The sequence below is a fragment of the Sylvia atricapilla genome, chromosome 1, assembly GCF_009819655.1.
Source record: "Sylvia atricapilla isolate bSylAtr1 chromosome 1, bSylAtr1.pri, whole genome shotgun sequence".
NCBI lineage: Eukaryota > Metazoa > Chordata > Aves > Passeriformes > Sylviidae > Sylvia > Sylvia atricapilla.
Genome location: NC_089140.1, coordinates 109,642,956 through 109,872,247, shown reverse-complemented (window position 1 = coordinate 109,872,247; position 229,292 = coordinate 109,642,956). Strand labels below are relative to the sequence as shown.

General features: G+C 37.2%; 2 protein-coding genes and 1 non-coding gene across 4 annotated transcripts; 2 read left to right on the top strand and 1 right to left on the bottom strand.

Moving 5' to 3' along the window:
• Positions 1-30,902: 30,902 nt before the first annotated feature.
• Positions 30,903-152,196, bottom strand: ASXL3 (ASXL transcriptional regulator 3). Of its 2 annotated transcripts, XM_066330518.1 has the most exons (13): positions 152,112-152,196; positions 126,757-126,839; positions 126,434-126,436; positions 95,792-95,900; positions 94,332-94,443; positions 84,649-84,770; positions 72,109-72,226; positions 71,067-71,186; positions 66,424-66,587; positions 45,325-45,421; positions 44,756-44,861; positions 37,100-39,041; positions 30,903-34,693 (listed from the first exon to the last, which is right to left on the bottom strand). In XM_066330518.1, the coding sequence occupies exons 1-13, from the start codon at positions 152,163-152,165 to the stop codon at positions 31,025-31,027; spliced, it is 6,699 nt and encodes a 2,232-aa protein (XP_066186615.1). In that variant the 5' UTR covers positions 152,166-152,196; the 3' UTR covers positions 30,903-31,024. The 2 variants fall into 2 exon arrangements, with proteins under 2 accessions (XP_066186615.1, XP_066186606.1); XM_066330509.1 differs by lacking the exons at positions 66,424-66,587; positions 72,109-72,226; positions 84,649-84,770; ... (3 more) ...; positions 126,757-126,839; positions 152,112-152,196 and having other exon boundaries at positions 71,067-71,128.
• Positions 152,197-191,037: 38,841 nt separating this feature from the next.
• On the top strand, positions 191,038-207,511 carry CCDC178 (coiled-coil domain containing 178). Its single transcript, XM_066314600.1, is given in 8 exon segments — positions 191,038-191,236; positions 194,086-194,175; positions 194,178-194,271; positions 195,771-195,774; positions 196,182-196,282; positions 196,284-196,343; positions 204,002-204,159; positions 207,405-207,511. Coding segments are annotated over 8 exon segments (813 nt in total).
• Positions 207,512-210,704: 3,193 nt separating this feature from the next.
• Positions 210,705-210,775, top strand: TRNAG-CCC (transfer RNA glycine (anticodon CCC)). Its single transcript has one exon. It is a non-coding gene; the product is annotated as a tRNA-Gly (tRNA).
• The last annotated feature ends 18,517 nt before the right edge of the window (positions 210,776-229,292 follow it).

The window sequence follows — 229,292 nt, the reverse complement described above, 5'->3', positions numbered from 1 at the left end:
ACTCTGGAGAGGAGCTCTGAGAGACTATTCCTGACCTCTGGCTGCATCACCTCGAAGATGCAATCTGTAGCCATTTTTGGCCCCTTTTCCTGAGTTATGGTCTCAGAGGACAACTGCAGCAGAATACCTGGGTGTCTCATACATTGAAGTAACAGAAGCACAATGCATCACATGCATTCTCAGAAGTTTATTAATCATTGTAAGATATATTTTTTAATATTTCAAAGACATGATTCTTTTTTTTTTTTTTTTTTTTTTTTTTCAGTATCAGCATCTCTTTTTTCAGGGCGAAATTTGTGCTTACTGACACTGATTGCACCACTCTCAAATGGAGCAGAGATCACGTCCGTGCTTGACAGTCACCTAAGAGGCTAACCTGCCATGTTTGTGGAGGTGAGAAAGCCCATCCAAATCCAGGTTCCATGAGGAAAAACGACCCCATACTGAAACATCAGGCTGTGGCCGACAGGTCTGATCCCTGCCAGGGCTCCAGAGCATGCATCACACCTTCCTCCTGCCATCACCAGCAGAGCACTGATTCACCCCAAGCAAGGACTGGGCCACATGTATTGAAGAGGGTAAAGTCTGAAGTGATTGTTGGTGTTTCTCAAACATCCTGGCCTGGCTTCTGTTGGAGGCAAGGAAACACAGGCATATCTTATCTCTCCAAGCCCTTGCTGATGTGCACGTGTTGCTGTCAGCTAAACCCACAAACTGCCTAATGGCAGGTACATAATAGCCCATTACTTCAGGTCTGCCTGGGATGCTGGCAGGTGTTTACATGAAATTTTGCCCTGCTTGTCATAGCATATAGGACAGCCAGCACCTGGCAACCTCAGTACCCAACAACACAGCCTTTAATTGCTCCGAAGCAGTGGCAGCTGCTGACGCCAACCTTGTTAAATAAACAACAGGTTCTGCACCTGCCTGAGCAAAACCCTGACCCCTCTCCCAGCCAGCCAGTGGGCACACAGGGAGCCCTGCCTCCCTCCTGCACAGCAGCCTCAGGGATTAGTCAGAGTCCATCAGTATTGATTTGTCCTTCAGCAACAGAGGTTTGCCCTCCTCTTGTCTCGGGAGTATTTTACTGAGCCATGAGACATGAAAATCTCCCTAACTAGATTTCTAGTTTATGGATAGTTCTCATCTCACACACACTCACACACACACACACAGCCTCGCAGACATACAGGCTCAATGATAATGAAAAAAGGTACTACGGCACAATAGCCAAGTGCCTGTACCTTGTAGAGTGTTTTGATACCATACAGAACAACTCTGAGTTATTTCTGAGGATCTGGAGGCTTGGCAAAAAGTAGGACTTTTTATTCTCCAAGCAGTGAAGCTGTGCAAAAAGCCAAATTTTTGTTAGGTATAGCCATCCAAGATAAGAGAATTGTGTATCCTGACTTATAACAGGTGTGCTGGTACTCTCAAAGCCATACATGATTATTTTATCATTCTCTTGCCTTATCAATTAATATTGGCATCTTATTAGGATCTACAGTAAATATACTTGCCTGGATCCACAAACTTACCAAATCAAGAGGAATTAGTGAGGAGAAGGAATTACTTAGCTGCTGCAAGGATATTTCCACTTAAGTATTTTTTTTTCTCCTCCCCTTCATATTGTTGAAGAAGTGCACTGAGGGACACCACGGCATTTCTTCCAGCCTCCAGCCAGGGGCAGGTACCTGAGGAGGCTGCACTTGAGACACATGCATATAAAAAGGAGTAAATGCAGAGAAAGGGCCCTGTTATTCACACATAAGACAAAAGTCATTGAAAGAGACCAAGTTATTACAGCAAAGAGAGTGGAACTACAGGTTAATGCCAAAAAAAAAAGGCAAGAAAATACATCACCAGAACCCCCCCAAAAGGTGACAAAGATCAGGATGGTCCCTTTAGGAGCTTTAAGGGGCTTGGTTTGGGGCAGCACTCCAAGACCAGAGTGCTGTGCTAATTGGGCTCTCTTCTTTTGATCCCCAGAGCAAGATGTCCCCCATTTACATGATTTCTTTAAAATTAAAAGGCAGAAAATACTTAGTGGCATTTCTTACACTGCAGTTTAAACACACAGACATATAAAGGACCATCTGTTGGGTCTCTCAGCTAGAAAAGAGAAGAGAAGGAAAAGGTGGAGCAGGAGCACCACTGCTACTTTGGGGCTTTATACTCACCCAGACACAGGGGTATATTAGCCATGCTTTGGGAGCATTAAATTTCTGACAGGGACAAGTCACTTGCTACTGACAGCTCACAAAAGCAAGTTATCACAGCAAATCCCCTTCACACGGTCCTACAGGGCTCCAGGTGTCAATAGTCTCATTAAGAGACTGTTATTGGCATGTAACTGATTTTTTTCCAATAAATTGTCATCAGCCTTCATTGCAAACACAGCTGATTATAAATACAGTAAATGCTGTTAAAGGACAAGACTGAGCACCTACATGCCACCAGTGCCCCTTCTCTTGCTGTGCCTCTCAAATGCTGCAGTGCTGCAACCACTGCCCAAGAAAAGTCCTGTGTTTTTAATAGATCCCCTACTCATGACACACACAAGTGGCAAAAAGTGATTTTATTGAGCAGCAGGTTTTGGTTTAAGCAGCTCTGAGGGAATCCTGTCTTTGGCTGTTTGTGGGATCATGTTGCCTTCTAGTGGCTGGCCCCAGCTCCCTATTGCAGAAAGGTTTTGGGATGCTCTTGCACTAATATATCAGGAGTGCAGAATATTTTCTAAATTCCTTCTAGGAGAGAAACAGCTGTCAGACATGAGTCATCCTCTGTATTTCTTCAGGGGCAAGAAAAAAGTTTATTAAGAAAACTTTTCTTTTTGACACACATTATTGAGTGTCTTCTAGGATAAATTTTGGATGTGTACAGGTTAAGCTCTCCACAACTTGTAGCAAGACAAAACAATGGAAATTTATCACTTCATGGTGCTGGATAGGCTTGTCTTTCCTGCATGGGGCCAGAGAAAGAAACAAAATGAAAAAAAAAAAAAAAAAAAAAAAAAAAAAAAAAAAAAAAAAGGCGAAACCATTTCATCCAAAATAACAATTGCACAACAATCACAAAAACTGGAGCTGAAGGAGAACTCAGGGACAGGTTCTGTTGATTGGACTCTGAGAAGCACGATGGTCTCCATCCTAGCAAGTGGGGGAAAAAGAAGTACTGTTGAAAAGCATACATTTGTTGGGGAAATACTTAACTCAGCAGATTCAGGAAAACAGAAAGCAGGAGAGAAAGAGAAATTACAAAGTCAGATGGGGCAATCTCCATCCCAGACTTGGTAGAGGAAGAATTCACCAGTGACGCAGTTAACCAAAGGTCTTTTTATCTCTTCCACAATCTTCCTGAAAAACAAATTTCATCTGAAGCAGTTGCACTTGAAAGGTGATGGCTACTTCAACCAAATACTCCCAATGGGCTTGATATTGTTGGCCCATGGTACTTGCAGGATCATCAAGAGGGCTGGATCTTAAAATACTTATCTAGAAATGCAAGAAAAGTAATTAAAAGAAAAAGAATTAGAAATGATGGCAGGAAAACAGTGACTAAGCTGCATCACTGAAAGAGAGAGACAAATGAAAATGGCCAAAGCTGTGAATTATTTAAAGAAACACAAATATAGAAGACAATTTTTTCCTCCTCTGATACACAACACCAAGGCTTGGTGGGGAGTGAAAGAACAGAGAGGAAACAGAATTATAGCTGAAAATTAGAAGCAGAAGCCAAATCATTGGAGGAACAAAGACTGGATTGCCAGCTCACAGGATGAAAGAAAATGTGACAGCAAGTAAAATGCAAGGGGTCTGCTACAAGAGAGCTGAAAAAAATTAAAGCAAAATGTCAAGAAACTTGAAGGAAAGCCTTCCAGTTGCACAGAGCACACGGAGTACAAGGACAAATGTATGGGCCTGGAGAGGAATCCAGTCATTGGTGGTGTGCACATTTGTTATGATTCAACATCCCAACACCTTCCTCCTGCTTCAACACCTAAGAGTTTTATTATCTCAGGAGAAATGAGGTTCCTGGTATTGAGAACTACTGAATAACATAGTTAATGAAATAAATGCTTCAGTTGAAATGGAATGTTTCCTCTCAAAAAATTTTACACATGTACAGAAGAACATGATGTAAGAAGTCAGATTAGACAGTTGCAGCCCTCCCTCTTGGCTCTGTAATCTATGAATATACTTGCAACACATGGCTGTCATCCCCACCTGCTCTCCAAAACTCTTCCCATGCACACATTGCATGAGGGGAAAAAAGGAATGCATATGTGAGCAGCAACTGTCTTCACCCCAATCTGCATGAGGTAAACATGACAGAGATGAGCTAAACATATGAGTGTACCAAGAAAAATCCAAGTCTGTTTCTTCTATTCAGAGTTCCAACTGCTGACTCTTGCAGAACTGCTGGATCGAAGGAGGCAGTTCATATTCCTTGAATATCCAAGCAGTGGGACTGGTGGAAATAAAGGTTTTAGACAACTGTAACTCTGAATCTCCTGCAACGTATAGGAGCATTAACTGGTATACAGCAGCATACCTCTTCTCTTTTTTAAGCCAAATGGTCAAAAATAAAATGTGCCTTGTGACTGTGGCTTCATGCATAGTAAGATTGAATGGCTCACTATGATTCTTTTCCCAAATAGGCTGCCACCCAAGTAAGTGCTGTGTAAGATATTTCTTTTTGTTGGGCCAATGACAGAATTGATGCATACCAGTCTGAATTTAACCTACCAACTGACATTTTCTTTTTAACCAAAGGCCATCAGCCACCTTTTTCCTGCCTTGTTAGATTCTTGGGTGACACCACTCTGCACAACAAATGCTGAATGATTTGAAACACACAAATAAAGTCTTCCAAATTTTCACCTGCAAACTCAGGTCACAAAAAGAAAGAAATGGAGAAGAACAAGGAGATGGTGTAGGAGAAGGTGAAGGAGAAGGAAGAGAAGGTGGAATGTTAGAAAAATTTTACTAGCAAAATCCTTATTGGTTTGGTGCTTTGAGAATGTCATGGCTTAAAACTTAGCAGTGTTTTCTAATGAAATGTCATCTAAAATATTTATAGGAACACTTCTTGGAACTAGAAAATACCTCAGACTGCTGTAATAATCGTGGGCTACCTAATGAGATGATCCTGGGTGCATATGGACCAACTACATAAAGCCCATAGGAAGTTATTTTGTCACAACAGTCAACACCTTTCATATGGGATCACTCTAGAGGATTTGTTTTTACATAAGAGTTTGGTTGTGGTAAACAAAGAAATGTATTTGGTATAGGGTAACTAATCATTGTAATGGTCTTCCATTAGTTGGAATACTACCTCACTCTTAATCAAACATATTTACCTCTAAACTACCCAGCTTGAAAATCAGCAATTCCTTTTCCCTCAGGAAGGATCAAAAACTCAACATTCAATAATTTTTATAATCCTGGTAAGACAAAGGTTTATTTAATAATTCTACATTAGGATCTTTCCAGAAAGTCACAGCATACGTAAAATGAATGGCATTGATGAGACAGATTGAAAGTAGAAAAGAAAGTGGAGTTCAGATTTTAAATTAAAAATCATTTGGATTCAGTTAGATGAAGTAGTGCCAAAAGAGAATTCAAAATTTTTTCAATATTCTTCAGGTTCTTCATAGTACATTGATTAAGACCCACAATGCCTGTTCCTTAATCTTCCAGAAAGGATTAATAAGCAACATAAGCAATGCGGAACAATATTAGTTCTCATGTCTATGAATTTAGATATTCATACCACCATTCTGCATTTCTGACTTCCTTTTTTTATGAGAGACAAAAGTAAAGGCTGGTAGCCCTTACATCAGCATCCCCAGCTAAGCTTCACAGAGGCAAGGTTCTATCCCCTTGTGGATGGAAACAAAAGCTTTTTATTCCCAAGGAAGAAGTTCTTATTTTCCAGTGTAAACTGTGCTAGAGCCACTTGTAGCTTAGTGTGTGTATATAATACTTCATTATTATTCTTCCCATATTGCCACTTAGACATAAAAATTTGTCTCCTGGTACCCTGTGCCTGGAACCATATTAGCCTCTCTATTTGCAAGCAATGGGAAGTTCATCTCATGACCATAAAATGCCATCCCACATTCCGAAGAAGTGACAGCATATGGATGGCTGATCTCATATGAAGGACCCTAAAATATAAACCATAGAGCTTTTCTAGGAGGAATCCCATTCTAAACAGGGAGACCTCATTCATCCGTTTGCTTCCTTTTAATTTTATAACCCCCTCTCAAACTGAAGTGTTAAAAAAATATCATGTCTCTAAAAACCATCAGGAACTGAGTTATGCCTGCGTGGCATTTTGTGTTCTGTTATTATCATATTCTGCCCACACTTGGAGTTAGCTAGAAACAAGAGAGCTTTCTGAATGAAAGCTAGACAGCCATGCCTGCATAAAGCTGGGCCCAAGCTAATAAGCCTTGCTGAGAACCAATTTTTGTTGTTGTTGTTGCTGTACGTTGCTGATTCATTAGCATGGTTATGTACCTTCAAGTAAGGCTGTGGCTGTCATCAGTGAAATAAGCTCACATCTGCTCAGGGCATGTATAGACATATTTACAGACTATTAGGAAAATTAGAGAAGAGAAACAGAGGGGTTTTTAAATTACAAACAATAGACTTGGTGCCTGAGCTGCAGTCATCCGCAGCACACCAGTCAGCACTGTCAATCTGCTATTCGTCAGGAAGCACCAACTAATCCTTCTATGTCATGTCTCAGGGAGCACTTCACAGCTCCCAGAGCCACAGCTCTGTCCCTGTTCTGCTCCCGAGACAGCCCAGATGGACCCCATGATTGCTGCAGGAGCCATGTTACAAAGCCAACAATTGGCTTATGTTTAATCTTAATTTTCCCTTACTAGTCATTGGTTTGGTCTCTTCTTCTACAAATATTGTCATTACAGTGATGCAAATGCTTAGTAATCCTGATTTACAATAATGGCATATTATCCATTCCTAATTGCTATTCAATCCTAATTGTCTCCTTGAAACATGTACCTGATTAGATCAAGACTTAAAGACAAGAATGAGAGCAAGTGCTTAGGATCTCAGACCACCGAGGACAGGCAGGAGAAGGTCTGTCTATCAAATTTGGAGAAGGTAGCAGAGCAAAATGGTAGAGCACAGCTAGAAAAGAGGCTCCACTGTGCTTCCGTGTGGAAGCTCCATAGCTGTAACACCAGCTCTGCATCCGGTGTTAAAAAAAAGTCTCTCTGGAGTGTGAGACACCACATGTCAGAAGTGTACTGTGAAACATATGTTCATGTTTTCCCTTTAAGATAGAGTATTTCACATTTCTTCTTTTATGTATACTTTAGATTACAGATGAATCTATTGTACCAAAATACGAGCAACTGCTTTCCAACACGGGAGACTGCCTTCCATGTTCAGCCTCCATGATTTTGACTGTAAAGCATCTCAGCAGACTCTTGTATATTGATATTCATTACCTGTATGGTTTGCATAACAGACACATAAACAGGCCAGTCAATAATATCAGCTCATATTGACCAGCTATCCTTACCCTGAAATAGAAATGCCAAGCTTCAGCTGATTCACATCCATGCATTGTGTAAGTATCATTTAAAATTAGTGTGTACAAGAAAGAGCACACACTGTTATTAGCACGTGGAGTAACCTGGGGATGCACTGCAGCACAAAGCTGGTGTTTGAGACAGAACTAGTCAATAAAATGCAAGGTATAATTTGCCACTGAATATCCCATGAACTCCAAATGTTGCTGGCTGCTACAAAGCTGTAGTTCAGTCTTGTGCTGGTAACCTGCAGCCCCCTGCAAGCCGTAGGTGAGGCAGAGAGGGTACAAAACAGTTCTGACCAAGCTTTTGGATATGAAAACCTCTCTCTTTCCTCTACAGCACACTAAGGAAACAGAACCCCACCTTGCACAACTGATTAAAGCTCAAACCTTAGCTCACATGACATGATCCAAATATTTCACAGACTCATAGAGTAGCTCTAATTGAAAGAGAGCCATAAGGAGCATTAACTCCCTTCTCCAAGCAGGACCAACTAGAACTAAATCCCATGGCTAAGGGCATCACTGGCATCACTTGAACTCTGACAGGCTAGGTGTCATGACCTCTTCCTTTTCCAGTCACTGATTACCCCCTCAGCGAAGAAACTTTATCCAAAGTCCAACCTGAACTTCTCCACATGCATTTTCCATTTCCTTGTGTCCTACTGCTGGTCACCAGAAAGCAAATCAGCATCTCTGCCTCTGCTGTCCTCCTTGGAGAAGTTGGGGACTCTGAGGAGGCAACCCTTCAGCCTTCTCTTCTCTAAGTGGAACAAAACAAGTAGCCCCAGCCACTGGTATTACAGCTTTAGGAAGAAGTTCTTCACAGAAAGAAATGTTTGGGCATTGGAATGGGCTGCCCAGAGATGTGGTGGGGTCACAATCCCTGGAGGTGGTCAGGAAAAGACTGGATGTGGCACTTTGTGCCATGGTCTAGTTAACCAGGTGGTGTTTTTTCATAGGTTGAACTCAGAGATCTCAGAAATCTTTTCTAACCCAGCTGATTCTGGGGTTCTGTCTTAGCCTCAAGACATTTTGCCATCTTGGTCACCCTTCTCTGGATATGCTCTAACAACTTTATGTCTGTTTTATATTGTGGCTCCTTAAAATGCCCCCAAGCACTGGAGGTGAGGCCACCCCAGCCCAGAGCAGAGTGGGACAATCCCCTCCCTTGCCCGGCTGGTGATGCTGTGTCTGATGCCCCCAGGACAGGGTTGGCTCTCCTGGCTGCCAGGGCACTGCTGGCTCATGTTCAGCTTCCCACAGACCAGAAACCCCATGTTCCTTTCCATGGAGGTGCTCGTCAACTTCTTGCCTCCCAGTCTGTGGGTGTCACCAAGGTTACTTTGTCCCAGCTGGACAATCCAGCACTTGTTCTTGTTAAATTCCATGCAGTTAGTGACTGCCCAGTTCTTGAGTCTATCCAGATCTCTTTGCAGGCCTCTGTACCACAGCTCCTCCTAATTTAGTAGTGTCAGCAAACTTACTTAACGTACATTGAATTCTTGCACCCAGATCATTTATAAAAACACTAAAGAGCACTGGTCCTGAGCAGGAGCCTGGGGGAAAGCCACTATTGAGTGGTCACCAGTCTGATGTGACCCCATATACTCTGATCCCTTGTGCCTGACCTGTGAGCCAGTTGCTCACCAATTCCAGCATGTGTTTATCCAGCTGTGCGCCAGACAGATTATCCAGAAAGAAACTCTGAGAGCCAGCATCAAAAGCTTTGCTAAACCACAAGCCCTCACATCTCCTCTTGGTCAACTAGATGGGTGACCCTGTCATAAAGGGGAATTAAGTTTGGTAAGCAGGATTTTACTCTTGTGAACTTGTGGTGGCCATGACTAAGGACTGTGTTGTCTCTGAAGTGTTTTTCAGTAACTAGCATAACATTTTCCATGATTTTACTAATCACTGAAGTGAGATGGACAGGCCTGTAATCAGCAAGACTTTTCTCCTCACTCTTCTTGAAAACTGGGCCACCATTTTCCAGCTCCTAAATAAATGAGACTTCTCCAGACTCCCAAGACTGCTGAAAAATAATGGAGAGAGGTTCTGTGATGACATGACATCAGCCAGTTCTTTCAGTACTGTGGGATGAAGACACTCACCCTCGCTTTCAGGAGCACTTGACAAGATTTTCAGTTATTTTCCAGTCTGGGTTTGCTTGCTTTTTAACAAAATAAAACTGATTAAAAACCCCCCAAACTCCAAAGAAAACTGCTCAGCATGAACATTACCATTACAACCACAACACAAATGAAAATCATAAAAAAAAAAAAAAAAGAAGAAGAAGAAGAAAAGAAACTTCCTTAGGCAGAAGAGAAAAATGCACTTCAGCTGTCTTCTTGCCAAGTCAGGACTAGATCCTGGTCCTGCAGCTCTCCAGCTCCACAAAACAAGTTTCACTGACACTCTCTGTTGGTGATGAGAGGGACCATATTTTATCCACCACCACCCTGATGCTGTAAGATCTCTCTCTGCCCTACATTCTTATCTATTGAGGGCTCATCATCTAGTGTTTTCCAGGAAAAAAAAAAAGCAGCTCACTGATGAGAAGAAAAAGATAGCACAGAGCAGCTGCAGCTGTAATTGGCTGAAGGGCTAACAAATGACCTAATATTCTTCTAGCTAGGATTTATCCAGCTGCTCACTGTTCTGATTAAATAAGACTAATCCATCAGGCGAATATTGCTTTGCCAGTTCAAGAAATAAACTTACCTGTTTCTTAATTTTTCTTTAATTTTATTATTAGAAGACAGAGTGCCACTTCTCTAATCTAATGTTTGTTCTAAATTATTCATGGATAATTTCATAAATTAACATATAAACCTAGTCCCACAGGGCTCTCTTATGAAGCTACTATTCCTGATCTTTATTTAAAATTGTGAATTAAAACAAAGCATAGGATGAACTACTAAAACTCACAGACTTTTCTATCAGTGAATGTATTTCATAAGTTACAGGGCTTTCCCCAGTATTTGGCCTCTGAAATAGGAAGCTAACACAGTTAAAACAAGCATTTGATTGATTGTTATATATACTTATAATTGTCCCATTTCTGAAAAATGCTCCTCATTCCAAGATAAATATGCCCAATTAAATTGTAATCAATATGATCTTTTGAAGTCACTCGGTCCTCATCATGAGAAATAACATAAAAAGAATGTTAAAAATGATCGAACTTTTGACAGTCCTCACCTCATTTCAGTTTCTCTCTCCTGATTCAGGGTCTCAGCATCCTGCCCTTCAACCCTTTCCCCTGACCACCTCTCAGTGAACCCACCAGCCACACACACAAAGGTAGTGACCTTTGGATATTCTGCTACTGCTGTAATAGAGCACTTTCCATCTCATCACCATCTTTGTCTTAGCCTTCCTCACACTGAGGAGCATAATGATGCAAAGGTCCAAGTGCGGTGCTATGAAAGGAACTAAAACCTTTAGTACCTGATAATGTACTACAGGATATTATACATTTGTTTCAGCTAACAATATTGCTCTAGTGCTAGTAAACCTCACTTGATCTGCCAGGATAACACATATTAAAAATATTAATTAAAAAAAAAAAGGGGGGGGGAAGAAAAAGGGAACAGGAAAACAGAACAGTATGGGAGCTTCCACTTAGAGCAGAATTTTTTTTATGCATACTCTTAATGAGCAGAATGTTCCTTTTCCAGTGACATTTGTGAAAGCCAATTTCCAACACTGTGTGTCTTTTTGCTCTGAAATACACCACAAATCACCCCTATTGAGCCATTCAAGAGCTTAGCATGGATAAAAACAAACAAAAATATTCACTGTGTCAGCACTTTCTTTCCTCCATTGCGCAGGTGACCCCCATCAATATCATGTTTCACTTCTGTTCCATATGGCTGAGCTCGTGTTTCAGGATCTGACTCCCTGTCAGGGCAGAGATAGGTATGGCTTCAGTTCTGGGATTTTCACTATGGAAACCAGAAAGAAAGAAATTGGAAATGCTGGAATGGATCCTGCAAGAAATAAAAGACTAGATAGTTTATGGATGGAAGATCCAATTTCCATGTCTCTCTCTTCCTTTGAAATACACTATGTAGTTTATCTACCAGAGAAATGGAACAGCAATCAAAGCTGCAAGGTGACTAATATTTCACCAGATGGCAATATCAGGTGAAATATCAGGACTGTACCAGATGCAGGTGGCCAGATAAAAGATTAGATTTTGGTGGGGCACTGGATCTGGCTGACAAGGTGCATGTTTTGGCATTAGCAATGTTCACCCTTTTGCTCGATTTTGTTCCAATCGAAAATCACAAATGTATTTCAAGCTCATTGGAACTATAGAGACAGAGTCCATGATCCTGGTGGGTCCCTGCCAAGTCACCATGGTTTTTGTAAAAAATCAAAAGAATCAAAGGAAAGAGTATAAAAAAGATTACTCTCAAATGCAATTCATATTATTTTTAATGAATCATAAGTGTGCATGATGGGAAAAAACCCTGTGACCTTGCTTGCTCTGATTTCCCATCTGCTCAAAAACAAAGGCAAAATAAACTAAAGGTGCCATACATGTTAAGTGCAAGTGACTATCATTACTGAAAGAGCTGTGTGTAGATATTGCTCTTCAGCAAGAAACTTAGGCAACCTACTGTTTCGCCTGAGGGACCCAATCACCAGCCACAGGTTCATTTCAACATTTCTGACATTTGGTCCTTAACTCTCTCTGACATCTGGGAGGCCCTTGGGACTTAGCCCTCCTGGCAGAACAGGAGGCAGCAGTCCCAGGGAATGGGTTTCTCCTGAGTAGAGCAATCATTTTCTTGTGCTGAAATTGTTGATTTTAGCTCCCTGCTAAGATCACTCCCCACTTTCCATCTTCATCTAGAAGCTTATGTGAAACCTGTGCTCTGTACAAGGCTCTGAGAAGCTGATCTAAAAAGAAATGTCAAGGCTTTTACTATTATAAGAAACAGAGCCTTATAAAATTGTGATCATTAAGCCTCCTCAGTCAAGTAAAGCAAGAAAGAAAATTATTTCTAAAGGTTTTAGTAAACAGATCTGAATTTGCCATTCTGGGTAACTGAGTACTGCAATAAAATGCCAAGTAGAGACTAATATATACTTACATCCTCCTAATTTTCCTGGTTTCACTAAATCCAATCTAATGAAATTGACAGTTGCTATTTTATCTACTCAAGTGATTCATGAAGGGCCTGGAACTGCGGTGCTGCAACAAGATATGACATTTGTGCTAGGGTTTGGGTTTTTTAAATAAAAAGAAATGACTGGCCAAGGACTGGTGATAGCTTGTGATCTGCCTAGCACAAGACGACAAGCTTGTCACCTGTACCTACAGAGGAAAGAGAACTACTGAACTTGGCTACTATTTACCTATGCATTGCCTACCCAGACTATTATTTTGAAATTGCTGAAGAGAAAGTAAAATAAATTAAGGAAATAATTGAAATTTATAGCTAAATTAGATATTTTTCATGTCACCTCTTAAAATTATGTTAATTGGTATGCATTTTTAATGACAACATTAGCAGCAAGTAATAAAAAGTCAGCAGGATCTACACACGGATAAATAACAACACACTAATGATAATTACATAAACCTTCTGTATAGTGACATGTGGGTCAGGAATTGAATTTGCACTCTCAAATTGAATCATCTATCAGGGCTACACATCATCAGTAACAAATGTCACTGGTAGGTTTCATTTTCCTGTGTTCAGACTGCCCTTATGGTTTTGTTTGCTAAAATCCAATAACAGATTATGTTTCAAGGCGAAATCTTGACACCTAATGGTACTCAATGGGAGTGTTGATTGCAAAAGAGTAGCAAAAAGATCGCAAAAGCAGCATTTGAGTTTCAGAAAAGAACCTATTTCAGACACTTAGAGAATGGAATTTCTACTTTGTTTTTTAGGCATTTAAAAGGGCTTTTCTGATAATAAAAGGACTGACTTAAGTGCATGTGTTTACAGTTATATACTGACATAACTGCCTTGTTGGAATGGGACCTTTTTTAAGTGTGTGACTTTATCAGTGAAGTTTTATAGACTGAGTAAAAAGTTCCTGAATTACTGAAATCAGGCCAAATAGGAAATGATGGAAGGCGAATGGAAATGTTGCCTTTAGTTTCAGAGAAAATACACATTTTTACATCCCTCTTCCTTTTTTTTGACATAATGGAATACGCTCTCTCTTGTCATTACAGAACAAGATGACAAAGTAGCTGAAAATAATTCTCATAAGATCAGAAGAACATGGTACTTCCAAACATGACTTTATTCTGTGCTAACAGGAAATATTAGGCAGAATAAATCACATAAAATGAATTGTTTTGGAACCCTGAACATGGCATCTGCTCTGCCTCGCTTTAGGCACAGGCTGGACAATGTTTTGATTATAAAGCCTGAGGTACACTGACATATAAAAAAGAAAAGCTCAGCTGCTGTGTCAAGCACAACAGGCAGCATTTGGGTCACTGAGGGCTGCATGGGAGAAGGTCGAGAGCTGCCCTGGGCAGGAAACAGGTAGGTCCAGGCAGCTCTGAAATTGGTGTGAGCAACTTACAGCCTGCAAATATTCAAAGCTGAAGGAGCACGTGGTGCTTCTGCTCCAGTGCACTTTGGAAAAGGCAGCAGCCACAAAGGTCAGGGGGCACACGGGGAGAGGATCTTGGGCAGGATCACATCAGATGCGTGAAGGAGGCACAGGGAAGGAGATGTTTTGGGCACAGAGGTGAGGCACTCTGCATGACACAGTGGGGACAGCTCAAGGGACTGCAGCCTAAGAGCACCCCTGAGGGACTGCGGCCATGGAGTAGGGGGAAAGTGAGCAAGGAACAGCAGAAAGAAACCATCAGGTGCAGGACCTGCACCTATGGAATGAGTAAGGAGGGGTTGAGGGTAATCCACAGCAAACCAGAGGAAGGGTGATGCTAGTAAGAGAAGTAGAGATGTTTGCCTTAAGCCTGGGAAACAGGGAAGAAAGAGTTACTTTCTCATTTATGACCCTACCCCCCCCCCCCCCAAAAAAAATCAAAACAAAAAACAAACAAACAAACAAAAAACCAACCAAAAAAACCCCAAACAAAAACAAAAACAAAAAACAAAAAAAAACAAAAAAACACCCAAACACACACACACACACACAAAAAACCCAAAACCAAAAAAAACCAAAACAAAACAAAACAAAAAACCCCAAAAATAACCCACCAAAAAACCCCACAAAAACCCAAAACAACCCTGAATCAGAAGATGGTGCTAATTGACATGAAATCAAGTAAAAATTCCCCCATTTGAGACTGTTGACTGGTTTCACCCATGACACCTTTTTCAGCTGTAATGGTTGAAATAGATAAGATCTAGTGAAGTGTTTGACTTACGAATAACACAATGGATGATGGAGAATTTGCCACATTTGATGCTTCAGGACATCTATACAGAGGTTTAACAATTTCCTGTCATTGTTAAAAACATAACTTTAAATTGCTCAGTTTAGCTTCTAGCCTATATATTTTTTACACCTTTAAAAATAGTTACCTATTAAAAATCCATGTTCAAGTCACTTTAACTACCTTCATTATCTAGATACTATGAACCTTCAAAGGCTTTTATCCCTAGCCTTTTGCAAATAATTTTACAGCTATTTGGCAAATTCTTACCAAGTTCTCCTATTCATTAATTTTGGACACCTGAATTGGTGGGGTTTAGGGGCAGAAGCACAAAAGCCAAAGAAAGAGTTAATACCATCTCTACATTCCAACTTAAATCAAACTGGGATTGTCTATTGCCAATAAATGATGCACTAATTTGTTAACTCAATCTATTAAATTTGATGATTATCCATGCATGAGTAAGAAATTTTTAACTCAGCCTGTGTTTTTGTAAATTTTCACTTGGACTGATATTTGCTGGGCTAATTCAATAAGCTGTTGCTCAGTTTTCATGGGTTTTCATGTGAAAAATATGAATTTCTTTTCATATTGCAGGTACAAATACAGTGGTGAAATCATAGTTTCCTGAAAGTCAAATTGCATTTTTGAAAGTACAGTACGGTTTATAGGAAGGCTAAAATAAAGATAAGGTTAATTGCATATTGAAGTGCAATTTCCATTTAAAGTTAAATAATGGGGAAGTACATTTAGTCAAATGTTTCAAACAAAAGGCAAAGAATTAGCATTTTCTTCCCGGAATAATCTGTCTACTTTTATTTTTAATTAAACTAGCTATATTAGGTATGTATAGATCATTAGAACAATGAAAAAGAATGCATCTAATCTAGAAAGAATCTAATAGTCTAATAGAATATTTCCCCTTTTGGATATTTCTTAATGAGGTCAGAACTCCAACTTGTGATTTTGAGAAGTTTTTTATCCTAAAATCCTAAATCCAAATGCTTTAATACACTTGAGCAGCCTGAATTACACCCCTTAGCACAGACTATATAAACACAGGTGATTAGCCCAACAAAAGGTTACTTTACACATGTTCCACTCCACTTAAATAACTTCTTTGAGTCTAGTCACCTCTGAAGAAATTATTGCAGACACTTGAAATCCTGTACAAATACTTTTTTTTTACAGGTATTATTCAGGCTTACTTCTCTTGAGTATAGTACACAATGAGTTCAAAAGGATGATTTTTACTGGAAATGTCATCTGGGCTCTACCCAGAGTTCCCCCTTCAGTATACCAAGCACACCTTGGAATTCTGTGCACCAAATGTTTTCATCAGGCATTTTGGAAACCAGTAATTTAGTTGTAAATCCTGGTCATCAAGATTGATAGATCAGTTAATACCCATGACAGGAACTCCATTGCCTTATATAACCTGAATAACAGAGCCCTGAGGAAAGCCAGAGATGGTATGAACAAGATGGTCACCAATAGAACATTCCTTTTTCTTTCTTCACTGAATATTCCTTCAGCAGAAATTGGTTGGGATCATCCTTTCACACAGCTCACATAAGACAAGATTTAAAAGAATTATGCTGGGACTTGGGATACTGCATAAACTGGTTTTGTGGATTTTTTTTCAATAGTTTGTATTGAGAAGCAAAGAGAAGAAGGATATTCAAAAGCTAAATAGTGAAAAAAGCCCCAAACCTAGTAATATTTCTATTTATAAATAATTACTAATAATTATGAAAATAATACTATTTTCTTTCTTATAATAAAGTTTTAATTATTGAAGGAATTTCTACACATTTTCTACATGTTTTTCTACGCATTTTTCCACGTGATGGCTCTGAGACACAAAATTGCAGCAACAGCTGGTATGTGGTTTTTACACACTGCCACATCCTGAGGAGTTACATTCACAGAGCAAAACAGGGTAAAAAGTCCAAAATAAAAATATGAGAAAACGAGAGTCCTTGTGTTAGAAAAATGAAATTAGAAAGGAAAGATAGCATCCTTATTCCCAAAGAGAGGAGCTCCTCATTCATTCATGCAGGCCTCCTGTTGCTGGCTTTGCTTGGTTACGTTTTTGAAGGGATGGGCTATTCTTGAGTTCCAATAAATCATCCTTGAAAATCAGCCAGTTCTCCTGGACCCTTTTTTTCTCCAAAGCTATATCCCATGGGGTTCTCCCAAGCAGATCTTTGGACTTGTGGATGTATAAAAGAATCACCTTCCATTTTAAACACATCCAACTGTGTCTCCACTATCCTTTGTAGAGAAGCATCACTGGGCAATGAGGGCTTGTCTCAAAGGCTTGTCTCAATGTTGGTAGCCAACAAGTGTTAAACAAATAAAACTCCAAGGAACTAAAAAAATTAGAGTAAAGGCAGCAGATACAGGAGACATCTGCATCACTAGACAAGTTAGACCAGCAAAACAAGAATGAAAGTAGGTATGGAAAAGATACAATCAGGGGGTTAGAAGTGGAGCTGGAGAAAGGTTACATTTCCGAGGCAGAGGAGAGATCATGAAAAGCTGAGCATTGATACAGTGACTGTTCTTGCCCGAGGAAAAATCCAATACTTAGACTTGGCAAAACACAATGAAAATTCCAAAATGTCTTCTAAATATTGGAGAAAGGAATTCTTCCCTCTATTAGAGATATGAATTTTTCTTTCTTCCTTCTGTGAAGTAAATTCTGGCTTTTAGAAGTACAGTTGACTAACAGAGCATGTTTAGAGAGAGGAAAAGAACCAGATTATACTGAAATAGCGTAGAGGTGATAAATGTGTAATGCTGAGCCCAACAGTGTAAGTGAGCTACATCTGTATTTTCCTCTTGAGAACATAAGCTCGTTAAGCTGCTGAATGAGAAAAACTGAGAAACACAACAATGAGATCATGACTAAAATCTGCAACCATGTTAATCTTACACTTAACAGCTTTTCAGCAAAGCACAGTAGCAAACGATAGAAGGAAGAATAAGATCAAAAGTTAAAACAGTTCTTTGCCCCACTTTTCAGGTTACCATATTACTGCCTGAAATTTTCAGGCTAAAAGTGCGTCTCGTTAGTGCACATGCAGCAATCCTGATATGCCCACATTCCCTGATGGCTGAGGTATGCCTTGTAAAAGTGATACATCTCAGGCCCCTTGTTGCTTGTGTCTTCACACGTGACCTAAGCAACTCACGTGCAGGAAATAAACCCTGCACGTCTTGATAGACATCTTGGCTTCTTCTGTGACTGTAAATTAAGAAGCGTCCAGGACTTTTTTCAGCAATTAAACAGAGTCATGCTGACTAATACACTGTAGGAACAAGTTCTGCTGAGGTGCTGGCCTGCACCAAGAGGCACCATTCCAGGAAAGTCCCAGTGCTGGCTCTGTCAGTTGGCCTTGAAGCTCACAAACATTTCCAGAAACAGGTACAAACATTCCCAGAGTCCAGTAATTTAGTCAGTATGGCCTGCTGTCCACGCTGACTGCAGGGCAAGGTCCTCCTGCCTACCACGACAATAATTTCAGCAGAAAAAGTCTTTGGCAGATATAGTCCGTAACTAAATGTAACTTATATGCATAACGCACACAAATAAAAGCATGTGTAATTAAGAAGCAACCATGATTACCCCACCCACTTACTTTGGAACACTTTATTGTAGCTTGGGACTTATTGGGACACTTTATGTTGCACTGTTGTGCTACATAACTCTGCTTCATTCCCTGTTGCTCCAGAGTGAATATGGTGAATTCATGCAACTCTTAGTAGGAGGATGAGTATAAAGTATATTAATGAGTTTTAGAGTGCAAGTAGACAGACAATTGATGAGTAATAATTTTGAAATATAAGGAAAGGTTATTGTGTAATGCCAAGTACTTTTTAAATAAAACCCCATCATTTCAGCAATAATAAACCTACTTCTCTATGCCATCGATTTTTGATAGGAGAAATTCTGTATGTATGAACCCCAAAATCTTCAATAACATTTTGCATCAAGCAGAAGAAAAAATATTTTTGAGGCACAAAGAAGGAATGTTTACCTTTCTAAATGTCTGATTAGTATTTATTTTTTTTCACACTCCTGCATCTGCCAAAGCTGAGACCTCTCCTGCTTGGTCCAATGATAGAGAATTTATTTATTTTCTGCAACAGCTCCCTCTTGGCGAAGTTACGGGGGGGCATCACTGCAAAGGGCTGATAGTGGCAGCTGCAGTGGGGGTTTTGCTGCACTTTGGTTGGTTGGATGTGCAACTTTGGGGTCCTTCTGCATATTCATTCCAGATCCAAACAAATCTCAGTCTATTGTAAGGAAAAAAAATGATCAAAACATAAATAATGCCCATGGCTTTCTTTATTTTCTGCGTGCATGCTTTGAACCAGTCCTTACTTCATGTACATGTAATGCTTCTGCATGACCAGACCCCAAACCATATGTTAACATTACAGGAAATAGATTCTTTCTTCTTGACAAGTGACAGAGATCTATTCGCAGGTAAAATGACCATTAAGTTGATTTAGAATTCTGTAATAGTGAACTGGTACCCATTTACACTTCCTAATACTGGAGCAAATAACTATGAGCTGTATAGCCACAGAAAACTAGCCCAAAAAATAGCAAATTCTGCAAAAAGTGTAAGAAAGTGAGGAAGTGCAGCTAATTTTAATTTACTGTTTATGACAGGTGAATAAGTACTTTGAAATTATTTTTGTGTGGTATATAAAAGGGATTTAATCCCTTAGGTTCTTCATGTTTCATGCATGAGCAGACATTATGCTACTTCTTTCTCATTTTTCTGTGATCAGTATTACAGTTAATTTTCTGATAATCAGTATGGACCCTTCTTTTTGTTTCAAGACTAGCTTTAACTTGATAAAAACATACGCTGTTTTTCATAGTTCGTCTTTATGATCCAAACATCATAGCTCCTCTCTTGTGTATTGTACATTATTGATCTTAAAGACCTTGAAATTGATTTTACCTTTTAAATTTTAAAAATTTTCAATAATGGTTGGAGGCATTTTAATATTTAGCTTGAAATGACTTGATAGGTTTGGATTGTCACAAAGTGTTATGGTGTTTCTTTTTAGTTCAAACAAGGTTCTGAAGAAGCAAGTCAATTTTCACTGCAGAGAAGTGATAAGTGATAGCCAGAGGACAACTTTTAACAATGTTTCCTCTTCTGGAGCATTTCTTTCCTCGAGGAAAAGTAGTACACAAAAAGTGATAACCTATAATAGAAACCTCTAATGGTGAAATTAGAAGCACCAAATAAAAATTAAGTTTGATCAGCAAAGGACATTAAAAACAACAACAAAAATATACAGTCTTGATGGAGTTCAGAGGAACAGCAAAGTGCCAGCTGGTCAGCTACTTAAAGGAGAGGGAAAACCATACCTAAAAATACTGATTATTATCAGACAATAATGTAATTGGAACCAGAGAGAAAAGGGTACATCTCAGTCTTAAATAAATTAGAGAGAACATCTATGAACTATATGTTTTATACTGATGTGAGCATCAGGACTGTCACTGGGTAGCACTTGAAATGGGGCTGATTGTGCCACAGGGTCACCAGGGCTTACCTTGCAGAACCTGTGAAATCAGGTGATGCAGGGACAACTGGGGAAAGATGAACATAATAACCACCTACATTTCAAAAAAAACAGAAGCAGTGACAGGGAGTTAGTATCATCAGCTTCATTTCTTTTTCTAAAAGAGTGTTAGAATAACTCAATGGTTTATAAGCACCCTCAAACATAAAAAAAATAAGCCAGCTACAGTCAATATGAATTGGTCAAGAAGAAGCTAAGCCAACCCAGTCTTATCTCCCTCTTTGACACAGTAACAGTCTGTGGACTGAAGAGCAGTAGATCTTACATTTCAGTGGAGCTTCAGTAAAGCTTTTAGCATTATTTCTATGACATTTTTATAGGTAAACAAGAAAAATAAGGTCTTGGCAAGACTGTAAACCAATTAGTCAAAAAATGGGGGGAAAACCATTCTTACACAGTCATAGCAGCCACTACAGCAGAGTCAGTTCTGGCTTGGCTCCAGTTCCTTGCAGCATTTTAGTCAATGAGAGTTTAGTGATAGGACACAAAGTTCTGAGCAGAAGACAGGGTTTGATGACTTACTGAAGGCCCTTCAATAGGAGTTATCTTGTGATAGCATGGTCCTCTTTCTCTGAATTTGCAGATGACACCTACATGGGAAATACCCTAAACTTCTTGAGACACAGGACCAGATTTTAAAATTATTTGGACAAGTTCAAGTTATGGCTTAAAAGCTTATGATATCACTAAGTACTGATTAACAGAATATTCTATACTCAGAGATAATTCTCCCAATACAGTATGGGGAAGAAGCAGCTAAAAGTAGCTTTACTGAAAAGTATGCAGGGGGTTACTGGGCCCAAACTGAATCCAAGTCAAAGAGGCCATTGACAAACCAAACACAGGGTACAATTTTAGCCTCTAGGGCATGCAGACCAGTCCCACCTTTCTGCTCAGTCTCAAACTGAGATAAAGCATTCACCCTTGCGATGTGAAAACAGAGAGAATCTGAACTAACTGGAGGGAGTCCAGAGAAGATCAATGAAAATAATAGGGGTTTAGAAAACATGACCTATCAAGAAAGGCTGATTATCAGGATTATTTAGACTAAACAATGGAAAAGCAAGAGAGAAAAATGAACAGCCTAGATATCTAATAGACTGCTGGAATGAGTATAAGAAGAAGTCGATTTCCATGCCTGTGAAGAGTAGATAAGACTGAATGGGCTTAAACAATAGCAAGGAAGATCCGGGTTAAACATTAGGATAAGCCCTCTAATTGTAAGAACAGTGTGCACTGAGATGAACTGTGTGCATGAGTGAAGGCTGTGCAGGATGGGTAAAGCAGATCTTCACCACCACCACCAGCACCATCCTCAGCAGTGTGAGACTACTGAGGAGCACCAGAGACAGGTCAGCCTTCAGATTTCTGGCAATCCTATTTTTTAGGTTCTAAATTATGTGAATAAAATCAGCCCTCTTTTTGCAGTAGAAGAAATTCTGTAATACTTAATCCTGATTTAAATGTACTTCATAGGCCACTTTTCTAATGCTTTGCTCTGCTCCAGTTGTCCTTAATCTTTTTATTTTTGTAACCATGTTACAATCACCAGGTGCCAGAGAGAAGAACTCCTTGTGACTGACACCTCACATGTATTTCTTTCTATTCCTCACAAAAGATATTTCATTTTCTGCCAAAGTTTCCCTAAATCCTTTTTTGATGAAGTATTCAAGTACCACTGGCACCACTGTACATGAAATTGCTCTCTGCTGTCACCTACATACTTCATAAAGGTCTTGACATTATTTTTCAAAAAATTTAGCAGATGCAGAATGAAGAAGGTACCTTCCCCAAATCCAGTAACACTTCAAATTCCCTTGAATCCCATGGCTCTCTTCACTGCCCTTTCACTTGAGGCAAATGAAAAGACAAATGCATATTTCCTCTCCAATTTCGATTAATTTATTCTAGGCAACATAATGTACTTATCTGAAATAGGTGACACAGAATATATTTCTAGATTACTTTTTGAGCTGTCCTACACAATGAAGAACATAATTAAGACTTGTGTGGCAGTGCAAGCAAGTAATTTTATAACCAAGAAACTAATGTTCTGAAATTCCTGTCTTAGGAAATCAAAACAGACCATTAATGTGAAAAATGTTGATCATACATTAACTTAAATCTTATAACCAAAAAATACCTTCAAACATAGTTTTTGAGAAATGAGCCATGAATTTTAGTAAATTTATCCTATCAACTAGTTGTGGACCTGTTTTTCCTGAAATATTTCAATTTATCTCTGAATGTAAAGCTGCAAAATATGTTCTTAATGCTTGCAATTCTGCAGATATTGAAAAATTAAAACAATTGTCAGGAACAGTTATTCTAAAAAATGCAACTAAGATTCTTTTTCTCTAGTCTCAAGCCATCTCCTTATCCATGCTTCTTTCCTGTGACAGACTTGGCTGACACTAAGTTGGACTGGATGATCTTAGAGATCTTTTCCAACCTTACAAATTCTATGATTTTATCTTTGTTGCTTCTGAGGACACTTTGGGCTTGCTGTAAGTGCTTACTTCTAGATGCATCTTGGGATTATGGTCTGTTCTGACTCCCGCAGGTCAGCTCCTGCTCACCCTCATTAAAAAAACCTGAGGCATGGACTTTTCCATTCCAAGATCTAAAGGAACTAGAGGAATGCGTGTTACTGTATTTCCACAGCTAGTTCTATTATTTTCCCTGAAGACGCTACCTTATTCTGCACAAGGCAGAGGTAAATGAGTGAAGATCAAGGCATTGCATACAAGTCTCTCCACGATTGTCCAGATTCGCTCCTTTAATGCCAGAAATGCAAAGATTCTGCATGACAGATGTTGAGCTGAGAATCCTCAATCAAGGGGAATGAAGAAGTGATTTGCTGAATGGATCTGAGCAATTGGGAATCAGAAGCAAATACTTCTACAGCAAGGATCAATATTTTAAAACCCCTCATATCTTCCCCTTCATATTGCTATCAACAGTCATTTATTTTCTCAATATAGCAATGATTTCTTATTAATAGAAGCCAACTATCCAGTATAATCAGTGTATTTCCAAATCCTTTTTTTTTTCATGTGGGATATTAAACTATTCTCTGCTCCGCTGGCAGATGCATAAAGATGACAGAGATTTTTGAAGAAAGCTCTCAGTTTTTGTTGGAAAGACATGGAGATAAAACTGATGGACCAACTAAGCTCTACAAGATCAGGACAAATGACACAGAACAGAAAGGTGACCTGTACTTAGAAACTCACATTTATCCAGTGTCATCAGCTTCCAGTAAAAACAGTCCAGGTATTTCCCCCCCATGATTGTGTGAAACAACTGTTGATGTCATCACTGATGATGAATCAAGAGGCATCTCCCAATCTCCAAGCATGAACCTTCAATACTTAAAAACAAGTGCCTGACAATTAACTGAGATGCAAACTTCTCTTATCAGTGCCTCCTATGTATTTGCAGAGTGCCAATGTCCAGGTTCCTGAATTATCTCAATTAATGTGGCTTTATTTGTATGTCTAGCTCAGTTTTATAAAAACCCAGCCATATAAATAATGTACTCTGCCTCCACAAGCAGTTACCAGCAGGTAACAGGTGACTGTCTACCTTCCTTAGCATGGAAAGCTGTCACCGAGGCAGTGGGGTTCCAAGATGTTTTAACTTAATAGGTTTAGATTTGATTTTGGTAGGTAGAGATTAGGTACTAACAAGAAATTCTCTACTCTGAAAGTGGTGGGATACTGGAACAGATTGCCCAGAAAAGCTGTGGATGCCCTGTTCCTGGAAGTGTTCAAGGTCAGGCTGTTGGGGCTTTGAGCAACTTGGTCGAGTGGAAGGTGCTCCTGCCCATCACAGGGGAGTTGGAACTAGGCAGTCTTTAAGATTCCTTCCAACCTAAACTATTCTATGGCTTGCACATTCCACCTCAAGTCCTGCAATCCAACAAAGGCCAGGCTTGGTAACAGCACAACCTCTGCACACCAACCTGTGGCAACCCCTTCACATTATGCCTGTGGAGCACCTCAATACAAAGTGCTTTGTTCTGCCACTCTTCACGAGTGACAAAGGAAACTGCGGTGTGGGGAAATAAAAAGCTCTGGCTCTGGCCTGGGGAAGAATTTTTTCCAGTGTATCAGCACTTCAATTCCAGACTACACGACTCAGACAGTGCCAAGAGCAGGAAAGGATGATGTGAGCTTCGGGGCAACATTTCTACTGAAAGCCAAATTCCAGGACTGCGGAGGGGGAAGAAAGGGTTGTTTTCACTACAAGTAAAGCTCTGCACGAAAGGAAGAAGAAGCCAGAAACCCTCTGTATTTGTGGCTGGCTTTCTCTGTGCTGTGCACTCTTGCCGGGGAACAGGAATGCTCGGAGATCACTGCAGCCTGTTTTCTCCTGATGCCATCTGCTGGCTGAACAGCCAGGGTAAGGCTGGGCTCTCCCAGGCAGAGACAGCACATTGACATAAAAGAAATCACAAGGCTTCACTTAGCAACACTTAAAAGGTCCTTCGCAACCCCCTCAGAAAAACTCAATACTTATTAAGATGGAATAAAACCGCAAAAATTATTTTACAGGTTTAAAATTAGGGAGGAAAAAAAAAAAAAAAAAAAAAAAAAAAAGAGTTCTAACCAGAACAAACCAAGTTCAATGGTTTGCTAGGTGGGTATTGGATATGAAAAAAAAGTCTCTGAATCATAAATTGTGGAGGTTGATATTGCCTTTTTTTCTGCATTTGGAAAGATTTTGGCAGACAGGGCTGTCATCTGCTGCTAACAAGACCCTCAGATGGTATCACATCTGAAATAATAATGACAGGAGGATGGACAAAAGATGGTGTTTAGTTCTGATATTTCTGAACAAACTTGTGAAAAAGCTGTTTTTGTTGTTCATCCTGCAACATTTTGCACCCTTGCCATCAGTACTCAAAGCTCTCTTTGCAGATTAACAGGATGAAAATGGTGTGGTTTTTTACATTTTAGTTTAATGGATACTGAATTTCCATTTCAGGAAGGCCTTCCAGACCTGAAGAAATAACTGCTTTGAGGAATATAACTTGGACTGGTTGCCTTTAATGCACCATGGATATTTAATTTTTTCTACTTGTAGGAATGGGGAGTCAGGGAAGTGCAAACTGGGATGGTTTGCACTCTGGACTAGGGTGGCAGACAGAAGCAAAGCACTAAAATACACCCAGCATAAACTACCCAAAGTAATATAATCACTTTCATCCACAAACTATTCTACTTAAACACCTAGTTTTATTTTACTAGTATAAGATGATTAATACTTGAATTACATCAGAAGTCATTCAAACTGTGCCTTACATCATCATAACTGAAAAATCCTTTACAAAGGGCTGATTTGCCTCTCACATTTCTAGTTCATCAACCTGTACATACAATGGACGTGCAGAAGGAGGATCTCCCGCCTAAGGCACTGAACATAAAATAAATAAACAAATGACAAATATTATTTTATCTCTTTATTTTTTTCCAGAATATTTTAATATTGAAGCCCAAGTTTTTATTTTCAAGGGACAGGGAAAGGGGAAGGAAAGGGAGAAAAGTTACGAAGACAAATTATTTTGTTTAATTTATGGTTTTATGAATGGTCATTTCTGTAGGCAACAAAAGGTTGTTTTCTTAAAAAGAATAATAAAACAAACAGCACCATTAAAGAAAGCATGATCCCTGAATTCTAAACAAAACACTGTCTTGAAACACAAAGTTGCTAAAATGCTTGTTTCACCCTGTCACATCTGGTGGGGTAACAAAGCAAAGCATAACAGCATTAAACTGTAGCAGTCTTGCTGAAACCAACTACACCCCCTTCTGAAAATTCAGAGAACCACTTTCCAAGCTTGTCCTGTGGGAGTAACATTTTCTTTGGTAGAGGACCGAAGGAGGGTATTTACTTCACTGAATGCGGATAGAAAAAGTATCTATGCACGTTATGGATCTCCCCATTAAATCTGTATTTCTCATGCATGTTAGGTACAAGTGGATTTCACATTGCTGTTATACTGCAGGAGTAATACTGCCCTATAAAGGCATAGAATGGCTAATGTTGAACAGATGTAAACATTCAGAATACTGACAAAAAAACCCCAAAACATACACACAAAAAACCCTGTACTGAAAATGTGAATTGAGTTAAGTTTCCATAAAGCAGAAAAAATATTTTACAGCAGTACAAGAGAATTATGGCAACAAAGTAAAGCACTTTTCTTGTAACATTCATGAACAGTACAAATACAACAAAGTTATTCTACGGACTAAATTATTCTTTAACTATCAAATATAGTACAAAGCGAAATATTATGTGCTATAAAAGAAGCAGCTCCTTAAATTAGACTAAAAAATGCCTTTTTTTTTTTTTTTCTTTTCGTTGGTTTTACAGTGACAAAGCATGATGATCGAAGACAACAGGATTTCAAAGATTCAGAAACATTTAGCTACAACACAGGTCCATGATAAAGCCACTGAGTATTTGGCTGCTTCCCCCTCAGTGTTCCGCAGAGCCACGGAAGATGAGCCACTGCGCTGCTGCCAGGAGACTGCAGAAGTCAGTGTTCAGAGCAGGGCCCTTCAATGTGCGTCAGCTAAAATGATCCCTTTTGGTGACACTCCTCAGCTCATCTCGAGTGTTTATCCTGGTACTTCACCACACCTTGGAGAAACTGCTAAACCAGAGGCTACAATAATGATTCTGAAATTGTGCGTGTGTTCATAAGGGGAAGGGGGTGCAGCATAAGGTAATTTTACTTCAGAAATTGCATTATAAAGCACCATATGCACCAGCTTAAAAACTGTGCAAGGAATTGCAGGGCCCTGAAAAACCTTCTGCACGTTCTGTAGCTTACCCTGACAACATGCACCACCCTCAAGAAGAAAGTCTATAGTACAGAGAACATACCTTTCGCTTTATGGCTCAACCTTTATTTTTTTAAATGCTATTTCATGTACTAGATCTCAGCAGATAAATAAAATGCAAACAGGGAGCATCCAGTTCACCATTTCTTAATTATTTTTTTAACATTATTTCAAAGGGAGTTTCTGCTTGGAAAATTATTTCAGAACAGAAACACACAAACACACTCACTGCAAATGCCCTAACATTATCTGCATATCTCACAGGTATGCAATTAAAACAATAAAGAGGGAGGAAAGAAAAAAGGGTTTCTCCCTCTCACCCAAAAGTGCTGCTCCAGGGGTAGGAGTAGGGGGGACAATTTTGGAGATTTAAAAAAAAAAAAAAAAGGTAAATTATACATGCTGGACACTGGGACACATACGTACGTACACACAAACACAGAGCAGTGTGTTCTTAAGTAATTCTTTCACCACTTTTCAGTGCATAAACTATTAACAACCATGGTGCAAACGGCATGGTCATTAGAAAACACGTGACATTGAGCCTGAAACCTGAACAATCAAATAACAACAAAAATAGGAGTAATTCAAAATTAACATCTAAATGTGACTGGGCTCTTACCAAAGGCCTAGGGTCACTCTCCCCTAAGCATTTGTGTGATACCAAAATCCATGTAAGGTTTCCAGTCATGCCAGGATTCAATCAGGCTCTCACATCACCGCGGTTGCTTCTGAGTATTTTCATACCCTAAACCTAATCCGTAACAACGCTTCACCACTGTTGCTAACTAATTGCTCAAATTTGTTCCTGGTGCAACTCCAACGACTCAAAAATGAAAGGAGTGGAACTGCACTATGGAAGAGTTTGGTCAGTCGTGTAATGTAACATAGCACCATCCAGTCTAACGCCATTTTAAATACATTTTATCATGACCTCACACATGCAAGTTGCAATCCTGATACAAAAATGACAATATGACATGAATGAGTGACCTACCATGTTAGTCACACTCTTACCCTTCAAGCGAAGGAAAACCATGTTGTGGCCGGAATTTTTTTCTGCATTATGTCAGTCAATACAAGAACTATTTCCAGATGCAAGTACAAACAAATAATGACTTATGTGCTGTGGACAGGAAAACCTGAGCTAGAAATAAGAATTCCCAGCAGGCTTATATAAACATAGGTAAATAGAAGTCTAAGACTGGTTGCTCTCTCTCTTTTTTTTTTTTTTTTTTTTTTTTAAATAGAAGATCCTAGCTCTACCAAGTATAAATACAATGCAATACAATTCCAATACAAAGGCTCCTCAACTGTGAATCTGATATACATTAACTGACTATATTCATGCTTACTCATGAGCATTGCCCAGTTGCTGTTTTGCCAGCAGCTGGCATAGCAGTGGGTGCTAATTTTCACTTGGTTACTTTTAGGTTTTTGCTTGGCTGGCTTATTTTCCTACCAGAAGACCTGAAAGTGCTGAGAAGCCGTTCCTTAGTTCACGTGCCATATTAAGGAGCACTTTTGTATAGAAAAAAAAGTATTATTGTATCAGCAACAAATTTGTTAGTTATTACAAATGGCCTTTGTACCACACAGTGTCAAAAATAATATTGATATGTTGCTAATTACAATAAAAGAGAACATCAAGGTGCACCATAGAGCTTCCTATGACAGGAATGTATGCTGTAGATATTCCAGCTCACTTTTAAGACAACAAACGGCATTTATCATGTTTGTGAAAATGGTCCCGCAAGAAAATAAATATGGTTCCTTCATTGAGCAGAACCTCACTAATACGCCCCTGAGTCAGGGAGACCAGTTACAGCTGATGAAAAGTACACAAACAAAGATCAGATAAAAAAGCATGCTCTAAAGTACAGCATACTTTTCATTTCCTAAATGTAGCTTTATCATTCACATTAGTACTCCAGAATGCAATAGTTTCACTGCACAATGAAACCAAGCAGTAGTACATCTCACATATTCTTACTACACTGCTCTCTTAAAACTGTGCAAGGAAAACCTGTTTTCTTGGGCAGGCTGTAAGGTCTTTGGATTAGTGAGGTTCTACTGTGATGGTAAAAAAAACTTTTCTCTTGATACTGACATTTGGCCAACCACATATTGGTAGATGAACAACTTGAACTCCACATGTTGTGTTCTTGAAGTGGGAGTGAAAAAAAAACCCCAAGGTGTTTTCATCTCCCCAGCAACTGCATGTGCTTTATCCCTTTATAATATTTTTCTTTTAGGTGAATAGGACCCCAAAATCACCGTTTTTCTTTTCCGCTGCTACGGTGGCTAGCACATCTGGAATGCAGCTATAGTCCTGAATATAAATACAGTACTGGATAACTATTGAAGGTTACTTTAAAGATGCAGTATCCCTTTTAAAAATACATTTTGCTTCCAAATTTCTAAAAGGGGTCTGACTTTGAGGAAAAAAAAAAGTCAGTGTTGTAAGTACTTCTAAGAATTACTTTAAATGGCAAAACTCTCAGATGTTACTTAAAGAAAATAACTCACAAAAGAGGAAAAAGAAACTATAAGCCAACATTCAACCAATATGCAATTAAAATCTTTCCTTATTCATTCATCAGAAGAATGCATCATTTTTTTTAGGCCACAGAAAGGCTATAACCTTGAGAACCAATAACCTATGTCTGACCTTATTTTTGTATATATTTGGGACTGACAAACCTAGTGGACAGATTAGAGAGACAAATACAAATAAAGACCATTTGAGTGAGAAACAGGAAAAGAGGTTTCTAATCTCCAGCAGAGAAGTTACTTTCTCCAGACTCCACTGAATCCAGTGTGTTTCCAGTGTTGGTCCCGCTAACTCATCACACACACAAATCTTTCTCAAGTAATCAGCAAAGAAGAGATGATGAGTAAGATTTGAGTTCCACAGTCCCTGGCAGGCACATAAGGAAACTTCTCTAACAATCTAAATTCCTCTTTTAAATTTCTTTTGTTAGGTGAAGTGACTTTATTTTAGCCCTAGATAGTGAAAGTCAATTGAAGGAAACAAATCTTGTCAGCAGAAAGACTGCAAACTGACTTAGAAGCTACAATGGTCAGCACCCCACACCTTGCCACTACCCCACTCACACCAGCTGCTATTCAGTGTGTTATTCATTCTGCATAGTTACTCCACTTCTTACAGTGCTATTCTTCCACTGATCTTTAACCTGCAATTCGTATCAACTATAAAACAGTGGAGAAAAAAATGTGCTGCACTTTGTGCAAATAAATACAAGCTACGAATGACATGCATAAATGCATTTTTCTTTTTTTTTCCTAGCACAGCAAGAGAGCTCATAGATGCTTCAGTAACAAGGCTATCTTTTTTTTTTTTTTTTAACTTCTTCTACAGGTTTTCTCTTCTTCCCAGAAAATGGCACTCAGGCAGAATAACTAAGTTCTGAAAGCACCACGTAGAAGAAGAAAAAAAAAAGTTAAAAAAAAATCAATTCACTAATTGCAAACCATTAGTGGCCTAAACTGTTCCAATTTCTCTGTTCCTTTGTCCTGCTCCCCCTTGCTGATAAGGGATACTGCATCTTTGACTCAGTTCCTACCGCACCACCAGACAAGCTACACACAGTTTGGAAGGCCCTATGCAGTCATCATGACAGAAGGCTCCGCAGCCTTTGCACACGATCATGGCTTTCAGCCTGCAGGAGCATTTCAGTTCCAGCTCATCGGCGTTGCTGCTGTCAGCAAATTTCTGAACTGGGATCTGCGCGTTCTGGTTAGACAGGCCTGTGGCAGTGTTTGAACCACTTCCTAAAATCCCAATCGATTTCTCAATTGCAGATGCCGCCCTTTTGAAACTTGTGCTACCGAAGTGTATTGTTGGATAATTTCCACAGAGCTGCTGCTGCTGCTGCTGCTGCGGGTGCTGCGTCTGTATTTTCTGAGCAGCAAGTTGGGTAAAAGGCTTCTGTGGCTCAGAAAGTAAATAAGAAGAGAAATCTGCATTTTTTAATGCAAACGTTTTTAACTGTTCTTTCACTTCGTTCTGATCATAGGAAGCTTGTTTCATGCCCAGTTCGCAGCTGCTGCTTAAACCTTCCTCAAAAGAAATAGGTTCAGATTTTATATTGCTACAGATGCTGGCTGGCTGAGGCCAACTAAGTCTTTTAGTGGTTTCCATAGTAACTGTCGGTTGTTTTTGATCAGGGGGGACTTCTGCATTTGGGTGAGGAGGGGGAGGAGGTGGCAGGGGCGGAGGGGGAGCAGGGGGATGCACTAATGTTTTACTCTGCAGAGTTTGAGAGGCACTGGCAATGTCATCACCTTCCTTGATTTGAATATTAGGGGAAAACACACTTCCTAGCCTCAGCTGGTGAGCTGCTGTAGAAATATTCATGTCTCCCAAACCCTTCTGTTCCAGGTGTCTGCTAAAAGCAAATGCATTGCAGCCAGGTGGGCCTTTTGAAGTAGTTTGCAATAAAGCTGCCGTAGGAATGGGGCCTCTTGCAGCCATGGACATTTGGTAAAAATGCTGTCTATGTGAGGTACTGGCTTCTGCGTGAAAGCTGCCATTTTTATCAATGTGAAATAAGCTCTGCTGGAAACTGCATGAAGGCAACGGTCTCTTCTGCTGCTTGATCTCTGGGCTGTGAGCAATCCGGCTTTGAATGGTGTGTTTGTTAAGCCACTCCTGCTTAAATGGCTGTCCATGCCCTAGCTGATTCATGCTGGAACTAATTACACAAGGAGCCACTTTAACATCTGTGTCCATTGACACCTTCCCAGGCTCACATTTAATTTGAGCATGTTCCCCTATAGTCCTGGCCATCCTCTTTTTCGGATGGTTTTCACGCTTTCTGATTTGTAGTGGGGCTATGCTGCCTGCTGTAAATCCTTTACCATCTGGATTAGAGTTGGAAGCATGTTCAACAATATTTCTCTCGGCCACTACTGTTTTACATACTGAGGTAGTTTGCAAAGGCAAGGGAAGCCTGTTAATTTCTAGTTTGGCTCCTGATCGGGGCTGCGGCAGCACTTTCTCTAAAGGCAGATTGCCTTGCAGTAACTGTGTCACTAAGGGATTGTTGGCCTCCACTGACGACAAGCGACAGCTCGAGCCCCCGGCACTGGTGACTCTCTTTAGGGTTTCTGTTGCAAGGGACAGGGAGTCTTCCATGGAGTCCGCGATGGATGTCTTGGAGGCCTGTGGTGGCTGCACACTCGTGGCTATTTCTGCAGTCTGGGCAGGCATTTCAGTAAAATCCTCGGTGTCCATCCTGAAGCACTTGTCAGACTCATTAGTTTCCGATTTAACAGGAACAGCAATGCTTGTCAAAAGACTCCTGGACTGCTGTTCTGACATGTGTGTATAACTGGAAGGTTCACTTTTGACATTTTTCAAGCAGTTTTGCTCTGCATATTCCTTATGCTTACCAGAGGTAAGATGGCTGACTACTGGCTGGTCTGTATTCATTGCCTCCTCATCACGCCAACAGATTCTATTGTTAGTGTTGTATTGATTGGCACAGGCAGCATTGGCTTCATTTTTCAGTGCTGAAGGACCTCTTAGTTGCTCAGCAAAGCCTTGGCTGGTAGTAACCACCTCAATTAATTTATCTTGAGGAGCAAGAGGCACTTCTCGAAGACTTGAACAACCTGCCTGCAAGTTTTTGCTGTCTTGCTTTGCTGTAATGGCAATATAGCTGGAACTGTGCTCAAGGTTTTCACTAGTGACCACTTCGGGCCTGCTTATGACAGACACCTGAGGACAGGCTATAGTTTGTAAGGCAGCTTCTGTCCTTACAGGTCTGCTCTGCAGGTCAAAGCTGTTCTCTGCATTTTCAATAGAGGAAGAAAGTGACAGACTGGAATTCTGGTTCGTAGTGTGGTCAACAATGACTTTACAAGGTATGGACCTATTCACGGCAGTTTGTGTAAAGCTCAGAGGATGAGATTTACCAGAGAGATCCATCCGGTTTCGTGCTCCAGAGCTTTTATCTAAGAGGTCAGCATTCACTTTAGTAGCATTATCATAAGAGCTTAGTGTCACCATGTTACCAGTAAACATTGAAATGGGTGGCCTTGCAACAGAATCTGCTGCTGCAAGGGTCTCACTGCAACTTAAAGCTGACCTGACGGTAGTGTGGATGGAGACAGTGCTCTGCTCGCTACACCCAGTTATGGCTATCTTATCAGAAGGAAACCTGCTGGTAGTCCCCACTGGGGGAATCAGTACAGAACTACCAGAGAGATGATTTGGCAAGTTACTTGCAATAGATGAAGCTGGCACAGTGGCATAATGACCGGAGACTGCATTATTCACATTGCTACTGGGTACTGGCAACCTTTTGTCATCGATGGCATTTGATAAGACTGTGTTGTCTATGGAGACTGGTACATTACTGTTATCAATACATTTTGGTCCAACAGTTATGCAAGGAGTATCAGCCCCTTGGATGGTTTTCAGCATATTTATATTACAGGCTGAAACTGCTGTGTTTGCGCTGTCAACAGACATTAACACAGAGGATTTATCAACGGAACTTGCAAAAGAAAGTTCTTTAATTGCTCCAGACATAGCAGTGCTGCAAACACACACAGAGACTGAACTTTTATTATAAAGCACTGGCACACTGTTACTTTCAGTAGAGGTAGATGAAATAATTTTCTCACACAATTGTGGCACGGGTATATTTTCATCAGAACTGTGCACAGATATCTCAGTAGCAGTTTCTGGTAATGTAACTGTGTTAAGGGACTGCGGCAATAAAGTGGTGGTCTCACGGTGATGAGAAGACTTGTTGCTAGGGGACCTGCAGTTAGGATTAACTATAATGACACCAGTAGAACCTTCAATTTTTGTGTCAGTAGTCGTTGGTATCTCCAGAGATGAGGTACTACTTTCCTTTGAGCTGAACTGTGACTTTGATTCTTTATTAGTCTGGAGTAAATGAGCTCTGGCTTGATGCTTTGCAAATAGCTTGGCCTTTGTTTGCTCCTTGATGTGTGCCAGTGTTCTTGTCTTTCCACCTTCGCATGGGGTCCCCATTGCGCCAGAGACTATGCTGGCAGCTGCTGCCACGGCTGCTGCAGCTGCAGCTTCTCTTTGGGCTCTTGCTTGCTGAGCTCTTGCTTTGATATCTGCCAGAGTTCTAGCCCCAGTGTTTCTCCCACTGCTGACTGATGTACTTGGGGAAACTCGAGGTTCTGGTTTGGAAACGGGTTGGCTCTTGATGATAAAAGGCGGTCCAATTTTTGAAAGCTGAATCTAAAGGAAGAAAAAGAAAAAAAAAAAAACACAGTAAATTTTAATGAAATCACCCACTCACTAGAATAATCAGTTGTCTCCTTATGGGTGAGAGAAAGGTAATGAAAGGAATTACTTATACATTTCACCTGTTCTGTCTGAACAGGTGAATGCAGGTGGACAGAAAACTGCTAAAAGTTAATGATATTTATGCTTCAATATTTTATCATCCTCCAATGTGAATAACTGACACCTGTATTAGCTTCTTACACTGATCCTTCTGACAGGAAGAAAGATTGAACTGGACAACAACATGATGCTTATCATATACAGTTTGTCAGACCTGTTTTATATTCAGTGCATCTACCTGAGATGCTCAGTAAGCCTCATGCAGTGATACTGACAAGAACCTGCAAGCAGCCCCTTCTGGCAAACACGTAAAGTAATGATCATGTAGTACCTTTCCTCTTGGTCACCAGTGATTAAGACATCAGGAACAGCCTGTGTTTTGCTTATAAACCAAACAGTAAATCTTTCCATTAGACAGGATGTAGTGGTATCTCCACTGAGCCTGCTTTCCAGCTTCCATGATGGAGGATTTAAGAGGTGTAAGAGAAGAGAGTCACTAAAGGATATGCTTTTCCTTTCCTCACTTGCATTTTTAAGAAACTCACTTTAGTACATCCCTGGATAACTCTTACATTACTGCACTTCAAAAATTAAATCCTCAAGACTATAAATAAAAACCCCACAAATATTAAAAATTTAAATACCTAGCACTTTAAGAAAAATAATAATCTGTAAAATCACTGAAATTATTAGGATGTTTCCAATTAGACATGTCATTTTTCAGGATAAAGAACCTTGGAACCACTTTGTAACTCATACACTCTCTCAGGATACCCCAAGGCTGGCTAAATTTTTTTCTATTTCTTAAAATGGACATATGTCTACTGGCTGTCCCTAGCAAGAAGACTTAGTGGTTAAAGCTATGACTTATCTTCTGAAAGGAACTGAGAGGAAAACTAGGTAGGATTTGTAGAAGAAGTACTCATAAGATATGATGGGAAAGTGACAGCCATATAGCAGAATGACTTAGGAGAACTGAGGTTCTTTTCTCCTCCTTTAATTACAAAGGATGAGGGTTTCTTGGTGAGATGATACAAGAGCCAAACATTTGTTACACAAAAAGCATACTAGAATTGAGTGTCCACAAGTCTTCAAAACATTCTGCTTTCAATTTCAGCAGCAACTCTTTTCAGTTTCCACTTTGCATTACCAGAACTCTTAGAGCTCTAAGTGCTTGGTTATTTTTTTATTATTATTATTACAGTAATGACCTTTTTTATTCTCTAGTGATCTATTTTCCTTTATGCTTAGAGAGTTTTTAGAATTTATTAGGCTAGATATACACCTTCCAAATATGAAAGAATATCACTAAACTCAGAACAGGGCTAACTTCCAATTGCATCACTGCTCTTAAAAATAAATTAGCTGAAATATGCTTCTGCACTAGTGATTAAAGCGGTTAGTCTATTAGCCCTCCTGGCCATATTAACAATGTTCAGTGACTGCAGCAGTTAAAAATAAATGCAGAAAAGGGCATTTCTGAATAATCAGGAAATAGTATGGCAAAGCCAATAGCTTAAATGCAGTAAATTGGATCTTAAACTTGGCTGATGTCATCAAATATGAAATTAAAAGGGTCAAAACACTGAGCCTATATATAACTGAATCTACAGAACTCTGTTACCAAAAAACCCTTTCAACTGAAATATACTTTCTTACGTAGCAGAATAATACACATAAAAGTGTTTGCTTAGGTGGTGCACTTTTTTCCTTTTGCTTTGCCATTAACAAAGGTAGCTATACATATATAAATCAGATACCTCCCCCTGATAGGTCTCTGTTTCCAGTTAATTCTACAGGGAAATCTTATATTTCAGCCCATCCCAAGTCTTGGGCTTGCAAAAGGATCTTCAACTATTCTGACTCTTGGTTCTCTTGCTGGATTAAGGTGCTGGTTGTTTTTCTAAGTGCTGGTTACGGTAACATTTATTAGTCCTGCTTGCTGGAGAAGACATCCACAGAAGAACAAGCACAAAATACAGATGGGCAATTAGAAAAACAAGTGCTGCATGTGACTGATGGGGAAGATCTTGAATTAGATTAAGCCATGGATCCTGGAGAACTCTCCCACATACAAAACCAATTTCTAGCAGAGACCCCTACCAAACAACTGCAGATATATCTGTATCAGAAGTAATTTGGCATGGTGAAAATGTAATAGTAAAGCAAAACCGTCAGTACGAGCAGCCCTTATACATCCACCAAAAATACACCATGCACGGTGCCTGTACACAGTTCATAGAGGGACATAATAAACTTTTTTTTTTTCCAAGCCACCCTGTTCATTCATTACTTTACCTTAAGGGGTGGAACTCGGGGCTCCTCTCTGGGTGGCTGTTCTTTATCAGATGGACTTGTTGATGAAGCATTCCGGTTAGGCAGGTCATCATCTATTCTAGCTCTCTTCTCTTTGCAGATTCCAAAACCGTGCTGTTCTGCCGTTTTCCTCTTTGGGATCTCTGGGTCTCTACTTTCATTTCTTGCTTCCGGTGATTTTGTGGGTTCTAAAGACTTGGAAGAATGTGAACTCTCCAGACGACTTTGGGTGCTGCCTGTTAGCTTGTGAGATTTACTTCTGCACACTTCAGAGAATGTAGCTTTCTCTAGAGATGAGGTATATAGTTTATCATGTGCCTTTGATGGAAGCAATTCGATATTTTTGCCAAGTGATCCTTCTGATAAGACAGATACCTCTGAGGGCAAGAGTGTACCTTTCTTGTCAGCTCTTTGCTGAACACTGTGATTTTTATTTTTGATCACCTCTGGGGGAGTGTTTTCTGGGATGGATGCAATGTAGGACTTCTCAATTTCAGAATGTGACTTACATGGCTGATGACTGAGGTTTTTACTTTGAGACTCTTCCAGTACTGAAGTATCAGGTATAATTGTTAGTGGACCAACTTTCATATTTTCAGGGGCACTCTGAAGTTGTTTTGGTTGAACAAGATTCTCTTCTTGAACCACCTTAGGAATGACAGAGCTTTCTTCTTTCAGAGTGGGAAGGGAGTCTTCCAATAAACATGGTGATTTCCTTTGTTGCAGAGTAAGTCTTTCACTGCTTGGGGAATTAGAAACTGGAGATATCTCTGATGGAAGAGGCAAACTATTTGTCACAAATGTTTCAGAAGTTAGAAGAACAGAAGATACTGAAGATGTTTCTGATGTTAAAGGCAAATCAGACATTGGAGATGTTTCTGATGTTAAAGGTAAATTAGAAGCTGGTGATGCCTCTGATGTTAAAGGTAAATTTGACATCAAAGATGCTTCTGAGGTTACAGGTGAGGTGGACATTGGAGAGATTTCCGACATTAAAGGTGTGTGCAAGTTTTCATCACTGGCCTTTTGCTGAATATCACCTTCAATGTTTTCAGAACTGGACACTTCAGATGAGCAAGCTGTTTCAAGAGATGCTGGAGTACAGGGTTCCTCTGAAGTTGACTGAGTGTCTCCTCCAGGAGAGGCAATACAAACTTCTGGACTTCCAGAGGAAAAGGAAGTTTCAGAAATACAAGCATTCTCAGACAACTGTTCCTCAGGGTCGCTGTGAAGCTCCATATCCACTGCAATGCCTCCACCAGTGAACAAGGAGCCTTCCAGAGCAGCACTTTGCATTTCTGGCACAATTAGCTCTTTTGCAGACTCAGAATCCTTCTCAGCTGTACCGCTGACAGAGTTTGTGGATGAAGCTGATTGTGCTGGTGATATGCAATCCTCCAGCTGATCTATCACAACTGACATCTCCTCCTGAGGGCATTCTGATTTCAACTCTACTTTAATTTCAATGCGAGATACAGTATCAGCTACATCATTCATCATGACACAGGACTCAGTGCTGTCTGGAAGCTGTACTGCCTCTGCTTCCTCATTGGTGCCAGCTGGACTTACAGACTCCTCAGAAAACTCATGTTCTGGCTTATGGTTCTCCTCTTGGCATTCACAAATACTTGTCTCAACCTCTTCAGCAATCTCCTCCTGAATGACTGATTCTTCAGGTATCAGTATATCCTCAGAATCAGCTGTTAGATCCTTGACAGGAACCTGTTCCATACTACAATGAGATGGACTAAAATCTCTTTCTGGTAAAGGTGGAACTTTAGCACCTTTCTCCTCTTGATCCTCAAAGGTTGCTTGCTTAGAAGGACCAGGTGTGCCAGAAGATCCGCACAAAGAATTGCTTTCATCTTCATCATTGCTCTGTGCTGCAGTGAGCTTCGTTGATTCTCCCCTTGACATTCCCAACCTAAAGAAAAACAGAAATAAAAATAGTTATTTCCATCACATTAACGATAAGGGAATAGGCTAATCTTTCCCACCCACATTTTTTATTTGCAAAAAATACATATTTTCTAGCTTAAAAGAGTGGCTTACTTGGTGGCTAATTAATTTATATACAGTTTTATGTATTTTGGAAACCTAACTACTGAGATTTTCTTACAAGTGTTAAAAACCAGGAATATTTTTCATATAAGTAATCTCTCTGTTTACATTCCCCCCTTTTTTATTTTTTGAATACTAGCACAATATTGCAACACTGGTACAGCATCCATTGCAGAAGAAATGCACAAGTGCATCTTCTTCTAGCAGTAACAGTTGTAAAGGAAATCCCTTTTTTCCCACTTTCACTTCTTTTAGGGTCAACACAGCCAATAATATGACAGAAGTTTAACATTCTCAAGGAGCTCAAAGGTACATATTTACAATCTATGCATTCACTCTCGGGGTGAAGTGCAGAGGAACCACGTATACTACGCATCTTCTTACCTTTGATCCTGAAAATACTAGTTTAAACAAAGTTTTATTACTTCAGCAGAATTAAAAAATCCACAAAAAACCCCAAAACAAAACTAAGGTGAAGAGATGAAAAAAAAAGGTTGTTTTAAAAAATGTATGTGCTCTGACATCCTCATTTCATTCTAAGGCCAGTGGGAATACAGACAGCATCTTTAGTAAGATTTTCCAAGCAGACTTTATGCCTCAGCAATTCCATAATAGAAGAAAATACAGAAAAGCTTGGTGGGAGGCCTTAAAAGAAATTTCATGGTCTTAAGGATCTTCTAATCTACTAAACAGATCTCTGTTATCATTTTAATCAGAAAATAAAGAATACAATGGAAACAAGCAAGCATAAAAGATATTCAGAAGCTATGGAAGCAAAATTGCTTGTCAGTGTATAGCCAGAGGATACAGAGATACAAAGGCCTATTCAGATGAAAGTACAGAACATGTAAAAAAACAAAATCTGTGGTTGTGCATTTTAAAAATACTGAACAGATGTGTTACAGTGAGAGCTGTAAACAGCCCCCCCCCTGCCCCCGACCAACCCAGCCTAGAACTGGCATCCCAAAAAGCACACTTAATTATTAGTATTGCCTACTACTAGACAGTAATCATGAACAAAGTCTTCCTATGACATCAATTCGCTGAGGAATGATCCTACAGAGAGCAGTTCAGAGCAGCAAATTCACAATTCCCACACTGAATGCATTTCAGAAGATGTTCCTTCCTTCTGTATAGACTGTAAGTTCCCTATATGGTCTAAGTTTAGGTTATAAGTTTAATTTACCAAGGTTTTGGTGAGTAACTTCCTCTAAAATTCCCTGCTTAAGGAGACAAAGTTATCTCAGAAAAAGAAGGGAAAAAGAAATCCACTCCATTACTGAAAACTGAATCAATGGTCTATTTTCTCCAGCTGGGTTACATCATGAAAAGATACTGCTTGATTGTTATCTTTATGGACTTAAAATCAGCAAAGGAATGAAGGACAGGATAAAGGTGAATGAAACTGTCACACGGACACTACACAAATACACACATTCTAGTAACATATTGAAGATAAAGAACTGTAAGGGAAATAAGATAAAGCAGATTAAGGCCAGCAGAACATGTACTGAATCTTAATAATTTTTTCCAATACTGGAAATACTATTATGTTGCAGAAGAAACTGAAGAGAAGAAAAAGGCTTTCTAAAGAAGAAGGTTCAAGATCAGCATGTTTAAGACAATCTCAGATCACAAAATAAACTTATCTGTCTTCTCCTTTAGAGAAAATGACACCCAAAGTTTGCAAAACAGCACAAAAACATGAGGGCAGCAGCAAGCAGATTTCAATGAAAGTGCTAAGGACAGGGTTTAACTGGAAAAGTAAAGGCACTCAGTCATGCAGTTAAAAAAAACCCCAAAAGTTACTCAAGGATATATGACTGCTGATATTCTAGTGCTGTGATAAGTAGTACTGGGGGACAAAAAACAAAGTAAGAAAAATATTAAATCAGCAATAAAATTTGGAGGCGGTCTACCCAAAATTAAAGCTTTGATCTAGCTGCTAGTACTATCCTGACATGTAACTCTCAAAAGTGAGAAAATAAATAATATATTGACATAATAAAGTATAATCCTTGCAATCTTGGGGCGACAAGACAGAAGAATGTGGATTTCTAGCAACATGCATCAGCTGATCCTAGATAAATGACTGCAGAATAAGATTTTGGATTTTAGAAAAATGGACAAACATGAGGAAGTGGAAAAAGAACAAAAATGTATGGAAGTAAACTGCAACTGACAGTGCCACAATAAACAGCCTAGGTACAGATAATAGCAAACACAAGATTCAATGCTTAGAGCTAACTTGGAAAAAGCACTCTATAGTCTTTGATTGCCATCAACTGGAGTGTATAAAAATGTTTACAGAGATTCTGCATCTATTAATTGTACTTCTATAAGAAGGTGGTGAAACTTGACTTTACTTATAGAATATTAGAAGATCAAATTTGCTTAAGTCAGAGCAAAAATACTACTCTGATTGTAAAGTTAGCAAAATAGCCTGCAAGATATTAATTTTGCAGACAGCATATGTGAGAAATAGCTCAGGGAAGCTTACAAATTCTGCTAGTTCAGTCAAATCAACATAGCTGAAAAGAGACAAAGCCCAATCATTCTGAAAGCCTGTTTAAAAACCAAAGTGAAAAAAGGTAAGAGAAACATGGAGTCACAGGATATCCTGAGCTGAAAAAAATATCTGAGTCCAACTCCTGCCCCTGCCCAGGAAGCTACAGCAAAAGCTACTATTCAGTCAGTAAACAATAAGGAAAAGTACTTAAGTCAGCAAAGTACATCTGCCTAAGCAGAAGAATGCAAGTGAGACAATGCAAGCAGGGGAAAGGGCAGGGGGGACCAGATTCAATACTTCAGTCAAAATGGAAATTATGTGGAATATGACATTTTGCATAACAATGTTGATGTCAGAACCCTGTGAAACCAAATGACATGTATCATCACAGACTGAGCAATTATCTGCCAAGCACTGTGGTATCCAGCATTCAGCCAGCACAGCAGGACTGCTGGCTCTGCAGAATTATGAGCATCATTCTCCGTGCATATGACAGTCATTTTTGACTGAGGAACTCCTGCATTGCTGGTAATAAACTCCTACCTCTTGTGGAAGGCCTTATACCAGTATCTTCCATAGCCCTTTCCTCCATGAAAGGTTAGTCACCAACTCTTCTCTTGATACACATAATGAAAAGCCATTATGTTCTTTTTCTGAAAGCCTAACTAGTATCTTTTTTGATACTAAAAGGATCAACACCTGGACTAAACTGAAGTCTCAAAGCTGTTTATTAAGAAATTAAGCACTTTACAGTAAGACAGGCTGACATATTAAGAGTCTAGAATTTCCATTATATATAAAGATAAGGTGGTGTAGAAAAATACACTGTGGAAAAGCATCTAGCAAGGATGCACAAAATAAAATACTAAAATGGATCTGTCCATTTCTTGCCTCATTTTCACTACATTTCCCAGTGGTCCAAGATTGTGAGAAGAAGCACTGTTAGTGCAGAAACATTTTAGGTAATCTTTAAGACAATCAGTAATATGAAGGGTTCCCTGTGCCCTGGATTTCTTAAGTGAAGAACATCTGACAGCAAAACTTAGCCAATTTATGCAATGATGGTTCTCACTGAACGATTTTTCTGCTAAGCATTATGCATACATTTGATTGAGTAGACAGTGAGGTAGATTGAGAACTGACTGAATGGCAGATCTCAGAGGGTTGTAATCAGTGGCACAGGGTGTATTAGGAGGCCCGTCACTTGTGTTGTCCCCCAAGGTTCAACACTAGGCCAAACATTATTTACTTACTCATCCATGACTTGCATGAATGGATAGATGCCTCCTCAGCAAGTTCACTGACAACACAAAGCTGGGATGAATGGACGATACATGAGAGCCTGTGCAGCCCTTCAGAGGGGCCTTGATAGGTGGGAGAGACGGGCAGAGAACTGTCTGAAATTCAGCAAAGGCACGTGCAGGGTCCTGCACCCGGGGAGGCATAACTCCAGGCACCAGCCCAGGCTGCGGGCTGACCTGCTGGGAAGCAGCTCTGCAGAGAAGGACACAGGGGTCCTGGTGGACAACGAGCTGTCCATGAGCCAGCAATGCCCTGGTGGCCAAGATGGCCAATGGTGTCCTGGAGGCATCAGGAACAGCATTCCAGCAGGTTGAGGGAGATGCTCCTGCCTCCTGCCTCTCTGCTGTGCCCTGGTGAGCCCACAGGTGGAGTGTCCAATTCTGCCTCCTTGGAACAAGAGAGACATGGAGCTTCTAGGGATGGTCCTGTGGAGGGCAATGAGGATGATTAAGGGGCTGGAGCATCTCTCTTAGGAGGACAGGCTGGGGAAGCTGGTCCTGCTCAGTCTTGAGAAGAGGCAACTGAAAGGAGACCTCATCAGTTTCTGTAAGTACCTAAAGGGAGCATGTCAGGAGGATGGAGCCAGGCTCTTCTCAGTGGTGCCAGGCAACAGGACAAGGGGCAACAGGCAGAAACTGAGGCACAGGAAATTCCACCTGAATGTGAGGAAGGACTTCACTATGCAGTGACTAACACTGGAATAGATTGCCCAGAGATGGTGTGGTGTTTCCCTGACTTCCTGGAAAACTGCCTGAATGCAATTCCATGCCCTGTGCTCAAGGATGACCCTGTTTGAGCAGGGAGCTCAGACCACATGAGCAACTGTGGTCCTTTCCAACCTTATCCATTGTGAGGTTCTGTGATATAATTAAAAAATACTTTAAAATAAAAAGAAAGATCAGTAATTTTTGAATAGCTAGTTTATACTTTATAATACATTCTTAGTATTTTTAAAAACAGAGGTATAATTCTAAGTATTAATGAATTAGCTTTCAAAAATAATTTCTAAAAGGGAAATTCTTGGATTTAAGAAGATGTGAATCTCCTTAAATTTAGTTTCTTAAAAAAAATGGAGATAAGCACTGCATCCTCAACTGCTGAAGAATGCCATCTCTGTATCATCATGATCATCAATGAAATTGTGCTGACTCATCCCAGTTGTGCACTTGGAGTGATACTATATTTAATTTTAGTCAGTTAAAGGTATTTATTTATTCTTTCCATCTCACTTCTAAAATTAGCTTAGTCATTGTCACTTTTGTCTCTAGTTAATATTTCTTCTATGTCATACATTCTTCTCAGGCCAATGGGCCATCTCAGTCAAAAAATATAAAACTATTTGATTTTAGTTACTTTGCAACTAGCTTAGAAAAAATAAATCAAATGAAAATATATTACAGAAATATTGCTCCTGGTCTTCTCATCTGTAGAAGCTGTATTTATAGTTTGCAGGAGGGAGGAATTGCTCTAATGCTATCTTTTAAAAGATAATTAAAAAATATTCACATGCTTGTGTCTTAAGCTCTCTTTGGAATGAATTTTTATGGATGAGTTATGACTCTTTAAAAATGCAATTGTAATGCAAGTGCAGGCACACGACTATAATTCTACCCACAACTTCTTATATTGGGGAATGACTGCTCTTGATAACTGCTTTATTAAGTTTTACAGCACATGGCTGTGCTATGTGAAGCATAGAATTATATTTTCATTTCCTCCTAAAAGAAAATATAAAAAAAAATCCTTTTATTTGCTTCAGTACTTACTTTTCACCATAAAATCTTTCAAAGAATTTTTCTTTCCAAGGTTCTGTTTTCTTTTCCTTTTCAATCTCTTGTCTGATGCGCATCTGCATTTCCGGTGTAAATTCTCCTAAAACACAAATACACATTGAATAAAAGTTGTCAAGGATTAATTTAATACAGGTAATTATAAATTACAGATACAATGATGATGTACAGCAATTTCTGATACAGTCATCCAGCAATGCCAAATGAAAATGAAAACCAAAAGGGAGAGTGACATAGAAAGATTTAATTTACCATATACCATCAGTATTTCAAAAGTATATTGGCAGGGTTTAGTTGCATGAATTCATGTTTCTAAGGCTGACAGTGATGAAAATACTTCGTTTTTTTTTTAACTGTCAAAACAAGCTGCCACAGCAAGCTGCAAAAATGTACTCTAAATTCCAAATGGAATCAGCAATTTCTCTTTTGCTGAATTACTGGTCTATTACAGTTCCTATTCTAAAAGTATTTCTCAAATGTAGAAAAAGAGACATTCTTCATAAAAACAATTAACCTTGGGCAAACCTGAGAGCAAGCAGAGTTACCTTCTGCCAGCCGCTGTTTCCACCCTTGCGCTGCATATGCGAAGAACTCGTTATTTAGAGCGGAGCTACTGAGGCGCAAAACTCCATCGCTCCCCATCTAGAAAATAAGCCGATGGTAGCAGAAGATAGTGTCAGAAACAGCGTCAGCTAAGATCACATCAAAACTGAGTTTCAATTAGGGGAAATGGGGGAAGTGTAGGCAGTGGGAACAACACAAAATGACTACTACTAGAACAGCATTTTCATGATAGTCGTTACTGTAAATGGAAGTGAACTAATCCAGCATCAATGTGCTCTCTTCAGTCATAAGTGTTACTGATGATAACTCAGTTTACGACTGATTGATGTGCTTTAATCACAGCCCTGTCTTGAGACTATGTCTAGAGGCTCTGTACGCAATCAAAAATCAAGATCATTATTGTACTCGTGCATCTGCCTATAATACAGTACAAAACAAATTAATTAAATGCAATGAAGACAGTAACTTTGCTGTTTCTAAATAAACCTAATACTCATGTTAGCTAATAAGCTGCATTGGCCAAAGAGTGGATGACAGGCATCCTTAACAACAGACCTGATGTAAACTCAGCACTGAAACTAAAACAGCTCTACTCATACTTTTATAGGCATCAAAAGTGAAATCTGTGGAGGAACATAAGAATTATTTGTATTTTCTACATCTGTCAAACATTCACTGATGAGACAACATTAAAATCACAGTATTTTCTACAATAATTTTAAAAAGCAATCCAACTATTGAACTGTCTTTTACCACAAAACTTAATGTATATTTTCAGGTTTGTGAGGATATTTCTGTTTCCGAAAGAATTCTAGTAATTAAAAAAAGTAATTATATGAAACAAATTAGCAGTGGGTATCACCTCTAGCATAATAAATAGACAGTAAAAAAAAAATAGCAAATTAAAAAGAGAGGAAACAGCAGTAGAGGTAATGTTGCTAGAACAAACACTCACTATTTTACATCCTTCCAGGTAAGTAAAAGATAAATGTTTGACAACACTATTTCTAATCTAGCAGTAAAATCCAGCACATTTTCCAGCATAATAACAGATGTTTTAGCTAAGTAATATCCCCTAGTGTTCAGTGCCTGTTTCAAACAAGAGCCAGAAAGACACAGGCATGCCAGAAACATTGAATGATATTTCGATGTAGCTACCTCATGGAGCTCTGTATTAAACTGATAATACAAGCCCTATTTCAAGAAGTCTTTGCTAATTTACTCGTTGCCTAGTTGACATCCTGTCCCACAGTTATCTCAGAGGAGTAAACCAGAAAGATGTGAAATAGTAACCAGAGAAATAGCAATTAGCATGGACTCTGAAAAACAGGCATTGCTAAAGGCATTGGATTACACTAAGAAAAGAATATGTGTGTGGTACAGAGCTCCTCAGCAGAATATGAACCTACAGAACTGCTGCCTGTGCTTTCCTGCTATATGGCATTGTTTTGCCAACATGTCAGGGAAGTTGAATTCAAGTGGGTTGGATATGTAACGTTGCTATACATCTCATGATGTGAGTTATAGAACACATGCATATTAATTACAGGTAGGTTATGACTAATGCTGAAACTAGAGGAAAACTGGAAATACACAGTGAAACATGCAGCAGAAGCAGCAAGGTAATAAAACAAATGAGGTGAGAAAGGTGATAAAGAACATGTACTTGTTGTATAAATCAAACTACTATGACATATTATCTTTTTCCTGCACAAACGAATTTTGCCACAAATACTTAAATTCCACAGTTTATATATTAAAGAGAGATTTTTAAATATAAGCCCCTCTTGCATCTGAAGAAACAAACCAGTATATGGTCAAAATCAGCACTTACACAACTTTCTAGAAAGGTCAGATGCAAAGTCACAAAGAAAAGAATCACTACTTACTAAACAAACAACTCTTTGTTCCTCTAAGGAAGGTGCTGAAGATACCTTAAGTTTCAACATAAAAAGAGATGAAATAGAAACACTCACTTGCCAACATATGTTCTACTCCAATCTTCATTAAATTCAACATTTTTTCTTTAAGCCTGGCAGTGTTTTGCAAAAAAGTCATACAGACATTAAATTCTAACAATATTTAACCACATTTAACTGCAGGCTGTGCCTGAAAGGTACGGACCTCCTGAAACTCCAAATGGCTCAGCTGATGACAAACAGTATAGGCAAACCACCAGCCAGATCAAAAGATCTCATAGGAAAGTAATGATTTGTGGACAGTAATTTTCTGTTAAATGAGCAAAATTACTCAACTTATTCTAAGGTCACACCTCTATTAGATTTCATGCAAAGCTGGAATGTACCACAATAGGTGGATAGAGATTGCCACTTGTCAGCAGCAATCCACTATCAGATTGCATTAAACATAATTTGAAACTGCAGCCAAGTATGATTGAGCTATTTCACCAGACTGCATAAATGAAGAGCATTATAAAGACTGCCAAGTTATATTAACATGTGAATACAAGAAGAACAGTATTAGCTCCATTGTAACCCTGTTGTTGTAAGGACAGGAGAAAAGCAAGCTTTGCAGGAAGAGTTACCCCATCTTTTATTTTTGTTGGCTAATATACTTCAGCAAAAAGTGCCAAGTTTCTGGGTGCAAATTTCTTAACAAAGTTTCAAAAAGAAACTGTGAACCCCAAGCTAAATGCTAGGAAAATGTCCAAACAAATTCAAATGTGATCTAGTTCACCTGAGAAAAAAGCACAGTCTGGATCTTCAAAACAGAAAGCAAATGTTTTAGCAAGGTCATGGGTAAAGGTCATCAGGTCTTGTAGACCAGAAAAAAAGTAGTAAATATCTGTAAAAGGAAAAAAAGGAAGGAAAAACAAACTCACAAAAGAATAGCAAAAAGGAAGAATTATATTGGTTACCAAAGAAGAAAAAGATATTATAGGTCAACTAACAGTGGAATAACAGTCTCTTTGTGATCTGTATAAAAAAATGCATGCATATTTCATAGACCACTTTAGGTGTGAAGTGCAGCAGCTTACAAATACCAGGGAACTATGTCCACAAGACTGAAAAAATGATATTAAAGGTGCTTAGGTTAAGAACTGTAAGAAGAAAAAGCTAAACATGAAGTCACTGACTGATTGCATGATAGTCATTGCCACAGATGAACTGTCTGAGAAGGGCCTTTCCAGAGACCTGTGTTCATGGGTTCACATAATTCATGGAAGATTTATGTAACTAGAACAACCAAAATCTAAACAGCATCTAATGACACAGAAGGTGGACACACACTAATTAATTAGAGGAGAAGCTTAAAATGATCTATTTTAACACAACATGAAACAACAATTTCAGGCTTAAACATTATAGTGGGATGTATGAAAATAGACATCATTATCTAGACTTGGTACACATATGGATACTAATGTTAAAAATGGAAGAAATAAAGAGTTGTGCAGCTCCAGTGACTTCACCCAACTTGCTTAGGAATTTGAGATCAAAGAAAACATTTGCTGGGAATGAACAGGAAGGATTTATTCAACCAGAAAAAGCTCAGAGAAAAGAATGAGGACAAAAACGCTAAAGAAACTCATAACAGCCAAAGAGGTAAAGCAAATGAAACAGAAATTCTGAAAATGTTAGAGAAAGAATAAAGCACTATGCAGAAAGTGGATACCACTACCCAAAATAAATTAACAAAAAGTTCAATTGTTTAGCCATTTTCAGTTAATTTAAAGATTTCTACACAGTGAAAAGCAGTTTGAACATGTTGTAACAGACAAAACCCAAGTAATTTTACATCTAATTGTTTTGAAAGAGTCCATCAGAAACAACAAAACTAAAAAGTATGTTTTATGCTTTTTCTCAATACCCTAGTCATGCAAAATCAGGCTAACATCTTTTACGCTCTGTTAAACTTCAAAGGACTAAGAGGTCATCCTTCTACAGTGTTAGCTAACAGCCTCTACTGAAATATTTTCTTACTTCTCCTGGAGAATGCATTTTCATCTGAATCAACAAGTTAAAGTGGAAAATTTGAAGCCATGGAGTGTATTCACTTCTCTAAGCTCTGATGATAGAGACAGCACAATTAACCACTAGCTTTAAATTAGAATTTGGAGAAACATGCCAATAAAGCAGTTCTTAAATACACTGTTAATTTTTATGGTATTTAAAAAATGCTGTCCAACAGAGACAGTGTGTTAATGAGCTGGAACAACAAACATTTCTTGGAAAGTTTATGCTTTATTCTGTTGGGCTTTAAATTTCTGTGTTTTTCTGATTAAGCACAATGCTAGAATTATGTTTTCTAATTAATACTTTCATGCAGAATTCACAATGGCTTTTGAAAGTTCCTCTTTTTATTGAAAGCAAACAAAAAAAAAAACACCCAACCCCAAAACATATCTGTTAAAACCCAGCATCTATTTGCATTACAAAGCAAATGTCAAACTCTCTTATCAGAACGAACTGAGTAACCTTTCTAGAACAACTACTTCAATTATTTTCCTCCAAGTTTCACTGAAAATTCTCTCCTGAAAATAAGGCAGGGATTATTTTTTTAGCTAAACATTAAGATGCACATTGGTGTTTAGTAAGTATACAGCAATTACTGCATAGGTGTATACTGGCAGGTTATCTGACTTTGGCTAGAATCTTGAAAGACAAAGAATTAGTTGATCTATTATTTCTGTTTCTTCCAAATGATTCAAAATTCTCCTCATGTATTTATAAAATTTCTAATGACCCACTGTAAACAGTTCTCACATTGTATACCATATTTCTTACGTGAAAGCTTATGTGTGAATATTATGCCATTTGACTAGAATCATAGAACAGCTTGAGTTGGAAGGGACCTTTTAAAGGTCATCTAGTCCAATCCCTCTGCAATGAGCAGAGACACACTGAACTATCAGAGGGACACATTCACCATCAGGTGTCAGTGACTCATCCAAACTGACCCTGAAAATTTCCAGCATGAGGCACCTACCACCTCCATGGGCAACCTGTTCCAGTGTTTTACCACCCTCTTCATAGAAACCTTTCTGCCTCATATCTAATCTGAATCAACCTTCCTTCAGTTTAAAACCGTAACCCCCAGTCCCACAGCAACAGGCCCTGCAAAGAAGTTTTTCCCCATCTTTTTTACAGGCCCAGCCATCCCAATTCTCTCAGCCTTACAATAAAAATACCAAACAAACCCAAAACCAACCAATCAAAAACACAAATACAAATGCAATCAAAAAATCAGCAAAGGAAGTGAAGATTCATCCAAATGAAGGGTCCAGTACCACTCATTTTTTTACACTCTTTCTAAAAATTGCTGCTAACTATATATTTTATCTCAGGGGAAGACCAATCCTACAATTCACATTCCCAAAGGTATGTAAAAGAAATTATCTACAAAAAATGAACATATGAGAAAATACATTTTGATGCTTTTGCATTAAAACTTCCAAAATATTACAAATGAAAAATTTAGGAGCATTTATCTCACACAGAGGAAACATTATATTTTATTTATGTAACACCACTAATGTTTTGTAACATGAGTTTGTAACAAATTGGATTCTGCAGCGCTGGGCACCAGCATTCCACTGACCTGTAGTTATTGTACAGTGCAGATGGAGCATCGGAAGATGTAGCAGCTTCAGTGACTGACATTCTGAAGACAGACACTTGAGAGAGCTTTATGCTCAAGTATTGACTTGATCTACATCGTCTGAAATGTGGGAACGAGGACAACATAGTGTGTGTGATGAACCTCAGGAAGGTGTTGGTAGGTATGATTCCTGCAAAACCTACCATTTTCCTTGTTCATGATGTCGTCCCTCCACCTTCACCCTAAGAATATTGCCAGACATGAGATTGAGTGGATCAGAAGTGACAAGGAGACTGTAGGAACCATCATGGAACCTAGGCATCTGTTGATATTTTTATCAGCAGTGATAGACATATGCTGGTAATGAAGTGGTGGTTTAATAGATGCTATAGGTAGAACGGCTTTGTCATCTTCAACATGTGGTGATGCCCCAAGAAGGTTTAGAGATATGGCGATAGGTAAGCAGTGATTAAAAACAGCCCTTGTGGAGGAAAGGAACATGGTCTACAGACAGACTTGCATATTTCTTCAAAATTTCAATGCTATTTTTATATAAACATCCCAATAGTATGGGCAAATCAAATTCAAATAAATCCTGTTCTGTGATCCATTGCCAAAGTAAGTTTATTTATAAAAGGAAGGGTTAAAGAAGAGGATAATATGATGGAAGTGGTACATTTATTTCAGCCTTTGAGGGCTGAACACTAATGCAAGAACTGCAAATGGTACGTAGGAGGACTTGGAAGATTTAGTTGACAATTGACATTTTTTACTTAACTAGCAAAATGACGATCTGATAATTCATGACTGATAGTAATATAAAAGACTAGGCTTGATTGTGAAAAAAGAAGAAAAGAAAGAAATGACAAAAGAATTTTAAAAATGCGATTTAAGTAGGCATACTTCCACAAATGCAGATTTAGTTGGAAGAATCCTGAAGAAAACGGTGCTAGTGAAAAAGGAGTTAAAAAAACTGTCACAGTTCTTTAAATAAACAATGCTGACCACATGGAGTGCAAAGCCTCCTGCAAAGGAGTAATGGGGACTGTACAATAAGACCACATTGTCTTAGTTACGATCTCACTGTTGATCTCACAGCATGTAGGGAATGGAAACGAGGTCAACTTACTAAGCAAGAATACCACAGCAGAACATGGCATAATGGGCCAAAATTAGACACATTTGGAAAGGGACACATGAAACTCCAGAATAAAGAATTCTGCAAGGACATTAAAAGAAAGAAGATGATGAAAGAAAAAGTCCACTGTGCAACACTGGGGAAAAAGTAGAGGAATACAGAGACAAACCTAATGTTAAAACTTCTGTTCTTTTTTTTTTCCCATGAACCTTCACCACAAATCTACTGGGTTGAGGTGCTTAATACAATTAATACCAGCAACAAAAGGCAAAAGGGTCAGAACTGACCTTGAACAGGCAAGAAACTCAATAAATATTACATAAATGCATTCAAATGATCTAGCCTGTTAAATGCCCAGATACAGATTTATTTCAGAATTGTTAAAAGACTGGATTTTGAAGAAATGATGAGTACAAATGCAAAATTATACATGCTAGTTATACATATATAGCCCATATGCATCACCTGTGTCTAAAGAAAGGAATAGAACAGCTAAGGACTTACAGACTTGGCCAGCTTCAAAACTCTATGGCCTATGCACAGACAACCCATTCTTTTCTGTGTTACTCCAGGATTTCCTAAGATACTGATACGCACACATTTTGAGCAGACATAACCCAGAATCTACATGGGACCTTTAACATTTTGAAGAAGTTAGGTGCTAGCCTCTCAGTTGACCCAAGAAACCTGTGTTTAAATACCTAGCTTCTTCCTCCTGTCTTCATGCTCTGGAAAATATATGCAACAGTTAAAGCACAAGATAGAATCACAGGATTGTTTAGGCTGGAAAAGACCTTTGAGGTCATTGAGTCCAACCATTAACCCAGCACTGCCAAGCCCACCACTAACCCATGTAAGGTATCACACCATACACAGCTGCCTGAAAATTAACCACGAGCTGAGCAACAGCCAACATAGATCTGTCAAGAATAGGTTACATCAGATCAGTCTATTTTCTCTCGGACAGCATAAAAGGTGTTGTGATAGAAGAGAAGCAGCACAACCTGTGTATCTTGATCAAAACAATGCAGCATTTCTTAACATTTTCTTAAGCAAAGCCAGGATATATAAACTGTAATTAGGTCAAAGAACTACTCAGAACTACTCTTTACTTAGGGAACTACTGTTTATTTATTATGAACTGGGAGTCTGTGCATTCAGAGGCATGATAAAAAGATGGAAGTAATTTGAAAATACTATCAGTCAGAGAGCATGCACAGAGACCATCGAAATTCTCTTAATGGTTTTGTGAACTATTTTGGAAACAATGGAGATAAGCTGGGCATTGCAATAGCGGCAAATGCAAAGTTTGAGACTCTTGTATAAGACAGAACTAGAGAAATGCAAAATGAGGAAAGTAAGTGGCTATGCAATAGTTCTGTAGAAAAGTACTTGTATTGATGGACTGTTCACAAACTGAATATAAGTCAACCCTGCAATTGCAAATAAGGTGAGCACAACACCCTAAGTTACAAACAGGCGTACTGTGTAAAAGCAGAGAAATTAGTTTTGCACTCCTTGGTATTACTTGCCAGTTGAGCTGGAGTAAAACGTTCAATTCCGACTGATGCAACTCAGAACATGTACAAAATGCGAAGAAGATAAATGAGGCTTAGAATAGACTTAAGGTTCTAGATCTACAAAGACTGTATTATTATGGTCTGTTTCTCAAGAAAAAGAAACAGGGACACAGCAAGCTCCACACTCTACATGTAGATGATAAAAAGAACAAAGAGTAACAGTCAGAATCGCCTCAAGAGAGATTCAGATCAGACCCTGAGGAAAAAGTTTTCTACCAGTAAAAACAATGAAGCACAAGATTTCTTTGGGAGAGGCTGTGAATTCTCCACCACTGAACAGCAAAAAAGTTTTAGCCAATATAAAGAAAAGCAGACATTGTTGATTTTGCCTTAGTGTAGAGAAGATGAGATAAATTTTCCTTTTTTTGCCATGTCTTCTACGTCAAGATGGTACAACAAATTGCTATCTATTACAACATCATTACAAAGGAAACCAAAAGTGCTCTTGCATATATTTAACTTCTGACCAATTGCCGACCTCCAATTTCAAAGAAGGTGCTTCAGAGTAAGTCCTTGCATTCTGCCTTCCAGGCTTCTAACCTCTTCTAACTTCCAGAGGAGTCACTCTATGCAGTCTAATGTAACTGACTACAGCGCGTGATTCATATCTGAAAGAGCCCCTCATTTGGGCAGAGCAACCTCTGGAAACACCGTGATTTCGTAAGATAATGGCTTAGCTTGCCTGCATGCAATTAAAACCTTAGATTACACTCAGTTTCTGGAACCATCATTCTCAAACAAACCCATTGTATCTGCTACCAGTTATACTTCACGATGTGAAGGATCCTTACTTATTCATTAACAACTTTTTTACTACCAGTTGATAGTTTGAGCCATGTTAAAACTCAAGGTAGATACTTTCTGCCTTGAGACTGAGGGTGGCAACCCTGTGGAAGAGATTTCTCATTAAGCCCAAGAGACAGAAATTCTCATTGGGAAATACTGAATGGCTGCAGAGACCAGTATTATAAGGCCATATACTTTGTCTATACTGATGTTTTAGTACAAGGTACTAAAAAGAGAAACAAAACTTATTACTATGTGTGCTCCTGTTAGTGTCTGGACTGTTCATGTTCTGACTGACATATTCTTTGGAAACTAACAAGATCTGCTTGCACTTATAAAAGCCTAAATTCTCTACAATAATGCAAAACAATCATTATCCTGTTCACTACTTTGGCTAATGACCTGGGAACCAATTATGTCAAGGAATTATCCACAGCTAGAGCTCTCCTTGTTAAATAATAGATGGCAATTATAAAACTTAACTTCTATCTATCTGCAAAACACTTTTAAGTGAACTCACATGTATTTCGAGTATGAAAATAATTGAGTAAGTTTCTCTATTTCCTATAGAATACTGCTGATTGTTCAAGTATGCCATTACCTATCTAAAAGTCATTTTTCCACTTATACAACTACTATTCAAAAGAGATTGTGATAAATGGGACCAAACTAAAAGGATGCTCTAACAGTTGGCAAGCCTATAATACAGAATGAGTATGAATGCAGTTGGGTCAAAAGGAAAAGCAGCTGTAGTTGTCATAAAAAAATCTGTAAGTTCTGTTAAACAATGGCTGCATTTCTGATGTTAGTGTTTCTGCTACACAACTCAATGCTAAGCAAAGACGCTGCATTTTTCAGCATTTAGTCATATCTGAGTGGTACCATATGGTAACAATATGAGATCAAAGCAGAAGTTGAACTAACCCTTGATAATTGCAAGGAACAGATCATGTAGATAAAGTTTGTGAAAGACCACATAATAGCCAATTACTAGGAAAGCTGTCAGATGAAAGTTTTCTATTTCTATTCAGTTTAGCTGGCATAAGACTGAAAAACAGAATTTCAGTGTCCATAAATATTTCAATCTGTTTGATATAACTGTGGCTACTACTCATATACATGCATCCACCATCATCTATATCAGCTGAACTGTGGCAGCAATCAATACTAAATTTAAGTATGCAAAAGACTTCCATGGGTTAGTTGTCTATTGTAGGAAATACAGCAGTTGATTGTATTAAATTTGATGGTCCTCACTTTTAATTTTGTTCTGGTAGATTAAAAAGCTCAAGTCCAGTATTTTTTTCTTTAGACATTTTTATAGCTTGTGCAAACTTTAGTGCCCTCCTCTGGGCTCTTTCCACAGCTTCTGAACTGAACTGGCCACACTTAATATTGAAGATGACTTGCTAGCATTTATTTAATGAAAAGGGTATTTTGTTTAGTGCAGCCTCCCTGGTGTTGCTGTTGCTTAAAGATTGACTGAAGAGATATTTCTGCTGAGCTGTCCGTAATTATGATCATATTTTCTTCTCAATTTTGATTTAGAAACTAGAAATGTAATAACCCACATAATTTCCAGTACAAAACAGTGTATGCTTTCCTACTCTAAATCAAAGAATGGTTTAGGTTGGAAGGGACCTTAAAGATCATCTAGTTCCAACCCCCTGCCACCTTCCACTAGGCCAGGTTGCACAAAACCCCATCCACAGGAAGTACCTGTACATGTGATAGATAACCTATCAAGCCAAGGCACAAGCCTTTCATTCATCTCCCTGACCTGAGAGAACCACACTGAAAGTATTAACATGTTTGTGTTATTGAACTATAATAGCACATTTATGATGGAAATAAAAATAAATTAGTTTCCAATACGACCAAGGATGGAGAACTCACAACCTCTCCAGGCAACCTGTGCCGTAACTAAAAAAAGTTTTACTTCATGTCCATATGAAAGCTCCTGCCTTTTGGTTTGTACCTACTGCCAAATCCTTTTATGCACATAGGTAAAACTGCCCCTGGCCCTTCTCTTATCTAGGTAAAATCCTAGAACTGGACAAGGTACTCTAGGTGTGACCTTATGAGTGCTGAGTTAGGTGAGACAGTCTGTTAAACTCACATCACAATGGTATTCATGCCACTGCCTCTTCTCTGACCCCAACCCCTAAATTCTGAACCAGACTGTAATCCACCCCATAGAAGAGGTCCACACACATGCTGATCTCCTTGAGGGCAACAACCACCCTCCTCTTCTCTCTGCCTGTCTTTTGTTTCAAGAGAGGCAAAAGCTTGTCAACAGTTCTCATATACATTAAAAAAAGAAAAGAGAAATATGCAGAGAAAGGCACAGTGCAATACTGGAGAGAAGCAAAACAAGGAGAGGAGTGAATAGCTAAGGACTCGATAATTACCTAGTACAAAACATTGGTGATTTCAGATCTTGAGGACACAGATGGTAGGAATGTGGAAGAAGAAATGTAGCAGAAAACGCAGAATATTTAAATAATAATAATAATAAAAAAAGACAAGCTTTGCAAAAACCCACAGACACAATAGGATAGGAACTGCTTCTTTGCCTGAAGATAAGGAATACTCAGAGGCTCATCTCAAACAGAAAAATGCACACATTTACACAGTGCATTGACTGATGAAAAATCTATCCTTTCTTAAACTAGTTACCATGTATTTAAAGCCAGCAGTGGAGGAGTTTCTGAGTCATAAGTATATAAACAGGTATATAAGAAAAATACTTCTGACAAGATGCAATTACCAGGGCTGGTTTGATGTTGTGACCACAAAATGTCTACAGTAATACTGAGAAATACATGAATGGTAAGAGATATATCCAACACTATATACATATATAAATACAGCAGACAGAAATACATGGCCTGACTCAAGAGCTGCTGAAAGAACAACAAAATCAGCCACCACAACTTCAGGCCTGGAGAGGTGACACAGATAGGCACCTACGGCTCTCTCAGCAATTTTGATGTACCTCAGTTTGGGTGTTCATGTTCACTCTGTATAAGTTCTCTTCCATGGGTCTCACCTTTTCACAGTAAAGGGACAATCAACCAGAATAGAGCTAATTTTCTTTAGTTTTGATTATGGAGTTATCAAGCCTTATAAGAAAAGCTCTTTGTCATTCCCACCTGATTGGTGACATAACATGAACAGTCTGCCTCCAAATACAAAATAAAAAGACAGATTTTAAAGACAGATGGTGAAAGTGATTCTGAGTATTACTTCAGTCTGATAAAAAATAACCAGATTAAACTTAGAAGTAAAACATCAAAGGATGAAAAAAAAATATCTACTACTATAGGAATAATTGCTTCAGACATGAGGAGAAAAGCAAGAAGCATCTTTTAGACAAAGAAACAAAGACCTTTTCCATCTTCACTAAAGTGGGAAATACGCCGAGTAAGACCGAAGAATTGCAAACATATGCTTTCAAAATGAAATGTGACTTGTTAATTTAGACCTTGTCTAAATCAAGAAGACAAGTGGGATAGCTATATTCATTCCAATACACTGTAGCGTCAAAAAAGACAATAGAATCCAATCTGTTTGAACTCAGATGCAAGAAATTAGATGAAGAATTTTAGGCGAGTAATAAATCTGGCAGAATGAAAAGATAAAGCATGTTTTAAAGTGAAACAAAACCCATGCAAAACAGAAAAAACAACTAGAACATGCAGCAAACAGTACCGTCTAACTGCATTCAAATTCTAGAAGTAACAGTGAAAACTCCTTTTTTCTAATACACAGTTCATGTAATTAGTGAACCCAAGCATGTCAGAACACACAGAAAAAAGCAAGTATTTTTAAAGGTACTAGAAAAGGCATATGAGCCTGGGGGAAAATTAGGGAGAAAACCATATATGGATTGTGATCAAGGCAAGCATGTATGGAACTTGTTTAAGGAAAAATGACTAGAGACTGAGAAAGTTAAACATTATTAAATTATCCAAGAATGTTCATATTTTGTGGAGAGTGCAGGAAAATGGATATAAACAACCATGGTCTATTCGCTTAGCTTTTAATAATAAAATTATAGACATATATATTTGAGCCCAAGAAGCAGAAGGTGAGGGGAAGTTACATGTAAGCATCTAAAACTAGTCAGTCATTTTTGATGACTGTCAAAAATGAAAATCCTGCATCCAATCCCTTTTCTCTAGGCATTAGAAAACACTGTCTTTCTATGCAAAAAAAAAAAAAAAAAAAAACCAACAAAAAACACAAAAAAACCCCCAAAAAACCCACAAAGAAACAAACAAAAAAACAACAACAAAAAAAACAACCAAAAAACAACCACAAAAGGCTGCACATCCTTAACACAAGAGAGAACTAAATGAAATCTGAGATTAAATAATTCAAATAGTAATGTTCAGAAATAATTAGGAAGAAAGTCTCAACTTTTTTCCCCCTTTCGTATTTAAGCCAAACAAATATATTGGAAAAGGGTGAGGGGAGGGAAAGGTGAGGGGAGAAGCAGAGAGAGAGGATGTGAGTAAGGGTGAAGAGGGGGAGAGTGCTGCAGAAGCACGGATGGATCACTTCTGCTTGCTCTTCCTTTTGCCGCACCTGCATCCAACATCCTGCTTCAAGTCTTCATCTGTCTTCAGATTCAGAATGATCAGGAATGTCTGTTCTCCATCTAATTCCAGTGTTTCAGTGCAGCCCTACAGTGGAGGCACTGCAGACCAACTCATATCACTTAATTACTAGCACTTTGCAAGGGAGACAGTTGGAACACTACCCACTGCAGTAATGCACTGCATCCTTAACAGCTACATAACTTGGAGCATATCAGTCTCTTGTGCCCATATACATTACCACTTATGTCCACACATTAGTTATACTCTCGTAACACAGCTCCTAGCAGAGTCTTTTAAAAAGGCACTTATGTGAGGCACTTACTTTCCCACTGGAAGGGAGGTGCTTTACCAGTTCTCTTTTTAAAGTACTAATAATTCTGTCAAATATAAATGGAACTTGCACTGCATACACAGTCCTCTTTTTTTAAGCACTAACAGCTGTGCACTATACTTTAGAAAACTTGCTTGAAGGGAACAGGAGGGGAACAAAAGCTTCACTAGTCTGCATCAGAAGAACAACCTTTAGTGAAGAGTCTCTCACACATCAGAAAGACTTATAGGAAAGGATGCTGCAGAGACAGCTGTGGATCTTGTATTTTTTTAGCTTTCAGGGAGCACAGCAGCACTGCTGTGTCCTACTAGATGCTCCAGCTGAGGTTAGCCTTGCTACAGACCAAAGAAAATGCGATAGTTCAGCTAACACCGCTGAAAAATGTGTTCTTAAAGGTGAGACATGTTTTAAGTGTGACAAGAGCTTGTAACTAGGCTTTAGAAATCAAAAAAGAACTTCCACAACATGGATGCAGGCAGAGTGGAAAACACTGATTCACACTTCTGAAATACAGTGACCAAGCCTGCAGCAATATGAAACCATGACGCTTAATCAAAAATGTAAAGCTTCCTATTCACATATGTAGACGTACTGATACTGAGGAGGACCTCTAGGGATTACTGCAAACAAGCAAGCAAGAATTCCATTACCACATCAATCAGAGCAGCCAGATTGCAAGGCAATTGCAGTGAGCCTTTCTGGACTGCCTAGGGAAGCTGAAAGAGTGGCTTTCTTGTAGCTAAAGACAACTGGGATTTTGAAGTAAAATGCTTCAGCTTTCAACTCACATAAAGTGAAACTGATGTTTGTTGGTAATACATGACTATGAAATACACACATACACCATCCATACAGGTGTGTTAGGTAAAATAAAATTAAGTTTCTGCATAAGGACAGAAGGTCAGCTGGGGGTAGTAACCTGTCTGAAAACCCTTGGACAGCTCAGCTCAGGGATCAGACCCAGAATCTTACTGAAAATGCAGCTTAAATCTTTGGAATTTCTTCATATATCTAGTCTGTAAGATACCTGTATTAAAACTACCCTAATAAAGCTGTACAAATAAAGCAACTTTAAAGCAACATTACAGCAACTCCATGCTGTCCACATCAACCGGTAAAACAGAAGAAAAAATGTCAGCTAAAGGGAGAAATGTGACATAAAATGACCTTCAATTACTGCACACACAGGGGTGCCAATTTAACAGCTTTTTAAATCTGCTTAGGTGCAGATGACATATGTTACATTTAACCTTCAATTGCAAATGTTTTCTCCTCTGAACTAAATGCTTTTGTCATAACCCTAAAACTATTTCAGTGTAAAACTCAAACATTTATAGGAACATATAATAAATATTTTAAAGCTACTGATGATAGAGAATCGAAAAGGACACAGCTAAAAGGTTGTAATATCAGCAAAAAAGGCAGCTAAGAAAGATAAGGTAACCATTTAACTGCCACTACACAATAATTCCATGCATAGAAACATAAAATAAATCTAGAAACAAATAATACACACAACACTAATTTCTGCAGTTGGTCTTTTTATAAAGGCAATTCTGCAAAAATCCAATGGCAAATATAAACCTCAAGCACTGATGAAGTTAATAAAACAAGCAGGGAGATGGTTACATTGCTACAAGAAAAAAACTGGAAATGAAGCTTCACTTACTCTCTTCTAATAAAAACTAATATACAGTAAGATACATACTAAATACTAAGTGCTCAGAATTATCAGATACTAGACTTCTCTTCTTGTCTTTTACAAGTAAAAGAATATTTTTTATTATTCATTACCTGCTCTCCACCACAGAATTCCAACTGATATGCTTGGTTGTAGGAGTAATTTGTGCATATCAAAAACAATGGTTAACTTTTGTTATCACTGCTCACATTGTAGGAACAGATATTAAACTGGTTCATACTGCATGAAAACAAGGAGGTTTGAATTGGAATTCTGTAGATAACCTTCCCCAAAATTACTTATTATTTTAAATAGAACAGAATAAATCACTGACATCACCTCGTGCCTTTTCTCAATGCAAGGTGAGAAAGAATCTTTACAAGGTGACAGATTCAAACTGCACCAACCTAAAATGAACAGGCCAAGACAAAAACATAGAACATACACTGACCTTAAAATAAAAGGATGCTGTGATATGACTGCATAACAGTACTAGCATTGACCCAAGGGATAGTAATTATTTTGGGATTTGCTGATTTAGAAATCAAAAGAAAGAGAATAAGGTGGGTTTTGATGCATTCTAGAATCCTTTGATTTGTACACATTTTACTTTTAATAGACTGACCTGCTACAAACCTAAAATATTCACAGGCACTTCTGCAATACTACATGATCTAAGTAATTCTTTAAGAATACTGAAGTAACAGACTTGACTATCTATAAACTGTAGGTAAAAGATAATCACTAAATTTCTTTCATTAAACAAGTAAAGCTGAGACAAGATATAACTACTGCTGGGATTTCCTCTACTATTTTAAATGTTCTTCCTGAATAGATTTGGTCTGATAAAATGGCAGTGCTACCTAACACACAGGTCTGACGTGGCTTTGAAGTATTTTTGTAGAAAGAAGTTCACATCCTATGTGAAAGGGCAGGGCAGGTACAAATCACAAGAGACTCAAAAGAGCCCAACATTACCAGAAGAGAAAATGCAAGATGGAGTTAAATTCTCAAAGATCAGAAAGGTGTTAAGCAGTCACAGAGCTTGGAAAGACACAATTTTTTTCAGAGCATTCAGGAAAGAACATTTTGTTTAGCTCTCTACGGATCAGTAAAACCACTTCAGCTTTCTGCTACTCTTCAGATAATGTTACACTTCTCTTCTTGGAAGCCAAGCAGGTGGGTGCGTTTCCCTTCCTTTTGTCCATACCCCAGTGTGAAGAGCAGGAATTTGACTTTCCAGAAGCACCAGCAAGGAAAGCTGGTGTAGACACAACACTGCCAACTGCCATTCATTTTCAGCAACCTGTTGTAAAGACCTGTTACTCATCCTTGCACAATATATATTGTTTAATTAATAGTTAAAGACTCACTGATGCCATACAGCAATCTAGATATGGAGAGAAATTCCTGCTTTGAAGGTATTTGCTGAAAGGCGGTCAAGAAGGCTTCTGTTACATGTAATTATCAGATTGATGTATCAATGTAAGAAATTGGTATTTGATGAAAAATCCATTGTTCTTTAGCTGTAGAATGTTCTAATTAGAGCTGTAAAGTGAACTACTTTGCTGGAATTTGTGACAACTGAAATCTCTTGTGCAGAGACTTTTCATTCCATATAGTTTCTATACCTGTATGTTTTCTGCATTTCCAGCTCTGTCATATAGGTCTCCCAGGGAACCACTCAACAGGCTTCTGTATCAGCTGAGCCTCAAGGATTCTGAGTCTTTGAATCCATACAGATTAAGGAAGAGCTGAAAATCTGGATGTTCAAATTTCAGTCATGAGGTTCCTGGTATCCAGTGATGCAAGATTTTGGAGCAGTCTGCTAAACAGACAAGTGGGACATGGCTGCTTCTCAGGCACTTCTCAAATCATCTCTGTGGTGACCAGTGACAGGACCTGAAGGAATGGCCTGAAGTCATGTCAGGGGAGGTTTAGGTTGGATATCAGAAACATGTTCTTCAACCAAAGGGTGGTTGAGCACTGGAACAGCTCCCCAGGGAAGTGGCCACAGCACCATCCTGACAGAGCTCAAGAAGCGTTTGTACAATGCACACTGTGTGATTCTTGGGGCTGTCCTGTGCAGGATGAGAAGCTTGACTGGATGATCCTCATGGGTCTCTTTCAATTCAGGATATTCTACATTTCTATCATTTGAACAACATCTACATACTTATCCCTTCTGAACCCAAACCAAAACAAATAAAATCCTTGATAAAATGCATCTACCATAACTGCCAACTTGCTCCAATTTATTTCATAGGCTTTTTGAATACAGAAAATTACACAAGGCCTCATTGCTACTAAATAAAAATAAGTAAATAAATTTAATAAAATTTAAACTAAAATTCAGGCTGAAATCAATTTGTGATTGTGATTATAAATCATGATCCAGTTTATCTTTTCCCAAGGGGAAAAAAAAAGGCAATGATTCTATTCTTCCACTTTGTCAAAAATCTAGCTGGAGTAGGAAAAATGACAGCATGAACATCAGAAGAGTTGTTCGCAACTTCTTCCATTCTGGGACATCTTTCCTAAGGCTTTCTGTTCCACGGGCTCCAATGGCTTCCTGATAGCAACCACAAAACTTGAAAATGAAAGATCAGAAAACACATCCCAACAAGCTCCTAACTTGTCCCTGAACCTTTCCTGAACACATTTAGAATAACCAAGGTTGAGACATAAGTCATTTATTTATAATAAACACTTGCACACAAAAAACCAGAAAACCTCAACTCCCTTAACTAATGGTTTCTAAAAATGCTTATTCAAACTGACACATGCATGACAAGTTTTGGCTGAGTATGATTTAAGGAGGAGGAGTTATACCACCCAGAAAAATGGTGTTTATGACAGAAATGACAAAGAATCATTCATCAAGGGGTTTTTCTATGCGGAGTAGTAATAAAGCCTAAATGAGACTGCACTTCATTAGTAATTTATTTCACAGATCACTATATATACACAAATAGCATAACTCTATTACATTTTTATGGTGCCATTTATTACAGTACTTCACATACTATATCCACATGGCAACACAGAACACAGCTTTCTCTGGGGAAGACAACAGCAGCCAACTGCAAAGCAGCACACAGACACTTCTGAGCCAGAAGAGCAGAAATAAGAATTTTCAGACAAATCAAGGAAAGGACAATATAAAACAATAAAACAGAACCCCCAGAGATGAACAGCTAACTCAAAGAATAGTGTTGCACCGTTTTTGCTTGCCTGATGCCCCATTTGATTTAGATAAAAGAGGAATACCCTTGCCTTGTTCAGTCAGTGACAAACAGCAGAGACTCCCATCAGAGCTCCCTGGCTAAAATTCTCTCTCCTTTTATTTGATTGTTGAGCACTACACTGGCATTTTCCACTTGCCACAGGAAGGAAAAGAACATCAGTTCAATTGCTTTCATCAGTCTGTACCTGGGATGCCACACTTCAGGCATAGCTTAAGACATATTCTCAGATATCAAGAAAAGTGATGCATTTCTTTCTCTGCTAAAACTTCAGCAAAGTGAGAGGTCAGGGCTATTCCACTCTCCACTGGAAAAAAAAAATTCCAACTTTCACACTTAGAGGCCAAGCACTTCCACTAAACTTCCAGAGATGACTGGTGACTCCTGCCTTGCAAATGCAGGTGAAATCCTGGTACGCTACAGAAACCCACAGAATACTGTGAGAAGATGACAGACAGAATGACAGACCTGCAAATGGCTTATCACAACATTTGCTTGTGAAGTAACAGTGTCCAATTATGTAGTGTTTGGCCTCTGAAAGAACATGTTATATGCATTATGTGAATGCTTTTGGAAATAAAAGTTAAAAAATGCACTGCTTTTAACTAGCAAGGCATGTTTAAATTCAACAAATTTTCTCTTGATTTTCTTGCCAAAAAACTCTGCTGTGAGAACAGTGATAAGAAGGTAAGTGGCTTGTCAGTTATAGATATTCCATTTTAAAAAATAAAATTTAAAAGTAAAAAACTTCTAAATAAAGGCCCCATACTTGAAATGTAATTTATGAACATTGGGTCTTTGATGGTTGGAGAGAAAACATGATTTTACCTAGTATGTTTTTTAAATCTTTTCTGATTAATTAACTAGAAAGAGAAAAAAAATCAAAACTATGAGAAAAATATTTGCTGGGGACAAAGTTAAAATCTGTTTGACAGCAGGGAAAAAAGTTTTCTTAAAACTTGTCAATATTGACTTTGACTGCATTGTGGGAGCTTGAGAATAAACACACTTATATTGTTTCTCCTATGGATCTCGTTCTGATGTTCTTTCTCAAACATCCTGTTATTAAATGCAGAATTAGGGTCCACAACATACAGTATCTAAGTTGATAAATGGCTGAGTAAAGGTACACCAATACAATTTTTCTTCCTCTTTTTGCATCATATTGCACTTCCTCTCCCTGCTTTAGTGGTAGACTAACTACTAACAGTTTAAGAAATTAAACCTGCAATACTGAAATGAAATACTGATTTAAGATGCAGGTTTTAATTACTCATTTAAGTGATCTGCATTCTCTAGTTACTATATTAAAAGAGGGACCATCTGCAAAAATATAGTGCCCTATCTGGGTAAGTTAATGAGTCTGAATTAAGTGCATGAGTATTCCCCATTGAAACTGGTAAGACTGTTTGAATCCCTAAGTGAGGGAAGTGAGTAAATGAAATCACTTTTCTATTTTAACTACTAGACATGCTGGAAAGTCTTTTTCCTTGCTCTAAGAAACCCTGCAATCTGACCAACAAATGCAGGAAGGACCAGACATTGCAGGAAAGACCATGACACTGAAATTTTCTTTCCAGTCTGTTACTCTCCAAATCATCCTTCTCAACAGATCTGAGAACATAGCCATGAGCTCTGGAGAAGATATTCCTTAAAAAAGGTGTGAATTAGTGGATTCACTGTGCTGGAGCTGAGAGAGCTTTTACATGTAGGCTTGTGTAAAAGGTGAAGAGCAGGAAAACAAACAGAACTAATATTGACTTGGACATTGCTGGCAGAGCACCAAGGAAGATCACAAATGAACAAATGAAAAGAGACTCAAAATAAAGAAAGTCTTTAAAATGAGAAGTTTATCTTCAACGCCATAGGTAAAAAAGCTAATTAAGTGATTTGGCAAGTTTGAAAGATTTGCCGCCCAGTTTCCATTCAGATGAATCAAGGAGCTGCAGAATTTTCAGGAAGCAAAGAAGCACGAGCTGGTTTTCATGAATAAACTTTAAAGTCATTCTACATCTAACAGTTTCACCTAAGAAAATATGGAGATTTTCTAATTCTTTCCTGGAACAATTCCTACTCAGTCAAATCAGCCTACACAAACACACCGTAAAAAAGTCCCATTAAAAATAGAAATATTGTATGATGCTACTTACCTGCCTGTCTACTTCTGGAAGCAAAAGCAGGAGGTATTGTTGGAAATGCTGAGGTAAAGAAGCAAAGGTGTGTTTATTTATTAAAGCCCTCAGGTTAGTGTTCACTAGAATAGATCCAGGTGTTTCTATGTCAATATCCTCAGCTTTGGTCCATTTCAAATGTCCTGGAGTAAATAAACAGAAATAACTTTAAACATTAAAAAAGGAAGAGAGTAGGAACAAGTCTTTTTTAAAAAAGTTTTTAGCTTTTATTGTATAATACAATAAGCTCTAGAGAAATGGTACTCTGAGAAGGGTAACAGTCTTTTCTAGGTGTCTTAACAGCTTTTATATTTGTGTATTAATAACACATATTTTGTATTTGTCTCTTGCACATAAAATATTTTTTATTTTATATTCAATAGACAAAATGTATTTTTCTCTTGACCTCTTATGTTCCAGTCAGCATCATAGCTGACATATTCTTACTTCCAGCTCAAGACCAACTCAACTCAACAGCTGCAGAAAATAATCCTGTCATGTCATCAACAATAATTATATAAGCACCTATTTTCAAGCAAAAGGCTGCTTGATGAGGCTGATGTGAATCAATCATTATGGACAGCTTCTCTTTTGCCATCAGCAGTGTCCCATGGCCTACACACACACAACTTCGCCCATTGCACCTGCTAAAACTACCTGTGTGGATAGAGACTGATCACAGAGATGAGACTATTTAATATGTTAATGTTTGAAAACATTAACAACAAAAAAACAAAAACCCTTTTTCAGAATTTTCCTAAGAATTGATGATCAAAAATGATATCAACACGCAGAAGGCAGCAGCAGGAATTGTGACATTAGTAAACAGGGTATGTGAGGAATGATACAAACCTGGGTGTAAGATAAAGATTCAGGAAAGGGAAAGGGAAATAGTCATATGGCTCATGCACAGAACTACAGAATAATGTCTTCTTGCTTTATACAGTGAATGGAAGAGCTATCAGCTTAAACTCTTGCACAGTAAGAAATATATCTGTTAAGATACTGGGAAAAGAAAGCTTTCAACTACTAAGAGCAAGGAGATGCTGGATTAGATCCACAGGGAGGTATTACAGTCCCATCAGTGAAAATCTTCTAAGAACATGTTAGACAAATACCTGCCAGTAAGCACAGATGCATATCTGATTTTGAACTATGACTGATGAAAATTGGATGACCACTGGTGATCCTGTCTGGTCTGATTTTGTTAGCATCTCTAGGAGAACATTTAGAAGATACTTTTTAAAGCTTCTTAAAGAGCTACTGCTTCAAGGTATTTATACACTGCTACAATCCTACTTTTTCCTCTAAGTCTTAACATATCAAAGTCCAGGTGGCTGGAAAAACTTAGAAGTTTCTAACCTTTCCCAAGAAACTTCTTCAGGTTTCAATCTGTTGTACTTTCAAATACTTCAAAAATGGTGTAAGAGGGGCCTGAATTATAGAAAACACAAACTCCATCAGAATCTCTAAAGAAGTGATTAAAATATTATTCCACTGCCATGATGAATTGATGGCGTTTGGCATTTACCTAGGATCTCTCAGCAACAATTAAAACTGACACGTTAAGAAGAATAAATAGGTTTTAAAAATGAGAAAATTTGGGCACACTGATTATTAGGTATGTCTCAAATGCTACAGGCTACTTAGCAGTTAACATTAATAGAAAGAATGCAATTATGCTTTAGATTTCTTAGAGGACCTATGGTGGTCTCTTCCTTGAAAGCCTGTAACTACAAAATATACATATGCAAGAAAATGAAGATTTGTAAATTCTAAAAGCTCAACTTCAGTCACAGCCTCCTGTAAACATTCTTGTGATTTTATTTTATTTTTCAGCAGCCGATAGTAACTGAATGAGACAAGGACTACTTTGCACTCAGCACAGGATAACCTTTTCCAACACATATTTCTAACATACTCTATTTCGGTACAGCAAGAACTCCATTACCAACAAATGAATGCCCTGTTATACAGGACAATTGTATGGAAGAAGTGCCCATTTTCATGAAACTATCACTTAACAATAAACTATCCTCACCATCTGTTCCACCCACTAAATATAAATGTAAAAAGAACACAGTCCCCAAGCATAACACAAGTTGTATGATGTACTGAATTTTAATGCCTGTATGTATATTCTCTTCTTTAATCAATACAAAATACATATCCCCATCTTCTAAGCGACTCCAAATTAGAGTAACATTTTCTGCAGCTAGCACTTCAAATCCTATGGGAAGGCATACACACAGAGATAATCCAAACTGAAATAAGATACATGACTGCAAAATCAGTAACATCTTCCAGTGGCACACACTCTCATAGCATGAAAAGCCCAAGACAAAGAGTCAAACCTACATTTTGCGATTGATTTGACCTGCTATTGCGTAGAGAACACTATGGAGGTTTTATCAGATTCTGGAAGAAATGTATGTATTGCTTCTAGGCCAGTAGCAAACTGTGGATGCCCACCACAGTCCTACTTAAAAAGACCCCCTCAAAATCTGTTCAGAAGTAAAACAAATTCTCTCTCTTGTACCCTCCCTATGGCTAATTTAGGATCTGTATAGCAGGTCCCAAATTTGGGAGCATGGAAGTATGACACTACTGCATCACTAATCATAGTTCTGAGAAGAGTTTATGATAAAACATGTGCCAATGTTTTTTATGTTGTTTACCACAGAGAAAGACATTTTGAATCCTTATATAGTTCAGGGGCATCACTGTCCAGATCAGAAATAGAAGCTGTAAGGCAAGAGAGAAAGTCAGGCTCGCAGACTTGGAAAGTAAGACTTTAGTCTTCAGCATAGAGAATTAACCAGCAGGAGATGGGAGTACCATTGTTCCACATAAAGGAACAAAAATGAAAACAGAAAAAGGACTGAAATCACACAGCTGGCAGAGTCTGTTAACCAAAAGGGAAAAAAAGTAGTCATATTCAATCAGAGCTCAGAAAGTCTACCAAACACAACATGTAGTGAATGTTGGGCAGATCAGCAGAATTTCAGACAACCAAACAATATCTGGACCTGAATTGGGCACTATACAGGATCCTGGACCCATTCTCAAAGCAGCTGTACAACTGCATTTTAGCATCACAAGAAATGTTGTGTCATGAGAGAAACATTTCAGCAGGTACAAGAACAGAAACCCTTAAACTTTCTACAAAATTCCCTGCACTCCATGCATGGTGTCCCAAAAGGCCAGTAGATTTATTTTCCAAAATCCACCAAAAAATCCCTAATGAATTCATTTGATATCATCTGCCAACAGTTGATGTCATATGTGAAGATGAGGAGGAATGTATATTTGAAATTATGTATCTCAGTCTTATATGTAGAGAAAAATCACAGGAAATTATCTAACATTGAATGTAACTTTACATAGCAAAAGCTGTTTTAATACTGAAGGAGTATTGTCTATTTGGAATAATGATGTTGGAACATAGAGAACTAGCTATCCACATGGGACCGATTGATAATCTGCAGAAAGATCATGTATGAAACCAAATTACACTTTTATGGGAGGCTGTGATACAATAAGGCTTGTAGGTTACACTGCCAGGAACTGACAATAGCACATTTAACAACTCTCCTATGGTATTTAGGAAGTAAACTGCCTTGGAGCTATTTTACAGGATCATTATATATAAAAATAGGACTAGGCTGGATGATTAATGAAGAAGAACAATCTTGTCCCCACAAAGATAGACATAAAATAACTTCTAGGATTTAGCCACTACAAAAAGCTTGTTATTGTTTCCAACATGGCCACATTGCAAAATACTTCTCTAAATGATTCAGCATTCTGCTGAATGCAAAAGTACTTAGTAAAGATAAAGAAATAGTTACGTCATTACTTGACTTCATTTAAGCAGAGACAAGAGTCTTAGTGAACACTACATTTTGTGCTCCCTAGGGAACTTCTCCAATTAAATTTCATGGAGAGCAGGAAAATCTGCCTATCACGTGGAGATTGAGAATTTACTCTAAGCATATCTTCAGAGAAAATTCTTAATTACAGAACATGATCCATGAGCCTCACTAAAAATCCCACAGAAAATAAAACCAGAAACTATGTCTACCACCTCAAGAGATATGGCTTAAAAAGAGTTACAGATCCAACTGAAGAACTAAATAAACCAAAGGAGAATCAACCAAAACTTTTATGCCAAATCTCTGTATGATGTGCAATAATGCAAATGAAGAAAAGAGGATCTTAGCTTCTAATCAGGCAAGTATGTAAGCAAATATGCTGCTATCTCTGGGAATAAATTGCACATTAGGCAAGCAAATTCACCATGAAGAAAGAATATCTGTTACACACCGCTCCACCCCCCCCAAAAATCATTATCTAACAATCAGAATCTAATCGCTAAATCACCTCTCTGCCTGCAATTGCTTAGGTCTGTCAAACTTTAAAAAGCAACCACCGAGGACAAAAAAAACCCCAAAAGGATCATGGATTTTCCAGGTAAACAGAAAGATGTCTTCTTGAGAAAGGGTCACCTTCTGAATTTGAAGAAGGGACAGGTAAACAGAAAAATAAAACTTTCCAAGAGAAGATAGAGTTTAGAAATATATCAGTATTACAAATAAGACATTTATTTTACTCCTACTCACCTAAACCAGATTTTTTTAATCTCTTTAAGTGCTGGCTTGTTTGCTTTCCAGTTGGAGACTTTTGCCCATGTTTCATCTCTTTATCAGAACCATCTGCTTCACCATTTTTAGATTCCGATCCTTTGGAAAAAGCAAAATCCCTCAAATATGATGCTTTTGCACTTTTACTAACAATCCCCTCAGCACCCCCCACACCGTAAACAAAAAAAACCCCAGGATTTAAAAAAAAATTGACATCTTCTTGCTGAAAGGAAATACATTTTTCTGGTCACAACACAATTCCTCCTCATCAGAGGAATTGGAAGTAAAAGCTCAATAAATCAATTAAGTGCTGAAAAATAAAGTTTACTGAACACTGCAGTCAATAAAAATGTTCAGTGATCTAATAAAAATAACATAGTTCTCTAATGCCCACGAGATATGTTTAAAAATATTCTAACCTTAAGTTATGGGGCAATAAAGCAACATAAGACTGAAAAAAGATAATTTCTTTTTAAAAAAAATTTAAAGAAAAAATATGTTTGGAAATAAAATTGTCAATTTGTGTTAAACGTAGACACAGAAATCTCTTAAAATGAAACAACTTAACCACCAGAGCTAAAGGTCAAGGTTATGCTGCTGTGATAAGCATGGTGTAAGAAGAAAAGCTAACAAAAGGATTTGAGTATTGCAATGCAGAACTGAGACACAAATTCACATTCACAGAGAAGCTTGCCTTTCTCCCCCCCTCCTCTTTTTATGGCATTGAATACCAGCATGTGGTCCTCCATTAGAGCTCCAGAGCCAAACAAAATGTTACTTTGCATTCCTTTAAAGCTGCTGCTATTACCAATTGTCATTTTACTGTGTGCCTTCAATTCTTTACTAAAGAAAAATCTCCATCCGCGAGACATGAGTCTTGATAAAGAAATAAAGACGTTAAACAAAGCCACACAGTGGAAATATTATTTCAGCAATTCCAAATTCTGGATGCTACGCATCTGATTCAGAGGAAGGCTCTGTGACTAGAGCTGATCTTGCAAATGGTTCTTCAGCTATTTACCTGAAGGTGAATCCGACTGCTCATCGGACACCTTTAATGGTGTCAAAACAACACGAGGAACAGTCTTGTTTACCATCATTGAGACTCCATTTCTTCTTTTCTGCTGTTGTCTCAAAGCCTACAAAAACGATAACAAAACATAAAACTGTAGCAAAAAATAAGCTTGTAAGTGAATTACACATGACATTTCTCTACCATTAAACTGAAGCCCTTAAAATAAGCATAATTTACACAACTACTGACTTGCCAGACTTCACACTTGTCCTCTTTATGTCATTTTCTTTTAAAATACAAAATCAGGCTTTTGTTCCTTTTTTTTAATAGAGAAAGAAGATGCACCTTAGATCATTTTTCCAATCCAGTTTTGACAACAAAGAAGCACGTAACTGTTTGCTCTACCTTAACAGCACAATGTGATAACCCATGAAATGTGAAACTAAGACTTCCAAAAAAAAAAAAAAAAAAAAAAAAAAACCAAAACCAGTAAACCCAAAATGTTTGAAAACCAGAACAAAAATATATATGTCTGCACATCTCTCGCAGGTGCATCCTCTCCAGTATACTGCTCAGTCAATCAAGTTAACACAGAGTGTCATCAGTATGTACAGCATGTAAGGACTACAGTATTGATGCACTCACTCAGCCGTGAGTAGTGCTGCACAAAATCACTGAACATGGCAGGAATCATTTATTTTCGTGAAGGGAATCAGTCCTAATCTTGGAAACCTTGCAGCATTTGGCTTCTGTCTGTTTGACTTTGGGCATTAACCTTCAGAACACGAACATGATGGTGTTCTGGCAAATCTGGGGAAAAATGATACACGAATAAATCTCTACAAATGGTATTGCTTTGTGTTTCAAAAATGTATTGAATACAGGGCTGATAATGTAATATAAAATATCTACAGATTAGAAATAGCAAATATCCATCAGACTATTTTATATGGAAAATGATATCTCATTCAAAAGGTCTTAAAACATACAAATACCTGTCATTTAATATATCTGCAAGCATTAAAATTCTGGAATTAATCAGAATGGGCTGGGCTTAATACAGCTCTTTCCTAGCCTCCTGTCTATTTTTCTCCATTCTTACTGTGCACTCTATTTTTGCAATTGTGATTTGTGTTATGAACTTGGGGGATTTATTACAGTAATACCATATCAACAAAGAATATATTTGATATGAATTATCCCTATAGGTTTATGAGCATGAATGACTCATGCCCTATAAGGTTTAAGTCTGTAACTTTAATGGATTGTAATACCTTTCCAAATTGTTCACATATCTAAATAATAGGAAAAAAACCTCTGAGAAGAAAGAAATCGATATTGGTCTATTCCTCTAAATAACACTCTACACAATGTAAAATACACCAGGCTACATAGAAGCTATTTCATGGATTAACCCATTTTATTCTACTTCTTAAAAGACACATAAGCACTGTGCAATAAAAAGCAAATTAGAACACTTGAAATCAAACAAAGAGAGGAAGCTGGTCAGATCTGCACTGAACCAAAGAAGGAGCAGAAAGCCATAAAGAACAGCCTATACTTCAAACATTTTTGAGACAGAAAATTCATACTGGTATCAAGCAAGCACAGTCAGACTTGTGGACAGAAAATTCTGAAGTGTTAACATTTCTCAGAAATTCCTCAAAATTCCAAAAATTACCATACAAACCTAAGTGTCAAATCAGGTGATCCTTAATTAACAGTAATACTACGGAGCCAGTGGAAAAGAGTTCACTAAAAATTAACTGAAATGACTGGCAATGTCTGCACTACCAATACAACAATGTAACCATAACCAAAACTTCCTATCATGGTACCCCACAGTCCAATTTGCCTCATGTCATCCTCCACCCAAGGGAAATGGTTAGAGCCCAAACAATACTCCATGTTCTTCTCCTGCCTCCTTCTGACTTTCCAAGACAACTTCTACATCTACCAAGGTTCCATAGCCTTGCCGCCAGCATCCATACAGAAATACCGTTTTAATGATTTATACAGCCACAGTGGCAAAGGCAGATTCTCTGTCAAGCCTTGCAGTTGATTCTCAATGCTTAGACTGAATTCCCATGAAGGAGAAAAAGGAACCAGCAGCGTGCCCACTACCAGTGATGGGCACGCAGAGTTCGTACACCTCAGGTGATGCACGTGCTGCTGGAGTGAGGGCAGTGGTCCCCAATATTTGTCAGGAGCACCACTTACCTTCTTTTCTCTTACTGGCAGGCCCCCTGTGGTCCTTAAGCACATATTTATGCAACTGATCTGGCATTTGCAAGAAGCACAGGCCAACTCATGCCCATGGAGCACTAATGCAAGACCACCCCTGGACTGTTAGATGAGGAAATACAGCTGGGAGCAGACAAAAAAACTACTTCGATGCATAGCACACTTCTAGAGCTACAGGATAAGCACCTTTGTATGTGAGGGTCAAGCACAAACCTTAAAGACAACACTTCCCTTTGGCAAACATCTGTTTTTCAGGGTTTCCTTTTCCCTAACATACATTGATTCACTGCCAGTCCCTTCCCCAGCTCCTCTAGTTTCACAGTGCAAGGAAATGATTACCAGAAAGGGCCCAAGTTAGGTCTGAATATCAAGCTGACAGTAAAGCTACACACACTTGAAGGACAAGCTGTAGAACAATGTCCAATCCCAATACACCCCCAAAACCCAACTCCCCACAATGTGGGCATTAAATATAAGTAAAACTTTTAACACGAAGTTAATGAATTACCAATGAATTAACCTGTGTACAAAGAATAGACACATAATCTTCCCCATGCCTGTCTTTTTATTTGTCAAATGAAAGATATGAGACAGAGGAAGAGGGTACAAAGATACCAAGTAAATAATCTAACATATGATTTGCAGGGTAAAGAGATGGCTGAGATGCTGCACAGACATTCTTGTTGCAATATGCCCAGCTAATCACAACAATTTTGTGCTAAATACTCCTCTGAATTTGAAGCTGCAGGATCTGAAATTTTGGACAGACAAGTCTTTGCAAGACAACACTAGGAGCAACCCAGCAGTGGGAGAAACTGCTGACTGTTACAAGGGAAGCCAAACACCAGAAGGAGTTAAATATAAACGAAGGACAATCTCTCTCGTCTCTGCTGAGGACAAATATGTAACTTCTCTACACCTAGCCTGAGGGATATTCATTTTAGAATACAAGACTACTGTAGGATAAGACAAGAATCTTGTAACCCAAGATTAATTCTACTTAGCTGGGAAGTCAATGAGATTACTTCAAGTGAAACATGCACCAAATGCCTGCTATACTGAGCTTTTAGTGCGCCAAGCTAATTTAGTGCTTTCCTAGTCACCACGACCAAATAAATCAAATTTATAACTAGCACTGAAGAAAATGAGAAATGCTGTAACTTATTCCATGGAAAAGTGGTTCCAGATCTCACTGTAAATATGGAAACAGTAACTAACACGTACTACATTGTAATCTTTTACCGACACAGCCTTTTGCATCTCATCCATATTTAGAGATATATAAACTCCTAGCTGGACTTCCTGCAGAACTGCAAGAAACAGATGATGATTTTACCAAGTGGTAAGGTGTCATTTTCACTATAGAAAATAAGAGAAAAACACATGTAGTGCATATGATAGCTTACATAAAGAGTATTTTTCTTTAATGAGATTCTCTGCTTACATTTCAAATGCATTCAATCACTTCATGCTAAATGCTTCAGTAAAAAAGCTGCACAATTTATATACCTACAACTGATTCCTGTTGAAGTATTCTGTAAGACATTACTACCACCTTATTTGTAGAACAAATAAATAAAAAAAAAGGAAATTAAAGTCCATGTAATATACAAGTTAAAACATTACAAGCTCTCTTAAAATTGCCACCAAAATATAATACTTACATCCAGCCTTTCACAAGCAGATTTGCAAAGGACATCTGTGAATCTCTCGCACATAATGAGTATGGAGAATTCCCAGTATTCCCATTCATAAAAATGAACCTGTGACCATCTGTTGAATAACACTGCCATGGTCATTATACAGTGCTTGGCATAATTATTTGGTTTAATGAAGTTATTTTTATTGCCAAAATCTTTAAGTAAACTACCAATCCATTTTCATCCAACGAATCAAAAAAAAAAAAAAAAAAAAAAAAAAAAAAAAAAAAAAAAAAAAAAAGAGAATTAAGAAAACATAAACTCTGAAGATAGTGAAGATAGATGGCAAAAGAAAAATACCATGACATTAACAGTGAACTTCGAATTCCAAGTGGTTTTTTTTAATAAAGAGGTGACAGGAGCAAGGTTCCTTTTTTTTTTTTTCCAGGGAGTTACTATCCCTACTGGAGTACAGCAGTATTTTGGAGGTTTCATTAATGCCATTATATGCTCTTAAGAATAGCAATTTCATGTTTAGTTGATCTTAACACAGGAAAGACTTCTTCACGCATGTGACATAACGGTTGACTGTCTTCAGTAAAAACTGATAAAGTCATCTTTCAAGCAGGAATGAAAGAAAATAATATAAAGTAAAAGGTAACCAGAGATGGGAGTGAAATATCTCCCCAAAAGAGCACCAGAAGCTAAATGTCAGTCTCTGTGCTCTGATTTTTACTGCTGCTCAGCAATTTTTATTATTTTTCTTTCCCACATCTTTTCAGCTCAGAATGAAAAAATGGAGCACAAAGATAAACCATTAATGCAGAAAACCACTTTCATTTGAGCTTAAATGCGTGACATGCTGAGAATGTTAAAAATTAAGTTATTATCAACAAAGACATGTAACACTTGGTTGCATTAAGCAACATCGTCCCAGATTTCTACTTGTTCCATAAATGTCAAGTCCACATTCTGAAACTCATGTAATGAAACATAACCTTTGAAATTTCACACATTATGGATCAGAAATATAAAGCTATGGAATTCTTCCATTCTGCCATGTGAAAACACAAGCTATGATACACTGAGCAAAGTCTCTTGCACAAAATAAATAACAACTCTACATCATGGTTATGGATCCCAAATTGATAAAGATGAAACATGTTTATGGTTTATCACTGATTCACTTAACACCACCATAAAATTCAGTCTTTGTCTTCTCTCTCACCCTCATTTTGTTAGTAAAATTAGGAGCCTTTAATTCCCACACGTCAGTAAAATTAAAATCTCTCATTGGCAACCTGTTTCATGCATAGACAGAGCAGTTAAACTAAAGCAGTAAGCACAACAAATCGTGAAGAGTAAAGCCATTATTATTTCCTGGATGCCACTAATTCTTATATTAAACATAAACAAAACACTCAGTTATAAGCATGCAACCATAAGATAAAACACGATAAAGATGTCCTATGGAAACAACTACAAAGCACAAAGTGCCATTTCCGAAGCAAATTAATTTACTTCCAACTAGAGTAGTACGCTAAACATGTCAGTATGGTGCCAAGTGTACATAATTGGTCATCTGGAGATGAAGAGTAGTGTCAGAATCTGCAGGATGGAAGTTTAGAAACCCGGGGTTTATTTTCAAACAAATGCTAATACCTTGTCAAATAAGATCTATTCTTGTCCCATGCCATCCTCCTACCTCATGATAGTTACCCCTGTATTTGGAATAAAAATAGTATCTTGCTGTCTATTTGTTCCTTAGGTCTCAATAGGGCTCAGGGTCTTTCTGCAGGACTACAGCACACATTAACACTGAACATTTACCTGTGTACCAGCCAACACTGAAGTGCTTCGACCTTTGCGGGGCAGAGACAAGGAGATTTGTCTGTTCACATGTTTGTCTGTACACCTGCAAGCCAGCACTAACTTTCTATGGGATTACAATACTGCAGTCACGGCTACAGTTGCTGCAAATCATGTCAGACTGCAAAGTAAATGTTTTTGGTGCTTTCCCAAGCCAGAAAAAAGGACAAAAAAATACATGTGATGCATTCTATGTCTGTTTTGACTTGCATGTGAATGGGAATGATGATGACATATGCATCAACTCAGTGAAAGCTTTTTTACAAAGAAAAGGATTGGGGGTCTTTTAATGGTTTGTGTAGTATTACATTAACAACATCCATCAGCTGTAAAGTGTTTTATGGGGAAATCTGTTCTTTGGAACAACAAAGCACATATAAGTAAGGAAAGAGATTGTAGGAAGCAGTTTAAAAATAAATTAAAATAAAGATAGCAGTGTCAATACAAAATCTAAAAACAGTAATCAAAATCAAACTTTCCATAAGGTCAAATTTTCAAACACACTCTGCACAAGGGCCAAAGCATACAGCAGGGACTTCATGGCTAGACTCCCCAGATAAAAAAATCTTCGCATATTACCACTCAGAGAATTTACATTGCACCAATGTAAGCAGTGTAATGTCTTTCTGCCTGACATCCTGTTTCAGCCTGGGTACTCCTGCTTGCCCACACATCCTGAGCACACAGCCTTCTGGGGACCTCCCCAACAGCTCCTGGAACGCCATTTGTAGATAACTACTTGTCAACACTTTGTAGGAGGCCTCCTAGAGCTCTGAAGAGTTGTGAGCTGTTCCAAATCCTGCCTTTCCCCAAAAAAGCCAACACTTTCTAGGATGCACTTCAAGATTAAGGCATGATTCAGTGTCACCTGGGTATAATTTCATGTTACAAACTATTCAAATCAAAAGCTGTTCTTTTCACATGGCCTAAAAGAAGATACTCAGATATTCACTGCCACTATAAGGAAAAACCACGTAACTCCACTGGAAAAGCTTAAATGGGACTCCAGCCTCTAGTGATTATATTTTCATTAATACAATAGCAATGACCAATCCATCTGAAATAGTTCCCCAGGCTACTTAAAGAAACACATTATCAGCCAAATGCAGAGCTTAGAACTAGGCTGCTATCTTCAGCTTGATTACCTGAGACTTTGAAAAAGCAACTGCATCTACAGAACAGAAGAAAGAGAACACTTTCAACCTATATTTGGGAAGAAAATTCCACTATGTTGCAGTGGTAGGTTTAAACAAAGGTAATGCTCATGCCAGGACATATTTTAAGTGAGGGATACTCTCCTATATTGAGGTAGAGGGGCAACTACCCTTCAACACTTAAAATTGCTTGAAAATTCTTTAGTTATTTCTCAGACTATGAAATTCTGTAAAACACATTTATTAAAACAGAAAATGTGCAGCATTGCTGTAAAAAGCATGCTGTGCAAACAACCCCAGAGGAGAAACAAGCAGAATGCTCCAGCAACTGGGAGATAGTTATTAAAAAGCAGTACAAAAAGAAAGCAAGAATTGTGTGGATTCCTGTCCCTTTCTTTCCATCACAGGTAAGGGCTGAGGACCATGGGGATGACCCAGAAGAGAGTCTCACAAACATGTTCTTGTGTCTTACCAAAGCACTGTGTTGAGCAGCTGGTACAGGCTGCCCATGCATAGGGACCTTTAGAGGGACATACCGTGCAGCCAGCCTTCGGGCAATGCATGTACTCCCTGAACAGCTTCTGCTGGAACTCTTGCTCTCCCAGCTTCTTTTCCCCATTATGCAGTCTCCCTGCCATAGTTTCTCTGTCCTCTTCCCTAGACTTGTCTTGGCAATCAGATAATCAGTTTAGTTTATCATCTTCGAACTTCCATTTTCCAGAGTGCATTTTGTAAACTCCAGTGTCCCTTCCCATGTCTCTCTAGAAGTCAAAAAGCAACATGTTTTCCTTCTTTTCCATTTGTTGTCAGGAAAATTTGTCAAGAATCATCACTTATGTTGCCAGACATCTGATCAAATGCTTCAGCTAGGGAGCCAGAAGTCTCCAAGTGTGGCATTGGTGCATTTGTTGCATCTGAAATGAAACATAAGAAGGTGGTTAACAGAGACACTAAGCAACTGCAGCAAACTCTCAATAATGAGGAATTCAGTACAAAAAATACCCCTCAGTTCACAGTGGATTTTCAGAACCTTTCAGGAAGACACCCTGCACTTCAATTCTAAGTGATTAGGATAAAATCACAATGATCTCCTCTGTCACCTTTGCTTCTTTGGGGTGAGGAACGGAAAGCAGGGTAGGCAAATGTATCAGGCTTATATTAGAGCATGTGAGGGAGCAGTTGCTCAAATGCGTCAAAAGAGAGACACCACAGACAGACTCATACTGGATTACTTCCTATGGACAGCAAAATGCTTCAAGATAACCTGCATCTGGCTGTAGTCAAGGAAAGAAGTCCTAACAGAATGAGTGTGGAGGGAGCAAGACTGGTGAGTTTGCTCATCTCTCAAAGAAAGGTAAGCAGTGTGAACTGAAGATAAGAAAGCAAATTCACACCAGCATCATAGGAGATCAAGATTCTACCTTTAGTGCCAACCTAGGCACTTGGACTTCTGTGTCCAAAATAAAAAACGGAAACAAAGAGATCTTGATAAACTAGTTCTATTAATTTGGGTACATCAGGGCTAAATTACAGTGTTAACCATCCTGAAATTTAGTCTCTTGTAGGTTGGTTTCCAACAAGAATTACAGTTGTGGTAGAAATGTCAGCCTGAAATGTTATTTAGAGCTATGCAAGTCTAATGTCCTATCATTCAGAAGCAACACATGAGCTAAACCATAAGTTCCCCATAGCTCCATTACAGCTTGGGTCGTGACAACATACACTGGGGGGAAAAAAAAAAAAAAAGGAGGGGGGGTTTGAGTTGCCATTTCTATTATAACAAGAAATCCTACAAATGGGTGCCTTCCTTCTCATTAAAAAACTGCATCTACCCACTTTATGAATTAAATAGTGGCACATACATGAACCCAGCCACCAAGCATGCAGACAAAGCCCAAAGTTAAGGAAAACAAAACAAACCATGGCAGTGACATACCTTGTGTTGATTCCCTTATTTCCTGAGCTTCTCTCCTCCCAAACCCACTTGGCTGCTGTCTCTGGAGTTTCTGTCTCTACAAAGAGATCTGGATGCCCAGCACAGTCTCAGACATGTCCTGGTTCTGTATTCAGATCCTGAGTCTGAATGGAGTATCCTTCTCTTCTCCCAACAGAAAATTTATGGGTACCCTTCTTGGTGCTGATTCCAAAGTGCCAAAAGGGAGGCAGGATTTTCTTCCACATCTGGGAGGTCTACTATCATCCCAGACACCATTATAGCGCATCTTCAAGTTCTTTCTCCTCTCTTGGTACTGACCCAGGGAACACCTGGTACACTGATGGGCAAGGGTGCTCTTACATTTGGCTATCAGAGTCCAACAGACACTAACATCACCTCAATGTCCTGGATATTCACACATTCTCAGTGTTACCTATGTGAGGCCAGCTTGCAGGTATGATCATTTCTTCTGAGAAATGTTCCAAGAACATCTTGATAGATACAGATAAATCTGTATACAGCGAAGACTTCCACAAAAAAGTATCACCTCAAGTCAATGGAACAGAAACTGGACCAGAAAGAAGCATGTAGATACTATGCCATGACTTGATGTCCATACTGGAGTTAGCCTTGTCCAGAGCAAGAATAATGCACACAGTAGTGTGACCATGTACCAATGCTAGCAGATGCAGGTGTAGTTCAGTACTTTCCCAGGAAGAGGTCCTTACATGGGTCTGCATGCCAAAACTCTCAAGTGTGAAAATGAGGTAAATCAGTATGGAACTGATCGGTACTGATAGGAAATCAGCGTGTGACAGCGTGCCATAAGCCTTCTTTTCAAAGGTACAAGATCAGCAACAGCTGGGCACACATGCCCAAGCACTTCCAACAGCACAAGGGAAACAGGAATCTGTAAAATCTGCCATCAGAAAGCCAAGCATAGAAGGCAGCTCTTCACCACAGGCTCTTTTGTCTATAAACCCTCATAAACAGGAACTGGTTTGTGGGAGATTACACTCAGAGTAAAGTGTAAGCATTTTACAAGAGCAAAACTGAAACTCTGTCAGAAACCAAAGGGAAGAACGAAACACACTCAGTGGTAAAACACTCAAAATCTCTTTCCCAACAAGGACAGCATAGAAGGTGGTGAAGCCAGAAAGTTTCCAGAACAAAATGGCAGCCCAGCCTTTGAAAGGTGAGGACATAAGGGCTGATCTGTGACACAGAACTTATGAAAATCCACTGCAACTGCAAATCTCTTTAGTCCCTGCAAAGCACCCTAAATCCACTGCTACCTGAGAGAAATCAAAGCCAAGAGCCAGGGCTCAAAACCTGCCCATTCCTCCACGCATCTTGCAGAGCTCAAGAAATGCAACATTGTGACTAATTTAATTCATAAGAACATCCTGAAAGGCGGGCTGTTACAAGCCAAACATGAGATTGCTCTTTGCAATCTAAACCCAGGAATATATCTCCAGAATTCATTAAAAAGCAAATCATATGTAAATCCAGCACATAATAATTTAAAGAGAATTACATATGAGTGGTTAATAAGTAGATAAACAGTAGAGAAAATGTTCTATTTCCAGCACAGATCTTCAGGCAGAACTGTACATTATCAACTTCCTTCTGACTTTATTTTTAGAGGTTACAAAACAAATACATACAAGATCAAAGTAATGTGAAGAACCCACTGGTTTTAAATAAATTGAGTAGGAAACTGAAAACTATCTTGTAGGTTTTCATTCTTTGAAGACTGTTTCACAGCAGACAAAAAGCAATAGCTAAGGAAGACCCCATTACAATATATTATGTACAGTATATATACATTTCTATATTATAAGCACTTGCTGAGAGTATGATGATGGCTTATCCTCTGTAAGCATGGACTCAGTAAGTTTGTTATCAGTTTTAAAAGTGTTGCATAGTGTGTCTAAAAGTTTTTTCTGGATTCAAAGGGCTGACAGGTTCTTTGTATGAATTCTAGGTACTATGCACCCATAAAAGCAATTGAGAGATTGGAAAGCAGAATAATAGATTTCAACAGCAACTTTATAAATAAAATCATTGTTAAGGTTTAGTCATCTCTGCTACAATACCAAATCAAATCTGCAATGTGTATATATGGCAGTAGCCAACACTTGAAACTTTAAGAAAAAACAAAGCAAAAATCTATTCCATCATACAATTGCCCATTTGTCTCACATTGTGCATAGAGAAAACATTTTGCTGATAGCTGTAATGCCACTCATACTCTGAAGTACATGATCTAATTACCATCAACCTAATTAAAACTAATTTTTTTTTATCGATTACTTAACTTTTTGATGTTGTTTTAACCCTACTGCCTTAGGGAATGCTTTCAAAGATTCTCGACAATGTTATGACTTTTTATTTTAATTAAGCTATTCTGATTAATTTGCCCTTTAAAAATCATTCTCAATGCTATATATCTGCTAAGTGACAAATGGTAGAGTTTAAACAATTACGGAAGTTCAAACATTTGTGGCTTTGCTCTTTTTTTTCCCCTTCTTCCCCCTTTGGCTTTCCCTCCACCTACACTCTCCACTCCCAGGGAAGTTCACAGATCACAAAAGATCTGTATAAAAGTTTCCAAGAAGTGTAAATTCCTCACAACTATCCTAATGATTAGTGAGCTGTTTTGTGCCCACTGTTCTATTTTCCTGAACAAATACATGAAAGACCTCAATCTAATAATCCTTTTCAGTCCTCAAAGCCTCTAAATACAATTCGGTCCTCAAAGCCTCTAAATAACATTACCTTATGTGAATGATAAAAATCTATTAATTTTACTGGATTTAAACTCAGCCTGCAGGAAAAACAAAAGTGTTTAGAGGAGATGTGGACAGTCTTTGCTTAACTTAAGCTTAAACAAAGACCTCAGCAATAAACTACCCCATGAAATACAAGATCTCCATTAACCATAACTAGGAGAGCAGTTGTGAGAAAAATCACATCATCTCATTATCCTAACACTTTAGAAAAGTCACAACTCAAAATGAAGAAGAGGTAATGACAGGGTTTTTGTTTGAATTCTAGTTTTTTAGTTTTTCTCCTTCATTTTTCTGGCTGTAAGCTGAATTAATTTGGCAATGCTGGAAAATAATTTTCACATCATGCTTTCAGCTAATAGGTGACTGAATAATCAGCTGCTCTTGCAAGCTTTAATAGTTATGATGGAACCTAAATCATCCAAATCATAAGAGTTTTTTGTAAAAATAACCCTACTCCACTTTAATACCCTATAGTAGCAAATACAGTATGAAAAGAAATTATTTAACAGATCATAAACAAAAATTAAGTAAGTATACATAGAGTCTTTTCTACCTGCTGCAGTTCTTTCAAAATGCTTTTTTTAAAATTTATTTTTTACCCCACATAAAATTGTCAACACAAATGCTTGCATAGGAAAAGCAGAGGTGTGATAATATAAAGAATTCTTCTTACTTGAAATGACTTGACTTTAAGTGCTTACTGCACTTAAAACCCCTTTAAACTCCCAACACAACAAATAGGACTGCACCCTTGCTAAAAACATAGGGAAACCCCCCAACAAAACGCCACTAAACACAGCACTAAAAATCTTTAGAAGACTCTTTAAATTCTGCTGACATCCCATTCACACAGGAATGAAAGAGATGCTGAAGGGAAGCCAACTGATGATCAGTCAATACAAGCTTACCTGTTTAAGTGCTTTCTTTGTGTGCTGCTGGAAGGAAGATACTAGCTTGCTTTGCACCGGAGCATTAGTAAGGCTTGAATCACGATTGGAAGACAATTCCTCAGATGTCTGCTTTGGGCAAACTTTATAAAAAGAAATAAAAAATCAGAATACTGTTATGGGGGTTATCTTCCCTATTTCTTGGAGAGTCATAAGGATGGAAAAATAAACCAATGCAAGCAAATGCCTCAAAACCAAAAAGATTGCTGTAGAAAATTCAGCTGATCTTGAGGTCCATATCAGCTGAAAATCCATCCATATTCTAAGTAAATGCACTGCTTCACGAATATTTGTACCTTATCATACTCTCTCTATGCAGTTCAGGAGGCCTTGCATATTTTGCCTTTCAAGTCCTGAAAGGTAACTAAAATAGTTAACAACAGACTTCACATAAAAGCTAGATAAAATCTATCTTCCTTATCAACACATTTTAAGGGATTATAAGGTATTTAAATGAGCTTTTATACAAGAAACACGGATGACCTCTGGATCTAGAAAAAATCATACATATGTAACTTCGTACATGTATGTAATGTCTTCTCAGGAGTGAGACTCACCTATTTTACAAGTACTTCTTGGTAAAGCTAAGAACACATTTTGCTGTTTAATGGGTAGACTGGAATACCCTGCAAGATGAATTCTGGTCTCTCAGGTAATACATGCTGCTATACTTGTCAGCTTTCTAAATAATACATGCTTTAATGAACAAATACTACAGTACTTGCATTAAACAGCCTCTTGAATAAATGTTGCATGCGACACAGAAAAAGTCTCCTGGTTAAAAATAAATGAAAATATGATTTATTTTGGTTTTTTTGAAAAGCAGCTTTATTAAACAGATATGAAAGCTGTGAGAATAGCTGGAGGATCCTATTAGTCCTGGTGGTCAACAAACCCAACTAAAAGGGCTGTAGAAACCTTTCCACTGTTAATGCCTTGCATTACTATTACTCTCACTAGTAACCTAAGACTGCCCAGCATGGATCCAGAAATGAAGCAGCTTTTCTTCCATTCTCCTCTGCTGACAGAGTTCAAGTCTGCCTTCCAGCAATGTCCAAAGCTGGTTTGTGTGTTGACATACCTCCTTTATAATGTTGTGTGGCAGTAAATGGTTTTCCAAGATTTGCCATACTTTGCACACCACCAGAATAATCTGAAGACACTCAAAGAAGCTGCACAGACACGTGCCAGAAGTCATGTAACCCAGTGTTAATTTATTTTCTCTGCCCATCCTTCAATAGGACAGCAGATACCCAAGCAGTTAAGTAGCATGCCTTTAGCCAAGTTTCTTAGAAGAAACATTGTAATGTTTTTTGATTTGTGTTTGTAAGCAAAAAAGACACAGACAATTTAGCTATCAATAATTATTGGCCATCATAAGATGCGTATGATATTAAACCTTTTTTTTTTTGCACTGAAAGAAAATTAACACTTACCTCAGTAAGAGAGAATACACTCTATGGCACTGCTGTTATGCCAAGATAACTGTTATATTAGATCAAAATTTTTCATTAACAGGTAAGAGAAATGCTATTTTGTCACAAGATTTATAACTGATTTTTGTTTGTTTGGGGTTTTTTTCTGTATATTTTGCAAAATATACAAAGAAGCTGCAACACAAAACAGGTTCTGAGTCTACAGAATCACCTGGTTTGGATCAATCTTTTCCACATGATGAGCAAAGCTTACTATCAATGTAAAGGAGCTGCAAAGTGTCAGCAGAAATCAAACAATAACTGGTTCATATAATCCAAATCACTGCAACAGCTAAGCTCCTGAGACAAAGAACACCTACACCAAAATAAAAACATGACATTTCAAATTGCCCAGATTTTGTCTTCTCCTTAAAAGGAATTTTTTTTACTGTGTTCTGGCAAATTTTTAGAGTCAAAGATTGCAAAAAACCCCATAAATAGCATCTGCAGACAAACCCCAAAGTTAACAAGAGGAGAAGAGAACACATTGAAAAATCCCAAAAGAATGGACACTGGTAAAACCTAAGTGTCCCTCCTAAAACAGGATAGATACAACAGGACCTGTCATGATAAATCTATTCCTGTTTCCTAGAATGACTGCAACTTCTATTACCTTCTTATTGAAAAGGGGAAATCAGATTTTTATTATGGTGATCTATGTATGATATTATCCAGGAGTCTCCCCTATTTATTTCGGTGATAAAGTTCATCCTGAAAAGGTTTGACAACTATCTGATGATACTCAACACCACAACCATTAACATCAAAGTCATGATAGAGCAGGAATAAAAATACGCATAGCACTATATTAATTTTGTACTTTCATTCATTTCTCTTTTAACAATAAACCAGGAGTTGTGACAGAATTTATAAGAGGCCATACTTTTTATTTCTATCATTACTTCTATTTTGCATAAAATATTATCATGTATTGATCTATTTTGCTTCTGTTCCTTTGAATCTTTTACAACGAAGTTAAACCAGGAAACAGGGAATGTTCCAGTGGGTGAAACAACTGGAACTGAAACCCACTGAAACAACAAATAGCTTTCCATCACTGGAGTGCCTCCTAGAGATACAGAAAGAATACCTCACTTCAGGCTAGTTCTTTAGCACAACCCAAACCTAGTTTGTTCAGTTTTGCAAAACACCTCTAACTTTTCCTGTAGTTCATGATTAAAAAAATAAATAAATGAGGTTGAAATCTGCTGCTTAAAATATTTTAAATTACACTGTGATTAGAGAAACTCAACCTAATTTATTTAGAACATGTGATACTTCCTTTCTAAAACTTCATTTGTACATTATATTTTTCTTCATGTACCTTGTAGCTTAAAATAGCAAGATAGTAGGAAACTATTTTAAATGTTACTTTTTATGTTTTAATTAAATTTCCATTTCCATTTAAAACCAGCTTGATACAAAACATGGCTATGAACCTAGCCATCCAGTAAATAAGAGATGTTGTTGCCTATTTTCTAAAAGTAGAAGATACAAACATTAAAAATCTAAATACATTGTGTTAAATTGCTTAATAACCTATACAATCTACTGACTTTATTAGGAAAAAATAATACTAAAATTGACATACAGGCTTTATTTATAGGATAATTAAGATATTGTTTAAAAACAATATGAATTATTTTTTCTGTAGGAAATTAAATACAAATACAAAACAATGAATAAATTTAATCTTTAAAATAGGTTCTGCTACTTAGTAATTTAAATCAAACTGTGCCAAAGTGTGACTTTATTAAAGTGCCTGTGACCACATAAAATTGTCATTATTTATTTCTGAATTTCTATGGATAAAGTCCAACTGCTTTTCCCCTGAATGGGTCAGACATAAAGAAAGGGAAAAATAAGACAGAAAGATATTTAAGTGAAGTCACTATTGATAAGCCTAGTGAAAAAAATAATGCCTTAAGAACAAAACAGGCATTTCTCCTATGGAAACCAAAGATGACAGTAAAAGAAAAACAAATTTAAAGTGTTTTTTGTACATATATACAACTTTGGAAAGCTGCAACCACTTTTTCCATAAGCGCTGAAGATCCATGAATATTATCAGATACATGTTCACTTGAAAATCTTTATCAGAAAAGATTGCTAAAAATAAACTGGGTGCTGGGAGGGAAAGAAAAACCCTGAGAGAATGTGACAGATAAAGGGAAAATATTTGGGTAGCAAATAAAAGGATTCACTGTTATTGCCAGAGTAGAAAAAGGAAACAAGAGTGGTTTTAAGCCTACAGGAGGTATTTCCATTTAGTGGAGAATAATTAGGCTCCATTCTTTAAATCGGCTTCCTCAAGGGCCAGGACCGAGTGAAGGAATAAAGAAAAAGCAACTATTAAGCCATAAACTGTTAGGTTATGAGCTGGAAGAGCAGCTGGGTTTCTGAAGATAAGACCTCCTTAGTGAGTGTTCAGACTGTTAACATGAACCACAGAATTAGAATTACTTAGCTAAAAGAGTATGTTAAAAATGTTTTTGGTGAATTCCATTTAAAATAACTTCCTCTCTTCCATTTTTCCAAGACTAGTTTTGTTAATTATTATGAAAGGCTATAATTTATAAAAATGAGCAATGCTGTCTTTGAATTTCAAATTTTACAGGCTCTCTCTGCTATTTTTGTTACCTTTTACCTTCCCCACTCAAGAAATGACACCTATGTAAAACATACTGGAAGACATGCTTATTCAAAGAAACATTTTTTTGAGGAATACAACAAAAAATTATTCTGTCTCCTTGCCACTGAAAGTTATTAGGAATAACTGCAAGCAGATTTATGTAACTAGATGGACAGAGAAATTCCTGTCCAGTAAAGGGCTTATTTTCCAAAAATCAACAGCACAAATAATTTTGATTTCAGTCAGATCATACTGATTTAAAAGCAAACCAGCAAAATCAACTGCAGTTTACTTCCCTTTTTTTAAAGTAACCACAGCAGATGAGAAGGATTGTTTACTAATGGCCACATCACAAAACATAAATTGACATTGTTACCATACGCGAAACACTAGAGTCTACCTCAAGCATAAAATGGATGCACACACTCTGGAGATATGAAATTTCAGAGAGAACTCCCTCAGGAAAACATACACACAATATCTCTCTCTAAAATATCCATAAAATTCAATATTTTCTTTGGGTGACATAGATCTATACTTGTATTGACATAAATAGTTGCACTTTGCCAACACAGATGTATCGAGTAATTCACCTCCGTCACTCTTTGATCTCTAGAGCCCAACTTGCCAAAACTGAATAATTCAGGACTCAGCTGTTGCCATCAGCTCTTGAAAATGAAAACCAGTTTGGGAGTTAGTTAATTGTATGAGTTTGCCAAAGCAAGCAAAAACAGATGTATACATCAAGAGTACTACAGTGACTGCAATATTCTTTCTGAAAAGCAATACTAGCACTGTGAATTAATAAATAGTATTGAATAGTATTTTTTGGAAAAAGTCATCAAATACCACATCAGCTTCATAGCTTGCACTGAATCCCATTATATTAACGGCATGTTTTTGAGCCCAAACATTTCACAAAGCTTAGAAAACTGTAAATCTTTATTCCAAAGCAAGTCAACCATTTTCCACTAAAAATATACAGCCTGTCATCACTAAGCCACCAATTTCTTGTAGACCTCATTAACATGGGAAAAAAAAAAAAAAACAAACCAACCAAACAAAAAAAAAAACCAACAAAACTCTATGAAAAACATCCTCAAGCTTCACAGTATCTTCTCTTATTCTTATGACTCCCTTCAAGCAGTAATGAAACAAAAGAAGTTAAACTCAATTCTGGGTACCATATTTTTATTTTAGAGTTTCAGGAAGATGAAAGAAAAACACACAAAAGAAATCTAAGCAAAGTGAAAAAGTACCTCTTGCTGATGTGTCACCCAACATTCTATGTTTGAGCTGCTACTCCACTGCTGCTCTTCTATTTTGAGAAGAGTCTATCTCACATCCAGATGTTGCCACGTGTCACAAACACTTCCAGTAGACTCATCCAATATTATTCCCAAGAGATAAGATGCTAATAGTAACAGGTTTCACTGAATTGCCAGGAATTCCATTCCCAGAAAGGAACTGAATATCCAAATGTGGATTCAGATTTCAAACAGTGGTGAATATACATTCCTTGCTACAGAGTTATCCTAGGGTTTCCTAGACTAAAAAGCACAAGGTGTTCAAAAACACGGTAGCTACAAAGCAAAATTTCAGGATTCAGCCTGAACATGATCCTCTGCTGTTCATAATTTTGTCAACTATCTCTAAGAAAACTGCCTAAGGAATTAACTCAGCCATTTCATGTTCATAGTTGAAGTACAATCACTTCCAGGAAGTGCTGAAAACCAAAGTGTCTCAAGTAGAGACATATGTCACTCTTATTAGGGCACACATCAGAAGTCCTGTTTGGGCTGAGGTGGGGAGGGAAGTCACTTTATAGCAGGAATTGCTGTCTCCTCCATGCTTACATCATTGTGCATTCCACTGGATTGCACGAAGACCATTTTCAATCAAGTGTGCTCCATGGCTGATGGATTAGCCCTGGCTTCAGAAACCCTAGGGACATGCTTTTTGAGAATGAACATCCTATTGATGGGCAAAAGGATATTATAGTCATCATTTTCCCAGGCAGCAGTAATTGGGATTTAAATTCTTTTACCCACCGCATCTTTACGTGCTACCCCTGTATTTGAAGAAAATGGAATTTTAAAGATATGGGACTGCTACAGAGCTTCTATTAGAAATCTCATTCCAAACAAAATCAACTGTAGCATAAAGAGTTTCTTTAACATATGCCTTTGGAGAAGGTGGGAAAAGAAAAATTCTCCACAGCATCTGCAATATCCTGAGGTGTGACCATTCCACTTGTCCACTCAGTAATACTGATGTGGTGTAACAGCTTTTGCCAAGTCATGTGTTTATAATGGTTAGGAATTTTTATATTATTATGCTAATAAAATTGTTCAGTAGCCTGCATTTATACTGCAAAATAATATGCCTGCTGAGGAATGATGTGATTCTTCTCTGTCTGAGTGTTAGCTGGTACTTTTTATTCTGCAAGACTATGGTCTAAAAGCCCACAAATGGGCTGAGGCTGTTGCTTACAGTTTCATCCTTTTGCTTCCAGCTACATTTAAAAAGGCATTTTTTAAACCCTTGCTAAACAATTTCTGATCACTCTGTCAGAACTGGGGCTTCTGGACTCTATCAAAGTGGAAAAGAGCAAATAAAAATGCAATCAATTGGGCAATTAAGAATACAATGTGCAAGCAATGCCCATCGTCATATGTATCGCACATATTCTAAAACACAAATCAGAGATTTTCACAAAGTGTTTTTTGCACTGAACTAAACGCGACTTTTATGCCACAGAATGGTTTCCTAAAGAGAAAAAAAACAAAAAAAAAACAACCAGCTTTAGTGTGAAATATGTAATTGGTCTGCTAGACCAACTTCTACAGAAATAACTCTTCTCAAATATTTACAAACCGATCAAGTCACCACCTCACCTTTCATAAACTAATGAGACCATCCCTATTAAATCTCTCAGAACAAAGGAGGTATTTGTTCACTCAGGATTTCATATGTGTCTTAGTTCTAAATCCTTTCCTGTTTACCTTAATTCCTTCGTACAGCTATAATGAATGCAATACACTGGTAATCATTTAACTAGTGCTATACCCAAAGGAAATTCTGTGCATATATTCTTTAATCAGTACTATCAGAATTATAGTCTAAGAACTGCATTGAACTAATTAGCAAAAGCATCTTATTCATGTTCAATTTATTTTCTGTTGTGATTCTTAAACGCTTTTCAGATATACTGATTTATTGCGTACGTATTTCTGCTGCATAAATATGAACTTTTTTCTTTGCTTGAAAGTCTAAAAAAATTAATGCTGTTCAACTGCAATAGTTTACAAGGCAATCAAAATAAGTCTCAAAATTATTATTTATTACTAATAAATTTAAGCTAGAAAGATTTCAGAGTTTTCAAGAAGTATTAACACAAAGGAAAATTGAATGAAGAGTGGTAAAATTACACCCCCCAGAGCAAAATGCCTACTGTGGATGGTGATTCCTATGCCTTTGCAGATTAAATAACTTGTAATTTCAATCCACCAAAAACTGGATGTATTTTTTGGGCATAGTCCTATTTTTAAGCCAAGCCCTCTATACTGTAAACGAAATCAAAATTTTAAATGCATATAAATGATACCTTTAACAACAAACTTGCAGTCTCAAGAAAAGCAATTATCAAACATACTTGGCAAAATTATTTTCTGTATTAGCTGACTTATATATTATTTATTAAACACATGCTGCATTTTATTCTTAATGGATTGCATCCAGCATTAGCCTTTATTTATGCAATAGAGACTCATCACTGCCACCCCGTATACTTTTTAAAAAATATATCCATTGATATCCATTGCAGGACAAAAAAAATTTAAAATGTCTTGTTCTCAAAATGTTAAATACATTGCAGTTTTCCAAGATTTGTTAGAGATGATAAATGACAGAAAATTCTCCGTTTTAAAACCAATCTAGGTGTAATTTAGTGCTCTATTTCAAAATGTTAAACTTTTGCAGCTTCTCTTTTATGTCATCACAAGTGCTATAATTAATTTTATTACTGTGAACTGTGAAAATAGTACATAGCCTGCTCCCAGTCAAAACCCAGCAATTTTCCACTTCTGGAATTATGACATCTTATTTACATTGTATAACATCCTTTTTACATCCTAACACTCCTAAATAATTGCCCTGGGGTTTTTTTTTTGCCATGATTTTTATTTGTTTATAACAAATAACATCAACTTTTGTTTTGTATTTGTTACGGTATTTTCATTGCTTTTTACTGCTCTATTCCTCCCGCAGTTTCAGGACTTGTGCATTAATAAATTTCCTCAGAATCAAACAGGAATTGTTAAAGAACTACAAGCACATAAGTTCACTCGCATACACAGCACACACTACATAAGCATCAACTTATTGCCTATGCAGAATCTGTTAACTTACAGACATAATATATCAAAGAAAATGAAGAAGCAGAGACATTTAATAACTCCAGACTTTTGTTTCCACAGAGTTTCAAAACTTCAGTCCTAGACAGACCCACAATGTGTCTTGGATAGCTCTGTTACTCCTGTCATTGAACACTTTGTGATTTTCCAGTGCTGCTGGAAAGCAGTACAAAAACTGCAGTATCAGTCCTGCAAAGGTGCGGCCTCAGAGCTAAATAAGTTGCTCAAGTTAAAAACAGAAGTGTGTAGCAGAACAACAACGTGAGCTGAGCTTTTCATGTCCTAGTTGTAAACAGGACACTGTCTCACCATACACCAAGTAAGTCAAAACAGCAGGCTGCAGTCGAGCAGTGGGACAGGTGGTGATGAGGCAGCAGAAGAGAACTGATCAAGGAAAGGTTTATTTCAGACGTCCTGGACAGTCAGATTTTTTTTTAATAAAGCATTCACTTTATAATCATTACATGAATGGAGGTATAATAATATTCACTTCTGCTACTTGCAAAGTAATTTTAGGTGACTGATGTTCTCTTTATGACTATTAACTCTGAAAAAGGAAAGAAAGTTATTTCTAAGGTAGCTTTTTTTAAGTTATTTAAATGTTTTAGTTTGTCGTTATCTTAGGGGAAAAAAATGCACAGCATTTGATACTTCAAGATGTCATTATGTCAGGATGGCAAACAGGAGTACCTCTGCCTGAAAGAAAAAAAATACAAACCTTTGTCCTCTGCCCAGAACTCCACAGAGAGACCAACCCTGCATGTCCACACTGAAATCAATGAGATGTCTGAATCTGACAACTGCCAAGTCTGAAGTCTGGAAAAGGCAAATTATTCTTTCGCTCTGAGTCTTAAACAAAAAACTGTAAGCCAAAAACTTGCCCACTGAAAACACACCCAACAGCACTATTCTTTGTTTTTTAAAATCCTAAGTCAAATAAAGGCACTTAGTGTTCCTGATTCCTTCATAAGGCCAAAAAAGAGAGGCAGTCACTCCAAATAGCTCCACTGAGTACAAAATATTATTTATACTGCTTAGAAATCACACTATGAAAATCTGAAGAAAACAATACCTTTTCTTTCCCCCAACTATGCCCTCTAATACTGAGATAAAATCACCTACCACCATTTTCTTCTCCATTATTATTGTTTGTCTCAGCCATTTCAGTGCCATCTAACTCAGATTCACATCCTAAATCCAACGTTCCATCAGTAGGGCATGTTGATTCTTCTTTCTACAGTTAAAAAATAAAAATAAAAATAAAATTAACAAGAAAAAAATCAATCATGATCCTGCTGCATCTCCGAAAATAGATTACTGCAGTATACTCTCATGCTTACATTTCAAAAAAACCAAGAATAAAATAAGATATGCTTGTAAGTTACTCTAGAGAGAGTCATAAAAAACAGACTTTCATAAAAAAAACTTTCAAACTAAAAGCAAAAAAGCTGTTTTGTGAGGTCATAACATGCTCTTTTTAAAACTGAAAAAGTCACATAAAATGCAAGATGTTCCACTTTTTCTTCTTGTTTTTTTTTAACAGAAACAGACTTGTGTGGCTGTTAAAAAACCTGGTTTTCCAGTTGAGTGTCTACAACACTGCAGCAAAACACAAATCCTTTAATGTTTCTTTTCTGCCTTTGCCTGTTTCCTGAATTCAAATAGCTGAAGCAACCTGGAGCTCACAAGCATTGGAGTGATTGTGAATTCCTGGAATTGTGCCAAGAATATCTCCCGATTTAAAGAAAAACAACAGCATTTGTTCTAGTAAATTAGAAAAGACAGCTTCTGAAAACTATTAATTCAATTTCAAGTACAGGATTTTTAGTTAGCAGGAGCAGACAAATCTCTATACTTTCATATTTTTATACCCTTACATCATATACATCTGTCATAAATTACAAAAGATCCTTCCCCCAGCTCAAAATTTTACTTGACTACATTTACACTGCCAAGCAAATAATCTCACTTTCTTTTTTCTCATCTCTGCCTCACATTATTTCACTTCTATTGTTAAACTCCTCTAAGTTTGATCATGTACAACAAGAAAAAATTTCCACCCACAATAAACATAATGTTCATACCAAAACAAAAAATTAAAAAGGTATATAAATAGAATAAAGCAAAACTCTATCACTTTAATTATATTTCTCCTCAAAAGCAATGATGCAACCTTTGAATTAAAAGCTGATTTATATTAGACTTGCAAATAATTTTTCACTATTCAAGAATCAAACATTAATACAATTACTTAATTAGAAAGTCAGTGATCCTCTTGAGCTCACTACTTATAAAACAAAGGCCTTACTGTGAACAACTCCAAAAAAGCAGCATTTTAACTAAGCTATGTGGTTTTTATACCATGTGCCAAATTCAAAAACATGTATATGCTTTCTAGGATAAAACATTCAATGTTTACTTTCATTATAAATCCTTTTAAAAGACATCTGAAAGCAGTTAGAAGGACTATCAGGTCATTTCCTCACCAAAGAATCTAATCTGTTTACCTTTATATCTATTGAGACTTTCATGAAATGAATTAATAGCTGTATGTACAATCCATATACAAAATTTTAACTTACTTTGAGAGCATAGAGTCCTGATTTCCCGGGGATTTTGAAGAATGTTCCATCACCTACACGAGTGTTAGTATGAAGCATTGCATTCAGGCAAGCTAATGGAGAGGTTCCACTGAAAAATAAAATTGTGCAGTCTAAGATTGAGTGCCTCTTGTAAAACTATTCCCTCAGTCTATTTTTTTAAAAACTCATGCTTGCCTGGCTTTTTTTTTTTTTTTTCTTGTGCCCCCCCCCCCCCCCCGCCTTTTTTTTATTTCTCTCAACCCTGAAAACATCTACATTACAATAACAGGCCAGTTTCAAACTTAATCATATGCATCTGTCCCCTAGGCTTGAGGCAAAAAGTCTGTGAATTATAATTATGCTTTTCTTCATACAGCAACCAGCTCCACATTCTGAAAGAACCAAAGTCCAAATATTTATGTGAAATTACTTCATAAATAACACCATGAAGCCTCATTTTTAAAATGTTACAGACAATGCGGCTGCTGCACATGAATGATCAAAACAGTACCAAGTTCAAGGGCAGCTGCATCCCATAGGATGAAAGGCAACAAAAGAATAATAAAGAGCCCAGAAAGAACAAATTTAAAATTAAAAGTGATATATAGTAAAACCTTCTTCTGGCTCAACATGGTCAGCATGCATTATTATACACAAATATAAGCACATCTGTGCCTTTTATGAAGCACTATCTTTTCTAATTAGAATTTTTTAGAGATTATGAGACTGACCTCCTCAAGGTAATAATTTTAATACCACTGTGGAATGCATGTTAAATGACTATTTAAAAAGAAACACAACACATTAAGAAAAAAAATGAGTATTTGGACAGTGATATCTTTGTAGTATACACATGTTTACATCAGAAAAAAGAAAGCAAGCATTTCTACCCTAGGTAGACATATTTTATTCTGTAAAGGTTGATCTAAAAAATGGTGGGGAAGAAGGCAGTCCTAAATTACTTTTTTTAATTTTAATTTGAAAATTGAAGTACAAGATCTACAGATGTACTATCACATCTTTGTCCCCATTTGCTGGCCACTGTACACGGTGTACTCAGGGACTGAATCTGAAACTGTGCTTCTTCCCTGGGGTCCCCAGTCTGCACGCACGCTTATCTTTAGCCACGTAAATATATTCCACTTGGTTAAGTGGAACAATGCCTGTGCATTAAATTAAGTGTGTTGCAAAGTATTTCAGGATTAATTATACACTCAACTATAAACCAGGAACAGGGCTTCAAAGTTCATCAGAAACTAGCCTTCTTTATTTTGCGGTTTGTGACACAACATCCAATCTTGGTTGAAAATTGCATGTCTGATTTTTTTTTTAATACATGTGAAACTGGATTTAAATTGTTCTGTTTTATATGGTTATGCTTTCTGTTGATTTCTGTGGCTCTGTTACAACAAAATTCACCCTTACTGTACATGTATCATTATTTTAATGTCAAGATCCATGTGTGGTAATTGTTCTTCCGGTAAAAATTAAACTATAAAGTACCCTCAGGCCAGGAAGTCCTGTCTACTATAATTTATTTACTACAGGTCATCTAATGTATCATATTACTACATCTAAAATAAAAAATTGCAGGTAAAAATGCTGCTTGTTGATACACATATTAGCTATGTAATAGGTATTTACTTTATGGGTATTCTAAACATGATCATGCAATATGAAAATTCTGTTTTTATTGTTTCTTTTGCTTCCTTGCAAATAAAACTAGCTCCACATTTGGTTTTGATATAACACTTTAACAAAATACAAACCAAAATATGCTGGAAATTAAATGATACTGCTAGCACTGGGACAGAAGACATTAGAGAGTTCATTGAGTTTAATGATTACTTAAACACTTTTGTAATATGTAGGATACTTCTCTTTACACATTTTCCTTTCTGTATTAATGCTTGACAAGCAAAGACACAAAGCATTTAATATAGCAGTTATGGTTGTGTAATTTCTTCCATATGTTAAACATACATAACGTGAAGCAATTTCAACTCTCCCAGACTTGGATCTTTTTAGTGAAACATTATCACCGATTAAGGCTTTCTCTGCAAGACAGAAAGAACTTGCTGACTCTGCAGCAGAACACAAACTTGGTACGTCAACAAGAAACAAAACTCTGCGTGCAGGTATGCACGACTTTTATTCTCCTCCTATTCTGATGGAGATACTCTGAACTCCACACTTATTTTTAGATATCATTAACCAATTAAAATGATACAGGATGAATGAACCCAAAATAGAGGATTTGGCAACATCACATGATCACTACTGTGCTCACAGCAGATATCTTAATCTTCAAAGTCTAGACAACTGGTGAGTGGACAATAGAGACTACTCTCTGACTTAGGAAGAAACCCGTATTGGCTACTGAGCCAAGAAGCACTTTAACTACTGCTGTGCTTGTTTCTTACAGATATCTGCAACTCCTAATGGCATGCAACCAAAGGACTATGTCCGCCACTCTTGAATACCGGACTTGGGTATGTCCATAAGGAGCACAAAAACTGTACAGAACACACTCGAGTTGCAAACAAAAATAATCTGGGAACACTGAGAGATGGGATTTAGTTTGAGCTAACAGATTAAACTGAAATTCCATGGCGTCCTTTGTCAGTGCTGCTTTGACCCAGGTCAATGAATGACTTGCCCATTCTTCTGTCAGCACTGGCATCCTTAAAATACTGTATTAAAAATCCCAAATGTTACACACAATTGAGGTTGGAAATGCTTACAACACATGCTATCACAACACATGGAACTGTGGTTCAAAAAGCCAGCAATCAAAGATCCCATGATGCAGACTGATGTCTGAATCATAGAGTACTTTCTGAGGGATCTGTACCACTTACTGCATGCTTTCTAAATTCTCCTACTGCCTGAGGACATGCTTCTTCTGCTCAGAGCTCCTGGCATGTATTAATACAGCAGTCAAGGCATGCCAATATAAGGCTGAGTATCTCTGAATATCAAAAAAGGCACAGAGGTTGACCTAAGTTCTTGAAACACTCCAAATCAGTTCAACTTTGATTCAGTTAAATGAAACTGGATACAATACTATTCTACTTTGCAACTTGATATCTGTGAATTTTTAGAGCCATAATATATTTTAAATCGATATGCTGCAAGTTTTATTGCCACAGTCTTCACACAAGAAATATGTTTACCATTTACAGTCTTCAGATGCAGAACTTTCATACTATTTATCATCATTTGGGTGAGATGGCTTTAAACCACTGTGGTATTCTAGAAGTCATTCATATATAGAAGTTACAATCTCTAGCAGTATGTCTTTAAGATTGGTATTTTTCTGCTTGCATGTTTATTTTATATACATATAAATCTATACACATATACAAGCAGTATTACCCACCACACATACTTTCAAAAAGGTTTAAGAGATGAAAAGTTACTTACTTTCTGTAAAAGTGATGTTATGATGTTACAACAACCAGCAACATAGGAAAGAAAAGAAAAGAAAACAAAACACTTATTAACCTTCCAATATGCAGGTTGCTAATACAACTTGATTATTTAGACGACATCAGGCATTTCAATGTTTCATAAGTTCTCTTTCCCAAAACCACTATAAGCTCGTAGAACTCAGTGTATCCCTTCAAAATTCTTGTACATTAATCAAATCAAACTCTGCACCCCAAACTCCCCTAGACAAAAATATCTCCAACATTTTGTGATTCTGAGCTCCCTCTACTGGTCACGCAGCAAGTGTTACCTTAATCGAAATGCCAGAGTTTCCACACACCAAGCTCTGCTAAAACATGTAGGGGAAGTGCAGATTTCAGTTACTTCCTCCTCCACCACCCTCCCCAAAACCCTATTAAAAATTTGTAAAAAAAAATCAGTAAAAACATTTCTTATTTTTATATTGTAAACTTCTCAAACACATGGTTCTGTCAGAAAACCCAGAAAACTTCTGTGGTTATACATATAATTCTAATGGTCTTTGCTAGACTTCTTGCCAAGAGACAAAAATTATGATCTTGGCAAAAAAAAAAAAAAAAAAGGATGTCTTAAATATGGAAAATAAATTGACTAAAGCTGCCTTGTCCAGGCACTATAGTGTGTCAGACAGTGAAAGTTCCCTGACACTTTGCAGACAAGGCACTTTGGGCCCTGCAGCAGGCAGCATTTCAGCCACTCGGCCCCATTGCATGTGGGTGTAATACCCTCCTCTTCCTGACATGCCCCCAAATCTAATGATGACTGCTGCAACAGGAGCACCTAGCTGTCGTAAATTTGTTCAGTATTTATTTCTTTGAATTCATCTGCTCTTTTTATACAGATCCATAAACAGTCACAAGGGAGCAATGATTTTAACTCACTGATAGAAACAAAGTAAAACCAAAAGGCTTGAGAATGAATTTCTAGGCATGATTTGAAGTCACAAATAACAGTATGTTCATAATGCATGCAAGTTACACCAATTTTAGAGTGACAATAGACAAAGAAAATAAAACTTATCAAGGAAGGCTGCAGAAAACCCACTTGTGTGGTACAATAAACCCAAAAGTAAAAGAAGGCATAATTGTAATTTTCCAGAAATATGTAAAAAGCTGTTGACATCAATGGAGACGAATGTTCTTCATGGCCACTGGGGGAAGAAAAAGAAAGTTCATGGACAGCCTAAAAGGGCAAATGTAGCTGTTGATGTTTTAATCAACACCAAAACAGACAAAGGGAGTTTGTAAAATTACTTTCATCAGATCATACACACACCAGTCCCAGCAGATACATAGACTGAAACCTGTCCCAGTGCTTGTACTGAATGATCTCTTGAGCATCCATCCAGCACTGTAACCCGTGATTCTTTGTCTCGGCAACAAATTGAAATTTTGGTTAAGGCTGAGGTTAATTCTGTACCCTAGGCATACTCGTTCCAACATATACAGCAGCTAGAAATGCTGGAAAATTGACTCAATGTCTAGATGGGCTTTGTTTGCTGAAGCGTTCCACACAGCACTGCATGCCTGGTGTGATGAAGCCCTTTGGCTTCCTCTTAAAAAGCTCTTCCACAATCTTCAAGGAACCATGTTCCCACAGTTCTGCTGTCAAGCGTGTCAGCAAAATGTCCCAACCTGCCTCACAAGATTATGGCTACGACTTGGCCCAGGAGTGACACAGAAAACCACCAGAAACTTAAGAAGCTATACCAAGATGAGAAGACAGCCATGCTATTTATGAAGATGACAGTCAAACTGCTGCTGACCAGTCTAGAGCTGTTCTCCCACAGCCAAGCTTGACTGAGCTGGCAGTGCTGCAGCAGCAGTCAGTGCTGGGGCCAAGCCACGTTCTACCAGACTGGTCTCAGGAGAACAACCAGGACAGGTCCACTGAATTGAAGACTGAATAAAAGACCCAGATATTTTAATATATTCAAATGGCATAGGATCCTTCCATTGGCACAGAGGGAAGCAGAGAGCACAGGTACATAGTGGAAAACAAAGCTGTTGGTGAGTGCAAGATTTCCTGCCAACCACCTACAACTTTTTCAGCAATAAATGCATCAAGTTAGTCTAAGCAAACCAACCAGTTGTCCCTGTCTGGACATCGCTTGCCCACCAAAGCTGCTTTATCACTCCCCTTCTCAGCTGGGCTGTGGAGAGAAAATACAAGGATAGGCTCATGAGGTAAGGATAGGGAAAGATCACTCAGCGATAATCACCATGAGCAAAACAGATTCGACTTGGGGAAATAAGATTCAAGTTTATTACCAATCAAACCACAGTAGGAAAATGAGAAATAAAACCAAACTTTAAAACACGTTCCTCCCCAGGCTTAATTTCACTCATGGTTTTCTGCGCCCCCACCCCAGCAGAATAGGGAAATGGGAGTTGTGGTCACATCATGACACATTGTCTCTGCTGCTCACCCCCTCACACTCTCCCCCTGCCCTGGGGTGGGTCCCTTCCACAGGGTGCAGTCCTTCAGGTCCATAGTCTTCACCACTGGCTGCGGGGCAATCTCTGCTCCAGCATCTGGAGCACCTCCTCTCCCTCCTTCTTCATTGACCCTAAGGTCTGCACAGACGTTGCCCTCACATATTCTCAATCCTCTCTGCAGCTGTAGTTGCTGTTGTGCAGGGGTTTTTCCCTGCTCCTTAACTCTGTTACCCCAGAGGCACCACCATCATGGCTGATGGGCTTGGCTTTGGGCAGCAGTGGGTCTGTTTCAGAGCCAGCTGGCACTGGCTCCAATGGACATGAGGGAAGCTTCTCACAGAAGCCACTCCTGTAGCTCCCCACTATCAAAACATGGCCATGAAAACCCAAAACAAATAGGAAGACTGCAAGCACTATATTGCTTTCTCAGCCAATGTTATATACAGACTATGGATTCCAGGTACTATTGCACTTAGCCATCCTTATTTCAGTAGCAAAATCATAAGACTAAACATGATAATCCAAACTAAACCAACTTAAATAATCAAACAGAAAACTTGATTTGAACAATCAATTAAAATCGTGCTTTTGATTTTTTCCATTTATTTTCCTACTGCAAGGTTAATTTGTTCATTGCATGAAATTATTAAAATACTCCAATCAGCCAATAAATAGAACTTTAATGTAATCTCACTTTTCATTTATTCACAGACTATAAATGCATTCATCAATTATCTAACTTATTGTACAGAAATTATTCCATTATGTATTTTCCAATGTTAAACTAGCAATGACACCATATTTACTAAATCATTACAAGTGTACTTATTTCTGTCAAATAATTTCTGGAAAGAACTTCAATTTGATTAAGAGATTGACTTTTAAATGCTGAACAAAAATACACTAGACATGTAGGATATAAAAGGAAGAAAGGACAGACTTTCCAAAATATTGCATATCCAACATGATTTATTAAACAATAAAACCATCTCTTAATATATGGGTAGTAGGTAGCTAGGGAACCATCTACTATTTTTATATATACAGTCTAGTGAAACTGTAGAGCTGGAAGATCTCAGCCTCTCACACAAAGTTCTTATTCATAAATTGGAGCAATAAAAAAAGCATTTTTCTTGTTGAGCTTCCAATTGGCTTTTTAATTTTAAAGGGACTAATAATGAGAACTACAGAGAATTTTCAGTATGAACAGTAGACATGACTGTCAAAACTATTTATGTTCTGAACTCTTAACCATTTAAATAATAAAGTCATAATAAATAAAGTCTTAAGCCTTAAGTTATTTGCTTAAGTTTTATAGGAATTGAAGTACATACAGGATGAATACTATACGTACAGTCTGCATAAATCATACTTCAGGTTTTTCCTAACATAAGCTCTCCCACTTGAATATTTAAATGTATCTTAAAGGATTAAAAGACAACTCTTAAAATAACTATGTTTTTAAAAATTTATTTTCAATCATCTTTTATCTACATTAACCAGAATTAACACCAGTTTTATTCTCATTTGCAGCACCTTGAAGAATATTTTTCACATTTCTGGTCCTTATGCTTCAGACATGGTATCTGAGTCTCAGCCTTCGAATATCATCAACAGGGCTACTGTTCTTGGGCAGAGCAAATAAACCAGGCTATCAGGCAATAAGACCAAGTAGTACAGCTCATTTGTCTATAGTCTCACAGACTGCAAATAACTACCATAACATGCTAGGGGAAAAGACCTATTATTTTTACTACTGACATTGCTTCATCTTCAACTGTCATACAGATTTCTTGTTTTTCTAAATCAGATGTAAGATAGAGGCACAGTTATTTGGTAGTATGATTGAAAAAACAAGGACTAGTACAGATGTAACACATCTGTCATGGATACCCCATGTCTGTCTCACAAACTAGCAGAACTTACCGATCAGTTTTCACTGAAGTTAACCAAAGTACTGAACCCTTAATACCTAAACCAGAAGAACCTTGCAAAGAACTCAAACCCTACCCTTTGCAACTTTGAGGGAGTTACAGGCAGCTCGAATCACAGCTGACTAAAGTGATACATCACCAAGAAACTGAACCTTACCAATATCCTTCAAATATGAAATGATCTGGAGCAATAATGTATAAAAACTCTCAATATATCCTAAATTCAAGCTAGACATTATGAAAAGGTGTTCTTTTTGCATTGTCAGCAGGAAATCTCATTTACAATCTCACATAAGTCTAGTTTTACATTTTGAATTAACCCAAACTTACATCAGGGAAGGAGTCAGTAAAGCTGCTTTCACAGAACAGGTTTCCTCACTGTATCACCAAACCACCTTTGAAGCATCAAACAACACTGTCTCTTCTTGAAAGAGAGATGTATAAATATTATTCAAGACTTCTGTGAAGAACATACATAATAAACGAGTACTGGAGCTTATGGCACTACCCTTAGGATCTATTTCTACTAATCCTAGGATCCTCTTGCATGAAGCAATCTCCCTCTGGGCCTTTTGTACATCTAGATACAGTCATTGTGCACAGTGATTACAGGGCATTAATACGTACAAGAAAGCACAAATGCAATAAACCTCTAGACATACATCATCATGTCAAAACTAAGGTGGACAAATGAGTAAAACTGCTAGCTGAAGGCAAACAGGACAGAAAGTCAGGGGATGCTGGTAAGAAAATGTGGTTTTTTTTCTTTAAGAGTTTGCCAGACTGGCTGCATTCACCCACAGTCAGTCACAAGTGACTAATTGACCACGCAGTCAAAGATGTTTCTTGGAAAGCAAAGCTCTCATGCATGGCTACACATAAATTTAACTTTAATTCCCTCTCAGTAGCTAAAAGTTTGGCTCACTTTTGCAAATGATGCCATAGACTTAGGCATTTTTTCACCTTTTAGCTGTATTTCAGCACTATCGTATTTCTGATGTCTCTTCTTCCTCAGGGGTAAAGATTACTGAAAACACATCTGATCCTGCCCTCTGCTCTCTGTGCAATGGCCTTTCATAGACATTTCTATCAGGTTTGGCATTTCCACCCTTACCTTTTGAGCACTCTGTGGTCTGAGGCCAAGGTAGATGAAGTTCTGATACAGTACAACAGTGGTAATCAATCTTTTTGTTATCTAGAGCAAAGTCTATTTTATCTCATGGTGCTGGCAGTCTGAGAAAACTTCTGATGGTGTCGAAGCTAGTTACAATAGCCACAGTAATGTTTCAGAAGAAAACAGAAAATGGAGTTCATTCATGCTGAAAGTGGAGCTTTATTATGACTCTTCTAAAACAATAAAATGAAAAGCCCCGTGAAGTAAAGTTCACTCCAAATTTCAGTACTCCGTAAGCCAGCCAGGCTTTTTCCCTTTTATTTTTTTAACCGTTTTCTGTCACAAGAAAACTTTATTTATAAAAGTTCCAGAGCCCGCATAACATTAAAGTGTTCCTGAACAGAATTTTATAGAGCTACTCTTATGAATTTTCCCCCCAAAAATTTGTAATGTATCTGAAAACAAGATGCTCTCAGTACAGCAGGTGAATTTGAGAAGAGAAAATAAAAAGCACACAAACCCATCATACCAATGCCACATCATATACTACAGACTGAAAGATATTAACAATTTTCTTGAAATTCAAGTACCCCTAGCCATTAGTTTTGCTGATTACCCTCTGCCAGTCATGCCTCTGAGTAGTCTCCTTGAATACTTTGAATGTTCCATAAAGTATGTTTGAAACACCATGACACCTCTTTAAATGATATCCACATATGGCAACAAGCATTCCTCAACCAGAAAGGAAATGAGAATGCAAGTTTTATAGAGAAATGTTTACACTTCTCTGTGCTCCCTAACACCTGGGAAAAAACCCAGGTTTTTCTTCTTTGTGAAGAAAAATCTCAAAGAAAGGATATATGTAAATGTATCTCTACACTTTGAATCCTTACCATTTCATTAGATGTAGTACAAATAATACAACAAAAAAAGCAATGTTAACAAAAAAGGGCACTTTGAACATGCTGTTGAAAGACACAGGCAAATATTAAAGAGTACCTCTTGAAACCATCCTGAAAGAAAAGTGTTTCAGAAAGAAAATCATCCCAAAAGAACAAGAAATCAGCATGTCAGACAGTAACAACATACAAGGATTGGACTGAAAACACCCTCCTCCTTTAACACCACTCTAAAGAAACAATTTGATTTTTTTGTGTAACAAATTATTACACTGATTAAATAACACAGTTGTCTGACAGCTACTTCCTATTCAAGAATGTACTTTTTTGTCCTCTTCTCTTTTTAAAAAATATTTCCTTTTAAGAGTTTAACTGATTTCATTAAAATGTGGTAGTATTTTTTCATTCTTTACTCCAGTATCAATAATCACCATGAAGGATAAAACTATAAATAAAGGAAAAAAATTAATTCCTACCACATTAAAGGAATTCTGGAGAAGAGGTTAAAAAATGGCTTTGTTAAAGAAACCATGGTTTTTATATATATGATGTCTTATTTTAGTATCAGATTTCACAGATCCTTGTGGGCTTTAAATACATATGTTTAGAAAAATGAAGTAATGACTGTGCTACAGTCAAAAATGTACTAAACCCAAGAAAAACATTGCCACAAAATGTGCAACATATAAAATGAAAAAAAAAAAAAAAAACCACTCCACCCTTCCAAATATTCTTGGCTTCAAGGTGGGTGAAGCTTACTTTTCAAGGAAAAAAAATTGTTAAGGTGGAAAGTAAAGTGACTATGCTGAACAAGACACAGTCAATAATCACTGAATGCCTTTTGGCCTCTAAAACTTAATCACTCTACACAAGGGACCTGTATGAAATTATCCCAAATTCTCTTGTTTAATTTGGCTTTTTAATTGGCCAGTCTCCACAACTTTCTCTGAAGTGTTTTAAGAATATCTTGTGTGTGTATGTGTTATTGATATATAACTGGTTAGTCAAATACAAAATAAAAAATACATGCCAATCCACCCCACCCACCCCTCCTCCCCACAAAAAAAGTTACAGCTATTTTTAAGAACATTCAGCACCACCAAGTTTTATGGTCTCATATTAATTACACTGGTAGGAACTTCCAGATGTTATCTAGTCCAACCTTCTGCTCAAAGCAGGGCCACTTGGATCTCAGCCTTGTCCACTCAAGTTTTGTGCAATCTCCAAGAATGGAGACTTCACAGCCTCCCTGGACAACCTTCCTTCTGTGCTTAACTGCCCTAACTGGGAAAGTATTTTCCTTAGTATCAAATCAGAATATTTCATGTTCCAATTTGTGTCTGCTGCTTCTCATTCTTTGCTTCTCATGCTGTCACTACACAATCTCCAAGAAAAGCCTGGCTCTGTGCTCCCTACACACTCCCATCACTTAGCAGCAGAGTGTCATGGGATGCCCCTGAGCCTTCTTTTCTGCTGTATGAACAAGCCCAGCTCCCAGCTTCTCCTCATATACCATATGCTTCAGCCTCCAGCCATCTTGGTGAACCTTCTCTGGGACTCTGATGTACCAATCTCTTTCCTGCAATGGCGGGCCCAAAACTGCATACAGTTCTTCAAATGTGATCTCACTTGGCCTGCTGGCCACAGTCCTGATAACACAGCCCAACATGGGCTTGGCCTTCTTTGCTGCAAGGGCACATTGACAGACTAATAGCTGCCTTGTTAACCACCAGGACTCCTAGGTAATTTTCTGCAAAGATGATTCCTGCCCAGTCAGCCCCCAGCCTATACCACTACAGATTACTGTGCTCCAGATGAAGAAGTCTGCTTTTGCCTGTGTTGAATTTCACAAGGTTCCTATTAGCAGTTTTCTGCTGTCTAGATCCCTATGAACAACAGTCTAGTCCTCAGTGTACCTACTGCTTCCTCCAAACCTGCTGAACATGCACTCTGTCCCATATCCTAGTTTAACACCAACATTACCACTAACAGTCTCAGTATCAATGTGTGAGCAACACCACTTAGTAACTGATCACCAACTGGAGTTAGCACCTTTGATCAATACACTTTGGGGCCTGAAGTCAAAGCCAATTTCCACCTACCTTACTGTCCACTTATTGAGTTCCTATGTCATTGATTTGCTGTGAAGATACTATGGAAAATAATGCCAAACCTCTTGCTGATGCCAAAGTAGAAGATACCCACTGCTGTCATCTCATGCACAGAACCAGTCATCTGAACATAGAAAGTGAAGAGGCTGGCCAGGTATGATTTGCCTCTCCTCACTCATACTAGCTTTCTGTCACACTTGCTAGGTTTTTTGTGCATTATAATGAGCCATTCTCATTCACCAAGGAAGATAAAACAGCCTTCCTGGACCCCTTTTGCCCATAGTCTGACCAAGGCAGCCACTAACCTTCATACATTCAACCAGACCTTCCTTGTTCACATGTAACAAGTCCAGGAAGCACATCACCTGCATCAAGAAATTGTCTTTCAGGAACATCCTGGCTTGCTTGCATCCACCACAATTACTGTGGTCTGCAATAATTGCAAGGTGCCCAGCAGTTACTTTAAGGCTTCATGAACTTCTTGGCCAGATGGTCAGCAGCAGATGTTTATCTCAGCACTACTCGTGTTGTTCTGCCTCGGGCTCAGTACTCATTCCAGGGGAAAGCAGTATGCAGTCCCACCCCTCTTTTGCCTGCACTGCCCCCTTTGTCAGTCTGCATCCCTCCATCTATGCACAGTAGCATCCTACAGTGTGCATTATCTCCACCATGTGTTTGTAACCCTAAGGTGCTCTGAAAGTGTCCAGAGAGTGCATAAAGTACAACGTCTCTCCAGTTATGTTTTTCTCCAGACACTTGCATGATGTTCCCCATGCCTTTACTTCTTTTTAAATTCCAGCAACCTTCACATTAAGTAGCTGCTTCAAAGCCCTCCAGAAAAGAAGACTGATACTGTCAGCAAAGATGTCTTTGCCACACTCCATCTTATGAATCTTGTCCCTGTTCAGCAGTCCTTATTCCTCAAAGGGGGTGCTATGCCTTTGCCTGTGACACCAGTCATGCAGCCAGAGCTGGACTTCATGGTTATGTCCTCTGCCATCTGAGCATTTCCACCTCACAGGCAGGATTGAGAAAAACACCACTTAATCCTTTGTGCTCTTCACCCTTGCCACCAGAGCTGTGCAGTCACTTTTAACACACTTGGGCTCATCCCAGTATGTCATGGAAATGACATAGATGAATGCCAAGGGGTGAAGTCTGGGACCCTCAGATGTTCATCTGCAATATCTGTGATTCAAGTACCCAACAAGAAATAAACCTCCAAATGTACACCAGCTTGGAAGACGTGTCTCGATATGATCTCAAATAACTGTCACCCTCATTTTCCTCTTCATGTACACAACATGGCTGAGCCTCGGCTGGTTCTGATTGTCACCTCTAACAATCCAACTGACCTCCCCCCAGTGCACTACACCTATCCTTCTCTACAGGCAGAGAAGCTTTCGTCTGTTGCCAGAAGTTGTAAATTTCCATCTTCTCAATCTTAGGAGTCTCTATCCACAGTGAGCTTATGACTACTACATAGGGTAGTCCACAACCAGTAAATAGCCAGCAAAAGCTGTCTGTCAGAACTCACAGTCAAATGCCTCCACAGGCTGGCCCTGACATGCTGCAGCATACCACCAAAGTTCCCAGAAACAGGAGCTCCCAGGAGATTTCCCCTGAAGCTTGCTCAAGAAGCCTGGAAACTGGTGCAACTGCTCCTTCTCTGATTAGCTGCCTCTGCTGGAGATCTGCAACAAAGTGACAAAATACACTGCAAAAGAACAACAGGACTTCTGAGCTGCATCACCCACAGAGGAAGCCCATACAGCATCTGACAGAACTGACAGAAGCTTCATTAACTCTGTTGCACGATGAAAAATGCAAAAAAAAGAAAAAAAAAAAAAAAAAAAGAACAAAGTGCTGCCAGAAAACCACTGTGAGCCAGGCCTCAGAAGACAGAGCAGGATTCCTACTTTATCATGGTATACCAGGACCATAATCCTGATGCAAGTCACAGCTTCCAGCCACACTCCTCCCCTGACTGATTAGAAGAATTTCCAGCCTTTCTTATCATCCACAGCAGGGACTTCTGTTACCACAGCTGTAATGGTTACAAGACACCACCCTGCAGTTATACCAGCAATAGTGCATTTCTGTACCTTTTTGTAAGGCCACACAGCAGCTTCTCCTTTCACCAACAAGGTTTAAACCAGGACTAATACTGGACTCATGTCACTTTCTATCAGACCTGCCACTCAAATTAGCAGCTTGAGTGGCTTTCCTCTAAGGCAGACCACATATTCCTGCCTCCATGACATGTTCTCCCCCCAACCCCCTTTTTTCTTTATTTAAAACTTGATTATTTCCCCAAACAGCCATGTGAACGCTTGTGCCAGCATCAAGGGAGGTGGGCAGCCCAGAACAGGAAAAGCAGCTTGGAGAGAACAGGATTATTCTTTCGGCTACAATATTGGTTTACAGTAACTGGAGAAGGATGGCCTCAGACTGACACAACTGGTTCCCATTTCAGACTCCTCAGAGCAAGGCCTGTATTTCACCTTTTGTCAGCTAAGGCACCGCTCTCCTTCCAGCCGCTCCCGACCCGACGTGCCAGATGCAGCTGGCTGGCCTCAGCCGTAACCCCTTGGGCTGCTGCATCTGGCGCCGGAGGACACAGAGGAGGGGAGAGGGGGGGTACCACCCTGCTGAGGGAGAGCAGAATTACCAAGCCTGATGGAGCCCCACACGCCCGCACTTCCTCCACTGGAGCCTTTTGTCATGTTCCTGGCTCTCTCACATATTTTCGATGCATTTTCCCAGTCGCTGCCACTAAAACCAATTGCAACTAAATTTATAAAACTTAAAGATGGGTGTATGAACATGTATCTCCTTCTTGCTCCCACCAGTAATGAAAACAAAATACAAAAGGCAAAGGACAACATGCTGTTTAGACCCATCAGAATTAAATTCTAAAAGGTATGTGATGTATGTCAGTGAAAACTCTTAAATTATGGCAAGATTTAATCATTTAAGGAAATAATAAAAGAGCACTGCCAAGCAAAGTCCTATATAAAGAACTTTACTAAGTACTACACAGTTTAAAACTATTCTTTATATTTTATGAGAATTATGGAATTTTTTTTGTATCAGAAATCTTTAAATCTTTAATATTTTACTGAATGTTGAGCTACTAGGCTGTAATGTGACATTACTTTATTAAACAATATTTCTTCCTGATAGAAACAACAGCGTGAAAGTAAATTGCTATGCTGAACTTTAACTGATTCTTTTTTTCTTTTCCATCAGCAAAAATCCTACTCAGTTATTGCAATTAAACTGGCTCAGTAACTTCAGCTCCTCTTAAAAACTGATGCCTGCCAACATGCTGGCCTGCCAGAGTTTACTGTGCCATTTGAGCCACACCACCCACCCGCCTAAGTAATCAGTCCAAATCAGTAAGAGGGTTCTTAATGGATATTACGACTTCTTTGGAAATTTTTACCTGGAAATAATGTACCTATTCAATGAATGGCATTGCTGAAACCAAAGTTGAGTTATTTTAATATACGGATTTACCACTTTTACTTGATGGAAAATAATTTCAAGGGTCTTGGTTTCCACATACAAGCTCATTCTGTCAACTAAAAATTTTAGATTTGCTGCTAAAAGCATTCAGCTACAGATTCCTCAACCACAGTGAACTTGCTTGGATTTCATTCCTTTTCATTATTTTTTCTCTTCTTTTCTGTCTGCTTTTCTTCAGTTTTTTCCTTCATCTTTCTTTTTGTTCTCAATCTTCTATTTTTATTCCTCATATTTTCTCTTTCTCACTGCACATTTTTCTTTCCCTTTTTAATTTCTCTCTTCTTTCCTTTTTTATCTTCTCTCCTTCCCTCCTTCTTCTATGTTCTGTTCATTCTTTTCTGCTTCCCTTCTTACTTTTCATAGTTTTCTCTTTTTTCCTGTATTTATTTTCTATCTTCCCTTTGTCCCTCTTTTCTCCCTGCTTTCTTTTCTTTTTTCTCAGTTTTAGCTTTCTTTCTTTTTCACTTCTCTCTTCCTTCCCCTTTCTTAACTTTTTTCCTTCTATCTTTATTCTTCTAGTTTCTCTTTTCTTTACCTTACTGGTTCCTCTTTTTCTCCCTTGCTTTTCCTTCCTTTCCTCCTGTGGTGGGTTTGCCTTGGCCAGCAGCCAAATGCCCACCCAGCCCTTCTCTCCCCGACAGGAAACAGGGAGAAGAGGGGATGAAAATCCTGTGGGTTGAGATAGAGACATGGAGATTGCTTACAGCTTCCAGTAAGAGACAAAACAGAGTCAACTTGATGAAAATATATTTACTGCAAATTAAAAAAGATTCGGGTAGAAAGAAATAAAGACAAAAAAAATTTTAAATAACAGCTTTCCCCTTAAAGGGTCAACCTTTTTCCTTCATTCCAAATTCTTCTACCTTTCCCACACTGAGTTGCACTGAGGGATAGGGGTTACACTCAGTCCACAACTGCTCCTCTCTGTTGCTTCTTCCTCCTCAGAGTTTTTGTCTGCGCCAGCCTGGGTGCTCTGTGGGTAACATCTCCTTCAGGAAATAGCCAAATGTCGCAGTGTCAGGTCCTCCACTGGCTGCAGTGCAGGTATCTGCTCTGGTGTGGCTCTCCACAGCCTGCAAGGGATCCTCTGCTCTGGTGCAGAGTGCCTCCTTCCTTCCTTCTTCTCTGGCCTTGGTGTTCACACCACTGTTCCACTCTGTTTTTTACCTTCCTCTTCTGCCTGAGTGCTAGTTTTGCCTTTTCTTAAATATGTTACTCCAGAGGTACGATTATCTGAGCCTCAAGGCTGTGTCTGGCCCTGCAGCCCCACACTGCCAGAGCATTGTCATGAACACCTCTTCATTCTGTCTTATCATCTTCTTTTATTTCCTTTTCCTCTTTCCTTTATCTTTCTACTTTCTCATCTTCTGTCTTTGCTTCCTATCTCTTCTCTCTTCCTTAATCTTCTCTTAGTGTCTTCTCCTGCCCTCCCCACCTTCATCCTATAACTTCCTGTTCTAAAAAAAAAATCATATTTCTTTGAAAGCAGAAATATAAAATAATACTAAACTTTTTTTTAAGAAGTAAGAACAATTGAAATCTCTATATTTAATTTTAGTTTTGTCCATTTCTATTCAAAACCAAAGAAAGTGAACTATATCTCATGCCTTTTCATTCACCGAAGTTCAGGTAAATCTCCACAGTTTCTTTGTTCCTTCTCTCCAGTTTTCAATTAGGACATAACTTCTAACTGAAGGAATCCAGAATTTTGAAACTGAATGTCAAATTCTGGCACAGCTATGCAGAAGCCACATGCTTATTTTTAACATCCATAAGATTGCAACCAATCCAAAAGGAAAAAGCTAGAACATAAAAGAACAACCTATTTCTACACCTTCAATTCATATTCAATCAAAAAAGAATAAATTCAAAAGTCTGTCATATCATGTGAGAGAATAAATGAATAAAAAAAATCATTCCTTTCCTTACAGAAGATTTTTTCATTATTTTTGTACTTGAAGAGTCAATCAGAACTCAAGAATGCTTTACTCAACCACCAAAACAGGCAGAAGAATCAAACATACAAAGAATAAGGAAGCTGGGAGTAATCATGAATATAATTAGATCTGAAGCAAATTATTGTTTTCTAGTAATACTTATTCCTAAAAAAACAGTTGTATAAGCAAGACCATACTTTCACCCTAAACATTGAAATAAATGTAACATCGACAGCTTTGCTGACTAATAGATGCCAATTATGTGCACAAAATATTTTTGTTAAGAGCCCTTGCCTGTAAGAAAAGCCTGAAAATAAACACAGAATGGGCAATCACAGTACACCCTGTACCTTAACAAAAATAGCAATGTATGATTCATTGTATTGTGTCAAATTAAAACATTTGCGTTGATGTGAAATGTTTAAGTTATACTTGCAGTACGTAAGGGAGTTTAACTTGGCAAAACAGCATAGTAAACTTTTTTCCCTTCCCTCAAAGGACCAAGCAGATACTTTTATTTTTGTGTTTTAACTTATTCCAGCTGTTGCAAATTAGTCTACTAGTAGATCTCCTTATACTTCTTTGACTTAAGACTACTCCTTAAGTCTGGAACTGGAAAACTTAAGTTTCTATTTAACTTATAAATAGAAGTCAATCTAATTTCAAAATATCACCTACAATGTTTTGAAATTATAACAAAAGAAACCATCAAATATTTTGTGAAAATACAGCATTGGTAACAAAAAAATTTTGGACTAGTCATTTTTGATAGCCACATCATTCCACCTAAAAGGAAGGTTGCTGAAGTCTATATTAAAGTCCCTTTGAATGAGGGAGCTGAGCCACACATGCCAAAGGAACTTAAAATAACATGGATCACAAAAAAAAAATTCAGTTGTAGCCCAAAATTGTTTTCTGCTTTAAATAAAAATTGAATGAGAAGTAGAATATTAAATTAATTAACAATACCAAGCATCATGAATTCCTGGAGTGTAGCTTGGGTACAAATAATCCTGTACCAACACTAGTTTATATAGTGCAGTATATCATTTGACTGAATGATATTTTAAAGCAATAGCTTACATTTATATCAGCTACTACTACAAATAGAGAAAGATCTATGATTGAACTGGGTTTAGTGATGTTGGCTTTGGATGGACAGTTAGGAGTACAGACATACTTGGAAACTGCCAAATTTTCAGTAGTCAAGAAAAGATTTCCTGATAGAAAACATGGAGTATTTAACAAAACAAAGTAACAAATAAAAGCAAAACAACAACTTCCTGCTTGTCATACATTCTTTAAGGTATCTTCTCAAAAATGTCCTTGCTGTCACTTATGGATCATATGGGACTTTTTTCCTTTGTGACAACTGTAGAGGACATGTTATTTTTTTCCCAATGATTTCATGTTTAATAATGCTTACCTGAAGTATTTAACAGTCTAGGAATCAAAAACTCCAGGTGTATTGGTAACAGAAAAAAAAAAAAAAAAAAAAAAAAAAAAAAAGGGAAGGAATAGCAAGAGAATAGTTGTCTGGGTCTCATACTTGTTTTATTTTATTTGCTAATTAAATATAAAAGCATGCCAGTGAATCTCTGAATGGTGTATCTCCATGGATTCTGATAGCAAATAACTATCTTAAGCAAGCTTATTGAAACATTAATGATGCAGCAGTAGCTATGGATGCTGCAAGATCCTAAATAGGGTGACTCAGCTATATATACTTGTTTTTTTTCTAGCTGGAAGGTAGTACTTACTGAAAAGAGCTACTAGAACCCATTTTCCTTTCCTCATATTACAAATACAATGAAAACCAAAGGAAATGAGGGAGAAATCAATTTGTCCTCTTTTAGCTATTGAGGGCAAACAGCAAAACAGTCCTTGAGGAACATTTGAGCTCTTTCCCATACTCAGCTCTTAGAATAACTGAGAAAAGGATGTATCAGATTATAATTTTGTGATTTCCAATTTATATGCATATAAGTGCATGTATACATGCACAGTGGTGAATTTGTGTCTGTAGGTGTTATTTACACACTCAAGCCCATAAACACAATTCCATACATGCCGTTTTTAAGTTCTTTTATTTATATTTTCCTTTGAGGTATATATTTTGATCCCCAGTTTTCTTTTTAATATTGTAAATATCTGTCAGCCACACAATGACTGGTTCTAGCGTTTAGCTATCATAAAACACACTCGGTGACAAATGCAGAGTTCATTGGGATTACAAATAGAAGACAGCTTTCTAAACTCCTGAAAGAAAAATCAGATCTTGAATAAAACATTTCTACTTCACATGACAGTATATAGGCAAGCAAAATATGTTCAGGTACTTTTTAAATTCTGTTTTGAAATTACAAGGATGCATGTAATTTAATTTCATAGTAATTACAACTACCTATAAGACTTGAATAAAATGGAATTGCTATCAGCTAGCCTTACAAAAAAAAAAAAAAGAATTTCTGTATGTAAAAAAATTTCTGGATAGTTACACCTGATCTTTTTTATTGTCCACAGACAGTGAAATTCTGAGGCTTTTTTGGGGGCTTGACTCTATAAAACTGTACTACAAAATTTTAAATTAAATGTGCCAGTACATAGACATCAATCTCTCTAAAAGAGAACTAGTAAATTTATCAGCTCATGCATTATGAACAGGAAAAAAAACCAACCAAACCAAAAGCCCACAAAAAATAACTAAACAAAAACCTCATAGATTTTTCTGTGTTTTTTTCCTCTACAGTTAAGGAATGGTTTAATTACAGGTAGACTGAAACATACACACCCATATCTTTTACGGAAACATAAAGACATCCACAGCAAACTGCTCCAGAGAAATAAATTATTACTAGAAAATGATGCTTTCATAGAAAGCCTGACAATGTTTTCTTCTTTCACATTCAAGTAAAACAGATTTAATTCAGTCTGCCAGAAATGGCTATGCTTCTGCTCTGTGAAAAATATGCTAATGATGAAAATAAGGACTTGACAATTTGCTGAATACTAAGCGGAAAATCTGTAATGAATTGCCTGTGTTGTAGTGTTCAGTTTAGTCTCTTTTTTTTTTTCCCTCAGTTGCTATGGAATACTAGAAATAGCATAAAGGAGATTATACTATTTTGTGGGATGTTGTGCATGTCCCTTAAGACAGAATGCTTAGAAATAAAGACAAAAGTCAGCTGTGGGATAAATGAAATTCAAAGCAGTAATAAATAAAAGGCTTAAATACTAACTTTTCAATGCAAAAGGGAAATACAAAGAACAAAACAAATGCCAAAAAAATTCAAGCCCAACAAATAAATCTCAATCAGCAACTAGCACGCTGAAACCTAGAGTAATTCATTTTACACCTGCAAGGAAAAGCAGCTTCTCAGGTTACTTGTATGGTGCAACAAAAGCTCATAAATCCATTAAATGCAGGCATGTCTTCGAGTTCTCAGCCAGACTTCAATTTTCACTGCAGGTTTTAAGCCTTCAAGAGATTAAACTCTTCTCCTAAGCATGTTTTACCAGAGTGTACATTCAAAAGGTGACTCCTCCTAGCTAAAGTGTCTGTATCCTTCTGTGTTTGAAATTTTTATGTATATGGCTGGTCCTGACAGCTTGTGTGTGGAACATTTATCCAAATATTACCTGAAGTAAATCCAGTAGATTAGTCTTGCCTTTTCCAAGCACAAGAGAGCTGAGCAAGGTTATTGGCTACTCAGCAAGATTTTTATGTTTTGCCCACAGCCAGCATCAGTTATATCTATTAGTTATATCAATTGCACTGATATTAAGCTGTCTTCCTTCTGATTTTTATTTGAAAACCACTGATTTATTACCTCTGTACTTTAGTGTTAATATGTGGTAGATCTTCATTTCAGGAAGGAATGGACGGAAAGAAAAACACATTCTGTCAACTTCCAGTTTCCCTAGAACATTTTTGAAAATATTGTGTCTGGACAACAATGGATAACTATTAATGGAAAGCTCTTCTCTGTCCTTGCTTCTCTTAAAGTGGTGCTGGCATGACAATCCAATTAAGGCAGTAAAATTAGAGAACACATTTAATCTACCTACCTTTCACACAGTCATACAACTGCAGCCAGGCTTTGGAAAAAAAAATGAAAGAAAACAGTCTGTAGACTGGAAAACTGCATCTCTTCAGTCATTTTTTTAAAAAAATTGATGCTTAATGCATTACACTATAGGAAACATACTACACACACAAAAACCAAAATATTCACCAAACCAAGCAAAACCCACCCCAATCAAATAAACCAACCCCAAAACCTTCACTGCTGGGAGGATGGATGGAAAATATGGTGAAACTTCCCTGATGTAACTTCAGAGAGTATCTGATTGTTTTAAATGCATTTAGGTCTCTTGGATATCTTTATTTAATTTCTTTTTTTGAAAAAGAGATACTATTTTTTAATGCGGACTTACTCTTCAAAGTACCAAAACATTAAAGAAAAAATTATCTGTAGCATACAGTGTAGTTACACTGTCTAGGAGAAATATGGGAATACAGATAAGACACAATATACTTTTTTGGTAACACCAATTTATAATGTATAAGGTTTCTCTTTTCAGCAGCCTTAACTACATTGTAGCTTTTCGGTCTCTTTCCATAGTAGTCTACACTGAGACAACCAACATAAGAAAAAGCCAACACAAATTCTCATAATAAAAATAAAAATATATTTATAGAGGAATGACTCCACTATGAGAAGCAACAATGGAATTGTTGACAAATTTATACTATCTAGTCATAGCTGATGCACACCTCATACTTCAAAATAAAACAACCTATAACAGGAAGTGATGTCATGATTGCACAAAACTAAAATCTTTTACGATCTCCACTGTTATACATTATTTGTTACATTTAAGTTGCTGAATCTCCACTTGTATTAAAAAAGGAGTATCTTTAACACTAAATTAATGGAGATCTTTAAAGAATATTAGGCTGTGATATGGAGGAAGGACTTGGGTGCACTTAAACATTAAAATTTTTTGCAATATAGATCTTTAGAACTTGAAATATTTATCACATCATAAAATCTAACTATCATAATTTTTCCATTACAGGTAAAAAATATAAACTTTAAATTTTTTCAGATATCCTCTGAAGTATTATAAACGTGAATATTTAAAAACTGTACAGGTCTCTCTCTCCCTTACCAGGAAAGCATCAACCAAATAAGAAAAAATTTCATACAGTGCTTTATACCTCAGATTAGACTTGCGTGGAAGGAGCAGAAACCTAAATAGCATGAGTAAAATAAAAATAGTTTAATAGCACCTAGGAGACAAATGTGTCATACAGACTGGATTCCTGTTTTCCCAATCTTTCCAGATACATTTTGCAGAACTGTTAATAGACAGAAAGCTAAGAGGTTTATGGCAGATCTTCAAAAAATATTTAAAAAAAAAATCAACCAGGACTATTTCCTATAACTTACATGAAAGAAGGAAAGCTGGTTACCATGTATGTGTTAGCACCAAAATACACAGAAGCATTGTACCAAACGGAAACTGAAGTCCTGAATACTGAAACGGCAAAAATGCATATGGAAAAGTAACAGCAACACGCTAATTTTAAAGAAAAGATAATCAACTTTTCTAAAATCTCAGCTGACCTAAGAATTCAAGAACAAACTTCAACATGATGACAAATCAAGTAAAAAATAGGAAACTATATGAACTTTTCTAAACCATCAGTTGAAGGTCCCAGACAGCAAAAAAATGGAATTGCTTTATTTTCTCATAATTTTGGTCCTGGAACCAAACTAAGGAAAAACACGTGACTGGCCCAAGTCAGAACATGAAATAAATACTGGGACATTAACAATGTAACACTTGAGAAAATTTCAGGCATGCAGAATGGAGTTTGAAGAATCAAGTTTGAGTCTGCAAAGGAAGGGAAAAAGGATGACAGAAGATCAGGGTAACTGGAGACCATGGGGTGGTGACCTTGTATGAGAAAGCAGGAAGATTCATCTTGCAGAAACTTGTGGGACACAGGGCTGCACATAAATGGGAACTAGCAGATAAAGCACAGGCAACAGCATTTTAATGGAAAGGACATTGGGAGTGAAGGAGACAAGGACCAGGTTATAGTCTCAGCTCTACATTTAGCTTTGATAAATATTACTTTGCTTCTGTCTCCACTCTCTTTTTACATATGCTCAATTAATACTCTTATCAGTAAGGACAGTATCCTCTGAAGTATTCTGTGTCATACTCAAAAGCTACTTACAATTTAAGCTACGCCATTTATCATCTGAAACTCAAAATTAAATTCACATCTTAATTATAAAGATAATTTTATAAGAACCATTGACATGCAGACTGATTTTATTGGACTGTTTATTAAAGTCCCTAGACAGAGACTCCACCGTCCTGTGAAGGAAAGAAGAGCAGCATTTAAACAAATAAAACAGTTTAGATAATTTCTAAAATACGGAAAAAATATTAGGATAATGGTGGCTCAGGCAAAAAAAAACCCAACAAAACCAAAAAAAAACCCCAAAACCACCATCAAAAACATTCCAGGTAGCTAAATATCTTATATTGAAATATAGGTGTATCTTATAGGTATACACAATGGAAGACTAACAATGACTAAAAAGATTCTTCATCTTTGCAATTCAGTATGGGAAAGCATTTGAGGTTTTATTATTTTCCATCTTTTTACATCTCACTCAAAACAAGTCTTCCAAATCAATACAGAGGTGGGATTACTGCTGTCCAGATATAGGCAAGTTTTAAACAGTAGGGTAATCATAATGCAGCAATGTGCAATCAGAATTCACAACATTGAGCTTAGGCTTAATGCCTTAGTTGTTCTTGGGCTACATCACTACCAAAAATTGAAATAATTATTACAGAGGTGACAGAGGTGTGATTATGCAAGTTACAGCTCCAATGCTGGAATGCAATACAGAAAACCCACCATTTTTACCAGGTTAAACTGCACCACACATAACAATGCTGGGAATTGTCTAGGCAAGAAGGAACAAGCCTGAGATTTTCAGCTGGCAAATTGCTGCTATCAGAACTGCCTACCAAATTAGGTGGTCTGTTGTTACACTGGAAAGAGCAGCATTTCAAAGACATGTCTGAAGTGAATTTATGCAGAAAGACAGGTTGTACCGAAAGTTTGTTTCTTTCACTGCTCTACAGCCAAAAGCCACATCTGTAGAACCATGAAAATCAACCTAATAATAATGCCAGGCAAAGAATCTGAATAGCTTTCTCCCTCTCTTTCCATCACGGCTTCCTTCAGTCAATTGCAGGGAATAACTACCTTCAGACAAAACAATACACTCCCTTCAGCTGAAGAGGCTCCCAAATAAATTCTATCAGACATACGCAACCACAGAAGCCTCCTAACTGTCTGTGCTCTTCCGTTGGCAACCACAGCCTTAAGACAAAAAATTTTAATTGAAAGAACCACAGTTTAAGTGCTCTTGGTAATTGCAGGGCATTTGGTTTTTTTCTTTTTTAAGTGAAAGATAAAAACTGTGACTTAATAATTATGAATTACAATGATATCTTGGAATGACTTTACAGAGAAACAAAGTAAAAAATTCTCTGTCTATATGCACACAATGAAACAAAGAACCTGAAAATGATAAACAACAGAAGACAGTTGCCAGCTCATTTAGCCTATTTACAGAAACAGCAGCATTCAGAAGGGATTTTTTTAAGTCAATAGCTCTAAGGATGAAGTATGCAAAGGCTTAAAGAGACACTGTCAAAAAGATCAAAGGATTTACAAGTGACGGTAATATTTTCAGGAGTCCCCTCTAACTTCAAAGCTAAAGACAGACCCTGCACGGATCATGTGTTTTATTCCATTGATGACTCCACTCTGCAGTTCAAAGTGGGTTTAATTCTAGCTAACCCACTAGTTTCATATTTTTGCACAAAGACTCTAAGTCTAGTAAGAGTGTCTTTGAGATTTATTAGGGTCATACCTCACACTGCTTTCCTAGGCTCAGAAGACTTAATATGTTATGATATCATTCATGATAAATATTATCAACACTGTGGAGTGCAGAAGAAACAGCACTATTGCCAGTGCCAGTGGCAAGCATCTCTTCTTAGTCTTCTGAAAGACTACTGTCACAACAATAAATCAATAGATAGCTTAGTCTTGCAAAGAAAAAGGAAAAATATGCAGAGGAAAAAACAGAGGAAGAGGAGGATATACGACTGATGCTCTGATTCCCATAGCTGAAACTAGGATCAACCAAAAAATCAAGAGAAAGGAATTTAAGATTCCTACTGGAAAAGGGAAAACAGAGTAAGACAAAGCAACTTTTATAAAACTCTTCTATGAATTACTTGAACAGAATAATGCCATGGTGAAGTTAGTTGATCATACAGAAGTCAATTACTCCAGCTGAATAGCAAAAAAACTATGAAATTATCCCATTCCAGCATTCATAGTCCTGAGACTAATGGAGGAGGAAAGAAAATAGCTAGCATAGCTGTGGGCTAAAGTTGTGTTCCAAGAAACTAAGCAGCTTGTCCCATTTCGAAAGTTTATTGGCTTTAAACTTGTACTGAGAATCTTTGGCTTTCATCTTATCCAGACAAGTCAATTTCCCAGCCTCACCATGCAAAGGAGAAAGGGAACTACAGAAAGCCAAGACATAATCTAGGATTATTAGCATTGAACATTTATCAGAGTTTGGCTGGATATCCTCCCCTGGGACTCAAACAATGTGTATGGCCCAAGAACTGAACACTGTTCCAGAAAAATACATAGCAAAACATGGATCAAAGGATATACTAGTTCAAGGCAGGATCAACCAAATCTACGTAATTCTTGACAGACACATTGCTACACTGGGTTGTGGCAAGACCTACCAACCTTTCACATCTCTTCCATGGCTCATGACAGGAATTAAGGATTCCTGTTAAAAAAAGCACCAAACTTCGTACTTTCTAATTGCCATCTTCTCTCTCTACAATTTAAAGGCCTTATTTCTTGTTTTGTCCATAACAGATACTCAGGATAACTTACTCTTTCACTCTCTTCCTTATCTTTTGTGTAGCTGAAGATTTACTATGCCTATATTCAAGCTTCTCTACCTTAATCCAAACAAGTAATTCATACAGCTTCTGTCATACTTGTATCTCCCTGGTAATTTTAAGTGGTCTTCAATTGGTTCTATTCCTCACAACATTGCAGTGCTCCAAACAGAATGGACAGAGAGCTTACTTTTGGTGGTTCTACAGGCAATTCCAGGTAATGACGAAAACGAACAAAAGCAAGAAAAAAGAAAGACAGGGACAGAAAAGCATCTGGCAAGTTTCTGGGACTGCACTAAGTTGACTTGAACCCATGGGGAAGAAGCAGCTAAAACATGAGGATTCGTGAGGGATGATTCTTCATTTTGAAGAAAACAAGGGAGAACAAAGAAAGAAGAAAAAGGGCTTCCGGAAATTAAACTTCAGCAAACTCACCCACACAACATGCACAAAGAAATTTCTGTACGCACACCAGCAGAAAAGAAACTGACTTGCTTTTCCAAGAAGGGGTTGGCACTAAGTACTTAGAGCACTGGAGTTCTAATGCCTAATCAGAAATGTGTCTATGATTAGACAGCTGCTAAAACCAACATCAGGAACAAACATGGAAAAATTGATTAGATGATAATTGAATAAATTAGGTATTCTCACATCAGTTAAATGTGCTGAAATTCACCATAGGTAATTAAAGCTGACTGGATCAGCCTTAGAATCATCAGTAGTAATTTTTGAGAATTTGTAGAGGATATCAGTGATTCCAAAAGAATGGAAAGCACTGAGTGATTAGCTTTAAAAAAAATTAAAAGAGACAGGTCCAAAGAAGTAGAGATGCAGCAAGTGAACTTCAATTCCCTCAAAATATGGAATAAAAATTATTTGGAAGAAATTTAGCAGATAATAAGTTGAGGAATCCATAGGCCTGTCAAGAACAAGTTACTTCAGATCTATCAAACTACTCTTTGTGACGTAACAGCAGACCCACTAGCTAGAGAAGCAGCAGTAGGTCCCATATAGCCCAACTTAATAAGTCTTTGGTCACTGTTTCCCATGGACTTCCATAAGCTAAAGGAAATACAACCCTACAAAAGAAAACAAGTTCTACTAAGCTTGACACTGAAGCTTGGAAAAGCTGCATGCATGCTGGATGACAAGAGTACACTGTTAAAGCAATTTCACAGAATTGAGAAACAGTCCTGCAGAAAACCTAAATACAATTCAGTTAGGGAAATTTTAGTGCTGAACAAGAATAAGTAACAAAAGAAATGCAAGATGGAGAACAACTAATGAGGCAGCAGCACAGGGGAAAACGAGCACCGAGGCGAGAGTGGATCATACTCTGAGTAGTAGTCTGTGTCACACTAGCAAAATCACCAAAAACTCATGCTAGAATGTCTAGAAAACAAGCGGTGAGCCTAGAAATTTACAGCAGGACAGGGAGATTTTTTCAGGACAGAAACCCAGAGCACTGAGCTCTGAAGTGAGCTGCTGTCTGTTTTCCTTGTAAAGAGAGTTCAGTGTCCAGGCATGAATATTAAGTATATAATTCTCCCTCCCCACCACACCCACAGAAGAAAGCCATACATTTTCTACACCCCTGAAAGGTTGCCTTCAAAGTTTTTATTCCTTCTAGGTAGCAGAAGAACTGTCTGCCTGCCGACCATTTTACAACCAACCAGCGTAACAGGAAAGATACTCAAGAAACAAAAATGTGTTGTTTCTTCCCCAAGTTTACCTTGTAAAAAATAAGGTAGGAATATAACCTCTCACAGGGCCTATAAGTAGAGTTTTTTGGTTTCTTTTCTAAAATATATCTGCTTTGTAAATTTGGAATTAAATCCTTTTGTATTTGGTTATATGAGTAAATATAATTTACTAAATAATAGTAAAAAATAAATGTGCAATTTGATGTCTTTATGGCAAAAAAAGAAACAGAGTCTGAAAAGTCTGACTGTTTTTTCAAAGATTACACATGACAAGGAGATGGCTGAAAATTATACATTATTCTTTCAGATTTACTATCACAGCAAAAACCTTTAGATTAATTAATGCTACAATATATATGAAAAATGACAGAGACAATTAACCTCATTCATCTATAAATGGAAGAGCAGAGAGGAGAGTTTTTAAAGAACTTAATGTAGAATTGCCAAGGTCCTACTCACAATGTAATCAGTATAAAGGAATAAGTAAGGTGTATTAGAGTAGTAACATATTCCTGGCCCAAGTCAGACTGGAAGAATACACAAATCAATACAGAATAAATATGCTAGTGCCATTCTGCTGCTTATGCCAGGTGACTGCATGTCATAAATTACATTCCTTGCTCATCTTAGCTGGCTGCAGCACAGAGACCAGGAAAGACCATCTTTAGTAACAGCAAAGGCACCAACTGGCAAGAAGGTACTGAAAGAATGGCAGAGCCAGATGAAGCAAACAGGAGATTCTAAATTCAAACAAAACATTACTTACATGCTGAGGCCTAATCAACAAATCTGTTATGAAGTCAACCCCTTATTGGCTCTATTAGGAGTTAGGCATGCAGGTAGCTCTGAAAGTTTGTCCCTAACCAATATTAAAATGCAGCAGAAACACAACTTTTACACGAAATCAGAAGTTAAATAAAAAACCAATACTTAGAAATCAATACAGAATCAACATTTTCTCATTTTACAATAGCAGAATTTAAATGTTAGGCTAAGGAGTTAGGATGAAAATGTTTCAAGTATAATGAACATTGAATTTTATCCTTCTCAGTTTTCTAGAACTCATGACCACATACAGCATCCTACAGTCTACTACACTGTCACCTATACCTGCACGTACCATGAATAAAAATCAGAACAAATCTGAATTTCTTTCCTATTTCTCTGCCACTCTCAGTTGCCTAGTAACTGAAAAAATGAAGATCATCTAGTTTGGAACTTCTTAAAAGGAATCTTTCTCTTACTATTCATTCTGCAGCAACTAAAAAGGGCTTTGACTTTTTCTACATTTAAAATATAAACATTGTCTTCATTCCTTCTTTTTCCACTCAAAATTTTATTCATGCACTGATCATGAAAACAAGAATTTTTAAAATTAAAAAGCAATGCTATTAGCAGGCATTAGAGGCCCCTCCCATGCAATTGTCTCATAGCACAAGACATAAGAAGAAAGCAATTCTTTCACTGCTGTAAGAAACAGTATCTTAATAGAACAGATTTTCAAAACAGTGTTTTTCTGCATTTTTGTTGTTGTTGTATGCAAATCACTGCAGTATAACACGTCTGGACATTCATTTTCAAAAGTTTTCATCCCCTTGCTCCCTTGAATCATTGCCAAATACACTCAAAGCAATTTCTTGACAGGAACTAAAACACTTTAAAATCTGTAAAAAAGTGGCAAGTTCAATTTTCACTTTCCATCCCATCTCTTTTGCAATTTTATCAAAATACAGCTATTATGAGCATCTTATGAGGCTGCCAAGAAAGAAGTGCATGGTTATGCTGTGCAAACAATCACACAGATTGTGTTCTGTTCTGTTTCCTAGGAACAACAGTGAGTTCAGTCCCATGACTACTTCTGGTTCACCTTTACATGGACTTGAAGTTCTCTTGCTCTGAAGCTTAGGTTCCACACTGGTAGAACATAACTAAAATAAAAGCACATCTTCCTGTGCTTTGAGACAGCAACAAGTATTAATTTATTAAAACAGAAAATTTTACTATAATATTTGAAGAAGACACAATTGCATCTTGTAGGAAACCCCACCAGCCAACCAGTTTTCCTTATTTCACTTCCTGCCCAAGTTTCTGCTTGAAGGTCACTAGAAGACCTAGCACGAGACAGTCACCTTTGAGAATAAAATGCTCCATGTCCATCTGAACCAGGCAGCAATGGAAGACAACTGACTGATTTCCACAGTCAAGTATCCTCTAAAAGGGTAATTATCATCACTTGACTCTACACCCAAAGTATGCTGTTATCAAGCAAGCTGAGTTGCTGTATCAGTTCCTGTATCCATGCTCTGCAGAAACAGACTAGCTCCCAGTCCAAAACCTCTCTCTCCTTCCATTCCCAGTCTTTTATCAGCACAAAAAATCTCTGTTACCAAAGGCAACAACAGCAAGTCCTAACAGTGCCAGACCATGAACTCAAGTGAGAAGTGCACCAAGCTACAACCTTGCACTTTCTCCATGCACACAGCGGCAGACAGAACCCAGCTGATAAGCTTCAGTCCTTACAGCACTGGGCTATCTGAGCAGACAACACTGTCTTCCTAAGACAGGCCACTGGACTGGAGCTGGCCACAGACTTCTTTTGTAAGATACAAAGTTAAGACAGTCACTAAGCTTTTTTAAAGCCTTGAACTAACAATCAAAACCCATCAACTGTATTTCCACTTTGACACTGGAAATCAATTAAGCCAGCACTTGAAGTTTTATAAAAATTATACACCATTGATAGATCATTTTCAGAGACAGCAGAAATATAGAACATATAAACACTGACCTTGTTTCTTTTAACCCTTCTTTCTGAAGGACTTCCAGTATTTGTTTTGCGGTCATTGGTGAATTGGGATACTTTTCCAATGCCTAAAAGAAATAATAAATGTAAGTGACAAGACACAGCTGCCCTGTGAATCTGAAAGGTTATGTGATCCTGCAGTTTTTATGCAGTCATTTGTAAAAGGCAGGGAACAATAGTGTTGAGACTGGAGTCCTGTCTGTTGGAAGGCCAGATACAATCCAGGAAACTGCAGCAAGGAAAAGATTGCTCGCTGCTTTTGTACATCATCTGCTAAATCTGCCTGAAAACTCTTACCAGGTTACAAACAAAAGAGTTGGAATATGCAACTGGTTTAAAGACACAGCAACAGATTCTCTTCCAGGCATGAGGGGAAATACATAAAACACAAGAGCCAAAACGGAACAACGACCAAAAAAAAAAAAAAAAAAAAAAACCCAACAGAAAAACAACACTAGCACTTTCTTTGATTTTATTACTTCAGAATTCTTTGAGGTCATTTGACTATTCTAACACTTCACTTTGCCACGACCTCAGAAAAAATTTGGCTAAAAACCTTTCATTTGTAGACCAGGAGCTACTGTAAGAATTGACACAGTGGGATTTCAATTTTAAAATGGTCTTTTTATTCTAAAAACATGAAAAATGAAGCAGTTTGAACAGTCACAGCACACAAGATGCTACATGACAAAGTGCAGTATATTTTTTCCAGTTCAGCTCAGTTTTCCACTCCTTTGCCTTTTCCAATTGAGCCCAAAGTAACTCGGTCCTCTTTACAGATAGAACCATCTAGTAAGAATTCTGATTTTCCACTTCCTTTTATCTCCATCAGTTTCATGCTGTTAAACAACAGCCACTTTTTTGCTCATGTAAAATACCGACTGATAGGCCCTGAAAACGAAACCCTTCATCAGCAGCAACAGGTGCGGCCAGCGACAGCAATCAAACTTCCCAGAGCACCTTGCCAACACATCTTAGCCAGAACTTGCATTTCTACCTTCTGTAACTATGAATCGGTTTTGGTCAATTCAAATCATCCTGAGCTTCTCTGTAGTAGTTAATAAATAATGGAAATTGTGAAAGCAGCTACTACTATATGGATACTTGCCCACTAGGAACTAAAGACACCACCACATCATATCCCACAAGTCAAACTGTGAAGGGTGCTGGCCAGGGCTGTAATTCAGCAGCTCACCTAAAGCCAAAGACTGCCTACTCACTACAGCTTGACCAGACTCAGCCCTTTTCTGCCATTTTACTGTTCTGATTTCCTGCCCGTTCTCTTTCACAGCCAAACGCAGGTTTACCAAATCCTTCATACTTTGCTACAGATGAGCTTTGTATCCTTTATCTTTTCATTCCACAAAGTAAAAGGTATAGGTGAAAGTTATACTAAAAAGGTCAGAAGCTGAACTGAGCTTATGTCGTGTACATTAATAGGCAAGAATCAAAAGGGACTCATCAGGAAAGGAAAACCAAAAGGTGATTTCAAGGAGAAAGTAGAGAAGGTTGGAAAGCATAAAAGTACAGCAATGAGTAAAGAGAGAAACTGCACAGGGCTGGGAAAAGGGCCATTGCACACAAGGGAGGAGAAATTATATGATCTATTAGTGACAGAACAACAATGACACATTGGAGAAATGACAGTGCATACAAAGATTAAGACTAGGATGAGAAAAGATTAATGGTGTGAAGAGACAAAAATGGAAACCTTAACCTTCAGAAAGAAGACAAAGTTTAAGGTAAAATGAGAATACACCAAAATAAATGGAAAAGAGAACCAAGCTTGGAACATTCCAGAGGGCAAACTGGAAAGGACAGAGATATACTACACTGTACTGGACATGGCTGTGAAGGAAACTGTGTGCACTTGAAAGCGGGGTTACTCACTGTGGAGGATTCCCTGTTTCTCTTCCTGAGTACAGTCCCCTCAGCACACCTGGGCAGCTCCTCCCTGCAATTGAGAAAATTTGGGTAGCCCTGTCCCCTTCTCTATAACATCACATCCTACTCTATAAAGTCAGTAAAAGTGCCAAGTATTACCATGAGAGTTTGACAATAATGGGAAAAAAACAATAAAGCTAAGCAAACATCAGAAGTCACCCTGTCCTGGACAATGGGAGAAGGAAGAGCAGTTTGTGCTGAGGAAGCTGCACTGAACTGGCTTTGGAAACAATGGCCAGACATACAGATACATAAGATCATCTTCACCAAACAACAATGAAACCAACAAGTAGGAGGCATAACACCCCTACAGACAGTTTAACGAAACCCACAGGGCAGATTTCAAATACCACAGTATGAAGTGAACAAATTCAGGGTATAATGACAAATTGAAATGCAGACTGTAAGACAGGCTGAAAGTACTGGAGTAACACTGGACAGGTAGTGTGGGCTGCAGTTCAGATACCCACAAATTAATTCTGCTCATCTAACCCTTTAAATCTGTTAATTAAAGAACTATCATACCCTAACTGAAAAGCACAAATTCTCTGATTTAAACCCTGCTTAAGTTGAAAATCCTGTTATTATGTATATGATTATGCTTCTTTATAGTAACAAAGACTAATTAGCAGAGAACCTTAATAACGATGTTTTTTTCAGCCCCTCCCACCATGCTGTCCATCCTCATCATTGCTCCTCCCCCCAGTTTTAGCCTAATCATTTACACAATAAGAAAAAAAATAATACTTGTTAAAACCTTTCAATGACAATATAATTTCTTCCGTCAGTTATGAAAACAGCATCAGAGTATTATTAAAGATTCTGTGAGCTAATGAATACATTGGACTGTTAATTATACTAGTATCTCTTGCTTCTGTATCTCACCACTAATACTGCTAAAGCCTGCAATTCCTTTTGCATTTCTAAGATTTTAAAATATATTAGAAATGCAAACTGAATAACTAACTGTGCTTAAGGCACAACAACATACTAAAATGCAGAAGGATAGTTAATCATACGGCCGGTCTTGGTCAGACATAGTAATGAACATCAGGGAGGAAGACCTAATCTGTTTTAAAATATCTTTCTCTTCCTCCCACTCCTTCCACCAACGCTTGTATCATATATGGGCAGTGACTAATAATGCTGAAATTAAAGCACGCCAAAGTGCTGTTGTGAAGAACATAAACTGTTTCAATTATTTTGTTAAGAAGGACAATGGCAGAAGAATGGTTTGCACTGACTGCAAGCTCTATCACAGAAGATCAGTTATTTATTCCTATTATTCCTGCTCTATTTATTTCTGCCATTCAACCATAGCCTTAAAAAGGGACAGCCGCTAAAATAACTGGGACAAATAATGTGATACCCATCAAGAAAATCGCAAAGAGAACAGAAGTAGTCACTGCACAGAACACATTCTTGGTGTTCATTCAGACCCTGGTTAACAACCCAGATCTACCAAGCAGAGCGGAAATCAAACCTCCCAACAAAGATTAGCAGCCCAACAAATTGTAGTATTTTTGTCACCTACAGGTATCAACTCACACTTCAGAGATATTAAAAAATCACACAGATGCCACGACTCATGTATTCCCAGTTTCATTGGAGAAGTCATGACAGTTATAGGGGACATGAAGAATACAAATTCCTTTTCTCATAATCGCAGCTATAATCATCTGTGTGTTGATAACTCTGAAAAAATCAGTTGCTGCACTGAGGAAAACACTTGCAGTGAACATTTAGCAGGAAGACTCTAGTGCAGAGTCAAGACTTCAGCTTTGTGTAAGAGAGAAATCCTGGATGCTCAACTTGCCTACAAAATCAGAAGATGACTTCTCTGTAAAACTGATGGAATTATTAGTTTATATTTAATATACACAGATGCCAGTGACTACCTGAATCAGATCTGCTCGATCATTGCATTTAGGACACCAAAGAGAACACAGCAGAGGGACAAAGTGAAGAAAAGCAAACCAGAGAGTTTGCCCCCTGCTACTCATAACATTCCTGCAGCAAATGGGAAGCTTTCCCTGCAGCTATCAGTTATCACACTGACAGAAAATAATTCATCTAAACAAGAACCAAGTGTGTTCTGATACTGCACTGTGGTCCAAAGCAGCGGGCAGATCAGCCTAGTGGGCTTCATGCTGCTGATTATGTGACCAAATAGTCCAAAACCAGCCAGAGCTTCTTCCAGTTCTGGAAGCTGCTGGCAGAGATCTGAAGGTCAGGTAGCTGACAAAAATAATGATCATTTTATCGTAATAGGCTGAGCCACTGGTCAGAAACTGAAGCAATTCTCCTTAGACATTATTTTTAAAAAAAACTGAGGAGGAGGAGAAAGAGGAACAGTACAGTTATTCCCAGTGCTCCTACTCATCAGCTAAAAGACAAGTCAGGCTGAACTACACAATGGACAATCTTTACTGCCCAAAGACAGCAGGGTGAATAAAAAAAAAAAAAACCAAAAAAAAAAACCAACCAAACAAACAAGCAAACAAAACCACTAAACAAACCCCCCAGAAACTTTCTTTCTCCTAAGCAGAAAATATAAATTATTTCTAGCCACCCATTACTAAATTACCGAATTGAAAGATGGAGTATCAAACAGGGTACAAGAAATAGCAGCATCCTGGAAAAAATCCAGCATTGTCTTCTAGAGCTGCTTATGTGAAGTTAACAGAAGGACTGACTTCTATTGTGGAAATGCCCCACTCAAATCTTTTGTGTTCATTTTTGATTAACAGCTTCAGTCATTGGGGAATTATCAGCAGCTTGGTAAAAGTTCAAAGCCCTTGTGTGAAGAAAGATGGGTAAATGGTTTGGAGAAGAGGGAGGGTACAGAGGGAGGGAAGAAAGGAAGTGCAGAGAGATGGATCAAGAGGCCAAACAGCAAGGAGGGGTACACCTACATGAAAAAGAATGATTATAAGGGTAGGTGCACCTTGACCAATTACAACACAAGTTCTCAAATAAGTATTCACAGATCTCTTGCTGATATTGATCAACAGAAAGGCGAATAGTGGTTTCCAGGCAAAAAATTAAAAAGAACTTAAAACAGGAGTAGTAATTCTCCCGGTAGGACTTTTGTCTTTGAGCAGTTGAAATTACAATAAGGAAATTATAAGATCTAAGTAGAAAAGGTACATTTCATAAGACACGTCACTCTCAGTATGCTGCATACTATGACTTCGTCTTTGTAATCACTTGACACTACAGATAAGCAAGAAAAGAAAGATCAAACAAGGAAAGGAACAAAGATGTCACATGAATACAGAGGAACACATAAAAATACCATAACGTGATCAATATATTAGTTTTAACATCAGTTTTAGTCCACCCTTTTTTAGGTTCAGAGGTAATGCTACTGACCAATAGAACTCAAAACAGTTTAAAGCACACCTCATAAAGTAATTTTCCCAGCTCTCTTTCAGTGAAAAGCATTTTATTGTTCCTTTAGCATAAATGATAGGGAACAACTGGCCAAGTATTTCCTGCAAGAGAATTTCTTCTATAGAATTTAAAAAGTAGGTCTGAAACCATCTAGCTTTGCTAACCTGCCAGACACATAAGGCATTATCATCAAATTCTAAAATACTGAATGAAAGAGCAAGAAAGAAGCTGAATAGTTTCTTTGTTCATGTCATCGCTTTAACCAGATCGTAAGGCTTGTTCTAAGATGTCTGAAACTTTTATTGTTCTTTCCAAAATTTATTTATAATGTCATATTTCAAATGGATATAAAGGCAGCTTTGGAAATTCCAGATAAACTGTACTCTTGACATTTTGAATTCAAAAGAAATTGGATTACAGTTCAGTTTAAAATTAACATACAGTTGGGCTATTCCTTTAAAGGCACAAGCTCTAACAGCAATGACATCCTACCATGCTAATGGTCTCATACATCACAACAGAAAATGTATGGCAAAGTTTTTAACTCTAAACAACTGACTTATTATAATAACGTATTGATCTGGTCTAACATACTGAAAAAAATGGAAAACCTTTATATTTCCCTCTTTACTAATGCAATCAGCTTGTCCAAGCAATCAGGAACTTTTTTTATAGGCTCTGTCAGGACAGATCCATAAACACCTCAGTGACTAGCAGGATGAACCTAGGAAGCATACAGAATCCTATCAGATTTCTAAGATCAGGATCAAAGATACACCAGTGAGCATGGTGTCAAACTTGCTATCCCAGTATGGGTTTCCACTGTTAGCAGAGGATTACTAACAACAATTTCAGTTCAAGCAATGGAGCATCCAGATTCCCAGAATGACTGCTTAGTTCTGACAGTGCCACGTTCAGTGCCAGTTCTGTTTAGCCATTCAAGTCTACCTCTCCTTGCATCTTACTGAAATACTCCATTGCCTCTCACTGTGCCCGCCTTTCCCTATTCTCAAGCTGATATTCCCATCTTCTGAGGTGTTGCAATAACCCCTAACTTGTATATCTCACACCTTCCCACATGCCTATCCAAATACCTTTCTTCCCTAATCCTTATCACAGTACAAGCCTACAGGTTATTCCTATGTCCTCTATTCCTCAAACTGAGTGCATTCATACAGTTGCAGCTCATGCCATGGGTTCCCCAAATCTGCACAGAGGCACACAAGTGCTGCATAGGTAAATCAGTACTGGTACCTTGCTGGCAGCACACTGCAGCTCTTAGGTGCTGACAGGAAAAACTGTGATGCAGACCTCCTCTGGCTTGTGAACCACACTCTCTTGCCTGCTTACAGTAGAAGTTTTACCAGCACTGAGCCAGCTGGAAAACTTGGGTTAAAAGCTTTTAAAACTACAAATCATTATTTCAGAGAAGAGACAAAGAGCAAAAAAAAGCTCTTGCCATACAAAAAGCATTACTGAAATTTGTACCAATTCAGTGACCACATAGGCCATTTTCCTGAAATGTCTCTAATTGTGGCAGGGATAAAAATTCTCCTTTGGCACCTTCTTGGTACAAAAAAAAATGAGAGACCTCACTTAGATGACTGGAGCTAATAGAGCTGAATGGATACCAGTGCCCTGTCAGCCTCCTTTACATTACAGATAACAAAGCAAAGAACTACTACATTCATTCCCCACCAAAAGAATAAAAAAACCCCTAAATAACTAAGAAACACCAACCTTAAAATGTATTTGTTTCATATATGTGTTTCCTCTATTGGAAGGTGATACAGAATATTTTTTTCTGAGGCACTGAAAGATTTGCTGCATAACTTATGTTTCAGCATAGTAGGATAAAAAAAAATTACAAAGAACAAAACTTTACAGAAAAATCAACAGCAGAATGAATATATGTTTGTTTCAGAAGCTTTCATCGCTTTATTTTCTCAGGCAAGCATAATGTGTAAGGGTTACTTTTAATGTGAGAAATAAAATTCCTACTGGCTACTCTCTAAATGTACCAAAATTTAACAGGAGGTGACAGTTGTGCTGATTCTCTTGCCATTGCTTTACTATCAGAGCTTATCTTGTTAGACAGTGTCCTAAAGATACTGACCTAAGACTTCTAGAAAGCAAAAAGAAAATGGGAGGAAAACAGAAGAGGAAAAAGAAACAAAATATTTTAAAACTATGCATTCTACATAAATAATCTTACATATTAGTTTTGACCATTTTAAACATTTCATCCTGGTAAAAACTGACTCACTAAAAGGAGAAGTTAATGCTGCAACTGACATTGATTCCATTGATGCACCATGAATATATTTACGTTTATAGAATGTCTAATGACAGCAAACATAAAACCATAAAAATTATACTTCCATTTTAATTGTGTGGGATAGATGGCAAGCTCATGAAATTTACAGCATATTTTGATGCTTTGGTGAACAAACAGGATAAGTCACACTGATCCTCTTAACCTCAGAAGGGAAGTACATAATTTCACAACTCATTTGTCTGGACTGTTCCTCACTTACAGATGATACACCAAATAATGAGCAAATGGACATGCAGAACAGAACTAAGAATTCTTCTTAATAACTGTATTCCAGAAAGAGCAACTACAATGTGTTTAATGCACGAAACACAGAATTAAATTCCTGAGAGATGTACAGCAAGTGAGAAAAGTGGAAAAAATACCAGTCCCTTGCAAACACATACACAACAGAAATCCACATTCAATTCTCTAAGTTCTATCAGTCAACCTGTTCAAGAACTGAGGGAAAATGGAAACCAAAATTTCACAAAATGAAAACAGCAAACCAATGTTTCCACAAATGAAAAAATTTGATCCAAAACCAATGGCTTGGTTTGGGGTGGGGAGAGAGGAGTGTTGTTTGCTTTGACAGGACAGTATTCTTTCTTGTCCAAACAGACAATAGAAAAGAGCAGAGTTATGAGTCCCTTGCATATTATGCACCTTTTTTTCCTTCCAAAGCCTGCACAGTTATTTCACATCAGGTTTTATTAGTCTGAATCATGACATCATATGTACAGAGTACAGTTCACTGGCACTATCCAGATCTACTGGTTAAATTGCTCTGAGAATAGATTAGATAAGTCATGTTTTGAACTAAAGAAATACAGCCTTCTCAAAGAATGTATAAAGAGAGAATTCTTTTGTTAGCTGTCAGTGAGATTTGCTATCTCTGTTAAATATATAATGGTTAGTGTCATAATGAAGATCAGCCATCGTGGTTATGGCATTTATCTTCATGAGTGAAGAGAGGAAGGGCTACTTCTGATTTATTCTGTCTCTCCTCATGAGACGACTAATGTCATAAGAGATTAGTCTTCAGTACTGACTAGTACACAGAATATAATACAGGGCTGGAGTGGGATGCTAAGTAGTTTTGTAATTGCCGCAAGTTTGGAAGCCCACATTACTTACATATGGCAAGGTTGACAATTAGTCATCTAAGATTTTCAGAATTAGGAGAACATTTTGCAGCTCACTAACTCATATCCATTTGTGTTATTATTTGCTCAGTCCTTCTTTGCAGTGTTTCCACACAGTCCCTTCCCCCAGCTCATCACCTAAGTCCACCCACACTTGTCCTCTTAAAAGCATCATTTATTGTAAAACTGAAGTCCACACTGTTGCTTTATGTCAATTTTTAGTAGCATCTGTTTAAATGTTTAAAAAATACACTATTTAACAACTATTACCAAGAAACATTTGTCACAACACAGGCAGATTAGTTAGAGTATATAATGGCTCTGTATCTATGGTTGTATATGATGTATAAACAGCTTTCTTCAAGATTTTAGAAGTTGCATGCTCACGTCCTCCCAGGGACTTTGTAAAATAATCTGACCATCCTAAGTGAAGGTAATAATTTTTCAAAAGCTTATCACCTTGGAGAAATGCACACAGAATGTTTTGTTTACATGCTGCTTGCTGCTTCTTACAGAAGAAAATGCTTCAAATAATACTATAGTGAAAAAAGAATAACAAAACAACAAACCAAACAAAAAATCACCATCATGATAAGCTAAAGTTCTGCTAAAAACGGAAGAATTATTTTCCCCTAAGCCAGAACACGAATCTTCTCCATCTTCTTAGATCTTCTTTTCTGAATACTGCTTAATAAAAAAATCCCTTGACAAAAAAGGGGTTTTTTGTTAAAAACAGCAATTCCTTACCATTGTGTATATCAAACAGAACACATTATTAAAAAGCTCATGATAAAGTGTTATCTTTATCTAGGCTTCTCAAATATTGACTTAAACATTTTATCAGGCTGTTAATCACATTCACATTCAACGTGAACAGCAACTGAGACCAGTCTTGACAGTCAGGTAACAGGGCAACATTATGGCAGGGAAAAAGTATTGTGAAAGCTAAGGGCATTTCTTATTGATGGTAAGTGGATAGGAGAGGAAAATCAATGGGTCCTCATCAGTACAACTGTCTACCAGCTGGATGCTGATTTTCCTTAGAGATTAAAACCAATAGGAGCAATCACTTGGCACAGGTGAACAAATTCAATAGGACCTCCAGTCTATAAAGGAGAAAAGTGAACAGTGAATTCAAGGCTGGAGTTCATGAAGAGACAAAATGCTGACTATTAAACCAACAGTTTGCAATCAGATCTCGAAACAAAATACAGAACATGTCTTTCCCTGTGGGGGTACAACCTGAAACTGTTCAGTATAATCTGCAATTGTTGTGAAGGTTCCAAACTCCTGACTTGGCCTAAAGGAATTATTTCACGTGGCAAGACTGGCTTACCCCTCCAAGTCAAGCTGGACTGGACCAACCAGGTTACAGCGTGAAATAGCCATCAGCCACACACGTCATGCAGCTACCACCACCAAGCGCCAGAATCACAGCAAAGTAACTGGTTGACGGAAGTATCACAGAGGATTTTGTAAGGGAATATAAAATGCAGAGAGACTTCTTATAAAGCTGGGCTTCCTGTTCAAGACAAGCCTCTATTTTTAACATCATTGTACATTTCTTATCCTAAGACCCTCACCATACACTGAACAAATGAACTGTTACCTTACAGGATGGCAACCGCAACACAAGAGAAGCAAACAAAGAAAGAGTAAACATGGCTGTTACACAGTATATTCTGTCACAGGTCTTTGCTTTTTCTATGAGAAATAACACAAAGACCTCATTTTCCCAAAGTCGCATCTCCTCAGCAAATTTAGGACTAAAATTGTTAGCCCTAGGAAACGCTACTGGCAAATAAATTTAATATCTATGGGGTTAAGCCATGTAACTTTACATTTAATGTTTTAGACATTGACAATAACACATTTTAGCTGTATTGAAAAATAATCTATTTTAGCTGTAGTGAAAGATTACAGTGCCTCAGCTTGGGTTTCTGGTGTAACTACTGACTTCATACTCTACCTTTGAAACAATCAGAAACACAGAATCACTCAGGTTGGAAAAGACCTCCAAGATTATCGAGCACAACGTTTGACCAAACACCACCTTGACAACTGGACCATAGCACTGAGTACTACATCCAGGAAATTTCTGAACACCTCCAGGGATTGTGACTCCATCACTTTCCTGGGCTGTTGGTTCCAATGGTAAAACACATTTCAGTGAAAAATTTCTTCCCATTGTCCAACCTGAACCTCCCCTGGTGCAGCATGAGGCCATTTCCTGTTGTCTCATTGCTTGTTTCCTGGAAGACCATCCCCCACCTGGCTACAGCCTCCTTCAGGTGGTTGTAGAGAATAAGGTCTCATCTGAGCCTCCTTTTCTCCTGGATAAACACCCCAATTCCCTCAGCTGTTCCTCATCACACTTGTGCTCCAGACCCTTCCCTGGACTCACTCCAGCACCTCAATGTCTTTCTTGTGTAGTGAGTGGCCCAGAACTGAACACAGGATTTGAAGTGAGGCCTCACTGATGCTGAGTACAGGGGGACAGTCACTGTTGTGATCCTGCTGGCCACACTATTACTGACACAGGACAGAGTGCCATTGGCCTTTCTGGCCACCTGGGCACACACTGGCTCATGTTTAGCCACTGTCAACCAGCACCCCCAGCTCCTTTTCCACTGGGTGGCTTTCCAGTCACTCTTTGTGTGGCTTTCCAGTCACTCTTTCCCAGCCTGTGGTGCTGCCTGGGGTTGTGACCAAAGTGCAGGACCTGGCACCTGGCCTGGTGGAACCTCACACCACTGGCCTCAGCCCATTGATCCAGCCTGTCCAGATCCCTCTGCAGAGCCTTCCTGCCCTCCAGCAGATCAACACTCCCCCAACCTGCTGTCATCTGCAAACTCACTGAGAGTGGACTCAATCCTCTTGTCCAAATTACTGATAAAGATATTAAAGTGGATGGCTCCAATACCGGCCCAAAAACTGAGTGACAAGTCACCATTTGAATTTAGCACCATTCACCACTGCTCTCTGGGCTCAGACAGCCGGCCAGTTTTTAACCCAGCAAAGAGAGCAACCATCAAAGCCATGAGCAGACAGTTTCTACAGCAGAATGCTGCAGGAGCCAGTATCAAAGGCCTTACTGAAATCCAGGTAGACAACAGCCACAGCCTTTCCCTCATCCAGTCGACTGTCACCAGGTCATAAAAAGGCAGTCAGATGCGTCAAGTAAGACATGATTTTCCTAAACCCGTTCTGTCTCAGCCTGATCCCCAAGTTGGCCAGTATGTGCTACAAGATGGTGCCTTCCCAGACACTGAGGTCAGGCTGACAGGCCTGCAGTTCCCCAGATCCTCCTTCCAATCCTTCTTGCAGGTGGGCATTACACTGCCCAGCTCCAGTTCTCTGGATTTCCCCTGGTCAGCCAGGACTGGTGATCAATGCTGGAGCGTGGTCTGGCTCTTCCGCAGCTCCCTCAGTGCCCTGGTGTGGATCCCATCTGGCCCCACAGACTGTGGGTGTCAGGGATCACAGCAGGGCTCTGACTGCTCCCTCCTGATTACAGGGGCTCTCTTCTGCTCCCTGTCCCTGCCCACCAGCTCAGCTGCCTTGAGGATATCGGGACTTTCTGTTGAAAACTGAGGCAAAGAAGGCATCAGTACCTCAGCCTCTTCCTCATCTTTGGTTACAAGGTTCCCTCCACATCCATAAAGACAGAGACTTTCCTTGGCCCTCTTTGTTGTTAATGTGTTCATAAAAACACTTTTATTATCTCTCACAGCAGTGACCACATGGAGTACTAGCTAAGCTTTACCAATCCAGTTTTCTGTCTACAAGATCTGATGACATCCTTGTACTCTTCTTGAGTTGTCTTCCCCTATTTCCCAAGGTCATAAACTCTTTTTCTCCCCATATTCCAGTGAAAGCCCTATTCATCCAGGCCAGTCTTCTTCCCTGATGCTCATCTTTCAGCACCTAGGGATAGCCTGCTCCTGTGCCTACAAGATTTCCTTAAAAGTATGTCCAGCCTTCCCCGACCCATTTGTTTTTAAGAGCTGTTTCCCAAGATGATCTCTGAACCACGGTCCTGGACAGGCTGAATTCTCCAGAATTCAAGATAGTTTTGGTGAACCCCTTCCTTATTTCACTGAGAACTGAAATCATATCGTGGTTGCTGTGCCCAAGATGGCCTCAGACCAAAGTCTCCAGTGGGAGATTCTAGGAGAATCTCTCCAATGGGAGAATCTAGATTTTTTTTTTTATTGTTGTTCCTCTAGTTATAATATGGGCAAGATAATTCCAAACCAATTCTGAAAATTCTAATACGATCTTACTATCAAATGAATGAGAAAATATTTCAGATGACAAACTTGTTTTCTTTTTCAATTATTTCAAGGGTATTACCTGTAATTTCAACAACACTTGGTTAGCCAAGATAGACTGTAGTACAACTTGTTCTAAAAATAAACTGAATGTAACATCACATAAACAGAGCATTTTATTTCCAAGACAGAGGCCCTCTATTTTATAAAGGAGAAAATACAAACTATCTTATTTTAGATCTTGGTGTTCTATTGAAATCCTTTTACTCTTAAAGTCTGAGAAAAAATTAAATTTTAAAAATAAAAGTTTGGGGACTTTAGCTGATGATATAATTAAGTGAATGGTAGAAAAATAATGAACAAATTATATGTGATTTTATCACTGAATTGAGAAAGTGGGGGTTTTCCCTCATTTTTTCTTTGTCAGTTTATTTTTTTACTTCCTTCACTATCTTTGCTATTTACTTCTCATTGGTACAATAACACCTCCATTTTCTTCACTGCTCCCCAACACAGTACTGTAATCTTTCTCCCAGGATTACATCAGTATCACTCAGGCACACACTCTTTTCACCACATGACATGCCAACAGACATAGACCCAGTTTCATTCTCTCTTACTAATCCCTGAACATGTATGCCAAGTGTTAAAACTAATAAGCTTCATAACTATTATTATGTATGTATGGAGTAACTAAAGCCCATTTTTTTCAGAACATTAATTCTCAGAATGCTTTTCCTGATCCCCTCTCTCTTCCTCCACACGCATATCTTTCTATAAAATTAACTTCAACATTTAACAACACTTGAACTCACACATGAAGCTTCTGCCATAACAGCTCCAATGAGCAGATAACAGCAAACAGGTGCAGTGGTTTTTAAATTTTCTTAAACTTTTTACTCTCTTTGCAGCTCTTTCAGAACCATTTCCCAACCACCATGCATATATACCAGCTTCACTTATCCAAACTGCCACTTTTCTGGATCTGGCTCAAAATGAAGACAGGAGCATTATTTCACTCTATTTAACATTACTTTAAATAGCTTGAAACATTTTCCTACAGCTCAGACACTAATAAAATTAACTAGCACAAGAAAATTACACTATGAAACTGAGTCTGTCCTCCTCAAGGATAGTTAAAATTGACTAACAGTGACAGAGATATTATTTTCAGTTATTTTTTTATTTAATGGAAATGTTACAGATTCTGAGAATGATGGAACCATAGAATGGTTTGTATTGGCAGGATTTTAGAGATCATCTGGTTTCAATGCCCCTGCCTTGAGCAGGGACACCAACACCATTCACTAGACCACATTGTTCAAAGCCCCATCCAACCTGGCACTGAACACTTCCAGGGAATGAACATTCACAACTTCTCCAGGCAACCTATTCTTGTATGATTAGAAAGGTTTGATAATGTGTTAAACAGTCTACTTCCAAGCAAAGTAGCTAACCTATGAGTTGCTGGTGACATAAATGTTCTATGCAAAATACCAATTATTTAATTAATATTAATCTACAACCCCCCAAACAAACAAACAAACTCCAAAAAGCAAAAAACCCCACAAACCCCAACAGGCAGGCCCCTGAAGAAAAGAGTTTTTATTACTATTTATTTTTACTAAGGTATCTTAGATTGATTTTTGGTTCCTTCATTTTATTAAACAGTTAAAAATCAGTAAGACACACTTTTCTGATCTAACTTCAAAATCCATACAAAACATTTTTGATCAACTGTTTTGACTCCATTACTCCAAATTTTTTATAGTTCCCCATCTTCTATTGAACTTTTCACTGTGTAGTTCACAGACCACCTGAAAGACTACCTTTCTGGAGTCCATGAAACACAATAGCTAAAATCGCTGGTCAGACACTGACTTCATTCTCAAGGCCTTTCACTCTGCTCACTCACATTGTTGTTACTTTCTTGCATCATCCTGCATCCCTCAGTCAGCCATGCAACTGTTTGTTCACACTTCTCCCATACTTATATTCCCCTTTCACCAGGAAACTCCCCAGACAGCCATATGAGAGTTCTGAAGCCTCCTCCTCAAGTGCTGATGCAGCTGGGACGAGAGGCTAAACTAACAACCCGCAATGGTCGCAGTGAACATCAAACACTTACTGCCCCGGGCTGATCAGCAGCACAGGTACTGAGAAGCTCCCGTGGAGGTACACCGTAAATGCAACAATCGTCACTGATACATGTATCAAAGGCAGGTAGTAACTTGCACAGACTGATAAAAATCTCAAAGTCTACCTTGTGAAGCCACAGCCCTCTACTTTTAAAGCGCTTCTACAGATCCAAGCCAGAGCATGTTTTAACATCATAACCACTTAGTAGGGCTCGCTGTCACTGGAACAGGAGAACAAAGAACAGGGAAGATCCTTCCTCATGAGACAACTGCAGCATTCAAGATGGCTCCAAGCAGTAATTCCATTTTCTTTCAGTGTTTGCACCTTGGGAGTCAATCCCACGCTCTAAAAACCACAGATTTCAGTAACAGACTTTTTTCTAAAGACAAGGGACATGGGTCCAAGACAAAGTTATAGGGTTGGTTATCCCTGACATTCCACTTGGATGGGTAGCTCTCATTCCAAAGGCAACAGGGGAAGTTGGCACTGAGCCAGCTGATCCCTGAACAATGACTGGCAGAACAGGATTTTAGCATGAAGAATCTGACTGCAAGATGAAACAACCACAAATCTGGACCAACCCGAGAGCTGGGAGTAGCAGCCATTTCTTGCTATTGATAATTGCCTACGCAAAGGATGCTGAGGCTTATTAAAGGCAGATCAAATGTCCCAGGCATGTAACCTCATTTCTGTGACTCTCCAGTCAGTTTCACAGGCCTATAACCCAATATCTGGAAAAAAAAAAATATATATATATATACACACATATATATATGATTAGGACTGCAAGTCAGGAATTCAAGGGACTGCATCAAAACATCTTTATTATTCCCTCCCACCAAATATCCTCCTCAGATATATAGCAAAAAGAACTTCAGCTGTTGCCCAGAAGGGCACTTTCAGAAAGGTGCATATCTATGGAGCCATGGGTCATTCTAAAGCCAGTAACAAAAGGTATTAGCATCTCCTTCACAGTAATTATTTGAATTTCTTCTACAGTGAATTCTGAGTTTATTCCACACCCACACGATGAACCTCACTACATTATTCTATATTCCAGTTTTTAAAACAGAAGACGTGTAGTTGCAAAATGTCTCAAAAATCTGCATTATGAATGAAACAAATTATGGAATAGATTAAAATGTGTTAAGCGACTGCTCTATGTACAAATCTGCTGCAGCATTCCTGCATCAAACTCTCTCAAAAAAATCAAGAGACTGAGCCCAAAATGCCTCAAAAAAACAGATAATGTCAATGAGAACCATTAACTGGATACAGATTTCCCAATCTGTACTAGAAAACTGATGTTTTTTGTTAGTCACTGTCAGAAAAACACAATGCATCTAAATTCTAAATCATGCTCATTAGACAACTTTTTCTAATAATTTATTTTTCTTCATTGTCCCATTTTTTAAAGCAGAATGTAAATTTTCACTAAAAGAGCAGATTCTGGCATAGGCCAGACAAGTCATAGCTACTACCAGTAATAAAAATCAGTAATTTTATTGATTTCACAAAACTAAAACTAACTTGGGTTGTATGACTTCAAGTGTAAATAGACAAGGTGACCTTGAGGCCCTTTCCAACTCCATCTTCTATGATTATCAAAGCAATGCTGTAATTAATGCTTTTCTCAACTGAAACATGACATTCCAAAGAGGTTCTCATTGGTCTTACCAGTTTAGAATTTCTAAATGACAGAATGCCAAATGAGACTAAAGAAGCTGGTACGATCAGAGAATGTAATGACTTTGAGATAGTTGCCAGAGTCTTGGTCCAGAAGAATGACAGCAGGCTATGGACAATAAGGGTCTATTTTTTCTCATTACCCTTGCTAGGTTATTGGCAGGCAGACATAGTGATATGGAATGTCACATGCTTTGCTGATACAGCAATGCTAAGAGGTGATGGATAACTGGGAATTTCGAAGCATAAAAGAATTAACATTTATCTTAAAATAGGTATCAACAGACATTCAGTTTCAATTTATGGGACAGAAAAAGAAATAATCAAACTAGATGATAACACTTAATGAAAAATAGTTAAATACTTTGGCAACACAGTGATAATGGTAAAGCCTAATCTTACATAAAAAGAAGGTTCGAGTCACATAAGTAGGAACAAATCATATGGGACATTAATTTGACTGTGATTTACTAGACTAGACATTTCACAAGGCACCTCACCAAATACATGAAACACTACACAGTTAGGCAGGTTCTCCAGGGTGCCAAGAGCCAGCTGAAATGGAATCAAACTTTGACCTTCGAACATTTGATATATACTTCGGATAAGGCTCTTTTCCCTCTCTAGATGTCAAGTTACACAGGAAACTAACTAGGATAAAACAATTATAAACTCCAATTGATTCATTAAATTCTAAATTCTGTCTATAAGATCTAAGCAAAATCACAAAAAAAAGAAGAAAATAGCCTTGTGTTCTCCAAAGCAAGTAACCTAGTAGTTCAGGATCTTGTCTGATAGGAACACTTCTGAAGTTGCAGAGGCTTTGGAAATGTTGTTATCTTATAAGTCAGACTCTGTTCAACCAGGATGCAACTGTCACCCACTGGACAATGACCTCCAGAGCTAACCCACTACAACAGTGAGAAGAGTCTCATCACAGGCTCATCTAGACCATCTATGCATACAGAGGATAAGTTCAAAACACAGCATCATATGTATCTTCTAAATAAATTATTTCTGATGATCAAAAATGTGTGAACAATAATCTAGGATGTGAACTGGAATATTTTCTACACAGAACTACAGCCACCAATCCTCTAATCAAGTCTGATGATTCCAGAGCAACAGACGAACTGTGGCTGCTGATCCTGGCAAAATTGCTGTCAGACAGAAACAAAACTTGATGCTACACTACAAAGCAAATCTAGGCACCTGAACTACAAGAGGCCACATCAGTCATAAGCGGCAATGCAAAAGCTGGATCCCATATGCTAAAACCTCAAGTAAAAGGTCCTTCAATACTGAGGAAAGTCACATGCCAGGCTCTACAGATTTTATCCTGCTGAGCTCAAGAAGTTATAGAAAACTGAACTCTCAAGTCGAAGGATGAAATATCAGATTCATCCAGACATTGCTGTTCCAACATCAGAAACACCAGAGCTTGCTTGAACCAAAAGTTAATGGAGCTCCTCTAGACCCTTCAACACTAAGTGCCATCCCTAACCACAATCACTGCACTGACATCAAAGAAGCTCCAGGAAGACAGCATGTACTGCCAGATGGCTTATCTGTCTCCTGACCAGATATGATGTCTGAGCCAGAGCCATATCACCATTCAGAAAGTTGTAGGTCATCCTTTCAAACCAAAATTAGCTGCAAGTAATCAGTAGGCACCTCTCTACCATTAAGCATTCCCAGCATGTACATCTCTAGGATGTAACAGGAAATCCAGTTACAGGAAACTTTTGGAAGGACTTCTCAAAAAACAGAGCAGGCTCAGAGGGCCAGTATGTCAACAATTTGAGGTTTCTTTGGGTAATTGTCATTGAAAGTTGGTAAGTGATTAATGGACCACTTGTGACCAATCTGTTTGTGCTTGAGCAGCACAAGGATTTGACTACCTGAACTCATGAGATGAGCAAATGGCCTATACCAGGATGTGCTGCTTATTGCTCTGCCTTTGCATTGGAAGCTGACCCAGAGTGAAGGCTAAAATACTTGGTTTCTTCAGTTGCAAGTTCCTCAGAAGGAGAATTTGCTCAGTTTCATCTGGAACCCATGAACCATAATGAATAATTTCCACTAATCATATCTTCTCCCAGGTCTCGACAACACAAAAGGAGGCCTCTATTTAGTTACTGCTATTTACAGGAATACCACGACCATCATCATCACACCCAGCAGAACATAAAACACTTTGAAGCTTATGACTTTAAAACACACCACAAAAAAACCAAACAAAACAACACAGCAAAAAAAAAACAAAAAAAAAAAAAACCCTAAAAAAACAAACTATTACTCCAAAGTCAACCGAAAGTCAGCAAGTTACATTTAGCACATGATTCTCCACATGACCGTAATTGCTGATCATAGTATAAGAGCAAAAGAAGCTCCTGTAGGAAGTACACGAAAGTTTGGCTTCCACCTTGAGAACAGCCTGCTACCTGGTCCAGACTAAGATGCTGCAATGGCATGGCTAGGATACAGGGAATTGGTGAAATGGGTTAGCAAATCTAACCTACCTAGATGTCAATGGGGGTAGGGTCTTGAGTGTGGTTAGTGGAAACTATTTCATTGTGGTTGCACATGCAACTGACCAAATCTAATCTTGGGAGAAGAAAGAACAGTTATTTCAACAGAAATCAGTATGCTAGGAAAATATTGGCTCTTCTACAGAGAAAGGTAAGCCAGAAGATACTAGAAATATTAACTGTAACAGGGAACATTAAATCACACTTCAAGGCACTGAGAACACCTTCACACTATTGAAGAATGCTCACATTTAGGTTCCTGTTAGGGTTTTCCTCCTATGTTACCCTACTTTGACAGAAAATATGTGACATTACTGAGAAAAGGCTACATTCCTGGGTAAGGTTCTTGCCTACCTAAAGGTCTGCAATTACAAGGGTTAAAGGGCTGTGTCAAATAAAGAGTTAGAATCTCATTTCTCTCTATCTGCTCTAGAAAAATACAAAAGGTGGGCTGAAATAGATGAATCGTTTGCAGATTTTTTTAAATAAAAAATATCAAACTCACATTTATATTAAAGCTATTTCACACTAACAAAAAAAAAAAAAAAAAGTATTGACAACTAAAATCACAGAGGCTAGGAAAAAAAAAGCGCAGGTTCAACCTTGTCTAACAACTGCAAAAATTACTTTGAATAAAACCCTAGAAGGAGGAACCCTAGAGCCAACCAAACTGAAATACAGCTCTTCAAAGCAGCATGATTGTGGATCAAAGGGAAAGGCCATCAAAACTTCTCAAGCCACAGTGTTTCTACTTGTCTGAAAAAGAATTAACTCAGAACAAATATGAAAATAATAGCAGGTCTCTGTTAAGCCAACACAAAGAAATCCTTAATACTATAAAACAAAGTATGACAATTTTTCCGTTTTTAAAGATACATGAAGCTCCTTTAGCATAATGCTTTTAAATGTTACTTATAGTAAAAAAATCAAAGACTTAACATAAAAGTCAAAGGGATTATCATCAATGGTCTAGCTATGCAGAACTTACTTTTCTAGTTTTCTGTTTCATTTGTGGTCTTCAAATATAAAGATGCAATACAAAAATACTTCCATACCGCGACACGATCTGTTTCAACTACACTATCTCAGCATACCAGATGAAGTAACAATCAGCTTTTGGACAACCAGCCACATTAAACAGCAGCATGCAAGCTAACAATTCCAATGGTTGGTTTTCATGTTTTTTTCCAGCATCAGTTTCCCTGATAAATTAGCATAATTTTCTTAAAGTTTACAAGAGGAAACAAACAGCTCTTAGTTAAGAGCCGGATCCTGTCAGGAGACTACTGCAAGAAACACATAAATTAAGATATGAATATTACTCACCCAATATGCACATGCACCTGAACCACAAGGACTCACCACAGAACTGTAAAGCACATAAGTCTTCAGTAACACAAGAAAATCTTTCAGAACAAAATTTGAAGAAGAAAGAGCAAGAATACTAGAGAGGCGATCCAGCACACAACCAAACAAGGACTACTGCACTCATTCTTAGGATTTTCTTCTGCTTTATTGTCAGCTTGTGGCAGAGACTTCACTACATTTCAAATACCACTTACAGGAAAGGGCAATAATAAGGGTAAGCTATTAATAAAAAAAAAAAATCTCCTGAAAATGTTACCATAAACTATCACCCTTCACAGACAGATTGTCTATGCTTCTGAGTTCTACATTCTCAAAGTGATCAGTCTCCACTCATTCTGTTCCGGTCTTTGGTTTAAAGTTCTACAAATAACAACTGATCATGTCTAGAAGTCAAAAGTTGGATCACTGCAGCCTACTTAAAATTGCCATTAGTTCTTATGTGGCACAGTATCCTTGGGCATGTTTTGTTCTCAGTATTTTTCATTTCAATGGTTTTTATGCAGAATTTTATGACATTAAATTTTTAAGAGGCAAAATTCACTATTTCAGGACTTCCAGCAATAGCTTGAGAGTCCTTGTGAAGCTAAACAGATAGAAGATTTTTTCATCTGACAGGAATCACTACAAATTGCTTTAACTACTCAAGTGTTTAACCTTTCTATACAATTTTAATGAGTTCCATGTATGATCAGAAAACAACAATACGGCTACATCAAATGAGGATCACTAAGAGACAAAGGAAAGACAGGATGTTTCTCCTCTTCCTTGAAAGGTTTTCTTTTGTTCTCATTCTTTTAAGTATTCTATCTTAGTCCATCAGACACAGCAGAAAACTGTCATGGAGATAATGCCCAGGTCATACATAAGTACTGCTTTAGTCTGCTGCAAAGTACAAAGTGAGTTGACATATCGGATCTACACCAAAGACGTGCCCTTTGGCAGGTTGTAAAGACAAGTTGCAATTTTGTCCATAAAAATGTGTGTTTCTACAAAATGGGCTCTGTAACATGAACTGTTAGTGGTATGCCACCATTCCATTGATCCTGCACATGCGTTCATTCTCAGGAATGCTTGTAAGCTGGCTATGCCTTACCCTAAGATAAGCAGACTCGCATGAGGAAAAAAGCAGTGTGTCACAGACAGAAAGATTGGACTCTCTTCCAGGAGAAGAAAGGAGACTTCTTCCATAAAATCTAAGTTCTGATAGAGGGCACGCCAGTGGCTGCTGCTTTATTGCCTGTATCACATTAATGGTATTTACAGTAAGAGATTAATATAATGGAAGACCTTTCCTGCTTATGTTTTAAAAATTAAGAGAACAGCTTGAAAAAACACTGCATTGCAGGAGGTTTTCAAAGATCCCTTAATCAAATACTGAGAATGAATAAATACAACACTGACAGTTAGTCTGGAGCCTCAGCATTTACACATTATAATGTATTTTAAGACTGCCTTGTAATATAATTTTCTGAAGTACTTCTGTTTTTTTCATTGTGAAGATGGGAAACAGCGAGCTGTGAAACAATTCCAGGCTCAAGTCCAGTGTTTGTGCTCCTTTTTATCCATAACTATTATCTGGTACATTATGAGTTTTAATATAGATTGGATACAGAGACATGAGTGTATCAATTTCTGTCATAATTACTGTGAGAGAAGTAGTAACAGAGAATGAATGAGGCAAAAGTGTAGCCACAGAAGGAAGATGATTTTACGACTGTGAAACAGAACTACTACAGAGACACTGTTGGTATTATAACTACCTCTCCCACAGATTTCCTGAACAGCTTTGAGTGAGGTACTTAATCTTTCCATGTCTCAACTCTGCATGGGTAAAGCAGAGGTCAAAATACTTAACCTCATAGGCATGTTGCAAGTATAGAAACATTTGCATTTGGGAAGCTACTGGGTGCTGCTAATAATAGCTGTGTACGTACAGTTGAAACATAAAATAAAAATCTGCTTCAGCACTGTTTGAAAGGTGTACAAAAAGTACGGCACCTCACAACAACAAAGAAAACACAATTAAAATTCTGCAGCTCTGGTGAGTGAAGTTGTAATAGTTGGGAAACTGGCATGCAAGTACATAATATAAAATGTACATTGTAATAGATGGACATGAACAACAGAGTGATAAAGCATTGCCAGCAATGTTATCTGTATCGTTTCATACTTTTTAACACTTCACTTTGAAAGCCTCATATTGTTGCAATGTAAGGGCTTTTATAGAAAATCTACAATGTAAATATCCATACAGTTGCTCTATGCATTAATTGACCGTCTTTTCCTAAAAATAATTCAGCGGTACACAATTTTACAACATATTGATCTAGGTAAGCCATGAGTCGTTTTTTGTGAGTAGGTATCAATCACTTCATTGTTTACTTGTCTGTGGAAAGAAATTGATTTAATCAAACCTTGCAGTAATACATTATTGATATATCCCAAGAAAACAAAGTCATAATGAACCATCAGGGCCCTAACATAAAACACCGTAAGGAGCAGCAATTTCAGCTTCAATCTTTCATTGTGATTTGTAAACACATGTGATTATATACAAGTAGCAAAGACCAATGCAAGACTGTAGCTGGTCTGAGCAGCAGCACATGTCATTCACACAACAGACTTGGGACAAGCTCTGCAGAACTTGGCAACCCCAGGAGGCTGGACAAAGGCACACTGTGGACCTCATGTATCTCCACCACTTACATACAGCAGCGTATCATCTTACATGCTACTTGATGTTAGCAAATCATTACTCTTCTGGGGGAAAATGTGCAGCAATAGGACATCAAGAAAATAAGACTCTTAGCCCGTCTCCACAGCAGTGGGTCAGCCTTTGTTCTCGAGGCTTTAAACTTTTCCATGTATGAGACCACATGGGAACAGCGATTTTACTCGATACACAATAAATTCCTTTATGCACATTGTCAAACAAAATACAGCTTACAATGGTAACTGTAGCAGCAGCTTGAAAGAGTAAAGTTAGGATAGCAATCTGATGCATTTTACACACTTTTGAATGCATGTTCATCAGCTTAGAGCACAGAGAAACAAGTACCATAGCAACATCTGCTGCCAAAACTACTTTGACAAAGGTGAGCGAGTATTTTACTGCAGTAAAACTTGTTACAATCACAAGAAATAAGAGAGTACAGTAGCGACACCATAATCAGAGCGTCTTCACTAATGCTGCATTATTACAAAATATTAAGGGATGTATAACGAGCAACATCAGAATTTAGCACTGCCCAAGCCTACAAGAGTACCTCGATACAGCTTACAGAGACATCTATAGGTAGTGTCTGTCTAATACCTTATAATTATTTACGAAGGAGAGGGAGAGGCTGAACTTCCTATCTAGGAATTCATATAATGAGGTGAAAACATTTTTACAAGCAAAGCGCTTCACAAATACACTACACAAATAATAGTAATAAGATAGCATTACCCACTGCCAGAAACAGACGCAACACCAGTAACGGCATGTTACTTCAACAATTCGGTCTGTATCAGAGATGAATAAAAGATAAAGTTCGTGTAGATACAAAAAAAGCAACGTAGCCAGCAGAGACTATCTTTCCAGCTTTGTCATCTTTCTACGCACTCGGCTGGAGCTGAACCAGACCCAACTTTGCAGAAGACACGCATACGGACGTGTACAACCATACGTGCTGTACCGTGCGTAACTATTTGTTGTAAAATTCCTCGAATAGAGAGAACCCAGACATACTCCGAACGGGAAAACAACATAAACAATGTACTCTGTTACACTTAGCAAACAGCAATACAGAATCACGAGAACAGATACAGTAGGGTAAGGGAAACAGTTTCTTAACGAAGTGGGAACGGACCGGGTTTCCAGAGCCACGGAGCCTTTCCAGAAGCGGGTTACATTGCCCTGGACATTGCCCGGCTCCGTGGTGGAAGTAGAGAGGGTGAAGCGAAATCCCAGGTCAGAGTTGTCTCTAACGCCCCGCACCCCTGTCCTGTCCCCACTAAGAAGATGGAAAGGCAAATTCGGCTATTTCACTTTTCTCTAGATTAAAAGGAGGCATTCCACGGGATATCTGATGCACGAACTTTGCAGACATAGACAGGATCGCTGGGTATTTACACACACGCATGCAGAAAGAAGAAAAGAACAGAGGCATTTCCTCACGCACACACCGCGGAAGGGACGTAGGTATTTCTCCTCTCCAGGCAGGCGGGGACGGGCGGCAGAGCCGCGGGCTGCCCGGACCGCCAGCCGGGCGCTGCCGGGCACACGCACCCGCACCCTCCCGCCGCTCCGCACGGGCACTCCCGCGCTCCTTCCCGCTCCCCTGCGCACACACCCCGGCTCTCTCCCTCGTTCTCGCTCGCACTCGGAGTCTCTCGCACACTCTTTCCCCCAGACTCGCTCGCACGCTCTCTCGCTGTCTCTCCCCCTCCCATCCCGCCCCACAGTGGCCCCGACCGCCGGCAACAAAGCGGCTGGCGGCGGCGGGACGCGCTCGCCCCGCACACACACACACAATGCTGCCGCTGCCACCGCGGCACCTACCAGGCGGGCAGCCTCGGCCCAGGTGCGGTCCTTCTTCTTCCTCTTGTCTTTCATGTTTGCATCTCATTGAGGTGGTTCGGGGGGGGGGAGCGGGGGGAGGGCGGACCGGGAGTGGGGGGGGGCCCGGAGGGGTTCCGCACGGACAATGATACGGTGACACCGAGCTCTGGAGCCCCCGGGGCGGGAGGGGCGGGGGCGGAGGAGGAGGAGGAGGAGGAGGAGGAGGAGGGGGGGGGGGGTGGGGGCAGAGGCTCCCCGCGGCGGCGGCACAGCTGTGACAGCTTGAGGGATGCTCCGCCGCGCTCACAACAATGCGCTGTGACGTCACGCGGGGGAACCGCGCCCGCGCCCAACATCCCCGCGGCGGCGGCGGCTGCGCCCCCCGCCCCAGAGCGCGCCCGCCCCCCAAGCCTCGCGAGAGCGGGGCCGCGGGCCGGGGGCGGCGGCGAGGGGAGCGGGATGGCGGGCCGGCCGGCGCCGCCGCCGCACTACAACTCCCGTGGTGCTCCGCGGCGGCTCCCCGGGGACGCGGCGCTGGGGGCGCTGCCGGGGCGGGGGCGGCGGTCGGAGGTGGCGGCGGGGGCGGCCCCCTCGGCCCCTTCTCCTCCCTCTCTGCCTTCCGGCCGCTTCGCGCCGCGCCGCGTTCTGTAAAACCGGCCCAGCGTACCCCCCGACCCTCCCCCGGAGTGCGAGCTGCGAGCCGGCTCTTACTTACGGCTGGGGCAGTCCCCCGCCCCGGCGGTGGCCGCCCGTGCCCCCCTCGCTTCGGCGGGAGCCGCTGCGGGAATGCCGAGCCAAAGCCAGCCCCGGGCGGGCCGGTGCCGGCGCGCAGAGACCCCGCGTTAGCGTTTCAGCTCCTTTTCTTGTCGGAACGGGAAGGAACATCTTGTTCCAGTGTGTAAACAAAGGGACTTGATGTGCTGCGCTCGTAAAACCGCCGAAGGAGGTTTTCTTTAATTGGATGACCCAGGATTAAGATACCCACGAAATGCAGAGTGAAGGGACTTGGCACACCTTCCTGAGTTGCAGGATATTGTTATGCGGGGTTTTTTTCTCCCATATTTCATCCCTTCGCCCAGATATTTAACTGCATTAGGAATATTATCGTAATACATTAGGCATTTTTTGTTCGGATTGAAACGAGTTAGAAATTATTCAGGGTTTACTGTATCCATCTGTTCAGTGCCTGCTGCCCCTCCTTTGTCCTTCTCAGCAGCACCCGTGTTACGCCTTGCCTTATTCCTTTGGTAACATTAAACCTTATTTCTCCGTAAATACACAGTTTAGTGGGAGAGAAAGAATCGCGCCCAGCTACCACAATGCTTGGTTTATTTTATCGAGAAAAGGACCAGGACAACCCTGAGAATCCTCAGCCTCTCAAAGAAACAGAATAACCTGATAGCATCTCCCAAACACTAAACCAGCACTCACACAATCTGGTGTTTTGGCTCTTCCTCCTTATACTTACATTTTACTGGGAAATGATGCATGGAAGGTAGCACCTTTCCAGATTTCATGATGCACTCCCACTTATATAAAAATATTAAAAATATAAGCAAAACAAAATTCTATTAAAACAGCTGGTTCTAAATTTAGTTTTGATTCCAGTCTATATAGCATTAAGCAAAGGATTTGAGCGTGCCTCAGAAATATTCTTGAGAAAAATGGTGTTGCAACTGCAATGTTTCAGGTTTGACAGTGAGGTTGTGCAAAAATTTTTACAATCAGCCAGTTGTCGAAACAGGTACATATTCCTTTGTTATTTACTGAATGCTGTCTTTGTCACCTTAGTAACATTTAGAAACAAAATGCTTGCTGTTACTATCATTTCTCTATGTTATGTGGTTTTGACTTCATTTTACCTATTTATGTCTCTGTCTTATTTTTTTTTCCCTTTGCATTTCCTCACCTTTAATGACTTTGTATTCCAAATCACACAGGTTTTATTCACATCTCGTCCTCTGTGCTAACAGCCTAATTTTGTAGTAATTGAGTGTTTCATTACAACTGCCTTTGAAATACCTTCATTGTTTTCAGTATTGAAAATACAACAAAATAAAAAAAATGTGGGGACATTCATCAGTCATTACCATCATAACTGGCTGTTGGAAGACAGAAAGAAATATTCTGTGTTTGTTCCCACCTCTTCATAGGTAGCTGTTTCACATACATAACGTGAACTTCTGTTACAAGACCTCTGTTGTCGCAGTGGTGGTGTTGGACAGAAAAGGACATTTGTAGGGAAAAGAAGTTCAGTGAGCCCCTAACGCTAATCTGACTCTTGATTTTTTGGTTAGTTTCTAATATTGTCTGCTGCAGTCAGGATTAGGCTTTCTTTTGGTATTTCTGTGGATCTCTAGAATAATCATTTTAGTTCTACATCCTTTCTATTACAATGGTGAAGAAACAAGACCAGTGTCGTGCCGTCATTTAATTTATTTGCATCATTCCTACACAGTCCAGATGCTCTTAAGTTATAGAACGGTTTGGAAGGGACCTTAAAGATCATCTATCTCCAACCACTCTGCCATGATCAGGAATGTCTCCCATTAGACCAGGTTGCTCAGTGCCCCGTCCAATCTGGCTTGAACGTTCCTACTGTTCTTCACATGAAAATGGTTTGGAATCATATAGTAACAGTTAGTGGCACTGCCTTTGCTGGAGAAAAAAAAACCTGTTATCCTGTTTGCTGTATTGGAGAACTCACTGGAGAGTATCCACTGGAACAGAGACCTGGAGGGTACTCCCTATGTTTCACGATGGGAAAAAAAAAAAAAAAAAAAAAAAGAGAATTCTGTACTCCTGAAATAGATTATTTTTTTTCGGCAATAAGTGTTGTAGCTGAATCCAATAAAGTTTGCCAGCATACACAGAAACCAAGTGCCTCAACAGAATAGTACACTTCTGCTTGAAGGGAGTTAAAAATCATGTGTAAGTCTAGAAACACAGCAGAAAAAGGTCAAGCTCATCTTATGGAAGAAAGTATTTGCTATTGATTATAAATATTATTTACTGCATGAATTGGACCTGACACTAGAGAAGATCATAACTGTTGCTTCTCTAACTGAACTGGCAATAGGAAAATTGAGAAATGGTGACCTGCCTTCAGACTACAACCATTGGAACTATGGCTGAAAGCTTGGCATATATAACATGTGTAAGTCTGTTTATAAATGTGTGTGTGTGTCTGTAAATATTTACAGCATATTCTAAACCAGATTGAATAACCTGCAAATACTGCAGAAGGACGTTGCATTAAGATGCATAATGAGTTTTTACCTAAGCGATATTTATGTGATGTTACGGTACCAGACGTTACTGTTTTGACCATGGATGGAATCAGTTATTTATTACGGATGTGTTTGTGCCCAGTTACTATTTCTTGCATCCATAGAATGGTCAAGTGATGCTGAAATAACACTGGAGGCTGGTTTCTGTAGCATCGTCCAACAGTGTGTCCCTGAGACACACCTTTGGGGCCCAGTGTGCTCTGCTAATAAAGGGCCGAGGATAAAGGAGAGGAGATGAGATCCCGTTCGGAAATCCCAGTGCTGTTTATTGTTGGCTCATGCATCGTGGGGACAACCTCGAATGTGTTCCAGGGATGAGAGACAAAATGGGGCCAAGTATCCAGGGTTATATACCACATAAAAGGGGTGTTTCTGAGGGTTAAGGTCCAATAGGGATAGGGAAACATGGAGCAGAGGAGTGGCTAGGAACTGGCGGTACTCATAGGATCACAGGGGTGGGGTATTGCGGCAAAAATAACCCAATGATATCGAAGGGAAGGAGGAACATCTTAAGAGGAGTGCATATATGGTGAACAGGGGCTGAACAGGGTGACGTAATTTAACAAACCAATAGAACAACAAAACCTATGAAATATTAACATGTGGCTGCAAAGGTCCGTGGGAGGAAGGTTTTTCTCACACTTGCCTAAAAGGATATCTCTCCTGGTGGCAGGCCCCTGGGCCTCCACAGATTTCTGAGCTTCAGTACCCACTGAATGAATTTACATGAACTGCTATAGAACTTTTAGGCTTGATACTATTTTGTTACGCCACCTGAAGAACATTATTGTTTTCTGCACAGAAAAGTTACTTTTGATGTCTACTGCCAATTTTTATTCTTGTGTATAGTAATACTCCTATTAAGCCGAAATCTGTGACCTCCACTTCTTATTGAAGTGTTTATATATATATAAATATGCATTGCTTCAATACAATGAAACACTGTTTCAATACAAATTCCAGTTTCAGCTCTTACAAAGGAACTAGCATCAGCTGGTACATGAAAATGCCATATGTGTGCAGAATGATTTATTCACAGCATGACAATTTAATCTAATGTGCCACTTCTACAATGGAAATTATATTCTCTACAATTGAACAAGAGATGCTGAGTTACAGGATAATTAAAAAAATATCTCAGAAGATACTAATGGAATTGCTGCATTTCCTAAATTAGTGTTAGCACAGTGGTGACAAAAAACAAACCAGAAAATTTGGGGTTTTGCGGACTTGAGGGAAACCAAAACCATTGGGATTGACAATTGACAGTTAACCATTTACAGATACTGGTGTCATAGTTGTAGAGTGTGTTTTATACTATTTATTTAAAGAAAGTCTGTTGCCAAGTATCCAGACAGTTTGAGCTTTACAGCATTTATTACACTTAATGGAACTTTTCTCTTTTAATCATACGCCATATGGACCTGAATCAACATCCTGAGTTTTTCAAATATGTTACTAAGTCATAATAACAAGCTCAGAATCTAGTATTATCAGGATGATGTTACTATATTTGCAAAGTGTCCTGAAGGTGATGAAAAAAACCCCAGATCCTATAGGCTATGCTTGATAATGGAAGAGTGAAAGTTAACTCATACCACAGAGTATTCTTTTCTTAAGTATGCCATCTTTCTTTGAGATTGGTAGAGGTCATAGAATATGTGGAAGAGCTCACTCTTCCCCCCTCCCTCCCCTCCTCCAAAAAAAAAAAAAAAAAAAAAAAAAAAAAAAGCCACAACTATATTTTTCAGTTCTCAAATCCAGGTGTAAATTATTTAGGTACACCCAAATTATGTACATTTATTCCTAACTGTGCAATATGTGCTGAACTATTAATAACAGTGCACTGTAAAAATCTAAAGTTCACCTCAGACCTATCTCATCATAGCAAATTTTCAAATAATGAAAGCTTTTACTGTAAATACCGATGATTTATTCTGAACTTTGGAGTTCACCACAATTGTCATTACTTTTGTCTCAGACCAGGGATGGCCAAATACCATAAATGTAGGATTATTTCCATTTCTCCCTCCTATAACTCTTCAGCAGGCGGATAAACACTCAAGTCCTTTTTATGGCACTGCAGCTGATCTAATAAATGTGGTTGCATGTAAGCTGTGATCCACTTTGTCCTCCCAATGTGTGAGAAATTATACACCCTGCATAGAGAGCTTCCCAAGCAGTCACCCTCCAAACTACCTCCAGGCAGCACTTCCCTTGGCCATGCTGGCCATCATTTCTTGTACTACAGATATGGAACCACCCTTTTCCAAATCCTTAGGGACAATTTTTATGAGAAGACCATTGTCTTTGAACAATGAATAGTTTACAAGATGCCATAAAAATGTTGTAAAGAAAACATTTCTTTGTACAAACACGACAGAAGAGTAGAGAACCTGCCATTGAAGCATTGCACTCCAACTGCATATAGATCACACCTCCTGGCAGTTCTGTAAACCTCAGAGGAGCAGGGAATATCTGCAGATGGCTCACAAGATTACTTTCATTTTTATATGACACAGTTTAGTCAAATCAAAACCAGAGCAGCTGATAGTTTATCTCATCTGCTCTTTTTTAGATGCTTATCTAGTTGATTATATGGAAGTTACTGCATGGATTATAAATATGCAATTATAAGAGAAAAAAAAATTAAAACCTTTTACTTGTAGTGTCTGATTTAACAGAAATTACGTATCTTCCTATCTAGATAGAGATTCCAGAATTCCAAATGTATGGATGCCATTCTAATACCATACTTCGACCTACAGAATGAACTTCACCCATAAGACAGACATATGGTGAAATATAACCTTAAGTTATATAGAATTTCAAGGAATTGTGAGGGTGTCTGGGAGGAGTTACAGGAGTTACAGGCAAAATTTACACAACAAACAACATGGTAAGTCTCAAGTTGTCACAATAAACCAACAATTGCAGGACAAGTACTAGTATCCAGAACCTGATATGAAGGACTGAAGCTTAATACTAAAACTACTTACCAAAATTAAGACAGGTGACTCATGCAGTACCATTACAACCTGCCCCATGCAATTTTTTTTCTGTGAATGACTGATAGCACAGTCAATTTTGGCAATCACATAATTTCTTTGTAATTATTCCAGCTACCTAGCTATCTTTTTATAATAGACAACCATAAAATGACCCAACAGAGAACCAAAAACAAACAACCCCACAAACATAACAAACAAAACCAAACAATACCCCCAAAACCCTAAACAAAACCCCCCAAAACCCCAAACAAACTTTTAAGACCTTCTCAATGGACTAATTGCAAATTTAAGGGATAGCATGCCATGCATGTGATCACATAAATAACTTCCTAAACTAATGCCTGCAGACCTACACAGTTTGAACTAAATGTTGCTGTGTTGAGATTCAGATACAAAACACACAGTCCATCATCATGAAAAGTAATAAAGATCATGGCTGTACTACAGATATTCAATTCAAATTTGTCTTTGTAAGTTCAAAAGCCTGGAATCCTGTGAAAAGGGAATTCAGAATTTAAGATGTCTCTCTAGCTTGTTGGGGGAAAAGGACTACATACATATAAGCTGTCTTTGGGATAAGTACACACCTGCTTGCACCTGCTTGCCAAGGGCAACTTGGAAATATTTTGAATTGTTTGTGCATAATGGATTGCTTTCCCTTTCCTTCTCTGCATTGCAAGATAAATGAACAACACAGTCTGCTCAGCCTTCTGCTACTCACAGGTATCTACCTACATGCATCTGCAACTTTTGGACAATAACAAAAATAGGATAGAAATAAAATATTAGTTTATTTACAACATAGACTTGTTAAGAAGGAGAATGAGGATGATGCAGTGCTGGCAGAGGGCATTTCTCAGGTCCACTGATGTGAAAAAGCAACTTCAGTCTGAGGAATCCTTTTTTTGTGTTTAGTCGAGGATCTTGCTGCAGAAGTGGTGGTGGGTTTTCTCTTTTGCTGTTCCTTTATGGCTGTGAAAACAACCATTAGCTACACCACATATCATATGATGCTTCAGCACAGATTGACAACGAAATTTGGTCTAGATATATTATATTATATTTCTCTATTTGAGCTGTGCTGGTCCTGCTGGAAGAACAACATCTTCTCTCCTGAAGTTAGCAGACAGATCTGTGAATCCTCGGAACAAGGAAAGACATTGAGGTGCTGGAGTGTGTCCGGGGAAGGACAACCAAGTTTGTGAAGGATCTGGAGACTAAGTCCTATGAATAGTGGCTGAGGGAGCTGGAGATGTTTAACGTGGAGAAAAGGAGGCTTGGGGAGACCTTATCACTCTCTACAATCACCTGAAAAGAGGTTATAGCAAAGTGGGGGTTGGTCTCTTCTCCCAGTCAGCTAGTGACAAGACAAGAGGACATGGTCTCAAGCTGCACTAGGGTAGGTTCAAGTTGGACATCAGGAATAATTTCTTCATGGAAAGGGTTGCTTAGGGAAGTGGTGAAGTCACCATCCCTGGAAGTGTTCAAAAAACAACTGGATATAGCACTCAGTGGTTTAGTTGGCATAGTCATGTTTGAAAGGTTGTACTCAATGGTCTTGAAAGTCTTTTCCTGCCTTAATGATTCTGTGATTCTGTAATTCTGCTGACTGAGGCCCCAGCTCTGCAAGAGCTATTCACACCAGTGCTTGCAGCACCAGTGCCATTGTACATATTGTCTTATATTAGTGATTTAAGTGTAATACAATAAAAACCAAATAATGACCAAATAACATAATTATTAGAATGACAATATTTTCTTTATTAACCATAAAAAGGTACATGTTGTAATTTGCAGCAGAGACTGGTCCTTGAGAGTGTGAGTGTAATGGGGTAACCACATCAGATATTAATTTGTAAGCATATGTCTGTATATATATGTATATGTTGTATGTATAATGGCAAAAGTATACACATATGTCTATAAGTATAAGTTGAAGTTATGCACATTTGACTTATATACTCTTTTTAAACTGTTAATAAATAATAAGTTTAAACATTCTATGAATATCACACAAGAAACCAAGACTTACAAACATGCAAGTTAGAACTATGAGGTTAAAATTTTTAATGTCAGCTTTCAGTGCTTGGTTTCTTCAGTCATCTTTTTGCTGCTCTCTGCTATATCTCAGATAAATTTATGCTTGTGCTTAGACAATTCTATTTCTTTGAGTCATCCATTTTCTGTACTCCAGCCTTATAGAAATAAAGAAAATTAGTATTTGATACCACCATTTTCCTTTTGTAAAAAAAATTCTCACTATAGTTATGAAGTAAAACTTTCATTTCTATTCATGTCTACAGTTCATCATGTTTATTATAGGCTACAGAATTAAATTAAAATATATTATCAATGCTGAGCATATGACATATCACAGTTTAGTTGGCATGTATTTGCCCATCCAGTAATATTTTAAAGTTTAAAGGAAAGTGAAGTCTGAATCCCTTTTTATTCCCAGTACTATACCTTTTTAAATTTAAAATATGTGAGTAGCCCACTGAAGTTCATGAGACTAGCTGTGTTAAGGAAATATTTAAACGTTAGTAGAACCAGGCTCCCAGCATGGCAGCATGTAATACGTGCGCTGGAAACTATTTGGCTGGATTGCAGAGGGCATATGGAAAAGATACATACCTATGATATTTGGATCTGCTGTTTCTTTGTAGATTCTTGAAAAATCAAAAGTGAGTGTAGCACTTTTCTACTAAGCCTATTTAATCTTGTACTAAGATATAGAGATAACTTACAGAAGTAAATATTTTAATTCTCTGTTTTCCAGATTTTAAAGCATCCTTTAAAATATATGAGTTTATAAAGTTAAGAAAGTTAATTTTAAGTAGCCATTTAAAATTAATTAAACAGAGACACAGATGATTCTGTATGTTCTTCTAGAAGAGTTAACACCTATGGATGTTCATTGTCATCACTGCACACTGAATGCTAAACTACACTGGGTTTTATATGGCCCTTGTGAAGTTTGTGGGCAGGAAACCCTATCAAAAAATTAAGATAAGTTACTGGAAAACTAATTAGGAAAATCTAAGGATTTGCATGGCAAATGACTCTTTTTAGATCTGGAGGCTGGGGCAGGGGCAGGAAGTAAAGGTTACAAGGCAGATTATAAATGTGTGCGCAATTCATAATGAAGGTTTGTGGACTGTGAGCTTTGTAGATCAATCACTTCAAATAGCTGCCTTTTGGGTTATACTCAACAATTATAAGGGGGAAAACCTGCAAGGAAGTTATTCAGGGAAATGAAAGAATCTAACACATTTTTAACAGGAGAGTATAATTTCTGATAACTGCCTTTATAGCTGACTTGGTTTCTCTACTCAATTTGCATTTAAGAGACGATTAAAATAACCTTATAATTTGCTGCATTCATCCTGCTACAACTTATGAAAAAGGAAAGAAAATAGTTATGCATAATTACTGAAAGTGTTTGCAAAAAAAATAATATTCTGCATGCATAGCATTTACCCTGCCTTTATAAAGGCCAGCCATTTGCCTGCATCAAAAATAAGACTTTTTATAAAAAAGAAGTTGCCTTTATTTGATTTTTAAAAATCTGAATTGGTTATTTATAAACAATCAAGATAACTGGTACAAGGAGTGCATTACAAGCAGTTTTTCAAAGCATATGCAAGTGTTTTATATTAATAAGCATTGTGGGAATAAAACATCACTTACAACAGTCCAGTTATAATGATATTTTACATAGATAAATTAGAGAATTACAGCTCGGCAGCAAAAGGCCTACTATAAAACTTCCTTACACAACACATGCTAAATTCTTAGATGCAAATTTGCCATTGAGGAGGGGCCAGCTCACAGCATATATACATCATTTACATGATGCCTGACAGTCTACGATACCTATTATGCAGAAGCATGCTACAATGAAAATGCCAAGATGTGTTTTTAATCTTCCATGTGATGGAGATCGCTGCTATTTTTCAGCTGGTCGGTGCTCACTAAGCAGCCCAACCACATCAACTGCAAACACTGCCTATCCCAGGTCTATTTAGCCTATAAGTGAACATGTCCTTGCAATTTCAAGGAAAAATTGTTCATTTTTAGTTTTCCACATCAGGATTAGTCTAAGGTTACTAAGATGTATTATTAATTAATTATACTAAGATGTATAATTAATCCTCTAATTAATTGTTTTGAAGACCAGTTCTGTAAACATATACATGGAGGGTTCATTTAATGCATCCATGAGGTGATGCTATGAAATATTATTCATGCTTACAAGCCAAAAAAGGCTGAGATGCCTCAATCAGGCTCAGGCATGAATGCCTTAATCCAAAGTCACAACCCCCAACACTTATCTCCTAGATTTTCTTTGCCTGGAAATGTACAAAAGTCAAGTGGAGCCTCCCTGTTGGGCTGCCCATTCCATACATGCTTGATACCACACTGCTTCTGTGCATGTCTACTGTAAGCAGCCAGGCAAGGCACCTGAAACTCTACCTTAAAGGTAGCAAGCTGTGTGTGATGGGGCATCTGGTTACATTTAGTGATTTGCTGAAAGAAAACAGTCTACTAGTAATCACAGAATTTTGTGAGGCACCTAATACTCCATCTCTGATTCTGAAAAATAGGAAGGTATTCTCTTATTTACTCTACTTTAATGCTGTAACACTACTTTTTTAAAGAGCGAATTAGCTAGCTAAAATATACAGATTTTCTTTCATAAGATCAAGTTTCACATAAAATTACTCCAGCTTTACTTCTGTGGTTATCCATACGTTATTAAAACATTCTTTTCCTTTGGCATTTCTTCTGTGGGGAAGAGGTTGGAACAAGTTTCAGGTTCCAGAATAAATGGAGGATGGTTATTCTGGTCTGAACAAGCAAAACTGTGGTTGCTGTAGTCAGAACTGCAAACCAGATTTGGTTTAAAAAGTATCATATGTGAAATCCTACAAGGCACAGAAGAAAGAAAATGTTCAAATCGAGATGCTGCACTATTGCAGAAATTCTATGCTCGATTCCTCTTCCTGCTCTTTCTTTGAGTCCCTAGAAGTCAGTTGCTTTTTCTATAGCACAGTTCTCCAACTAGAGATATTAATATTTAATCTTTTCCTCCGTTTGTCTTCCTTGCTTATTCAAATTGAAAGCTTGTCTGAACAGGGACTGAAAATCTCTTGGTATGTATACATCATGGAATGAAGAAGAAACCTGATCTTGGTTGGGTCTCAGGCTACCATATGAAGGAATTTGTATATATTTCTATATATATTTAGGTAAGTTGTATGATATTTAAAAATAAATTTTTGCAATGAAAAATGATTGCCTCACCTTTTTCATTAAGATTTCTAGGGATTATCAAATGTTGAAATGTCACATGGGAGCAGTCCAGCCTTTGGACTGAGGGGGAGAAAATTGTCAGCTGGCCAATAAGAGCAGCTTTCTGGATATTTTGTGCAAATGGGGCATCACAAAGATATGAACCAGTAATAATTTTATCAGACTGCAAAACTGAATGAATTTGGCAATTCTGCACAAAGGCGTTTCCAGCACAGATGCTAACATAAGAAAAAATTATTGTACTAGTAGCTTTTTATAATTTCTAAGGAGAATTCTCTTCCTCTATTTTTGAATAAGAAATATTACTTACATGCCTGGATTTTTTCTTTCCTCGTAATTCCATTATCTGAAGAGTTTGAGGCTCTGCGAATGGTGAGATAAATTGTCATACTTATGTTCACTTTCAAAGGGTTCCTTAAACTCAAATCTCCTCAGGTTTTGCAATTTCATGACTGAAAACCAGTACACCGAACATTGTAAAGCATAGTCAAAAGGTTTAAATTCACTTGAAGCTGGTCAGGTTTAACTTGAAGAAAATTACTCTTCAAAAATTACTCTTTGCTGCTTAAAATAATACTGAAAAAAAAAAAATCAGCCACAGATTTGATTGTCATACTTTCCCTGCCAGAAAGTATGCCACTGTCATACTTTCACGTACTCCAGAAACTGCAGAGTCAACATGGTTTGCCTTACTTGTGTAATTCCTATGCCTCTGCTTTCCAATAGTAAGACTGCACAAGCTGTGGTAATGATTAGGTCTACATTATTGTTATGTGATTCCAACACTATTCCAGCAATACTATTCCTGCTGTTTGTTTTGTCCCCAAGTAAATACGTGCGCTTTTACCATGCAAAGAGATGTTTTGTTTTTTTCATCAGCAAGGAGCGTGAAAAGGTAAGAAACACTTGCCAGATTAAATTTTTTTTATGACCAAACAGAAAAACATAAAAATAATTATATGAAGAATGTAATTTACTGACTCCTTTAGCTACCACTCTTCCATTTTTTTCCAGATTTTTATTCTTTTAAAATGCAAAATCTCAATGTTCTTTGCACACTGGCAGTAGTGTTCTATCTTCTACAATCGGAGATTTCAGGTTACAGAATATTATTCCAATATTACTTACAGGTTTTGACCTTTATTCCTAAATGCCAGATTTCAATAGCTTTATGGAGTTCAGTAATCCACAAAGTATATTTGTTCTATACAAACAGTCTCAGTGAGTCCCATAATTGGTTGATTAAAAATGTAAAAAGATTGAGATGAAGCTAGTTTGGATTTATGTACTTATGATATTTATATTCGTGGTGCGTTGACCCTGGCTGTGTGCCAGGTGCCCACCAAAGCTGCTCTATCCCTCACCTCCTCAGCCAGACAAGGGAAAGAAAATATAACAAAAGACTTGTGGGTTGTGAGAAGAAAAGAGAGAGGTCACTCATCAGTTACTGTCACAAGCAAAACAGACTCAACTTGAAGAAATTAGTTTAACTTATTAGCTATGAAATCAGAGTAGGAAGACAAGAAAGAAACCTAGATCTTAAAACACCTTCCTGCCATTCCTCCCTTATCTGCAGGCTCGACTTCACTCATGATTTTCTTTACCTCCTTCCCTGCAGGGGCACAAGAGGAACAGGGAATGGGGGCTGCAGTCAGTTCATCACATGCTGTCTCTGCTGCTCCTCCCTCCTCAGTGGGAGGACTCCTCACATGCTTCTCCTGCACTGACATGGATCCCTCCCATGGGGAACAGTCCTTCTCCAGTGTGCATTCTCCACAGGGTGTCAAGTCCTGCCAGTGAACCTCCTCCAGCATGGACTTCCCATGGGGTCACAACCTCTTTTGATCATCCACCTGCTCCAGCACAGGATCCCCCATTAGCTGCAGGTGGATCTCTGCATCCCTGTGGTCCTCCAGGGGCTGCAGGGGCACAGCTGCCTCACCATGGGCTGCACCATGGACTGCACCATGGGCTGCACCATGGGCTGCACCATGGGCTGCAGGGGAACCTCAGCTCCAGTGTGTGGAGTACCTCCTGTCCCTTCTTCTGCACTGACCTTGGTGTCTGCAGAATTGGTGCTCTCACATATTCTCATCTCCTATCTCCCTCTGACTGCAGATGAACAGTTTCTTGCCCCATTTTTAGCTCTGGTATCCCTGAGGTGCTGTCACCATCACGGATGAATTTAGCCTTGGCTGGCAGTGGGTGTGTCCTGGAGCTGGGTGGCATTTGGCTCTCTAGGACATGGGGAAAGCTTTTAGCAGTGACTCATAGAAACCACCCCTGCAGCCTCCCGCTACCAAAATCTGGCCACAAACTCAATACAATGCTTCAAACAGTTTCCTTACATTTTGTTTGGAAACTGATACTTTGTTCTTCCAAATAAATTATTCAGAATATGTACTACATTTTGTAAGTCAGGAATGAAAGTCAATACTATTCATAGTGCTGTTGACATGCCTTCTAGTAATTTATGGAATAATTATGACCATATTTGGGATATATCTGTTCCCTACATTTTGATTTGTCCTCCTCCAATACATCTTGACAATGTTGTTGTAATTCATGTATATTGTACAGACTGAATAAAGACAGGCAATTCGTTCCAGACAAATACATTAAAAATGTAAAACAGCTGTTTGGAGCTCACTTTCTTCATGAGACCTTTACAGTAGACATTTAGTTAGTAATGAAGGAATCCTGCATTTCTACCCTTTCTTCTTACTGCATGAGACCACAAATGATAATTTGTATTGAAACATTATTTAAATCTGTTTAAGCCTTTGAAGAATTCAGATGTTACATGCATGAAGTGCTTTATTTTAGGAAGTCAGTGATAGGCAGCCTTGTACATATATGGAAATAAATCTTCAATAGCTTAGCCAAATTTTATACAAACGTCTAGCTTTATCTATCATAATTTTCTCAGATTGTAATTTTCTCAACTGAAAGACCTACACAAAGGTATAAACTTACTTCCCCTTTACTGGTGATAAGTCTCCTTATGATTGTATTTTGCAAGTGTTTTAATCTGTAAAAAGTGTCAGTCATGTTGAAAGAGACAAAGTATTTAAAGAACACCACAGACAACTTTAACTGATGTTAATGGAAGTTTAAAAATGGGGCATTTGACTCAGGAGAAGAAAATCAGTAGGAATGCTACTATTGACTTCATGTGATCAGTATCTTTTTTCAGCCCCCACTATATAACCTGGGAAGGTTGATTTTACAATTTTTATTGAAAATTCATGTTTCCATAATACATAGCTCATGGGCATCATTCCATAAGCCTTAGAATTTCCAAGGGTAGCAATATTAACAAGTAAAAAGCACAACTAATACTTGTCAGCACATGTAACATTCTATAAATTTACATTCGTGTTGGGTTTCACTATAATCTAAAAGCAGAGTTCCATCAGCAGGGGCATGGCTATTCACATCATAAAAGCAACTAGTTCTAAAAGTTTCATTAGAACCTAACAGATTTATCATGTTGTCTGAACAGAGTAACTGAAAATATAATTAAAATATCACAGTTGGTTTTATTGAGAGTAATCAACTTAATTAACAGACTCTCTTTTGTTTAAATTGACTATTTTCTTTAGTGGACCATCAATAATTTATTTAAACTAATTCCTCATGAAAATTAAGTATTAATTAGGAAATTACTGTTTCGTAATGGTCCCATAAAAATGAAGATCATTTGCAGAATAAAATTGACATTTTCAATTGGGTTTTTTTGCACTCCTTATTTCTTTCATCATAAGTGAATGCTGGCTTACTTTCAGTTATTAACAAGAATATTCCAATAATATTAGGATATTTAAAAACCTTGACTGTTTTCAAAATATGTCACACAATTACCCAGTTATTTACAGAAGTAAGAGAATAATCAGTGTCTGATTGTTGATTAAAGCCTCAGCTCAGATAAAACATATATAAAAGAAAGAGAGACTACTGTCAGAGTTACATACCATTTGATAAACAGAACCCCTATTAAATCTGGCAGGATAAGGAATATTGGAATATTGACTAATTTTACTATGAGTATTTGATGTAATTACGTGTTAGGAATGTTTCTTCTTTTTTTTTTTTTTTTTTTTTTTTTCGTCTCTGGCTAGAATTTTTTCTTGTGGAAAACCATAGAAGAGACTCTCTGATTTGGAACAATGATCATTATTTAAATGTAACAGAAATATAGGCAGTACAGAAATATATCTGCACTTCATACATCAAATATAGAAATACATAAATTCCCTGTACCAGCGAATGTTTTAGATTACTTCCATATATATAACAGCTCTAAAAATTAGCTGTGACACTGTTATTAGCAGCAGCCTTTTTTAGAAACAAATTGCAGAACAAGTATTACTAGTAAATTGTGAGACCTACAAATGAAGATGTGATAGGTAATGCATTTCTTTCTGAATGCTCATGTAACCAGTAGAGCATTACTCTGTGTAGATATTGTTTTTGTAGACCGTGACAACATTACAGAAGAGCTGTTCAGAGAAATGAAAATATAAATTTGGAATGGAATATTTTTGAGACTTAATATCATTTTGGTGTTGAAGCAAAGGACATCTACATCATCAACAGAATATAATTGACTTTATCAAAGGAAAAGGTTTCAATTTAAATTGTATTTTTAAATGCCATTTTGCTGGAAATATGTATTTTGCTACACTGCATTTGTAGAGTCTGATTTAGAATGACATTTTCTCCCCCTCCTTTACCCTCCCCAATTTATTTATTTGAAATGAAAATTTCACATTCCAGGTGCATTTAGTTTCCCTTTTTGTTTCAGATAACTCTTTCAACAGCCAAGCACCTCTTCCCAAGACTCTGCTATGCTTGCTGTAGACTGAATCTTCAGTATGCTTCTGGGTTCTTACTTGTGCCTCAACAAAGTATTTTAAAATCCAGATAATAAAATAGTGCATCTTAATGGAGTTAAGTAGAGAACTTCTGGAAAAATATTTCCATTCTCAAAGTCCAAGTAATATTAGCACTTTCTGAAAACTCCTAGCTTTTGTCAGAAAGATCTCTTTTACTCAGTCTATGACACCTTTTAATTAACCTGTATCTGCTGCAGTATTTTTCAAATGACAAGTCTTCCGAGGATCTTGCAATGGAATTCATAAAAAATATGGGGAAACTAAAGAAGTCGTATGTTCCAATTATTGAGGGCATTTTAATTACTATAAAGAAATGAAGCATTTTAACATGTAATGAGCTCTTACTTGACAAGTTTGCGTGGCTTCCTTTTCACCTTTGAAATAGAAATATGTTGTTCTTACTTCTGCATGTATCTAATACGTTTTAAAAGTATTAAAATAGCTGTTAATAGCAAGTAAGATAGCTGGTTAATAGTTTGCATACTTGAACACACCAATATGAGTAGGGGATCCATTTTTTACTTTCTCTTTTGGTCTTTTATTACATATACTTCTAGACAATTTGGACAATGAGCATTCATGACCATAAAAGTAAAACAAAAACAAAAACAAAACCAAATTCTTCTGCTGTTTGTTCACAATGTAACAAAACCTTTTAGAATGCTTTCTCAAAATCAATTGCATATATATGATTTAGTTTTGTGCTCTCACTAGATAATGTACCATGAAAATAGAAATGAATAGCAAAACATGATTTTATTATTCAGTAATATCTGTGAAGATATGTGAAATAAGAATGCCACTTTCTCCAAGTAAAACAAACATTAACAGATAACATGCATTTTAGACTTATCTGAAATGTTCAGTGGATTAAAAATTCATTACATTCATTGTAGATTTTCAGAAAATTCAGAAAAAAAAGATCTCTTTCATTATTGGATTCCTAAAAACTCTTCCTATGAGGGAGATTTTAATAAGAATTCAAACTAAAAAAATGTAATTACAGGTCTAAGAGCATCACTGCTGTGAGTATCTGAACTATTGTCAGTACATGTAATTAAATTATTTGCATTATCTAGGCAGCATGCTGATAGTTAGAAAAGACAATTGCTTTCTCAAAATTCACCAAAGTGTTAACTGTTTAATCTGCTTTCTTCTTGAAAGTTAATCAAAACTACAAAATTTTGAGACCTAAGGGCTTCTGTGACACAACTTTTGAATGACAGTTCTGACAGTGGAGATGCGTATTTGAGTGTATCAGTTGCAGCCTGAAAAAACTGAAGAATATTATGGCAACAATTATTCTTTTTATCTATCTTAATGTATTTTCCTTAAGCTTCATTTAAGCTATATTTTAAATAATAAAAAATATGATTTGCCATATGTGAGAGATAAAATTAAAATTATTGGCAAGTCTTCAGCTTCTAGACAGCTTCCAAGTGAATAAACAGTTTTTGCTGCCAGGAGCACACTTTGGGAGGTATTTATATTTGCTGTTTATCTCATTGTTAAGTGTATTGTAAATTTTATTTTTAAAAATGGAAAAGCATCTCAAATTTACACCATTGCCTTCTGCTGCTGTTATTATTATTATATTGTGTATAAATATTGTCATGGTTTAACCCCTGCTGGGAACTAAGTACCACACAGCCACTCGCTGTGTATAATTATGGTAATCCAAGATATATTTAGGAGCCTATCCAGGCTCAGTATCATCTTATAGGAGTTGCTTAGTTAAGGAAGGGATCCTAGGGGAAAAAAGAAAGGGAAACAATACATATGTTTGTCTGCATTAATTGTAATGAGGTCCTCTAGATCAAAAATTTGTTTACGGGATATGCATTTTTGTTTGTGTTGTAGGTGTGTATATGTTAATTCACACATTAGTCTCAACTAAAGCCTGTGGAACATTTGTCTTTTTCTGCGGTGGGCTTCATATGCCTTTTCAGATAAAGATTCATGATCTGCATTGTTGCAAAGTAAGAATTTTAAAAAGGGAAGTAATAACACTGAATCAATGCAATAGGTAGTGGTTTCCCTAATGGGCGATTTCTAGTTAGGAGTGCTGATATTCATGTTCTGGATTACGTAGGAACACAGATCCATATTTTATGATTTCTTATACACAGGTGTGTTTCTTGGGAAGAAAGGCTCAGTTGGTTTCAATCAATGTTTTGTTTTTGTTTGGTTTTCAAAAATTTGATTCTTATGCCATTCTTAAGTCTTTGGTTCAGAATTTTCCAATCCATAACTTACTTTTAAATAAATATAAAGTCAAACATAGTTTTACAAACAGTGTTATATCCTTCCACACAGTGATACGTTTCCATATCTATTATTAATGCCTTGGTTGCTACCCTCTACTTTAAATTACTTTGTGTGTATTATGCCTGTAGCCCGTGTTTTGTTTGCATTATCTTCACATGCTTCACCTTGTTTTCCTGCTCTGATCTGAGTGGGGAATTTTGTTTTTAAATTCATGGCAGCAGCTTCTTAGTTATCAACAGCTCTGTCACAAAAATTTGCATCTCTCACCTCATAATGGTTGGAAGACAATGTCTGTCTCCCTTTAACATGTATTTTGATATCAGATATGATCTTTATCAGCTGTTCAGTGCAAACCTACTTGACTCAAGTAAGAAATGCTATTGCTTTAGTGATGGTTTCTTTTAGACTTACAGGAATCAAAAAGAAATTGGTTACCTAGAAAGAGGTGTGTAAGTATCACCCAGAATCCCTGCACCAGTTAGAGAATGGAACAGAGATAGCATTTATATACATAGATGAGCAAACCCTGGAAAAAAGTACCTGATGGTCACAGAACTTGCATTTGAACAACACGTTGCAGTTTTGTGACAAGCAATGATAACTATCATGTACAGGGATATTAGTTTAGGCAGCCAAGACACCATTTTTAAGCATAATATTTGGCTTTCCAGCATTGTCATAGCTGCAGTGTGTTCTAAAGAGAGTTGCATGAATAATTGAAGATTTGCCTTCTCAGCCAAAGTGAAAAATGTATGTGGTGGGAATGAGTCATAAAGAGCCAAATTCGTGGCTTTTTACACTAGTAGAAAAAAAATTTATGCTAAATTAAACATACTGTTTGTGCTGTACCTTTTTCTTTTTTTTCATGGTGGCAGTTGAAAGAAAAGAAATGCTTATAGACATCCACATACAGCTGACTGCTTCCATTCAGTAACCCAGTAATGAAGCAGCCAACCCAGGTGCAAGAAACCAACACCTACTGTTATTCTGACTTACATATGCAATTTCTTGAGGGATTAAAACCATGCCTCACCAAATTTAACTCAAATACTTCAGCATTTCACATGGAATCACATGGAATAGTTGAGGTTGAAAAGGACCTCTGAAGGTCATCTGCTCCTACCCCCTGCTTAAGCAGGGCCAAATGCAGCATTTTTGACAATGTAATAAAAAAAGTGAGGTCTTTAACTTGCAGAAAATCTTCTCCCTCGAGTTTTCATATGAAGCTCTTATCCAATGCTAGAGTACTAATCTGAAGTGGCTTGTTTTGATTGCATCTGACTGTTTTTTTCAGTTATGAATGCAATCTGAATAATTGTGTCACACCATTATAAAATTTGCGAATGCATTTCATTGAATACTCTATAAGATGTAATAAAAAAATCTTCAACAAGATCTCTGTTTCATGCTTTTTCATGAACTTTTTCAGAACAGTCTTGCTGCGTAGTCTTCTCTCCAATAATGCAACGTCTTTGGGGGGCCCTTCACATTTTGCCCTGAAATGTGATTGCAAAAACTGGGGAGGGGGCATCAGCAGTAGATCTTTTAGTACATTTCATTTTCTCCTACCCTGTATATTATATGATGAGCTCTAAATGTGAAACAGGAAGAACTTAAACTTTCCTCCATCACACTAGGAGTTTCTCAAAGTTGCAGAATAGGAAACTCATTATGCTAAACACAATTAATTTTGCACTACTTGATTTGTAGAAAGCAGATATTATGAAGTGAATCTGGGACACACATTCTATTTTCCCACATAAGACAATATTGGATTATTAAAATATTGCATAAAGGTTGAAAATATAAAAACCCTTTAAAAGGAAACCTCAGGGTATGGTTTTGCTCTGAAAATGCACTTAATGAAAACTGTGTACTGGGAAACAAATAAATTTTCTCTTTGAATCTGCTGAAATATTTGTAGTACATTTAATGAGCAATTGAGATAGGATGTCAACTTTATATGTTCCACCTAGCATTGCAGGGTTAGTAGGACTTTTTGCAGTGTATACATTACCAGGATTTATGTTTTTTATTGTTTTAAACTATGCAAAATTTGTGTTAAGTCAGTTACACTCCCATATGTGTAATTAAAGCCACAACTTGGACATCTAATTATTTGCGCTAAAGTATGAAAGGGAAGAAAAGAAGGAAGGGAGTAAAAGCTGCATTATTTTAGCAACACTCTGCTCCAAGGTGACTTGAGACTGGGCAACTCTATTCCATTTCTTGAGATGCAGACCAGAGAGGTGGCACAGGAGAAGTATAAACTCAGGTGCTGAAATTTTGAGTTGTAGATGATTTTAGGTGCCTCATTCTAAGTGAAAGCATTAAGTTCCTAGTTAGCAGCTAGGTGCAGAAATACTGCTATGGATCCTGGCCTGGTACTGCGTCTGATGTGGATTAACATCCTTCCAATACCTGGTCTTCCCTCTCCTTCATTATTTGAGAAGATACATAATGGTATGTTTGCTCTTGTAATTGTTTTTTGTCACTCACATACAAATTTCTCACTTGTGTTGCAGGAGGAAAGACTAAAGAAGCAGACCCTGCATTTCAATATCACAATTCAGTATTCAATGCTACGAGCTCAGCTGCTTGCATCTTGTGTTTTCAGTGAATGCTTTGTGTGTAAGGTGGGAAAATGACACAATTGGTCCCACTTTTCAGATTTTTCTGTTCGGCAACACACACTGTACAGACCATCTGCAATTCCTTTCTGGACTGATCTAGCATATATTTTACTGTCAATAACAAAAGGGAAAAAAACAGGTTCAGAAGAATCCTACAGAGGAGTAAAATAATCTATCTTTTAGCATACGGTGTGCACTTTCATGATATTCTCTATTGTGTCATTTTACATTCTGTGAGATAAATCTGCAAAAAATTCACAAACCAGCAACATATAATAGATGTCCAGGATTTTCTTCATTCTGTTAAAGTCTTAGTTGGTCTTTAATGAGGGTGAAAGGTTATAAGAAAGGTCTGAAGAGACATTCACTGAAAATACTTAGCTGGTAACATGCTAACTAGATCTACATGGGGGTTTTTAAATCTTTTTTATCCTTATGAATCCACAATTGCAAAATTCTGAGATGTTCATTTATATATCTATAAGTGATTAAAATATTATGTGTTAATTCCTGTTTCTTTTCGGCAACTTTTAAAACATAACTTGTAGTGTTTAACTGCAAAAATAGTCTTAATGCTATTCTGAGGAAAAAAAGGCACTAGATAATGCTTTTTATGAGATTAATGAATATATTAATACACTCTTGAAGCTGTATTCCCATTTATGAATAAATTATGCAGCTAACTACAAAGACACTCAAATTCTGGATAAATCTAGTTTTTTACTAACACCATCTAAAATTTCAAAAGTATTAGTTATCTGGCAGCTATCTAAATGATTTTTTTTCTTAATCTGTTTGAGAAATCTAAAACTAAGGATGGCCACAGTACTATTCGGATAACAATGAGAAGATTAGACAACATGTTCTTTGTTTCACAATGGTTACCAAGATCAATAATCTGCTCCACTAGATCAAACAGAGTAATGATGAAACTAGATATATTTGTGACTCAAAAGAGTGACTTTTTTTCCTTCAAGACTAGCTTCTTTTTTTTCTTGGGAAAGCACGGAAGAAAGCAAAAACTGTGTTGCAAAATAAAAAGTGAATGATCAAAATATGAGAAATATGTTCAACAGCTTGGGGATCTGAAGACCTGATTTTAACCTGGAAAAGTAAAAATGCAGTATCCATCACCTTTACTTATCTCCTTTCTGGACATAGGTTAAAATTGGGATTTCTAAGTCTCTAAGATATCAGAAAATGGTATTTATTCTCCTGGTAGCTGCTGTCCCACAGTTTCCTTGGGTACTGAAGATTATTTTTTTTGTTCTCTATAAAAGGCTATTTATTTTGAGATATTTACCACAGTGCAACGTTATTGGAGAGGAAAGTGTAGTTTTGACTGCTTTTCAAGTTGCCTCTCTATTTACCAGGAGGAGCTGGCGTTGAAAACACCATTGTTAGAACTGGCTTTGAAGTTGGTGTCTGTTTTACAGGCTCCTTTGTTCAGTGGTACTAGCTTCAAATGTTGAACCTACAGCAAAGTACAAGGGATTAATGGTGGCACTGGCCCATGCCCCTGATGGAGCCTATCAGAAGGATGAAGGAAGATGTATAGCTGATACTGCCATTCTTTCCTGATTGTGTTGTAAAAGCTGTCACAATAGCTCTTAGATTTGTTTTGTACATGATGTTTATGTTTACTAAAAATATTTATAGTTACAATAACACATCTATATATTTTTTAATCTTTTTCATGTGTAAATGGGCATGATAGTAGTAGTACACAGAAACTGGACAATATTCTTTAATGTTTGTGAACCATTTGTGTCTGGTATTTCAGACATCACGCAGATGTTGCCAGGACAACAGAATGTAGATATAGGTACTCTTCATATGATATATATATATATATATATATATATATATAGAGAGAGAGAGAGAGAGAGAGAGAGAGAGAGAGAGAGAGAGAGAGAGAGAGAGAGAGAGAGAGAGAGAGAGAGAGATTTAATAAACTGGAGACTTTGAAACTCACTGCTTTTTTGTGATTACTTTAGAAGCACTGCATCTTTTCTTCACCAAGATCATGTTGAGGAAATAAAGTGAGGTTAAAGACTTCATCACCCCCCTTTTCTCATTCAATACATACAGGCTGAAGTCAAAGATACTAGAATTCACATGAAGTCTACACAAAGAACTGATAAAAAGGACACAGAATACATGAGAAAGAGATTTTTTGAGTTTTGGATTTTTGCACTGTTCTCTAAATGTCTTTTTTATTTTCCTGGTATGGTACAAGATGTTGAAATTGGAAGCAAAGGGCAGTCTAGGAGTAAATACAAGTGATGCAGTTTTTGCCTAGTCCTTTAAAATAATTTTAACCTCCTATCTTTAAAGTAAAGGAGAAGTATAGAAGGCTGAGAATATACTTCTCATGAGGGAACCAGAGTTAATTAAGAATACCATTTGAGCCCTCTGTGAGTCATAGCCTCTACTTAAATTTGTGTGAAAAGACTTTTTACATCATGCAAGAATTTCCAGCACTGTTTTTTAATAATCAGGACTGGCAGCAACCATGGGAACTACTCTGGAACAGGTTTATTAGTAACTAATAATGTATATACAAAAGAATTAAAGAGGCAAAGATTGGCTTTATTCCCTAAAATATTAGTTCCCAAATTTGGGATGATGGAGTACTCTTTACCATTGTAAATTTTCATAGCACAATCAACCTCTGCAACAAAGTTCTAACTGGAAACATTAAAAATCAAGGCATTGGCTGTGCAAGCTCTGGAAGATGGAAAGCATTGATTAGCAAAGAAGTGGTTGTGAGTTTCCTCAGATCTGAGAATGCTTAGAGTTGAAAGGGACCTTGAAAATCATCCAACTCCTCTGCCATGGCCAGGGACATATTCCACAAGACCAGGTTTCTCAGAGCCTCATCCAACCTGGACTTGAACACTGCCAGGGATGGGCTCATGAGTGCTGTGCCTGTAGGCTTGGCTAAGTGCTTCATCAGAACATACCCAGAGCACAAGTTCATTATTTTTTTTTTTTTCTATATTGATCATGTTGAGATGTACATTGAAAGTTGAGGGACGGGTTATGATCCCAAATGGAATGTGATAATTTGGGGACTGGTTACATTCCTTCAAATTACCCTGGGAAACTGTGTGTGTCTCCTAAATGAGAACCTTTCGTTTGGGTGTGCTTTTAGCAATCAGTTTTGAAGGTGTTTGACTTGTAGTTCTCTAAGATTATTGCTCCTGGAGTTGCAGCATGGCTGTCCCTAGTGACTCTGTGCCACTATCATGTACAAAATTAATACCTGTGTCTCCTGAGCCTACCTCCCTACTGAGACCCTCTCAAATTTTGTAAATGTCTTCATCTTTTCAGATTGTGCAGCCTCTGTGTGATTGGAGTTTGCCTGACTTTAAGGCGTGGTATTAAGATGTACACGATAGTCAGCATGAGATATAGATATAGATATAGATATAGATATAGATATAGATATAGATATAGATATAGATATATGCCCTTTTGTAAAGAACTTACAGATGGAGCTAAATTAAATGAGAACATAGTAGCAATAACTGCACTCTAGGTGACTGTTTCAGGTTTGATATTTTGCATAACAGGACAATATGAGTCTTATATTTCAGACCATAATAGGTCTGAAACTGTTGATGGGAAGGCAGAATGAGGGAAGGCATCCCCTTGTGAAGGGTGATGTTAAATTGTAGGCTATCTGTATGCATCTAAAAGGGCACTGGCTTCACTCCCATCAAGAAAAGTAAAGACACTTAGGATTATGCCAGTCTATTCCTATAGATACAAAATTAAAACTTTGTCTGGCAAAAAATGGATGTTTATATGACCTTTGAATTGTGTACATAGTGAACTATCATGTATTTCTGAACAAATCTGTGATAAAAGAGAAATTTATGGAGACAGTGGATCTAGCAAAAAGTCTCTCTTGCATTCTTTTTGCTCAACTATGTAGCAAAATTTCATGTAAGGTTTCAAAAATTTATTTATGGATTAATTTTACTGTGTGGTTTTTTTAGCTTTTTTTGAAAATTCAAGTTGAATTGGTAAATTATGGAGCACAAACACCCAGTAAACGCAATTATCACATTTCCTATGTGATTTAGGTTTAGGATGTCTCACTTTTGACAATGGTGAGAAAATATTTGCTTGAGTGAACAGCAGCTGCAGTTAGCTTGGGAATATTAGTGGTTTCATTATCTAACATTTCTTCTCTAGTCTTTTTTTTTCCTCTTTTTTTAAAAAAAAAATTCCTGTCATGCACAGCTTTGTCTTAGATCAGAAATTTTTTATCGTCATGAACATGGAAAGTACAAGAATGTACTCTCAATGTAACTATATTCAGTTGTGGAGGTTAGTCTTTCCTTTAATGTTGAATCCTTAAAATAATGGAGTCTGTATAATTTAAAAATATTTTTCTATTAAATTTCTTTTTAAACAAGTCTTCTGTGTAACATCAAGACTTAACTAGCTGTGAAGATGTAAGCAGTGCCACAAAATACATCTTACTCCAACTGAACAAGAATATGTTTGTAGTTCTTCAGCACTCGGTTTTGAATTTGGCAAGATCTTCTCCACAAGCTAGAGAACACACAGATGTAATTTCATGTTATTTAGTGGTGTGTTGTCCCTTTTCTTATTTTAAATAGATTGCATGTTCCTGCCAAATTTTCAACTCATTTTGTTTCTCTAATCTTTGCAAGTGAACTATTTATATAATATACATAATGGCTAAAATTGCTATTTAACTTCAAGCCCTCTGAAACATAAAGTAATAAAATACATACAGCTTAAAATGAGAAATCAAATAAAGATGTATCAGCATTTTAAAATGTTCCTTTCTCCTTTTTTTCTTCTTTTTCTTCGAAAGAACACAGAACCAGCAAAGCCATGTCGTATGCATGGCACTGGAGAACAATGGAATAATGCTGACTGCAAGCACTTACTGCATGATTCTGTCCCAGTTTGGACATAACATCTTGGTGGAGGGGAACTGCAACCTTTCTGAAGGACAGGATCATTTCGAATCTGAAATGATCTTGAGAAGTCAGAGAATCAGGTATAAATCAGGAAGAAAAAGTGCCAAGTATCCATAAGCAGAAATAATGGGTACAGAGGACAAGAAAGTGCTGAATAACGTATGAAAATGTCTGTAAATTGACAAGCTAACTATGTCATGCTGTTGGGATAGAAACAAGAGCTTTATCAGGATATAAAACCAAAAACATTACCCACACTTCTTAGGTGAGGCATCAGCTAGAAGGCTGTGGCCTGTCTGGACCTGGGCCAGCTGTGGAGAGCTTGGATAAAGAGACCAGGAAAAAAGCTGGAAAGCATAATCTCTGAAGTGGGAGGGCGTGTGTACAAAAACTTAGAAGAATTTGGTCTGTTTAGTGTAGAGAAGGAAAGCGATAGCAGTTCTCAAATCCTTAGGAAGTTGTTTACATGATGAATGCAAACTGTTACTTTCTGTGTCCATACAGATGTGACAAGGAGAATATATATATATATATATATTAGCGTGGCTAACTAATGACCAAGATGGTTAAAAATCTTGGTTTAAGTTTGCCTAGACATCTGGTAGAAACTGTCAGTAAAAGATATCAAAACAGATTTGACATGCATCTGTCAGAAACGGTTAAGAGTTAGTTAAATTGCCTTAGATCTTTCAATCCATTGAGGCATTGTTTTGCAAATGGAGTTTGTTTTAACATTCTTCAACGCTTCTGTTATCACTGAGAGAAAATAATTTTTCAACCTGGTTTGACCCCTTCTGCTCTGTCATGGAATTCTGTAAATGCTTCATTAAGTAATCAATTTATTTTTTATTCTTACAGATGCTTTGTCACTTTTACTTGTATTGTCCCATTCCAGTTTTGGCAGGTAGGCTTTGTCAATCTCTTCTTTTTTTCTCCTTTAGCTCTCACTTACTTTGTCACCTTTGTATCTTTGTATTTACTCTGTGTAATACATGTTTTCTAGCTTTGCTTGCAAGCACCTTTCATTCCATGAATGTATTATCCCACTTGCTTTTCTTTAGTATTGCCAGCACCCCATGCTTCATTCTGTCACTTGTTTTTGTCTTTCTTTTTCTACCTTATTCTTTAGTATGTACAAGATCTCATCCTCTTCTCTTTTACCTGTATATGTTTTACTGATGAAATAGTAAAGTTTCTAAGATCCTGACAAAATATAGTTTGATGGAAAGGTAATGAAGCAAATGACAGCAGTCACTGTAGGGGCTCTCCAAGTAAAGAGGTTTTTTTGGGTTTTTTTTGTATATCTAAGAATACAAATACGTGCTGTCACTGTATATGGTCTGCTAGTGCCTGTACTATGGTAGCTTTTGTCTCTTCCACCCAGATTTGACAGATGGCTAGGAGTCTCAAAGATGTTAAATTCTTCCAAGTTTCATGAAAATTGGCAGGCCCAAATTATTTTCTTATCTGAAAGGATGAAGTTACGAATTAGCCCTGTACATATTCTGTAGGGTAACAGTCAGCTGACGGATTGACGTGTCTTGAACAGCCAGCCAAGCTCCAAAGCAGTCCTGTGCACATGCCCAGAAGGGAATACCAAGGGAAGCTAGCTTGGTCAGACTCAGTGACACTAGGCTCAGTGACACTGGGCTTCTGTGAGTGTAGCACACGTGTCTCTGGAAAACCAGGTTTCAGTAATTCCAATGGTCATGGGTATGTTATAAAATCTTTTTAGCATTGTTTCTCTGTTATTTGCAATGGATGTGAGACAGCTTGTTAAAAACAGTGATTATTTCAAATAATTGAACTTTCATTCATTCATCCACTATTCTTGAATTTTTTTCTTTTTTTTTTTTTTTTTTTTTTTTTTTTTTTTTTTTTGAGAACCTGTGGTATCCTTCAAAATTAGTATGGATCAGTTCCACAAGTTCATGAGAACCTTGGCCCATTCATGCTGGGAAGAGTCTGAGAAGATAAGGTAAACTGAAAATTATATTCTGAAAATTATATTTTATTAATTATAATAAAATTGTTGTATTGTTGGTACTTCAAGTTAGAAACATTATGTGCTAAACAAATTCTTGGACTTCTACTTTGCATTTCTTTGTTGCAATGCATTATGTGATTGCAGGATTTCATTCAATGTATGAGATGGCTTAATAAAAATCTTCTGAGTTTCTGAGACTTCAAGTTTTCAAAGAGATGATCTGTGCTGATGCTTACTATGATTTATTTTTCTCTGTTCTGTATTACCAAACTCTTTCTGAAATTGTGTTTATTTTTATTTTTGAATGTTAAAATGAAAAGTACTGATGATAATAAACTTGATAAGTATAAGGTAGCTGTGCAACAACACCACCAGTACTAAATTATTGAGCAAACAAAGCTAGAGAAGAGAAAGGATGAAAGAATTCTTGTTCTGAAGTGAGTTGAGAACGTAAAAATTTCCCTGTCCTACTGTTCATTTGTCCCATGGAATTATGGGATTGTTTTGGGGTGGAGATTTTATGAGACATTTAAGATTCATTCTGGGAGCTGATAAGGAAGTGGAAAGGAATTTGTAGATAACTCATAGGCGGCTTGAATTGAGTTAATTTGTTCCTGCTGAATGCATGTTTTTTAATGCTGCTGAGAAAATTATGCTGTTGTAAGACTGAATGTCAGCATGCCTAGAGTGCTTTTTCCTTTTCTACTGTTTCTTGAAACTAAAGACACACATAAATTTATCCTTATTCAATGTGAACCTCATTGCAAATGATAAAAACAAAATAAGTGTATCCCAGGCTGTTGGGTGTGTTTATTTTTGCTAAAGTTTCTATAGCTCTTCCTGGATGTTTGACTAATAACATATTTATTATTCTAAAACAATAATTTGAATTTAATGACGACAACAGAAATGGCTTAATTATCAACATAGAAAGATAACTTAAACAGTACTTAGCTAATGGTTTAACAGACTACAAGAAAATATACTCTAATTATAAAAGAAAAGCAAATGAGTGAATTAAACAAGAATGTGTTGTGCTATGTCTATAAATACTCGATCTCATTTTTTGTTTCTTCATTACTCTATTTTTAAAAAATGGAGTTAAGAAGTGTCTTCATTTCTAATGCTCAGAATAAGAGATGTGATTTGTATGAACATATGCAGCAATTATGCCAAAACTAAATTTCTTCAGTTCTGTGGTTACTATGGTAACAAAAATTCACTGTATTTCATTTAGACATATACAATAGAATAGAAGGTGGCAGATTTAAATTTTAATAATATTTTCAAAAATATTGGTTGACACTACATGATATTTTAATTATGTGTATGGGGATAGATCAAATAACTAACATACTTAATAGCATGAACATTGATACTAATCATATTTAAAACACATTTGGGTGATTCTTGTGGTAATGGAATCTTGGATGCTCATTTCTAACAATTGCATCACTTTTTTTGCTTGGGCATGGAGCTTGCTTCTGCTACTGTCAGGTCTCTTTGACCTCATGAGAATGAGGAAGACGACAGTAGTTCTCCCGTTTGGTTTCTAGTCTTGGAATGTGTGAGGAGGGATGCTGAAACAAAAGATTGAGTAGCATTCTTAGTCAGAGATAGCTATGTTTTATGTAAACCCAAGTCACAGGATATGCTCTCAGGCTTAAGGTATTTATTTTCTTAATACAACTTGGTAGAAGTATAATTCCTCTTTTCCAATTCATGACAGAAGAGTGGAACTCAAGAATATATAGAAAAAGAAAACTGGGACATTCATGACTATGGCACAAAATACCTAGATTTAGTGTCCTTATATATTATATAAGGACAAATTTCCAGTGTTCTTGATTTTCAATCTATGTAATTTTCTGTGGGTGGTTTGTTTGTTTAGAATGCAGTAGCACTAAGGTCTGTGGAAGAAGAATAATCATTAAGTTTATTTGAAGTGCAGATTTTCTAGCTGGAAAGAGCCAGAAGACTAGGGGAATACTGAGAAAAAGTCAAATTTTTGATACAGAACTATTTCAGGTATTTTCATGACAGCAGTGAGATGTTGGCTGTAATATTTTTAGTTTCATATATCATTAGAAGTTTGTGAGAATACATTATTTAATCTTAATTCCCTACTGAAAGCTTAGAGTGGCTAGTGTAAGGGATTACATCTCGGGATCTTGTTCCTGCAAAAGGAAGACACAACGACATTTTCTTGTCCTTTGTTGATTTTAATAGTAATTGTAGTAGTTTTCTTTCAGTTGATGGTTTATCTTAAGCCCTACAAAATTCTACATGAAAGCTTGTTTTCAAGTGGGATACCAGACTATCACCATAACAGATTTTAATGCTTAAAATTGCTATTTAAAAAACATAAAGTACTGTTTTGGAATATCTGCACCAAATGTAGCTTGAGGCAAGAATTTCAGGTAGATTAAGGATTTTCTGTGTATTCTGAAGCAAACCTGAGCTGCAGTTTAGTGTTTAAAAGGATTCACTGAATCACTTTAGGACAGGCAAAACTGTAATAAATTCTAGGAACCTAAAATCGAATGGTAAAAGATGTTCACTTTTTTGCATTTTCAGAAAGTGAACATTTGGAGGTCAGGAGTGGAGATTTTAGTGGAGATTGTTCATGGAATGTTAGCTCCTTTTAACTATGATTAGTTTATCACTTCTATTTAGGCTGACTGAATTTGGTGGAAGCACAAAAAATTTGAATACAACTGGCATAGTCACAGTGAAGGAGGGATCAATGAGAACATTTTCAACAAATATTAAGACATATCTAATGTTCTTATGAGGTAGATGATCTCAATTTTCACTTAGTTTACTTCATGATGAACTAGACTTTTGGTGAATGGGTAAGTATGGGAATTGGTGGGGAAAAGATTCTTATAGAATAAGCTTTTTATGAAGCATATTTATGAATATTCCAAGTCTCTGCTTCAGGAATGGCATTTATGACTGAGGTGTAGTAGTACTAACTTTGTTAGGTGGATAGAAATACTAACATCTGGATGCTTTTCTCTTGGAAAAAATTTCATCACAGGTTTTGCTTTTAACAGAAATTTTTAGTTTCTCATCCTTCTGTTCCAGATGTTGGTATTGTAAATTAATTTTAGCAGCTGAATTATTATTTATGCTACATTAAAATACCAAGAAAGTAATTAAAATATTTTATGTGTTTTCCTTGTTGTATTTATATTTAATAATACAGACGAGGTACAAAGATTTTGAAAAATATGTAAATGTGAGTATCTGATGAAAGATTCACAACTCCTTTTTTGCTTCTTCTTTACAGAGTTGCTGGGAATGACTTATAAGCTGCACTATAGTAAAATGATTAAAGTACTGGTTATATTAATTGGAGTTAAAATGTTGGAATTCTGTGCAGAATAGCAATTCCCTAAGGTCAGAGCTATATGCTACAAAATTATGAGGGCTAACTCACTGGATTTGTGTTATTTTTTTTTTTATGTGTAAAACAATATAAATTTTTTTTGGCATTTTGATATCTACAGCTGTGAACCGAAAAAGTGGAATATTTATATATACTGAGGCTAAGATTGTCAGCAGATATGAAGTCAGCTGTGTGTTGACAAATTTATTTTTTTCATTCCTCATATTGGAATTAGATCTTTGTCATCAGCTGTGGATTTGTCCAGTATCCTTTTTCTCAGTGTGTTGTTTTGCACTGTGGAATCCATCATTATGTTGTGCAACTGATTGCTCATCAGGCAAGTGATGTTCTCACCTTTTTCTTAACACATGCTCGCATGTCAGGTAACAGTCTGTTCATACCTTGTCCTGGATATGTTACCAGCTCTATAAGAAACAACAAATGGAAACTGTTACCTTAAGCTTTTCTTCTGGATTTCTTCCTTACATATGCAGTATTTTTCTCATTTTCCCCCTTTCTCTAGAGCCATTCTGTCTGTCAATACTTTTTTCTCTTTTACTTACTAAGAATTTCAGATTCTTTTGTACTCTTTGTTGGAGCTAGTGTGGTCCATCTGGTCTGACTGTCAGGATGAGTCTTTAGGAGATTCCAATTTCACTTTGCTGAGTCCAAGAAGCTGACATCCTGTCACAAATGCAGTTAAAAAATCCCATTTAACAAATCAATGCATTTCTTTGAACAGTACTGAATCCTGCCATTGAAAATAATTGATTCATAAAATTTAAAAAGCCACCAATCTTGAAAAAAAAGTTCTTTGTTTGCAAATGACATGCAAGAATGACTCATATAATTAATTTCCCATAATTTCCTGGGGAGAGTTGCATGGTTGAAAATATACTGAGTTGAAGCTTTGTTATAGATATTATAAATTTATTTCAAAAATACCTTTTTCCATAACTTTCGTTTGAAAAGTATTTAATTTTCTTGGTATTGCCCAGAGCCTCCCAGTCAGTTAGCTTGTTATGGTAACAGAACAATAATGCTGTCTGCATTGCAGCGTGTGGGAGTGTCAAAGGTCAGCCATGGATTCAGCATTTCTTCTGGCAAGCTTGGCACGCTTACATTCCTCTAGCACTTCTTTGTAACAGTCTTGAGTTTCAGTTTGGTGGATCAATAAACTGAGGTGAGAAGAATGTGAAGTGCATATTTTGATCTTGCTCTTTATTTTCTCTGACCATCTCTTAGGAAACTATTTTCCATTTCTGACAGCTTGGAATAAACACACCTCTATTTTTTCACAGTATTACTTAAAAGAATATAAATTGCTAAAATCTATAATCTAGCTGAGTTTTTTCCCAATATTTTGTTTTGATGAAGACTGTAATATAGATGTGGGGTATTTTTGCTATTTTACTAGTAATTTTTTGTAGGTTGATGATTCAGTTCAAAACTACAGTTTACTAGGAACTTCTAATATGCTAATTCTACAATCCAGAAAGTGCTTGCCTGGAAAGGTGATGAAGTATTTTGGTAAATTACCTCAATTTGTGGTCCTGAGATTTAACTACTGAAGTTTTCAGCCAGTATTATTTTCTGAATTATGTAAATTATAAATAAATAATATGGGCTTTTCTTATTGTAGTAAATTTGACTTACACATTTACATGCAAATAAGTAGATTTTTCCCCTCTTACATACCTCCAGTCCACTGAAATGACACTGTTTCAGACTACAAGCTTATGAATCTCCCTTCCACTGATAGTTTCTTAGTTGAAATTCATATCGTAGGTTACTCATTTCATTTTCACATTTTTGCAGTTAGTATTGGTTACCACTGTTGCAATAGGATCCAAAAGAAAATGTATAATTTAAAAAGTCAGGTCACGTAGTTTGAAGTTGGGTTGTTTTCATTCTTATTTGTTTTTTAGCTGTAATTTCTTTACTTAAATGGTGTCCAGCCTGGAATTTGTAATGACATCAACTGTTTAGTTTCTGCATTTTCTTAGTAGAAAAAGTGAAAACGAATTTGTTAACCTCTAAAAAGATGCCTGATACTTATCACTGATGTATTCCACTTTATATTTCCAACTTGCTTTTATAAAGGGATTAGAAGACTTCATGTAAAATTGCTTGCATTTACCAAGGAAGACCAAAGCAGTAGAAAACCAATGTTTTTTAGTTAAAGCTTTCCAAAAGTCTAGGGTGTTTTAAAGAGGCTATGTTGTTAGTTGCTCTACTGATGTAAACAGAATCAATATAATTACATAACAGTAGAAACAACTAAGTGAAATTAATGCTGGTCTTAAAATATGAACTTCTGTGCTGGGCAAAGTCTATATAGGCTTTGTTAGGACTGTGCTGTGCAGGCATCCTTTGAAGGATCCTGGCTCTAAAAACAGGCAGAGCAAGAGTCTAGAAAATACATTTTGTTATCCATTTTTGTGGGCTGCCTTTTTAAACAAAATATTGCAAACAATTTCTTCCATTCCAGTACATCCGTTTATGATAAAGTTATTTTAAAAGAGCCTTATGTAACATACAGGCTGGTAATGTTTTTAGGCTGGCACTTATTAATTAAAACACTGAGATTATTCTTTGAAAAACAAAACCCAACAAACAAATCTACAGACTGTACATGAAGGCTGTCTGGTTCTCTTTTACTGTTTAATTTCTATTACAGTTGTTATTTTTGGTCCATCTCCAAGGCACATTGAAGCATTGTATCCCTCTGAACTTAATTAGGTTAATGTTTCATGTTTGTAGGACAGCTTCTTAGATTTTTTAATAGCTCTAGTGCTAGGTTTCAGTATCTTGTTCTGGTTCCTGACACCTCTCATTAGTGACCTCTGCAATCAAGTTCCTGTGCTGTGTATTAACTCAATAGTTAACATTCAGTAGTGTGACACAGCATCGTTTATTTATGTAGCTATAAGTCTAGCAGAGTTTAAAGAAAACATACTTCTGAAATCCGCATGTTCTCATAAAACAGTTCATTTATGTCATGTAGCTTTAAATTCCCATCACAAGAATTACTGTTCTGAAACTTCACCCCTTCATAAGGTGGGAGCAAACATTTGCTGGAACTAAGTATTGTGTACATAAGAGTAGTCTAAGCTTGTCTCTAAGTCCTTGTGACCTTTTCGATTTTGCCCAGGGTGTTTTTATAGTAGCTGCCACATTTGCCTTTTTGGATTGTGATATTTTTTTCTGTTTGGACAAAATCCCTTCTGAGGACTAATGTAAAATCATAAGAATTGATTCATTTGGGATTAATTATGTAAAATTAGTTACAGTGAATTGCATTTTGACCCTAGCCCTCTTTATCATATCTCATTCCTTTGAAATTATTCCTTCATATTCTTCAAGCATTTTTAATCTCCCTCCTTGTGGTTGACATTGTATTAAAAAAGGAGTAAAAGTTAGAACAAATTGTGTGCAAAGTAATAGACGTAGCTGTTACATTCTGCATTAGTCATTTTCAAGACCAAGGCTAGCGAAGTTGCAAATAAAAGGAATAAAACCAGGTATGAAAAAAATCTCATATTAGCCTGCAGATGAAGCTTAGTATCATTCTGTATTATCTTTCTTTCTACAGACAAGAATAAGTGGATCACAACAAGGCAACTTAGCTGTTGTTTTGTAAATACTCCATTACCCTGTAGTAACAAAGTTATTAATCATATTCAAGAATTAGAATTGAAGGGGGAAAAATGCTTCCAACTGGGACATTCATGCTGCATTTTTATTCTTATAGGATAAGATATATAGTTAATTAGGATTACTATGTTGATTTTTATAAAAATTTTAATTTCATATGGTATGTACTTACCTAAATAGTGCCTGAGAATTTAATTAACTAGTAATTTTATTTTTCATCTACTTAATAGTTTTGGCAAATGAAAATATTTTATTGCAACTTGTATAGCACAATATCATAATGTAACATCCATATATCATCAAGATTAATAGATTCATGCATAATGAGTCAGAGTCAAGCTGATTCAGTGATATCATCTGTAAAATAATTTTTGTTACTAATCTTGAATAGAGTGTCAAATGAAGCTGAATGCCATTTTCTCTCATTTATAGCGAGCAATGATTTTTCGTGAACACTACTTAAGGATTCCTTGATTGAAAGGTTTCATTATTATAGAAAGACAAAACTGAAAATGTTATGATTCTTTCTGTAGCAATACATGATCTTTTCCTAGTCTATGTGGATTCATAGAAATGAACAGAAACAAGAATAAAGGGAACATAAAAAATGGGTAGGTAGAGGAAGAAACAATCCAATATATATATATCATTTTAAGGTGTTGTAAAATCTTCCCATTAACCTCTCTAAGAACATGATCAGTGTAATTTAAATAATTCACTTTTATTGGAAAAGTGTTTTCAAAATGTTAATAAATTTTGCATATGTCTACACTGCAGCAAGAAGATCTGGTAGCTGCCTGCACAGGCAAGTTATATTTTTAAATAATTTATCTGCAATACTGGCAGTAATGCCATCATAGCAGCACATCAGGAAAGCTGTCTCAGATTAGTATTCTACAAATGCTGTTAAATACTCTGCAGGGAAATTTCTGCAACTGCAGTAGAGATGCTACAAGAATCTAAGGTGCATGAACTACATCTAGGTTCACAGTATAGACATTAATTTGACTGTAAATTTATATTGCTTCATTCACCTTCATTTAAAATAATATGAGAACAGTGAAATTATTTCAATGTCATAATTTTTCATCAATATACACTAATTGGATAAGCATTGACAGGTACAGATATTTACTCATTTTATTGTTGGCTTAAATTGTTTCTGCTAGTCTTGTGTATATTTTCCACATCTCTTCTAGGTTGTTACTTAATATGCAGAGATTTAAAAGATTCTGAAGTCTTTGGATGGTGACCTTATTATAAGTACAAGTTTAATGGAGAAAAGGTAGAGTTACTATAATAAGAATATTTCATTAATGCACTTAAAAATAAGAATTGAGCATATAGAATGAAATAACAATGCTACAAATATAGAGGGGCTTGATTTTAATTGTTTACATATGAATATATTTATATATTTGATAAATTATTTCTCACTATGTGTCCAGTAGATATGCAATACAATACAAAACAGGTATATGTCAAAGGCAGAAACTCAGAAACAACACAAAATAAGCCTGAATCTGTCACTTTAAATTTTTCATGATGCAGGGTACCTTATGGTGTAGTTCTAGTTACATTCTCTTCTTCAAATTCCTCTCTTTATCTTTGTATCTCATGCACTGAGCTTGTTGTCCTGGCTATTTTGCTCAACAAATCCTGTATTTCCCTGACTATTTTTACTTCATGTCAGATACACCTATGCAGTTATTTTGTGTTTATCTACTTATTTAATTCTTGTTTATCAAACTGATATTTCTGTAACTAGCTTGATACCTCTTCAGGTGCCAGTTTTCCTGTCCAATGTCTTGCTGTTTTCCATTACTGCACAGGTCTTTTTTTCTTCTTTCCTGTATTTTGTGTTGAGCTAGGAAGGCTTTGATAGTATTTCTCTGGGCCTATTTTTGGCATAGGCTTTTTGTCTGCTGTATCTTCATGGCAAAAGGATTTTTTTGGTGGTGTTCTTCTAAGAGTTCTTTCAAATATATATGTGCTCAAGTTATGGATGTGTGTGTGATGTAACCCTGTGACCACAGGTTTTGTTCCATCTTAGCTGCCTGTGCAGGACCCATATTAAAGTGTCCTTTAAGTCTCACATGTGGGCATAAGAGGGTGGTAATTATCTTTCCTCCCCTGGTTTTCAGCTCCAATAGGCTAATGGGACTTTTAAGTGCTCATTGTGATGATTTGCTTGTGTTCTTGACTTCCTGTGTTACTTCTTTCCCATTCTTACTTGCAGATTAATTTTGTTCCTTGCTCCATGTCTTATGTAAATGATATGAGTATCCTTTGAAATCTGTGTGTATCATCTGTCAAGCTGAAAGTCACATACATTTAAATGATATATTAAGTACTGTTAAGTCATCCTATTTGCAAGAAGATAATTTACATGTCTTTATTTAGATCCTTGCTATGTTTTAAATCCTCTTGGATTTGAACCAACTAAACTGGTTATGTGGGGTGTTGGAAACTAGATTTTTTTTTTCATTTAGTTTCTTTTGTAAAAGAAACAGCTACATTGCTGTTACAGGATATTTGTAATATACTCCCAGCAAAGAATTCTGTTTCATATAGTTTGCATCTTTAGTCAGAATATGCATTTTTTTAACTAAATTTTAAATATTAAAGAGATTGTGTGTGTTTTTTAAACCAGTGTGCAACCTTTTAAGTACTACTAGCCTGAGGCAATCCCATCTGCAGTAAATTGTGTGATAAAATCTTTGTTGATAGCAGTAAGGCCAAAATTTCACTCCAGACTTTCAATAGTTTTCTTCCTTTTAAATCCTTGGGGGTTTTAATCAAAATAATTTAGGGAATCAAAAGAAAAGTGTCTTGGACCCTTGCTTGTATAATTCCCATTTTTTTTTGTAGATCAGGACAATGGATGATGACCTCAAAGAATCTTTAACTAAAAAAAAAAAATTGCCAAAGAAAACCCTAGACATATTTGATAACCAAACGCCACAGAATGGAGTGATTTTTTTGGTATATCACCAGTAAAGCAGTGCAGTTGAGATATTATACAGAATAGTCTTAGAACTCTAACGACTTTAATGAATTAATTGAAACTTACTTAGAAAAATTAAATAGAATAATTATTCTTGACAAAACTGAGATAAATAGGAACTTGTACAGTTATTTGGAGATTACTTACCCAAGCAAATACTCAAAGATGAAAATTTTATGCCATCTATATTAACACATTTTTGTTGTGCTTTGCATTGGAAATAAGCTGGAGGAAAATTCTATTGAATGTGAAAGTTGTGTTTGTGACCAATTGTGCCTTGATAGATATGAAGAGTCAACTTTATCCTGAGAAAGGAGCTGGAATTCCAAGCGTGTGTTTAAACCTTCATAAGGAACAATTCCAATCTATTTTTAAAGACAGAAATGTAACCAATTGTGCTTACTGGGAACAGCCCAGCTTTGTGTTGAGAATGAAGCTCAACTAAAGAGCATGTGATTAAGTTTTCATTAAAAAAATATTTCTAATGTATTTTTAAAGATGGCAAAGACGTTAACTTTGAAGCAGGAAACAGAAGCTTTGTTATTGAAAGTTACTGAGCTAATTAAGCAGCTAAAGGCTGATCATGAGGGAGAAAAATCTTTGGAGTTGGAGAAATAGTGAAGAAACAAGCTTGGCATGAATATTGATTGTATGTCACGTTGGATGCTTCAGCCACTCCTCACAGCCATGCAAGAAGGTACTGATTTTGAAACTAAGAATATTTGTAATTTTTCAGTCAGCTCATTACCAAGAGTAAAAATCCAGATATGACTATATTTGTGTTGCTATAAAAGGATTACAATATTTACATTTCCGAACTTGGTACACTTGGATACATATTTGGGAAAAAAGTGGGAAATACTATTAAATGTTCAGCATTTTCTCAGAAATAACATAAGAGTAGACAAAACAATTAAGATAATAATAAATACTTAGTTTGGGGCAAGAAATGAGAAGCCAAAACATAATTATAAAATAGTATATTTGAATTATACTACAGATTAAACTAAAAATAAAAAATAAATTATTTGTTTTGAGAAAAATTAAAATGCAATAAATTTTAACAAAATTCTCATATATATATAATACAAATTATTTGACATAGCCATAGATATGTATCCTTAAAGCCCCAGATTCTGAGGGCATTTTCATTACCTTTTGTAGATATCTTCAGAATAAAGCTTCAAAAGGAACTTCTTAGCAGTTTGTTGTTTGTGTTCTGGCTCATTGGCAAAAGCGGGTATCGCCTGAACCTAGGCTTTAGGAAAGTAGCATAATTTGTCACAGTAATTTGCTAGATGTAAAATCAAGGTTGTACTCATGTGAATATTCTGGTGCACATCACCCAGAGGTCTTTGACAAACATCTCACGGTCCAAATCATGGTGGCAGTGCAAGAGTCCTCCAGGATTGTATTTGGTGATGGGCAAGTGCTACATGAAGATCAGTGTGTAATGAAGGCCAGCCAGTTTAGTCCCAAATGCTTTCTACCCCTGTCCCTGAAGGCAGAGTGTCAAATAGTACCCCCCTAACAACACAGGAGAAGAGTGTTTGTTTGTTTGCTTTAGTCAATGGCTAACTTTTGACTTGGAAATTAGAAACCTGTGTTAAGGTTCCCAGTCTGCAGAGATTGCTCATCTAAAAAGCAATTGCCTCTTATGCACTGTTTATGATGCTTTGAAAACAGGAAGAGATTAAATAAAGACTCTGAACTAAAAATCACTGACAGGTTAGAGAATGCTTTCAGGAGCAAATCTGTGGCACTGAAAGGTCCATTTACAGAAGTAAAGAGCTGCAACCATAGTAGCTCAAGTTTTGAGCTACAGAGGTGTTACCTTTTACTTTTTCATGTTCTTACCTACAGTGATGTAGCTGTAAATTTTCTTTGTGTGTTGCTATACATTTCTGCTGCTCTTTCTTTAGTGTTTAGCATTTTCTTTAAATAACAAAAGGTTAGAATTGTAGAATATAATCAGCACATTTTCTGTTCTGTTAGTGTAAGCAATGATGCAGCATTTTTTTTTAGAAGGCGAAATAAAGCAGTATTAACTTTAGCTGTGAAAATTTATGAGTTCCTTCTCCCTTGGATTATTAGTGGGCTATGTTGGTATGATGTCATGTCCTTGGAGTAAATTCGGTAATTTTCAGGATGATAAATTTTCATAGTACTATCTTCAAGACAAAAAAATATACTAACATGGAATTGAGGATAAAGACCCTCAGGGATGTTATAATTATCTCTAATCTAAGTATTACAAACTCAGGAGATTAATTATGAGTTTGCATGACCCATTCGAAGTAGACACTGGATCCTGTTATTTCTTCAGACTTACCTTGGTTTCCATGATTCCTAGTTCCTGCTGTATCTGTGTCCTGTAGCACACTCGGGTAATTACATTGATGTAACCAATCTTCAGAAACTGCTTTCTCTGAAATAGAACAAAAATATGATATAAACGAAATTTTGTTCATCCTAATGTTAGGCACCAATTTGTACAATGTAGAAAAGCCACTTGTTCTTGCAATATGTCTAACTTTTAGTAGCAATGAAATAATAATTTTGCAAATTTTTGATTTATGTGTTGCTAACACAGCAAGATTTATTGACTGTTAAGGAATTACACTGAATATTTCACAGCTACTTCTCAGAGTTAGTGTTTTTTACATCACTGAAATGTGCTTCTCTCTCAAATTTATGGCAAAGTTTACTGTTCTTGAGATATCCTCATTTTTTTTCTCATCTGATATTCTTACTCTACTTTCTGTAGTTTTATCCCAATAAATTTCCCATCAGCTGCTGCAGAGCCCCACCCGTAATAAGCTTTCTTTTCCTAGGTGAAATAAGATAAAATACATGTTGCTATTTAGCAACCAGTGCTCTAGTCACCTATTTTTTTGTAAAGACCCATAAGAAATTTATGCCAAAGTCAGAAAAGAAAATGCAGCAAACTGAATTAAGACTGACTGAGTGGCAGTCACAAGATAATACTTCTGTATGGCAACAAGATTATGTTTTGTGTGACAATGAGAAATGTTTTGTTTGTTGGTTTTGAGTTTGTATCTTTAGTTTAACTTTCCTGAAACCATGTTTAGTTTGGGAAGTGTCTCTGAACTGAAAATTGTGTATCAAGAGGATGTGGGATCTGTACTTGCCCTGTTCTTTCTCTGCACCAACATATGTCATACATCACCATAGCTGGAGGCTAGGAAGCTCGGTAGAGCTTTTCTTGTGTCATGATAACCTCCTCTACATATGCCTTAAGGCGAGGTGTTTTCATTTCCTTCAGAAAAACAAAACCTCCCCAGCTTTGAACAGTTGCTTGACTTACATATTAGGATGACTGAGTATGAGTTTGTAAACCAGATTCACTCCTAATGCAATATCTGGTGATCTTTTTTCATCAATGTCCTTTCTCAGCCTTCAAAGAAGCATATCGCAAAATTTTGCAAGTCTTAGCATTATGACAAGATATTTCCTAATCTCACTAGTTATTCATGGTGTCATTCAGATATTCACATTTTCTTATGCTAATTATCTTTTTAACAGAATATTAAATGTGTCTTTAAGATTCCTTGGAGCTACGATGGCATTTTGATTATAAAAGCTGTCAGCTGCTGCAGGTACAGAACCAAATATGTAAGAAACAGCCAACAGAGAGATTCGAGAGGAAATAGACTTCGTGAAGAAACACAGCCCTCTGCTGGAAGAAAAGCTGAATCCAAGGACAAAGCTGTGGAGGATGTATGGAAAGGTAAATCCACATCAGACATAGAGGTTTATTTTAGCTTCTTTCCAGTATTTAGGTGCCCTTTTAGAGAGCAGCAGTCTGCTGGAAGTACCAAAGTCTGCTGCTTTACATTTTGTTATGCCCGTATCACAACATACACTCACTCAGTGCTGGCAGAGGGGAGGATAATGCTGTTTGCCTTTAATAAAAGTCTCTGAAGCATACATGGAATGTAATTCTAACTTTGTAAGATGCTTTCATGTGGGATTTTTCTTGGGAAAGGTAGAAACCACATTTCTGATATTTGCGGAGATTCTCTTCACTTTTTTTCCCAGATGTCTGTGTTTCAGAATATGGGGATATCAGAAGCTGTCAAAGAAAGTTTACAAAATTTAATTATTCTTTAGTGCTGATGTACCTTTTTCCTAATATATTTACATTACTTTCCTAATGGGAATAGTTGTGGTATTTATTTATTGTAATATTAATAATATTTTTTATGATAAATGCCTGATGTGGAGGATGCCAGTCTAAATAATCAAAGTAGAAGATAGTTGCAGGTAGCTTAAAACTGATTTATAAAATTGGAGTGATACTGTGTTACCTCAAGTTTAGATATTAGGAATAATTATTATGCTTTCCATTTATTTTCTATAATACGTTTTAAGTACAAATGTGGAATACAATCTCCCTTACAAGGTACTCACGGTCTAAAATGGTCCTTTTTTTTTATTAAGTGATTCATAATGTTGTCTCCTTTAATTTGTTTAATTTTGAATTCAACTTTGGGGAACTCCGCAGTCATGTCAAAATACTTCTAAAATGAAAATGCTAATTGCCTATTACACAAATAATATTAGAACTATCATGAATTAGTTCTGAGTTATGAAACACATCACCATTCTATCAGTGCTATATGTTTGAAGTTGTAATTAAAAATCAAGTTGGTAACATTTTTTAAAGTTGTGCCTTTTTTTCATGTTAGTGTCCTAAAACATATTATATGCAGCTGAAATATTGAGATGTACTAAAATAAAACTCATGAAATAAACCTACTAATTTTTTTAAGGCTAATTTAAACTCCTTTTTTTTCCAGAGGATTTTTCCTTTCTTTCCAAAAATTATCACCATATATCACAAGAAGATAGACTTATTGTTACTGTATTTTTATGTCTTTATATATATGTATTTGTCTTATTTATAGGTTTCATTTCAACAGAATTTTTAAATGTCAAGTAAATGATCTGTGACTTTTATTGTGCTCTGATTTAACTGTTTGTTACTCAGGCTTGGGGTTTCCTGCCATGATCTTTAAAAAGCAGCAGATACTTAGTTACCATTGCAATTAAAATAATTATTTAATTTTGAATCTCTAATTTTTAATATCCTAGTTTAAACAGTGAAGTTAATCCAGATTCTAATAAAAATTTTATATCATGCTATTTTTTCATATTTGTAATATTTTAAAAAGCAGAGAAAACACACATGTATATCTCTGTTTGAGAGTTGTTACAAACTGAGTGCCCCAGTATTATCTATCCCATTAAAAAAAAATCGTCATTGCATTGTCTGCAAACATTGCACAGCCTCTAAGAGATGTTTCAGTAATGATTTTGTCAGGTTGCTGAGTGAAACCTCAGTGGCTTCTTTGCACATTATTTCTTTCTTTCTGCTCCAGAGGTCACTATCTTCCCATGAAAGTAGCCACCTTTTCAAAAGAACTCCAAAATTCTGTGAAATGAAAGTCCTCTTACTAACATTTCTTTAAATTATGCAATTTTATGGCACAGTCTGTTGTCTTTCCCTGGCACTTCAACTTTAAACATCAATTTTTAAACTGACAAGGATCAGACAAATCTTGGAATTGTTTTTATTTCAAACATTATGTATGCTTTTTTAATATAAAATATTTCAGAAAACTTGTTTTCTGACATCAAAAATATGCAGTGATGTTCATTGCAAACTCATAGAAACACAAAAGACAATGAAAAAGATTGATAAATAATCTGAAAAAAGATACATGTGTGCATGAGAAAATTAAATATGCTGATATGCCATTGAGTCAATACAAATAAGAGCTATCCACTATTGGCATTATAATTTCCAGTTGGTTTTAATAGTAGCACTCAAACGATAGGAATTTTGCTTTTAGAAATTATTTAAATTCTCTTGGTTCTTTCCTTCAATTAAAACAATAGAATTATACATAAGTGTTTGCCTCTTTTTTCTTAGCTTGCATTAGCAGAATAAGGAAGACATGATGTCCTGAATCATATCCAAATATAAAGTTCCATGAATCAACTCCTAAAGCATGCCATTTTTGCCTCATATTGCTTGCTTATGAATTTTGAACCCCTTTGACAGGACATTTTGCCATCATTCTTATTCAATGCACAAATTACTCGAATTTATCAAAATACCTTTTCTACCTTTCTTTTTTTTTTTTTTTTTTTTTTTTTTTTTTTTTTTTTTTTTTTTTAACAAACCAACAAAATCACTTTAATGGATAGGTAGCTTCCATATGGTAGTGACTTATGTTGTAGTTTCCTACCTGTAACCTCTTGTCAAGTTGTTAACCCCTGAATTATCAAGTAGAGCTGTAGTAACAATTGAACACCACCAATGGCCAATAACTGACAAATAATCCTTCCTTTCTATCTCTGAATATAAAAAGAGTCAGCACCAAGAAAAATTGTGCCAAAGAACAAGAATATCAAGTATTTGATGTTTGGTAGGAGGCTATACTTGACTTTGCTGCATATGCCCATGGCTCATTGCCAGCTTCTATCTGGCAAAGTAGCAAGTGACACAGTGGCCTTTTCTTTTTCACTTGAGATGAGGAAAGCTCACAGGAATAACTGAAAGGCAGCAATAAATTTTTGAAATATCTTAAGTGGCTGTAGCAGACACTTCTGTACCACAGCCATGTGACAGCACCTGCTCTTCAAATACCATGTATTTAAAAAACAGTGCATGTTAATTATGGAGTATATAAATTTCATAGTAAGTCATGAAATTTGTTCCATCTTCTTCATTCAGAACTACCTGGGCTCCCTAGGAATTTATATTCCCGTTTCATAATTCAAGTTGTGCTCTGTACTACCTGAGTTGAGTCAGCATCAGCTCTCTGGAATACCACTGTTCTGGTATTCCAGAGAGTTGATGTTAAGAAGTGCCTCATGTACAGCAGGGATTGAAAATCTGTCCTGCTCACTGATGCTTTATTCAAGGCAGTAAGACTAATGCCAATGGTTGAGTTGTATGTGCAAACTGGTGTCCTTGGTAATCTCATTTCAGTAAATGTCAATTTCCCATCCAGCACAATCTTTGCAAGGAATTGTCCCGTCTCCCGTTCCCTGTTTCTTCTAAAGGATCATTTCCATTTGAGATCACTATAGAGTCGGCCTCATTAATTTATGTAAGAGTTCTAAAAGAGCATTTACAGAGCTGAAGAAATGTTTCTTGTTACCCATTTTCATATTTTCTAAAGAAATTAGGACTTTAATGGGTGTGTGTTATCTACAGATCCATTACTGCCAAGTCCCTTCAAAATGAAGACACTGAAATTCTCTTACTACAGGAACTCTGTTTCCATACACTGATCCATTCAGCTCATAGGAAGTACTATGAATGGAACATACTGATGTTTTGTAGATGAGATAATTTGTAGAGGAGAATTCTATTTATTGGAGTAACAGTGGAATTTCATGAAGTTCCTGGCAACAGCATTACATTCCTCAGAGAGATGGCCTTTGTCTGTGAGGCAACTGGGTGATTCCACAATGCTGTGACAGTCATTCTCTATGCATTTAAACATGACTGTAAACTAAGAGAGCTACTCTTACCACCAGCACAGGTAATAATACCTATAAGAGCTGTTATTCACTTCTGCTCAGTGAATGCCTCTTTGCCAAAGATCATTCTCATCTTTATATATCTGAGGATCGTATGCCACAGGCCAACCCATCTCTGCCAAGAAATCATTGAACTCCAGAGGTTGTTACTAGTGGAAATAAACATTGTCATTTTCATTGTTTAAAGCTAGCAGCACAGGGCCAGACACTGTAAAAAGACAAAAAGTAAGCAATGTGAAAAACTGATTGTCATGGTTTAACCTCAGTAGGCACCTGATCCCCACATAGTGTCTCACTCACTTCCCCTGAGCCAGGATGGAGTGGAGAATCAGAAGGGTAAAAGTGAAAACAGACACTTGTGGAAAGAAAGACAATTTAAAAGAAAAAGAAGAAGCCATATACACAAGGAAAACAAAGTAAGAAATTAATATACCACTTCCATGGGCAAGCCGTTCAGCCCTCTCCATGAAAGCTGGGCTCCATCACATCTGACGGTTGCTTAAGAAGACAAACACCATCACTGACAAACAACCCCTTCCTCCCTGCAATTAGGTATGCTGAGCCTGATGCCATATGGTTTGGGATATCCCTTTGGTCAGTTGGGGTCAGCTGTTCTGGCTGTGTCCCCCTCAACTCCTTGTGCTCCCCCAGCCTGCTTGCTGGTAGGGTGAGATGCAGAATCTCTGTGTAAGCCCTTGACTCTGTGTAAGCCCTGCTGACAGCCCTGTGTGGAAACAACACCATTTCCAGTACAAAGCCACAACATAACATCATACCTGGTACTATGAAGAAAATTAACTAGATCCCAGCCCAAACTAGTATACTTATACAGTGCCCTTTGTAATGCCTGCTTGCAGTTCTAAAATCTCTTTTGTAAGCTTGTCTACCATGAAACACAAAACAAAATCTTCAAGTAACTGAGAGAGTAGAGGGTACCATGAGTGAAATTTTCATTTGATGTACAAAATAGGAAGAATTATTATTCTGTTTAAACTGTATGTTTAGCTGTACTTCTTTACTAAGATGTGTTTGAATAAAACAAGACACACAGTGGGATTTGGGAGTAAGGTATCCCAATCACCTCTGTGAAAGGACCCACTCTCAGAGATACCTAAAGAAGAGGTCATAGTACCTGTAGACATTTTCTCCCAGTTTTGTTTTCAGTTCTTTCTTCAACAAATATTTGGAATTAAAAACTGTGATTGTTTTGCTTACTGTTTATAGTACTCTATATGCCATAGTTAAGAGCTGCACCTGACTAAAATAATGTGAGTTGGTTGTGTCATTTTCAGTTTGCTTAGATTACAAACATCAGGAACTTTATTTCAAAAACTGTTTAGTGCTCAGGACCTTGGAAACATCTCTTTTAGTCCCAGGGGAGTACTTGCTGCCTGCCTCAGGATCTTAGAAGTTACTTAGCCTTGAAGCAGAAAGTAACCTTGACTTTTGAAAGACACAGCACTCTTACAGTATATTTTGACCTAGGTATTATCAACATCAGGAACTCATTTCTTTGGCTAATATGACTGGTGCTTTTGATGTCTGCTCTCCAGGGAGATCTGTGCTTGCAAGTCAGAGCAGAAACATTTACTGACACATTCTTGAACAAGAGAAGGTTGCTTAGATGCAATAATCCCATTTCTGTAAGACATTGCACCACTGTGGATCTCTTTGTCATTGGCACTAAAGAGCAGAACAAAATAAGGATTTCAGCTCTCCCTGTAATAAATTCACCCCCAATTTGGGAGCAGGAGGCACCTTGGTAACATGCATTCACTCAAACGATGCTGCTGTTTGAGGAGTTCTGGCCTTGCACTCGTAAAGTGTCAATGCACTTGTAATATGATCCAAACTGTCCATGCCTCGGGAAGGATGAGTCAGTGTAGGATAAAAAAATGTATTTTTTTTCTCTAAGATGGATAGCTTAGCAACACTGGAGATCTAAGTGTCTCTCTCTGACTTGTTTCTCTTTTCACTGTGTCTAATTTTTTCCTATTTTGATCTTAATCTTTACAGTGAATTTCTAAGTCTTGGTTTTATTGAGTCAGGATAATTTTGAAGTTATATTAAAGATATTTTTCTAATTATATTTTACTACCTCTAAGGTAGATCCACAGTCAACACATTTGCTTTTAGTTAAATAAGATTTCACTTCTTAATTTCAGAACCTAGTTTACACTCTGAAAAGAATATTATTATATGAAAAATTAAAGTTGTGGTCATATATTTTATATATAGCTAAAGTATTTTATTACACAAAAACTGAGATCAGAATTTTGTAATAACACTTGAAAAAGCTGTAGTGACTTCCGAAAATTGCCACGTAATTCTCCAATTAACATCACTATGTATGTCTAAACAAAAGGAGAGGTGTGTGAAAAGTATGAAATAATACTTGTTTTTAGTGTATATGAGCCTGGGAATGCAAGCTTAACAATGTCTTCATAATGTTTGGAATTTTAATTATTGTTTAAATATGTATATGGAGATGATCTGATCAAATACTCATTAGCTCCTTTGTGGGTTCCAGCTGAGAGAAATCAGAAAGCATGGACCTTGATTCTGTAACTTGTTAAGTTCATTGCAAACCTCATGTTGATTTTAATTATGGTAAAGATCAGGTACTGAATAAGATGTATTACCAGAATGTCATGTGATTTATTACTATGCATTCAGATAGTCTGATTATAATAACTGTTGCAAGAGCTGATTTTATCATGTAACACTAGAAAAAATATTGTCAAAAGTATATATTTTCCTATTTTCTTTCATTTTTTTTACTATTCTATCATATATATACTATTAAACTTTATTCCTTATTGATTTGTACTAATAGAGTGTGATCAGCAGCTATTCAGTTTTTTCCTGTTGTAGGCAAATTGCTGTAGTTTTAGAGTTGAAGCCTTAAGGTGTATGTAATAGTAAATACTTCTATATATCGTCAACTTTCTTCACTAGGTTATATTCTCTGTGACTTTGGGGTTCTTCTTTGTTCATTATTCCTTTCTTTTTCTAAAACTATTTTCATTATTTTCAATGTGCTTTAAGAAGAACTCTGTATTTTAGGACCTTTCTAAGATGCCTTATGATTAATTTTCATTTCTGTGATACAGTTTTCTGAAATGGGTTGAAAGGTAATACAGAGTATTCCAACTTAAGCCACATCAATGATTTTAAGAGGGATGTATTACTCTCATTTCTTATTCTAATATTTTCCATCCCATTTCTAGCTTAATTTAACCTTCTTAGCTTCTTTAACTCTGCTAAATGTTCAGTAGACTTTCTGGGTGTTTGTGGAAATATGTACATGTTTCTCTCAAACAGTTTTAAGATGTGCCTAATTTTTCTGATCTTCTACTTTGAGTTTGGGCACAAAATGATATGTACTGTTTTATTCCCCAGTTGCTTAGTTTGTCCTGAAATTTTTCAAGAAAATTTTATCTTGTTTTAACCTTTCCTGCTGTAATCATATTATATGCAGACCTTTAATTTCATTACTCCTGTCCTTTCAAATAGTTTGTAAATATATCAAAACAACAGATATAGTTTTTTGAGATACCATCCTTCAACCTATTTTTTCAATGAAGATTCAGCATCTGATCTTACTTCTTCATTTTTTATTAATATTGGAATTTTTTATCTTGTCTTGTGACTACTTCACTTTTTAAAGTTTTTTTGTGCAAGATTTTATTCAGTTCTCTCTGAATTCTGTCATTCTGTCACAGGTCTTAGCTTGCTAAGTAGTTATAGGGCAGCATGGGCAGTTTTTCTGGGATTTTTGGTAGTCTTGGTGGATATTGGGGTGCTTGAGATTGTTTTGTGTGCAAGAAAGGAAGTGTGATGTTTTCCCGTAGTTAACATTTGTTCTGAGGTGCTTTAAAATTTCTTCATTCTTTTGTCTTTTAAAAGAAGTCACTATATAAGTAAAAGCCCCATGATAATGGTAATAGGTGAATAATACCAAAATTAATCATCTCTACTGACAGAAATATGCCATGTGTGTTTTCTGTTTCACCTAGATATATGATTTCCTTTTCAAGTTACATGACAGTGACTTGGACTCTTGTGCACCCTTAACCTGTTTTGCATGATTGTAAATCAAACTGGAAATGTTAATGATACCGGTTGTTTTGGGAATATCGGCATTTTCAGGAAAAATTCAAGTCGAAAACTCTTTTTTCTATCCCTCAGTAAAGCAGTTACTTTTGGTTTATCAGGAGTTTTGATTTTTTGGGTTTTTTTTTTGTTTGTTTGTTGGTTGTGGTTTTGTTTGTTTTGTTTTAGTTTTTATACCGTGTATTTTAATTTTTTTTTCCAGCTATTTGCTCAACTGGTAATTAAAGTTGTGCTTACATTACAGAGGGAGTAGATCCCTTCAGCTGCCATCTGAGGAGGACTAGAATAGCATAGTCTTGATAGGCATGAGAAAGACAGATTTGTGGTGGCACAGACTTGAAAGACTGCTCTGCAGTTCATATTCTTTTCTTTATGTTCAGTGCCATCACTGAGAAAATGATGAAGATTGCAGGAAAGTGAAGATACTGAGGCTGTTATAAATCAGGCGGCACAGTCTGTGGCTTGCACACACGCATTGTGGCTGATGGTGCTGTAATTTTTCATGACAGCTGCGACTCAGAAAGTTGTAGCTGATAGGCAATATGAGAAGAAAATTACAGACTATGACTGTTACATGTCTGTTGTTAGAATAGTGCCAAATACTATTTATATCTCTCTTTCATCGGTGGTGGGACCTAAGGAAGTCCAAAACTCTGGGCTTCATGCTCACGCTGTACACAGCCTGTGACACCTTGCAAGGTAAGACTTTAGTTCAGCATTAAATGAAATCTTGGAAGAAAGTTTATGAAGACTGTATCTTAAGCAATCTTGCAGAAAATACTATTGACTTAGTGATGAAGCATCTTTATTTTTTTTTTCTCTTGTCTTATTTCAGGGGTTTTTTGGGTTGTACTACAGTAGTTCTCTCCAAAATTCAGGTACTGTTGATCTTAGTTCTGCAGTGGTGGATTTATTTTACAGTATAAGGCACACTGGAATATGTTATTCACCATAACACTTCTCTTGGCATCATGGAGGAAACTTTTTTCTGCCTGCTGAAACAATAATAAAAAAATGGACAAACACCACCAGCCTTGTAAAAATTTTACCTGATATGCCTGTATTTCTTCTGCCTTTTTGTCAAATCCATTCATAGATGTAAAAAAGGGCATTTTTGCAGCCTATAATGAGGCCTATAACCATGTCTCATGGGAGTGTTTTCCTGACAATTATTGTAATTATTAGTATCTTGTTCTGTAATTATGGCAAATTTTCCTTCCTATAATGCTCTTAAACATGCTATTCATAGTGAAAGTAAAATCCTTAATCCCTCCTTTGACCTTGCCTTCAAGTTCGTTTTAGCATGAACCATTGATGCCAGTGAAAAACTTAATTCACAAATTACATTTGTCCACAAAACTCAGTGCAGTGGGCTGATTGAGTGAGGATGGCTCTGAAGCAGATTCAGCCACTAGCAGAGTACTGACTCCTATTTTGATTAGTTAATGTGTGAGGTATGAAACAAAGCCTTGCCTTTAACTACTCCAGTGCCTGCTCAGAGGTCCAATTAGAAGTTGTAATGTTGGCAGGCTTTAAGCGTGAGTGAACTAGTAGCATGAGTAGTTTTGTTATCTGGCTGAAATTGCATCAACTTCCCCTGGTGGATATTTTGAAATTATCTCGTGCTTACCTGTTCAAGGAACGTAGTAGAGAATCAAAATAAATCTTCACTAGTTCAGATCTACTTTACGTTTTCCTTTATGGAGAGGGACTACCTTGAAGTATTTCCAAAAAGATGGATTCACTTTGTGTGTATTTCTATTAGGAATGAGTTAAGGCATTCTGAATTTATTTGGACCAAATACTGTATGAAGTTAAAAGAAATAAAAGAGAAGATTATAAAGGATGAAGAACACCTTGAGGAGTTAGTGAAGCAAAAAGCAAAAATCCAGGAAGATGCAAAGTGTTGGAACAGTAAAGTGAGTCTTGAATATTTATAAACAAGCAAGTAAATGAATATCTTTTATTGAAAAGTATGTGAATGCCTGAATATTTTTTATGTTTGAGAGTTAAGATCCTCTGTAAGAGTAAAAATATAAATAGGAATTTTCAAATAAGAAGTGGTAGATTCTGTAGAACTCTCTTGTTCATTATTTTGTTTTAATGTTAGTTTTCTGCTTTAATTATTAAAAATGTCATAGCCATCTTACAGTTCTATAACTGACCTGGATATTTTTCGGTTTTGGACACATATTTGCCTAATATTTCTTATCTTCTTAAACTATCTAGAATAATTTATGCAGGCAGTGGGACAGCGTAAGTGTCCTCTGAAGTTAGCAGATTTTTTTAACCTGAGATGACATGTGACACATTTTACCTCATGCATAATGATATTCTATTTAACTTAAAATTTCCCTGTTTTCTGCTATATTTGCCTATAATTAATTTTGAAATATTGTATTTTGTAGTCTAAAATCTGAACTGTTGTTCCTCACAGAACCTGACTGTGAGTTTTCAGTTAATTGGCAGCTCCTGTGGAACCAGTAGAAAAAGTCTAGACCAGGATTTAGATGCCACAACAGAACCTGTTATTTTTTTGACCTGTATGTTTGTATATGCGTATGTATACAAATGTAAATAAATATGAAATTCATTCTCTTATACATGCTCAGTACCATTATGGATTGTCCATCCTCATAACTAGGTCCTGCTAAGGATCCAGTGGAATCCAGAATATACATAGGGGATTTCTAAGAAGCTGAATGTACCAAGCATGCCCAGAATTAAAACAAAAAAACCCCTAATTAGCCCCCCTGCAAAAGCAAAGATACAATCATATTAGGGACACCAATGGACTTTTTATTCTAGCTGTGTTTTTTTTCCTATTACTGGTACCAGAAATTGCTACCAACATTGAGAACATGACTATATTAAAATAGAGCTAATACTAATTAATAAGCCTTCTTTTGTCCATTTATTTTGCTTTCTGCATGTATTTCCATCTGGGTTTGATGACCAGACATACCTCAGTAGGCACTACTCCTGGTTATTAAGACCAAGAAAGGACAAAGACAGACATACACAACAGGGATGAGGTGGAGCAAGGAACTGCTCTTTTAGGTGATCATCTAAAGGTGAGCCAAATTAAGGTTAGCAAAAAGCTGACTTGTTATTGACAATTTCCTTCAAAAACATGGCTAAATCGACAAACTGAATGCATGTTTATAAATAATATTGGATATTCAGCTCAAAGTTATTCTTCTGATTATCATAGAACTATTCAGAGGTAATTTACATATTTTGGAGATCAGGAAAATATTTGGATTTTTTTCAGTGGCTTCAGTGGGGTTTGAATAAACACAAATTAAAACATGAAAATTGTCACATACACCAACAAGTTTGAAGACAGAATAAGTGATGTGAACTAATATTTTTCAGCATTGTTTTTCGTAGATATTTTTTCTTGTGTTGATTCATGCTGATTTTAAATTTTATATGTGATCCATTAGGGTTGTTACAACTTTTGACACTGTAAGGACAACTCTGGATTTTCTTTTTATTATACTACTCAGATTTACATTACAAAGGGTATCTGTATGGATTAAACCTGTTTTTTGTGTCTACATGGGCTTTGTTTTTCAAAGATTAGAAGCAACCCTTCTTCTGAAATTGTTCTCATGCTTAACTATTACTCTTCTATTCTTTTGTCTTCATTAATTACCTGCACATTGTGACACTATTTCAAGTAATTCCTGTCAAAATGTTTGCTCTAAAAGCCTTGAAAGAAGGAAAAACATTTCTGAATAATGTTTTTCCTATGTAGTAGCAATTTAAAAACTAGGACATTTTGCTCATACTTAATCAGTTGGAGCTTTTTTTTCCCCCTGAAGATATAGCCAACTCTTTGCCTTTTTCACACTTCACCCAAACTAAATTTAGAAGCATAGAATTGTTTGGATAAGAAGGGACCTTAAAGATCATATAGTTCCAGCCCCTTGCTGAGGTCAGGGACACCTCCCGCTAGTCCAGGTTCCTCAAAGCTCCATCCAACCTGGCCTTGAACATTTCTAGGGTTGGGGCATTATATTACTCAGAGTATTTCATTGAGAAGCTTAACAATTTGAGGTTTTATCTCCTTTTTCTAGGTTAGTAAAGGTGCTTCATTGCAGTTTTTTCTCAGATCATTTACAATTCCTAACCTTTCAGGTTAGGACTTTCATTTCCCAGCTATTTAGGAAGCCATCCAAGTCCAATTGCCAGAACCCTAGAGAGCCCTAGAAAAGTACAACAGAGCTGTGACATTCTGGTCAAGACAACCAGTCCCTCCTTAGCTGCTGGGACATAGTCACAAAGGTTCTTAGGTAAATCTATTCTTCATCAGATGCTTGAGATAACAGTGGGAAATTACATACCATTAAATGTACCTGCATCCTAATTCTGTCCTGATTTTCCCACATGTATTATTCTCTAAGACTTTTATTATCAACCTTGGGACTACTAGACCAAAAAACATACTTGTTGTCTGGTAGTATTCCAGTTAGATTCTCATCACAGTGTAAATTGTAAAGGTAAGTTCTGCAGGGGTGTGGTGATGTTTCAACTTCTGCAGAGGAAGCCCAGGGAAGGAAACAAAATTTATTACGCTTCATGTGAACAGTTATGCCTTTATCCATGTAAAGCCACTTTAAATGATTTCCTCATCCTGTAGATGTTTGTTTCCTCATTTTTCCTTAAGCTCCAGTGATTGATCCATCATTGATTTGAACAGAGAAATTATGAATTCTCCATCCCTGAGAGTGTTCAAGGCCAGGTTTATGGGGCCTGGAGTGACCTAATCTAGTGGAAGGTATGTCTTTCTGTGGCAAAGGGGGTTGGAAGAAGATGACATTTAAGGTCTCTCCCAACCCAAACCATTCTGTGATTCTACAAATCTATGCATGATTCAAATGAAGAGAGATATTGAGGAAAATCTTAAGTCTGAGAAAACTTAAGATTTTCTGCTTAGTTATACCACATATGTCATGTGTAAAGTTATCAGGCTGTGAGTGTGCCCTCACTGAGGCTGTGAAGCCTAAAGATTCTGCTAGGATGCACACTATATCATAAAGCATCCCTGATTTCTCTTTAACAGTATTCCTTTTAAATATATGTTTTAAAAATAGTGTTTAATTATCACAAAGAAGCATGAGAAATTTGTATTGCTTACTTTACAAAATATTTTTGTATAGAATATTTGAATAACAAAGTTGCAGCCCAAGTAGATGAGAGTGTAAAATTATCAGATGCTGCTTCTTAAATGATAAAAACTGTGGAAGAAGTTATTTTTTTCATATAAGTGAATTAAATATACTCGCACACTTGTGTCTTTTGGTTGGCCTGAAATAATTTCAGCTTATGTTGAGGTGTCTGAATGTTTTAATGTTCATTACAAATCCATCAAGGAATGCAATCTACTGGCCATAAATCAAAGGATTCCAAATATTAATGAAGCATTGGAGAGTTTGAAATGTAAAAATTAAGAGGAAGAGGAGAAAAATCTCGATTTTTATGTAAAAAAATAATAAATAGGTAATGCTACCAATATAAATATAGGAAGAAAACTTTAGTTTTGCACTTAAAACATGCCTACAAAATGAACCTTACTTTTATTGTAGGTCTATCTGTAAAAACACCTTGCAACAATTTTGAATTGTTTCAGGCTGAAATTTATCAGCTAACTTTTCTGATTTTACTTGAAAGAAAAATAGCTAAAGTTATGCAAAAGGAAAATACATATCTTGAAAATGAGTAAGATTCTGAAATTATTTTTTGTTAACAGAAATCTCAGTCCCCAAAACATTTTGGTAAAAGCTTTTATGATGTGTTTTTTTCCATTTATGATTTTTATAAACATAGAAACTGAAATACTATTTTTTCTCTGTTTTCTGTGAATTAAGATCTGCACATATATTTTGTAGTTTTCCAGTTTATTGATTCTAAATATCTATATTTAAAACAATACTGTTCATAATATTCTCAATGCAGAAAAAAAAAATCACATTTTTTTTATTTCCATCTTCCTTTGAACTCTGCCTGTATGCTGATTTTGTTTATCTGACAGGTTATCATCTTTATCCCCACAGAAACTTTGGGTTTTATTGTCTGGTTTCAACAAAGTAATCTGGAAAAAAAGAGTTCTTGAAAATAATTAGATTCTTACAAGTTTTGTAGAAATTGAAGACTGTGTTGAATGGATATGTCCTGTCAGCATGAAAACATTCCTTACTATATCCCAAAAATGCCATACAAGAGATTTGAGAAAAGGGTGGGGATAAAAAGAGGAAAGAAAGGAGGAGTTATGTCCAGAGTCCTTATTAATGGTCCAAGTCAGAGCTCATACCTTAACACACCAATGTAAATCAATGATGGGACACAAATGGGTAATAAACCAGGCTTCATTAGTTCTGATGTTGATGGAACTACTTATTGGGATTATTAGAACATTTTAAAATCAGTGACAGCTTTCCAAATTTATTATTTTCAATTTCATTGATATCTTTCTTGATCAACAGAATTTTTATTTCATCATATCTGTATTAATGGAGTGAGATCTTACCTGTTTTGGAAGCATTAACTGATAAACTGAAAGAGGAAACTCAGATTTGTAAGAATTTGTAGAGACAAATAGAGAGAATCTGGATTGAGAGGTGAGTTCTCAGTAATCAGATTTGAGAAGCATTGAGACCATGTTGTACACTAAAACTTTACAGAGGTCATAGAAAGACTTGGGACATTCACAAGAGAAATATTTGGAGTAATGTCTGTCTCATACATAATTTGTATTGCTGTGAGTGTATCCTGGTCATTGTCCTTCCACGTTTGGGAATTCAAGAAGTGCATGTGAAAGTTCAGATTCAAGTCCCAGAAAATGACAAATTAGGAAAAGTTCCCAGTAATGAGGGATTCCAGGAGTTCTATTTATATCTTCAAAGGGTGATCTGAAACCACCCATTGCGAAGGAAATATCTTTTCAGATTGCCATTTAGTATAATCACAGGAAATAATGACTGTAAGATAAATGTAATACTTAATTCAGAAGAAATGCATTCTACATCTTGCTCTATTGTAAAAGCAGGGTTCTGATACAACCCCAGATTTCTGTTTATTAAGTTCTTTTGATAATTTTACTCCTAAATGGACTTTCTGGAATGCTATTTTATAGAACCCCTACATTTTCTCAATTCTACTTTCAAAACCACCAACTTAGCATCTAACACATTAGATCTTTAGGAAGAAACCAATTGTTAATCTCTCTTAAAAATTAAAAGTTGTGTCCATTCCTCTAATGTATTACTGAGCACAAGGTCAAAGAAAGAGGGTTAAAATGTCCTCTTACCTTTTCTGGAGTTATTGACTGAATAAGAAATTTGTTTTAAACAAAGGTTGTAAATAAATACAGTTAAGGAGTTGCCATTAACTGTTATGAGAGAAGCATGATATATAGTTCTGCTTAGAAACCTTTAAATTCTTTGGTCTGCCACTGATTTCTTCCTTTGTGTTACCTTTCCTTCATATTATGCTAGATATCTTGAATGAAGGAAGCTGAGGAAAAGCAGTGCATTTAACATGATGTCAACTCAATTCTCATGAAGACTGAATATATAATAATATCCTACAGATACTATTTGATCAGGAAATCTCAGATCTTCATGCTATGTACTATTGCTAAATACATGACATCTAATTAATTAATTATTAATAATTAATTAAATTATTAATGAACAAGTTAATTTCAAGAATTAAACACTCTGTATGCTTCTCAAATGGGGCAGAGTTCCTGAGCAAGCTGCAGGAGCTGTGATAAAAGTTCCAACACCTGTACATGAAGTGGAGCATGGAACACATTGCACCAAAGAACTTTTTTCAGCTGCAGTCCATTTGTTTTTCTGCCTGGAATATTTATGTTTTTCTTCCATCCATGTCTAAAGTACTTTGACTTTCAGAGTCATGTGTTGCCATATATGCATCAGAACAATTTTGCTCCACATAAAGGCATAGGAAGTCAGAAATGGAACAATTATTGTTTGGTCCTTTCATTTCTTTCCAGCTTCAGCTCACATCTGCTTACTCTGCACTGTTGAGATGAATTACTGTCTTGCCTTTACAGTTTTGAGATTTAAGTGCTTTTATAACCATAGACATTTTGGAAGCCATCTGTGAAGCCATTTAGTCTTTTCCTTCACCAAGAGAAGATTGACTATTTATACACATTTTAAGAAAAAACAGAAGAATTTTTCAGGGTTTTCCATGTTTACTCTTCCAAAACTTTCCTAGGAAAAGGGAATAGTTAATTGTCCAGTGACCTTTTATCAGTATTTAAGTTTATGTGTTATGTTCTTCAGGTAATTTTTTTCTGACAGAAAATTCTTTTTCCTGCACAGTCTTTATTATGACCTGCCTCTAAGCCAGTGTAACTGGGGTTCTAGTTAATAGATCCCTTGGGGTGGATTAGTGTGGAATCACACTGAATAATAAGAGGCTGCAGGGAAGCACCAGTGGTGTAGTGGTATCATGCAAGGTTCCCATTCTTGTGACCTGGGTTCGATTCCCAGCTGGTGCATGGAGAATTCCCAGCTCCTGGCCTGTGCAGTGCCTGTACCACAGGTTAGGTGTAATTCATCAAGATATTTACAGGTGATGTGTTTTGTTCTCTTCCTTTATGCCCTTTATGCTTTTTGTTTCTTGAACTTTGAGCACGGTGACTAAGCTGCAGTGGGCTTTATCTGTGTAATCCAATGGTGTAATCAAGTGGTATTTTAAGTTCGCTTCTGTTAAAATGTTCATTTCTACTTAAAGTTTGCTTTAACAAATAAATTCTTTTACATGACCTAAGAATTCTGGAAATAGTAACTTGTAATTTGAACTTATCAGCTGTATAACTAGCTAACATACCACTACACTGATATGTAAAATCCTATACATGGCCATTTATCATAAAAAAAGATTAACAGAGACTCTTTGACCAATTTAACACTTTCAGATAAAAGAGCTGTCCTTGACACTTTCTTCTCATCCAAAATTGATAGTTTTATATTATATTTGGGAAGAGGGGCCAAAAAAAGCTGTTTAGTATTCAAATATCATCTCCTTCAAACACAAGAGCCATCCATTCCAATGAGTAGGAAGTCAGGCAAAAATGCCAGGAGGCTTGCATGGATGAACAAGGAGCTCCAGGCAAAACTCAGATGCAAAAAGGAAGAATATAGAAGGTGGAATATAGAAAGTGGAATCAGGGACAGGTAACCTCAGAGAAATACAGAGATGTTGTATGAGCATGCAGAGATGCAGTTGGAAAAGTTGAAACCAAAATAGAATTGAATCAGGCAAGAGATATCACCAAAAACAAGAAGGACTTCTGTAAGTGCAGACATCATAAAAGTAAGACACAGAAAATGTGAGCCCATTGCTGCTTGTGGCAGGGAACTGGAAAGTGCAGGAAAAGGCTGCAGTACAGAATTCTTTTTTTGCTCCATTCTGTTCTGCAAAAGAGCCTTCAGGAATCCTGGGTGCCAGAGACCAAGGGGAAAGGCTGGAGAAAGGAATGCATACCTTTTGTGGAAGGAAATCAGATCAGGCAGCACTTATTCAAACTGGACATTCATAATTCCATGGGCCTCGATGAGATGCACCCAGGAATGCTGAGGAAGATTATGACTGGGAGAAGTGCTTCTGGACTGGAGGAAGGAAAATGTCACTCCTGTGCTCAAGAAAGGCAAGAAGGAGAAATCAAGGAACTACAGGCCAGTCAGCCTTGCTTCAATCCACAGAAAACTGACAGAGCAGCTAATCGTGCAAAACATTTTCCAAGCACATTTCACAAAGGCAAGAAAGTCATCATGAGTAGTGTGCATGGATTCACCAAAGAAACGTCATGCTTGAACCAGTTATCAAACAGAAGTGACTGGCCTGGTAGACAGGAGGAGAACAGTGGGTATTTTCTGCCTGGACTTACACTGTCTCCCGTTAAGATCCTCACAGACAACCTATTGTTCCAAGGACTGATGAGGTGAATTGAAAATTAGCTGAATGGCCAAGCCCAGAGGGTGGTGCTCAGTGATGCAAGGTCAGTTTGGAGGCCAGTGTTATGTGCTGAAATATTTACACAAATGACTGTTCCACCATACAATCAGGGGAAACTTATGGTTTAAGTATTTAAGGATTGTTAGTTATTAGTCTTAGAAATTAGTATCTTAGAGATGATTCAGATAAAGCTCCTACTTATTTGCTCTCTTACATCTTCTTATTAAAATGTATTTATCAAATACCACTTAGGAGTCCAAGTGGAATGTATCACCCATATATCTCTTCTCCCATTCTAATTGAATCCTTCAGAAAACCTGATGAATTTTGAGGCAGTGCTGCCTGGCCTGATTCCTCTCCTGTGCATCAAGTTTTCCATTTGGAAGCAAATTCTTTCTTTTATAGTAATTCAATAATTAGTGGGCTATTCAATAACAGTTCAATAATATGAGATTGCTTCTTTGGACTTTACAGATTTTATCTGTTTAGGAATTTGGGTTCTTTTTCCCTCTGTCATATTTCGTTTTCTGAATGTTCATGGTAAGTCTGTCTCTAAGTTGTTCTGATTATCTGTTTGCCTTACTTTGTCTCTAGCAAACTTTGTGTCAGATGTGTTTGAAAAAGTACTTGGTCTTGCAGGTTTTTCCAAATATTTACCTTACCTGATCACATTTTTATATTTAAATAAGCAAAGTTCATGATCGTTCCTGTTCTCCTCTTTTAGACATATTTTCAGCTTTTTGTCTTGCTACTAATAGTTCCCCTTCTACGGATGTTAGTGACATCGATTTTTTTTTTTTATATTTCCAAAGCATCAGTCAGTGCCTGGCTCTCATATCTGTTAAGTCTCCAATGTGGTATCTGTAAGTTAAGTCTCCAATATGGTATCCCTTTGGCTTGAAAGTATTTTATTTTTGGATGTATGATTATAAAGCTTTTAATAAAGTAATTGTTATAAAACTTTTTTTTTTGGCTACATTGTTACTTTTTGGATTTTGTTATTCTTTAAGCTCTCATTGCAAGCGTAGTGTGTTGACCCTGGCTGTGCCAGGTGCCCACCAAACCTCTCACTTCCCTTCTCAGTTGGACAGGGGAGAGAAAATATAACAATGGGTTCATGAGTTGAGATAAGGACTGAGAGAGACCACTCACTGAACACCATTGCAGGCTGAACAAGGAGATATCAGTTGAATTTATTAACAACATAATCCCTACCAGGACACTGAGAAGTAAAATAAATCTTAAAAACACCTTCTCCCCATCCCTTTCTTCTTCCTGGGCTTATGATTAGCTTATGATTTTCCCTATCTCCTTCCCCAGAGGGGCACAAGGGGATGTGTACTGGGAGATGAACTGTGGTCAGTTCATTACATGTTGTCTCTGATGCTACTTCCTCCTCAGCAGCAGGACTCCTCACATTCTTCCCCTATTCCAGTGTAAACAATGTTCTACAGGAGATATGAGACAGTCATCCATGAAATTATCCTGCATGAGTCCTCTACAATGGGCTTCAGTTCTTCACAAACTGCTCCAGCATGGGTCCTTCCACAGGGTGCAGTCCTTCAGGAGCAGACTTCTCCAGGGTGGGTTCTCTACAGAATTAGAAGTCCTGCCAGGAAACCTGATCTGTTGTGAGCTCCTTTCCCACAGTTCCACAGGTCCTTCATGCAGTCTGTTCCAGTGCAGGATTCCCACAGGTTCACAGCCTCCTCTCAGGCTCCAATGTGGGAGGTGGATATCCACAGATATGCAAAGGCTGCAGGTGGATATCTGCTCCAACATGAACCTCCACGGGCTGTAGGGGAATTTCTGCTCCATCACCTGGAGTATCTTTTCCACCTCCTTCTCCATTGACCTCGATGTTTCCAGAGCTGTTGCTCTCACATATTCTCAATTAATTCTGTGATTCTGGAGCCCCATTGTTGCCAGAAGCTCACCATGCAAACCCAACACACTTGGAAAATCAGCAGCTGCTGAACTGTCTGTGTTATTAGTGGTGACCACCCAGTAACAAGCTGTAGGAAGGCAATAGACTTCCAGTTGCTATTTTTGTGCATTTCCTGTGAAGAAGATGAAGAGGATGCAGTGACAATGGGTGCTCAGAACTTAAGCCAACACTGGCTGCATGTAGAACCCTTGCACAATGTAAAAACATGGCCTTTTTTTTATATAAAACTTTATACCAGATAAACAGTAGAATTAAATCGTTTCTTCTCATCCAAACTCCTTCTAATGACTGGAAAAGATGTCCTGTGATATCTTTGCTATTAATACTTCCACACTTACTATTACAAAACAAAGGATTTTTTGGCTCCACTTTTCCTTCCTATTCATCGTGAAATGAATACTCCCATGCTGAGTGTTCTGGTGGATTCCAACATCTTATGGGATCAGAAGAACAAGGCAAAACTGGAGGCATTTCAGTCTTTTGCTATGAATTCTTGAGTCAGAATCCCATTGGGGTCTTTTTGCAGTGGTCTCAGATAACAGAGATTTACTCTGAGAGCCGTCAAAGACTATTTTTCTTTAGAACAGAATGTTGGATTTACTGTGATGACCAGAAGTCCTTCTGAGATTTTTATTCCCCGTTTTTTTTGGAGAGAAAAGTCTGAACCTTTTTTATTTTCTTCTGAACAGTGACAATCTCCATTTGCTTTTGTTACAGAACTTGTTCTTTTCTATTCTGGGAATTTGAACTGTGCAAGAACTTAGAATCTGATATCTACATGTCCCATTTATAGAAAGATAAGCCCTAAGAGAGATCCTAAAATTCTTGTTTGTTCAAGACATTAGTAGAAAGTGTTGAATGTTCCTCTTCGAAGCCAGGTGATGCACAAAGTCTTCATCACATGTATTTGTGATTGAAGCACAATTCCCTCTGATTCTCAAGCTTTGCTTTAGAGAAGGCTGAAGGGAACATTTCTTGGCCTGACTGACATAGCATGATAGGTTTGATTCCAAACATCTTCTTCCTTATTTTCTATTCAATACTTATATTTTTGATTACTCGTTGAAACCAAAAGACACCTTTCTCTTTACTGGATTCTTGAACAAAATCCTTAATGGCATTCATTTTTATCCCACTTTTTCCTTTTTACAGAGAGAAAAAGAAGAACGCTTTCCTAATCAGAAATAAATTTTGGTCTCAAGATGTTTGTTTTTAAAAATTGTAGTTCATGTTTTGTCATGATAAGGAATCCTTGATATGCATGTTGTACTTCTTTTAGGGTGTTTTGTTCAGCTCTGTTTCAACTAAGCCTTTTTTCTGTTATTTTTCTTCCAAAGCCTTATTTCTCTGTGTTAGACAACATTCATATCCTTGCTGTCAAGAGGCTTTTTCTTCCTATTAGAATAGAAGTTAATGACAGTGTCAAAGGCTGTGGAAAGTACAAAAGCTATCATTAACTAGCCATGATCAAAGTGCAGAGCAGTTTAGATGAGATTCTATTCTGAGACAGCTAAAGGGGGTCTTCTGATGTGACAGAGACCAAGAAATGTTAGTGGTTTTCTGGGAAGTTTATTCATTCCATCTACTAACCAGATTGTCACATTTGTAGCTTTACCTAGTACTGTGCCATTCAATAGGAATTCAGAAATTATGATGCATTTCCTGCTTGAAAGACTCACAGTAAGCATAACTATGTTTGTAGGCTATGATTTAAAACTGAAAAAGGATATATTTACCACCAACCATTGTATTTTGAAAAGAGTAGGTTGGGAAAGGGTGATCCTTTACGTCCCTTAACATTCTATGAAGATAGGAAGAGCATTGAAGAGACAGAGACAAGTAGATGATGTAGAAATAAAGATACATTTCAAGACAGCCATGCAGTGAAAGTAGTAGAGTCCAGACCAGTCACTAGCATTTTATTTGTCATTGTTAAAAAGCCCAGCACTTTCAACTTTGATCTTTAGACTATTTGAATGTCTTTTCCTAAGGAAGGTGCTTGTTCCTTTTCTTCTTTTGTGAATTGTCTCTGAAAGCAACAGGAAATGTGGGGAAAATTTAATTCGTTTTTGGTATTCTGTCATAAGTGAAACAGAGTAGAAAAACTAGTTATTAATTAAGACAAGGAGTTTTCTGTAAGCCATATACTTGTTAGAGAACACTGAAGTATCAGCATCTGTTGAGCCTATTGAGTTTAGAAACAGTGTTTTTTTCTTTTTTCCTCAAAGCCCAGAGACAACAATTTCTGCAGCATCAGCAGGGAGGATGTTTTGTTGCAGAATCAGTTTGTAGGTTCACATTTCTGTTATCCAACTGCTAGTACACAGCTTGTCATGGAATATCATCTTCAGGTTTTTAGTGTTACTCTATTTGAAGGGCTCTCAGCATAATCTGCATGCAGCAGTACTTACCCACTTTTGGATGAGAGATGGGGGATGTTGAATGGTTTGAGTTCAGATAATGGATTATGTGGTAGTTTATTTTTAATGCAGACTTAATAAGTCAAATTGAAAAATTAAAAAAAGAAGATTCTTCTAATACCTAATAGTATTTTCAAAACAAGGCATTAATGGCAGTGACTAATGTTGTTAGCCCTTCCCCAACTGAAACTAAGTAGAAACAATGTGACAAAGATCACATCATTAGTTTTGTGGAAACCTAGAGAGGTGTGGCATGAGTTATACATCATGGTCTGCACCTGTGTATTTGCTTCAGTGTTAAAAGCTTGGAGAAAGAGTTTGCACAAGATTTGTATGCAAATGATATCCAAAAGATAGTGGCAATTTCTAGGGAGAACTTTCTCATTGCATAAAGCTTTTCAGAATAGAAATATTAATACCTATTTTAATATTTTTTTATCTTCTACATGGAAGTATAAACTTTGAATAATATAAATATAATGCAACTCATTTGAGCATATTTATTAATGCAAAATTTTTCCTTATACATGTATTAATCATAGTTTCTTTCATTTAATATTTGGTGCTCGTGTTAATGATGCAAATGAAATTAATACAATAGACAAGAACAGTTTTTCTTGATACACCAATTAATAATGGATTGGATTAATGAAAAGAGAAAAAAATGAGATATTGTAATATATTATTTTCTTCTTCCTCCTCTTGTTAGCTGTCCTTAGTTCTATTTTGCTTGAGATAGTGATAACAATTAATAAACTTCTATTTTGCTCCATGGAAGCTATTTCAAATATATATACTTTGACTTCAGAATTTTATTTAATTTGGTTTTCTGCTGAACGAAAAATGAAGCAGCAGAGGTATTTTCTATTTTAAAATGGACTTTATCATACAAAGAATACAGTATATAAGCCTACATGATGAGAAAATTATTATGGAAGGCAAAAGCAAAATAAGCTTAGGAATGGTAGCTGTGAAAGTGTTTGATGACTAATGCTTTTTTCTGACATAGATGTAGGACAATAACTTTGGATTACTAACACATCTATTTATGCATAAATTCTCCAAAATCTCCTATTTGGATCAGAGGTAGATGAGGTAGATGAAGAGCAGCAGGAAACTGAACAGACAGAACAAAAAAAGAGAAGCAACAATTAAATGGTGTAGGGGTGAATAATTTAATGCTTTCATTCAAGTATATTTAATGTTGTAATGCTTTTTTGAAGTATGTTTAATCTCAAAGGTTAGGCTGTCATTTCTACAGAGTTGCCTTGGAACTATATACATACACACACTTTATGAACTATTTTCTGTCTCTTGCTTGAACTAACCTACGAGGTCTATAGCCTTGAGACAGCGTGAAGCACAAAGCAGAATTGATATTGGGGTCATTGAGAAGTCCTTTGCTTTCTTCATTTGCTGCACTAGCTCAGATTGCTTGAGGGGCTTTAGAAATGCAAGGGAGAAAATCAATAAAGGACAAAAAAGATTCCAGTGTAATAGGAAGTGCCTGCTGATTGCATGTTTGCTCAGCAGATGGCATCTTCTTGTAAATGATGGCTCGTATCTGCTGTATCACTTACTGAACTATAATCCACGAAAGTGAATTACTGAATTCCATTACTGAATACTGTGCTTTGTATAAACATGTTATTAGGAGAAACAACCATTTTCCCCCTAAGATTCTGTTAATTTTTATTACTCTTTTTTTTTTCATCTTGTATAAACTTGTTAGATATTACAGCATCGAAGATGAATCATGTACATACATATATAAAACAATAAAGGCTTTCATGTTGTTCAGAGTAGCTTTCAGGAATCCTGTAATTTCTATGAAAAAATTCCAAGACTTCTTATATATCACAGAATCTTAAATTAAGCATGGGGAAATTAATTTCACAAGTTTCACACAGGTTTCTAAATTTGACAGGGAAGAGGAAATTTATAGATCCCTCTCTGTTAAAGGTGATGCTCTACCAAACTGCAGGTTTACCAAGAGATTTTAAAACATATGGAAATAAGTCAGCATGCAGATAATCAGTAATTCTACAATGTTTTTCAGGGCATTTATTTCCTATACTTTTTATTGTTGTTTTTAATGCTGCCTCTCCTAGTAACTCTAAATAACTGCATCCATTATTTACTTGAGTAATATTTGAGTTTGTGTTCTGGAGAAACAGAGGACTGCTAAGTGGAATAAAGCAATGTACAAAGCCTATTTTATGAGATTTGTAGAGCTATCAGCTGGTAACAGCACTTGGATACCTTAAATATTGCATTTTTAGATCCTGATGCGGTTTCTTGATTGTAGAAATTAAAGTTTTGTAAAAGGGACTGTCTTGTTTTAACAATAACTCATACCACTGGTTCTGCAAAAATTATTATTCTGGTTATGCAGTTATTGTGCATTATATGATTCCACTAAAAATGCTCTTTTGTTTTTTAGAAAAAGTTTTTTCAAGTTATATTCAGAGATATTTTTGCTCTTCTGTGATTAAGACATTGTCTTGTTAAAGCCAGTGTGTAGCTTACATGATGTTATGGAAGAAATATCTATGATTTTGTAGTATTTTCCTTACAAGGGTAATATAGAGTCTCCAGCTTTCAACTGACCAAACAATTCACTCAGTGATTCATAATTTGCCTATTTTAAGGCAAACTGAATCACAATGAGGAGGCTACTGCATCATACCATTGAATTTGAAGTGACTTAGTTTGGTCAGCTGACATTTAAATGTCAAAAAGCTAAATACCTAGACAACAGCATATGAATTCTACCTCATAAAACACAAGGGGTCTTGTTCAGCAACTAGGATGAATGAAGAATATTGTTCATGTATTGAACAGCTGAATGACCAAGTGCTAAGGGACTCATTCAGTTTAGGCAGGATAGTGGACTGTTATCCACTACAGCGAGCCATTAAGTGCAGATATTCAGTCAACTGATATTTGAACCACAGACTGTAGAGTATCTATCTCACCATTCTTGTTGGTTTATTCTAGAAGCTGATAGTAAATTCTCTCTCCTCTGTAATAGGTACCAGGTTGCACTGAGTCAAGGCTAGCATTCCATATGTTCAGAAGCCAACATTTCCAGGTTTTCTTTGCCTTGGTTAAAAAGTCCTGAGAAAAGCACAGGAAATCAAAGATGCAAAATTCTTCTTCACTGGCAGTTTCATTCCAACAGAGCTCAAACATGAACCTGAGTCTTTGGTACAAAACATGTCATGGCATGTTTGTGTGCATATTTATATCTGGACATGAAGTATTAATCATCTCAGGTTTCCAAAGTTTAAGGCCAGGACAGATCATACAGACATCTTATATATCACAGGGTATCACACTACACCAGGCTCTCCTGGTATTGAGCTTAAAACTTTCCCTCGGGGCTTTAAGACTGGGTAGCTCAGTTACATAGGAATTTACATCAATTATTATACCTTCATTTTCTTTCCAATGATTCTATATTTCTTCAAGAAACATGACCTTTTCATCTAATCCTATACAGATACTTATTACACATTTATAAAGTTGAAGGTCTCAAAAATCTGACATCCTTGTACAGCTTCATGTATCTGTGCTAACCTCTGTTACAGAAGTTTTGATTCCTACTTTTTTTTTTTTTTTTTATAGCTACCTTTTAGGTACATCTTTCATGAGAAGTCCTTTCATAAGGAAAAAATTCCCTAGACTATGCATAATACTACTGCTCCAGAAAAATGGAACAGTGTCTAAGACAGAAATTTTAAAAATACTGATCTTAAAGTCCTATGAAGCATACTTTGCCTGCTGATGAGGTCTTGAAATCAGGTATTTATACATGTGTGCACTTAACTTATGTGTGTATATATGTATATATATAAGGATAATCAAAAGGTATTTTCCTCCCTCTTAATTTAACCCATTTACATGGCTGCTTACAGCCCATTAGTCCGGGTTACAAAATCTAATGCAGCAAGACCACTTTACAAGTATCACCCAAATAGAAGACTCCCACCTGTTTATTACTGCTGAACTGCTACAGTGCTTTATGTTTACCTTGTTCATTGTGGGGAAGCTGCAGCTTTGTTTACCAGATATTCTTGCTCTTGAAAGTAGAGTTTGCTTGTGCTGCGAATGCTCGCATTTTTGGGGCCCTGTGACCAACTGTCACATTTGGTACAAGAAAGAGAGTGCAATTTAACCTCTCCTCTGTAAAGCCAGAAATTTAGTCAAAACATGTTATAATTTCAATGTTTTTGGCAGCTTTATGTCAGCATCACTTCAAGTTGCAGCTGAGGAAAAGAATCATTCTCTGTGCTTTAATCCTCCACTGTCTGTGCAGAATGGACAAAAATGTTATGAAAAACTTGACATCTCAAAGAAGAAAACTTCTTATTTAGGCAACTAAATTAAAAATATTTTGGGGAAATGCAACAAAAACATACTGATTATTTCCTGAAAGTCAAGTGGTTTAGGTATCAGCCTAAAACAGCATTGTATTTTGCAAGTACTTGAATAGTCTAGTAGTAAAAGCTAGAAACTGACTGCACAGACTGAAATAAATAGTCCCACACTTGGACCACATGCAAATACTGCTACTTTTTTGCTGTCATTAGAAATGATTTTGCTGTGCAAACCAGGTCTTGTTTGCAAAACTTTCATATATTGGGACAAAAATAAAAGGGACATGTATTGTCTGGAGATGGTGGCCTACAAATATGCATAAATCCACATTCAACAATTGCAAAAATACAGGTGTCACAATAAAATCTGTGCATGTATAATAAAAGAACTGTGCAACAAGCTGGAGAACACTAACTAGATTTGTGAAGCTCTTCTCTTACATAAATGCAATTTTGCCAGTTGCACTGAGTGCTTTATGTGCCTTCTTGGAAAGAATTTCCTTTTCTTTGGGTGTATATTGTCATGGATATTTGCACATGATCATACATTCATGTGCTCAAAACACAGTACTTGGAAATCTAGCCTTGCCTAATTTACATGATATGACTTTTTGTTGTTGGTGATGGTATTGGGTGATTGGTTGATTGTTTTTTAAATTCCTAGTTAAATTGCTGAAAACTATCACAGTATGGAAAACCTAAAAAATTAATGTAAAGAATTAAATGAATTATGGAACATGAAGCAAATACTGATAGACAATACAGAAAAATCTTTGCTGATTTGATGTAAGACCTATCTATTGTATCAATTTTAAAGGAAAATTAATGACATTAATAAAAGTAAATGAACAATTTTACTTTATTGTGAAAGTTATTTTACAATATTACTTATAGAGAAGGTGTACTTTTCATCAATAATTTGCGAGTATTTTTGTCTGATTACTGCTTGTAGTTTAAATGTATCTGTCAAAGTTATTAATGAGAAATTGTCTGTCTGCTAAACTGAATTTTGGTCATCGAAATTGCTTTCAGAATTCTGATAATATTCATGGTCAGTTGCATCCTTAACTAATGGAGGATTCAATGCACTTTGTATTTTCTTTGGTTTAAGAAATCTGGGCCTAAACTTACTGTGACTAATGATTGCTGAAAATAGTCTCGAAGGGCTCTATCCAACGGGTAATGCAGGCTGCCTTCTAGGCCATGCAAGCCTTGGAGGGCTGTATATGCTGATTGCACAGCAGGCTTACTCTTCAAGGATAAAGGTGAGCCTGCTGTGCAATGTCAAAAGAAAGCAGCTCAGATTGTTGAATTGTACAGGATGACTAAACAGTGAAAAAGTCATTCTTACATCATTATTCTACAGCTCTCTTTCTATGATCTCCTTCATTTATGTGCTGTTGATGTCGAAAGATCTTTGAGAGATTGTTCCATAAAATTCTTGACTTGGGGGGGAAAGAAAATCTATGTACATTTTTTAGATGAATGGGTGGGATGGGATATGATTTTTTTCCCAGCTATTGGTTCAAAGAGAATGATTCAGAGGGACCCAATGTTCAGTGGAACTTAGTGAACTTCAAGAACTGAGGTCATCTTTCCATGACTGAAAAAATCTCTTCATTTTCCACAGCTTTTTAGCCAGTAGTCAGTGGTTTCATATCAGTGGCATGTTGCATTCAGATTCAGAAAAGAAATGGATAATGTCAACATAAAGTGGTAGTGAAAGTTCATTCCAGTAATTTGTTCCTTCAGTGTAGTGAACGAGTTCATCTCTCTTTCAAAGAGAAATTTTCTTGCAAATTCTACAACTTCTAGACTTGAAATGGATAATAAAGAAAACCTGCATTTTTCTCAAGAACTTGGTTTTAGAGATCCTACCTAACAGGAAGAGGCTTACAGTGAAAAAATTCCCCGACTGACTTCCACCTTGTACATCCCAATGGCTAGTGCTACTTTTTGTCATTCTCTGAATACAGAAGGCATAGCAGACAGGAATTTCTCCATCGTGTGACATCCTGAAAACTGGCAGCAGGGTTCTGCCTTCTGATTTACATAGCAGGCTCTGTGCCTAAAGGGGGAAGGAGAGGAAGAGTTTGGTGTTGCTGGTGCTTTTTCACTGCTTACTGTTTTTTATTAGTGAAGATTAATGTTGACAATATTCAGAAAAAAAAATCTTTCAGGCTAATCTCTTTTATTATTCTTCTATTAATATTTTCAGTTATAGGCCAAATCTTATGACATTTCATGTCACACTATTTTAACACAGTCTACTCTACTAGATATTCCCAGTTACATTTGTGTTACACGTATAGTTCAATATCAAATATTCCTTTTTTTTTTTTTTAACAGATCTTTCTTCTTTTCATAAAACTTGGCTGACTTTCTAGAAAACCTGGGAATAATGGAATATCTGTTTTTACATTTCCTCTTGGCTTTTGTTTCCATTTTTTTGGCAGTCTCAACTGGTAGAGAAATATCAAGTAAATGAGCTTCTGCTTTCACTCTTCATTGTTGTCCCTTTGTGGGTACTTCCTAGCATGTTTCTCTGAATAAAACCTCCTTGAGTTACTATTGCTTACTATTAATGCAATAAAAAGACCAAAAAATAGCCACTAGAGTGAAATAGAAACACTGACACAATGATTTTGAAACAACAGTCATTTGAAAAAAATACTTTTCCACAATAAAATCTACTACCAAACTGAACTCTACTGCAAAATATAGCCTAACATGTTACACAAAGGAAATTACAAGCCACAAGCATGCCATCTAGAAACTGTCTCATAATTTCTGAAAAATTGTTTATGCATTTTTGAAAGACAAAAGCAAATCCTTATATCTGAAGTTAAGAATGAAATTTATTCACTCAATTGTCTTCATCTCAGTGAATTTTGGTGCTGATTAAATTAGAAGGAAGATGAGCAGATCCTGTGAATTCAAGATTTTTGTAAGGATCACCTTTGCTTGCATTGACCCACACATTTATTTGCATCAATTGCTCTATGGTGTGGCTACACCTCCATCAGGAAAGGAAATAAGAGCAGGAAACAAGATATGGGGATATACTGGAGATTAGGAAGGCTGGAGGGGTGTTTTAGTGAAAAGAACTTCAGGTAGTTTCTGATGGTTCCCCAAGCTCCTCCTTAGATTCAGATGAGGTCTTAGATGATTTAATTTTATGCAACAAGGTTTGCTTTTCTGAAGAGTCTCAGTAAGAGACTTGTGACCTCCAGAATTTAGAACTAGGTTCCAAAACTCCTAAATACATCTATTCTGTCAAGTATCAGCTAATTACTAAGAAGGATAACAGATTATTATTGTTCCCAGCTGTTCCTTTCTTGACAGTGTAAATGGCTCCTGAGTGGTCAGCCTCATTGTTACATGACAGATTCTTCCCTTTCTCTGACTGTTCATTTGTTTAAGAGTTAAAAACCTATTTTATTTTAGTGTTAATATAACACTGAGTTTACATAACCATACCTTAACATTAGAAAAAGTGAGTTTAAATTTGTCTCCTGAGTTTCCTTTTCTGTGTGTGCGTACACTGCTGTGCACTCTTTACTATGCAGCTGTTATATTACCTCCTAGGCTTTAGCTTAGGTTACCTTGCAGAAAATCAGTTAGAAAACTGCCTTTTTTTTTTTTTTTTTTTTTTTTTTTTAAATATTATTCTGTCTACAAATAATAGAAATACAGACCCTGAGTGAACAGCATGTCAGTACCAGGTGAAAACATCTGAAAATTTACATATTTAGTCTGTACAGGTTAAAGCAACCATACTAGGTATGGACAGAGAAAAAACCAAAATACGGCACAAATTATGTGAAGCTCCAGCTTTCCGTCCCAATAAATAATAAAACTGTTGTTACTCAGTATAGCATTGGCCATGGGCTAATTCTGTGTCTCAGAATAATATTTAAGCAGATATTTAGACATGGTGAGCCAGTCTGTTTTCTAAAAATGCAAGCTGCTTTTCGAAATTGTGGAAGTTATGTATCTCAATAGACTGACTGGATAAGGATTGATAGGAAGAATTTTTTAGGTGGTCTAAACATTCATGATAAGCTCCAATATATAGCTGTTGGGGTATTTTTTAGGTTATCATTAGTTGTGAGAAAACACTTTTATCTATAATGAAATTAAAAATGAAACTTGTAAGTAAAGATTTCAAAACAGAATAGCAGAATATTTTATTTCATAGATTTATTTATCTTTCAAATAAAAATTTTAAGTGGTGTGATGTTTAAGCAGCAAAACGTTCAGATGATATAAAATTATCTCCAAGATAAGCTGGCAGAATATGAGAAAAAGTTAAAGAAGGAATAAAAAACATATAGAGAATTTCTGCCCAATGATAGAAAGATATACAAAACAGCATCTCAACTTCTGGAGTACAGATTAAAGGAAGCAGTTCAAGAATTCATCTAGGATTTCTAGAAATTCTAGTGAGATATACTGAATGAGAACTGCCTTTCTTGATAGTTGAAAACAATAGAATTCTTTTGCCAAGTATCTTGAACTACAGCAAGTAAAAGTGGCTGTTGTATATGTAAAGGTTGTGCATATATATGGTAATGCTATATGCACTTAGAGGTAGGGTGAAAACAAAACCTCAAGGACCTCAGTCTAAGTTGCATCTTTTAGTCCGGGAAAAGCATTGTCAGATGCTTTGGTTGATTGAGGAAAAGATTTAAGCAGGAAAACAAACTCTAAACTCTGAAAATGGAAAGTTAGTTCTTAGCTCCTTCTGCTTAAGGAGAAGTGCAGATGTATATGACAGTACAAATAGTTGGAGGTGCACAGCAGGCAGCGTAGTTTGGAGGTCAGAATTACAAGTCATCCTCATTATCTCATTTTTAAGATGGACAGGTATGAGCCATTACACCTTATGCAGAGGGGAATTATGAAGTAATAAATGGAAAGACCAGTGAGATGGAAAATCCCAGTCTGAGGTCTATGAAAAGGTCCAATAAAATGGCCTTTTTGTGGTTACTTGCAGGTTTTGTGAGTGTGAGTAAAAGCTAGTAAGCAAGAACAAAAAGATTGAAAGACTTTTTGCCACAAAAAGAAGGTTGGAATTAGCTTGACAGGAAAGAGGTAGAAAGCTATATCTTTATTCAAGCAAGAAGTTCCCTCTCTCCTGGAGGTTTAACAGATGGGACTGTTAAATACCTAAAGGAAATTAAACAATGTTGTCATTAGACAAACTGACCCTAAATTAGGTGAAATGCTTGGTGAGAAAACAAGGGATGCTTGTTGTTGGCATCATGAAATGAAACAGTGTTGAAGAATGGTCCTGACAAGGGGAGAATCTTCATAAGAAACCAGTGTCTTCAGCACAGATACAGACAAAGAAAAATTATGAGGTGACTGTTGTGGTGCACTGAGGGGTGGAAATCATCTATTGATGAACAGGACTGACAAGGATGTGAAGCTGAAGCATCTGTGTGCCTGGTTCTTGCAGGAGCACACATCATGTGTGATTTGGCAGGAACGCTGAGTTCCTGATTTGCAGAGCTTCTAGAGCCTGTCTGCCCACAGGAGAGGGAATTGCTGAGTGATAAGACTGTGACATGTGAAGGTAACAAATGCCACAGGTAAATACAAGGTGTGACTGTTGATTTACTAGCGGTCATGCTACTGAATGTGGCGAAATCTCAGTGTATAATGGGGAAGTCATACCTTATAGGCCTATTTTATCACTGTGCTCTCTCTAAGTGCTCTCACAGCATCTCATTACCTCCTGTTCTACAGAGACAGTACAGTCCCCAAACTATCATATTGCCATTTGCTTCAGTGCTGATATGTGCTGTATTAAACACACAGATAAGAATTCTTTGACATAACCATTCATAATGAGGGTTGGATCACGTTCAGAATGATTATGTTGTGCCTTGTTTTCTTAACCTTGAAACAAGCCTGCTTGTGCTTATTTTCTGCTGCTAATGTGATTATTGTACTTTCAATTAAAGGAACTGTAAAAGCGATTACTGTGGTTTTTGGAGATTGAGCAAGACAATTTGAATGACCGAAACTCTTTTGAAATGTTAATATTTGTCCTAATTAGTATTTGCTATTGGACACATGTTAATATATTTTTGAGATTTTTTTAATTGAGGTGGATACCGACTAGTATTTTGAGAAACATATTAAATATCAACAAACCTTTAACAAATTTACAATGCACTGACTCTTTTTTGCTTTGAAATAGTAACGATATCCTAACTTCTTAAGTCTCTTAATTAACATTAGACTTCTTTAAAAACTCTCTTATATCCCAATAGTTTTTCCAGCTTTTCTGCGATATGTTTGACTGTTGCATGATACTGAAAGACAGTAATAAACTGATATTTCTTTAGCATTGTATCTTAGAATTGCACCAAGCTCAGCAATGTTTCTTCTAAAATTAAATGAGAATTTCTCAGCTATATAAAAGGACATATGGAAATTCATCTCATGGAACATCTCCTTATCACAATGCAGGAAAATTAAATGAGAAGAATATACTCCAAAAAATTTACTTTACATTTTATAGATAATAAAATAAGCTTTTTATCATTTATTATTAAAACCCTGCTGTTTAGTCTGCAAATGTTTGATCAGAATATTTTTATCTGAACCTAAATCTTTTTTCATTTTAAATCAAATCAGCGTATTCCTGTGAGTACTTTCTTTTTCACAGAAAACCATTTTCCATCTGGGGAATGATATATCAGAAAATCCATGTCTGGTTCTAACAGCTAGTCATGATATGTTGTTTCATCAGGTACTGGGAGTATTACTAATGAAATAATCTACAAAATGGCATATTTCAGGAGGGTTTGTTATAGAAATATGATAATATACTTCTGAAAGCTGAATTAAGAAACAGGGAAAAACTGATTTAGATCCAGGGGGCTGTTTATTATCACGGTATTAGGTAAAATCCACTGGGTCTCTTTTATCATTTACTATTCATCTTTTAGGTTATCTTTTCTTCTAGACATTTTTAAAGTCATGCTGCACTAATACTTTCAGTATAGTTTTCATCTCTTACTTTCAAAAAAAAATTTAACCATTATTAATGTTACTGAAGAGCTTTGTTACAGCATATCCATGTAAACACAAGAATTACATTTAAATATATGACAATAAAAGATTTTTTTTTAAAAGACAGAGAACCATTGCTCCCTTTAGGCTATTCCATGTTATTGTAGGGTACAGATAACAAATAGTCTGGCTATAAAATTGTCTTTAATTAGTTGACTCAGTGGCTTCCAACGATGTGTTACAGTGGTCTGTGGGACTCCCATATTACAAGATAGAGTTTTGAATCTTACTCCATGCTCCTGGGTAGTCTTTGCATATCAACTTACATGCTGTCCTGTGGGAAGTACCAGCAGAACTACCCAAATAACCATCCCACTGATTTTATTGGCTCAAAGGGAAGTCACATACCTTGCCTTCTCAGGAATATGCATAGCTAGAGGTTGGGTGCCGTGAGAGTAATAATACTCTGAGTGAAACTTTAAGGGATGTAAAAGGGGAAGGTTAAAAGAGATTTTAAGGGATAGCTTTGTATTTCTCCATTGAAAAACAAGCCATATGCATAATAATTAAGAGCAAATTAACCCTCATTTTAACCAGCATGAGAACTATTTTAATGGTCTATTTTTTTTAAAAAAATATTCATTATTCTTTCTACAAAGAGAAAGGCTCTTTCTAAGATTGCAAACCAGTTTTGATGATAGTTTTGTCACTCACAATATTTGAATAATAGTTTGGAGTTTTGCTAAGGGTTCTGTTCTTTTAATTCAGAAGAAATTCCTTTCTGTATTTTCTATGGTGGATGTGGAAATTCAGACAAAGTTTTGTTTTCATGTAATCTAAAATCTAGTGCAAGTCTGAAAAATGAAGGTTGAAAAATGGTAAATAATACCTGAAAGTGAAACTGCATAATATATGTAGGCGTGGGAATTGAAATGCAAAATTTCAGACACAGGACATTACATTTTGTTAAGATACAGTTTCCCGTCCTAGAATTCTTTTTACATTTTCCTCTATGGATTATTTTTTCTCATAATAATAAATTTCAAGCTATGATAATAAGCATTAGGATATATTTGTTTTAGGATGTCTTAAGCACAAGTGCTGCTTTGTTTTCTTAGGATATAATAAGCATTTGAACTTATATGGCCTTAAGTGAACAAAATTGCTTTTTTAATTTTCAGTTGAAGTAACTGAAAAACAGTGCACATCATTAAGTATGCAAGCTCCTATCAGCTCAAAAATGTTGCTCTGTTTTTGTTTTCCTGGAATCTGGACATC

Excerpts from the sequence above, each read along its gene's own strand:
- ASXL3 (XM_066330518.1), bottom strand. The coding sequence starts at position 152,165 with ATGAAAGACAAGAGGAAGAAGAAGGACCGCACCTGGGCCGAGGCTGCC. Across the intron at positions 94,444-95,791 it reads CAGGACTCTATGCTCTCAAA|AAAGAAGAATCAACATGCCC; the intron begins GTAAGTTAAAAT and ends TTTTAACTGTAG. Across the intron at positions 66,588-71,066 it reads ATTAAAAAAATCTGGTTTAG|GACATTTGAAATGGACCAAA; the intron begins GTGAGTAGGAGT and ends TATTTACTCCAG.